At 39.3% G+C, this 235,082-nt stretch overlaps 2 protein-coding genes and 3 pseudogenes across 7 annotated transcripts; 3 read left to right on the top strand and 2 right to left on the bottom strand.

Annotated features, from left to right (window-relative positions):
- The first annotated feature begins 768 nt into the window (after positions 1-768).
- On the top strand, positions 769-46,754 carry RMDN1 (regulator of microtubule dynamics 1). Of its 5 annotated transcripts, none has more exons than XR_008530974.1 (11): positions 769-1,015; positions 6,181-6,298; positions 14,487-14,583; positions 16,168-16,327; positions 21,971-22,060; positions 25,081-25,136; positions 26,833-26,920; positions 28,223-28,253; positions 32,128-32,261; positions 32,711-32,827; positions 46,342-46,754. XR_008530974.1 is itself a non-coding variant. In XM_054595550.1 (11 exons), the coding sequence occupies exons 1-11, from the start codon at positions 887-889 to the stop codon at positions 32,759-32,761; spliced, it is 1,077 nt and encodes a 358-aa protein (XP_054451525.1). In that variant the 5' UTR covers positions 769-886; the 3' UTR covers positions 32,762-32,842. The 5 variants fall into 5 exon arrangements, 3 of the variants coding, with proteins under 3 accessions (XP_054451525.1, XP_054451527.1, XP_054451526.1); XM_054595550.1 differs by lacking the exon at positions 46,342-46,754 and adding an exon at positions 25,917-26,039 and having other exon boundaries at positions 32,711-32,842; XR_008530975.1 differs by lacking the exon at positions 21,971-22,060.
- LOC129088481 (sphingomyelin phosphodiesterase-like) lies at positions 17,231-18,636 on the bottom strand (annotated as a pseudogene).
- Positions 36,852-145,750, bottom strand: WWP1 (WW domain containing E3 ubiquitin protein ligase 1). 2 transcript variants are annotated; one of them, XM_054595549.1, is made up of 25 exons: positions 145,602-145,750; positions 124,688-124,766; positions 101,076-101,166; positions 97,133-97,271; positions 96,361-96,485; positions 87,011-87,148; positions 86,857-86,920; positions 84,007-84,191; positions 74,572-74,893; positions 66,864-66,959; positions 64,453-64,627; positions 62,091-62,145; positions 61,923-62,007; positions 61,666-61,794; positions 58,851-58,926; positions 58,676-58,747; positions 56,756-56,844; positions 53,344-53,503; positions 50,526-50,659; positions 50,297-50,437; positions 46,692-46,812; positions 43,102-43,206; positions 40,672-40,768; positions 40,333-40,405; positions 36,852-37,852 (listed from the first exon to the last, which is right to left on the bottom strand). In XM_054595549.1, the coding sequence occupies exons 3-25, from the start codon at positions 101,143-101,145 to the stop codon at positions 37,753-37,755; spliced, it is 2,751 nt and encodes a 916-aa protein (XP_054451524.1). In that variant the 5' UTR covers positions 101,146-101,166; positions 124,688-124,766; positions 145,602-145,750; the 3' UTR covers positions 36,852-37,752. The 2 variants fall into 2 exon arrangements, with proteins under 2 accessions (XP_054451524.1, XP_054451523.1); XM_054595548.1 differs by having other exon boundaries at positions 86,857-86,923.
- LOC129088162 (eukaryotic translation initiation factor 4B-like) lies at positions 106,014-106,751 on the top strand (annotated as a pseudogene).
- A 13,305-nt stretch (positions 145,751-159,055) lies between the features above and the next one.
- Positions 159,056-159,673, top strand: LOC129088163 (exosome complex component CSL4-like; annotated as a pseudogene).
- Positions 159,674-235,082: the final 75,409 nt, after the last annotated feature.

The raw sequence follows: 235,082 nt of genomic DNA on the forward strand, positions 1-235,082 counted from the left end.
CCTCTGGAAAACAGACCAGGGTTCAGCAAATGTTGGGAAGAAAATAGTAAAGTACTGATGAAATCCTGAAGAAATGTGGTTGATTTAGAGGGACATGGGGGAGACAGCAATTATAGGAGCGAAGCACTGGACTTGGGGAGAATCTAGTGAAATAAAAGTGTGTGTTCCCTTTATACCAGAGTCGTAGTAAAAACACTATGTAAATGCAACCTAATTTCTGACACCTATGTCTTTCCTCATAAACGGTTTTGCTCTGCCCCATGTAACAGGCACCGTACTAGAATCATTGGTTCCTAAGCTGTCGGGGCCTCCCGAGCATCTGCGGGGGTTAGGGTTTCACACAGAACCCGAGCTCCGGGTTAGCGGCCTGTGGGCCCATCTCTCTTCACTGTTCATCTTTCAAGGCGTCCCCTCCCTCTCCCCGCGGCATCTGTCCAGCCAGGACCCCCTGCACAGTCTCCCTCCCTTTGAGGGCAGCAGAACTGGAAATAACAAGCCCTTGTCTTCTTGCATTCTTTAAGTGTTCGGTCTATTTCCAAGCTTCCAATTCTTTTCTGATGACCTAGCTCTGTATCTAAACCGCAACAGACCCCACAGACGAGGGGAAAAAAAAAAAAACAACCAACAACAACAGGTAAGAGCCAGAAGGGATTTCTCGACGACCTAGTGCCCACAGCGCAGGAGCGGGAGGCGCGCGGAGTCTCACCCTTTGGGGCCACGCCCCTTCACCGGAACTGCGATGCGGCACCTTTGCGCCGGACCGGAACTTGTGCAGAGACCTGTGCCCTGGAAGAAGCGAGGGCAGGGAGTAGGCGGACGTGTACTTCGCCACGCCTTTGCTTGCTGGGCGTTGCAAACGGCGAAGAGTCAGCCCTGCAAGGAAGTCATGGTGCTGGCTTCTCGACTGTGGCGCTTTCTCCCTTCGGGGCGTGTTGCGGTCCCGGGACCTCGGCTTCGGACGGGGGCTGCAGGCGGGCGCGGAAAGTGCGTGCCTCAGCGATTCGGCGGCATAGAGGTAGCGCGACGTCAAGGCTCCGGGGAGGGTGGGTGCTGGCAACCATCGCACACAGGCAAGCGTTTCTCTTCCGCAAGCCTGCTTTCCTCCCTGTAAAGGGTACTTCGCTCCTTGTCCCCAGTTTCTGCTTCCGCTCCCTGTGAAAGCAGAGCGTGAGGGGCCTGAGACTTGGTACTACGCAGGTATTTACAAAGTTACTGCAGTGGCTCGTTTTAGTTGCACACTTGTGGACGCTGTGAGGTGACCGTTGGATTGTCGGGTTTTGGCGTTTCTGTTAAACTGGCCGGGCCTTGGTTTATTTCTGGAGGAGGATTGGGGGCCGATGCACGTGATGTGGAATTTGAATTGGGTGTTTTAGTCATTAAAACTCTAATAGCCCTTTTTTATTACGTGCTTGTTGTGTTCCTTAGTCGGGGTGGGGGCTGTGTGAAAGACGGAAAGGCTCGACTTATTTCCTGCAAAGCTTGCAGCCAGTTGGGCAGGTGTTAGGGGACCTGAGCAGAGGAAGGGAGGAGTGGCACTAAGCCTGAAACTGCTGAGCTTCAGGTTTTCGAGGCAGAGCATTGGTGAAGTTTAAATTCTAGAGGACTATGATATATAAAGTTTATTGAATGTTTGCTGTAACCATACATTGTATTAAGCATTGCCTCATTTAATCTTCATCCCCACCTTGTGTGATAAGAAATATGATTTTAACCATTTTTAAAAAGAGGAAACTGAAGTAGGGTTAAATAATGTGTCCAACTTTCTCACAGCTGGGAAGCAGGTTACCATCTTCCAAGCATGAGCTGCCTGTAGTTGCTGTGTTAAAAACATGGAAACTAGAGAAGCAGCATAGAAAGGGTAGAGAAAAAAAGATCAGAATACGAAAGTTCAGCACCTCCTTGTCGCAGGTAGGGCAGAGCTCTGAGACATTAGGGGCTTGGCTCCAGGTCAGTGTGGTTAAGTGAGTCATGATCTTTTTTGCTGTTGGAAGGTCTCTCCTTCAACTTGTTAAATTTGAAACACCGATGAAGCACAATGACGTGTGGTCTCCCTGTGTAACAAAACCAGTTTCTCACCGGTTCCTCCGTAGAAACAAGAGTTAACTTCCTGCTGCATCTCATCAACCTTATAATGAGGCAGAGTTATTCCAGAACCTTTTGTAATAAAATACTAATCCAAAAGCAGTAACAAAAATTCTTCTCTCCAGGTGAATTGAATTTTTAGGGAGTTGTAACTATGTATTGTTACCAATTTACCAGTTGCTTAAGTATTTTCAAGACTGTCATTTTGGGGTTTTTTTTTTTTCCAGGGTTTTTTTTTCCTAAGCATAAGGTCAACGAGTTGAGTTGCAGGTATTTATTTTCCAGGATTTTGTGGAGCGTGGAGGTTACTTCTGAGGGGCTGAGAAGACATTGCATTTTTATTTGCAATCTATATTATATAACACCCATCTTGGAATGTTTATTCTTCAACAAATTTGTACTGTTTTCTCTGAGCACCGCTCTGTTCTGTGCTGAGGATACAATGAACAGGAGAAACCTTTTCTCATTTACATTACAGACTGGAAGGAAAGGTGGCAATTTAGTAAATGTAATTAATGGTGGGTGTTAGGGAAAGGGCAGCAAAGTTACACTAAACCTGATCATGAAGGAAGGAAAAGAAAAGGTGTAAGCAGTTAGAGATGAGAGCTACAGAGTGTTTTGGACAACAGTGTTTCAGTAGAGAGAGTATGAGATACGCCTTGAGGTAAGAAAAAGGGGTCTTTTTAAGGAACTAAAAGTGACTGAAGTCTGGAATAGAAGAATAAACTGAAATAAATCAATGCTGCAAAGTCAGCATGTGCCAGTTTTTTAATTAGCTGTTACTACACAACAAATCATCACAGAATTTACTGGCTTAAATTAAAACAGCAAGTTGTTTCTGCTGGGTAGGAGTCCAGGTGGGTGCTTCTAGACTGAAGGTTTCTCATGAGTTTAAATCAGGCTGTTCAGCTGCTGAGGTCTCAGTTGTAGTCTCACCCTATGCTGTCTCTGCACTGCACCCTGATGATGGGGCAGTTGGTTAAGGATTGTTCCTCTTACAGTCCTCCGGACCTAGGAATGTAGGTCTTGTTGGCCACCAGAGCCAGATCAAGGGATGTTCCCTAGGCAGTAGCTGTAAAAACCATGGCAGTGGTATGTTGGGAAATGCCCTGCCTGGTTTCAGGAACTGTAGCCCCACCAACAGGCGCGAGGGCCCCAAGGCTGGAACTAATCAAGGAGGCCTTGGGAAAACAGGCCACTGAGGAGACAAAACCTGTCCCCCTGGCAGGGGCACAGCCCCTGCCTCCCTCACATCACCCTACTTGGCAGCAATGGCTGGCTAGTTAGTCAATGATGGGTAAGACCCCTCGATGGAAGGGGCAACCTAAGACAGGCACAGCCGCGTGGGCATCAGGGAAAAACTTGGGGGACACGGAGAAAGGGCAAAAAGACCCGTACCCCTCGACTCGGCTTTGATATGGCCGGGGTCCTCATTCTATCTGAAAGAAGTTTCCTTGTCTCTTGGTGGCTCCCTCCCCCCGCCCGCCTCAGGCACAAAACAATACTGGAGGTAGTCCTAAACTGGATCTGGTGCTTCCCAGAGGAAATCAGGCCTATGAGTAAATTCTTTAAAGCATCTTTGTTTCTCTCTCAAAAGCTACCATAGCGAGCTCTTGCTGGGAAGGAAATTTACATTATTCACAGACCCTGACCCTAAACCCTTTGGTGCTCTTATGTTTACGCGCTCATGTTTACTCATCTCCGGATTTACTGTGAATCCAGTGTGTTCCTGCTATTTGTTTTCTTCAAAACATCACCTGTTCTCTGTAAACATTAACATACATAATGAGATCACCTGGACATTCCTATTACCTAGCCCCATTGATGACCCTTTCAATAAAAGCCTTTGGGCAAAGGGGCTCAGAGGCTCCTTCCACTGGAGGGAAGTCACCATGCCCCCTCTCCTGGCAGGCAGAGAAGTGTTTGCGATGACTTGTGTTTATTCCCCCCATTCATGACAACCCCGGGACATGCTCTGCGGGAACCAGAGTCCACAGTCCCACCTTAGCTGGCCACCTGGAACACAGATCCTCGGATGGAGGAGCTCCACACTCCACCACCACAGTGACATGGAACCTAGCAGAGGGAGAGCTTGATGATAGTGTCCACACTTCGTGGTGCCTGGAGAGGGTCATTTTTGGTCCCCAGTTGTGTGCTAAATTAGATGCCTGTCCTTTAGGCTGAAGTTTTAAGCTAAGCAAGTAAACCTCTTTCACAGAGAATTTAGGCCCTTTTCAGTCAGCTTCCCCCGAGGTGGGCTGTGGGGTAGGTAAGTCTGGGGAAGTCTTTCAAACATGGTTCCTCACTTTGCAGTTGCCTCATTGGCTTTCTAAGCAAGATGTTTTGGGGGCTTGTCTCTCAGGTGTGAGTCTTAAAAGTTGGAGTGTCAGGTGTGGGGTGTAAAACCTTTGCCCTTCAGCGAGAAGAGTTCTCTGATTATGGGTTGCTGTGTCAGGAGTGGGGTTTATGGCAAGACTGTCTCTGCCTCTCCCACCTGTTTCAATGTGGGCTTTTTTCCTCGCTTGATGTGGAGTCACTCAGCTAGATTTTGGGTTTCTTTCAGAGGAAATTGTTGTTTGTAGCTATAGATTTGCTGTGTCTATGGGAGAAGTTGTGTTGGGATCCTCTTCTATCATCCTTTTGAAAGGGAACCTGTTGGGGCCACTGTGGAGGCGACCAACCACAGCCAGATTCTGAAACCCTTGTAAACCTGATTTTATTCTAAGGATTGTAGAAACCATGAAAGTTTTAAACAGATTTTTTAAAAACCAGATTTGCATTAAAAACTTTTGTGTAGTGTCAAGAATGGACAGACTAGTGGATGCTGGAGACCAGGTAAGAGATCACCGATATAGGAGAGGTGAGCACTGTGGTGATTTGAACTGTGAAGGGGGCGATGAGACTGGAAATTAGTGGATGCAATCGGAGGCTGTATAGAGATACACATAGCATACTCAAAGGATAGATTTGGTGTGAGGGTTAGAGAGAAAGGGTTAAGGAAGAGTCTCAGGTTCTGGCTTGAGCACAGGGTGTGGGTGGTGGTGCTCTTTGCTGGGATAGGACTACAGAAAGCAATCTGGGGGCTCAGGGAGGAGATGAGTTATGTTTCAGGCTGTTTAAGGCAAATGTGAGATGAGGTGGCCAAGGTGACATGTGGAATAGACAGTAGTTGGACCGGTCAGGCATTTACCTTCTGAGGTCTGGTCTGGAGATGCAGATTCAGGAGAGTTTAGCATGTAGTTGTAAGTAATATTGTGGTAATAGTAAGACCAGAAGGAGGCCTGGCACCAACCATGGAGGAATTCCAACATTTAAGAGGAGGAGCTGGTGGGAAGTTAGGAAACCAAGCGTGCATTTAAAAAAAAGAAAAAAAAAAAATCAAAATTGGTGAATTTTTGTGCAGCCATTTTAATACTGAAGATGGGAAAAAGTTACACAACATTTCGGTGTATTATGCTTTATTGTTTCAAGAAAGGTAAAAACACAACTGAAATGGAGAAAAAAAAAGATTTGTTCAAGTGAATGGAGAAGGTGCTATGACTAAGTGGTTTGCAAATTTTCTTGGTACTATTCACGTTTGGCCAAAAAATTCTTTGTTGTGGGGCTGTTTTATTCATTGGAAGATGTTTAGAAGCACCCTTGGCCTCCACCGACTAGAAGGCAACAGTGGGAAATTTTTACTCAAAATTTCCACATCAGTGAAGTTATTGGTGAAAATGAAAAATGTGTCTTTTGTTTTACAGAAAAACTCAGCGGACTTTTTGGCCAACCTGACATGTTGGCGTCTTATGTTTATTTCAATCAATTATAACATCTATGCCTCCTTAATCCAGCATTTACCAGCATGACAGGTTTTTGGATGAGCTACCACCCTTAGGTATTGTTACAGATCTTTCCTTAACAGGATATACTCTCCCTATAAAGTAATAATGTGAAGTAGTTTTATTGAAGAATTTGATGAGGTAAATTTTAAGCTTCCAGTATTCTTAGGATCGATTGTTTTGCGTAAGGGGGAGAAAAGTGATGTAATTTTTGTTTGGTGTAGCAGTTGTTTCAGATTTTCTCTTTGATGACCTCTGACCGTAATTGTTTCCACAGGTGACAGGAAACCCAGGCGCTTTCAGAAGAAGTCTTATATTCTCAGCCTTGTCTTATTTGGGTTTTGAAACTTACCAACTTCTTTCTTCGGCTGCTGTGGTTCATGCCACAGCCAAAGGTAAGTCAGTTAAACATCTGGGGCACATAGAGATTTATGTTTGTCATTTTGGTGTTAATAACATAGTTGTTTTTGAATAGATACTGAAATTGACATTGTTATAGGCTAGATTATTTTCTGCTTTCCTCCACGTCAGTCTGATATACTTTCTTTTAATAACTCCAGCTCCTTCAATGAGAAATACTGTATTAATATGTTATAATTTTATAGGACCCTTGCACTAAGACTGGTACATTTTTTTCCTTTATTTTTATTGTAGACATTACAGATGTCCCCATTTTCCTTTCCCTTTGCCCGCCTCCACTCAGCCCCTACCCCCTCTTCCCTGTGGCCTTCACCACACTGTTGTCTGTGTCTATGGGTTATGCATACATATATGTTCTTTGTGATATATTGTGGAAGGGTTTCAGGGGTTGTGGTAGGAACAAAGAATGTCCTACAGAGACCATATCTGGTCCACAAAACCCAAAGTTCTTACTCTCTGGATGTGTATACAAAAAGTTTGTCAATCCTGCTTTATAATGATAAAATGATTCTTTTGTTTCCTTATTGCTAAGAAGTGTTAGGGCTTCTTGATACAATTAAGAAGGGCCCAATTACTCTGAGATAGAAGTATTTAATTTTTAAAGAATGCAATTTGGTACTAAATATCAAATAACTGGTTGAAAAGTAGAAAAATCACTCAAATTTCTTAGCATACTATAGATAAATAAACATTTTAAGAGTTGTCATATTTTAAAAGTTAAATTTAGTTAAACAAGTTGCGTATACAGACAGCCAAAATTTCAGCATATTAAAGTCTTTTAATTGAGAGGTTAAGCCTTTTTTTCACAGGCCCCACTTTTTAATCGTCGAGAAGGGAGTTGGGGAAAGAAGCAGAAATTTGATTTTGAATAGCTGTTCATATTAAAGTTCTGGTAAATGAAGAACTTTAGAGTATTAGCTAAAAATTACTTGTTGCTGATTTTTTTTATCTGTGAGTGTTCTTTTAAAAAGCAGGTAATTGAGAATTGCTATCTGTTTTTATCTTTGTTTTTTGTAATGCATCATTTTCATGAAGGACAAAAGAGAGGACCTGGTTTTATCACTGACTCAGTGACATATTTTAGCAAATAGTACATTTCAGCTTTTTAAAGCTCCGTAGACTTTTCACCATAGCTCCAGTATTCACAACTTTGTAAAGCTGTTAGGATAAGCGCATTATCACATTGTAATATTAATTTTTAAAAAAGTTATCCTTGAGAGATGTGCTCAGTGGCTGTGCTTTTAAGATCTGTGTGTGTATGTTCCATTATAATACTAATTTTTGAAAAGATGCTAACCAAATTAAATTTCTTCCAAGTCAAAGTGTCAGCGGAGATCAGAACTCTATCTTTTTTTTGTGTGTCTCATGCTTAGTTTATGTGTGTTAGCACCAACTCATTGCTGAAGTGGGTGCAAAGCATTTGTGCTCCTCAACAGCAAAATATGGTACCTTGAAAAGCAAAGCCCAAATTACTTTCAGCCCTTAATGATGATGGTCCATTTTTTTCAACCATGATTTTTTAATCCTTGCCTGAGGATATGTTTATTGATTTTAGAGAAAGGAAGTAGGGGTCGGGGAGAGAAAAAGAAATAGTGATGTGAGAAACATTTATCAGTTGCCTCCCATATGTCCCTCGATGGAGGATTGAATCCATAACCCTTCGCTGCAAGGGATGATGCTCCTCCAATCAACTGAGCCAAGGCACACCATGATCTTTATGACATAAAATTGCTGCATGTTCAGTAACATGCAAATAACATTTTAAGGTGCTACACCCGAGTGAGGCCTACTTGAGCTAAGTGTGGCCCTGTGCAACCTATGTGAAGTTAGAGGCAGTCTTGCTGTCACCTGTTCCCTTACTCTGCAACCCTTGCATCCCCTATCTTTCCTCACCTCTTGAGTGAGTGCAGGGAATTGGGCCCCAGGACTTCTGTGGACCAACTGGAGGTGCCTGCTCACATTGGCCCCCTGTCCTTGCAGGTAGCACCTGTGCAAATGGCAACTTCAGGTGTAAGCTTATGAAGCATTTTGCTTCAGCGGAGACCATTCATTGCAGTAAGGTCTCCACTGCAGAAACAGGGTCATATGACCTGTTCTGTGCCATCAGCACTTTATGAAAAGCTTGAGTGATGAACTTGGCTTTGCAATGTTGATGAAAGCAGACTGCAGGGTGGCAATTTGGGTCTTCAACCAGGCAGCCCTTTCCTGTTCCCAGGAGAGGCGACCTTGTCACTGGAGACTCCATCTTGGTGACCATTGCAGCAAACTCAACCCGAGAGAAGGAAAAATGTACCTTGACATAGTCAGGCAAAATGCGTCCACCTTCAATGACTCCCATTGTCGCCCCTGCTGCAAACTGATAGTGTTTCCAGTCTTCATGTATGTAGCCTGGAGTGTGTGTTCCCAAAAACAGTCACTGGAAGTGGTCTAACAATGGACAGTGCATGTGTTCATTTCTTATTGGGCAGAGGCTTGGTGTCCATTGTGACAGCTGTTGTGAAGGGATCCCTGGAGGGCACAGAGGCACTAAACACCTATCTGCAGTGAAGCAGATGTTGCTGGTGTCCTCCTGAAGGATCTGAACTCAGTTACAGGATCAGAAAAAGACCCCAAGGAGGGGGAAAATTTCGGCAAAGAAGTGATCGCCTGTGACTAGGAGATGGTGAAAATGAAAGGGTTTCTTAAATGTGCTTTTGGCTTCTCTGTAGCTGATTGAAGGGAAGCATTTTGAAGAGTCTTATGATTTCTACCATTAGTAAGGGTCTCTGTGGAATAATTATATCCTGGGAGAGAATGGTATCACGAAGATGACAGTACCCCTGACAAGGAGGCTCGTTTGAAGAAGAGTGCAGAAAAACTTTGGGAAATTCAGAAAGAGCTCAAGCTTTAAAGTCATTTAAAGCTACCATTCTGAACTTATTGAAGAGATGGTAGTTATAGGATTATATACCAGATATTTGAATAAACTTAAATTCATAAAAGTAGGGGAAAAAATAGGGTAGAATGACTTAGTTCTCTAGCTTTTTTATTTAGCATCCAGGTGCTGGATGTTCCTTATTTTTTACAGTTCCTGACTGCAGCGAAGATGTTTCTGGTACTTCTCCTGTACCAATACTAGCCTTCTATATGTATGTAGTTGACATTTGGCCCAAAAGTATATATGATATATGTGTGTATTGTGTTATAGGAGTTCTGATTCTTTTTATCCTGTACATGCTAATGCATTCATTTTGGCTGGCTTATACCTATGTTCATTTATATACTATTCAAAAGAAGTCATAACTTTCTCTACAATGTAAAAATAAAAGTATATACAAGGGGGAGCCCAAAATAAACCAGAATTAATAAAAAATTGTGTATTTAGTATTACATGCTTAGACTTCAGTCACCTTCAAAGCACTCTCCATTTGATGCAGTACCCCTGTCGAGACTTTTTCCCACTGCTCAAAACAGTTTTTGAACTTGTCAATTGTGATGTCTTTTAGTGCTACCATTTTTTTGTTTCACTTCTCCCACATGGACAAAATATTTCCCTTCGAGGATTTTTTTCATTCGGGGAAGGAAACCAAAAAAAAAAAGGTGGCTCAGAGCAAAATCTGGTGAATAGGGAGCGTGGGGCACAAGGGTCATTCCATTTTTGTCCAGAAACTGCTGAACACTCAGCAGGGTGTGGGCAGGTGCTCTTGTAAACTACCCATCATGAAATGGGCAAGCATGCCAAAAGAGTCTTCAAAAAAATTCACTGAAGCCAAATGCAGCCTCCCACAACAAGGCCAGCTGGTACCCTGATACAGATGGGTTCCTAGAACACTCACCTAGTGGGGGAATCCTGTACTACAAGGGACCCGCCTTCCAGGAGGTAATTCCAGTTTTATTTTGGTACCCCCTTGTATGTGCAGAAATGACTCAATGTTCCAATCCTAGCAATAAGTAAAACCTTGAAAAAAATAACATTTTAATATTCCAAGGTATAATTTATTCTGAAAACTAAATTCATTGTGTTTGTTAGAGATTTTAATGAGACCTGCCCTATGTTTTAGAATCCTTTCTCTATCTTCAAGCATATTTTGAGCACTTGAAATGTTAATGCAGAGAAAAGAGTATGGATGTTTATTTAGCTTTCCTTGATTTTCTTTAACTTTGTTTTGTAAACAAAACATCACTTTATAACTAGTTGATTGATATGTTCATTTAATTTGTTTATGAGATGAGGCTGTAGCCCAGCTATTGGGGGGGGAAAAGGTCAATTGATAAAACAGAGAAGCCCCGTTTTTTTATAACTTGGAAAATGATCCAAGTTCATGTGAAAATATAACTTCATTGGTCCTTGCAAGTTTTCCTTTGTGATCTCTCTCTTTTTTCTTTCCTATGCTGTGATTCTTATTTTTCATATATTTTTGAAATTGGTCTTCAGTTAATTCCATTCATCAGAACTTCTGCTTAATTTTATTTAAATCAGCTTCATGCTCATTGAAACCAATTAATTTTCCTTCCTCCAGCTACTGGGATTAAACCATATTCTGAATTGAAATTTTTTTAGAACTTAATCTAAGGCATAATATGTGTTCAACATTCCAGTTGGATGGGATTGTGGGACTCATTTTTTAAGGCAATGTCTATACTTAAACCACAAGATTGTATCAACTACCTACTTGTCAGCCGCAATTGAAGCAGTCCATTAATAAGTTTTTTATTTCCTTAAAACAGACAAAATTTAAAGCCCCTCAAGATATGCCATCAAGAGAGGGAGGGGGGTATCTAGGTATCACTTGTAAAATGCTTAAAAGTGACTCAACCTGAATGACCTTCCTAAATCACTTCCATTGTCTCTTCACTTTTGATCTTGATTTCTCTTTATTGAAGATCTTTTAGCACTGAGGTCTGTGCTCCTTCACGTGTAACCTTGTGTTACTTCAGGGCCCTTTAGAGGCACTGTCTCCAGTCCTGCTAGGGATTATTGGTGTGAAAAATTTGCCTTAAATTTTAGGATGTAGCTGGTGCTTAGAGTCATCTAGTATCCAGAGAAATCTGAGAGTATCTAGAATACTTAGATACTCACTTTCTGCTTTCTAAGTCCTCTACTGAGAAACTTCAGAAATAGAGCTATTTTACCTGCTTGGAGAAGTATCCATATCTGTCCAGGTGCCTCTCACATGTCTCAGAGTGCATTCAGCAAGAATAACTAGAAAACCTAAGTTTACTAACTTATGCATATAGTCACATCATTGACTCCTTTTATGTTGACCTTTTTATGTTTATTTTTTGAAAAATTCAAAAATTCATTCATTCCACATACTCCTTTTAGGCTAAATTTAAAGTTTCACTGTACAGCTGTGGGTGAATTAATATCTGTTTATCTTGGGATATGTATTGATTATTTAGGTTGAAAAAATATTTTTTAAAAATTATATTTTACTGATTATGCTATTACAGGAAAAGTAATTTACTTTAAAAGTTTGGTGCATTTTATAGAATATGGTCTCTTTATGTCAGTAACATAGCTTATTTTTAAATGTTTTCAGGAAAAGTACAGTGCATTAAACAAGTAAAAAAAAACAAAAAACCAAAAAACAAAACCACAGCTGATTTGCAGAGATGTGAGTGGTCTACATGCTCCCACCTTAGTGCCCATGTGAGTCTGTAGTAAGTGCATCTTTTCTTATAAATTACACACTAGATGATTTTAGAAATTTCTTTTTAGAGTCAGGAAAAAAATGTTTCTAAAACCTCGATACTATAGTTTATGGAACTGTACTATATAATAAAGAAATTGGAGATAAGTGATATAAGAAGTTATAAAAGAATAATATACAGATAAGTTAAATTATTTTAAATTATTCACTAGATTTCTACATTCGAAAAAAAAAAAAATTACATGGGTGATGAATGTAGAGTTCCTGGATCATGTTCAGGACAGTATCTCTTTATTGGGCTCCTCAGGGTGTGGAAGAAAAATCAGTGAGTAGAATTGAATGTGACTCTGCTACTTTACACATGCCATGTACACATTACAGTATGCCTGGTCAGTATATTTAATATTGTAAACAAGTTTCCACACACTTAGTGACTTACTGTCTTCCAATTCGTAGTTTAAAAGCCTCAAATGGGTCCCTCTCTGTTCAAGGAGTCAGCATGGCTGTATTCTTTTGGAGGCTCAAGGGGAGAATGTGCCTGGTGTTTTCAGCTTTGAGAGGCTTTCTGCATTCCTTGGCTAAAACCTGTTTTCCTGCCTATTCATAACCATGAATATATCACTCTGATCTCAACTCTATTATCATGCTTTCTCTGACTTTTTTCTTCTGCCTCCCTTGCCCACTTTTAAGGACTTATGTGATTATCCTGGGCGCACCTGGCTAATCCAAGATCATTTTCTATTTTGATGTTAGCTGATTAGCAACCTTAATTCCATTTATAAATTTAACTCCCCTTTATTATGTCAGCTATACATTTTCATAGGTTCCAGGGATTAAGATGTGGACATGATCAGGGTCATAGTTCTGCTTAGCACAAAATATTGACTAAGAATGTTGAGACTATTACTTACTGTTTTTTAAAGAATCTTTGGGTTGTTATAACCTCAATTTGGAGAGTGAGCCACTGATAAAAAAAAATATAGAATAAATTGGAAGGAAACTTAAGAGAATTACCAACTGTGTGACTATTACTGGGTTGGCCAAAAAGTCCATTTAGTTTTTTCTATAAAACAAAAGACACATTTTTCATTGTCACCAATAACTTCATTGATTTGGAAATTTTGAGTATATCAGCTATCTCCCACTATTGGCGTCTAGTGGATAGAGGCCAAGGGTGCTGCTAAACATTTTCCACAACAGCCCCACAACAAAGAATTTTTTGGCCAAAATGTCAGTAGTACCAAGAAACTTTGCAAACCACTTTTGACACATTTACTCAGTCACAGCACCTTCTCCATTCACTGCATAAATCTTTTTTTTCATTTCAGTTGTGTTTTTACCTTCTTGAAATAATACAGCATAATATGCTGAAACTTGCATATTTTCTTCCATCTTCAGTATTAAAATGGCTGCACAAAAATTCACCAATTCTGATTTTTTTTCTTTAATGCATGCTGATATGACAGCTGTCACAGTACAAGCTAACAAAATTGTTTTGAATGAAGTTAAAGACAACTAAGTTCTACTAGGGCTGTGGTACAGAAAAAACTAAACAAACTTTTTGGCCAACCCAATATTAAACTCCAGTACCTAACAAGATTGAAATAAGATTGAAGGAAAAAAATCTTTCAGGGTTTCTTTGCTTATTGTCATTTAATTTTTCTTAAACTAGTATGGTTATATCATGGTGTTAATAAAAAATACTTCATGTGGTTGTGTCATTCATGAGTTTTTTTTTCTTTTTTGATGATTTGGGTTTTAATTCAAAAATTTAACCTCAATACACTATGATTAATTAAAGCATTCCAATATAAATAACAAACTGAACTCAGTACATTGGAATGTTAGGTCATTTGTAGGACTAATAAGCACCCTTATAGAAAACAAAATTCAGTGTCTCCCTTAATAATTGGAATATCCTGAAATTCACATTTAATTTTTTCCAGTAACTAGTCAACTTCAGAGCATTATACTCTCTATAAGGTTTATATGTTTGAGAGTAATGTCTAAACTAGTTAGTGAGTTGTTTGGAACACAGTGTGAATCAGGTAAGTTTCAGATTCTCTATATAGTTAATTTCATCTAAGTTTTTGATGACAGATGACTCTTTAAAATATCTGTATAAGTCAGGTCATAAAGTGAATCTGGTAAAACAGCGTGGTTCAATACATGCAAACTGTAAGTTTTCTTATCATCGTTTTCTACAATCGATGGTAATTAACAGCAACAACATCAAAGACTGGAGGAGGAGAGTACCGTAACTTGTCACAGGAAGTTCCTTTTCTCATTTTAAAAAATGTATCATATTGAGTACCAGAATAAGTTGTCTTAAGTTTTTATTTTCCATGGTATAAATAAATCACTTACTATGATAGCTTCATAATTATTTATTTCTTTTACACTTGTGTTTAGATACTTCAGGATGTTGGATCTATGTAATTTTCTTTGCTTATATATGAAAGTGTGTTTCTTAGAATTGTTGCCATCTGGCTTGGGAAGACCTGCTTTACTGTGTGATTTTCATTTATAGTATTCAGAGTTGAAGAAGTCCTGCAACAAGCAGATTACCTCTATGAAAGTGGAGAAACTGAAAAACTCTATCAGTTGCTGACCCAGTACAAGGAAAGGTAAGCAGAGTGTGATGGGCCTGGGTTTGCAGTTTTCTCAACATTCTCTTGTTATTTAACACTTAAAATGAGTCCTGGTGCTGCAAGTCTTCACAATTTTTTTAGATTTTTACTTCAAAATAATATTTCTTAGAGCTTCATTTATAGCATGCTATTTCTTAAGTTAAATGATTCAAAACTGCTGCATGTATGTCATTGACTTAGAAAAGGTTGTTCTACTTATAATAGTAGAATACTGAAATACTTTGTCCATTTTGTTAGTTTACTTTGGATCATACAAGTTGCCGAAGATGTTTACGTAACCGATAGCATGTTTGTCATTTCTTATAAATTAATTTCTTACTGGTATAAGATTTTAATGAATTCAGGTGGTTGTATGCCTCCACTGAATGGTGTCTGTGTATTACGTTAGAACCACAGCCTTTAGAGAAGCTAAAAATACCTTTTTAAAAAAATTAGTTTACATGTTTAGTCCAGAGTATCAGTGTAATAAACACATTTAGGGAGAAGATAGAGGTGGGGTAGATCCAGCCCTATAAAGTGAATCAAATAAGGCATTTCCAAGTCACTGATTAACCTTATCTCTTTTTACTTCCTTTTTTAGATTCTTAAGACCTATCGTTTTACTTCCTAAATGTCTGTAGGACCTAGGTCTCCTTCTACTGTTCTCTCAGTAACTTGGGAGAGCTGGCCATGCATTTTTACACTCACTTTAGTAATTAGTTGAAAAGTAAGCTGTTAGGTAGTTACTCCATATTCATCGAATTATAAATATACTATTCCTTCCTTTAGTTTAAAAATTTTATGTGAATACCATTTTTTGTTAAATATGAGGAGGGGCAAAAGTAGGTTTACAGTTGTGAGTACATAAAATAGTTTACCATATTACTTGTTAGTATAGAAAATACAATAAATAACTATAAACCTACTTTTGCCCCACCTTATATATAATATAGTAGGCTTAAAGGCAGACATTTAATAAAAAGGAATTTAAGGTTAGTTTTAAAACTATTTCTACCTCTTGTGATTACTACTTTATTTATTAAGCATTTCTTATTTTACATAATTGTGTTTAAGTGGAAGTTCTTCAAGGAGTACGGTGCCCTTACTTGAAATATGCCATGTCTTGTGGCATGGATTCATTTGGAAATTACATTGTACTCATTGTAGTCACTCAGTAATATGTACTTATATATCTGTTGTGTGCCAGGTACTGTATGTGGGGCTAGGGTACAGACCCTGTATGTCAATTTGATGTGTTTGATGTCCTGTCTGAAACCTAATGCAATGCAGTCAAGCCTCAAGTTATAGGTTGCCTTTTGTAGGGCAAGTGTTTGGAGAATTCAAAAGAAAGATATTTTCTAGGGAAGGTAGCATTTCAGAGTAAGTTAATATTTATGTGTAATACTAGGTATTTTGTAGGAAATTTCTTACCAAATAAAGCTATGTGAGAAAATTACAAATTTAACATTATGAATAATGATATTTGATATCATGTTGCATATTTATTTCTTAGTGATGTGACCTTTGACAGTTTTTAAAAATGCAACTTAAAAATGGTGGTTTTGTATTTACTTTAATTAGTGAAGATGCAGAATTACTATGGCGTTTGGCTCGGGCGTCACGTGACATGGCTCAGCTTAGCGGAACCTCAGAAGAGGAGAGAAAAGCCCTGGTATATGAAGCCCTAGAGTATGCAAAAAGAGCACTAGAGAAAAATGAAGCAAGTTTTGCAGCTCATAAGGTGAGGTGCATAAAGTAACAATGGTTACCACGTACTGAGGGGTACACTGGTCTACACTTATCAATTATCCCTAATTTACGTAGGAAAGAACATTCTTTATGTTAAAATAAGGAAGAAATGTATGTTTATAACACTTTTTCAAAGAAGTTTTTTCCTTTGTGTTATTGAATACTTAACTACCTTCATGAGTTTGATAAATTACTTCTCTTAATGCTTATTTTCATGAATTGCCTGTATCTTTACTCCTAGTAGTACAAATACTTAACATATGTTTTCTTACTTTCCTTACATTCTGTTTCTGTTCTGTGAGACTAAGTGTAACTTTTCACATGAAACCCCACTACTTTCTGGATTTCCTAACTGGATAGAATAGTGGTTTTTAATGGACACTGGGGAGAATATAAGACATTATTGGTAGTTTGGATTAGGACATTACTTTGTCATGTTGGACTGTCCTCAGTAGAGCCCCAGGTCATTGGGAGATTTTCATATGCTCCCTATAGGGGCTAGTTCTCTGGCCTGTTCCTCCATACCCTGACACATGCCTGCATGCACACACACACACAGGTTTTATATTAAGGATAAAACAGATACAAATCCTTTAAATTTGTTGCGACCTCTTTTGTGGCCCAGTATATGGCCCATCTTTATAAATATTCTTTATGTACATTCATTCAACTGCTGTTGAGAGTGTCTTAGAAATGTCATTGAGATCAAGTTGTTGATAGTTCCAGTCTATCAGTGATGTTCCAATCTTCTCTATGTTTACTGATTTCTGTCTATCTGTTCTACCAGCCATTGAGAGGTGGAGTGAAATCTCCAAGTATAATTGTAGATTTTGTCTGTTGATCTTTGCAATTTTATTAGTTTTTACAACATGCACATTTATTTATTTATTTATTTTTAATTTTGTTTTTTGAGTCCAAGTCTCTCTATTTCAAATGCCTGGCAGCCAGGCAGGCAGCAGCAGCAGTGTAGTGTTCCTGGCTGGCAAGCATAGGGCTGGGGTGGCAGCTCCATTTGGTTCACCAAGGGCACTGCCAGTAGAGACCTTTGCCCCAGGACAGTCTAGATGCTGTGAACAGGCAGAGTAACCAACCTTTCTTTTTTGTCTTGCTAATCCAGCTCCAAGAAAGAGGGTGCTGTTTCCCCTGTGTACTTGGGTCCCAGAATAGGCTCTTCACTGACATCCTTCTTCCCACAGTGGCCCTCTTCGTTTTTGCTCCCTTCCTAAGGCAGCTTTGGGTGCCAGCAGAGCCATGGGTGTGGCTGCAGGCTCTGGACATCAGAGGGGCTTGCGTCTGGCAGCAGGTGGTGATACAGAGCAGTGCTGTCGGAGCGGGCTGAGAGCTGAGTGCACGGAGTAGTGAGGCAGCAGGGCAAGCCACAGGGCTCGGAGGGCAGGTGTCCCTTATCATAGAGAAACCAGACTGTCTGGAGTAGCTCTGTGTGTCTCCCTGCAAGTGGCAGGCAATACATTGGGCAGCCTGTAGGTTTCTCAAGCCCTGTAGAGGAGATGCCAGTGCAGAGTGGCTCTTGCTCATTTGCCTATGTCAGGTTCATGAGGTAGGTTTTGTGATCTCCTTGCATAGTTGCCATCTATTTGGTAGAACCAGTAACCAGGATTAAGGCTGATGTAAGTGGTGGTGCTGGGTGCCAGGAAGACTACAGATAGCAGCCAGCTCATGGTTTCCTTGTCATAGAAGACTTCAAACTCATTCATGTGGGTATGGCGAAAGAATTGACCAGCCAAGGTGTTCTAGTACCTAGTTACAATTCAGTAATAATTTCAGCTCCTGCTCTTCAGGCAGTGCCCTTGGGGGTATGCGGCCAGTGACTCTATTTTGCCGTGTAAAACATGCACTTTTTTGCCCAAATTTTTTAGGGAAAAATAAGGATTCATATTATACATGGGTAGTATTAATTCCGTATCTATATAAATGTCTTTAATTCTTTTATTTATGCTAATGTGTTAAAAGACTAACTAGAAAGCAATAACAATATCCATATGTTCAAAAATAAAATGTTACAATCCCTTTATAATACAAAAGCAAGTATCTAGATATAAATAATTGAATTAAAAAATTAAAATGAAAGATTTTTTTTCCTGAAAGTTTGGACCAAAAACGTGGGTGTGCTTTATGCACAGAGAGTGCATTATACATGGCAAGATATGGTATATGCACCGTGTCTCCTTGATCCTTGTTAGCCTCAGTAGCCTGAAGTTCCCCCACCAGCCACTGGAGGTGTCCAGTACGATCTGTGGAGTTGATCAAGAGTCAGAAGTTTTCACGGTAACAAAAATTCATGTTGAGAGAGATGAGGTGGAGGCCACGGAATGGGGAAAGGGCATAGAACCTCTCAATTCTGAAGCGAAGTGAACTGAAGGTGTCAGCACTTGGTCGTAATCATGGTCGTGCTTGCCCAGTCCTGTGCTAGGGCAGAGGCATATAAAACATCATCTCTAGCTTTAAGGAACTCTCACCCTAGCTGAAGACCAAACAGTATGATGATAGGGCCCAAGTGCCTGAGGAGAATGGTTCAGAGGACTAAGGGCTCTAGGAGTTCAGGGTAGATTGAAAAGTGAACTAGAATGGGAAGCAAAGGCCACTCAGGAAAGATGACGTGGACCTAGGTAAGTTGGGGAAAGGTGGGATTATTAAACAGGAGTGGAAGGCATTCTAGAGAGAGCCAACAGGAGCACAGCTGAGACTAGTGTGGGAAGGGTATGCTGCCACAACATGTACTTTTAAAGTGTTGTTATTAGGAATGTAAACATGCAGTATTGTTTCAGTTTCTTGATTCACTGACCTCTTTGTCACTGTAAAATGATCGTTTTTATCTAGAATTATTCTTTGTTTTAATTGCCTACTTTGTCTGATATTAATGTAGCTATTTTCTTTTGTTAACATGTCTCCTTTTCTGTTAATTTATTTGTGTCTTTATATTTAACATATACTTCTTTTTAAAGATTGTATTTATTTATTTTTAGACAGAGGGGAAAGGAGGGAGAGAGGGAAACATCAATGTGTGGTTGCTTCTCATGCACCCCCTACTGGGGACCTGGCCTGCAACCCACGGATGTGCCCTGACTGGGAATGAAACCAGCGACCCTTTGGTTTGCAGGCTGGCATTCAGTCCACTGAGCCACAATAGCTGGGGCAACATATACTTTTGGAAAGCTGGTAATAATTTTCTTTTTTCTTTTTTTTGCTAACATTCTTTTTAAAAAAAATCAGTTTTTCAGTTGCACGTGACATTTAACATTATATTAGTTTCAGTTGTACAACATAGTGGTTAGATATTTTTATACCTTACAGAGTGATCCTCTGATAAGTTTAGTACCTACCTGGCACCCTACAAAGTTATCACAATATTGACTGCATTCCTTGTGCTGTATTTTACATCCCTGTGACCATTTTATAAGTACTAATCTGTACTTAACACCTTCACTTTTTTCACCCAGCCCCCAAAGCCCTTCCCATCTGGTCCTCACCAGTTCTCTGTATTGATGAATGTTTCTATTTCATTGATTTTTTTTTTTTTTTTTTTTTTTTTACATTATTAAGGTATTTTTTGGGGGAGCGCAGGGATAGAGAGAGGGAGAGAAACATTGATGTGAGAAAGAAACAGGGATTGATTCTCTCTCGTACTCAGTCCAAACCCACAACTTAGGCGTCTGCCCTGACTTGGAATCGAACTGACTACCTTTTGCTTCGTGGGATGATCCCAATAATCCCCAGTCAACTGAGCCACACCAGTCAGGGCTGTTTTGTTTAGTTTTTTAAATTCCATATATCAGCCATATATCATCACATGGCTGTTGTCTTTCTCTCCCTGACTTATTAGCATAGTATCATCTAGGTCAATCCAATCCATCCATGTTGCCATAAATGATAAGTTTTCATTCTTTTTATGGGTGAGCAGTATTGAGCCGTAAATTTTGCTCAGCTATAAATATTATGGCTGAACAACATTGTATTTATGTAGTACCTTTTTATCCATTCATCTGTTGATGGACACTTAGGTCACTTCTAAATCTTTTTGATGCTATTGTAGTTTTAATTTCATTTTCACATTATTTATTGCAAGTGTATAGGAATGCAACTGATTTTTGCATATTGATTTTACATCTTACAGCTTTGCTAAACTCGGTTACTGTATAGTCTTTAGAGTTTTCCATATAATATCATGTCATCTATCATGTCAAGTAGAGCTAGTTTTACTCTTTCATTTCTTTATCTTGCCCAACTTCCCTGGCTAGAACTCACAGCACTGTGTTGTAGTGGCAATTCTTGTCCCTGATTGTAGGGGAACCTATTAGGCTCACTGTGTTTCTCAGGTGTCACTGCTGCCTGATGACTGCTATCTCAAGAACCTTTATTATATTTTGTTTGGTTTTTTAATGTTTCAGGCAAGAAGGTAAGTATAGTATCTATTAACCTCTCTTGGCTGTATCTATGTAAAAGTTTTCTTTAAAAATAATGTAAACTCAATATAGACAATAGTCATTTTGGAAATTGAAAAAGAGTACAAATACAGAAATAAAAACCACTCATGATTACACCTCCTACTGTTAACTGTTGCTGATCATTAACTAACTATAAGTCACCAAATGCCACCTTAATCAGGGGAGATTGTGTTTGCTCTGCATGTAGGTGATACATGCATAAGAGAAGATGATTTTACCCAGAGTCCTGAGGTGTGGGAGAGGCTCGGAGCACCGTGTTTGAGACCCTGTGTGACCCCTCTAGTCATCTGAATTAGGTGTCTGTCATTGCATATTAAATGAATATGGACTATAGAGGTGTGTGTGTGAAAAATGATACTTTTTCCTTTTTCAGAAACATTGAAAGTACAAAGTATTTTGGTGGAGAATAGATCAAAACAGAAGTTTGGGTGTTAAAATCTTTCTGGCTAAAATAATTAAAATCCCACAGAAATAAGCTCAAACAAAAAAGGGAGGTGTTTATTCTAGAAACTACTGCATTTCACAAAACACAAAGGCAGGTGCATTTAGGCTTCAGGATACACTGACTTGATTGATCTGAGGCTATGTTCTCTTCTTTGCATCTTTTTCACTGAAGACTTTCTCATCCTGAGTTCTGTGACTTTCCACAGCACCTGGGTTTACAGAGCTTGGATATTTTGAATTCAGTTCTTAGAGAAGAAACTCAGATTGTCTCAGTGTGTGTCTGTTGTCCAAGTGTGGCTGTGGGGACATGGCTGCAATTGACATATGCAGTTGTTATTACTGTAACAATGCAGAAATGGAGAAGAGGTAGCTCCCAGAAAAATAGATGAGAAAATGAGTTATGGAATGGCAGATTTTTCTAAATTTAGTCTAAGACTATAAACATGAATCATTACCGTATTGTGTTGATGACTTCCTTAAGAGATTCACTCCTCTATGCTCTCTTCTTTGTACTCTGGTTCTCTATAAAGATGTGCCATCCTTGAGTTTTTAAGGACCATGACCTCTTTTCTTTGTATATTCCAGTGTATATAACACAATATTTATGCTCAATAATTTTTTGGTGAATGAGAATAACTACTGATGAATAAGTAGTTATTCAATTTTACTTTGTATTGAATGGACTATTAAGTATTGTTATTCTTATACCTTTTTTCTTCTATTTTTAGTGGTATGCAATCTGTATTAGTGATGTTGGAGATTACGAAGGCATCAAGTCTAAAATTGCAAATGCCTACGTTATCAAGGAGCATTTTGAGGTACTGCAGAATTGAAAAAGCCATTAGTTTTCTGAATAGATTTGTCTCACTTATTCCTCACTGTTTAGCAAACTGCCTCAGACTTGGTGGCCCCAAGCAATGACAGGTTTATTCCTCCCAGTTCTGTGTGTTGACAGCACTGAGTGCTTCTCTTCTACTTGGTGTAGCTCCAGCTGACTGAGAACTGCAGTCACCTGGCTCCTCAGCTGGGATGGGTGTACAGGATGGCCTCTCATTTTCACCAATTTCTATCCATTTAGCTGTTTAGCCAATGCTTCTTTACTGCATGATTGCTGGCTTCCAAGAGTGAGCATTCCAATGGAGAAGTCCCAGAGTGGAAACTCACATCACACTTGGTAGTATCCCTTCTACCCAAACAAGTCATGTGGCCAAAGCCAGTCTGTGGGAGGGAACTGTGCAGAGCCCCATACTGGGAGGTATGGTCTCTTCTAACAGTCTAACAACTGCTGCTCCACTCCCATAGTGACAGTGCTGTTTATGCTGTGATCTCTGTTTTTGTGTTTTAGTATCTCCCCTTAAAGTTAACTCATGTGTTCATGATAAGCTCTTCTTCAGCTGCCAGAAGCCCCAGAAGTCTGTGTGTTCCACGATGCACATACACACTATTCTACTGTCCTCCAAACAAAACCACCATTGAAAAGCCAGTGTGTTTATTTTGGTTGTGATATTCTATGAGGGGTGTCTAACCTTTGGTGTCTCAGGGCCACATTGGAAGAACAACAGTTGTCTTGGGCCACACATTAATATATTGCAACATGTAATTACCAAAAAAAAAAAAAAAAAAAAATCTCATGAAGTAAATTTACGATTTTGTGTTGGGCTGCATTCATAGCTGTCCTGGGCCGCATGTGGCCTGTGGCCGTGGGCCGGACACCCCTAGACCATCTCAAAAATACAAAGGAAAAGAAAGTGATGAAAACATGCATAGGGATAATGTTAGTCTGTGTAATAGCTTTTCTGGATTTCATGGCGATAGTCTCAATTCCTAGTTTTTTTAATGACTAATGAAAAAGAACATTGGATGGGGAGTCAGACCTAGCTTCTTACTCAAACAAGCATCGGTAGTACATGTACATGTCTGTTATGTGTGTGTATACGTTTTAATTTAATCCTAATGCATTTTTCATATTCTGAGACCTTTGAAATCAGACTGCATTATATAGCCAGTGGTAATTGCTTTTTCTTAGTGGTATATAATATAATGATATGTCATAGATATTATGATATCTTAGACTCAGTGAAATACAGTATTTTTCTCAGTGGCATTAGATATATCTCCCAAATTACTCTCTGCCTTGGTATGTAGAAATAAACGACAAATAACTTCCAGTATAATCAATGAAAAATTGAAGAAAATATATTAATATATACTTTAAAGAAACAGTGGAGGCTGTAAGTTATGTTTTTTAAAAAACAATGTTCTGTATATGCTTTCAAATGTATATGTATTCAGGATATTTAAAAATGACAACGTTTAGTATTTATTGTGTATACTGTTATTTTAGATTCCATTATTTTAGCTACAGTCAGAAGGAATTACTGTCTTTGGGTTGTTTTTGAAGACACTTAAACTAAAAGAATTTGCCTGAGAGTAGCCCATCTCACCCATCCCATAAGAAAGTTGAACTCTAGTGCCCAGGGCACCGTATATGTGATGAATTTACCTCCCTCTTTTGCATCTTGAATGCCATGATACCTGTACCTGTAGAATGCAGAAAATATTTATATAATTTTTTATAGGGCTTAGTTTTCTAGTGGAACTCAAATAGCAATAGGGAAAGCTACCTTAAAGTAACAGTTGTATGTACTTCAAAATATATTTTGCTATAAATCATATCAATATTTTGAAGAAGGTAAGTCTTTTGATCAGTGCTGATTCTTACCCATATTTTTGAAGCTAGAGTTCTGCCAAGTCATACTTGTTAGCTTCATTCTGTCACCTGTACCACTGCCACTAATTGATGTTAGTGAGAAATCAAGTGCCTGGTACTTAAGAAAAGTAAAAATAATGGTGACAGAAGATATTACAGTGTTAAGCACCTCCTGTTACTCGCTCATTTCATTTTCACCATAGTCCTTCTGGGAGGTTTATTATTTTCTTAATTTTCTCAAAGAGCAAACCCAGGCAGGAGTATAAGTTAGAAGTCATGAGCTGTGATTTGAACCCAGGTAGTTTGTCTTCACAGCTCACACTGGTAACCAATACAGATATTTCAAAGTGAAAGTGTGGATGTACAGAAAAGCGTAAGCTAGGAAGTCCATTTTTAAAAAGGGATCTTTTATTTTTAATTAAAATTATATCACATTAATTACAGTACATTACTCTGTGAGATAACATTAATCTGTGAGATTTCCCTAGCAGTTTTCAACAAAATACTGGATAAGGGGAGTAATTTCATTAAAGTGATTCTGTAGTTCATGTTTTACATTAATTCACACAGGACTGTCATGTAGTAAATGGAAACTAGGGATACTTTATAATATTTTCCCTTTTACATAATCCTATTAATGAATTCTGTGAATAAATAGTATTTATTTTTTCTCGGTTAGATGGGTAAGTTGAGCAAAATCTGCATACAGGAGACTTTCTAAAAGTATGTACTTTGTTCTTTTAGGAAAGAATGCTTTTTATTCACATAGGACGTGGCAGAAAAGAACTTCCTTATTTTTCTTTTAATCTAGAAAAAAGAAACATGAGAGCTGTGGATTACTGTTCAAATTAGCTTTACTTCCGTATTTCATGTTTTTCTCATCTTGAGAATCCCTATTATCAGTTTCTGAACTCTATAAAATATTGTAACCTTAGTACAATTTAATCATCTATTGAAACAAATTTAACCAATTAAAGAATCAAGGAGGGAAATTGGTGTGGATTTCACGAAGAATTAAAATGCAGGATTGCAAAAAATTTTTTTTAAATCATGGCTTCTTCAGTAAACATGGTGAAGTTTCTATTGCTGTTTCAAAAACAAATGATTGTTTTTCTCATTTCTTGTTAGAAAGCAATTGAATTGAACCCTAAAGATGCTACCTCAATTCACCTAATGGGTGTTTGGTAAGAAAATTTTGAATAAATATTTCAGTGGTATTTAGTATGACCTAATCTTGTAGTGTATAAAAAAACAAGGTGTAAAATGTTTTTAAAAATTACTTGGCAGTCTGGAGTGCTTTAATCCATTAAATTAATTAGCAGTTGTGCATGTATTACTAGAAAATACTAAATTTGATTGTGATCATGTTAAATATTGTTATTCAGATAATTTAGAAACATGTGCAGTTATCCCCTCTTATCCATGGGGCCTATGTCCAAAAGCTCCAGTGGCTGCCTGAAATTGCAGGTGGTGCCCAACCCTGTATATGCTGTTTCCCCCCCCCCCTACACATACCTTTTTCCCATAAAAGGAGTGCTTACAGCTTCTCTTTGGAGTATCTGAATTGCCGCTTCACTAATTGGTGCTTTGGGGTTGTTAGGAAGTAAAATTAGGGTGACCTGAGCACACCACTGATACCTCTGATAACAGATGGCTACTGAATGACTGACGGGCAAGAGCATCTACAGTGCATGTACAAAGGGATGTGACTCAAGTCCTGGGTGGGCCTGCGCAGGTCACACGAAATTTCATCACACTACTTGGAAGGGTATGCAATTTAAACTTACGAATTGTTTCTGAAATTTTCCATTTAATAGTTTGGGACCATAGTTGACCATGGTAACTGAAGCTGCAGAAAGGAAACCATGGATAAGGGAGGATGACTCCACCAAGACTGAAAAGGCATTAGAACTTTGTGATAGACTTTAAAATTCCCTTTGATGAGAATGACTATTCTTTACCAGGCAAAGTGAAATTGGTTCACTAACCACTGTGGAGGAGCACAGGGAGGGAGCCTCAGAGGACCCCCACGCCTTGAGTGCATCTGAGAACAAGTCACCTGACTCTGAGTGTCGTCTTGTTTCTGTGTAACTTTGTCCAGCATGTTTCAGCTTGTTCACTTGATTGAAGAAATGTCTGAACACAGGCCTGGCACTGTCTTCTTTGTGTGTAGTCTGCAGAGCTAAATATTTATTGTCTTCTAAGAGGTGACAGTGTAAACTGTTCTGAAACAAACTTTTCTCATAGAGGGAAATCTTCAGGACAAAGGACATACTAAACTAACCCAATGTCTGCAGTAACTGAGTCAGATGTTTGTGAGTAAACATGAGTTCAGACCTAGTCGAAGACCCAGCACTTTCTTCCTACTCACCTCAGAAAGGCGTCAAGATCTTTAGATGTCAGTCATTTGCCTTACCCTTTTAAACATAGACACTTAAAACTGTTGGTTGCAATTGTTTTTTATGCATACCCTGTTTGGTTTTGTCACTTTTCTTAATCCTTTTTTAACATTTCTGAGTTACTTTTTCTCATTAAAAAAAAATAGAGTAATGATCCTATTTCATAAGCAGATGAGAGGAATTCACTGAACCCAGCACCTGGGACAGTGTGAGCACTCTGGGCGAATGACACGCTGTTATTACTAGTACTGTTGTGAACTGTTTATATTTGATCACAAAGTACATCCTAATTGATGGGTCAGTATAAATGTCAGTCTCTGCACAATTCAGTATGGCTGTTTACTTACTAAGCATTAGGTCCACTAGGAATTTTTTAAATAGACAACGGGAGAAGATTGCTTGTCTATCTGTTAAGCTCTTTGATTCTCTTTAAGAGACAATAAGGAAGTGCAATTTGATGTACAAACATTTGCTTCTTTAGGTGTTACACATTTGCCGAAATGCCTTGGTATCAAAGAAGAATTGCCAACATGCTGTTTGCAGCCCCTCCCAGCTCCACCTATGAGGAGGTGTGTGACGTCCTTGGCACAGTTAGTACTGACCTCTGAGGTGTGGTGCCTTTGCAGGGCTCTCCCTCGGGACTGGTCAGTGTGGCTGGCACAGGCTTTGCTGTGTTCATGACTCTGTGAGTGCAACTTCTCTGGCTGGAGGCTCACAGTGCTGGTGTATTGTTAATTAGAGTAACCCACGGCTAACAGCTGCATTATCTGTTTGAAATTTATGCTATGAAATAAAGTCATCAAATAGAACAGGAAATATAGCAACTGTTCCTCAGCATGTTTTAGGGACATGTTCTGTACAGTAAGTCATTTACCTGCAAAATAAAGCACGACTGTATTGATAACTAAAAAAAAAGTTCTCTTGAAAGGCTCATATTCTGTAATTTTCTCAAGACCTTTTGCTTTTCCTGTTAAAAATAAAATTTGAAAAGGATTTCTGGACAAACATCTTGGGTTTACTCATCACGAGATTTTCAAAGCAAGGAAATAGGCAGTTGTGAAATAGCTTTCACAGTATTTATATCATAAGGAGATGTTTTTTCCCTGAGGTGTATAATTAGAGCACAGTTGGGATTTATTGCTATTTAAAAGAATGCATTCTAAGAAGAAAGATAGCTCTGCTGTAACAAATCAGTTACAGTTTTTAATAAATCAGTTGTCAGAACAGTATGAGCAGGTCAAAAAGAAAAAAGCACTTTCAGACACAAAACATTTTATATAGGAATTTCAATAATAAAGAACTTTTAAACATTCACTAGAGTACAACATATGTATCACTGAGTAAATTCAAGCTTTTGATTTTTACCAAGTTTTCACCAGTAGTCATTGTTAGGATTTAAAACAAGAAAGATTAAAATAGCCCAGTCACACATGACACTTCTTTCCTCTGCATGTGATACTGCTTTCGGACAAGTCATGGCTAGAAGGGTCCTATGTAAACTGTGCTCTGGGGACTTAAAAGAGTTATGTTTAGTCTTGTTATGTTAGTTAGATCTCACTGTTGATGAATTGACCCTTATTTTAAGATGTTTTCACTTTCTGCTTATACATATATTTTTAAGTTTTTTAAATGATTTTTAAAAAGATTTTATTTTTATAGGGGAAGGGACAGAGAGAGGGAAACAGCTGTGTGTAGTTGCCTCTCACATGCTCCCCGCCAGGGGCCAGGCATGCGCCCTGATTAGGAATCAAACTGGCGACTCTTTGCTTCTGGCTTATATTTAATATAGGCATAGATTTTTGAGAAAAAAATTTCATATTGAGTCTGTTTTAATCCTTTTCATTATGTTTGGGTTCTTTGTGTTTTTACAGGCCTTAGGCTACTTTCAAAGGGCAGAGCAAGGTAAAGTATTACAGATACTAATATTATGAATGCTTTATGTATAATGGACGTTTTAAAGCAAAAATACTTTATTCTGATACGCCTTTGTACTACATATTGTCAAACAATTTTTAATGTTTTTATTCAGTAAAGAGCACTTGACTAAGAAGTAGCCCCTACTGAGTTTAGAGCTGCCATTATGGATTGGCCTTTCACTTTTGACTTAATTCAGAGGCTTCACAGGTTGATTGTCTTACTCAAGATCACTCAGCTAATTAGAGGCATTTACATAGTAATTCTGGTGTTAAATCAGGGCAGTTATCCTGTTGCAGGAGTTTAATGTCACTCTTGCTCAGAAGAAATAGCAGCCTTCAGAGTGACACCAGCCCATCCTAAGTTTATCCTTTTTAATATTAACACAACTAAAGAAGGGACATAAGCATGTGTTACTAAATACACCAAAAAATTTGCAAATATACTTTTATAAAGCTTAATCAGAAAAATTTTTTTTAGTAACTTTCCCTGTTATTCCCTTCCACCCTGCCCTCGCCCTTTTAGTTTATGTCCATGGGCCATACATATAAGTTCTTTGACTTCTCCATTTCCTATATTATTCTTAACTTCACGCTGCCTATTTTGTACCTACTATTTATGCTGCTTATTCTCTGTTCCTTTTCCCCCATTCTCCCCCCTCCCCCCACTCTGTTTTACTGTTCGTAGTTTTTGATCTCCTTTTTCTTAGATAAGTTCCTTTAACATTTCATATAATTAGGGCTTGGTGATGATGAACTCCTTTAACTTTACTTTTTACGGGAAGTGCTTTATCTGCCCTTCCACGCTCATCCATAGCTTTGCTGGATAGAGTAATCTTGGATGTAGGTCCTTGCTTTTCATGACTTAGAAAACTTGCCTGCAAGGTTTCTTTTGAGAAATCAGCTGATAGTCTTATGGGAACTCCTTTGTAGATAACTGTCTCCTTTTCTCTTGCTGCTTTTAAGATTCTTTCCTTCTCTTTAACCTTGGATAACTTAATTCTGATGTGCCTTGGTGTGTATTTCCTGAGGTCCAACTTCTTTGGGATTCTCTGAGCTTCCTAGATCTCCTGGAAGTCTTTTTCCTTCACCAGACTGGGGAAGTTCTCCATTATTTTTTCAAGTAAGTTTTCAATTTCTTGCTCTTCCTCTTCTTCTGGCACCCTTCTCCTGATTTGGATGTTGGAAGGTTTAAAGTCCCAGAGGTTCCTAAGCCCCTCATTTTTTTAAATTCTTGTTTCTTCATTCTGTTCTGGTCGAATGTTTATCTCCTCTCTCTGCTCCAAATCCTTGATTTGAGTCCCAGTTTCCTTCCCTTTATTGTTGGTTCCCTGTATATTTTTCTTTATTACACTTTGCATAGCCTTCATTTTCTTCCTCCATTTCATGACCATACTCAATTCATTGAGCAGCCAGATTACCAGTGTTTTGAACTGTGCATATGATAGGCTGGCTATCTCTTCCTCTCTTAGTTCTATTTTTGGAGGTTTGATCTGTTCTTTTGTTTGGGCCGTATTTGTCTTAGCATGCCTGCTGTGTTGGAAGGGGTGGAGCCTTAGGTATTCACCAGGGCGGGGCAACCCAGGTTGCTGAGTTGTGACCCTGTATGTGGGGTAGTGGTCTGAGGGGGAACAAGGTCGCTTGCTCTGCTCTTGGCCGGCTTCCAATCACTTCTGCTACAAGCAGTTGGGCCCTTCTAGTGCTTATCCCCAGGTGGGTGGGTTTGTGTACTTTCTAGGACCCCATCGGTCTCCCCTATGAGGCTGGGAGTTTCTCCTGCTGCAGCAACCCCTACAGGTAATTACAGCCAGAGGTTTCAAGGCTCCCTTTTCCTGCACTAGAACCCTGGGTTGTTTCAAGGCTCCCTTTTCCTGCACTAGAACCCTGGGTTGTGCAGTCTGTCTTGCTCCCCAGCTGTTCCTCTGGTTTATCAGCACACAACCGTGGGACCTCCCGGACCGCCAGCTGCTGCCTTGCCACACGTCCTCTCTGTCCCAGCTGCCCATCTCCGCCCCTCCTACCGGTCTGGATGAATGTTTCTTTAACTCCTGGGTTGTTGGACTTCTATACAGTTTGATTTTCTGGCAGCTCTGGTTATTTTTTTGTTTCTAAGTTTGTTGTCTGTCTTTTGGTTGTGCAAGGAGGCAAAGTGTATCTAACCTACACCTCCATCTTAGCCAGAAGTCTCTCCTGGGTCTTAATCAGAAAAATGAAAGACTTTATGAAATTTGAGAGCGAACTCATATGGACTTGTCCAAATGCTTTTGTGATAGCAAAACAATTTTCAATTTATTGATTTCAGAGAGAGAGAATGAGTATCAATGTGTGTTGTTCTGCTTATTTATGCATTCATTGGTTGATTGTTATATGTTGCTCTGACCAGGGATTGAACGTCCTACTTTGGCATATTAGGAGAATGCTCTAACCAAGCTACCCTGCCAGGGCAGCAAAGCATTTTTAAAAAAGAAAAAAAAAACTTTTTCTGAAGAATTGTCTAAGTGTTAACTATCTCTATAATACATTGATTCTGATCCACTCTGTTACTGCCTTCCACTGGTATCATGATGATAGTTTTACGTATCGTGAATGTGAACCTGGGAATGAAGTTTCCTACAAGGGTGTTAGGGAATGAAGGATTATGACTACTGAGAAGAACATAGTCTTGCTCTCCTGGAGCTAAAATCCTCAGTAACTGATTGTTCTCATATTTTACCTTAAAGGTCACTTGCATGAGGCAGCTTTTCCTCGTAGCCTATGTCTTGTTTAGAAGTCCCTTCGCTGCCCAAGTAGTACTTTGAGCTCTCCCATTGAGGTTCTTGTTACTCCACAGTGTGAATACTTCTGCACATGTCTACGGCTAAATACAGCCAAGATGAGGACTTTTTTTGGTCACAGTTGCGTCCTTGCTGTTTAGCCTGGTATTGGGCAAATTTGCTGAACAAGAGAGAGATGAATGAATGAATGACTTGCACTTTACCCTGAGGAAACCTTAAGCACATCCACATGTCTCTTGCAAATATTTTCACATGAAAGAAGTGAAACAGTTTTGGATTGAGGAGCAAATGAAATTAAACTGTATTCAAGAAGAAGTATGATTTGAATATAGAGGTCCCCAGGCTGATAAGTGCAAACTGTGTAAAGATTTAATAAAACTTGTGAGACCGTATCATGCTTTCATTCATAGGCTTTGTGTTGACATTTTTCTCTTAGCCAACAATGTTCACTTTTCTGTTTAAAACCCTGCTCGCCTCCAGTGCATCCCAGGTATAACCTCTTACAGTTAGTTGCTTTTTTCTTTGGTTTCTCATTGCACTTTAAAACTTACACATCTATTGAAGCATTCTTTTCTTCTTATATTTAATTGTGCTCGTGTTTCTCCTTTTCATTATAAATTTTAGAAGAATAGGTTGTTTCATCTGTGCGTAAGGGCACCTCCCATCCAGTATGTGTTGGTACAGTGTGTATCATCATGATGTCTCATCTACCAAGCATGTGCTGAGTACATGGTATGTTCTAGGCACTTAGGGTGCAACAGGGAACAAAAGATGATAAAGGAAAGGCCCTGTCCTATGGTAGCCTGTCTCCCAGTGACTGGATGGAGCACCTGCTTTATAAAATGCCACGAAATGAAAGGTGTGTGTAATAGAGTCTTAGCACATAGTAGATGTTCAATAACCTTGTTTTATACATTTTTTTTTGAGATAAGAATACATAGTTGGGAAAAAAGAGTATTCCAGTTAGCCTAATCATTTGTTGACGACACAAATTTATTTCTGGGATTTAGACTAAAAAAACGAGGCCTTTAAAAATAAAAGCAATACTATTTCATCTGAGATAAATTTTTCTTTCTTTCTTATGAACAGTGGATCCAAACTTCTACAGCAAAAACCTGCTTCTTTTAGGAAAGACATATTTGAAGCTACACAATAAAAAGCTTGCTGCTTTCTGGCTGCTGAAAGCCAAGGACTACCCAGCACACACAGAGGAGGATAAAAAGGTAATGTCTCCAGTGAAGTAAGGCAGATAGGTTTCCATTGAGGCACTCTTATACATAAAAGTAAATTAAGAACTTCTTTATAAACGTAAGTTGTCTAAATGCATATTGTTGAAAACAGTAGTGTTCATTTCAAACATGAATTATTGACATTTATGCTAATTTCTGTACAGTGTATGTTTAGTTACTATCAACAGATATGAATTCCTTGTTGCAATAATACCAAGTTATTCCTGTTTGACATGTGTAGCCGATCAAATGAGATTTCTAAAATAAATGGCAAGGGATGGGTGAGTGATTCTGGTATGTGGAAGAGTCTCTGCTAAGAAATTTTATTCTTACTATGTGCTATCCTAATTTTTGGAAACTCTTCGAAATTGCGGTTTATCTTATGAACTTAAACTTCACACGCTCTACTCTATTTATAAATAACATGTATTTTCCCATTTTAGATACAGACAGAAGCTGCTCAATTGCTTACAGGTATCACTGGCAAGAATTGAGAATTTTTCAGAAAAGAAAGAAAACACATGAAATCTAGGAAACACTGCCTTTTCATCAAATTATAAGTATGTTTACCATTACTGTTCTGTGGCTGTTTTTGTGTGTCTGTGTTTTTTTTAATGTTGTGACCATTTAACAAATACACAAAATTCTAGGTTTCTTCACAAATAACAAAAGAAATAATTGCTATGGGAGGGGAGGGGTGTCTCCATGGCTCATGGGAAGGCTACCATGTGTCTGGGACACTGGCAGTTCGAGGTGGTGTGACATTTGAGGACTGATGATGGGATGGAGGGAAGCAGCAAGGAAAGCCCATGGGGAGGGGCACCTGGGAGTGCATTTTCAAGTCGGACTAGTTCCCAGTTGAAATCTTGCAGGGAAGGGGCATTGAAAGTTAGGAGGTTGGGAATTTAGGGTTCTAGGTGTAAAGCAGTTAAATGATGTTATCTGGGAGCCAGGCTCCATCAGGAGAGAACAAGAAATGAGTGATCTCTGTGTGTGACATGACTTTGTCTCACAAGTGGGTTGATCTGGGACTTGACAGAGCCCAAGTTCTGTTCTTTAGTGGGGTGAAAGGAACCCAGAAATTGTTGGAGAATTGGAATGTAAGATGTTTAAATAGATAGGCAGATGATGCCATCTTGCAAAGTCTGAAACTTGTGATAAAGGGGGATCTTGAATGTGAGAATGTGTGTGTACAAGACTCCCTATAGGGTTAGGGAGGTGTGGTATAGCAATGATGGCGTGGGTAGGAGGGATATGATGTGGTATTTCTTATGCGTGTTCTCAGACACAAAGAACAAAGCAGTAGCTCTGCCCTTCTCTGTGTATATGGTTACGCATAGATTCTGCTTCCTTGTGTTTAATAGTACGTATATTTTTGAACCATGAAATTCACTGCAGATGACATATTTCATCCCTAGATACTTCGTCACCTCAGAATACAGCCCTTCTTCACCAATCCATTATCACAACTAGAAACCCAATTCCTTATTTTCATCTGATACCCAGTCCTTTAAATTTCCTCAAATGTCCCAAAATGTCTTACGCTTTTAAAAACCAGGATGCAAGCATTGTACGTTGCATTTGATTGTCCACCTTCATTTTGTAAAATCTAAAGCACTCCCCCATCTCAGCAGAGGCCAGTTGTCTTAGATTGTCTCCTGTTCAGTGGGCCTTACAGAACCGAATTTGAGAACCACTGGTCCCCCTGACTTTCAAGGACCCCCAGTTAATTATGTTGGATCTTCTGTGCCCAACTTGACATTTATCACTTTCATTTAGTGACTTTGAATGCTATTTTTCTGGAGATGTGAATTTTTATGTGTTGGATTGGCAGGTAATCAAATGGGAGGTGAGACGTTTGGGTAGAATACTCTCTCCCTGAGTTATTGGTGTGTGCGTGAAGAAGGGAAAGAGAAACATCAGTTTGTTGTTCCACTTATTTATGTATTAATTGGTTGATCCCTGCTTGTGCCCTGACTGGGGATTGAACCTTCAAACTTGGCATATTGGGACAATGCTCTAACCAGCTGAGCTACCCACCCAGGGTTAAAAATGTGTTCGTTTGTTTTTTAAAAAACCAATACAGGGAGGTCCTGTGTGTCCTGCTTTGCTGCTCAGTAGTGATGTGTAACTATAGCACAGTCAGACCCTATTAGATTGATTACTGTGAAGTGCTTTTACTTGTGTATGCACGCAGTTTTGTCACCTGAGGAGACTTTTGTTTCTGTTGTAGAACTCTTCGTCATCACCAAGCTCTCCAGTGCTGTCCCTTTAGTCATACCCACCTCCCCATCCTGATCTGTCCTCTATAATTTTGTCATTTCAGGAGAGTTACATAAATGGAATCATACAGTATCTGACATTTTGAGATCCATCTAAGTTCAGTCAATAGTTCGTTTCTCCGTATTGTTAACTATTTCATTGTGTGGATGTTCCTGTTCATTTAACCTGAATCCATTGAAGGCAGTTAAGCCATGGGAGTTTTTGGTGCTCTGATCATTAGGTACATCTCATGTCTCTGGGATAGTTGCTCAAGAGTGCAGCTGTTGGGCCTGTTACAGAGTTGGTGTCATCTTCCTGTGACTGAGGAGCAGGACATGCACCTTCCAGGGTTCTGGTTCTGTGCACTTTCTCAGTTTCTGCCTTTTGACTCCCAGGAGTATGGTGCCCTCATGTCTTCCTTTGGATTAGACCTGCTACCTGCTTCTGGGACTTTGGGAACCCAGTCTGTCCTCCTCCCTATGCAGCCCCTACCTCTGGGCTCCTGCCCCTATGCTGACTGCTTTTTTGAGACACTTATTTCCCTTCATATGTGTGTGCATATGTTTGTATTCTGTTTTGCAAACATTACAGACTGGCTGGGTAGATACAAAGACCTTCTTGTAGACATGTTTCCTCTTTTGAGGCTGAGACAGAAGTCTGAACTTGCAAATTGGCTACTATCCTGTAATAACCCAGAAGCTCTCAATTAACTTCTTGTTGGCAGTTTTCCCAACTGAGTGTTTAATTATGGACTTTGTAAAACTGACTTTCCTCAGACTCTACAACAAAGAAAACGCAAAAAACCAGTTTGTGGAGTCATGAAGATTAAGGAGTGAAGCATGAGTATCAGTATGTACTTTAAACACCATGGTCATCTGATTGTGTTCTCCTTTGTGGAAATCAGGGAGAGAAAATTTGGAATTTAGTACTAGATGCTATTTTTGGACTTTTTCTGTTGGTGGAACATTATTTTGGTGGCATTTTTTGCTTTTGTATAATGCTCACTCTAGGCATTGTTTTGGCCTACGTGCCTAAGCATCACTGATTACTTTGGCAAGGCCCATGGGGTTCATATCACAAATGTCCTGCATTCAGCATTGAACTGCATCCTGTGACTAGAGAGTGTACAGGAACCTTCAGAGGAACCTCAAGAAGGTGAAAGGCCCTCTGATGAGGTCACCTAGGGATGTGATCTGTCCAGGGAAAAAGCGTAGAACACAAGTTTGGCTTTTTAACAGCAGATTCAGAAGTGTGTGTGTGTGTGTGTGTTGGGGGGTGAGTTAAAACATCAGTGTTGCTGACACATGCCATCCTGTCTGCTTCTGAGGGTAAGAAGAGCTGGATAGGTGGGCAAGCCAAGGCTGGCAACTAATCTGGTATATGAAGGTGTTGTGCCTGTGATCGGTTTGCTTGTGCCGGTGCTGCATGTCGCTGAGCCTCCCTTAGGAACTTTCTTTGCTGGGACCAATGAGGACAGGGGATCCTACCTGCAGGTCTGCATTTCTGTCATCATTATGGAAGGGGGAAGGCCCTGCTGAACTATCACAGAAAGCTGATCTGGGTTATGATGGCTCATTTCTTTCTTTCCCTGAAGTGAGGAGGGGACCAGCCCCATGAAAGCCTCCTGTCTTCAGTTATCGCAAACTTATCCATCTGGGGAACCTCTCTGTGTCTGACACTGAACTCTTTTCAGGTATAACTTAAGTAGCAATTTAAAGACCGGTTATCACCCTCTACCGCCTTGTAGCATACACTCTGTCATATATGTTGTTTATTTTTTTTAATTCTTTAGGCTTGAAAATAACCAGTGTCAGTAGTTAGGATTTGGGAAGGGAGTGTATTCAACCAACTGGATCACTGCCTTTATGGCATCTTTACTGTGAGTTTTGAAAAAAATGCAGAACAGAATCTAATATATAAAAAAAAATAAAATTTTGGCAAAACTCTTTAGGGAAATTAGATTGAATACTAATTTTTGTATTCAGCAGTGAAGTATGTTAACATTCTAAGGTGTCACGTCTGTGGTTATAGAAAAATTTTAAAGAAATCTCTAATGCATATTGAAATGATACAAATTTAAATTTCTGTATTAATCAGGAAGTCCTGTTTGCTAAAGCAGCATTAATATCATTCACATCAGTTTTTAATTTGCTATACATCTTTCTAGTACAGCAAATGCCTTTGATAACGAAAAACAATTAAGTGTTATTTACTTCGGACTGAAATAATCGATGTGGAAAGGGGGGAAAGACCAGAAGATTGTTTATATGCATATTTAATTCAGACACACAGAATTTTCATGAATAGAAAATTTTAGACTCATTTGTTTGAGTTCAAATGCTTAGGAACTCTTCAGTCCATCTGGTTTAATGAACTAATAAAACTTTGAACACAAACAAAAATGGAAAAGTTCACATTACCTTTTTTATGTCCCTAAGTATCAAATTGCATCAATTTATTATGAATTAAATTTAAAGACTATCACATTTAAAAACAAAAGTACAAGATGTGCCTGATTATCTTTTAATCCCACAAACACCCAGTATCCTGAAGGAACATGTAAACAAAACTCTATGCTTCTCAGTGGAATCCTTCTCATCTCTAGACGAGACTGTATGGTGCTGGGTCTGGTTAGTACATGACTTTCACATAAGGATGCTTTCTTTTCATTCATTGCTTTAGTGGTGCAGGAGAGAAGGGAAATTTTCAACTATTGTATTTATTTAAACTAAATCAACAGGTTTGAGCACCTGTCTTCAGCAGCATTAGTTAAGAAACTCAAACTCAAATTTGGCCTGGGCATCAGTCCCTTCCTGAACAGACGCACACACCACATGGGATATGTCACGTGAGGGGCAGAACGGAGGTGAAGCCAGCCAGACTGCTTCTGCAGGGGCACTGCTGTGGCGATGCAGTTGAGGAGCTCTATAAAACTAGAGCCACTTCCTGGCACGCTAAGGTAGATACTTATTTTTAATAAAGTCTCTTGCTTCAGAATTTAAGGGTGATCTTTTCCCTGGTCAGCCAGTTTAAGGGAATAATAAATAAAGTAGAAAAGGATGAGTTCTTTTGCATACTTCTGTGTAAGAACAGAAAACATTTATACTTTGAGACGTTCAGAAAATTCACTGTACAGAATGAACAGCTTATTTACACTTATCTGTGCAGTTTTTCTTGGCTGCTGTATGTGAACACCAAAGTTCCCCAAGATGAGAAGCCTCATTTATTCTTGTCCAAATCCCTCTGTTTCTTCTATTGCAAAAAGAAGTTTTTCCTTCAGTTGCTCGTAACTCTTGTATGGTGGCAGATCCAAGCGATTAAAACTGAACAAAATCAGATGTGTATTCAATAAAATGAAGGTTTCTAGTACGATATTTTTAAAGCACATTTCAATAAGTAGAGAGAGATGTTACTATACTACTTAACTGTTATTAATGTATACAAATTTCTTACAGTAGTCTGTTCAGACTTAAGACCTAGTCCTAAGAATATTTTAACATTTCTTGGAGAAAATGGTCCATCATTTCAATCCCTGTCTCTCCCTCTTTTGGATTTACTCATCAAAACTCAGACCCTGAATGAATTCAACCTTGTCCTTTCTCATTTCATTTACTTTGACAGGGGAAATCCCACAAGTAGGTAAGTTGGTGTCTTCTTCCAGCAGGCAGTCCCATCCTGTCTGTAGCAGTGAGCCTTGCCTTTCTGACAACTCTCAAGTCTTTCTGAAGTTTCTCCTTTCTTCAACCCCTGCCAGTGACCTCACCTTACACTTTGAGGGAAAAAAAAACAAAGCAGCAGTTGATTACTGTCTTCCTTTTACAAAATCTAAAATCTGTCTATAGTAACAACCAACTTTTCTCCCTGGCATTACAGGAAAGGCCAGTTCCTTTCAGTTGTCCTTGGAGATTCTCTGTTATGTACTCCCTGCCTGCGTGGCAACTCCTCCTCTACTGGCTTCACTAATTTAGCCTAGGCTGGTGTGCAAATGTCCGGTCACAGGAACCCTTTCACACTTGAAAGTACTGAGAACCCAAAACAGCTTTTGTTAATGTGAATTTTAACTACCCATGTTAGAAGTTAAAACTGAGAAATTTCAAAAATAACAACATTTTGAGACAAAAATAGTAATTCTCATATTTCCATAAATCTTTTCACTGTCTGGACTGACACCTATATATTTGCTCTGCAGCACTTTATGGTCTTGGTTAGTAAATGTACACCTCTAGCCACACATGTGCAGTAGGAACTAGAGATGGACTCTTAGTCACTTTTTCAGATAATTGTGGATACTACTCTTTGACACCATGCTAGATTTGACCAGGTTACATGTAATACAAGTTCTGAAATCCTATCAAAGAACTTTTTGTGCTGTTATGTAAAATCCATTGGATTGTGTTGCCCTCTGAACCGCCTTTTTTGACTTGTGCATGGTTTTGGGACATGCATTGGTCACTTGCAAATATTGGCTCACCAATTTACAATTTTCAATTGTGACACATTTAATAATGTAATAGGGAAAAAAAATCACATTTGTCAGTAACACTGACAATCTCACCAGAAGTCTTGAGAGGCTGTCAAGCTCGTGGTGTGTGTATGGACACACACCACACATACATAAACATTTTCCAAAATTCTAATCTTTGCTCAAAATCTCCACTGCCCACAAATGCTGAGTTGTTTTCCTTCAAGTGACAGGCTTCACTACTTTCAAGAAAATATTTGTCAAATACCCAAGCCTGAAAAAACCATTTGTTAGTCATTCTTTCAAGTAACGGGAGTGTTCCATAAAAAAAGCCCACTAGGTCAACCTTCAACTTAAGCAGCTGCCCAAAGGCCTCCCCTCACAACAAGCACCATCATCAGACACATGCCTGGGTATCAGACGAACAAAGTCAGTTCTCACAGCCTCATGAAGTGCAGTCCACAGTGAACCTAGGTTTGTTTTGTTTTTTCACTGTCAACAGCACATGAGGTATAGAAGGACCTGGTGAAGGGGTGGCAGGCAGTTTGCCACCAGAGTGCAGATGTGAATACCATAAAAAGGCAAAGTGTGGCTTAGCATGAACATGATTCTTGACCTGAGAGAAACACACATCAGGCCACCACCTGCTGGCAACACTGACAGTTCTGTACCCTGGTCGTTGTCCCTGATTTCTTCTTTCCTCTGGCCACTGGTTTTCCTTCCATCTCATCACCTGTTACTTAAAACACTTCAGAGGCTTCCACTTGCCCTTACAGTGAAATCCACATTCCTCACAGTAGCTTGAGGCCCTGCACAGTTAACCTGTAAAGACTGCTTACATTTCCAGAGCCCTTCTCTCTCTTCCCTGACACACTGTTCCACTCAAACCAGTCATTTCTTGCAATTTCTCACTTTCAGGGTCTTTGAAAACAACCATGTAAAAAGAATGTCTCTCTCATATCTCCATAGCAGGCTCTTCATCAAACTCCAACACGGCCCTTTCTGAGGGTTCCCTTACCACCGGGCCAGCTGTGTCTCCCACGGCCCAGCTTCATTTCCTTCTACAGACTTAGCACTGTCATTTGTGTGCCCTTTCTTGAGGGGTGCAGATTCACAGCTGATACTCTAAATATTGGTTCAGTCAGGGCTACACTTCCCACACATTCAGATTAACAAGCTGGAACCATTTGGTGCTCAGTTACAGGACACTGCATTAATCAATCTGTTCTCAAAACTGAAATGTGGCTACTCCAATGAATTAGCAGTTTTATTGGGTCTTAATATTTAGTAAAAGAAACAAAACACTGGCTTTCACCTTCCACTTAGGACTCTTCAACTTACCATGTGTGGCTCCTTGGTAACCAGGTGTCTTTCCCAACTTTTTCAATGCAAAATTTTTGAGGCCCATTACTTCCTAAACCAGGAAAATAAGACAAAATTTATCTGATCCTTCAAACTTTAGTTATATAACATGTCACATAGATAACACAGAGTGAACTACAGTGTCACTTGCTTCTGCTCAGAACAACTCCTTCTCGCTGCAGGGACCCAGCAGCAAACATCACATCAGTGCAAAGGCCAGTATCTACAGAAGCCTGCTCCCCCATTACCCCAAGAGGTAGAGGACCAGGAATGAACCTTAGGCCAGTAACTACAGTGACCCACAGAGGCGGCACTCACCCATGAGCTCAGCGAAGCCTCCAAGAGGCAGGCGGCAGGTCCCCGTGACAAACTGTAGTAGACGCATTCTCACCTCATTATCTGTCTCTTTCACAAACTGTAACAAGGTCAAAGTTAATGTAAAATAAATGCTAAATTATCTTCAGTAATGAAAATAGAAGACACAAAGTAGTCTTAAATTTCTTCCAGAAAATTAAGAATGAACTTGAAGACTTAAACACTGAAGCTGGTTCAAGAAACATGATAAAAAATGGTTGCAGCATTTACCATTTATTAGGGCCAGCTAGCTAGCTCTGTGCTAAGAACTCTACAAAGGAAGTGAAAGCTTAGAGACATCACCACTGGTCCAAGGAACCAGGACAGGTGTTAACAGCTGTCACTTCTGGAGGGTCCTGCCAGCACAGTACCATAAGCCTCTTGGGAGTGCAGCCCTTACAATACTGTGAGATGGGTCCTACATTAGCATCCCCATTACATGTAAGGAGACAAGGCTTAGAGAGGCTAAACTGTGTGTCCTCAAGTGGCTAATAGGTGGCAAAACTAACCTCTGAACGCAGATCGGGCTGAGCTCTGAACCACTGCCCTTTCCCTTCAGAGACCGCCCCCACCCCTCAAATGACCACTTCCTCCCACTCAACACCAGTTCTCAACTTTGCTCTTCACACTTGAAAACCCAAAGTATGCATTCTTACACAAGTAATCTAGTTCACTGACTGTTGCTTTTCAAACGGACACAAATGGGTTATATGCTGTAACGCTGATCTGAATTGGCCTGAGTATCTTCAGAGAACGCAGGGATACTCTGAGAGTAGACATGTACCTTACAGGTGCAACTAAACTTACAGAAGGACAAGTCATCTGCTAATCCAACTAGAACATTTTCCATGTACAATGCTGCTGCTGACATACTCCATCAGATACAGGAAACAGGTATGAGCAGGTCTGGCATACACCTCACCACTGTTCTAAAAGCAACCTAATCTGTGTGGATTTATACGGCCTAAGTGTCAGTTCCTCAGGTTTAGACACAGGTCCAAATGAACGGGCTGGGAAAGAATCTAAAGCGACGATGGCAGACCTCTGCACTGAGGACTGAAGTCACAGGTAGTAAGGGCAGCTTGTGTGTCTTTGCCTCCAGTTGCTCAGCTCTCCACTTCTCATAGCTAGCTCCTCTGCACTCAGATTCTTCTTTGAACCAGCAGACAATGTCATAGACACACCTTCCTTCTCCCTTAATGCTCCATTGAAACCATTCTCCAATGTCTTTGTTAATTTCTATTTAAGAAGAGTGGTTGCAGGGCATAGTATTGCAGTATGGATATATTATATTTACTCAGTCCCCTACTGATACCCATCAGGCTTTTCATGTCTCTGTCAGTATACCAAAATGCTGCACTAAATACTCTGGTATGTGCCGTTCTGCATGTCAGAATACATCTCTAAGATAAACACTTGGCACATACCCTTACATAAAGATACAACTTTTGGAAAATCTTTCTCTAGTAATAAAAATACCCAGACCGACTTTGCACCCGAGACAGAAGCCGTAAACCAGCTCAGTCACTATGTGCTCAGGTGAGCCTCAGTTACTAGGTTTATGTGAAGACTGTCTGTCCCCTGGCCTAGAGATTTAAAGTTTTCAAATGAACACACAAAACAGTCTATCACTGAGACCAGTACGAAGCACTTGGATGCCCAAAGGCCACCTGATATCAGCTTTAGTCAAAACAAAGGAAAGGGAAAGGAGAGTGTGGACATCACCCTATGGATTATTCTATTTCTCTAGCATATTGTCACCTTCAGGTGAATTGTCTGCTTAGACTTTCTCATAAAAGCATACTTCCTCCCTTCACTTCCAGAATTAAGTAGAATTTGTAGAGTACTTTGATATTGCTAGAAAAAAAATATTGTTACTACCATTAATCAAAGAATCTGTCGTTCATTCTTTCATCTGGAAACAGTCAAAACAAGCAATTTTTAAACATGTATTCACACTATTCATTTTTTTAAAAAATCCTCACCTGAGGATACGTTTAATGATTGTAGAAGAGAGGAAGGGCGAGAGGAAGGGAGGAAGAAAGGGGGAGAGAGAAACACTGATCATCTGCCTCCTGTAAGCGCTCCAGCCAGAGATTGAACCCACAACGCTGTATAAGTGCTCTGACTGGGTATTGAACACCCTCCCCCCCCCCCCCCCCCCCCCGCCTTCGCTCGTACAACATGTTGGTGTATGGGATGACGCTCCAACCAACTGAACAACGCAGCCACAGCCCCATACTTTTTGATTTGGAATTCAAAGACTAAACCACCATGTCCAAAAGTCTCACTTTGATCTCAATAATAAAAGTAAATAGAGAAAAACTATTTTAAATTACTGCTATATTAGAAAATATCTTAAGTACTTTGTCTAAAAAAAATAAAATCAAATACCTGCCAAAACCAAATGATCTGCTTGCTGTTTCTTGTGTAATGCCGATACACAGTATTTCTCTGCCAGTCGGCCAGGTCCACCTCCTGCATGCCACAGAGCATAACCTAGGGGAAACACAGTCTTTGTCACGGTCAGGACTTGGAGATTAGAACTATGACTCCATGTGCATGACAGACAGTGGTCACAGTAAGCAAATCCAGAACAGTTATGGCTATTTATCAGGTAGGATTCTTCAGTACCTTATCTATGTTTTCTAAACTCAGAAAACACAGAGTATTCTTCAAGAAGACTTTAGCTGTGGGCACCTGCACCGTTTCATACCACTGGGAGCATTTCATTATGTGACCATATAACACTTTATATACATTCACTTGGTGGTGGACATTTAGGTTACTTCAGATTTTGGGCTTTGAGGTATAAAGTTGTGATGAACATTATGGAAAAGTCTGTGTGTGGACATATATTTCCTTTCACTTGGGTAAATAACCTAATAATGGAACTGCCAAGACACTAGGGTGAGGTTATGCCTAACATTTCAGGAAACTAAATGGTCCCAAAATGGACGTCATTGGGCTTTCATTTGTACTTTTCAGGAACTAAGGAGCGCCTTCCAGGCTTTACCTGCTGTCATGGTATCCTTGTGCAAAACAAGCCTTTGTCAATATCTGATGCCATGTGCAGGCTGTCTTTTAAGTAAATGCTTTGAAGAGGTTTGTTTTGATGAAGTCCAATTTAGCCTTTCTCTGTGGTTTATTGTTTTTTTGTGTTCTAAGAAACTAATGCTTACACTAAGATTTTGCTCCTATTTTTCTTTTTAGCTTTCATATTTATGTTTGACTTATTTTAAATTAATCTTTGTTTATGGGCTGAGGCAAGAGTTGAGGGTAATTTTCTTCCACATGGATATCCTGGTGATCCAACATCATTTGTTTAGAAGACTTTCCTTTTCCCCACTGAAACATATTATCCTTTTTTTTGTTAAACATCAAATGACAATTACATGTGGGTCTATCTCTGGACTTTCCAGTGTTCCACTAATCTGTTTGTCTCTCCTTTGACAAAGACTGTATTATCTTAATCACCATGGCTAACAATTCTTGAAAGCAGGTATTGAAGAGCCTCCAAGTTTGTCCTTTTTCAAAATTGTTTTGGCTCATCTAGAGTTTTTATATTTCCTAGTGATTTTTGAATCAGCCTATCAGTTTTGCTGGGATGCTGACTGGGGTTGCGTTGAATATACAGATTAATTTGGAGAGAGCTGACTTTTTTACAATACTGAGTCCTTTGACATATAACCTGATATACCTCTTCACTTTTTCAAGTCACCCTTAATTTTCCTGAGCAATGTTTGAGTTTTTAGGATAGAGGCCTTACATGTCTTTGGTTAAAGTAGTTCATTTTTTTAATGCTCCAGTAAATGAGATTTCTAATTGTTCATTGCTAGTATATAGAAGATAAAAACTGACATAAAATTACTGACCTTGTACCCTACAGTCTTGTTAAATTCATGCCATTTCAAATAGTTTTTGGTAGGTTCCTTGAGATTTCCTAAGTTGACAACCAATGATGTGAAACTTTCTCTTTGTTGATGACTTTTATCAGGCTGAAAAAGCTCCCTTCTAGTTCTAGTATGGTCAGAGTTTTTATAAAGAATAACTGTTATATCTTAAAGTTTAGAAGATTTTTAACTTATAAAAAAGGGCATGATTATGACTAGATATTACTTTGAGTAATGATAAGAATACCCATTACTGAGTATTATACATGGGTAAGAGAGACAATGAAGAGGAAAAGAAAGAACAGACTAGGAGTAAAGATCAAAACAAAGCAAAACAAACCAAAACAGAATGGGTATTTTCTCATGGCTCTGCACTATGAGCAAAGGGCAAGCCAGTACCCAATAGGACATTAGTCTCATGTACTGCAAACAGCCCACTGGGTCCCAGGCTGTACATGAGAACATGCGAAGACCATCAAGGTCCATGGACCAGCACAGGCCCGTTGTGGCCTTCTGGACCTCTGCTGTAGCCACCACCCAACATCCATTCTCCAGGGAGAGCTTTCATTGGTGCCACAGAACATTTTAGGTTTATGCATTTTGAGGATCCAAAATAGTTTAATTTTCTTCAGATTCTTAGTGAAGTCTGTGATTTAGAAAATTAACACTACCCTGAAAAATATCTTCCATTCTTTCTTCTAAATGTTTCTGCTAATTTGTATAAGCAAGTTTTTAGGAAAGATGTAAACCAGGGCTAGAGATTCAACATGACATTTGGGCTCAGAGTCCTGACTTTCACATATTTCCCATATCAGTCAGAGTTTCCAGCAAGCTAAGTTCTACATAGAAATACTACTGTATAAAACATAAAATGCTAATTTTCATATGCAAGTTTGATTATATGGACAAACCAAGTTTCTTAGTAAAGGATCCAAACTGGCTAAAGTTCAAACACTGCACCTACAGGGCACTGAGAGGAAATGCCAAGGACAGTCCAGGTGCCCACATGGCAAGAAAAGACTTCATGAATTCACTGACTAATCTTTAGGAAAACACAAATCAAAACAGTGAGGGGTCATCTCATGCCATCTAGGATGGTTATAACGCAAAAAAAAAAGTGAAAATGTGTACAAATGTGAACCCCTGTACACTCTGGTGGGAATGGAAAACAGTGGGGCAGTTCCCCAAAAAAATGCAAGTTTACTTTATGATCCAGCAATCCTACTCCTTGAAACATACCCAAAGAGCTGAAAGCAGGGTATCAGCCATGTTCAGAGCAGCATCATTCACAATAACCAAGAGGTGGAGGCACCCAAATATCAATTGCATGATGAATGGATAAAGAACACATGGTCTATACATAATGGAATATGATTCAAGCTTAAAAAAGAAATTCTGACACCTGCTACAAGACAGATGAACCATGAGGACACTGCTCAGTGAAATAAGCTGGTCACAGTAAGACAGATACTGTGTGAGTCCACTTATGTGAAATAACAGGTGTCAGAGACAGGAAGTAGGTAGATGGTGACAGGCTAGGGGAGTAGGAAATACAGAGAATCTGTTTAATGGGTAGAATTTGAGTTTTTCAAGATCAGAAGTTCTGGAAATCTGTTGCCTAAGAATGTGAACATACTTAACATTACTGAACTGTACATTTAAAAATGGTTAAAATGGTGAATCTCAGTGTATGTTGTTCACACTCAAAAAATTCCAATAAACTTTTTTTTTTTTTAAACAGGTCTAAATACAGTTAAGATCACTAGGAAGTCATGACTTTAAAATCTGATCTTTGGGGCATCTCATTACTCAGCCAAGATATCAGAAAGTTCCTCTAAATGAGTAATAAGGTTACATTCACTGTCTAGGACCTGACAGTGGGCCTGACTGATGGTTCTGTACCCATGATGTCATCACAGTTCAAAGAACGTAAGCGCCTCACCCAGCAGTGGGATTTAACATCCCCTAAACATCGATGAGTGAGAAGATTTCTAGATTGCGCCACGATGTAAAACCATGTGGACATTCTTCTGTGAAAGCACCAAACAGCCCTGCCCCTACTCCTTATAATACCTAATTAAAGAGCCTCACCTCCAATTCTTTTTCATCAAAGTACTGCAGCCACTGAAGAGGAACAACTTCATTGAAACCATCCAGGAAAGCTTTGGTCTGCTCTTGCACTCCTCGAGAAAAACGCCATTCTGTCATTAAACTGAAAATATAGCATTTTAAAGTAGGTCATTTGTATGTGGTAAAAGGCTTAGGTAAAAATCCAACTTCTAATAGTCCATTTTTTCTAAATCTTCCATCTACATACTTCACATACATGTGTAGTTTTTGAGTTAACATGCATCTACACGAGGGAATCACTGCAGCACATGTGCAGCTCTCAAGATGCTTTTCAAACTGAAGAACACACAAGAGGGTCCCTGTCAGTGAGTCTGCACCATAAGCAGAAAGGGCAGCAAGAGCCATCAGACGGACTCCCCTTCTTCCTGACTCATAGCCTTCTACGGGGAAGTAACAGTATGTCACAGGGACATCAGGGATGCTAAGCTGTCTGTGGGCCTTGAGATGGGACAGGTTATGGTCACTGTTAATGTATTGTAGCTCAATGCTGATTTACTGGAGAAAAATGAGGGTTTCCTAACATTTAGAGGATAAGCCATTTAAGATGGAAACAAAATGTTCAGAGGAGTCATGAGGCAGCTGTAGAGGAGGGAGGCCCCTGTGCAGGAGCAGCCTCCCAGTGTCCCCAGCTTCTAACCCCTCCCCTGTGTGGAGGAGGAAGGTAGCTGACTTGGTTCACACACAACCTTTCATCCTTGCTGTCTCCAAAACTTCCCTTCTTCAGTGACCAAGCCCTCCATTCTGTCCAGCTGCCAACCCTGGGGCTCAGACTGCTCTTTTCCAAATGCCCCTTTCAGTCCAGTACCCCTTCCCTCCCCACCACCACTCATTAGAAGGCAACCCTAGCTCACAGTCCCCACCTTCTCACTTCCCATTCACTCAAGTTTTAAACCACAGTAGTTTGGCTTTCAACATCTCCTCCCACAGGAAGAAACAACTGCCTTCACAAATGTTACCCAGGAACTAGAAGGGCCCAGTCCTGTCCCCCTCTTCCCATGCTTATGTGACATGGTACCTGTGACAGTGACATGAGAATTCCCAGTTCTCAGAGCCCTTTCCACCCAGCAGCACCACAAGCCTACTGGTTCTGCCTACTCCTTCGTCTCTGTCCTATGAGTGAGTGTCACTGAGATCTTTGCCTTCTCATCTCTTCTAGCCATTCAACTATCTAAAGATGATTCCATTAATTACTGGTTTCAACTATCATAGAAAAGCCAATAATTCTTAAATCCCCAAATCATGCTTTTCTCCTGAAATGAAGACATTTGTAATTCATCTCTCCTTGGACATCCTGCCAGCACATCCACTGTCAATCAGTCTAGAAACTGCAATCATTACTACTTCATTTACTACTATTTCCCCACCATGTGTAAGTAATGACTTGCTCTGAACCATTCCATTCCTGCAATGTCCTCAAAAACCCTTCATTTCTATGTGTTGGTCCTCTTTCAGGTGTCTAAATCCCTCCCGCCTTCTAGATTCCTGGACCACTTCCTACCCAGGATTCCTCCCCTTTCACCCCCTTCCCTTCGATGACCCCCCAGTTCATCCTCCACAGAGACCACAACTAGCCTTCCAAAACCATTTCTGATTATCCCATCTTGTTAGGTTTTGGGAAAATACAGGTTTCCTAGAAATAATGCAGTTTCTTCAGACTAAGGCACAATGCAGCTACCACTCAAGGCCCTTCTCTGGCCACTATTTCTTGCTATTTGCCATATCCCTGGAATATCTCCATTCCTCTGCTCCTGCTGGTTTCTGCCTCCCAAAGAGCTGTCTATCCAGTCCTATTTGTGCACTAAAAACTAAGTATCACAGCTAAAAAATAAGTATTATCACATTAATTTTAAAGAACAAGGTTAAAAATCAAGATCAAACTCTGTTACTCTATCAGAGACTGAAACAAAATCCACCAAAAATTTTTATATTCAAGATTAGATATGAACTCTTTTATAGTAGGCACTAGACAGAAAAGATTTTTTCAAGTAGTGGTTACCTTAATGCAAAATATAGAATGCAAAGAAGCAAATTATGTAAGTACTGTACAAACATTTAACTGCTTCTGATATTTGAAAACATGGGTAGCATTTTTTAAATGTTTAGGTTGTGCTATTTAATAATCATTGGATTGGACTTTGGGGAAAACTTCAAGTTTAACAAATATAAAAGCCCAGTGCCTTACTCGCTACCTTTGTGTATAAACTTTCTTTAGAATGTTCCCCTAATAGGAGTGAAAAATGTCCCAAGTGCTCCAAAATGTGTAGAGGAACAGGCATGAGTGATTCCCCACTCAGCGAAAATGAGGGCTAAGTGAGTGCGGGACACTAATGACCATAACACCTGCAGGTTAAGAAGAAAGAAAGCAACACAGCCATGTCTATTCAACAGTCTTTAACTAAGAACTCCCCTTTTGGGAAATCTTCCCCCACGAGAGCAGAGGCAGCAGCATGACTGGATTTATGTTTATGGTTTTCTGCTGCCTGGTCTGTAGTGGCCCAAGATGGTTACAACCTGATGATGCCGAGTAATATGGAATGGACATACCATGACCAGCTATTAGGAAACGAGTTAATCTAGCTCTCATGACCTGCAAAAAGCTAAGAGTAATTTATATTATTACATGATCCCATTTTGGAAACAATTACAGAAAGCAAACATGGAGAATCTGAAAGGAGAAAAGGATAACACTGAGAATCCAAGTCTAGAAGGAGGGGTGAAGACGTGGTAGGAGAAATGAGAAATCTGATTGTGACACATTACCTGTAACATGGGTCATATAGTAGTCCAGGAGCCTGTGGGGCCAATCTAGTCTGTAATCTGCTTTTTGTACAGCACATGAGCTAAGAACAGTCTTTCCTGGAAAAGTTTGCATCTACCTGGCTCACAAATGGAAATGATTTCTAAAGTTCAGATATAACTTTAACAGAACACTGAGGTCATGGGAGCAGACTCCTCAGAGAAACAGGCTGAATGAAGGACCATGGACAGGGATCCACATTTAGGAAGAGGAGAGAGATATGGAGGGCTGCATCACTGAAAGATAAAGTGAAGAAACGGTAGGTTTTAGGATCATGGAACTCAAGAGGACAGTTTGAAAATGGCGTGGGAACACCTATTAAGACAGGAAGTGGGAGGGCAGGTGAGATGCCCCAGGAGATGAACCTTGCTGGTCGGTTGGAGCCAGGGTCCATGTCACATTGCCCCATCACTTGATCAACTCATCTGGAAGGAGGCAGCTGCAGGCTCTGCACCAGCCTCTGAGCATCAAGGGCAGTGATGTATGACTTGACACAGGTAGGGAACACACAAGCCAGTGGCTGTGGAGAGTGAAGATCAGTGTACACACTCTTATTTGAAGAACACAGAAGGACAGAGGAAAGTTACTGTAGTACATGTGAACTTTAGAGTATGGTAAAGCATGTGCATAGGTTGAATAGAGAGAAAATGATGGAAAGGTAAATGAGAGGGAATGAATGTGGAGTCATTCCAGAGGAGCAGAGAGGGAGGAAGCTGGGGTGCAGACAGGGGTTAGTGCCAACATGTTCTGGGAGTTCTGGAAACCGCACCCAATGTACTCGTCCTTGTTGTCCTCAGTCACCAGGATATTGGCACCTCCCAGCTTCAGGTCATGGGAGGTAACTTTTCCCAAAATCTCCATGTCAACAGAAAAGTACATTTCTAAGCCACATTCTTCAATGTTGTTGTCTCTGGGTGATAAAAATATATACACACTAGTTAACAAGACATGTAAGTTGGTTGCAAGAAAATGCCTTATTGAAAGATAAATCTTCAAACCTTATCCAGATAAGGGAATTATAAAATTCAGTATCAATGGATTCCAAATCCTTAATCGTCAGTTTTTTACTTAGCATACGCTTGTAGAATGGTAAAGAGAACCCAGTATCAATAAACTTTCCATGGAAAAGTGCCTGCCAAGAAAAACAAAAAAATGATTTAAAAATTTACAAAATAATCTTCTCATTGAGAGCACAATGGTAACAGAGAACTCATGACGCTTTACCTATTTAACTGAGGTCAAACATTCAGTTACATCACGTCCAATCGATAAGTAAGAGGGTGATAAAGGAACTTTATCAACCTTACTCTAATGTACTTTATAAAGTCAATTAACCTAACTGGATGCAGAAATAGAGAAAGGGCATCAGGCCTCCTTGACTCCTGGCTTTCACAACTGTGCCCAGGTGGTGTTCAGGGCTCCCTAGGCACACTATGCCTTCACTTCTCTGGCAACAGCCAGCACAAGGAGCCCAGTTCTGTTGGTCCCCAATCTCTATTGTGCTGTGTCCTCTAAAGTGCACAATCCATCACTAGCAAAAGCCCCCCAAACCTCAACTGTATCTCTTTAGAAAAACAGTGTCTCACCCAGGCCAGGTGGCTCAGTTGGAGTATTGTCCTGTACACCAAAAGGTTACAGGTTCAATCCCCAGTCAGGGTGCACACCTATGTTGTAGGTTTGACTCCTGGTAAGGGCGCAGTATACAAGAGGCAACCGATCAATGTTTCTCTCTCACACTGATATCTCTCTCCCTCTCTCTCTCTCTCTCTCTCTCTCTGTCTCTTCTCTCCATCCTCCATCAATAAACCTATCCTTGGGTGAGAATAAAAAAAATACAGGAAAAAAACCCCCACCATTGTCTTGCTTTAACAAAAGTCCAGAGTTTCTCTGTGAACCTTGCTTCTCCTCAAGTCCTTCAAGGGGTGTTATTTCTCTTTGTCTCCTTGTCACCAGGCCTAGAAGTGGGCGGGGATGCTCCTCCCTACGGATCCCTCCTTCCCAGCTGCCCATGACATGTGGTGGGCACCCCTGGCTGTCTGGGTTCCTCTCCATCTGTTCAGTGTCATAATCTCTACACACCCACCAGGTCCTAAAGGTTTTAATGCCCATGTGATAAGCCCTTTCTGAGCCTGGCTTTTAGTCCTTCCAGTGACTCTAGACTTCAACCTACTGAAACACATTCAGCACCTGCCAGGGGTGCTGTGATCAGCAGTACCCACAATTCCTCTGTCACCTCAGGTACATTATCTAACTCCATCCACTTCAGTGCCTGTGGTAGTAACAGCAGGGATTTCTGATCCATGGGACTTAATCCATGAACCTGCTGCCTTTTCACTCTCAGCCCTGCACTGTTACATCTCCGTGAGCTCCCTCTAGATTCCATATCTTCAAAATCCCAAGGATACAAAATCCAATTCTCAGCCTCCAGCCTGTGGCAGGATGCTGGAACATGCCAGAATGGGTGCACAACCACATGCCTGGTTCCTGCTATAGCCCTAAGTGCAGCACAGAGCAACATGGTACTGATGTCCCACTGTGCCCACACTTCTTTACTTGGCTGGTGGTAGGCTCTGCTCACCTAGGAAACAGCCATCGGTGGACTGCCATGGTCCCCACAGGTGCTCATGACCACCTTACTACTACTCTGAGCTCACACTGAGCTCTTCCTGGTTCTCATCCTCCAGGCCTCATCACACTGGCCTTGATCAGTTCCTTCCTGTCTCACTCCATCATCATCATCATCATCATCAGATGAATGTGTGAGTCCTTCCCATTCTCAATCCCACATCAATTCTAGGCACTGCCCAGTTTCTCTCTGGCTCTTTACAGCAAGCTTCTTTATATCCTTCTGGCTTTTACTCCTGACTCTGACCTGGTCACACCAAATGGTCACTGCTCAGACCTCCTCATGCTCAGACTTTCAGCACCGACTCAGGTGACAATTCTTCCTTCTTCCTTCCTTCATTTGCAGGGAATCATTCTTACAGGATTCTCTGCTCCTCGTCCTCAGCTCTTTTGCTAGTTCCTTCTCATCTCATCTCTTTGATATAAATGTTCTTGAGCTTCCTGTTTGCCCATACTTGTTCCATGACTGATCACACAGCCTCACCTAGCTACCCCCTTATTACCAGACTGGTCTGCTGGCTACTTATTCCCCACCTGGATGTCTACAGGCGTCTGAAACCTAACAAACCAAATCCAAATTCTTGCTACCCAAGACCTCAAATTTGCTCTTGCCACAACCCTACCACCTTACGAGATGGGACTGCAAACTGACACAAAGGCCTGCATTTGATTCTGTCTCACACCTTGCATCTATAAACAGTCTGAGGAGACTGTCAGCTCAAACACAGAATAGCAAACCACTTCCTACCACCTCCTTGCTGCACCACTCTGGCCCCTCACCTTCACTGCCACACATGTCCTATTTCTCCTGGGGCCTCGTCTACCCCCACTATAGTCTCTTTTCTACACAGCAAGAAAGTCAGCGCAGTAAAATCAAGATGAGACCATGTTCCTTGGATCCTGTTGCTTCTGTGCTCACCATCCTTCAGGGAATGCCTGAGAAGGATCCCTCAGTACCCATCAGCCTGGGCTCTTAAAACACCTGTACCTGCTCTACTGTAGCCAGGCCATTAGAGATCAAAATTGCAGCCCCAGCATCCCTGGTCTTGCTATTCCTTCTGGCCTAAACATTGTTCTACAAGACATTTGCATGGCAATGAACAGATGTGACCAGGGACAACACATGCCATTTCACTACTTTTGAAATAAGTGAAGTTTAAATGGAAAAATGAATAATGGCATCAAGCTTACCATGGCAATGAAGCGACCGATGAAGCAGAAATAGGAAAGGTGGTCTGGATTGATGGTGGATGCAGGATTGATCTGCAGACAGTAGTTGTTTTTGCCAGCGTACTCGAACAAGCAATACATGGGATTCAGGACTTCATGTGAGAGCAAGAAAAACCATTCTCTAGAGACAATAAGGTAAGATCATTTCTTAGCATTCACGTGCACATGGATTTAAAACCACATTAAATATACAAAGTTCCGACCAGTCCTGCACTGCTAAATATAAAGCTGGCACCACCACAGCTAATACTCTCACTTCTCTGCAGACTTGTGTGTATCCTCTCAGCTCCAACTCCACCTTGGCAGGGCCCACCTTTTCCTTCAAGTCCTGCTTAGAGCCAGCCCACTTTGTGCAGTTTTATGAAGTTATTTCCAGCATCCTATGTGTACCAGTAACTGATAAAACCTCAGAATGGTATTCATTTTTCTGCAGATGATGAGCCCCATCTATGAGACTATAAGCTCCTCAAAAGAGCGAGCCACATTTTTATATATTTTTATAACCTTAACTCTTACAGGTACTGTAGGACAATATACATTAAGTTCTAATAAATATTTGCTGGTGATATTGAGATACACAGCACTGCTGCTGTGGAACACTTTCAGTTTTACTGCCAATGCATTAAAAATGTAAAGTTAAAACGGCAAAATCTTTAAATGTGATAAATATTCTTTAATTATTACTATTTTCCCTCATTTATAAAAGTCTAATAAGTGAAATACAACCAGATAAAAGAATAATAATTTATATGACAAAATAAGCTAAATTTGCAAAAGGCTCCTAAACAACAATTTCTTCTAAAGCAGGGATCTAAACCTGGATGCTTGCAGTGATGGCTGAGTGGGAACAAGCGGCCTTAATTCACTACTTACCCACAATGCCCTGCTTTCTACTATATCCCTTATCAAAGTAATATAGGTTTTAAAGAAAAATGATTTCTGGGCATATAATCACAGTCCTCAGATGACAGGGCAGTGATGGGGACAGGAGTAAAAGACTGTCCACTAGCACCTGGGGGGCAGGGGACGTCAGCTCCTCTGATTCAGTCAACTGATACCATGTGAGAAGGTGCCCATGCGGGTCTAATGTTTTTTTAAAGAAGCCAGAAAACTTGATTCTTTAGCATAGCCTAGGAATTTTCTTTAATTTTGTCAAGTAATTTTTTAAAATTTAAATCAAAATGGGGGTCACCCCAATGCAAGCTAGATCCAGGCTGGCAGGCTGTTTACAAATGTTTTTCTAAAGATTTTAAAACATAACCTCAGAAATACCTGAATGGTAGAGAAAGAAGTCCTCAAACAAAAGCAACTGAGAAATGCTAGGTACCAATTCCTAAAACAAAATATAGTCTCAACATAGTAGCTGAACCAGGTGGACAGGTGAAGTAAGGCATGCCCCACGGAAGAAGACTTAACAGATCTGTTGAGAATGAGCTCAAATACAAAAACTAGGAACGAAGTTTCTGGTTGCTGCAGGTCACTGTCAGCAAAAGCAGCCCAGAGAAAACTGAATCCACACAGGAGGGTTGTTACATGGCATCTGACCTGTACTGACAGCAGGGAAGAGGGAAAAGTTCTAACTAGTGAGAGGTAGAGAGTCACATTTAGCACTCTCTTCACATCCTCAATAACTAAGGAGATACAGAAGTTGAAAAAAAAATCATGAGACAGCAGATGAGCTAGGAGAGCCTAGAGAAGAAAATGAAGGAAATCACGCAGAAGCAGGAGAAGGCAGGCAGTACTGTGAACACAGACATGAGGACAGGTGTGAGAAAAACCAAAACAAAATGGAAAAGCACAGAGACAGATATCAGAGAAAAAATGACAGGCATGTAAAGCTGATTCCATGTACCAATGACTGATGTTACTGAAGAAAATGGAACATGCAGAACAGAAAAAATGTTCTAAGACATAAGAGAAGAAAATTTCCCTTAAATTAAAAAAGTCCTTAATATGTTCCTAAAAAAAAATGATATAAAGCAATCAACAATGAAATCAATGAATTTCAAGGATAAGGACTGTGCGGGTCCCCGGAGAAAACTGTTTCCTACAAGGGCTGGGCTCCCACTGGCAGCACTCACATTCACACTAGAGGATGGGAGGTAATGTCCACAGAATCCTTGTGCGAGAAATCTACATCTGGTCAAGCTGCCATTTATATACAAAAGCAACAGAAAACACATTCTGAAAACTGCAGGAATGTATCACCCTTGTAAATTCTGAATTCCTGAATAAACCAAAACCAACACATGAATCAAAACAAAGAATTTGGGAATAAGAAAATTATGGTATGAAGGAACTGACTATATACAGTAAAACCATTAAAATATAAAACTAAGCTAAAATAGTTGGGGTAAATAAGGGTTCAGACCAGAATGAATGTTAAGTCAGACACTGTAAAAATAATACCATATTTCATTTCTAAGATGTACCTTTCTTTTTAATGTCTGAGCATTTCTGAAATTGAGATATATCATGATAGATGTACTATAAACATTTATTACGCTAGGTAGTGTTTCTTTTCTTAAAAAAACCTCCTTAATGATGTTTTGGATGAGAAAATATGCTAATACAACCAAAGCTAATAATCCTACTTGCACACTCCCGCCAGCAGTGCCCAGGTCCCACATCTCTTTTTGCCTGCTGCAATAAAGCTGTGACTTTATAATTCTGTATACTTATGAAATATGAGTTCAAAAAGAGAGTTGTTCCTATGCAAAGCAAGTTTAATTCTTTGGAAGGAGTTAATGGAAGTGTTTTACTAAAAAAACAAATTATTGTCAAAGTACATGTGGGCAAAGCAATTCAAGAAAAAAAAAAACAAAACAAAAGGATTTCCCAATCATTGCTTCATAAGTGTCTACTGTTAACAATATATTGAGTGAATGTGGAAAACTTTATTCTCAAAAGGACTCAGGCTTGATGAACACCACAAACATAAAACCAACACACACTGTTACAATAGCAAAAAATAAGAAACAACTTTATGCATGCTGATCCATATATTGTATCTCCATATAATGGAATGTTGTGCAGCCATTAAATAAAAAGAATATTAGCTCTATATATAATATGGAGAGATGTCCACATTTTATAAAGTAAAAAACCAAGTTGTTATATTGTACACATTGTATGATCAATTCTGTTTAAAAAACCAGCAAACGCATATATATCATAAACAGACATAAATTTATATATGTGCAGAGAAAACATATGATAACCAAGAGTAATAATAGTGGTTATCTACAGAACTGTGTAAATATTTTTTGTTTTTTAAAGTAATCCTGGATTGCTATTAAAAACATATCTTCTCAAGAATACATACATTGCAGAAAAGAAGATACACTATTTAAAAGCAGATGTTTTACTTTACCTTGCTAAACCACCATAATCAAGTCCTTCTTCTCCTCTAAATATTACATATAATCGCCTTCTCAAGTCATAGGGTTTTAATGCCATAATCTAATTAAAAACAAAAACATGGACATTTAAATACAAATATACTTCTTCCCAAAACAATTCAACTTAAATTTCATCTGTATTTTCAAAATTACACATTTCCTTATGTCATACAACAATCCCTTTAACTCTAAAGATCAATCAATTTGTTCCAAAAAGTGGTCAAGGTGTGTCTTATGCTAGCTACTTAGCTTTCTCTTACTCTCACGTCATCTCTTCTTGAACTAAATGGTGGCTCTACTTTGGGTCAGTGGCAGGAGAGAACAGTCTGACACAGAAAAGCTTTAAGGTTAGAAAATAATCCCTCCCCTTTCACTCCCCAAATTTTACCAAAATCTTGTAAAAGGTGACTTGTAACTTTTTATGGCTAGCAACACTAAATGAGAAGCAGAAGATCTTGTTCTTGGCCCTGCTTAAACATATATTCCATTTCTCAGCAGGAAAGGAACTTGGTTGTAGAAATGAATTATTTATAACATAATGCATTTATACATAAGTGTATCTTAAAACAATACCTTCAACCAACTTCATAATCCTTAATGGTTTATATTAAGGTAACTAGTAAAGAGACTATTTTTGGATAACAATGAATCCCCCATGCATGTCACAACACAAGCCGAGGTTGGCATGCGTGGTCAGAGCCCTGGCACAGGTTGGCAAAGGCTTGTTCTGCATAGCATATAGACCATGATTCTCCCAGGCAAAGCACAGAGCACAACAAAGCCCCCATGAATCTGGATGTACACTCACCAAAATAAAGCTCAGACAGAGCTTGGAACAGGTGGAACCATTTGACACTTACTTTGCTAAGAGTTTACTAACTCAAACAGAAAGAAAAGTCTGTGTAATAGCTATAGTAAGTGTCCTGTCCCCCTCTCAAAAGCTGGTCACGTAAGGCAGGATGAGAGCATCCTGACTTCAGAGTGCTCCATTCCTTTCAGGCCAGTGTGTGTGTTGTCCCTGTGCACCTGTATATACAGGGCCTTCTGAGTTCATGGGAGTGCTTTGCAGGGATTGAAATGACTTACATGAATTATTCTCCAACTCATCACCATAAAAAGAACTGTCAAGATTTTGATTTTTTTAATCTTTAAATGTTCTGCATAAGACTAAGGCAAATAAATGTACTACACTTGTTTATCTGCTTACCAGGTATTCGCTGACCACCTGCTATGTGCTGGGCTGTTCCAGGCACAACCACAGTCAACAAGACAGTCTGTGCTCCCATGGAGTGACAGCCCACTCCATCAAATGGTGCTAAGTGTCAGCAGAAAGAATCAAATACAAAAAAATAGCTTCGGGAAGGGGGCTGGAAGGGAGTTGAGCGGGGACTACCAGCTTAAATAGTGAGCTCACACAGGTCTCGCTCAGAGCATGACATTTACACAGAAATCAGCAGGAGGGTTATTAAACAAATATTCACATGGCTACAGTATCTATACCTGTTTAATTTTAATTTGGTAGTATTACCAAGATTTTTTGTTTAAGTTAAAAAGTCTTAGCAAAATAAGTGTCAAAATGTGTCACTTTGTCCCAGAAGTTGTTTAAGCTTTAGCTTAGCAATCTTGGTCATGGTAGAATGACTTTGTCTTGGCCTCAGCACCTCTGCCTGTAAAATGGAAGGATGTTGTAGGAATGAATTAAATGACAGTGCCAAGCAGATGGCAATCCCCCCAGGCCCAGTGGGGTTTATTACAACTGTTACTATAATGGGCATTTAGTAAGGTAAGTCACTGTGACAGCTGCATTCTGAGTGGTTAAAATTTCTAAAGCCCTCACTATCCCTCACAATGAGACAGGTCATGCTGGGTTATTTTGACAAAATTCTTCTCACCTGCTGAAAGGAATCTTCGAACAATGTCTGCCGGGACACGTTTATCTTTACGTGACTGGGTAGTGCATTGGACTAAAAACAAAAATAACATTGTCATATAAGTAAGCTTAGTAGACACACTGTGTAACAATACAACTAAATACTGTGACGTGAGACTCATTTAGCACTGCAGTACCTGGCATAGGTAACGGAAGTGAGCAAGCTTCCACCTAAAGCTGCGTTCGTAAGCAATCTGTGGACCACCTTTAGTTCTAAGAGAAACAGAACAAGCAGGTATTAATTCACGGTAAAGTCACATCTTTAACATTCAGTATAACATGAGTGTCCCAGAGGCCTATAATGACCATAGGACAGTTATTTGCTGGGAGACAGTGAGGGAGTATCTGCTGACCAGCAGGGGCTTGAGCAATGACGACACATGACACCTGCACATGTATGAAGGCTTTATTGTGGACTCTGCTTTGTAAAAAAAGTTAAGTGAAGTACCAACGTCCAGTGCAGACCATTTTCAAAGAGCCCCTCTGATAACTCTTAAATCTAAGGGACAGAGGACAGGTAGAAGGGACATGGAGGCAATTCTACATCTTAACCCTTAGCTGAAACTAAAACAAATTTAAGCACAGCAAGATGGGGCCCCAGAGACAGGTGGCTCAGTGGGTCAGTGAGGGAAGGAGCCAAGCTGGTGGCATGTAGGACAGGTTTTCCAAACTGGGCTCAATTCCCAGGGAAGGGCCTGGGTCTCTGCCTTGTGAGTAAGCCTGAGACATGAGCACAGAGAGCTTTCACTTCCCAAGGGGACACTTCGGAATGGAGGGAGAATGTTCTCATGAAGCCAGGTTCAAGTGCATTCATCAACAAATGTTATGAAATGTGTGCAATCAACTGGCCTTCTCCTGGACAGTGAAAATGTTCTTTGTTGAGATGAGATAGAAGGACTGTTTTTGTGAAGTTTAAGTAGAAGCAAAGGAGCCAGAAAAGAAACCACATGAATAAGTAAACTGTACATGGCATGTGTTTCTAAAAGGGGGACATGTCTCCCTGTTCCTCAAAAAGAGAGTAAGTTGTGTGGAAAGAACAGGAGGGGAGCAGGAGAGTCTCTCACTGCTGAGAAGGGTAAACAGAGTAGGGCTCACAAAGCAACACCAGCATGAAAACACAGAGGCACAGCCACAGAGACATGTGGGGGAAGGGCAGGTGAAGCAGATGGAGCAGCAGGTGTTGCAGGGACAGCTGGGTGGCCAGTGATGCTGAAGCAGAATGACGAGGAGACAAGAACCAGGAGTCAGGTACTGAGGGGCCTTGTAAGGACTTTGCTTTTTACTCTGACCAAGATGGAAACCACTGAATGCTTCTGTTTAAAGGAATGACTTTTTACTTAGATACTTTGTTAAACAGTCTAGCCGCTATAAGGAGAACCGCAGTGGCGTGCGGTTGGCATTGGAAGGAGCAGGATAGGCAGCACTGTCGGTGATACTTGAGTGACCCTGTTGGAGCAGCAGTTGGAGCACAGGGAGCTACAGTTCCTGATAGACTGAGGGTTAGTTAAGAAACAAAGAAGGCTCAGGATGGATTCCGAGACTTCAGACGAAGTATACCCAAGAGTGGGGTGGCCATCAGCTAAGATGGAAATATCTCTGGTGGTACAAGTGTTATGGAAATTGTTCAGAAGAGATGATAAGCAAAGATAACAAGGAAGCAGCTGAATAATAGAGGAAGCAAAATTTGCAGTGAAAGATTAAAGTGTGTCATCAGCATATCGATGCTTTTGAAAAGCATGACAGTGGATAAGAGTCACCTAGAGAATGAGTGCAGGAAGCTGAGGAGGGAGCTCTGGGACTTTCCTTCGATGTTGAGAGGCTGAAGAGTAAGGAGGACTCAGAAAACAGAGGAGCAGATAAGACCAGGAAGACACAGAGGAAACATGGACATTCCGACCCCATCTACTTCTGCCTAGAGAGAGGTGTACTGTGTCACATGCTCTGAGAAGTCCATGAGACAGGATGCAAGACAACCCCAGACTGACAGTGTGGACAGTACTGGTGCCCTTAACAAATTTAGGGGCAGGAGAGTGTTCCTGAGTTGGTCTAGACTGAAATCAGAAACAGCAACACAGATACAACTCCTTCAGGTTCTTTTCCTGGAAAGATCAATGATAAAAACAAATTTTTACTGAAAAGATTTATAAGGTGAAGAGTTATGGATTTTGTTTTTATTTTTAACCTAGAAGAAGTAAAAGCTGATGAGAGTAGTTTAGTGGAGAAAGAAAAACTGATGACGTAGCACAGGAAGATGATCATAATTGGAACAATTAAATGGGAAGGAAGGGACGAGACCCAGGTACTAGCAGAGGGCCTCAACTTTGACAGGAACAATGTCAGGTCACTGACAGGATCAGGAGGGAAGACAGATGCTGGCAGGTAGGCAGATTTGACAGGAGGAATTTGCAAAAAGGCCTTTCATGATGGCTTCTGTTCTCAGTGATGGAAATAACTCACCCCTAGGAGTGAGGATAAAAGAGACATTGATTGGTCAAATGCCTCAAAGATACCTTCATCTGGAAAACTCAGTCTTGTTGAGTATCTGAGTCCTGAGAATGCAGCACTGAGATGTGGTGGTCAAGGGCACAGACAGCAGACACACTGCCCAGGTCTGAAACCAACCCCATGACCTGCCGTGTGATTCTGCTCACGTCGGGTACACCCCTAAGCCTCAGCTTTTGCACTCAGAATAGGGAAAATAATAGTATCTTCCTCCAGGGGTTGCTGGAAAGTGAAATAAGCTAATGTCTGTCAAGTGCTCAGAATAACCCTTGGCACCATAGCCACTATATAAATTTTTGCTACTTTTATTGTTAAGGAATTACATGCCCCAAACCCATTCTGGGCTATTACTCAGTCAATGTTCTTGATCCAAAGTAAAATTTGAGGCTAACTTAGCAGCTAACCTACATTCTAATGAAGCAGCAGTAAGAACCTCAAGCTGTCACTTACACAGATGATTTCCCATTGCGAGGATCTTTGAACGTTGTTGTTCTGGTGTTATGATCGACAAAGTACCGCACACCTTCCCGAGTATACCTAATCTCCCAGCCTTCTGGCAGGGGCTCTTCATTCTGTAAGCTGAAAGACAGAAAGACAATCAAAGGTGACCACTCTCCAGGTACTAAAAACATCTGAATCGAGGTTTACCTTATCCTAGCTACATGTCAATACATATAGAATGATGTAAGGCTGTAATATATACATACCCTTGAGTTCTTGGATCTTCCCATTGCGTGGTTTTTGTGTTATGATTCACGAAGTAAACTCTGTCTGTTGAATCTACTCTTTTTTCTAAAAAACAGAGTGAACATAGCATTTAATAACCATTTCTATATATTCATTTCAGGTGTTTTTATCAAAAACATATTACTTACCCCAGCCTGGTGGCAAAGGCCCGTAGGGGTCATTTTCTGCAGCTAACATTGAAGCCTGATTGGAGAAAGGGTTGGAAGAGAAATAAAGTAACAGGATCTTAATATAATAGCAGAGACAAACCAAGCACTTGGCAGAATCACATTTTATAATAATGCTCTAAAAAATATAATAAAGGAATGTGAATGTAGTGATTTCAAGACATGAAGTCCTAAGTGCCGTGAGTTTAAGGGGAGTCAATCAATTACTCTCCTTCTACAATGACTTAGAAATAACACCCTGACCATCACTGTTTTCATCTCAGCCTTTCGACAATAATCTAGAGGCACCAGGTGAGAGGAGAGGAGGGCACATGAAAATGGTGGTGTTTAAATGAAGCAATAGTATTTGTTTAAAAACAGAACAATTATCACAGTTCTTTTTAAAACAAATGCCTATTCATACAGCCAGTATTAAATACGACTATCATCATTATACAAATAAACAATTATCTTTATATCCTTTTATATATTTATATATACATAAAACACTTACACTTACACATTATTACAACCCAGAAATGTATTCTGAAGCACGAGTAAACATTCTACTGTCAATTTGAAAAGAATGACAAATGTAAAATCATGACCTGAAAAGCCATTTCTCAATGATGATATGCATGCATCTTGATAATCATTTTAACACTTTGGAAGAGCTGCTGCTATCTGTACTCAGTGTCCCTCCTCTCTTCTCCCTCCTTCACAACAAGCCACTGTTTTTGGGGGGCAGTTATGTGCTGGCTAGGAAATATCCATCTCCTTTCTTGCATGCAGAGGGCTAGCTGATGGGATGATCATTCTGGGCAAGGAGGTTTGGGTAGAAGTTCCGGCTGAGGGCCTCCCTTTCCAAGTAAAAGGGCAAGGGCTTGCTAGAAAAAGCCATCTCCCTTCTATATCCCTCTCTGTCCTTCTGCCTAAACTGAGGAAGTGAGGCCCCAGGGCAGCAGCTGCACAGGATGAATGTAAGAAGCATGAAGCAGGAGGACTGAGGATGAAGGAGCCATGGCAGAAAGAGCCCAGGCCCCTGATGGCATTACTGAACCAGTGAGGATTGGCCCTGGACTCCTCCCCAGATTTGACGTTACACGTGTACAACTAGCCCTCAATCCATTCAAGGATGTTCTGTCATGTGTAGGAGAACACAGTTCTGATATACACCTGTTATCTGAGCCTGCCTTATTTCCCCAAGGTGTTCCTGTGTACACCTAAGTCCCACCAAATGCACACTCACACTACATAACCCCTGATTTACGATATTCAGCCAGATGATATGTATCACCACAAATTCTGTTTAATTTCCATGGGTAGCAGCTGGGTGACCCACACCTCCCTGGCTGCAGATAGCAGAAGAGGGGTCGCCTGCACAAGAGACCTTGTCCTCTCACCTCTGAACCAGGTGGTACTCTGACAGGCTGATTTTTCTCTTTGTATGTTTCCTACTTTCTAGTCATCTACCAGCCTCTATATGTGGGGTTTAAGTTGCCTCAAAACTATCTACAAATGCCCAGTACTTAAAATTTATATTTTATCTTTCCTATGATCAAACCCATTTAACAAAGGTTTTTTAGGTTTTTTTCCCCAACTCTTTTGTGAATGTTTACATAAATCACCAACTGGTCAAATTTTCAGGTATATTACATTTTTAGACAAAAGCATCCCAATCCCAGGAACATCTCTGGCATGCCAAAAGAGAGCAAAGTGCTGTTTAGGAACCTGGGAAAGGACCCAGAGTAGTTTGTGTATGGCGAGGCTGGCCTTAAGTAAAATCAGGAACTGCTTTTATTTAAAGCCAATAAAATGATCATCATTAAAGGTAAAAGACTGGGAATTTGTAAAGACATAGTATTTTATAAAGAAATTACAATTATGAAGCTATCATTTAATAAAGACAATGAGTAAGTTATCTTAGCACATTAGGAACATTTTTTTAAAAGCCTGAAGTAGTTATCTATATCACAAACCATGCTAGTTATTTATCAAAGGTTGTCAATGAAGGGCCCTGTAATGCAGTGCAATAGATTGTAACACATTAGACTGCAGTGCAGTAGAATGCAATGCAGAATGAAATGCAATAGGATGGAATGCATAAGAATGCAGTGCAGTAGAACAGAATACAGTAGAATGGATTGTGATAAAATGCACTGCAGTAGAATAGAATGCAAAACCAGTGCAACGAAATGCAACACATAGAATGCAATACAGTAGAATGCAAAGCATCGACATGCCGTGCAGTTGAATGGAATGCAACAGAATGCAGTTCAGTAGAATGTAACTCAGCAGAATGCAATGCAGTGACTGAGGCAGACCCAGGGCCACATGTACTCACTGAGTAGAGGTAGCGCTGGTTAAACTGCTGCAGGGCACCCTGGAGCTGGCTGCGCTGCGACTGCCACTGTTCAAAGTCCCGCACCGACTCCAGGGTTGGCCGCTGCCATGTGGTTGTCCTGGTATTGTGGTCGACATAGTACACCCTGCCACGGTCATCCACTCTTCTCTCCCAGCTACCACCAAGAAAGTGAGAATAAAAATAAAACATCTCTCAGTAGAAGACAATGGGAAGTAATTAATACTCCAAGCAAATAACTTAAAAACCAAGTCCAAGCCATGATAAAATAACTTAAAAAAATATAAATTATGATATCCTTCAGAAATGCTATGAACATGAAACTTGCTATTTATCTTATCTAAATACTTCCCATTCTACCACTACATAATTTCCAAGTATTACAGGTGGATGGTCAGTTCATGGAGTAGTCCCTGGCTGAGACAGTGGCAAGTGGAGGTTCTTACACTGAGTATGTGAAAAGCTCTTCCCCCTGCCCCTCCAGTACCGGATTGGTGGTGGGACAAGGGGAAGATAGGCACATGTGCCAGAGAAGTCAAAATGGCAGCATGAGAGGCGCTGGACCTAAAAGGCCTGTCAGTGTAGCCTGGGGAAAGATGGGAAATGAACCTACTCAAAGCATACAAAAGTCTGGGAAATTGGTCGTTTTGAGAAAGCACCTAGTTCATTCCACACCCAAGTTAATATAAACTCAGGGGAACAAAGAATGCCCTTCTTTCTTGCTCATGGCTCACTGGCTTGTGGCCTGCACTTGAACAGTGCCTCACCTGTTCCCTCCATGGACCACATGGCCTTACTGGCCACAATGCCCACGGCCTCCAGGAGGGAGACTCTCTCACCCACTTGGTGATGCACCTGCCAGTGCATTAGCACATTCTCCACCCTGGAACTACACAACCTTGTGGACCTAGCAGTCACATGACCCATGGCTGTACTGGCTCCATACGCATGCTCCAGGACGGAGCCTGAAATGGGCACCAGCCGGGAACAAACTAAGCTACCGGGATGGCCACTTAGCAGCTGCCTGCAGGCCCCAAAGGATGGTACTTTAAGGTGAAGCAGGAGCTCTGGGCACTGGTTCTTGTTTTGGTCTTACTGAGGATTGTTGGTCTCACAGAGGAGATGGGCTTTGAGATGGGGAGTCCTCCATTTTCCCAAATTGCACAGCATCAGAATAAAACCTCTTCCATTTTTCACCAGCAACTGCTTCATGAATTTTGCTTTTGTGGCATGAAGTAGAGGAACCCCCCCTTTTTCTGTTTGGTAACATAAGGATGTCTCAAAAACAGGTCATAGATTGAACCATCCCAGAATCGATCCAACTATACTTTCTCCCCCTTTTTCTGATAAGCATTTACTAAGTGCTTACTGTATTCCTGGCAATCAACACTATAGCCACTCCCGACGTCAGGATGTTAAGTCTGTCGACAGTTCTTTGCCTACCACCCTGCAGCTCATCTGAGGTGCAGCTCATCTGCAGGTGCAGTCATGGCATCCCACTTGCCAGAGCTCTCAGGGACAGCTCAGAAAACCTCCCAATTCCAGCCTCAGTGCTCCAGCCTTCCAATGTTCCTTCCAGAGAACCGTATGGAGCCACATGAACACCCTCTTGGTCCCTTTGAACAGAATGTCCTTCCCAGTCTCTGCACATCCAAACACATCCATCCTCCAGGGTCCAGTTCACCTAGAACCCATTGTGGTCATTAATTTACACAACAATCTCAGAATTCTCTCAGCAACCGATCTCACAAAGTAACATTCCTTGTCTTGAATTTTCTAGAACTGGAAGTGTGTTTTGTATTGGTGGACAGAGCCCCCGAGTATCAAAGATGACAAGGAAAAATGCCAGGTGCAGTTAGAGCATGGGAATACTATGAATAGTAACCAAGCTGGCTATCAGTGTGGTGTGCTCATGAGATGAAGACATGAAACCAAGGACGAAGGACATCAGTTTGTGAGTGGCCTTCAGTGAAAGCCTAACAGCATGAACTATATTTAATGGGTAACAGAAATATCTGCACTCATATAAACCCTCTATAGCATCAGCCAGAATGTAATGAAGTTTACTTGTGGCAACCTGTAGATCCCACTGCAAAGCACTCAAATATCTGCCAGTAAATCCCATGGAACAACCAGGTTTGGATCACTGTCTATGAGAACTACATGGATGAATTGCCTTTCATCCCTTAAAAAGTTAAACAGGCACTGACATTGGACCAAAATTCTGCAACAACCCTCAGTAACTCATTCCAGTGTTTGACAATCTCTTAGGAAGCCCTTCATGAATGTAAGGAAACAATATGCAGAATGAAAGAATAACGTTAAGTCATATGACATAAACTTGAAAACCACGTTTGATAAAACAACTGAAGGTGACAATGCTTTCACCTTACCCTGGAGGTAAAGGCTGTGGTCTCTCCCACGTGGTCGTTCTAGTATTATGATCCACATAATAGGTTCTCCCATGAGGGTCTTTTCTCTGCTCCCATCTTTAAAAAAAAAATGAAAATGTAAGTAAAAGACAACAAATAAGACAATATGAAAAATGACTGCTTATTATAATCAGGAAAGTTACAGATATGTCTCACTTTAAAAACCTACATATATATTGTAAAGTTGTTTTCTCAATTACTAGTGCTTTTAAGTTCTTACACATTTCCTTTTTTATTAACACAATTGGTTACTCAGTAGTATAGTTAGCAGAGAAAGCTAGAATATACATTAAGTTTTTAAAAGATACTAATTTACAAAATTCTAACTCATCAGAAAAAAGTAGTTCAATCCAGGTAGGAACTTCCAGCCTAATATATCAAGGCCAAGGCACAAAATGTCAGTGAAGTAATATACATTTTTGCCTGCAATTTCAAAACCACTATCTAAAAGATTTCAGCAGAAACCACCTTGAAGAGGCACATGATTCACAACTGTTAGTGTTTCTGTGCACCAACAATTCTCCCTCCATGTGCACCCAGCATCTCCTCTCTGAGCACATCTGTTCCTCTCTGAATTAGGGTAAGTCTACAAATCTACAGACACTGTACTGTATCTTTTGTTCTGATTTGAAGACTCACTCTCATTTTCTTCTCTGTGATCCCTGCTTCTTCCTCTCCAGTCCTCCCATAAAAGGATATGGAATATTTCAAATACACAAAATAAAAACCTGGTAATTCTGAGTTTAACATTCTTGTTTTCAATCTGAACACAGAATAGGGAATATTTTTCTTTCTCTTAAACACAAGAACCCAATTAAATCTGATTTCTTGTTTAATAGAGAGGACTTTCATGATTTTTTCCCTATGCAATGATCACACCTGCTAAAGGTATTCCCTGAACAAGGTGTACAGATAGAAGCTGTCAGTCTCCTGCACAAGAACACACACACAGGCACATGCACATATACACTCACCCTCCTCCTAACTGTCCCAAACACATACATGCTGGGCCCTTCCTTATGTGACTATGAAAACCCTCCTGACAGCTGAGTCAGGAACATAACATGAGTGCTATTCCCACCCCTGCCCTTTCATCGTCTGCCTTCTCCTTACCCATCATCATTCTAACTGCAGGTACTTGTCTGCCGCCCCAGGCGAGCACCAGAACCCCTTCCAGTCCTTGTCAGATCCCACTTCTCAGGTCCATGACTTTCACTTTCCCTGCCTGGTTGGAAAACACGAGTCCTAGGAGCTTCTTGAGGAGGACACCTGGGCGGGAAACTTGGATAAGCCTAGGTGTCTATGCGCACACTCAACAGTGCAGCTGGACACAGAACTCAAGGTCACAGACAATGTCCCTCCACAATGGAGGCACTAGCTGCAGTCTCCTAGGGCTCTTTGTGCTGATTCTGAGAAGTCTGATGCCATTTTAAAGAGTGCGAGACCTGCCTGCCTTTGTTTCTTAACCTCTGGAAATGTTTAGGATTTATTTTTTCTTCAGCCCCAATGTACTAAAACTTTCCCACCGGAGTGTCTTAATAGAGATTTATTTTCCCTTGACCTGAGTTTTGGTGATCCTTTTCAAAAAGAAAATCATGTCCTTTATATTGTAAAAGTTTTAGTTATTTTGTTAAGTATTTCCTCCCATTTTCTCTTTTTCTGAAATTTCTCTTATCAGACCTTCTATTTTATAAATTTCTCTTTTTGTCTTACTTTTTGGGAAACTTCTTTACCTTCATCAGCCAAGTCTTCCACTGAATTAGATTTCCAAGAGCTCTTGGTTCTTCGAGTATTCTGTTTTTATAACATCTCATTGCTTAATTTATGTCATACCTACTCTTATCCTTCTGAGAATATTGAAATAGTCTATTTCTTCAGGGAGCATTTTCTAGGTTGTTTTGATTTTTCTTTCCATAAGAGGTTTCCCTTGTATATCTAATGAGCAGAGGACCAAAAACTGCCTCGGGGCTTTGTGTGCCTGGGTGGGGCTTGTGGGTTGTGGGATAAATGGAAAGGCAATATGAGGCAAGTTCACTAGAGGACAAACAGCAGTGCTTTTTGTCTTTTTTTTTTTTTTTTTTTTTGGCAGGGGAGTCTTCAAAGGAAGACACTTCTAAAAGTTTCTAGTCTTCTGGGTGGAAAGGTAGAATCCTGGCTGTCAATACTCTGGGACCTGGGTAGGAAGAACAAAGTGCTTCATTCATATAAAGGGCTATAAAGCTCTTTTTCAGTTTTATCCTAAGTCAATTGCAAATATTTCCAATTTCACATTCAACAAATAAATATTCAGTAAGCACTTATGCTAGTCACTAGTTCTTAACTTTTCCAAAATGAAAGATTACTTCCAGAATTTAGTATTTTTGTTCTAAACAGATTTTCTTTCTCAAACTAAATTGCTTATTATACAGAACATTATATTCAGAACTACTTTTGGATTTCTTCTTTATATTTTTTCTACATTCTATTCTCTAGATCAAGGGAAGACAAACATTTTCTGTAAAATGCCAGAGGACAAATATTTTACGCTCTGGGATAAGAGGCAAAATTGAGGTCATTAGGGTAGATACAAACCTAATAAAAGAGAAAACTCTTGCCATGCCTCACCCTGTTTTCTGGGTTGTGGGCATGCTGGCAACATTCTGGGGACACAGAAGTCCAGGCCCAGATGAACGAGCCTGGTCAATGTTGTGTCTTTCCTGTGAAACTCTCTAACCTCCCCTGACAGCTGGCCAAGTGGAGGAACTAGCTGAGTTGTCATTTCCAGATGAGGTCCTACATCCAAGAGTGAGTCCTCAGCATGTAGGTAGTGACCAGAGCAGCCTTGGCAGCAATGCAGGAGGAAGGTGTTGGAAAGTTGGGGTGGGCAGAGATGTTACAGTGGCAAAGGAGACACTCTGGCTGTGCCTGTGAGTCCTATAAAAGTGGCAGGCTGGAATTGGCCAGAGACTACATTATCCAGTAATAGAAATTCATGAATTCACCTTAAATAGTTGCAGATTACTTAACTGATTAATGAGACTTCTCAACAGAACTCTTTATTTTCCTGGAGAGAAGTGCTAATTTGTAGCTGGCACTGTCACCTTCACCCACAATATTCTCCTTTTCAGTGTTTAGATACAGCCTCTCTGCCTCATTAAGCATATAAAAATTTTCAAAACCTACTACTTAACAGAGACCTTGTTAAAACAACAAGAAAAGTAAACTTGGAAGAATTTTGTGAAACATAATAAAAACAATAGAATTTAGTTATTGATTGCATAACTATGATTTCAAACCTGAATAACGAGAGGGTGAACTTGCCTTCTTACAAGCACAGTCCCACAGTCACCTCTCTCCTGCCATGCTCACTTGTCTTGTCTCACCGTCCCCTCAGCAGCTGATATCCCTTCACCTGTCTCAGCTCATAAAACAAGCAATTGCCCCCAGTTCTGTCTTTTCTTGCCCATTTCCACATGTGTTTACAGGGAAAGGGTAAGAGTTGCCGTCACACCCAACCCTCCTGGAGTCTACCATGCCGCAACTTGAATACAGCTCTCACCATTTCCCAAAACCACTTGTCAAAGGTCAGCAGCAACTAATCTCTTTGTTATCAAATTTTATGGCGCCTTTCATTTCTTAGCTTCCTTGAATTTTTCAGTATATTTCTGTATATGGTTTATCAACCATTTCCTTAGGTGTATTTACAAGGCAGGGCCTTTGCCCAACTGCTCACTCCCTCGAAATCACTCACTTTCACTCTAATTTACTTACTGAAAAAATTGGCAGGCACAGTTTTAGGCATGAGGGATATAGAAATGGAAAAATAAAGCCGTTTATCAATGTAGTGGAGAAAAAACTGATGATAACACAAAAATAAAGTACATCACTGCGCAATCTTACTGCTACAAGAAAAACAATACCAATTCCATCCATCATGCTGATGAAAAGAACCCAACTCTAAGAGTTCATAATGATTCCATTGATATTAAATTCTAGAACAGGGAAAACTAACCTATAATCTGTAGTGGAAAAAGTCAGAACAATGACTGCCTCTCTAAAAGTAGGGACAGGAATTGACTGAGAAAGTGGTTTGAGAGAATCTTCTGGAGTAATGGTACCTCTATAAGCGTTTGGGTTAACAATGTATACATTTGTCAAAAACTTATCAAAATGGTACACTTAAGACTTGTACATTTCTTCCTATGTAAACTTTACCTAAAAAGATTTTTAAATTCTGAATTCTAGTTAACTGGTCAAAGCTGAAGAGCTAAAGGGCAAAATGTATGGTACCTTAAAACTGCTAAACTGCATTTAAAAATTAGATGGAAAGAGAGATAAAGAGATATGAGATAAAGCAGACGGTAAAATGTCAACTGTAGAATCTGGTGATAGGTATATGGGTGTTCCCTATAAAGTTCTTCTAGTTTTCAGCATGTTTGTAAATTTTCATAAGAAAAAGTTGGGAAAAATAGAACAGTGTAAGAGTTGGGGCAGAAAGTCCTGATGAGAGCAGGGGGTGTGGGGAGGGCAGGAAAGCCCTGTGGAATGAGATAGCCTGACCTTGAGCTGTGCATATATAAGGAACAACATTCCACACAAGTGAGAGCCAATGCAGGGTCTTAGGCGAGATTGCACTCAGCATAGCACACAGATGTCATTTCCGAGACCAAGCCTCTTTCTGAGGATAGTGGAATGCTACTGACAGTTAGCTAAACAAGTGAGTAAGTAACCAGAGAGGAAACACAGGGGCACAGGAACTCAAAGATTTTTGAGGAAAGAGGGAAAGACACAGATTTGAACAATAACTGGGTTCACCAGCAGATTCCTACGGGAGCCAAAACCTGCTCCACCCTCCTGTTCCTCCTCTTCCTCACAACTAATCCCCAGGCCCATCTTAACATCACTGTGAAAGGCCAGCATCCACCTTAGTGTGGGTCATTTTATTTTCTCTCCAGGATCAGTGGCCCACAGCTCACAAAGAACTACATTTTACACTAACATCTCGTGTAAAGTTATGCTATTTATTTACAGTTGTATACAAACACACCAGGGAAACCCACATTCCGGAAACACTGCTCACTCTTACTACATATCATACACATCACTATTTCCTATTCTTATCTATACTGAGTCACTTCATTAGGTGTTCAAATTTTGTTCATAACCTGCGACATCCTCCTACTGTCCAGACCATTCACAGTGCCTGAAGCAGTGATGTGGCCCCCCGCAGAATTCAGTTTCTGTCCTTACTGCTTTGATCGAAATGCCTGCTTCCTTCATAGAACAGCTTGGCCGTTCTCTTGTCCTCTATTCAGTCTACAGGACTGCCAGCATAACCTTCATCACACTTGAGTATCACACACCCCCCTCCACTTAAAACTCATTAGTACTCACTCCTGGTTTCCAAGACAAGCTGTCAGCCCCTCTGCAGGGATCCACACTCTTCACATACTGTTTCCTCTTTGGCACTCACACCTTGTCTTCCCAATGCTGAGCTCCAGCAGGAACAGACAGTCTCCCCTGAGTGCGTCTGATCCTGCTTGGCATACTATGCTTTATTTCAAGAAAGGTAAAAACACAACTGAAACACTATGATGTCAGTGGCCCAAACACACACTTGGCTCCCCTGAGTGAGCCCACCAACACCTGCCTCAACTACTCCTCTTAAGAAAGCCACTTCAGGGTCATCTCTCCCAGAAAGACTTCTTTGATGTCAGTCGGCAGAGCAGGCCCACCACATCCTAGACTGAGCTCTGGCAGAGCTGTCACTGCACTGTGCAGTCCCTGGTTGCCTGTCTTTATCCCCTAGACCATGAGGTTCCTGCAGTAGGAACAGCTTCTCGTGTGTCACAGTTGCAGATACGTAACCAATTAGAATAAATAAGCTGTCAAAGAAAGGAGACAAAGGGACAATGAGAGATTTTTGAGAGGCAGGGAGGACAGTGTAGGGTCTGAAATGCTTGCAGGAAACAGAAGTGGGGACTTCCCATTCTGTAAATGGTTGAAAACATGTGCAAGAAAGGTCTGTCTGGACATAGAGCCTGAACAGCTAAAGTGAGGGACAGTGCAAGCCCCCATAAGGGCTCATGTGTGGGGGACCACAGCTGGAAACAGGGAGGCAGTGGGCACAGCCAGTGAGAGCCAGAGGACAGCCCTGAGCAAACCAGCTCCAGCTCTCAGTGTGAGTGGCAGGCACACTACTGACTGTATTGACAGCGTAAGGGCTGTGAGCCAGACCCTGGAGGTGTGGCTGCCAGGCACAGAGCAGACATGCCAGTATGAAAGCCATGTCCAGACCCCAACCCAGCATTTCCAACTGTATCCTGGATGCATGTTTACAAGTGTGAGCCACTAAATAAACCTTTCAAAGGCAGAGACAAGGAATCATTAATATTGGGTTGGCCAGAAAGTTCTTTTGGGTTTTTCCATAAATGGCTCTAGTAGCACTTAATTGTCTTTAACTTCATTCAAAACAATTTTGTTAGACTATATTGTGACAGCTGTCATATCAGCATGCATTTAAAAAACTTATCAAAATTTGTCAATTTTTCTGTAGCGATTCTAATATTGAAGATGGAAGAAAATAAGCACCATTTTTGGCATATTAAACTTTCTTTCAAGAACTGAAACACAAAAAAAGATTTGTGCAGTGTTTGGAGAAGGTGCTGTGACTGATCAAATGTGTCAAAAGTGGTTTGTAAAGTTTTGTGCTAGAGAGTTCTCACTGGACAATGCTCCACAGTTGGGTAGACCAGTTGAAGTTGATAGCAATCGAATCGAGATAGTAATTGAGAATAATCAACATTATACCATGTGGGAGAGAGCCAATATACTCAAAATATCCAAATAAAGCTATTGGTGAAGACAAAAAATGTGTCTTTTATTTTATGGAAAAAACTGAATGGACTTTTTGGCCAACCCAGTATTAGTATCTTCAGAGACAAGCAGAGAGTAAACAACCTGTGAGTGACCATGGGAGAGATGACTAAATGGAACACACTTCCAGAATATTTATCAAAGCAAACCCTGGGATGCTGAGTCAGAACTGTGGAAAATGTAGAAGTTAAGAATCACTGAGCAGCAATGAAAACCCAAGTTTGTAACTTCCCATCATCAAGGTTGGACAGCTCCCCAGCATTCAGGATTAACAGAGTAAAACGCTGGCCTGTTCTTGAGCCTGGGGTGTGGGGAGCAGACCACAAAGGACACTAGAGCTGAGCTTATGATGAGTGGTGCCATGGTCACTCTTAGTACAGTAAGAATAATCCAGAATCAAATCAAGAGTGTCCTGCAAATTAAAATCTTTTTTCTTTTCCTCTCATACTGCATGCATTTCAACGAGATGGTAATTGTTCTTAGTTTTAAAACAGGGGTGTCCAACCCACAACCCTTGGGCCACATGCGGCCTAGGATGGCTATGAATGCAGCCCAACGCAAAATCATAAATTTACTTAAAATATTATGAGATTTGTTTGTGATTATGTGTCACAATGTTTTTTACTATGTGGCCCAAGACAACTCTTCTTCCAACGTGGCCCACAGATGCCAAAAGGTTGGACACCCCTGAAAGGTACCTACTGTGTAGCACATAAATAGTATGAATCAGATTTAAAGTCCAATTACTGGAAAAGTTTTACACACACATTCATTCGACAGTAAAACATAATAACACATTTGCGAGGTAACGTACCCTGAGGGCAGGGTTTCTGTGCTGGCGTTCCTCCCAGGCTCCACACACCCACCCGGCTGCCTTAATTTGACTGCTTCAAAGGCAGAGCTATTTCCAGAAGCAGAGGCAGCAGGGTCTAGGTCACCACCAGCCCCAGACCCAAATGTCATGCCATCAGAGAGGACGCATCCATTGTGCTCCGAGGACACCGGCACTTCTGGAACAGGGGCCTCCTCATGAGTGGTTCCCGTACAACTTGATGACGAGGCTCCATCCTCAGGGACCGCAGTCCCTGTGTCAAGAGGGCCATCAGTTGGTGCAAGTGAGGTTGATTCTCCATTAACTGCAAAGGGCAAATGAACAAGACAATCTGACAAGGAATGACAAAGCAGTCATTACTGCACAATTAACTCAGGCAGAGCCTAATGCACACATTATAATGCCTCAGGTATTGATGAGAATCAAATAAGACAGATTCTATTTTTTTGTTGCTCACAGTTTAGAGATAAGCATGTGAATAATAAAAATTTAAGAAAAAAATATATATTCATATACAAAGAATCTTAAGTAAGGAGAAACTACCATTAGAATGCAAATGTTTTTCCTCCAAATTATCAATTCTGAAAAGTCCGCATGGGTTATAAAAAATTTTAAAATAACCCCTTTCAATCTCCTTTTTTGTATGCAAACAGTAGCTAGTAGTCTATGTCAATGGTAGGCATTAACTCAGCTAGCGCATCGCAGGGGCTGCGGAAACACTCCAGGACCTCACTCTACATGTTCTGGAGAAATAACCCAGCACTGGGATCCATTTTAAATGTGACAGATCCATTTCAACGATAGTCACTGTAATAGTGAATCAAATTAAAACTGGAAAGAGAGATTGAACAAAACTAGTTAGAATGTTACACCTCAAAGTTCACATTGAAATGGGGAGGGAGCCATAAATAAGAGTAAATGACACCAGAAGGTAAACTTGTACAGACAGAAAGAGACTTCTGTGGCAAAAGCAAAGACAAGAGCGTGCTACTGAAAAGCCAAACTTAAGATCAGATCGATCTGGTTCTGCAGCAAGGTGGGGAGAGAATGGCTTTGGGAAAAACAACAAGAATGAACTACGAGAAATAAAACTATCACAGTTACTCTGTTCCCAGCACTGTCAGAGAAAATGCAGACAAAGTGCACAGAGACGAAATCCTGGATCTCCCACCCAACGTGCACTCATAAGAACGGTCTCATCTAGCATGTACTCTCCAACAGTATGCATTTATTTTCCATAAAAGACAAGGCAGCAGTAGTCTTTTCAAAGCAAAATAATGCTAAATGGGAAAAGAGGAATGCTTGAGAAAAGATAATCCAGAACAAGAAATGGTCATAAACCTGTGTGCATACTGAAGCACAGACATAAAACATACTTACAAACAGGAAGAGGGTTAAATATTGATATTAAATAGCACAATCATGCATGTCACCTCAATGCTTAGCCCACCGTTTCATGCTTCTATTACAGCAACAGCCTCCAGATTGGTCTGCCTGCTCCCTCCCTTATCCAACTACCATCCAGTCTCCAAAGAGCAGCCACATAACAGATCTTTCACCGCCTTACTGAATATGCTGGTGCATTCCCACTACAACCAGAAAAAATTCCACACCCTTGACCACGGCCACAACAAGGACTCTACCTGGTCTGGTCCACAGCTATACCTGACCGCTCACAGTGGCTTTCCTGCTCATTCAACACCGGGCTGTTTATGAGCTGTCCCAAAGGTCTCAGAGGACCTCACACCAGCTGCTTCTCATCAGGTAGACTCCGCGCTCAATCACACTTTCAGGACAAGGTTCTTGAGTATCTTATTTAATGCTATATTTGCCCCTCCCTCACCCCAGGTTCCACATTATACTGTTGTGTTTCTCATGTTGTGAAATCATTTTATTTACTTTCATTAAGTTCAGACTACAGCAACAACTTAGATTTTTTTTCACTTTTGTATTCCTAACAGCTACAAAATGCATGGCATATGAAAACAATATTTGTTGAATCAATAAAGACAAGTCAAAGAAGAACTAAATGTACCTCTCTCAAAACTATGGAGATAACAGAGCATTAGTAGAAAAATAATTAAGTAAATGAAGGCTTTAATAACACAATCAATACCTCTGATCTAAATTACAGAGTTAGAGAGGTAGTTTTGAGTTTCTACTGTGTGTGTGTGTATGTATTCAGATTCCAACCAGACAACCTAAGAATTTTTAGAAAAATTGACATAAGTAAAGGACAAAACAAAATCCCCAGTTCTACAATCAGGAGGCCATGGTCTCATTATACTTTGATAAAACTAGAAAGAAACAAAACAAAATTTATTGAAGTTTTATCAGAAGTGTAGTATAATTAGTTACCCAGTGAAACACATTTTTAGGGGCATCTTATTTTACCATCCCATGGCCTGTGCCCATGCTAGTTTCCTGACTCTGACACTGCACTACAGTCATGCAAGATGTCAACATGGGAAGAGGCTGCGGAAGAGCACATGAGACCTTCCTGTACATTCTTTGCAACTTTCTATGAATTTATATTTTCAAAACAAAAGGTTGAGATCAAATGTCCAGTTAGTCATGCCTAAAACTTACCATACTGAACTGTGATCTGTTTTTTTAATAAACAATAATTATATATTAGAAAAAGTTATTTTACACTAAAGGTTAGGGAAAGAGGGAAGAAGTAGAAAATATATTTCTCTTAAATTCTTACCATTGTCCAAGGACTATGGTAGATGTTTTAGATTATTGTGTTTGAAACAACCCTATAATGTAGTTAGTTGAGTATTATCTTCTTTTTGTAAATGGAGGAGATAAACTTTGAGAAGTTAAATTTGTCCAACCAAGGTCACATATTGGTTAATGCATTAGGTGGCAGAGCTGGGGTTTAACCTCATCCTGTGAGAAGCAAAGTCTAATCTTTACCACATCGTGACTGCCTTCTATTTAGCTTAAAATAATGACCAATATTCAAAGCAACTAAACTTATCCAATGGATCCCCTTAGTCAAGACTTAAAAGAATGGGGCAGAGGGGAGAGAAGCCATCATATACAGTCCTGTCTCTGGTAAAATCCTTTGCCTCAAACTCCTTATTTAACATAGACCCACAGTCCCTTGGCAGTTTCACATCTCATAACTCTGTGGAACTCAAGAAGGTGAAATGACACACATTCTGTACATCACACTAACACCCAAGTAGGTGTAGGGCCCATAGTTATTAAAACACAGTAATGTTTCTGCCGCAAAAGGTAAGAAAACTCATTCTAAGCATGATAAATTCAAAACATCCTCAAATCAGTTCTAATCAGTCTGCCATTAAATGGGTTCCCACCACCTCCCAAAATTGTTTTTAAAGATTTTAGAATTTGGGTTGTTGCAGTTAAGCGATTAAAAAAACTGTCATATATTAGACAAAGAACATGCACATTCTCACCCTCACTCCAATAATGAAAACTAATTTTTAAAGTCCTTAATTTAAAAAAGGAATACCATTTTTACAGTAACAGCTTAAAAGAGATTACCATTCCTTTAAAATATATCTGAATTCATCCACTCACCCTCCCACTAAGGAACGACAGATAGTACAAAAGATACTGGTCAAGTGGTTGCTACCAACAGAGCAAGTCCCAAAGTCTTCGTAGACTGGCCAATGGAATGATGGCAATTTTCTGTCAGATGTCACCAACAATAATCAGAAGAGGTGAAAACAGTCACTAAGTTGGTTGGGGGAAAATTATTTGAGACTATCATGGCATGAAAGACAAACAGCGAAACTCAGACAATACAAAAATCCCACACATCCAGGTGCAGGGAAAGCAGAGGGCACAACAGAGGGCCAGAGCTGGGTTGCAATCCAGCGCCTACCCCTCCTAGCTGTGAGCTCCCGGGCCTCAGGTCCTCTCCAAGACTAGTATCTACTGCAGAGTTATTGTGATGGTTAAATGGAAAAACAGGTGCACAGTGTTTACAACAGGTACAGCACAAATGTTAGCCACCATTATTCTTCTGATTGTTTTAGGGTTCCTTGTAGTTATTGTGAATGTCATGGGAATTATTCATGATAATGCCTTCATTTCTAGTTCCTTACATGCATGTTTTATTTTCTCCTTGAGATTTCAGGCAAGGATAAATAAAGTGAATTTATTCCCAATGAAAAGGGTCTCTTTAAGTATCTGACAGGTTGTAGGGTGTAAATACGAGATTCTCTCTTTTGCATCAATACCTGAGTATACCCAAATGCTAAAACATGCAACAAACTGGTGGTAATGGGTTCCTATCAACTCAATCAGCCAAATATTTTAGCAAGAGGAGCTGGATTTCCAAAATTCAATATACTTTAGATGAGAGCTATGACAAGAATGAAAGAGGGTGTTGGTATAAGCCTTTCAAAAGTGAGCATTTGACATTCTTACACATTCCATCAATCAGGAGTATATTTAGGTAACAATTGGCCTTGCCACTGAGTTACTTTGAGAAAGAATGGAAGTCAATATACCATTCTAAATCCAACAATAATCAGAGAACAAATCACTCATTTTTTCGGTCATGTAGGTTTTTTTTCTTTTTTTTAAACCTCTTTGAAAAGTTTGCAAGGTAGTTACATTATTTAAAATACAATTTTTTATGGGTGCATAACTGTTTTTTTTTTCCATCATGTTTCTTTGTATGTATATTTGATAAACCAAACCCCTCTGGCCAGAAAGCACTAGATTCATGCTTTATTATAAAGAATTCTGATATTCAGATAAACCGTTTTTCTATATGTTAGTATTTTTAAAAAATAAGATTTTGGCCCTTCCTATAGGTACTTCCTCAGGCTATTTTTTAAAACTGTAATATTTAATCTAGGATAGATAATATAAGGCAGAGTTCTAGGAAACTCACTATTGTGTTTACTCATGGAATTATTGAGGACATCGTTCACATTACGGTGTCATTTCATACGCGTCCATAAAAGCTGGACTCTCAGGGTAGTACCTGTTTTAACTGATCTGTTCCTAATTTAGAGACAGTCCTGGAAAATCTATGATGACGTTTCCTTTCTTGCTTTGCTAGCAGAAATCTGTTGGCCAGAATCAGAAAATAAATGCATTTGCTCCCTACTTTTACCCTATTTAAATGATTTTTTCCTTCATTTTCCAGCTACCTTAAATTAATGACTAAAAAGTTCTATCTATTCTGGTACTTAGGATATTTAAATTTGTATTTTTTATAAAAGGTACCATTAATAAATTAATTGAATTCATTAAAAAATTCATGTCAGTTCCCATCTTTACAGAAACTTTCAGGAAAATACATGGTAAATACTCCCCAAGCTTGAGTGTAAATGCAAACTGTCTTATCTATAAATCCACTGGTTCTCTGCATGTTTCCACTTTTTACTACTTTACCATAAATGGAAAACACAGGAGAAAACACAGGGTCTGGAATCAAGAAACCAGGACTCCAGCCAAGCACACATGCTAGTTATCTTAAGCAAGTCCTAAAATATTTGGGTTTCAAGAGATTCATCTGAAAGAGTTAATATATATATAATGATCAAATAAAAAATAACATAACATTTATAGCTGATTCCACTGAAAACCATGATCAGAAGAAACCTTTCTTAGGCAGTCTTTCTATAATAGATAATACTTATTCTTGGAAAACATAAAACTCTCTGGAAGCTTTATCAGTTCACAGTACATTTTTCTACTCAGTTACATGCCAAGAAGTAAATATTTGTTTACTAACAGGAAGGTTAAGGAATCATTCATTACTGACAAATCAATGAATTCACTTAAATTCTTGTAGAAATATATTCCCTACTGTAAATTAAATAGTGATTTCTTGGCATGCATAAAGCCTAAAAATGTAGTTATCATATTATTACTGCTATGTGAAATGTGTTGTGATCACTAAACTAATACATTTTTGTCATATTTTCTGAAATAATCAAGGGAATTCAAAATTATTACCAAAAACTTCAGGCATTGGGAGGAGAATCAAGATGGCGGGGGAGTGGGTGGAAGTCACACTGACCTCCTCCCAGGACCAACCTGGAATTACAACTAAATTGTGGAGAAATTACCTGGAACAAACAACTGAACAATAGTGAGAGAGGAGCCTTGTAATCTCCGAGACAGAAGAATCGGCTTTAGCACAATCTAACTGGTATGGAATCTGGTAGCGACTTGAGGAGGTGGGCAGTGCGCCTACAGGTGGCAGCACCAGAAGGATACTGAAATGGCCAGTTGGATCCCCCCGAGAAGACTGGGGTCTAAACCATAAGCGGGGATCTCCAGCCAATAGCACCAGCACCCCAAAAGCACACAGAAAACAGCCAGCTGTGAAAAGCGGCAAGTTGCTCTCTGCCAGAGACAGGCAGCTGGAGATGCAAAGAGCCTTTTAAAATGCCAATGCATAAATTTTTACTTGAAGCCACTTACCCTGGGCTCTGGCAAAGGCGGGGGCAGAGTGGTCTAGAGATACCTGAGGAGAGACTGGGGAAGGAGCTTTGGGGAGAGAACTGAGAGAGTAGCCAGTGGGATCTCGGTGCTGACTCATACCCCAAGCGGCAGCAGCCATCTTGCTCAGGCAGAGACCACTCCCCCTGAGCAGAAGCAGCATCAGAGGATGCAACAGCCCTGCCCCCAGGTGGGACTCCAACCTGCCCTATGTTGTCTAAGCCGCCAGCTGAGTGCAAAGTGGCAGCCACAGAGAGTAGATCCCCAGCTAAAGGGGGCGCAGAGGGGTCTGGAGACACTTAAAGAGAGACTGCAGATGGAGGCTTTGGGGAGAGAACAGAGAGTAGTTGGAGGGATCCCAGTGCTCACTCCTCCCCCTCATGGCAGCAGCATGAGAGTACTCAATAACCCCATCCCCAGGAGGGACTCCACCCTGCCCTGGGCTGTCAAAGGCAGCCTGCTGAGTGCAGAGTGACTTGATTAACAGCTGAAGGAGACAGCTAAAAACAGTAGATTCCTGGAAGTCTCCAACAGACTGCTTAAGGTCAGACAGGGACAACATCTGACATCATCAGAGGCAGATCCAGAAAAGTAAAAACAGCGGTCTCCAACCATAGAGGTTCACCACAAAGTCAGGAAATCAAGACAGATCAACTTAAGCAGCAGAAACAAAAAAGAAGAATCTCACAAATAATGAGAAGACAAAATACCCCCTACTCGAAGGGAAAGGAGGAATCCCTAGAAAGGGAACTAAATGAAAGAGAGGCGAGTAAACTCTCAGATACTGAGAGTCCCAAACAATGGTTCTAAGGAAGCTCAGTGAGCTCGGAGAGAATTACAAAGTTTCCCTTAGTTACAGGAAAACTAAGAGGAACTTACTGCAAACTATATCACCATGAAAAAGGACATAGAAACTATCAGTAAGAGGCAAGAGGAAATGAAGAATCCAATTTCTGAATTGAAGAATATAGTAGAAGGAATCAAAAGCAGGCTTGATGAAGCCTAGGATCGAATCAGCAAGCTGGAGGACAAGATAGAAAAAAGCTCCCAGAAAGAACAAGAAAATGAAAAAAGACTCAAAAAGAATGAAGAGGCATTCAGGGGAATGCAGGACAACCTGAAACGTAATAATATCTGTATCACACACAGGGATACTAGAAGGAGAATAAGAAGAGGAAGGGATAGAGAACTTGTTTGAAAAAGTAATGATGGAAAACTTCCCTAATTTGAGGAGAGAAAAAGTCACACATGTCCAGGAAGCACAGAGGGTCCCATTCCAGAGGAACCCAATGAGGCCCACTCCAAGACACATCATCATTAAAATGGAAAATATCAGACAAGCAAAGAATCCTAAAGGCAGCAAGCGAGAAAGAGGTAGTAATATATATAAGGGAGCCCGAATACGGCTAGCAGCTGACTTCTCAACAGAAACACTGCAAGCCAGAAGGGAATGGCAAGAAATATTCCAAGTCATGAAAAGCAAAGGCCTGCAACCAAGACTGCTCTACCCAGCAAGGCTCTCCATTAAAATGGAAGGTGAAATAAGGAATTTCCCAAACAAAAGAAGGCTAAAAGAACACGCCTCCACCAAACCAGCACTGCAAAATATGCTAAAGGGACTGCTTTTAGATGAATAAAAAGAGTCTATGAATACCCAGTTCCTTTCATAATAGCCAATATTTGATATTACCAATGTTTTTTAATATGTATTAATCTGATTGTTTCAATGATGTGTTATTTTAAGTGTTGCCTCATTATCTGTTGGAACTAAACCTTTTTTTTATATTTCTTGCCTATTTCTTTCATTTTTAAAAAGCTTTAAATGACTTTTTGGTATTCTTTATCCATTTTTTGATAAAATATTTGTAGAAATTTATCCCTAAAAACAAAACATTAACTCTTTTTTAGATGTGTTGCAAATACTTTCCTATTCTATTCCTTGTCCTTTAACTTTTTTTATATGTATATTACTGTACAGTCTTAAATGTTTAATATAGTCATATTGTCAATATTTTACCTTATAGCTTTTGGTTTGAATATTTTACTTCAGGGTAAGAAAAATATTAGTTTGTATTTTCTCCTAAAACTCCTTAGATATTGATGTTTAACACACCTCAATATTTTTTGTATAATGTGTGAAACAGTGCTCTACATTTGGGTTATTTCAAGTAACAGTGGTCCATGCACTTTATTTGTTGAATAAGCCTTATTTTACCCACTGATTTGAAATATCAACTTAATCATATATTATACATTGCTAAACAGATACATAAGTTTGTCTCTAGAATGCTCATTATATTTCATTGATCTACTTATTTCTGTGCTGATGTCATGTTGGTTTAATTGCTGAGACTTTATAATGGTTTTACATTTTTTAATATTTTATAGTTAACTTTGACATTTAAAAACATAAAATCTGTATTTAATAAAGAAAGAAAGAGAGAGAGAGAGAGAGAGAGATGGACTTCTTACCTTTTGCAACAACATGGATGGAACAGGAGACTATTAAGCTAAGTGAAATAAGCCAGTTGATGAAAGACAAATACCATATGATCTCACCTATAAGAGGACTCTATTCAACAAAATAAACTAACGAACAAAATAAACCACAGACATGGAAATGCAGATCAGACTGAAAGTGACCAGAGGGGATGGGGAAAGAAGACAGTGGTGGAAAGAAGGGGGACTAGACAAAGTACATGTATGAATGACCCATGGACATGGACAACAGAGTGGGAACAGACTGTGGGAACAGGGGGCGGGGGTAGGAGGGGTGGAGGGGGTAAAGAGGGAAAAATTAAGACAACTGTAATAGAATAAACATGATTTAAAAAAAAATTTAGGCATTGTCATTTTAAAATTCCTGTTGTAGAACTGAGGGTTAAGCAAGACTGTGTACTAAGAAGAGTGCAGACACAGACACATAAGTGTCACTGAGTCTTCACATACATGTGTCCAAACAGCCATGCTTACCAGCATCACTGGCTGGTTCAGTTGTGAGTGGTTTGGGAGCTGGTGTGTTTTGCGGTCTGGCGGAACCCTGAAATGCAGATGAAGGTGCACTGTCTCCATTAATTACATGTGAACAGCATGAATTTTGCACCACAGCATTGGAAGGTGCATGGTTATCTATTCCATTTGAACCTTCAGGAGCCAACCTTCAAAAAAAAAAAAAAAAAAGATGTCTTACTTCAGTGAGACTAGTACAATTAAATAACTTCACATCAGAATTTTCAAAAGAAATAGTTACTGAATTCTTACCATTCAAGCAAATGGACAGATACAGAGAGTAATGAACAAAGTTATAGCATGCCTTTTTACATAAAAATCTAAATTATTTTCAGTTCTAAGTATATTCCATACTGACAAATAAATCTATACTGAAAAATACAACTATACTAAATCAAAATGAATTTAGTTCCTCAAAATAATGTTCAACTTATACATTTTAATTACTTAAGTCTAAGAATATTAATCTTTAAATGCTCTGAAAGTATCTTCAAAATGCTTGTGGAACATAAAAATCAATTTGAAATTACTGTAATTTCATTGAACACTGAAAAGTCCTCAAATGTTGATTGTAAATTATTTACTAAGCACTAAAATTATGAGCACATGATCAGAAAAAGCTAAACACTGTACTAGAGAGTTAGAATTTAAGGTATATAAATTCGCTGTAAATAAAAAAAAACTACAACTACAAAAATCAAACATTTTAAATCTTACTGGCAATTGATAGAGAGTGGGATGATACTGTGCAAGTGACCAGGAGAGTCTTTCCAAATACACAGGCCACTTTACCTGCTCTCCACAGAGCAGCTTCATTTTTTAAAAAAATATAAATCAGAACACGTCCCTTTCTTGCTTAAAATCCACTGTGCCTGGAATGAGATCTAGACTTTTGACCATAATCAACACAGCTTTTCAAAACCAACCCTCACCCTGTCTACACCTGTGGCCTATTCTCCAAGCTCCTTCCTGCTCACCTCACAGCAGGTACACTATTTTACTACATATAAAAGGCATGCTGAAATCTTCAAATGCTTATTAAAAATTATTATATGTGAGACAGTAAAGTCATAAAGACTGTAAGATTACTAAAAAATTTAATTGTTATATTCTGGAGTGAGAAAAATTTGTAGAGCATAAATTAACCAGAAATAAACTTGGGGTACTAGCATTGCCATTTCCTCTGCCTGAATGATCTTCTCTCAGAACTATGTATAAATGGTTCATTTTAGCATTTTAACTTCAGCTCCTCAGAGCTGAAGTTAAATGGCCCTTCCTCAGAGATGACTTCTGGATCTCTTTCTTTAAAATAGGATCCCTTCCATCCTGTCACCTTGTCCTATGTCAAAGACTTCATAGTTCTCATCATGGTCTCCCGATTAGCTAATTTATTTCCTCAGTTGTTCACTATCCATGACAATGAAAGTTCCGTGGGAACCAGCAATCTTGGCATTGGGACTAGTGTTTGGCGCCAAAAAGGCATTCGTAAGTACCTGATGAAGAAATGACATGCCCGTTTTCCTTGTCACCTGTGCATGTGGAGTGGGATTGTGTTGAGGAGGTGTGGACAGGTAAAGTTAAAGTCTGACAAAAGTTTGTGAGTGATTCTGATGTATACACCCCACCCTAGCTGCCTAGCAAGAAGCCTGGGTAAAGAGCTGACGGCAGTTCTCCTGGGCTGCAAAATGAATCTTTGATGCAAAATGTGTTACTATGCAACAAACAGGATTAGGTTTCAGACTAGCAGTGAGCCACGCTCTTTTAACCACCTAAAATTTCATTTCAAAATAGACATATAGACACAGATGAATATATTTTAATGAAACTAACTGTTCTACCCTTTCAGACCTCAATTTTGTCAATGTAAATTATAATATAGGCACTAAATATATTTATTTAAGCCAAGTATATATTCAAGTGCTCTATGAAAATCATTTAGTGGTAATTAAGGAGTAATGATATTAGTGACTGCAGATTAATAAAGGTGACTTTTGTCATATACTAGCATGCTTCTTCAAATGCAACAAGTCAATTTCACAGCAATATATTTCTATAATTTCAGGTGTTAATTCCATTATATATGATCTATTATAAGCTTTTATTCCAATTTATTTCAAACATGGAGTCTCTATAAATTTTCATCAAATATAAATGCAAGCAAGTTTTGAAATGGCAGGATGATTTCTGAGGAAAGACCACATCTTATGTTCTAGTGATCTTCAGGGAGCTGCAACTCTGACAGCAAGATCCCCATTTTCCCACACGATCTGATTCTATTCACTGGTAACTATGCCTAAACACAGATTTTAGAAACCCATTTGCAATAAGGAAGAATGAAGCACTGACACACACTACCACATGAGCAAATATCATGCTCAGTGAGACAAGCCAGACAAAAAGGGTCACATACAATAACAATGATACAAAATGTCCAAAACAGGAAAATCTTTTGAGATGGAAAGCAGACCAGCTGACTGCCAGGGGCTGGGAGGAGGCAGGAACTGGGAGAGAATGCTTGTGAGACAGAGTTTCATTTTGAGTGTGCTGAGAGTGTTCTCAAATCAGATAGTAAGGAAGGCTACACAACTCTGTGATTACAGTAAAAACCACTTAAGTGTACACTTTAACAGGGTAGATTTTATAGTATGTGCATTATATCTCGAAAGAACTGTTTTTTTTAAACTACTTTCTCAGGAATTCAATCAAAATGACATGTTTTAAATTTGATGGCAAACTCTAAGGTTAAAATTAAAAACTGCATATATAGGAAATGTTACATTACTTTGCCACCAACACTAAAATATGATAATCTACCTGGTCGTTGTCCTGGCTGACGGCTCTCCATTTTCATGTAAGGCATCACCATTTTGCTGTATTTCTACTGAATAACAAGAAAGAAAGAAACTGTGTTTTTACATATTTCCTGCTGATTTTTTCCCTAAATTTTAAAAACACACAGTTAGCTTACTGGTTGGAGGTGAGTTGCAGCTCGTTAGATTTTCCGGCTCAATCACCAATCCATCCAGCACAACCGTTAATTCTCCAGTTTGCACTATGCCATTCTTGTTTTCCAAGCAAAGTTTTAATTGTTCTTTCACTCTTTCCACTAGAAAAAAAAAATCCTAATTTAAAAGCTTCTGCCACATACAAAAATGTTTCAGAAATCAAAACTACGTATGAATAACGACTCTAACTTGGTACTTGTCTGCATGGGGAAGGAGATCCTTTCCATTTTTGTCAGTGGACCCCTCTGCTACAGCAGAGCTGCTTCCTCCCACACCTTCCTCAGCCCCCACCACATGCTTCCAGTAGCACTTTTAGTTGCCCCTTTGCAAAGCATAAACCTCAAGAGGCACAAATTTATCCAGATGACAAGTATAGCAATCACCTCAACAGGCTCTTCAGCCTAGGGTACCACAGGAGACCTGTGGTTGAGGCAAATTTCTGCATGAGTCAGACAGTTTGGTTACTAATTCTAGCTCTGCTACTTGTAGCTGCACTTTGAGTAAGTAGTCAAACTATTTTGAACTTCAATTTCCTCAGCATAAAATGGTGATAATAAGAGCATCAAACTCAAGGGACTGCCAGAGGTACAAATGCAACACCACACAAAATGCTCATACACATATCTGACACAGAAAGCACTCACCAAATGGTTAAGTCTGCGAAAACACTTTTCTCGTTTATATATAAGGCCAAATATCCCCTTCCTATTATTAAGATACCTAGTTCTTAAACTTAAGGTCATTTTGTTTCAACTTCTACAGAATGTAAACCATGTAATAATAAAAGAAAACCTTACAAAATACCTACCCCAAATATTTGTACCACCATAAACCTCATTTCCACTGCACATCACAAAAGCAACAATAAAAACAATTAGGGAAAGGAGGAGAAATACAAAAACAGGCATTTCAGCTTTATCTGGACTAATGATGTATAGGTGAAGAAAGCTATACTGACTCCACTTCTACTTCACTCTTGTTATCTCTCTCCAAAGTACCTGCACTTTGGAGAGTTAGCTTATTGTTCCTAATATATTTAGCTGCTTACATAGATTCTTAAAGAATAGACTTTCAAAATCCCTTTAGTGTAGCTCTCTCAGTGGTAAATAATCTCTAATTTTAATCTGTAATATTTGCATTCTCATCCTCCAGAGAGTTGATGGGCATGCGATTTCACACTGATAATGACCTTCTCTCAACACTTTGAAGATATTTCCCCACTATCTTCTCCTATAATGACTAATTCTGTATTTCTAGTTTATAAATCTTTGCAAATGCCTGTTTTTCCCTAGAGCTGCTTTTGCTGTCTTTGTGGTCAAGCACTGCACTAGGATGTGTCTACACACGACTTTTTCTTTATCATCTTTCTTGGGATAATACGAATCTGCAGATTCACATTTTTCATCAGTGTTCAAAAACTTACAGCCTTTATCTCTTAAATAACCTACTCTACTTCAACCTTCACTCCAGAAGTCAGGCAACAGTGGTCCCCAGGCGGAACTTTACAGAAAAGTTTGCCAGCCCCTGCTTATGGGGCTTGTTCTTGTAACTTACAATCATTGATGGAGAGTGCATTCTTGGACATTCATCTAAGAGTGAACTTTGCACTTGAGTACAGTCAGAGTCTATATCTAATTCTGCCAGTGGGTTGAGAGTACCTCCAAGTCCAGACTCAACTCCACTACCTGGCTGTCAGCCAAAAACTGAGAATCTTGAAAGCCATCAGCATCATCCGCAATTCTCACTCTAGTTTATAAGACTTTGTTTTGTTTTGGTTTCTTTTGGTGGGGCATAAGGAAGGCTTGAAGACCACCCCAGCCTCTGCAAAAATTATCAGTGCTATAAAAACTTGCTCTGTCCAGGACCTGACTACTGCTCTGCAGGCCAGGGAAGGGATGTTGACATCATCTGGTATCTAACAATTCTGACCGCGGAACACTGGAGTCTAACATTTTTGAATCATAAAATCGGGAGACTATCACATAAATAATTCCCATCTACACGTGTACATGTTGTGGGGGGGGGGGGTTCTATGCCATCTCAGACTTCATCCACTGGATAGGAAAAGTGCCTTGTGTGCAGGGGCTGTACTTGGGGAAGCAGCATGAACCAGCCTAACCAGCCCTAATGGGCTCCTACCACTCCTTACTCATTTCTTCCCATGGACTGAACACCAGAATTGGAGCAGGGAGAGGGGCGCAGGTCCCACCTCCCCCAACTGCAGTCTCCAATACAGCATAACAACTCTGTCCATCTCATTCAGTGATGCATCCTCAGTCTCTGACAGAACATAGGTGCTTAATGAACATGAAAACAAATTATAAAGATAGTGCTGTCCTTTGGGAACTCTAAGGCAGAAGCTACTTCTTTCCACCTCCTAGATATTCCTCTTCAGTTTTAACAGGACAGAACAATCAGAGTCTGAGGAGCCACGCATAAAACTAGACCATTTATCCTATAATCAAGAATTTGTCAAAAACATACATGCTTTCTCTCTTCACAGGAAACAAAAGGTCTTCAAAAACCTTTGTTTTAAAGGGATTTCACCCATTTAAAATAATTTAGCTCAGAGTCACATTCTGAACCTATTTTTTAAAAACTACCTGCATATTATATTACCTATTGCTGTGTAACAAATTATCCTAAAATTTATAGTCACTTAAAATAACAATAACCATATGTTATTGTTTATAATTTCTGTGTTCCAGGAACTTGGGAGAGGCTGATAATCTATACACAGAGCTGGCAAGTTGGTGCCAAAGCAGCTGAGAGACACCATAGTCTTCCCCATTTGGCTTCTCCATAGTGTCTTCACAATGATGCCTGTTTCCCGCTGAGTGAGGAACCCAGGAGACCCAGCCAGAAGCTGAACTATCTTCTGGGATCAAGCCTTGGAGCCCTGTGCCATCACTTCTGCCATATCCTACTGTCACAGAGGTCACACGAAAGAGTGACCAGAAGCAGGAGTGCTAGGGGCCATTTTGGAGGCTGGCCCACACACACATAAACATGATGATAACGGATTCAGAAACAAAACAAGTGAAGCAGTAGGCCCACAGATCCTGTAAGTCACAGATAGTTCCAAGAACAAATTAGGCTTTCTCACTCCAGATCTCCCCAGCATGTCACACTATGGGTCAGTGTGCTCCAACTCACAGATAAAATTAAGTTCCCATGTCTATCGGGTAACAAGACAAATTACAGAATTTATAAAAGAACTTAGAATAAAAACAAAGCAATAAATGTGCAAGAATAAAATAGGGAACTATTTAACATAGAATTGGAAAGGATTCTCTGAGCATGAAAACAATGGAAGATAAATTAACTTTTATGACAAAAATATTAAACTTCTAAAAATCAAAAATGAGGATAGAAAATCAAGAGGCAAATGATTAAGTGGGAGAAAAAGAGATTTGCTTTTATAGTGAGAAAAAAAGGAACAAACCAAAAGAGAAATGTGCAAAGAATAAGACAATCATGAATAGTGAAAGATAAATGAAAAATAAACATCTGACTTTATTAATACTGAAAAAATGCTTTGATTAAAAAAACATCATAATTTTTATCTGTTAGTGTTTCAAATATTAGTGTGGACACTCTCATATGCTATGTGTGAACAGATGAGGACAACTTTTCAGGAAGGACAGCCAGGCATAGCCAGAGGCTTACAACTGCCCATTCCCTTTGACCTAATAATTTCAGTCCTAAAAATCTTTCTAAAGGAGAGAAACACATTTATATCACTGAATATAAAAATATTGTTTGTTCTAAACCTTGGCTTTAAAATATCTTAGTTTGTGCTGACTGTAAGTAAATTTTTTAAAAGATAACTTTAGACTTAGTAAACTAAACAAATAACTAGTATCAGTTAAGTAAATAAGGCTAAACAAATATTTAAATAAAATTAAATTTGACTATGCTCTGTCCTCCTGTATAAAGGTCACATTTCTCTGCTGTTTCCCTACCATTCAATGTAACAGAGAAAGTTCAAGTTTAAGTGAGCTTAATGCATTTCAAAACGCTTTCCTTCACACAAACTAAGTTGGTTCTACTGCCACCATAAATCTCACTCACTGTAACCCAGTGTTTGAACTGCAGCCATCCCACTTGTCTCCAGAGTGTTTGAAGTGGCTCCCCATCAGTCTCAAAATTGAAATACAAAATGTAGCTCTGTATACACGCCAGCATAGAACTTGTCTACACTGCTCTTAAATCCTTCACCCATGAACAGAGTAACAAAGATTCTCTCCTTGACCTAGATCAAACCAGGCTCCTTTGAGCCCTCTTCTTAAACAGGCCTCCACTTGGTCCAGAAAGACTGCAAATTCCCAGCACAAATAATTAAGAGATGTGATCAAATACTAGTACAGTTTCCACCAGCTCCAGCTGTTAGCATCCCCATGGTGACCCTAGCCACACTAAAACCACCTGCTTGAGAAAGCCCAGGGCCGCCAAAGAACTGACTGCTTGTTCCTGGCCACACCCGTGATAGTTCCAAACACCCTTTCTTAGAGCTTTACTAGAAAGAGCTTGAGTACAAGGGTGAATGCCTCCTCTGTCCTGAGATGGACTTGTACCTCCTACAATTCAGATATCCTTCTCAAGGACCCAGAAGCCACTGCTCTGACATATTGTCATTAGGAAGGCCAGGGCCTCCATGTCCCCGTCACTGTGGGAGGACAAGAATTCTAACTAGGGGACAGAGCTGACTGAATTGCATTTACACGGATCAACCCTGTCTGAAGTTTCACTTCTCTGACTCAACCTAATTCGGCTTGCACCTCTCTACTCCCCCATTTTCCCTTTGAAATGTCCAGTAATTTCTGTACAAACTGAGGTTCAGTTCAAGCAGGACCCTCCTCTCTACTCCAATAGTAGAGTACTGATTAAAATCTGTCCTTACCAATTCAACTAGTGTGTCCAGCTTTGATTATCTTTGATAACAGGTGAATTTTTCCTTTGCATTAGGAAATAGTGCGGTTGAGAAGGAGAAATATATCATATTTCATAGACATCAGTGTCTAATGCTGGTGACATAAAGAAAACTAAAAATATCACACATACCTGCGGAGCCAATTAAAGAACTTCCATAATTCAGACTGGTGTTCACATGACCTGAACATACAACAAGGTTAACTGAGGCAGAGGTGAAGGCTTAAACCCACCAATGTTCTGAGACAATGTATTAGAGAGTTGTCTGAGCAAAGGCTCTGGATGAGGCCTATTCCTGAAGCAAGTGAAGGTGCAGGACAGAAGCTCACTGGGATTGAAACGAAAGGAGGGAGAATTTTATGTTGGGTCAGTTGTGGCCTATATTTAAGGGTATGGAAGACTATAGCAACTATATTACACCATGAAGGTTGAAGAGGTAAATATCTTCAAAAATGGAAGAAAACTTATTCAAATCAATTAATCCTCCACCCTTACCCCGGATATATCAGAAAAAGGGATATATGAAAATATGAATTTTTGAGGACAAAATGTCAGGGCCTTGATTACAGGAAGAAATTAGCCTCATACATTTGAAGAGGAACAATGACCTTGACAACTGCAAATACTTTTTTTATCCTCATCTGAGGACATGCTTATTGATATTAGAGAGGAAGGAAGGGAAGGGAAGAGAGGAAGAGAAACGTTGATGTGAGTGAGAAACATTGATTGGCTACCTCCTGCACATGCACCCCCAACTGGGGACCAAACCCCCAACCAACGTATGTGCCCTGACAGGAAATCATATCCACAACCTTTCAGTTTATGGGAAGACACTTCCAACCAACTGAGCCACACTGGCCAGGGCTGCAAATACATTTTGACATGGGAGACTGCTGGGTTCGTATCACAGTGGGGGTCGGGGGGTGATCAGGAACTGTACTCTTTTTTTCCCCTATGTTTCTTCCTAAGACTCAGTAAATGTTTATTTAATGAAGAAAAGTCCTTTATCTAAGAAAGTTAAAATACAATTAATTTTATAGGCTTCTAACTTTTCTCAAGTTATCAGAACATGTAACAGAGTATGCAACTTCTGGAAAGACAGAAAGCTTTGAACCAAGGATATCAAAAACATATCAAAACAACACATTTTTATTTTAACAAATCGTAAGTAATTAGAAATAAGAAGATAAGCTTTATAGGCTGTTAGCAAATGGAAAAATAAAGGTAAAGATCAACTCAGGTCTGATTAAAAGATTGCAGAAGTCAAAAGAATAAATCCTTAAATTGTATGAAAAAACTTTTAAGATATTAGGTAAAGGAAATAAGATTTATTGATTAATATATGCTATTTTTAAATAAAATCTTAAGAACTATTAAAAAAGAAATGTTTTGGGAAAAACTAGAAACATAATGGTAAACATCAAAACTTAAAAACAACTTTGGAGGCAACAAAGGAAGGAGTGACCGGCAAAATAGAGACCAAGCAAACAGATGATACAGATGTTATGCCCAGGAAAACAGACGACTGTGATTAAATAATATGAATATGGTACCTAAAGGAATAGCAACAACAAATGTCAAGAATCACAATGGGAAACTTAGAAATGTCTATGGTTAGAAATTTTCCTTAAAAAACCCACAGATTTCAAACTAGCAATCAAGAAAATGCACTAAGGACTTCCAGAATTGACCCTTACTAAAAAGCTAATCTGATACTGACTGTAAAAAATTAAAATTCTACAAAAGGAAGACGAAATAAGCAAGCAAAAGAAAGAAACACTTTAAAAAAGGAATAAATTTTGATTTTGAAACTCAAACATAATTTAAAAAGTCACAAGCTGCACAGGTCCAGTATGGTAGCCACTAGTACCCACATGTGGGTATTTACATTGAAATTAATTAAAAGAAATAAAATTTAAAATTAAGCTCCTTAGTTACATTAACCATATTTCAAATGCTCAGCTGTTCCATGTGGCTAGTGACTATCACACTGGACAGCACAGATATATAACACAGCCACCATCACAATGTTCTGTTGAACAGCTACTTCTACAGAACTATATTAATGAAGTTACCTTTTCATTCTGAAGACATCATAAAAATATATAAATTACATAAAAATCTAATACATCAGAAGAATGTGTAAATAAAATTCATGGCACAGGGATCACACTAAAATAAATTTAAGATTAGAAGTCAAGGTTCTGGTCAGGACAAGTGACAATGGAGGGCATGGTCTATTACTATACTGTCATTTTGGCACTTCCTTCTGGCCTCTTTATAAGATTCGTTGTATTTTATCTGTATTTAAGTGGTTCTAATAAAAATATCTGTCCCATAAAAGACAACTATCTAACAGAGAGCACCATTACTAATGAAAGAATGAGATAAGAGCTATTTTAGGTCAATACAACAACCATAAAAAATAGTTTAGGATGAGAGAAAGCTGGACCATTATCTACAGAAAAAGTTCCATCCCTATAACAGAAAAGATATTCAAAGTTTCTTCAGGTACAGAAAGTTATTACAATTTGTCTTATGTTTTTACTTGTGGAATTGTTTCTTATGTCCCCCACCTATTCCAAAAAGGATTTATCACGTTTACATAAATTTATGTTGAAAGATAAGGGTTTTAAAAAAGTTATATTCCAATAGCATTTAGGAGAAAAAATACTGAGTCCACCCCAGAGCCTGCATCACAGAATCACAGTCAAGACAAAGGCGGGGGTTGGGGGGACTGCTAGATAAGTCAAACAGCCAAATTCACCCATGATCAGAAAAATTAGTACCATGAAAAAACATGGGCAGCAAGAAAAGAAAATTAGCTTAGGTGTACTTTTTATATCTTCCCCATAATTCCATGTATATTAAAGAATTAAATATAAAACACACTAAATACATGCATAATTATTTAAATTACTAGAAGTTGACAGGGAAGCACACTCAGAAGGTAATGAGAAGATGAGCTGGACAAAGCAGGCCAAGTACCGAGCTATAAGCAAGAAATTAGACAGAGTTAACACTCTACAAGGTGTGGAAACCAGGAGCGGGACTTGATCTTCTAGCCAAGTGGTTTTCAAACCAATTTGAGAAACAGGGTTCCACAGAAATTAATTCAAGGACTGTTGGAGGTACAAGAGCAAGGGCATGTGAGTGTGTGCATACTTGTGCTTGTACAGGCAGATTCCATTGTAAGACTTTATCTGAACTTATTCAAACCTTAAGCTGTTGATAGTGGAAAGCACTGAAAAACAGAGCTGAATAAAATAGTCTCTACTTTCAAACTTCTTATGAATTTCATTGTCTATGATTCACAGTTTTATAAATGTAATCTTCAATTCCTGTAACAACAGTCCCTACTATGACCACACCATGTCCCTGAATCCAAAAATTACCCTAGAATATCATGGCCCCACAAATATTTCCACTGGTTCCAGTTACCTCTTCCATATTGTAATCTGCCTCTGAGGACTTTATCCTGTTTTATTCATTCATAGCACAAATGTTTTTAACTGTCATGCCAGAAACAACACTGGAACTCTGTAGGCACATTAGATCCAGGTGCTGTTCTCTATCTTACTCCCTCTCAGGACGTTCCTCTCTAATTTCATCCCTAAAAGCCTATACTCTCTATTCTCTGTATAGAGGCTCAGATATCTGTATAGTGGAACAGATAGAGTGCAGTACACCCCTGCACTGGAGCCCTCAGTACATGCAGACTCTATTCATGCAAGTAACAACTAATTATCAAACATTTTCTGAATATAACATCTCAAAAACATAATACCTTTTTATTAATTACTTGTCCCCCAGACCAGTGAGTGAATTTTCATTTGACAGTGGGGACAGATGAATATAAAAACACTAGCTGTTATATTTTTGTTGGTTTGCTTCTTTTTAAAAATAAATCCCACAATACCCTTCAAACTGAACTAGAGCTCACTCAACTGATGCCTAACTAAAACTCGAGTCAAGTGCTAAGAGGCTGAATGAAAGGAAGCCAAGAATGTGATCAATTAAGTGTATTTTTAAATTCTATGAGGCTGTCTAGTGTCATATTAGTTTTGATTAGAAGTAATATAAAACTAATATGACACTAATCAAAACTGAGCACCTAGGAATCAGAAACACTGTGGTTGTAGTCATAACTCTGTAAGTACTTATATTCTTGAGCAAGTCATGAATGACCGGCATCATTTTGTAAATCTGTAGGATGGAGGAGGGTATGGTAAATATTTCTTGTTTCACAAAATACTGCAATTACAGACAATAACTGATGTTCTCTTTGATAAATACAAAACTATACTTTTGCTTTTGGGCTTCAGGATACTTTCAAAGTGTGTAACATAAATTTTAAACAAACGTTAGAATAAAAACTTACACTTTCTGTTGTGTACTAACAGAACCTGTTTCAGATCTACTGTTGCTCTTCCTAATAAAGCATCTGCTTTCAAAGTGTGATGACTCCAAACTCGAAATTCCAATGTGGTCTGTGGGGTCACATTTCTGTAGGGGTGAAATTATAACAAAAATATAGAAGAAGGATATACCATTATTCTAAATGCTAATTCCTATTAGTTCCTTTACTTCAATTATTTTTTTAAAGCCATGAGTTGGTTTATTTGAGGAAAAATATTGTATGAAACAGTAAACTATTTGAATTATAAAAACAGTACATAAGGACTGTAATAGCTGGGTAAGAATTTTTGTAGTTAGCAAACCAAAACACCAGCAATACATCAATGGTACGAGATTTCACAATAACTATTTCTATTAGAAAAAATTTCTAAAGATTTAAGACAATTGATGGAATTGGTTATAATACACAAATTTATAACACTGTATTTCAGAAATACCCAAATTAAGAATAATTGATATTCTGCCCTATTTATTTTTATAAGACAGGAAGAGAAAATATGGCTACCCAGAAATAATTTACTTTATAAAGCAACAGCAGGGATTATTATGCCACCTCTGTCAAGGAAATGAAATTAACTGACTTTTTCATACTTTATATTGTCTATTCATATAAAGTCATGGAAAATGTCAGTCATTACTATGAAGCTTTCCTACAAAATAATAGTAATTTTTAAAAAGTTACAAGAAGCACACTTTCTTTTGAAGATTTTGAATCCTTTTTATGAAGTACTTACACAGTTAGTTGTTCATCCCATTTTGGATTAGAAGAACTGCTGGATTTTGCTGTTTTCTTAATTTCTCCATCTACAACTACTTCTGTATATATTGCTGTTCCAAACCAGTTCTTTTTTCTTTTTAGTTTGGCACTAGAAACTAACAGAAACATGATAATCACTAGTGAACATATGTAGCCAGAAAGCAGTATTTGTACTAACAAATCAATAAAAATGGAACTGTGCAGCCTGTGCAACTCAAGCTCTTTTCATGGACAAAATGAAAATAAAACACTACTACAAGAATATAATAACGCCTGAGAACCATTTGAATTAAAATTCAAAAACATTTTTGATGCCCTGGCTGATGTGGCTCAGTGGATTGAGTGCCAGCCTGCAAACTAAAGGGTCACCAGCTCGATTCCCAGTCAGGGCACATGCCTGGGTTGTGGGCCGGGTTCCCAGTAGGGAGCACACGCATGAGGGGCAACCACACATTGATGTTTCTCTCCCTTGCTTTCTCCCTCCCTTCCCCTTTCTCTAAAATTAAATAAAATCTTAAAAAAAAACACCAAAACATTTTTTGAATTTTAATTCAAAAAATTCAAAAACACTGTTATTGAAATATAATTCACATACCATATAGTTCACTCATTTTGACTATACAATTCAATGGTGCTTGTTCAACCACCACCACAGTCATTTTTAAAAATAGTCACCACCCCCAAAAGACACCCCATACCGACAATGGTCACCCCCCTCTTTCCTTTAAACACCTCCCAACTTCCCCTCTCTCAGCTCTAGGGAACTACAGTTGACCCTTAAACAATACAAGTTTAAATTGGGTAGGGCTACTTATATGTTATTTTGTTTTCAATAAACACATACAGCATTGTAAATATATTTTCTCTTCCTTATATTCTTAATTTTCTTTAGCTCATTATTGCAAGAATACAGTATATAATACAAATAATATATAAAATATGTTTTAATCAACTGTTATCAGTAAGGTACTGGTCTACAGTCAACTATTAGTAGTTAAGTTTTTGGGGAGTCAAAAGTTATACTTAGATTTTCAGCTATGCAGGGGATCAGTGCTCACAATCCTCACATTGTTCAAGGATCAACTGTAGTAACCTACTTTCTTTTAATAGTTGTTTAATCTTTAATTACAGTTGACATACAATATTATATTAGTTTAGGGTATAAGACATAGTGATTACATATTTACATAACTTACAAAGTAATCACCTGGTAGTCTAGTACTCATCTGAACCATACATACTTATTACAATATTATTGACTATATTCCCTATATACTATATTTTACATCCCCATGACTATTTTTGTAACTGTCAATTTGCATATCTTAATCTCTTCCCCTTTTTCACCCAGTCTCCAATGCTCCTGTCTTCTGGCAACCATCAAAATGTTCTTTTTATCTATGAGTTTGTTCCTATTTTGCTTGTTCATTTGTTTTTAAGATTCCACGTATCAGTGAAATCACATGGCTTTTGTCTTTCTCTGACCCATTTTACTTAGCATAATACCCTCTAGACCCATTCATGTTATTGCAGATGGCAAGATATCATTCCTTTTTATATGAGTCTTATTCCATTGTACATATGTACCACCAAGGGACACTTAGATTGCTTCCACATCTTGGCTACTGTAAAAGCTGCAATGAACCTAAGGGGGCATATATCTTTTTGAATTAGTGTTCTGGTAAATACCCTGAAGTGCACTTGCTGGGTCCTTCTTTGTCTCATGTTATAACCTTTGTTTTAAAGTCTATTTTGTCTGATGTGAGCATTACTACCCAGCTTTTTTTCCCCCCCATTTCCCTTTGCATTAAATACCTTTTCTCATCTCTTTACTTTGAGTCTACGTGTGCCTCTTGATCTGAAGTGGGTCTCTTGCAGGCAGCATATGTAAGGGTCTTGTTTTTTTATCCATTCTGCTTCCCTATGTCTTTTTACTGGAACATTCAATCTATTTACATTTAAAGTAATTATTGATTGGTATGTAGTTATTACCATTTTATTATTGATATTCCTATTCCTCCTCGCTCTCCCCCTCCTCTTGTAATACTGGTTTGGAGGTGGTGATCTCCTTCAGCTTTTTCTTATCTGGGAAGCTATTTATCTCTCCTTTGATTCTAAATGATAGCTTTCCTGAGTAGAGTAATCTTGGTTATGGGCCCTTGCTTTTCATCACTTTGACTATTCTGTGCCAATTCCCTCTGGCCTGCAAAATTTCTGTTGAGAAATCAGCTGACAGTCTATGGGTGCTCCCTTATAGGTAAATAACTGTTCTTCTTGCTGCCTTTAAGATTCTACATCTTTAACCTTTGCCATTTCAATTATGGTGTGTTTTGGTGTGGGCCTCTTTAAGTTCATGTCATTTGGGATTTGCTGTACTTCTGGACGTGTATGTTTATTTCCTTCACCAGGTTAGGGAAGTTTTCAGTCAGTATTTCTTCAAATAGGTTCTCAATCCCTTGCTCTCTTTCTGGTACCCCTATGATGCAAATATTGTTACACTTGATGTTGTCCCAGAGGTTCCTTGAACTATCCTCATTTTTTTCGATTCTTATTTTTGCTCTTCTGATTGGGTGTTTCTGCAGTCTTGATATTTGCACAAAGTAAGGATTTGTCTTTTGCTTTGTAAGACCAAAAGCACATTCTAGCTCTTCACTGAAAACTAGAAACAACTATCCTCACGGTAAAGAGTGCCATGGCATTACACAGCATCTCCTTCTTATACTACCTGACTCCTACCTCCTGAATCAAATATTATTTTTAATAGTCTAGATATAGAGCTTATTATACACACTATTCCACACCCTGCTCTTTCACTCAACAATACTATCTTAGAACTTGGCTCCTACTGGTATACACATTCATTTCATTGTCTACCTAGAATTCCACTGCCAGTCTTTCGCTATTAGGATCTCGTGTGTGTGCATTTATAAACAAATTTATATATAATATTAAAAACTGTCTCTACATACACATATAATATATATTACAAACTCTATACATATTACTCATAGGAAATTATCATGCAGATACTTACATTGTTTATATACAAATATAAACAGTAATTAACCATATAAATTATATATTGTTTATAATTATTAATATGATACAATACCTTATAAATTATAAACTACTATTCATATATAAACAATATCAATATCTGCAAAATAAATTTCTACAAGCAAAATTGCTGGCTTAATGACTACTCCTCCTTGAATCATGTATTCCAACTAGCAAGAATGAATGGTCAGAAGTCCCCAGTTATAACCAAGTATTTTTAATGTTCTTGTAAATGCTGTTCCCTTTCCCTCTAACACTCTCTGCTGCCAATCTAATTGGAGATGAATTCCTATTATTTCTGAAGGAATTCAAGTGTTACCATCTGTAAGTCTTTCTCTTACATATGCTGTACATCCATAAGCCACCTGCAATCCCAAGCAGACCTAAGAAACCTTCTTCTAGGTTCTCACTGCATCCAGTTAATGATCACTAGGCATGGTAACTCTCCACACAAAAACAAACCTGTCCCACCACTATATGTTCCTGGAGAACAAGCGCCTATATTTTCATATACGTAATTCCACTTACCAAATATTTGCACAATAACTGAATAGATAATATTTGCCCAATGACAGAATGGATGGCTAAATGGATGAAAGAAGGCCTTCAGCTTCCTTCCCCATCCTAAAAATCATTTAAGGACCAACTCAATGACACTAATCCCAGAACCCAAATTCTCCCATCAAAGAGAACAGATATATCTTTTCCACACCCTGCACAGGTTCTAAAAATGCTCTACTGAACAAATAAAATACCTTTAGAGGGTATTACCATTGGCCCTGCTACAACAAATATACTACAGTATGAATCTAAAAGAAAGTTTCATCTGGGAACCACTATTTTAAGTTATGAAAATAACTTACCAGTTACCTGTAACTGTAACCTTCCACTGTGGTTATTACTAGTATCAGTCCTTGGTGAAGCAGTGGCCATGTCCCAAAATTCAGCTTAAACCTATAAAAAATTCAATTTATTCATGTGTTAAACAAGAGATTATAATTCTCAATATGATTAAAACTTGTTGAATCAATTAAGAAACCACACCTGATTCAATATTTTCAACCCATCACATGCCAATGTATTCAGCGGTCCACCATTTTAAATTAAGACTTAGTACCACGAGCATTACAGACAAATATGGCCAATAAGCCACATATGAGTCAATCTGAGCAAAGAATATAGGGTGATGTGTTGATTTCTCTATTTATGGTATATTGTAATATTTATGTATGTATGAGGGAGGACCCCCCCCAAAAAAAACCAGAATTACCTTCCAGAGGGCAGGCCACTTATAGTATTGTCTTCCCCAACTAGGTGAGTGGTCTAGGAACCCATGTGCATCAGTGTACCAACTGGTGGTGTTGTGAGAGGCTACATTCAGCTTCAGTGCCTTTTTTTTTTTTGGAAGACTCTTTCAACACATTTGCCTCTTTCATGATGGGTGATTTATGAGCCCATCGGCCCACACCATGCAAATGTTCAGCAGTTTTGGAAAAACCAACATGACCTCCATGTCCCACCCTCCCTATTCACCCAATCTTGCCCTCAGAGACTTTTTATTTTTCCCTGATGAAAAGTCCTCAAAGGGAAACATTCTGCCAATGTGGAAGAGGTGAAAGAGAAAACGACAGAAGCGCTAAAAGGCATCAAAATCAATGCGTTCAAAAACTGTTTTGAGCAGTGGACAAAATGTCTCCACAGGTGTACTGCATCAATTGAGGGTACTTTGAAGATGACTGAAGTTTAAACATGTAAGAAGAAAATTCATGATTTTGTATAAATAAATTCTGGTTTTTGGGTCCCTCTTTATACGTATAATCTGAACCACCCAAGTAGCTTGCCCTTTCACCCTTTAATATTTAGTGTATTTCCTAAGAATAAAAATATTCTTTTAAATAACAACAGTATAATGATCAAATTAAGAAATTTAGTATATTACTATTACCTAAAATATGTTCTATTTTATCAACTCTCCTAGCAAAGCCTTTTATCATTAATTTTTAAACATAGGGTCTAGTTAGGGTTTAAATGCTGCATCAATTGTCATGTCCCCAGCAAATCTAGCATGTTTCTTTTTATAGATGATTTTTTTCAAGTTCTGCTTCATTCCTCTGCCCCAATTTTTATTTTTTAAATAAAATACAAAACAAAGCTACTTCATCTTTCTTCTGCATAACAAATACTTTAAGGCTAAACTTCTATCTACCCTAACCTACTGAAGATAAAGCAGAACATTCAGGGCAAGATTGAGAAATATTAATATCTTGTTTTTCCCTGTTTGTAGTCTTTTCTATGGTCCATTTAGAGCCTTTTCCAAATTCAGGGAGCCAATACTCTAAAATCATTATACTCTTTTCACTTATCCATGTTTGCACATATTATATATCTGTGTGCACGAGTATGTGCTTGTGTGTGTGAAAAGACAAATGAGAGAGCTGCTCACTATTTGAATAACTGATTTAATTAACATATAGTCTAGTCACAGGTTCTGGAACTTCATTCAGGCCCACTCATCCTACAGATCAGCAAATGGGATCCAGGGTGACATCTACCTGCAGGTACACCAGCTGCCTTATTCATATGAGCAAACCAAGGGAAATGGAAGCCTTGGAAAATCAATGAACATGAAAAAAAGCAATGGATATTGAGGGGTTTCAATTTGTAGTAATCTGGTATATACAGGGTCTGGCAGAAGTGAACGCCTGCTTGAATGGTTGGTAGGATAATAATATGGGTATAGTAATTTATAGTTTTAATTCAAATATTTCACCTGAAGTATCATACGGTATGCTTGAGTAGGATTTTGTTGTTATAGAATTACATGCTTATCATTTTATAATAAAAGATTTTGTAATAAAAAAAAGGGGCACTACTTGTGCCAGACCCTGTTGATATTTTGAAAGGTCTTCCTGCCTTAATACAAACAGATCCTGGATAAATTAAAACTACTGTATTTTTCAAACACTGTTATCTTCCCAAGAAATTATCAAGGCTACTCTCACTCATATAATGGTAGCCAAAAAAAAAAACCCACACAACAAAATTTTTAAAAAGTGAGTTGAAGTATCAGAGCTAATGGGTAACAATAAGCAAAAAAAAAAAAGTTTTTTAATTTGAGTGTTGTCCTGGATGTGCATGCTGCTAGTAGCACTGAGATCAGGAGACAGTGCTCCGTCCTGCTGTAGGGTGAGGGCTCAGGTCAGCAGGAACTCTACCATATAGCAGAAGTACAGGCACATACTCTCAGGAAAGCACTCTAATTTAAGCCACTGAGGTTATCCAAGATGAAGAGAAACCAATTATGAGCCTATAATATACAGCAAGGGTCCCCAAACCCCAGGCCAAAGACCTGTACTGGTCCATGGCATGTTAGGTATGGGGCCGCACAGCAGGAGGTGAGCAGCAGGTGAGCCTACAAAGCCTCGCTCATATGACCACCTGAGCTCCACCCCTGCTGCCACCACCACCCTCGCATCCCTCTCCCCTCCGCTGACTGTGGAAGAATTCTCTTCCGTGAACCTGGTCCCTGGTGACAAAAAGGTTGGGGACCACTGATATACAAGACAAAACTTAAAGGAAACAAGCCATCATGAGTGAGTCAGCAGAAATAAAAAATAGTTTCCAACACTACAAGGACTTTAAATATGATTACCCAATATAAACTTTTAAAAATTAGTTCAAGCAATAAAAGATAAAACATGGTCAAGCAAAAAGAGACTATGAAAATGGCATTGCATTTCGAAAAGAAAATAGAATTTACTCTTTATTTTAGAATAGTTTCAGATTTACAGAAAAATTGTGAAGATAGTAGACTTCTCATAAGCTCCACACTTAAGTTTCCTGGATTATTACACCCTAAAGTAGTATCCTGAATTTGTCTTAATTAATAAACCAATATCAACATATGAATAACTAAAGTCCATCATTTATTCAGTTTAAACAAAACTTGAGAATCAGTTAACTTGAATATAAATCTGAAAAAATTATTTAAAAGGAGTGCTGAAATAAATAGAAAATGCCAAAGAGAGGCTAAAAGACATGAAGAATAAAATGAGCTCTGACATATATTATTTACTCATAGCCCCAGAAAATGCAGAAAGAGTAAGTCAAACTAAGAGAAAATGGCTTAGCTTTCTAGAACCAGTGACAGACATTTATCCACAATTCTAAGAAGCACAACATGTATAAAAGAGGCTGGAGAAACAAAGAAATTCACACCCAGGACACACAGCACTGAAACCATAGGACACCAAAGCAGAGACAATGTTAAAAGCACCCAGAGAAAGGAAGTGAAATAAGAGCAGAGTCTCATCAGGGACAGTAAACACAGACTGTGGGACAAGCACCTACGAAGGACTAACACAAAATGGTTCTACCACCAAACTCTGGGGAACACAGAAGGCATTAAGACGTTGCCAGATAAACCAAAAGTGAAGACATTTACTTCATGACAATCTAAGAGATGTTTCATAAAAGAGTAAAATTTGTACAGGAGGAAGATCGGAGAGGCAAGGAGAGACTGGCAGCATACAAGTAAATCTAAATAAATATTGTCTGAATTAAGTAACTGTAACCAATCTTGTTATGATATTTAAACAAAAATAGTTTACATTATTAAAAACAAAGGAACAGTAGCATACAGTAAAGGAAGGACAGGGAGAGAGGACAGGAGTTAAGGTGTAAATCCTGCATTGTTCAGCAGATGGATTATGACCCATTCAATTTTAGACTATGCAGCATTGTCAGAAGGGCAATCATAAAAGAAGAGCAACAAGAGGGAATAATCTTCAAACTAGTAGGACAGAAAAGACAGTAAGAAATCACCTCAATTAAAAAAAAAAGGCTAGAAAAAAATAAATAACCAGGATATCAGAAAACACAAAGTAAGAGAGTCCAAATAGAGAAATAATCAGAACAAATATATATGGATAAATTCAAGGGGTAAGAGACATGTACAAAATAAGAATACAGATAGAATGAAGCAAAAATATGAAAAGGGACATACCAGGCAGATAAAAATTTTGTAAAAAGCTAGGTTTAGTTATAACAGTAAATAGAATTATTAAGAACAAAGGGAATGATACAAGGCTCAATTCAGTAACTAGACACAAAACTCTAAATCTTCATGCTTAAGAAAGACTGACTTTGTGATCTGTCCCTGCCCACATGCTCCAACATATAGCAGACTCAGCAAAAAAGACAACAAAGACGACTATGTTCATAAAAGACACCCAGCTGAGGACGGCCATAGTGGTAGAGGAAGCATCTATGTGCCAAACCAATCAGTTGGACGGATACAAGATTACCTGGAAGATGTTTTAACCAGCTAGCACATTAACAGCAACATGCGTAAGGCAGCTCCAACTGCCCATTGCATCCTGCCCACTGCTCCATGGGCTGCGTGGGAGCCCAGTGATTGACTGGAATTGTCTTCTCAAATTGCTACCCTACATGATGCTTCTAGGGAAACCAACTTGTGATGTGACATAAGTCTCCACCAAGGAATTATCTGGAGGATTAAGTATCAGTGCAGTGCGTTACCATGTGAACCAAATACTCCAGAGAACGTGAAAGGTTCCAATTATGCTGAGTTTGAGATCTGGATTCCCTGCTTAGTGTCCTGAGCTTCATGAAGAGTCTCTAGGTAACAGAATTCCCATGGATATGGCTGACCAAGCACAAGATAAAGACAGGAATAACTGTTCTTTCGACTGAGAAAGAAATCAGGATTCTGACAAAACAGACAGACTGGAGGAATTGTATGGCCACAGACAGCTCTGATAAGTATGTCCCCAGGAAAGATGACAACAGCTTTGAAGGTAGATATGGCAATGGTTATAGGGGCCAAGACTGCTGTGATGACTAAGGCTGCAGAGGCTATGGTAGGAGTGATGACTTCAGGACACACAGTGACAGATGTGCCCATGATACTGGTACTATGGGGGTGATTACAGAGGAACCAGATGGCTAGAAAGACTAATACCACAGATGGGACGTTCAGTCACAAATGATCACAGGTTGATGACAGAGGTCCTTCCCAAAGACCCAAATTTAATCAGAGCCTCAGAGTACTCCTAAGGAAGATGACTCCTCCTCTGATGCTCCGCAGTCTAGCTAAGCGGCTTGTCTCTGGAGGGGAAAAGCCTGTTGACCCCGCTGTGGGAGAACAAGACCCACAAGAGCAGCTACTGAAGGACAGGAGAAATCGACTCATCTATATGAACCGAAACTAGAACGACAGTCTCAGGAGTTACCCAAACTTCCAAGTGAAGACACCCAGGAACAGGAATGGTAAAGGACACAAGTGCATTGTCATCTCAGACTGGGACCTCAACTCCATATGTCAGAAGTCAGACCAGGATGCACAAAAGAGAGAGTGAGAGGTCCCTGGAAGATGAAATCCTCAGTAATGCAGAAGACTGGCACTCTGCAACTCAAAGCCTCCCAGACCTGATCAGCTGCTAGTGGTAATGCTGGCCCCTTTATCACAAGAGGATGTGTGGGTGAAGTGCTCATCCTTTGGTTTGATGTCAGAGTAGAGATCCACTAAGAGTGATGGGGAAGTGGCTGCAGGTCAACCATCTCAGGATCAGCCTGGAATGATGTAAATCAAGATGGGTGAGTGTCCCAAAAGTGGGGACTCCCATAGTCCAAAGGTGGAGGGAACAAAGACTATGGAAGGAGTCTAAAGAGAAACATGTCGAAGAGGCTGAGCCAAGGAAACCTGAAAAACCTAGCTTTTAAGTTCAGTGCTGTAAGTGTGCTACTCTCCAAGCTGATGGTGAAGATCAACACAAGGGGGAAGATTATACAGAATACACTTCTACAGCCTGTGGTTTCTCAAGTCTTTCTCCACCCTAGAACATTCTTGAGCAAATCAAATCTCTGTCCAGATATCTCCTGGGGAGAAAAAAACGTCTTAAAAAATTGTTAAAGCTACAGGAACAAGTTGTCAAATTGGCTATTGTCATGAGCAATTTCAACACATTCCAATTTCTCATAGATTAAGTGGACCAAGAAAATAACAGAGAAAAAGCAATATTTAATGAACATACACAGAATCTTATATCCAATCATTAAAAATAAACTTTCTTCTTGAGCATACGTATGACATACAGAAAATGGGAATACACAGAATGGGAAATAAAAATCACACTAAATTTCAAATATATACCATGTTGATCCCAGGCTCTGACTATAATACAATTAAGTTAAAATTCAATAATGAAAGATAAGTTTTTAGACCTGTACTTGGAAAACTATACAACACTGGAGAAAGAAAATAAGGAAGATACAAATACATCAAAGCATATACTGCGTTCATGGATTAAAAGAATTAATATCATTAAAATGTCTGTACTACCCCAAGCAATCTATAGATTCAACTCAATTCCTATTAGAACATCAATGGTATATTTCACAGATCTGGAACAAGTATTTCAGAAATGTCCATGGAACCAAAAAAGACCCAGAGAGCCTCAACAATCTTGAGAAATTACAAAGTAGGAGAGATCACAATACCTGATGTCAACCTACACTACAAGGCCAATGTAACCAAAACTGAACCCAGAAATACACCCATATCTGTATGGTCAATTAACATTTGATAGAGGGAACATGAGATCCAATGGAATAAAAATAGCTTCTTCAACAAATGGTGTTGGAAGAACTGGACAGCTACATGCAAAAAATGAAACTAGACCACCAACAAACACCATACTCCAGAATAAACTCAAAATGGATAAAAGACTTAAACATAAGACGTGACACCATAAAAGCCCTAGAGGTAAACACAGGAAGGAAAATTTCAGATATCTCACATAACAATATGTTTGCTGAAGTTTCGCCCAGGGAGAGAATAAACAAATGAGACTACATCAAATTAAAAAGCTTCTGCACAGCTAAAGAAACCATCATCAAAATGAAAAGGGAATAGACCGTATGGGAGAACATATTTGCCAATGATACATCAGACAAGGGTTTAATCTCCAAATTATATTAAGAACTCACATGACTCCACTCCAGGAAGACAAACACAAACTAAAAAAATGGATAAAGGGCCTGAATAGACACCTCTCCAAGGAGGACATAGAGATGGCCTATACACATATGAAAAGGAGCTCAACGTCTCTAGAAATCAGATATACACAAATTAAAACCACAATGAGTTATAACCTTACACCAGTCAAAATGGCCATCATAAACAAATCAACAAACAACAAGTGCTGGAGAGGTTGTAGAGAAAAGGGAACCTTAGTGCACTATTGGTGGGAATGCAGTCTGTTGCAGCCCCTATGGAAGACAGTGTGGAATTGCCTCAAAAAATTAAAAATGGAACTGCTTCACAAGATGTGGTGTGCAGAGTGACCCTCAGTCAACCAGCTGGAGGGGAAAATCCACCAAAGAAGGACCAAACAATAATCAAAACCCAATTACTTCCAAAAAGCCAAGAAAAATAGCAAAAAAAGGCATCTAAAGAGCATCATGTTCAGGAGATCAGGAGACTGCATCATTGAATCTCACAGGACTACCACCATAGAGTTTATACCACAAAGTGAGGAAGTCAAGACAGATCAATTTAAGAAGCAGAAGCAAAAAAGAAGAGTCTTACAAATAATGGGAAGACAAAGAAACAGCACCCAATCCAAAGGAAAGGAGGGATCTCCAGAATGAGAACTAAATGAAACAGAGGCAAGTAAACTATATCTATTGAGTTCAAAACAATGGTTATAAATAAGCTCAATGAGCTCAGTGAGCTCAGGGAGAATCACCAAAAACTACAGGAAAACAATGAGGAACTTACTGCAAACTATATCAGCATGAAAAAGGACATAGAAACAATCAATAAGAGGCAAGAGGAAATGAAGAATACAATTTCTGAACTGATGAACACAGGAGAGGGACTCAAAAGCAGGCTTGATGAAGCAGAGGAACAAATCAGCGAGCTGGAGGACAAGGAAGAAAAAGGCTCCCAGAAAGAGCAAGAAAAGGAAAAAAGACTCAAAGAGAATGAAGAGGGGTTGAGGGAAATACAGAACAACCTGAAACATAATAATATATGTATACTAGGGATACCAGAAGGAGAAGAGGAGGAGGAAGGGATAGAGAACCTGTTTGAAAAGCAGTAATGATGGAAAACTTCCTTAATTGGAGGAGAGAAAGAGTCACACAAGTCCAGGAAGCACAGAGAGTCCCATTCAAGAGGAACCCAATGAGGCCCACTCCAAGACATGTCATAATTAAAATGGCAAATATCAAAGACAAACCGAGAAGCCTAAAGGCAACAAGGGAGAGACATGTAGTAACATACAAGGGGGCCCCAATAAGGCTAGCAGCTGATTTCTCAACAGACACCACAGAAAAAGAATGGCAAGAAATATTCCAAGTAATGAAAAGCAAAAGCCTACAACCAAGACTATTCTACCCAGCACGGCTCTCAAATAAAATGGAAGGCAAAATAAGGAATTTTCCTTAAAAAATAAGGCTAAAAGGTTATACACCTCCAACAAACCAGCATTGCAAGATATGCTAAAAGGAGTGCTTTAAGAAGATGAAGAAAAAGAGTGAGAAAGAGGGGAACACAGGACCAGCGGGAAAAAAGAATGACTACCTAATAATAATAACTTTATATGTAAATGCTCAAGCCGGTGCGGCTCAGTGGATTTATATATACCATGTTGATCCCAGGCTCTGAGCCCAGGCTTAGTGCCAGCCTGTGAACCAAAAGGCTGCTGGTTTGATTCCCAGACAGGGCACATGCCTGAGTTGCAGGCCAGGTCCTCAGTAGGTGGTGCAAGAGGCAACCACACATTGATGTTTCTCTCCCTCTCTTTCTCCTTCCCTTCCCTGCTCTCTAAAAATAAATAAGTAAAATCTTTAAAAAAATAATAATCAAGGGAAGAATCCATCAAAAAGAAATAAACACTGTAAACATATATGCACCCAACAGAAGAGTGCCCAAATATATAAGGAAAATCTTGGAGGACTTCAAGAAAGATATAGACAGCAACATACTGATAGTAAGGGATTTTAACACTCCACTGTCAAGAATGGATAGATCTTCCAAACAAAACATCAACAAGGACACTGTGGAACTGAACCCTGCATTACATCAAATGGACTTAACTGACATAGACAGAAACTTTCATCTCAAAGAAGCAAAATACATATTCTTTTCAAATGCACAAGGAATATTTTCAAAGATATACCACATGCTAGAACACAAAACAAGCTCCAACAAATTCAAGACAACGGAAATAGTAACGCACATTGTCTCAGATCACAAGGCTTGAAACTAGAAACAAAACTCAAGGGGAAAATCTCAAAAACTTCCAAACTCATGAAGACCGACTAGCATGCTATTAAACAATGAATGGGTCAATAATGAGATCAAAGAAGAAATCCAAAGTTTCTGGATACAAATGAAAATGAACACACAACAGTCCAAAACCTATGCGACACAGAGAAGGCAGTCCTGAGAGGGAAGTGCAGAGCAATACAGGTCTACCTAGAAAAGATAGAATCATTTCAAATAAACAACCTAATCCTATATCTTTAAAAACTGGAGAAACAACAGCAAGCAAAATTCAGAGCAAGTACAACTAAAGAAATAATCAAGATCAGAGCATAACTGAATGACACAGAAACTAAAAGAACAATTTAAAGGATCACCATATCCAAGTAGCTGGTTCTCTGAAAATATAAACAAAATTGACAAGCCTTTAAGCAGACTCATCAAGAAAAAAAGGGAGAGGACCCAAATAAATAACATTAGAAATGAAAAAGGAGAAATTACAACTGATACCACAGAAATACAAAGGATTCTAAGAAATTACTATGAACAACATTATGCCAAGAAATTTGAAAATCTGGATGAAATGGACAAATTTCTAGAAACATATAATCTACCAACACCGAATGAAGAAGCAGCAGAAAGCCTGAACAGACCAATAACAGCTGGTGAAATAGAAGCAGTAGTAAAAAAAACTCCTGGCACATAAAAGCCCTGGACCAGATGGTTTTACAGAATTATACAAAACATTTAAGGAAGGGCCTGTCCTTAGACTCTTCCAAAAATTCCAGGAAAAGGGAAGACTCCCAAACACTTTTTATGAGGCCAGCATCATCCTAATCCCAAAATCAGATGAAGACACAACCAAGAAAGAAAACTACATGCCAGTGTTGCTGATGAACATAGACGTTATAATCCTCAACAAAATATTGGCAAACCACTGCTAGCAATATGTTAAAAAGATCACCCACCATGATTAAGTGGGATTCATCCTAGGTATGCAAAGACAGTTCAATATTCACAAATCAAAAAATGTAATACATCATATAAACAAAATGAAAGACAAACATAACATGGTCATATCAATAAATGTGGAAAAAGCATTTGATAAGGTACAGCATCCATTTATGATAAAACACTCAGCAAAGTGGGAATGAATGGGGCATAGTTCAACATAATAAAAGCCATATATGAAAAACATACAGCCAACATCATACTCAATGGGCAAAAACTAAAAGCTTTCCCACTAAGATCAGGAACAAGACAAGGACATCAGCTTCCACAATTTCTTTTCAACATAATATTGGAAGTCCTAACCACAGCGATCAGACAAGAGAAAGAGATAAAAGGCATCCAAATTGGAAAGGAGGAAATAAAACTGCCATCGTTTCAAGATGATATGATAGTGTACATAGAAAACCCCACAGACTCCACCAAAAAACTACATGACCTAATATGTGAATTTGGCAAAATAGGGGGAAACGAAGTCAATATTAAAAAATCAAAGGCATTTTTGTACATCAACAATGAAATATCATGATCAGAAATCAGGAATACAATCTCATTTGCTATAGCAACAAGAAAAATAAAGTACCTATGAATAAACTCAACCAAAGAGTTAAAAGACCTGTACTCAGAAAACTACACAACACTGAAGAAAGAAATTAAGGAAGACACAAATAAATGGATGCATACACTGTGTTCATGGATTGGAATAATTAACATCATCAAAATGTCCATGCTACCCAAAGCAATTTATAGATTCAACTCAATCCCTATTAAAATACCAATGACATATTTCACAGATATAGAACAAACATTTCAAAAATGTAAATGGAACCACAGACTACCCCAAAGAGCCACAGCAATTTTGAGAAAGAAGAACAAAGTAGGAGGGATCACATACCTGAGCTCAAACTACATTACAAGGCCACTGTAATCAAAACAGTCTGGTACTGGCGTAAGAGTGGACACATAGATCATTGGAACAGAATAGAGCCCAGAAATAAACCCATGTCTCGATGGTCAATTAATATTTGACACAGGGGGCAGAGGCAAAAAAAGGAGTAAAAACAGCTTCTTCAATAAATGGTGTTGGGAGAGCTGGACAGCTACATGCAAAAACTTGAAATTTGATCACCGACTTGCACCATACAGAAAAATAAACTCAAGGTGGATAAAAGACTTAAATAAAAGTTGCAACACCATAAAAGTCCTAGAGGAGAACATAGGCAGGAAACTCTCAGATATCCCACACAGCAATATTTCCACCAATATGTCCCGTAGAACAAGGGATATAAAGGAAAGAAGAAACAAATAGGACTTTCATCAAAATAAGAAGCTTCTGCATGGCTAAAGAAAATATCAGCAAAATGAAAAGTGAGTTAACCGTTTGGGAAAATACATCTGCCAATGATACCTCAGACAAGGGTTTAATCTCCAAAGTATATAAAGAACTTGCACAACTCTACTCCAGGGAGACAAACAATTCAATTTAACAATGGGCAAATGACCTGCACAGACATTTCTCCAAGGAGGACATACAGAGGGCCAAGAGACATAGGAAAGGATGCTCGGCATCACTAGCTGTCAGAGAAATGCAAATTAAAGCCACAATGAGATACCACTTCACACCGGTCAGAACAGCCACCATAAAGAAATGAACAAATAACAAGTGCTGGTGAGGTTGTGGAGAAAAGGGAACCCTAGTACACTGTTGGTGGGAATGCAGACTGGTGTAGCCACTGTGGAAAACAGTTTGGAATTTCCTCAAAAAACTAAAAATGGAACTGCCTTTTGACCTAGCGATTCCACTGCTGGGATTATACCCTAGGAATCCCAAAACACCAATTCGAAAGAACCTATGCATCTCAATGTTCACAGCAGCAGAATTTGGAATAGCCAAGTATTGGAAGCAACCTAACTGCCCAACTGTAAAAGAGTGGATCAAAAACCTATGGTACATTTACACAATGTAATACTACATAGCAGAAAGATGGAAGGCACTCCTAACCTTCGGAACTGCAGGGATGGAACTAGAGAGCATTATGATAAGCCAAATAAGCCAGGGGATGAAAGACAAGTATCATACGATCTCATCTGTAAGTGGAACCTAATGAACACAAATAAACTAACGAGCAAAACAGAACCAAAGGCATGGAGACACAGAATAGACTGACCACAACCAGAGAGGAGGGGGAGGGAGATAATGGTGGAAAGGGAAGGGATTAGGTCAATGAATGTATGTGAATGACCCATAGATACGGACAACAGTGTCCAGATTGACTGTAGGAGTGGGGCAGTGGGCTGGGCTGAGGAGGGCTCAGGGGGAAAAATTGGGGCAGCTGTAATAGAGTAACAATAAAAAAAAATTTACAAAAAGAAAAAGAATACATCAAATACAATTAATTCTAAAAATTTAAATCTAGATACTATAGAAAAATAAATCATTGACATAAATCAACGAAAGTTGGGTGGTATCATGTAATTACTCCGAAAGTTGATAGATAAATATTTCTTGTTTTCCTTTATGAATTAGATAAATATTTCTTGTTTTCCTTTATGAATTGTATCTCAGGATTACCTAACAGGGGAAATTCAAAAGAAACAAATGCCGGTAAAAGGACAAAATTAGAAAATCACAATTTTAGATAAATAAAATATGGGTCAAAGCTATAATTTAACAGGTATTAAAAATCATCCATTAAGCAAAAAATTATGAAATTTTTACTTCAGTTATTATTTTATTATTTATTAAAAATAATTTCCTGATTTTAATATGTACATATTTTAGATTTGGTTATCATTTCCACATATGGTCAGGCTTATAGAAGAATTTCAAATATCAAAGTGGGAAATTTTTAAGTCAAGTAATCATGCTGACAGTACCTGAATCTAAAGATCACACTGAGCATCACTGAAAGTCAGATAACTAGTTAACATGTGCCTCACAATTTGATGCAACTGGCAGTAGTCAGAACCACCTATGAATTTTTGTCTTAAAAAAAAAAAATACAAGTGTGAACCTGAACTAATAAAGATTATTTTTTTAAAGACAAATTTTAAAAATATAAACAGGAAAGAAAATAACACTTCTAAATATTACATGGGTCAGAAAAAACCTACTGGACATTTCTTTAAAAAAATACTAGGAATTGCCTAGTATGGCTCAGTTGGTTGGAATATTGTCCCATAAATCAGAAGGTCACGTTTTTGATTCTCAGTCACAGCACATACGAGAGGCAACCATTTCTCTTTCACACCAGTGTTTCTCTCCTACTCTTTCCTCCCTTCTCCTCTCTCTAAAGTCAATAACCATGTCCTCAGGTGATGATTAAAAAAAATATTGGGAACTGAGTAACAAAGATACTACGTACAAAAATTTGTGGGATGCATTAAAAATTATACTTATAGGTAAATCTATAGCCTTAAAAACTGATAGTAGGAAAAGTAGTTTAAAATTAATGTGTTAATAGCCCAATCTATTAGGGTGACAACACAGTAGGCAAACAGGTAAAAACCTGACCAGGAATTTTATAGACAAGGAAAGTTGTAAGGCCAATGAGTAAATGAAAAAATGTAGAATGTCATGATTCATCAGAGAAATACAAGTTAAGACCATATGAGATTATATCTTTAAACACACCAGAATGTTAAAAACAAGAAATTTTGAGAGTACCAAATAGTGGCCAAGAAAAAGTGGCACAGCAGTGGCTCTTATACATTGATACCAGGTGTTTAAATTGGTAAAATCCTGCTGGTAGGTGGACCATGTGGCACTGTCATATGCAGTTGAACATTTGCAAGTCCTTCCATGAGCAATTTTAGATATACACTATAAACATGTTTATATCTATGTACCAATTATAAGCATTCTTTGTAAAAGGTAACAGGAAAAATACTGAAATGTCCACCAATTGCAATATTAAACGAATCAGACTAACTCACACAATGGAACAGTATGCAGCAGTGGAGATGACTGACTAGAACTTCGGCATCAACACAAATGGATCTCAGGAACATAAACAGTAAAGGAAAAAGAAAAACAAATAGGGGTTCTAAGTATTAACACTGCCTTTGACTCAGTCCCACGTCCAAGACTTAGTAACACTCCACACTGAGGCTATCAAGAAATGCCTCCAATTTGTAAAGACAAGAAAGAAATGAATTCCTTTGGTGGTTGGCATGACCCCATGTTTTGCTCTGCATTTCCTTTGAAAAACACCATAATTCCACAATTGAAAACAAAAAAATCCAGAAACATGGGCCACTGTGGATCCTGAGTCTCAAAAGCTATATAATCAATAAACAATGAATGAAGGCCACTGAAGAACTGCTGAGGTCAAAGGGAATCAATCACATGAAAAGCTGTCGCCGTGAGCTAACCAAACATTTCTGCACAAACAAAATAAACTAGTATGGACATGCTTCTGCTACATTTTCACGCTGTGGATATGGAGGTTTATTTTGTGTGCGGTACAGCAATATCCACACAGTCCAAAAATAAGTCTCCATGACTATTTTCTTATTATAAATTTAAATGTGTTGGACAAAACCAAAGGGGAAGGATTGAGGGAGGGAGGAGGGAGGGGACAAGGGAAAGTGGTGGGGGTAAGGCAGAGACAAATGTATTTGGGGAAAAAAAGTTGCTAAAAAAAATGTGCATACTGAGATTTTTCTATGTATTCTTTTATGATACTTTAATGTTTTTTTGGAATTGTATAAACATTTGTAAATTAGATTGTCCTCTCTATTAAAATATCATTTGTGCAAGTTTTAAAAAATCTACAAACAAAAAATATTAAACTCAAAACAAAGAAATACATTTGTGGTAATACTATTTTAAAAAGAAGAGATTTTTAAAAACCACCTCAGACTAGCAGTTACTTCAAGGTTGAGGAAAGACAGGAACAGGAGATTATATAGGTACTCCATTAACTAACTGTTGGTATTGACCTAGTTCTTAAGTCGAGTGGTTAGTTTCCAAATGCTTATTTTTATTAACTTTCATGTTACATATAAACTGAAATGTTCAAATTATAGAACTTTTAAAAATTTAAAGAATGCACAGAAGGCAAAGAAGATTAGGAAAGTGCAGATTAGTAACTCATCAGGTATGATGGGAAGGAGTCTCTGTCTGTGGCCTGCGAGGAGCAGCAGGGAAAGGCACAGCTTTCATAGATGATGTGTACTTAGTCTGCCAAGGAAAAGACACTCTTTCCTCTACATAGTACATAAGGACTGAAGAATAGGTGAAGATAGTAATTCATGTGGAGGTAGATTAATAGAAAATCAAGGGACTTCATTAATGAATTACATAGAAAGGCAATATTTGAGAATAAAAAAGTCAAATAGGCATAGGATTAATTATTTGAGAACTGGAAGTTTAAAATGCTATGCTGACTGGGAAACAATGCCAATAAGATAAAATACTGTTCTCTACTGTCTCTGCTCCCAGATTCCCACACCTATTTCTTCCTCTGTTCTATGTCAACAAGTCCTCCAACTTAAGAGTGTATGTCTCTACCAGTAACTGCCATTTTAAACTGAAAATATGACAATGATTAAAAAAGGTACCATCTTGCCTTAAAATGGAAGATACACAGCAAATAAAATTATCAATTTCAACAAACAGTTCCAAACTTCATTTAATAACATAAAGTTGTGTGGCACTTAAAATATAATGTACTGTTTTATATATATAAAAACAAAGAATATATATATTCTTATTTTTTTAATTTTCATTTTTATTTTATTTTATTTTCTGAAAAAAGACACACCTACCCACCTACCCACAACCCCACCATAGAATTTTTCCAGTTCTCTATTACTCAGAGCCCCTTACATGCACACGCACATGCACACACACACTCCCCCCCCAGGGAACTTTTTCAACTCTCTCTTACTTAGAGCCTCTCTCTCTCTCTCTCTCTCTCTGTCTCTGTCTCTGTCTGTCTGTCACACACACACACACACACACACACACACACACACACACACACACACACCCACCCCACCCCCATCCCATCCTCGCCCCTTTCCGACTCATCAAACTAGAGATAAATGGCACTTCTTGGAGATAGGTCTGTATCCAGTGTACATGTCTGGCATCCAGCTAATTTCTTTTTTTAATTTATTTACTTTTTAAATACATTTGTCTCTGCCTTCCCCCCACCTCTTTCCCTTGCCCCTTCCCACTTTCCCTCCCTCAGCTATTCCCCTTTGGTTTTGTCCATGAGTCTTTGCTATATGTTCCTTGACTTTCCCCTTCCCTGCCCTTCCCCTGCCCCCCCTTCCCTTTTGTCTCTGTTGATTTCTTTTCCTTTCAGTGTTGCTGGTCATATTTTCCTTGCATCTTTGAATTGTTGGTTAGGTTCCGCTTATAGATGAGATCATATGATATTTGTCTTTCGCCCCCTGGCTTATTTAGCTTAGCATGATGCTCTGCAGTTCCATCCATGCTGTCGCAAAGTTTAGTACTTCTTTTTTTCTTTCTGCTGCGTAGTATTCCATTGTGTACATGTACCATAATTTTTTGATCCAATCATCTACTAATGGGCATTTAGGTTGCTTCCAACACTTGGCTATTGTAAATTGTGCTGCTGTGAACATTGAGGTGCATAGGTTCTTTTGTATTGGCGTTTTGGTGTTCTCAGGGTATAGTCCCAGCAGGGGAATCGCTGGATCAAAAGGCAGTTCCATTTTCAGCTTTCTGAGGAAATTCCACACTGCTTTCCATAGTGGCTGCACCAGTCTGCATTCCCACCAACAGTGGACTAGGGTTCCCTTTTCTCCACAGCCTCGCCGGCACCTGTTGTTTGTGGATCTGTTTATGATGGCCATGCTGACCGGTGTGAGGTGGTACCTCATGGTGGTTTTGATCTGCATTTCTCTGATGGCTAGTGATGCTGAGCATCCTTTCAAATGCCTCTGGGCCCTCTGTATCTCCTCCTTAGAAAAGCATCTGCCCAGGTCCTTTGCCCATTTTTTGATTGGATCGTTTGTCTTCTTGGAGTAGAGTCAAGTGAGTTCTTTATATATCTTGGAAATCAAACCTCTATCTGATGTATCATTAGCGAATATATTTTCCCATACGGTTGGCTCCCTTTTCATTTTGCTGATGTTTTCTTTCGCCGTGCAGAAGCTTCTTATTTTGAGGAGGTCCCACTTGTTTATTCTTTCCTTTATGTCCCTTGCTTTAGGAGACATATCAGTGAAAAAATTGCTGCGTGGGATATCTGAGAGTTTCCTGCCAATGTTCTCCTCGAGCACTTTGATGGTGTTGCGACTTATATTTAAGTCTTTTATCCATCTTGAGTTTATTTTGGTGTATGGTGTCAGCTGATGATCCAATTTCAATTTTTTGCATGTAGCCGTCCAGCTCTCCCAACACCGTTTGTTGAAGAGGCTGTTATTGCTCTTTTATGCTTCTGCCCCCTTTGTCGAATATTAGATGTCCATAGAGACCTGGACTTATTTCTGGGCTTTCTATTCTGTTCCACTGGTCTATGGGTCTGTTCTTGTGCCAGTACCAGGTTGTTCTCAGTATGGTGGCTTTGTAGTAGAGTTTGATGTCCAGTATTGTGATCCCTCCTACTTTGTGTTTCTTTCTCAAAATTCCTGCGGCTATTCGGGGTTGTTTATGGTACCATATACATTTTTGAAATGTCTGTTCTATTTCTGTGAAATACGTCATTGGTATCTTAATAGGGATTGCGTTGAATCTATAAATTGCTTTGGGAAGTATGGACATTTTGAGGATATTAACTCTTCCAATCCATGAGCACAGTATATGCTTCCATTTATTTGTGTCTTCCTTAATTTCTTTTTTCAATGTTGTATAGTTTTCTGCATACAGGTCTTTTGTGTCTTTGGTTAAATTTATCCCTAGCTACTTTATCTTTTTTCGTGCTATATCGAATGGTATATTTTTTCTGATTTCTTCTTCTTCTATTGCATTGCTGGTGTACAAAACTGCCTTTGATTTCTGAATGTTGACTTTGTATCCTGCTGTTTTGCCAAATTCACTTATTAGGTTGAGGAGTTTTTTGGTAGAGTCTACAGGGTTCTCTATGTACACTCTCATGTCATCTGCAAACAAGGATAGTTTTACTTCCTTCTTTTGTATTTGGATGCCTTTTATCTCTTTCTCTTGTCTGACCGCTGTGGATAGGACTTCCAATACAATGTTGAAAAGAAGCAGTGAGAGCGGATACCCTTGTCGTGTTCCCGATCTTAGTGGGAATGCTTTCAGTTTTTGCCCGTTGAGTATGATATTAGCTGTAGGTTTTTCATATATGGCCTTTATTACGTTGAGGAATGCCCCATTTATTCCCATTTTGCTGAGTGTTTTGATCATAAATGGGTGCTGTACCTTGTCAAATGCTTTTTCTGCATCTATTGAGATGATCATGTGGTTTTTGTCTTTTCTTTTATTTATGTGATGTATCACGTTTACTGATTTGCGTATATTGAACCATCCCTGCATCCCTGGGATGAATCCCACTTGATCGTGGTGGATAATCTTTTGAATGTATTGCTGGATGCGGTTTGCCAATATTTTGTTGAGGATTTTAGCATCTATGTTCATCAGTGAAATGGGCCTGTACTTTTCTCTCTTTGTAGGGTCTTTATCTGCTTTTGGGATCAGGGTGAAGCTGGCCTCATAGAGGGAGTCTGGGAGTCTTCCCTCCTCTTGGATTTGTTGGAATAGTCTGAGAAGGACAGGGGTTAGCTCTTTCTTAAATGTTTTGTAAAATTCTCCTGGGAAACCGTCTGGCCCTGGGCTTTTGTGTGCTGGGAGTTTCTTGATGACTGCTTCAATTTCCCCAGCTGTTATCGGTCTGTTCAAGCTTTCTGTTTCTTCCTCCTTCAGTGTTGGAAGATTATACTTTTCTAAAAATTTGTCCATTTCATCAAGATTTTCAAATTTCTTGGCATATAATTGTTCATAATAGTTTTTGATGATCATTTGTATTTCTGTGGTATCAGTTGTTATTTCTCCTCTTTCATTTCTTATATTATTAATTTGGGACCTCTCCCTTTTTTTCTTGATGAGTCTGCTTAATGGCTTGTCAATTTTATTTATCTTTTCAAAGAACCAGTTTCTGGATTGGTTGATCCTTGAATTGTTCTTTTTGTCTCTATGTCATTCGTTCTGCTCTAATCTTGACTATTTCCTTCCTTCTCCTTGCTCTGGGATTTATTTGTTGTTGTTTCTCCAGTTCTTGAAGTTGCAGTGTTAGGTCTTTTATTTGAAATGTTTCTATCTTTTTAAGGTAAGCCTGTATTGCTATGAACTTCCCTCTCAGGACCGCCTTTGCTATGTCCCATAGGTTTTGGACAGTGGTCTGTTCATTTTCATTTGTTTCCAGAAATTTTTTGATTTCTTCTCTTATCTCATTATTGACCCATTCATTGTTTAATAGTCTACTGTTCAGTCTCCATGAGTTTGCAAGTTTTTGAAGTTTCTCTTTGAGGCTGATTTAGAGTTTCAAGGCCTTGTGGTCTGAGAAAAAGTTTGGTATTATTTCAATTTTCCTGAATTTGCTGAGGCTTGCTTTGTGTCCTATCATGTGGTCTATCTTTGAAAAACTGCCATGAGCTTTTGAAAAGAATGTGTATTTTTCTTCTTTGGGATGGAAGGTTCTATATATGTCAGTTAAGTCTCTTTGATTCAGTGTTTCATTGAGCGCCACGATATGTTTATTAATGTTTTGTTTGGAAGACCTGTCCATTTTTCACAGTGGGGTGTTGAAATCCCCTACTATCAGTGTGTTCCTGTGTATATCTTTTTTGAAGTCATCCAACAATTTCCTTATAAACTTGGGGGCTCCTATATTGGGAGCATATAAGTTTACAATGTTGATGTCTTCTTGATAGATTCTTCCTTTAAGTATGATAAAGTGCCCCTCTGGGTCTCTCTTTATGGCCTTTCCTTTGAAATCTACTTTGTCTGATACAAGTATGGCAACGCCAGCCTTTTTCTCATGTCCATTTGCTTGGAATATTATTTTCCATCCCTTTACTTTCAATCTGTGTAGGTGTTTTGCTCTGAGGTGGGTCTCTTGTAGGCAGCATATGTGTGGGTCATGTTTTCTTATCCATTCAGCTACCCTGTGTCTTTTGATTGGGGCATTCAGTCCATTCACATTGAGAGATATTACTGATAGAAACTTACTCATCTTTTCTCTTTGTACTTGTGTTCCTCTCTGTCTCATTCTTTTCCTTCATCTGCTTAAAGCAGTCCCCTTAGCATATCTTGGAGTGCTGGTTTGGTAGAGATGTATTCTTTTAGCCTTCTTTTGTCTGGGAAACTCCGTATTTCTCCTTCTATTTTAATGGAGAGCCTAGCTGGGCAGAGCAGCCTTGGCTTAGGCCCTTGCTTTTCATGGCTTGGAATATTTGTTGCCATTCCCTTCTGGCTTGCAGTGTTTCTGTTGAGAAGTCAGCTCCTAGGCGTATCAGGGCCCCCTTGTATGTTACTTTCTCCTTCTCCCTTGCTGCCTTGAGGATTCTCTCTTTGTCTTTGACATTTGCCATTTTAATGATGATGTGTCTTGGAGTGGACCTCCTTGGGTCCCTCTTGAGTGGGGTCCTCTGTGCCTCCTGGATCCATGAGAACCTTTCTCTCCTCAAATTAGGGAAATTTTCCATCATTACTTTTTCAAGGAGGTTCTCTATTCCTTGCTCCTCTTCTTCTCCTTCTGGTATCCTTATTATACGGATATTATTGCGTTTCAGGTTGTCCTGCATTTCCCTAAATGCTTCTTCATTCTTTTTGAGCCGTTTTTCCATTTCTTCTTCTTTCTGCGAGCTTTTTTCTACCTTGTCCTCCATCTCACTGATTCGATCCTCAGCTTCCTCCAGCCTGCTTTGGATTCCTTCTACTGTGTTCTTCAATTCAGAAATGGTATTCTTCATAACCTCTTGTGTCTTCTTGATAGTTTCTATTTCCTTTTCCAGGCTGATATAGTTTGCTGTAAGATCCTGATAGTGTCTCTGCAGTTTCTCATAGTTATCTTTGAGCTGGCTGAGCTCATTGAGCTTCCTTAGAACCATTGTTTTGAATTCCATATCTGATAGTTCCCTTGCCTCTATTTCATTTAGCTCTCTCTGTGGGGAGTCCCCTTTTCCACTCATTGGAGGGGAACTTCTTTTTCTTCCCATTTTTGTGAGAGTCTGTTAAGTATTCTTGTCCTTTACTTTTCTTTCTGGGCTTGCCTCTGATGATGTCAGTTGTTCACCCTATAGGGGTTTGGGTTGTTTGTTTGAGCCTTTCAGGAGTCTAATGCCTGTGTCTGACTCCTGCTTGGAGCAGCTCTGTGACCCCTTCGGTCAGGGCTGAGCTATTTTGGGGGATCTCTCTGCGCTCTCACACGGGCTCCATGTGCGCATTCCCAGTGCGGCAGGGTCCCCCACCTGCCTGGGCTCGCATGTGCTTGCCCCAGACCAGGGGGCTTATTTGCGACCTCCCATACTCGTCGGGCCTCCCTGGCACGCGAACTTCGCGGCACTGGTCAGTTTATGGTCTTCTATTGCGTGTTTTCCCTGCTTTTGGCTCTTTGGGTGCGTTGCTTGCCCTCGCCAAACGGGGACTACGGAAATGGGAGGAAATCAGCTCTAGGACTCTCCGGTTAATCCTGTTTCTGGTCTCTCCTCCAGGGACTCTGGGCAGCTCTACTTATTTTGTGGGCCGCTCCGCAATCGCGGCGGGTAGGTCAATTTACGCCTGCCCTTGCCCCTCTGTGCACTCCCTCGCAGGCCGTATGGGTGCCAGTCTGTGTGAGGCCTTGCCGGCAGGTGCAAGCGTTCGCCAGCCCGCGTGGGTCACATACACTTTCGCCAACCCTCGCCGGTCACTGGGAGCAAGTGTGCGTGCCTGCTCTGGGTGTTTTGGGGGTGTCTATGTTTGCTTTTCAGCTTTTGGCTCTTTCAGGGTGTGGCCTCTTCCCACACAATGGAGACTACGGCAAGGAGAAGGAGTCGGGACTCCCCGGTTCCTCCTCCCTTTCTTTCCCCAATGCCTCCGTTTCTAGTCTCCCCTCAGGGGCCTCTGGGCAGTTCTGTGACCCCTTCGGCCAGGGATCCAACCCCTGTGCGGACTGCGTTTCAATTGCAGGCAGTCTGGTTCATGCGCACCCCGCTTCTGCCTCTTTGGGGTCGCGCCTTTCCAGCCCACAATGGAGACTACAGAACGGGGAGGGAGTCGGGACTCCCCAGTTCCTCCTCCCGTTCTTTCCCCAACACCTGTCTCCAGTCTCTCCTCAAGGCTCTCCCAGCCAGTCTGCACTCAGCCCCGTAGCTCACACGCATACAAGTTGTGTGCGGAGCACACAAAAGGCAGGTTAATTGATTCCCTTATGCCTGAGCGAGATGGTAGCTGCAGAGTGGGAAGTGCGTTATCACCTGGGCTCCACCGGCCGCCGTGTCAGTTCTCTTCACAAAGTTTTCCTCACCAGTCTTTTCCCAGGCACCAGCCCACCCTGCTGCCGCCTCTACCCAGCGATCAAGGAGGGTGGCTGCCGCTGCAACTTTTGCGTTTGCCCTTTAAATGTCTTTTTGCATCCCCAGCCACCTGTCTCTGGCAGAGAGCACCCCTAAGCTTTTTGGGGTTGTGTTTTGTCTGTATTTTCTCGGCTTTAGCTGCTGTAGTTTAGGGGTTCCTGTTTATGATTCAGACCCCGTTCTTCTCGGGGGGACGCTAACTGGCCGTTTCAATGCCCCACTGGTGCCAGTGCCCATGGGCACCCAGCCCACCCTCTCGAGCCTCCACCGCAATTCTCACCCGTTGGGATGTGTGAGAGTAGAATCCACTGTCCGCGGTACCAAGGCTCCTCTCCCACTATCGCTCCACTGCTTTCCAGGTGATTACTCCATTATTTAGTTGCAATTCCAGTTTGGTTTTGGGAGGAGGTCAGAGTGACTCCCTTTCACTCCTCCGCCATCTTTCCAATCCACATATATATATATATTCTTTAATTTGAGCATTACAGTAACGCCGTATAAGTAGGGAGGTACTATTTCATCTTACCCACAAAGAAGCTGAGCCCCAGAAGTATTAACAGACCCTATTTTTTATGACAACGTTATTACCACGTCTACACAGATATAATTAATTATTCACTATGTATGGATTTCAATGGTTAAACAGTCTTAGTTTAAAAAAAAATATTAATCACTTACTCTGTACCAGGAACTGTACTGGATGCTGGGGATATAAAGATGAGTAAGACACGATTCCTTCTTTCAAGGAGCTCATAGTCTAGTGAGGAGACAAACCGTAAACAAAGAGCTTTCAGTGCGACAGTTACTCAAATGTTAAACATAAAGTAGCACATTGGGGACACCCAAGAGGAAGTTATTGATCCAACCTTCAGGAATCAGAAGAAGGTTCATATCTTAAATTATGGAGAATATAGAGCATTCTGAGAACTTTGGGGTGGCTGGATAATGGGATGGAAGGACAGTATCAGGTATAAGACTGATAATAAACAGGATAGTCCAAATTGTATAAAATCCCATGGAACAGTTTATGTGGCACTCAAAGTATACAGAGAACAGTAATTTACAGTTTATCCTGAAGGTAACTGATGTACACTGAAGGATTTCAATAACCACAAGTGCATTCTAGAAGAATAACTTTGCCAGCAGTGGGTTTTTAAATGAATTAATCTGAACCAGAGCACTGGTAATGTGAACAAAAACCCGGAGGATTGTACAAGATCTCTGACCAGATGATTATGGGGTAGATGAAGGTTAGTAGAAAAATTCTGAAAGACTAAAATGTCCCACCTCACTATCTGGGTGGGTGATGGCACCATAACCGGGATAAGTAATGTTAAGAACAGGAACATATTGTGGTAGACAAACAGCACAAAGTTTTTAAGAGCAGATTCTGGAATCTATTTCAATTTCATCTCTAATTCTGCCACTTAACAGTTGTGTGGTCAAGTGTGGCAAAAGGAAAAACAAAGCCTGAGTTTTAACTAGCTATAAGCAAATTGGTTATTCATCCAAATGAATTTAGGTCATAACCTATGCCCAGAACATATGGCCATTTATATGTAAACTGATTATTTCCAGCTCAACCCTTTAAAAATGCCGCAAAGCAAACAAAGTTTCATTATTATTCGACTGCAAAAATAGAGTGTCCTTAATGTAGATAATAAACTAGACTTTCAGTCCTCCAAGGTTATAATCAAATCCTCACTTATAGGATATGTCTTAATTGTCTGCTTACTTTCAGATGTCACTCTTAAATCAGGAGCAACCATTTTAAAAGACAACAGATCTTACCCATTTTGCATACTATGCACAGTGTTAACATGAGGAAAAGCCAAAGAAACACTGTATCTATCTGTTAAGTAAGTTTGGCAAGAACACAAAAATGGTGGAAGACAGACTCCCAGCTTCATGCCAAGTCTAGAAGGTGATGCTAATCCACAGGAAACATCTCAGGAATGAGAGGGGGTGGTACATCTCAGGTGCTGAAGAAGTTTAGCCTAATGAATGTAGAATTTGGGAGGTTAAAAAAGCATGCAATTAGGCAAAACTACTGCATCAGCAGCACAAAATTTAAAACTCAATGAATGTGGCAGAGAGAGAGATGAACCAAGCAGCCTCTCTTGCCCTAGAATACCTGATTCTACAATTTGAAAACAAAAAATAAGTCTTTCATAAAAATGTAAACTCGAAGTAGGGAATCTGATTTTAAACAATATAGGAATGTTACTTCTATATAGGGAGAATATTTATAAAAAGACACTATTGGTCATTTCAAAGAGTTTATAAAATGAGACAGGAAACAAGAGAGTGACAGTGTGTCCTGATTTACCCAGACCAACCAGGATTGGGTCCTGCTCCTGGAAAACCCCGTAGCTGGTAAACAATGGGAGTGTCTCTAACTGTGTAGATAGCTTTTATGATGTATCTCAAAGAGATTTTTCTAGTGGAATCCTGTTATAATAAAGCATAATTCTGTTTAAGTGTATATTGTGAATAACCTAAATATTCAGAAGGGGGAGTCCATTTTATTGGATTTGCTCCTTAGGAAGCCTCAATGTCACGCTGGACTACATGCGGGGAGAAGAAGAAGCAGTAGGAAGTTTTCCCAACACATCCCACAGAATCACTTTTGCCAAACTCCCAATAATCACCATTGTGGTCTCTAAAGTCCACCAACAAATGTCCAACTCCCTGAATAGCTTCCTGATAACATTCCATCCTACCACTTTTCCCCACCCCATACCATGATCCCCACTCGACTCTCACGCCTCTGACAACAATCACTGGCCCTGGATCTGGCCAATGTCCATCCCACTGAATAGCACAGATGACAGCTGGACTCAAGGAGTCCTCTTTTGCTCACAGTCACTGAACAGTCATCTCACCACTGCGCTCTGTCTACTTAATTCAAGATCCTCAGTTCCTCCAGCAATCCTCAGTCCCAGCAGCACCTACTGGTAATAACACCACTACTGTACTTTGTTTGCACAGCTTCAGAGTTGCAAATTTCCATACAGGTGTCCTCAGAAAAAAAGGTAAAGTGCAGTCCTTTTCAATTTTAACAATGCAACGTTAACATTACTTTTTATTCCTATCCTACCTCCAAGAGGCCTTTTATTCCCAGGATCTCTCCTCAACCACTGTACATTCCCTCCACCTTGAGATAAGCTCTGTGCTGAGGTCTCAATGTACACGTTTAAATGTTTGGAGTAGAAGCTAGCTGATTTCTTAGAACTTTTTCTTGTCGATAGTGACCTCTCTGTTTAAATATTACTGATCAATCCTCTTAAATGTAAAACACAGGAATGCTACTCTCCTGATAATTTACAAGTGCCACTGGGTGAAAAGGAACACTTCCAAACGGTGTCATCCAGTGACTTGAAAAATACTTGTCATATCTCTCAGAGGACAAATAAAGGTGGGCATCTATGAGTACCCTTTAACCTCTTACTGGAGTTTGGAGGTTTATTTTAATCTAAAAATGCCCATCTAACCATAAGATGTAATAACCTCATCTTTCTCTCTCTCTCCATCTTTCTATACTTTCAGTCAATTTCCAAGTCTCTGGCACTTTACAAAGCAGTATTTTTTGATGAGAAAAATGTATTTATCTTCAAAATGCCAAATTTCCTAAGTCAGCATTAATGCCTATTCTTCTTTACCTCCACCCAATTTCATATTTTCAGCCAGAGGAGGTAAATACATTAATTTTTCCCAAACCTTCTGGTTCCGTTTTCACTCCTCCTCTACTTTTCACCTCTTCTTTTCAGCAACACAAACCCAGGTTTCTTTTCTAGACTTCTTTTTCAGACTTGTCTCACAGCTCTCCTTTCATAGATTCATTCTCTTCATATTTCTTTTACCTCTCTTTCTTGTATACAACAAGTTTATATTAAACTGTATTTTTTAAGTGTTATTCCTCTCAATTACATGAAAAAAATCTCTCTGCTTTATGATTATCTCAAAATTTTTTCTCTCAGTATATATAAAACTGCTGCTATATGGAGGTAACAAGCAAAAAAAGAAAATAATCTTAAACTGAAATGCACCATATACATCACAATTTTCAATTTTAACTATGCCACACTTGGGGGGGCCTACATAAGCAAACCCAAATCTACACCTGAATGCCTCAAGGTTGTGAAATCAAAATGCTAAGGCAACCAATCTCAAACAGCCAATTAGCTTCAAGCTACAGCCAAATAATTTCCTTCTTTGCTCTAGCACTTTCTGTCTTTCCCTGGCTCCTGTCCCAAAGCACTCCTAACAACTTCCGGCTTGGCACTGTCCTGTTCTAATAACTTCTTGCTCAAGTCAACCCTTAAAATTCTTAATATGCCCGTTTATCTTCTGACAGTTCTAAATCTTGGTCCATCTCTATATTCCTTTTCTACTGTTAATTCTCAAGCAATTCCAAACTATGTGCATTCCTTGCTCTCAGAATTACTCTATAACCTATCTATCAGTGACATAATGCAAATTTATTTCCTTTAATAAACATCTGTATTATCTTGTGCTCCTTACTGTAGTAATTAAAAGGCTTGCTGAATTTAACCTTATACCTCCTTAATTATCATGGCTTATAACACCCAAATAATTGTTGTCCACTAATTTCCTGTAGTTTACTTCCTCACTGCTCCTCATCCTAATTTCTAAGCATCCTTCAAGATTCAGCTTGTCATCTCTCCAGTTTTGGACTCATTAGTTACTGTATTTCACAGCACTGAAACCTTATTTACTTATCTCCTTACTACACTGTGAATTTATTATGACTCATTTTTTAATAATTTTTATTTTCAGTTAACAGTTGACATACAATATATTAGGTGCACAACATAGTGAGTACACATTTATATAACTTACGAAATTATCACCCAGTAAGTCTACCAGGGGTGTCCAACCTGCAGTCCATGGGCTGCATGCAGCCCAGGATGGCTGCGTGTGTGGCCCAACACAAAATCATAAATTTACTTAAAATATTTTTTTGTGATTACATGTGGCAGTGTATTTAATGTGTGGCCCAAGACAACTTTTCTTCTTTCACTGTGGTGCAGAGATGCCAAAAGCTTGGACACCCCTGGCCTAGACCCATCTGACACCATACATGGTTAATATATTACTGACTATATCCCTATATGTTACATCCCTGTGACTATTTTATAACCACCAATTTGTACTTCTTAATTCCTTTACCTTTTCCCCCGTCCCCAATGCACCTGTCTTCTAGCAACCAACAAAATGTTCTCTGTATCTATGTCTGCTTGTTCATTTATTTTGCTTTTTAGATTCCACATCAGTGGAATCGCATGGCTTTTGTCTCTGTCCGACCCATTTTACTTAGCATAATACCCTCTATACCCATTCATGTTATTGCAGATGGCAAGATTTCATTCTTTTTTATGGTTCAGTCATATTCTATGATATAGATGTACCACCTCTTCTTTATCCATTCGTGTATTGATGGACACTTAGGTTGCTTTCATATCATGGTTACTGTAAATGCTGCAATGAACATGGGGTACATATATCTTTGAACTAGGGTTTGGGTTTCTTTGAATACCCAGAAGTGGACTTGCTAGGTCCTTCTTTGTCTTTATTTTAAAGTCTCTTTTGCCAGATATTAAGTATTGCTATCCCAGCTTTTAAAAAATTTCCATTTGTATTAAATAACTTTTTCCATCTCTTTACTTTGTCTGTGTGTCTTTTGATCTCAAGTGGGTCTCCTGTAGGCAGCATATGTAAGGATCTTGTTTTCTTATCCACTCAGCCACCCTGTCTTTTGATTGGAACATTTAATCCATTTACATTTAAAATACTTCTTGGTATATAATTATTGTCCTAATATTATTCATGTTTTTTAACTTTTTTCTCCTTTTTAAAGACCTTGTCACATTTTTTTCTTCTCCTTAAATAAGAGCCTTTTACATTTCCTGTAATACTGGCTTGGTCTAGCTTTTCTCATCTGGGAAGTTATTTATCTCTCCACTGATTCTAAATGACAGTCTTCCTGGATAGAGTAACCTTGGTTGTAGGCCCTTGCTTTTCCTCACTTTAAAAATTTCGTGCCAATCCCTTTTGGCCTGAAGTGTTTCCATAGAGAATAGGCTTAGTCTTATGGGAGTTCTCTCTTAAGTAACTGTTTTTCTCTTGCTGCTTGTACAAGTTTCTCTTTGTCTTCAACCTTTGCCACTTCAATTCTGATGTGTCCTGGTGTGGGCCTCTTGAGGATCACCTTGTTTGAGACTCTCAGTGATTCCTGGACTTGTATATCCTTTTCCTTTGCCAAATTAGGAAAGTTTCAGTCATCGTTTCTTCAAGTAAATTCTTAATCCCTTGCTCGCCCTTTCTCTCTTCTCCTTCTGGTACCCCTATGATGGCTGATGTTGTCCCAAAGGCCCCTTAAACTACCCTAACTCTTGGATATTTTTTCTTTATGCTGTTCTGATTGGGTGTTTCCTGCTACCTTATCATCCAGATTACTGATTTGATCCTTTGACTCTCATCTGATCTGTTAATTCTGTCTAGTCTTCACTTCAGTTATCGTAGTTATTTTTGATGTAATTATCAACGTTTTTAAAATTATATTTTATTATTATTGTTGCCCTCATTTTTCCCCTTTGCCCGCCTCCATCCAGTACCACCACTCTCACAGGCAATCCCCACACCATCGTTCATGTCCACGGGTCATGCATATAAGTTCTTTGGCTACTCCCTTTCCTATACTGTAAATCAAGGCTATTTTGCAACTACCTATTTGTACTTCTTAATCCCCTCACCTCTTCACTCATTCTCACCCACCTCCATCCCATCTGGCAACCATCAAAACATTCTCCGTATCCATGATTCTGTCTCGGTTCTTCTTGCTGGCTTGTTTTTTAGATTGTTATTGATAAGTATGTATTTATTGCCATTTTGTTGCTCATAGTTTTGATCTTCTTTTTCTTAAGTCCCTTTAACACTTCATATAATAATCATTTGGTGGTTATGAACTACTTTAGCTTTTTCTTGTCTGGGAAGCTCTTTATCTGCCCTTCAATTCTAAGTGATAGCTTTGCTGGATAGAGCAATCTTGGCTCTAAGTCCCTGCTTTTCATCACTATGAATATTTCTTACCAATCTCTACTAGTTTGCAAAGCTTCTTATGAAAAATAAGGTGATGGTCTTATGGGAACTCCCAGTAAGTAACTAACTGCTTTTCTCTTGCTGCTTTTAAGATTCTCTCCTTACATTTAACCTTTGGTATTTTAATTATGATGTGTCTTGGAGTGGGTCTCTTTGCATCCATCTTGTTTGGGACTCTCTTTGCTTTCTGGACTTGCATTTCTATGTCCTTCACCAAATTAGAGAAGTTTTCTTTCACTATTTTTTAAAATACACTTCCGATTTCTTGCTATTTTTCTTCTTCTCCTGGCACCCCTATGATGCAAACACTGGACCTCTTGAAGTTGTCCCAGAGGCTGTTTATACTATCTTCATTTATTTGGATTCTTGTTTCTTCTTGATCTGATTGGTTGTTTTTGCTTCCTTATGTTCCAAATCATTGATATGAGTATCGGCTTCATCCACTCTACTGTTGTTTCCCTATAAGTTGTTCTTTATTTCAATTAGCATATCCTTCATTTCTGACTGTATCTTTTTTATTCTGTTGAGGTTCTAAGTTCCTTGAGCATCCTTATAACCAGTGTTTTGAAATCTGCATCTGACAGACTGCTTATCTGTGTTTCATTTAGGTCTTTTTCTGGTGTTTTGATGTTTCACTTGGGCCATATTTACCTCCTCATTTTAGCGACCTCCCTGTGTTTGTTTCTATGTATTAGGTAGAGGTGCTTTGACTTTGTTTCTTGATAGTGTGGCCTAATGCAGTGGGTATCCTTTAGGGTCCAGTGGCACAGTCTCCCCTGTCACCCAAGCTGTGTACTTAAAGTGCATCCTTTGTGAGGGCTGAATACACACTCCTCTTGTAGTTGAGCCTTGGCTGCTGCTGGCAGATCAATGGGAAGGATTCACCCAAGCCAATCAGCTGCAAGGACTGGCTGTGACCACTGACCACCAACCTCCACCCTCCATGGAGGATCAGCTCTGCAGGGGCAGGTGGTGGTGCTCCAATGTAGTCTGTAGCTGTCCACTGGGGTTTCTCTGGGTAATGCAGGCCAAGGTCAGCCCCCACCTTTGTTTTGCCTAAGGCACCCTTCCTGAGCTGTAAAGCAATCTGAGATGGCTCCACTTGTGCTGGGCTTGGAAATTCCCAGGCAAAGGCAAGCTGTAAATCTAAGCTGGCTACTGCACTAGCCAGGCCTGGGGCCAAATGAAGTCAGCTGTTGCTTGACAGGACTTAGGAAGTTGTGAAGCATGAAAAAGACCAGTCATTCATATGGAAAAGGAGACTAGGTAGATCATAAGTTGGGTGGGGCAGAGTCTCTGAGGGGGATCTCCAAGGCAAGTCAAACTGTGTTAACCAGGTTGACAGAGTCTCAGATATGGCACCAGCTTACTGGCTCTGTGTGGGGAGGGTTTAGAAAAGGTATAATAGCCTCTGCTTACTGTGATGCCAGACTTCAGTTTCTCCTTGTATACCACTGGTACCCTTGAAGCTGCCTCCCTGGTGCCAGAGCCCAGAGGGAGTCTGTGTGTGGGTTCTTTAAGAGGAATTGTTTGAGGCTCCAGCTGTGTCCTCAACCAACTTGATCCCCACTGGTTTTCATGGCTAGCAGTTGTGGGTACTTACCTTCCCAGCACTGGAACCCTGGGCTGAGGGGCCTGGTGTGGGGCTGGGACTCCTCACTCCTGAGACATCCCTCCTGAATTTTTATCCACGACATGTTCATGTGGGACTAGCCAATTCCAAGTCTAAGCCTCTCCTACCTGTCTAGATGGATGTGGTTTCTTTCATTCTGTAGTTGTCAGACTTCCATTAGACTCCATTTCTGACTATTCTGAGTGATGGTTGTTCAATATTTTAGTTGTAGTTCTGATGTGGTTGTGCAAAGAGGTGAGCCATGTCTGCCTACGTTGCCATCTTGACCAGAAGTTCGTTTGCAGTTTTCATTTCTGACTGCTTCTGTTTTATGTTTTCTATCTCTACTTGTATTTTTCCTACCTGTTGAAGTTCTCCTGAGATCACTGAATGTCCTCATAAAACCAGTGTTTTAGACTCTGCGCCTGATACATTGCTTGTCTCCATTTTGGTTTTTTTCCTAGAATTTTGTTCTGTTCCTTCATTTAGGACATGTTTGTCTCCTCATTTTGGCTCATTACCTGTGTTGCTTTCTATGTATTAGAAATATCCGCTACTATTCTTAGCAGAATGGTCTTATGTAGGTGTGCTGTGGGGGCTCAGTGGTACAGTCTCCCTGATCACCTGAGCCAGTGCTCCAAGTGTGTCCCTTGTGTGGGTTGTATCTGGCATCCTGTTGTAGTTGAGCCTTGACTATTGTTGGTACCTCGATGAAAGGGACTGACCCACAGGCTGACTGGTTATGAGGAACAGCAGTGACTCCAGTGGAGGAACTGCTGTGCAGAGATTGACACCAGTGAACAGGATTCACGTTGTCAGGGTTCTGGTGCCTGCTGAATCCAGCTTCGGCTGTACACCTCGTCTTTATATTTCCAGCCCTCAGCCCAGTTTTCAGTCTTTACTAACTACTCAATAAGTATGTATTAAATGGAGATTCACAATTAATAAAACAATTAATCCTGTGAAAACAGAGTGGTTAGGTTTTTAAAAACGTACCTATATAGCACAGAACTAAAACTTTAATAAATTAAAACATTATAAAGAAAATCCTGTACAAGTGGGAATATAAATCACCTATACCCTCTCCCATCTTTGCCCTGCTAATTCTGAGCTCCAAGTCCATATCCACCTAACCAATGTGATTTCATCTCCACAACCCAAAGTAAATGCCCATTAAAAAGTGTCCAATAGCTCTGGCCAGTGTGGCTTACTTGGTTGGAGCAATCACCCTATAAACCGAAAGGCTGCACATTCAATTCCCAGTCAGAGCACATGCCTGGGCTATGGGTTTGGTCCCCAGTCCAGACATGTACAAGAGGCAACCGGTTGATGTTTCCCTCCCTATCTCCCTCCCTCCCTTCCTCTCTAAAAAATCAATAAGCATGTCCTCAGGTGAGGATAAAAAAAGTGTGCAATAAAAAAGTGAATGTTATCTAAAATACTCCCTTGACTTACTAAATACTCAAAAGGTCAAAAGTATACAAACAAGAGAAAAGCTCATTAAACTTGGACATTTTCTAGCCTTAATTTTTCAAAATAATTTAGAGGCCATATATTAATCTCCAAATTATATATCAATCAGACTTTTCTAAAATTCTGGAGAATAATGGTTGCTTAGAACACAGTACCAATTTTCCCATAGAAACATTGTAAATGGTGGTGAGCTATCAAAACCAAGCCACAGAAGCCTACGAGACCCATAACAGCTGAATCACTTTTACAGTACAAAGAAACATATTGTTCCAGAGATGTTTCAGGGTTGCCTCAAATACTTCTTTCTGTGCATATGCATTGCTCCCACAAAGCCAAAGCAAAATTCTGAAAGAAATTTCTGACACTAAGAAAAAGTACTTTGCATGGTGCCTGGCAAATAGTAAATACTCAATAAATTATATCTCTTTTTATCCAGAACCCCCAATTTCAAACTGGTGTGTGCATGAAAATAGCTTTATTTCCTTACTATATACTAACTATAAATTCAAAAGTAAAAGGCAAATCCTCACCACTGTATTTACATGCCTCTCTCATAGCCTGCTGCCCATGAGTGCTTGATACCTATCAGCTAATGAAGAATCCTTAGTGCCAACTGAACCTCAAAACAACAAGCAGGCTTAAACCCAGAGAATCTTATTTAGTTTCAGGTGCTTTATTAAATAAACTACCTTGCTTCTCAAATTGATTTTTTTCTTAAATTGTCATCAAAATAGAAAAAGTTACAAAAATTCATATAGAAAATAGTCCTCCAAGAGCTGCCAGCTTAGATAACACTTTCCTAGACAAAAACAACCTCGTTAAATAGCTGGTGATGAGACGTGTCATCTAAATTCTCTGGGCCTGGGTAATCTTACTAAATGAGAAATGGGGCACAGACACATCATACTTTCTAGCTTAAAATTACTTGACTAAAATTACTGCGTATTTCATGAAAACATGAAATTGGAGCAATCACCCATAATCACAACAACCTAACTCACAACTGTTTTCATTTTGATACCACTAGTTTCCTGCAGTATACTTTTTTTTCCCAAAGTTGCAATCCTAGTGTACAAATAAACTTATTTTCTAGTCCCTACCCTCCATTTACAGTAAGAACTGCCCATTACAAAATAGGTTGATTCCTTGGCCAACATTAGAGCAGTTTATGCTTACAATTGTAAAAACATAGGTTTGGCAACAATATTCTAGAAGGCCACAAGATGGTGATGTTGCTCAAAAAAAAAAAAATACACCTTTTAAAAATATATAATTAAATACATTATACTAACTTACCAAAAAAAAAAAAAAAAAAAAAACCCACAATAAAACAAAACAGTTTTTCTTCCTTGTAAGGGTTGTCAAAAATGTTTGTACTTTACTAAGAAACAGTAGTGAGGAGGAAAATACTTTTCATCAAATTTAGTGGCAACTATTCTAACTTTAAAGCAAAGCAATTATGGTCCCTAAAAACAAAACAAAAACACAGGACTTGAAGAGTACTATTGTCTTTTATCATATTAACCTTTTTTTCTCTCCTTGCTCCATCCCCTTCTTCTTCAGGTCACAATAGAGAAATGAAATATATTTTTACTTGTCATGCATTAAACAACTTTATTTTTCCTAATTATTAACTTAGGAAGATGATTCCTATTTATTTTTCAAAAGGTAAATTTATTTACATCAACAAAGGAGAAGAATGTCAAAATGGTATCAGCAATGAGAATCAGTTAATTTCTTTCTAATAATTTCCTCAACTTCTTATAATATGCAATGTCATATTTGCAATGGCAAAATACCAAAACTTTTCAAACAAATCTTGTTGCATTTGGTAATTTCCCCCATGCCTTAGTGATTATCAATAGACATAGGTTTCCCATGTCTGTGCTGCATGTCAATTAAGAAATAAGATTCAAATAACACTGAGCATCTTAAAACCTGGGTTCCAAACTTATAGAATCAATTTAATATACAAAAAGTGCTTTATAAATACTCCCTAGGCAGAACAGACGACAGAGTGTACCAATGTGAGACCACCTGCACTTACATGGGTGTGTAAGTGATGCAGAAATACAGCCAGCCTTAAACCTGGAATCTGAATCAGGTCTCTGACTCCAAAACTAGTAAGAATAATGCTGACCACTTACTGGGCTCCTCTTATTTGTCAGTCACCTTACAAAAAAACTATTTCTAATTTTAACAACCGCTCTTCAAAGTTTTTATTGTTCCTACTCACAGATGAGGAAACTTAGGTTTCAGAAACTGAAAATTGCCCAGAGCCACAAAACTAGTGAGTCAGGATTTTGAACCCAGAATTCTTGGGCTCAAAGCCAATGCTCTTTTCACATCTGTATGGCAAGAACAGAATATAAAACAAGAAATGCTGAGCTAAACCCATGCCTTAAAATAAGCAGTTTGCCACATAAATCAGATGTTACTATTCACTTATTTTTTTCACTTAAACATTCACGGTAGGGTATTTCTCAGAGGCTCTTAAGCTAGTCATTGAAAATGCTTTTTCTTAAGGTTAAAAGAGAACAAGTCATCTTTAAAAAGACAATGTGTAAGAATGTAAACACATTAAGAGTGAAGAGGAGGTAAGCTGTAGGGACTGCTTAAGAAATCATTTCCATGTGTTCTGGGAAAAACATCCAGGGCAACACAACACTCTTACTTTGCAAAGATCAAACGCCATATAATTATTATTACAATCTATTTCAAAATGACACAAACATTTCCATAAATAATTGGTCATTTGTTTCAAAGTGTGGTATTTTAATGATGTAAGACTTGCTTACCAGACTTTTTTCCTTCAAATCCAAAAATTTTTAATGTTTTGATATTCAAATACACAGTACTTGCTCCATCTCACAAAGCAGCAGAAAGCAGTCATGAAAGCCTAGAGCTGATTACCATTTTGGGGTAATGTGATATGGACAATAGTGTCTCTTGCAGAGACAGAGAACCTAGGTCCAAGCTTCAACTTTTCTTTCTGTGTATATGCCACTCTGTTTCTTACTTGTAAAAGGAGGATCCTAATGTGAAGGGGGTAACTAGCATTGCTTCTAGCATCTGGACCACTGCTAATTTCCTCCAGGCTCTAGCACTACATCCACCCTAGCCACACGCTCCATGCCTATGGCAGAGCCACCCGGCAGAGCCACACACTGCACTACCACAACAATGCAGACAGCAGCAGTCACAGGCCCTGCTGCAAACCCTTCCTCTGCAGCAGGATCAGACTGCAATTATACTCAGGTAGCTGAGAGGAATATAGTACTGCTAAAGGTTTTGTTATAAATGCACAATTTCAAGATATTTTAAAGTTTACTCAAGTAACAGATACATAGTGTTAATTTACTATTTAAAAATACTCTAAGAATTTTAAAGCATGCTGCCAAGTATAAACTTTCATCAGATATCCTCACTCTTAAGAGGCAAATTTATAATTCAAAACACAGAAACTTTCCTAAATGAGATAACCAATTAAAGAGCTAAAATTTTGCTCCTTGAATAATGCGTTTCTTCTCAAGCTTAAAATAGAAATACAGGAACACAATCCTTTATCCACAAATCCAAAATCCCAAAAGTGGTAAAAACTTAAAGTTCTTTCATAACTCATTTGATGGCAAAATCTGACCAGATAGGTGGCTTTTTGTGTCCTTATATACCCATACTTAAACATTTGCCAAAGAAAGTACAGGACGCTGCACTAGACTTTATCAGGGCTTTGTATAACATAGTATATGGAATGTATTACCTTTCTAATATTAATAATAATTTTGAAACATGCCTCATATCAATGACAAGCTAATATGAACCCATCCTAGTGAATATTTACTGAATACAAAGTGCCAGGTTTAAGCCACGCAATAGATCTGTGAATTTATTATTACTACTACTTTACATATGAATACTGTTTACATATGCTAAAACTAGGGTTTAATCTAAAGTGAACACAACCACTCTCACTCAGCCAATAAATGAGTGCTGGAACTCAAATCTTTGTATTTACTTTGTATTTCACTTTACAAAGTGAAAAGCAGATTATCTGATAACTAATCACAATGTCTAACTTAGCTGTTTCCATTGGCATTTTTTTTTAAAAAAGGTCTTCATTCAAAAGACTTTCGTCTTTTGGAGGAGTATGGGGAAATTGTTTGGACAAGGAGCCTGAGGGATGCCTCCTGCAGAATCACTTCTCTTGCCAGCTGCTTACTGAAATCATCATTTATCAGACTGTGGTGTTTCCTCAGGAAAGTCCTGGGCAATCACCTTCTACCTCTTTAAACATGTGAAAGGTTCAGATGTTAAGCTCCCTTTGTATTTACATCACACAGTGTGATTCATGAGTTGTAGTTTAGAAAGTGGTCTCAGGGAACACCAAAACTCCAAAAAAGACAGATTCAGTTTCTACCAGCACTTCTCAAACTAACGTCTGAGTAATTTGTTAAACATAAAATTCTTAAGCCCTACAATCAGGGACCCTACTTCAAATGGGTACTCAACAATCCACATGGTTAACAAATATCCCAGATGACTGTGGTGATGGTGTTAACAATATCGCCTTCCCACACTGCACAGAAAAACCCTTACCAGCTCAGCCAATGTTGGATCTCTTTCTTAGATTCATTTTAGCAACTTACTTTTTATTAAGAGTTAAGAGTTGAGATTTGATATACAGCTCTGCTCATGCCAGAACTGTCCTTGAGAAACAGGCGGCTCCCAGAAAAGTGGGCTTATTTAATTGTTCAACTTAATAATAAGGAATTATGAACAATAAAAATGGTTTAAGGGCTACTTATGTACCAGGGACTAAACTTTCTACTTTACAAACATTATCTCAGTTAATCCTTACAAAAATCCAGTAAGAAAGATACTCTTTACATTTTACAGAAGATAAAACTGAAGCAACACTATTAGGCAGTATTGACAAACATCGCTCTGACTTTAAAGCTACAAACTTACTCAAATGATAGCCTCCCTTTAGTTCTTGAACTGTAAGTGTAGAGTCATTTAGTTTAAGTGTAAAGTTTGCCCTAATATAAGTTCATTTAACTAATCCTTCTGCCCCACATTAACTAAATACAAAGAGTAGGACCTCTTGGCATGAAGGGGATGCTTCACCACCAGGGTATCCATCTTAAGACTCAACAGTCTGCTTTCTCCCATTTTATTTAATCAAAATTATGGGTATACAAAACAGCTATTACAAGAACTTGTCTTTCTCAAATAAAAGGCCATCATACCTACAATTCTGTCAATGCTAGTATATTTTTAAACTACCCAAGTAATTTAAAGTAGAGAGAGCCATCGAGAAACACCGTAAGGTAATTCCATCTGTCCCCTTCTTTGTGCCCTAGCCCTTCCTATCTACATGATCATATTTCTCAGTACAGTCAAGCACCAAACTCCTCTCCACAACACCCAATGTACTATTTTTCAGAAATCTGCAGATTTGCACTAGGATGCAGAAGCCCATTTTTGAGGAGCTTCCAAAGTGCTCCAAAGCTACACCTAAATTCTTTAAATGAGATACATTGATTCCACTCAGTAACTATAATACAATAACAACAAAACACTCATTTCCTTCATTCCAGTTAGCCTAAATGTTACTTAGATGACCTGAACTTAAAAAGGCTACTAAAATAAAGTGATAGTGACATAAAGACAAGAGATGAACATAAAGTAAGAAAAACCTAGCCACCAATCTAGAAATCTACCTGTTCTTGGATGAGATGAGCATTACCTTATTCCTTGTTTCCCTAAGGAGGGCCCAGATTCAAAGTACTAAAACTGCTACATAGCTTAAGTCTCAGCTCCCAAGTTTTCCAGAAGCCCCATTTATGTAATACTCCTCTCTGGGATAATCCTGGGATTCATATTCTTGTCTAGTCCCTCTCCCTTGAATCTGGACTGACCTGTGACTTACTGGAACCAATAGAATATGGCAGAAATGATGTTATGTTGGTTCCAACACTATGGTTTAAGGAAGCCTGGTTGCTACTGCTTTTGAACTCCTGGGAGCCCTGAGCAACCATGTAAGGCCAGCAATCCTTCTGGAAAGGCCACCTAGAGAGCAAGGGGCTCTGAGACAACAGGACTATATGGTACAAGAGGAAGAGGAAAAGAAAGAGAAAGAGAAAGACAGAGAGACCAGCACCCAGCTAAAGTGTCAGCTGAATGTGGCCAGTTGAGTGACCACCAGCAAAACCAGCAGAAATGTTCAAATGAGGCCAGCCTGGCAACCTGGGATAGCAAAACTGTGATCAAAAAAAAAAGGTTGTCTTAGGTCACTTAGTTTTAGGGTTGATTGTTACACAGCAATAAGTAACCAAAATAATGCTCACCTGGTTCCTTGTGTTTTTACATAATTTGCTTAAAACCCAGAAAAAGGGAGTGTAGTTACAAGCATACCTCGCTTTACTGAACTTTACAGGTGCTGGGGGGTTGTTTGTTTGTTTTTTCCTTTACAATTGGAAGACAAGAACCTCCACCAGCAAAAAAGATGAGACCTTGCTTTAATGTGGTGTCTGGAACCAAACCCACAGTATCTCTGAGCTATGCCTGTAACTATAATTCCAAATACTCACACAATCCCAGAAGATAAAGACAATGCCCTTATGCCCTTCTTCATTTTTAAAAATTCTTTAAAGATTTTATTTATTTATATTAGAAGGGGGAAGGGAGAAAGGGAAAGAAACATCAATATGTGGTTGCCTCTCGTGGGCCCCCTGCTGAGGACCTGGCCCAAAATCCAGGCATGTGCCCTGACTGGGAATCGATTCAGTGGCCCTTTGGTTTGCAGACTGGCACTCAATCTACTGAGCCACACCAGCCAGGGCCTTTATGCCCTTCTTGACGGTGACTCTACTAAATTTCAAGTTCTAGGAGGACAGGTTTTCCTGTGTGTCATCTTAGCACTGGACCCCCAGCACCTCACACAATGTCTGACATGTAGTAGGTACACAAGTATGTGCTGTGAGCAAATAACAGATTTTAGGAATGTTAAGACAAATACTAGTCTTCTTTATAAATTAGGAACTATCTGACATATGTTTTTACATAATTTATTCCCCCAAAAGTTGTTTAAACATGAATGTGAAGTGCATACTAACAGCTTTTTTATGGTAAATCTTTCTTTTAATGATAAAGTTTTTTATGTAATGGTAAAAATCATGCAATATCATGATATAGACTTTTGGAAATCAGATTCTGATTTATTTGCTCCAAAAATACAAAATTTCATAGAGCAGGCTTTTATGAAAGAACAAACTTCATCGGTTCAGTTCCCGGTCAGGGTTGTGGGCTGGGATTCCGGTTAGGGGCATGTGAGAGCCAACAGGTTAATGTATCTCTTGGACATTGATGTTTCTCTTCCTCTCTTTCTCCCTCTCTTCCCCCTCTCTAAAAGTAAATAAATAAAATCTTAAATAAATACAAGAACAAACATCATCTGTAAAAGTAACTCAATTAAAATCCACAAGTTTCAAAAGGAACAAAAATACTTATAATACTTAATAAAGAAAATATTTCTTTAAATGAGAAATCAACGTTTGCTTTTTCCTTTACAGGAAGATAACTATTTTGTGCTAAATTCTTATAAATCTCAAAATTATCTACCAAAAGCCATGCAATGAGATTAGCATTTAAACAAGGAGGAAAGAGACAAGTTCAAATTTACACACTACAAATGTGTAACACAGATTCCAAACAGGTAACTTCAGACTCCTCACCCACAGCCTTCAACTACATTTACACTGTTGAAGAGTCATTGGGAAAAGAATACTGACCCAGGAACACAAATATGTGCTATAGTTCCAGTTCTATTTTAGTCACTGACTAGCTAGATACCCTGGAAGTTTAACTTTTTTCACTTATTTAAGCCTCAGGCTCTTCATCTAAAAAACAATGACTAGCACCTGACAGACCTATTGCTCGGCTGTAATGAGAACCACATGATAAAGTTTGTACTGCATTATGAAAAAAATGTAAAATGAAATATAAATATCATATTCTTCTAATGTCAGAAGAACAGGAAATCATCCATGTAGTGCTTCTGTTAGACAATTTTCCTCCTTTAAGTTTTAGGAACTAGTTACTGCAAAATATGTATCACTATCATTTCCAATTTATTAGTTTTCCCACTGCTTGTTATAATTACATATTTTTATAGAAAGAGTAAAGAAGACTCCAGTCTTTCTAATAATTACAGAAGAGCTATAAAAGATATTAAGTAATAACCTTCCCTTGTTCCCTACCAGGAAAATAATCTATAGGTGCAGAAAAGTCAACAGTTTACTCATCAAATTACACTGTAACCATACTAGGGATGGTTAGTTACTTAATCCAATAAGAAAATTCACTGACTAGGTCCCAGTACTTCATTTATTTTGTAAAGTTTCCATTTTTACTTGATAAAGGCTTCCTGAATAGAGAACAGGGGGATTCTTACGTAGGGCATACCTGAATAGAAAAAAATAAGTTTTTAAAGTTTCTTATTTCATTTACTTTCCTTCCTACCCCACCCTACCCCATCCTCCAATCCAGACTGAGATTACAAAGGAAATAAATAAGTAAATGACTGGCCTAATACCACTACCTGCTCTCCATACACCCGATTCATCCCTAAGCCTCACCAGCACTCCAGCATATGGAAAGAAGATGGGTCCACACAGACAGTCCATTGAAAACCTAAGAGCCAAGAATCACAAATTGTTAACTGGAAGGAACCTCCCAAGATCATCTAGTGTTCACTGACAAGGTCACTTAAAGCAGTAACTATATCCAATGATGATAAATCAGTTGCATACATCATAGGAAAAAGAAATTAACTCCTGAGTCCACTTTACACACTTGCTAATTGAAATACCTGGGACAAATGATTTAACCTCTTGGGCTAGTTTGCTCTGTAACATAATAGCAAATACCATGTCAGTCAAAATTCACTGTAAACAACAACACAGTGTAAGGAGATAGTCCGCCTAAGTATAAATACAGTGTGTCTGTACTGTAAGGGTTCTAAGCAGAAAATGGAAGAATCTGAAGGTTCTGATGTTTTAGAAGCCCCCAAGTAATTCTGACAGCTGCTTCGAGGCCAACCCACTGGCCCATGGGTTCCTTAGATAAGCTGCAGACTCTCCACAGACTCTCTAAAATTAAAAGCAGAAAGCACAGGTTTATATGGAAATTTTCCAGGCCAGGTTTCTTTAATTTCACCAAAAATCATTAATCCCCAAAAGATTGAGAACTCCTGCTACAAAGTAACACATGCCAAAGATAAAGCTTCTGTGGATGTGCTCAAAACAGTACCACTATCCTCCTAAATAACCTGAATCAAAAACCTAATTATTTTTATTCTCTTCATTTTCTCTCTCATCATCAATTCTGTCTAATCTACTTCTTCCTCCTTTCATTCCTAATAATTACGGCCACAGCTCAGCCCCTCGCTATCTATGACTACAGCAATCACGAGATCTCTCTGCCTCCAAGTTTTCTCTACTTCAATCCACACTGCACAGATGCCAGATTAACCATCTGACAACTGCTTTACATTACATTACCAACTCAAAGTCATCTGTAAAACCCCCAACACCTACCAAATCCAAGGTCATTAGCCTGCATTAAAAGCAAATAGAAATTGGTCCAATTTTTACTTCGAGCTTTATCACTCTCACTACTGGTACAGATACTTTATGTTCCATCCATACATAATTATTTCCGTCTCCCCAGATGTATGATCTCTGTGCTCTTAGTCCCTTCTCTCTGCTGGGATTGCCTTTCCCTGCCTGCCAAGATTCTTAATCATCCTGAAAGATTTCACAAGCCACGAAACCCCACCTTCCCAAATGAAATGTGGGCTTTACCCTCTTTAAATCTGAATTCTGCAGGTACCTGAACTACCTATTAAAAGACAAATAAGCGCTAGCCAGGTGGGTCAGCTGTTTGTAGCTTAGTGCTGTGCACCAAAAGGTTGAGAGTTCGATCCCCCATCAGGGTGCACACATATGGGTTCCATGCATGGTTAAGGTGCATACAGGAGATGACCAATCGTTTCTCTCCCCCACCCCTCTAAAATGAATAAAAACATATCCTCGGGGGAGGATTAAAAACAAAAAGGCAAATGAGGCATGTATGTATAGTCCTACCCACCTAACTAGTCCCTGAAGACAGAAACCATCATCATGCACACCTTTATATTCCCCAAATACCCACCACAGTCAAGCAGTAGGTGCTTAGTAACTAAAAAGAAATTTCAGATTTTGAGAGGTGAACACTAGACTACTCTCTCTTTGAAGGCAGAGACTTTATCTGTGACACCCTCTATCACACCAGGCTTCCAAAACATAGCCCTTACTTTCTACTTTTCAAAGTCCAGGAAGAACTATTTGAAAATGTCAATAAGCTACATCTGAAAGAACTTTTCAATTTACTTCACACTTCTCAGTCTGAGTAGCTCCCAACACTTGGCCACTAAGTTTTTAATTTGAAAAAATACTAACTTTATGAAAAGTGATCATTTCCATGACAGCTAATTTACTACTTTACGGCTAAAAACAAATCACATACATAAAAGAATACCTTTCTTTTTTAAAAGATACATTCTGCTTGTATAATACACAGACTCAGTGCGACAAATAAGGTTGATTTAAAGTAAGTGTGAACTCTTGTGAAAATGTGCATCCAAGTGTTTTAGGTAAAAACACCAAAGGGGGAGAAAGAACTTTGGACATTCTCTTCCACCTCTATTACCAACAGCATTTTAAAACACAAACTCAAATCCTTTTCAACATTAGGCTGTGTGCGCGCGCACACACACACACACACTACAAAACTTATCGAACAGGAAAAAAAAGCCATGCCAAGCCTTTGGAAGAGTAAAAATGTCAACCTGACAGTGGTCTTGTCTGGTTATCACGGGAGCGAAGGCAGATTCACTCCCAGACGACGGGGTAAAAAAGAGGACCTAGCACAGGACAATTCCTCAAAGGTCGCAAAACGATGAGCCAACTACAAAATTAACATCTTGTAAAGGTCGGCAGAAGGTCTGAGTCGGTAGCAAAAACTGCAAGGTCACCGGGACCTGGCGGGTCACCGGGGTGGAGGTGGGGTGCGCTGGGGCTGCAGTTAGTAGGATGGGGTGACACTGGCAGCGATGGGGGTCTGGGCGCAAGCAGGAAGTGGACCCAGTGTCTCAGAGTGGCAGGGGGACAAGGTGAGCAGCTGGGCGGCCGCCCTGCCGACTTACCGGGACACTTCGCTCGGCCTGTGTCAGGGCCACCCGGCAGTCCCGCGTCCCCCGCCCCGCAGAGGTCCACCCGGGCCAAACGTTCAGCCTCAGGGTCCAACCCGCCCCCTGCCCAGTCGGCGCCCCGGCGTCCTCACCGGCTCCCGAGCTCGTAGAGGCGCGTCCCCAGGCGGCGGCGCCTTAGCCCTCGGCGCCCAGGACCGCCATCTCGCCGCAGGCGCGGTCCCGCAGCCAGGCCGCCCGCAACCGCTCGAAAGCGCTGTCGCTACCCGGCCCTCCCCCCACCCGCCCCACCGCGACCGCCCCCGCCGACCCACACCTCCCTCCCCGCGAGCGCGCCACCCGGCCCACAGATCCCGACCGGACTCGCTTCCCCGAGCATGCGCAGCCAGGGCGCCGGCGACGCCGCTGGAAAAGTCCGCTCCACCGGCTCTTCCGGGCGTTCAGGGAATGTGCAAGACCAGCCAATAGGAGAGGAAGGCGGAGCCCCGAGCAGTGGTAGGCGTGGCCTGGAGCTCGAGGCGGGGCTAGAGCCGTGGAGGGGCGGAGACTGGGGAGAGGCTCCGCGGGCTCGAGGGGCCTGCCGCTGACGTGACCTTCCGGCTGGGGCGGAGCAGTGCGTCTTCTCCTGGGAGGACCTCGGGCACCAGCGGTCCTCTGAAACGCTTTATAGCAAGGGTGAACTCTAAATAAGCACCACTTGACCAAGCTGGGCTCTTGAGAACCCATTACAAGAGTAAAAAACTGCCATCAGCAGAGGGCTATCACCTGTTATTAGTCACCAAATCTTGCACCCTGCCCTGCATAAGTAGAATGACAAAACACTGAGCAACTACAGGGGTCAGTCAGTTCCATGAGGCAAGGCCTGTTATACCCATTTGTACAAAATACAGATGCTGTTCTTTCTGTGCTTTTAAAAGAAAGGCTGCCTAGCAAATGAAGTCCGTGGTGACCACATTATTCAGATGGTCTTGTCAACAAAAGGTTGCTGTCACCCAGCCAACCAACAGGAGTACCCAATATGGGGTGTGGTAAAAAGAGAGACTTTATTCAGGTGAACAGTTTAGTAACTGGGGAAAAACAGGACCCAGAGGAAACCAATGATGTGCTCCAACAGATCACTGGGAGGTCCCTTATATAGAGGAAGTGTCTGCCCTGGTCCCTGATCCTTCCATTTCTATGCAAATGAGGAATCCAAATTTGCACAGTTCGGTCCAAATTACACTGTCCAGATTGGTCAGAATCATGTGTTTTGATTAGTCATTATGGAACCACTCTGATTAGTTGGTAAAGATGCAAATGAGGGTGCAGCTCCAGTTGGAGAGGGAAGATCTCAGTCCATTGGTTGGAATACAGTACCAGGAGCCTCTTTGTAAGTGTGTGCTCAGATGGCAGGAGCCCAGTGCAGGAGGCTGGCAGCCAACTCTCCAGCTTTTCCCTTATATGCAGTGGATATGAATTTGAGCCTGATTAACCACGATGAGTCCTTCTTGAGATCCACACCCTGGTCTTCTACTTTAGAGGCATAATAAAGACCATTAAGCATGAATTTCTACATCTTTTGCCCAACTGTCTCACCCAAAACCGACAAATTACTTCCATCCATACCGTGGCTGACTAGTGCTCTTCTGTCTCCAGCCTGGGTGCCTCTGCTCTTCCTCAAAGTGACATTCTTCACTGTCTGCTTGCTCCTGTGGCTTATCTACTCTCTCCTTGGCAAGTCTTTAAGCCTACATTTTCCATTGTCAAAACTCCTCAGCACAATGGCTGTATAAGTCTTTTTTTCTTAAATTTTCCCTTGACTTTAAACTCTCTTTCTTCTTCTCTCTCTTCTCCCATCATAACTAAGCTTGTAAAAGAATCATGTACCAAGAATAGCATTACATTCTGTGAATATTTGTAGGATTCAGTAAACATCTCTCGATTGAATGGATGCCCATTCTTTTCTCTCCATTGCATCCTGTGACATCATCCCTGGATTTGAAGCACACTATATTTACAATGATTATTCTAAAATATGCATCTGAGCATGTCACTCCACTGCTTAAAATTTTTCATTGACCCCTCAGTGCTTTCAAGACAAAGGTTAACATGGTGTTCAAGGCCTCTATGCTTGAATGTCCAGTCACCCATTATGAAAATGTTTCAGAGCCCTCTGTGCTCACTGATCTCTGCTTTATGGAGCAGTTTCCTCTAATCTTTCCCTCACCTTTTCTTCACCTGTCCAGTCCCTTTAAAAATAAGTTCAAGAAGATGCTTGCAAGTGCCTCTCAGTCATTAATGCATGTGTCTAGCAGAGATCTACAGTCTGTCTCTGGATGCATACAGGCTTCCTTCTATTCCCTGCTCTGTTCACCCTCACTCATAGCAATCCCAAGTTCTGTTTCCCACTTTCTTCAATTCCGTTCATAAGCTCCTAGTACTCACCCAGGCCCCTATGTTGACAGCCAAAATTGAACCAGCCTTTTATTATTACATATTTGTTTGGTTTCAAATAAACACTATTATAAATAAATGTCTTTCATAAATCATTGTCCATGTCCTAACTGTCTAGTTTAAATCCTTAAAAAGTAATCAAAGGTATGAATAATTTTAGCTCTTATGAAACATATTGACAATTGCCTCTCAGAAAGAACCTAGGTTTGGTGTCACATTACTTGGGATCAAAATGCAGCTCTGCCATACAGGGCTACATTCAGACTTTTGTGGGCCCTAGATACTTTTAGTTTTGTGGGTCTCTTCTTCCATAAAATAATATTTAAAATTATATTTATAACTGCATTGATATAAAGATGAACATATTGGTATATTATACATTAAAATGTTTTCTTCAGCCTCAACATTACTGGTAACTTGTTTTCCTTCTCATTTTAAAAGAAATTAAAACATTTTTATGGGCCCCTAAAAGTATGGTATGATGATTTGAAACAACTTCTGATGAAAGTGAAAGAAGGAAGTGACAAAGCAGAATTGCATTTGAACATGAAGAAGAAAGGAATCATGACTATGGAAGAAGTACACTTTGATATAAACAATGAAGACATCAAAATTGTTAAGATTTTGCTGACCTTGGATCAATCACCAGTTCCAAATGGAGACTGCAGCCAAGAAATCAAGAGAAGACTAACACTTGAAAGGGCAGCAATGTAAGAATTAGGAAAGATCACCAGAGCATAGATGTGTTATTAGAGACCAAACTAAGATTAGCCACATCCCTGTATTCCTAATTACAATGTATGAACATGAAAAATGAACAGTGAAGAATGCTGAAAGGAAAAAATTGATTTATTTTCATACAACGTGGGAGAATTCCACTGATACCCTGGACCACCAGGGAGGTGAACAAGTGGGACCTAGAGAAAACAAAGCCTGAAACATCACTGAAAGAAAAAATGACAAAACTGAAGCTCTCTTACTTCAGACACCAAATGAGAGTCAGGGTTCTCTGAAAATAACAACAATGCTGGGGATAGAAGGCATCAGGGAAAGGAACCATCAAATTTGAGATGCATTGACATTATAAAAGAAACCATAGGTGGAAATCTGCAGGAGCTAAGCAGGGGTATCGAGGACAGGACATTGGGCGTCACTCATTAAAAAGAGACAACTCAACAGCACATAACACACAAAAGAATGATGAGCCCAAGGCTCTGTGTCTACTCTGACAGTTGGACAAGTCAATCCTGCTCCCTCCTACAAACTATGATAGTTGGCCAAATTCACCTGACTCTGCCTTGACCAGAAAACTACCATAGTGCTGCCATATGATATGGTAATAAAATGTCAATGACTTGCTACAAGTAAAATACTTAGAATTACATGACACATAATAAAGTAATGTTCTATTGTTATAATCAAATTCTCATAGAACTCTTTTAAATTATATGATTGTTCTTCTTCAGTGTGTTGAAGTTTTTAAACTCAAAAAGAATCTGGAGGCTTTGCCAGAAATAAATGATAGAGACCTATTCAAGGGTCTTAATGTTTGCAACCTGGAAACACAGCTAAGCAAAACCCCAGAAGTGTCCCAAAGCAGAAAACAAAGTGAAAAGTTCTTATGGCAAGAGGTATTTTCTTGAAAAACCCCTGGCTGTGTTCTTCAGGTAGTTGAAGCATCATCCCATTAACCAAAATATCTCAGGTTCAATCCACGGTCAAGGCATGTACCTAGGTTATAGATTCCATCCCTGGTTGGGGCCCACATGGGAGGTAACTGATAGATGTTTTTCACATCTCTCTCTCTCTCTCTCTCAGTCAATAAACATATCCTCAGGTCAGTATTTTTTAAAATGTGCTTTCTTGAGAATTATCAGTCCAGCATCCTTAGCCCTAGGACTGGTCCTGGTCGGTTATCAGTCGGATAAACAGCAGTAGGGGTGATGGATTCCAGGAGGTCTGGTCAGTCCCTGTGGTCTAGATAATGGATGTCAGGGCGGATGCATATGCAAGCTCTTCAGAGAGGTGATCAGATGGCCTGGAAATGTGAGCCCTTCAGGGAGTAATTAGAGGGTTATTGGAAGGTTCAGATGTATATCTAGGCATTGGCCCAGGGGTGGAAAGTTAAAAAAAGTTTAAGTTTGCAGTCTAGTTAGAACAAGAATGGTCTTTCTTCATGCCCCCAACTTCATCATGTTAATAATTTTAGTAGCTAGGAAAATGACTCCATTTTATATATTCCCTGTCTTCACTCATTCCTCGAAATCATCATGGTATATTATGGGAAAATATGGAACCTTATTGTTGGTTCATTGTTCAACTTCTTACTGGGGTATTCACAAAAGGCAATTTAATATAATGTAGATATCAACCCTAATGTGACATTTTTGTTTTCTTCAATTATTTTTTTCTTCATAAGTCCTTTCCTGAGACTATCTCATTTATCTGCTTAGTTTCTTCTGTTTGATAATTTTACTTTTTTATTAAATAATTTAGTCCTTTTGGGGCAACCTCCAATTTGTTGGTCCCCATACATGAAATAATTTTATTATTACTAACATTTACTAAAAGGATAGACAGTGATGTTAGGATATGACGTGATGTCTCATACAGGGAAGTCAGGGAGGGGGAATTATATTCCCTAGACCAAAGGGATACCCCCTCCCATTCCTTCCTTGTGAGGCTTTGCAGGTCATCTGGCTGCCTTAAGTTTTATCTAAGCCAACTTTCACGATATGGACAAATAACCTCAAAAAATTACCACAATGAAATAACATTAAATTAATAGTGAAAGCATAATTGGACAAAAAAGAAAATCTTAACCTGCGATACTTGTCTCTGTGAACAAGCTTTCGGCAGCCACATTATTAAACAAGGTCTAATCAGCTCTAACAAAAAAGTCCTGTCGCCACAGTTCCAAAGTTATGATGAAACTAATTGAAATGTGAATTTTTGTGTTACTGTTAATGAAGAACTTCACCTGCATGTATTGTGCCTTGAGAAGTAACTTGATTATGAAGGCATTAAAAACTACGCACCCAAAAACATAAAAATAATCTTCTACAGTTTTTCAGAAATTTTTGATGTCAAAAGTTACTAAATCTGGAATTTAATGAAATTTTGCTAAACATAATAACACATATTTACAAAGTCTACTTACTAATATAGTTCCCATTGAAGGAAAACTGTTTTTCCTTTCAGCATGATTAAGACTGAAATAATACCTGAAGCCATAAGTCACAAACTCATTTGTATTCCTTTGCCACCAGTGTGTGAAGATACATAGAAAACATTGCAGAAGACTAAGAAACAGGTATTAGAACATTAAGTAGTGTTAGAATTTATGTAGGTTTAGAATTGGGAGGTTATATCAGCATTTCTACGGTCTCAAATTATCTTTGTTAGATTGTGTTTCAAAAGATAAATTCTCAGCAGTAAGAAAATCCTTATCAAATTTCTTTTTAAAGATGTTTTATGAGAAATATATGTTATGATGGAGCTGCTTCTTTGCCTGGAATTAAAAATTAAAAAGATAGGGGATTCAAGATGGCGGGGGAGAGAGAGGAAGTCACACTGGCCTCCTCCCAGGACCAATCTGGAATTACAAATAAATTGTGGAAAAATCACCTGGAAAACAACTGAACAACAGAGAGAGATGAGTCTTAAAATCTCAGACAGACAGAGGAATTGGTTTTAGCACAACTTAACTAGTAAGGAGTGTGGTAGAGACTTGAGAAAGTGGGCTAGACGCCCAGAGGTGGCAGCACCAGAGGGATATTGAAAAGGACAGTTGGACCGCCCTGAGAAGAGCTGGATCTAAACCACAGGTGGGGAGCTCCAGCCTATAGCTCTGGAGCCCAATAAGCACATGAAGAGCCCAAGTATGAAAAGTGGCAGAGTGCTCTCCGTCAGAGTCCTGTGACTGGAGACTCAAGAAGCCATTTAAAGGGCCAGTGCAAAAATTTGTAGTGGAAGCCACTTACCCTGGGCACCAACAGAGGTGGGAGTAGAGGGGGCTGGAGCCGCCTGAGGAGAGACTGGGGAAGGAGGCCTTGGTGAGAGGACTGAGAAAGTGGCTGGCAGGGTCTGACTCACCCCCCATTCCAGAGCTGCCATCTTGCTTGGGCAGACCACTCCACTGAGTGGCAGCAGCCTGAAAGGATACAAGCATCGCCCCTAGGAGGCTCTGCCATGGCCAGGTGTGTCTCAGGCCTGGGTGCTGAGTACTGAGCAGCAGTCACAGATAGTAGATCCTTGGCTAAAGGTGGCTCGGAGAGGTCTAGAGGTGCTTGAGGAAAGTCTGGAGACGGAAGCACTGGGGAGAAAATTGAGGGAGTAGCCAAGAGTATCCAAGGGCTGACTCCTCCCCCATATAGGACCAGCCATCTTGTTCAGACAGACTACTCCCCTGAGTGGCAGATGAAAGGACCCAATAGCACAGCACACAGGAGGGACTCTACTCTGCCCTGACAACTGAGGGCAAAGTGATGAGATTAACAAATGGAGGAGACACACATAGAGAGCAGATTCCTGAAAGTCTCTTAAAGACTGCCTATGGTCAGATGGGGTCAACAGCTGACATCGTCAGAGGCAGATTCAGAAAGAAAGAAAGAAAAAAGCAACCTCCTCCCATAGAAATTCACACCACAAAGTCAAGAAGTCAAGACAGATCAATTTAAGGGGCAAAAGCAAAAAGAAGAGTTTTACAAATAATAGAAAGAAAAAGAAACAACCCCCAAGCAAAAGGAAAGGAGGAATCCCTAAAAAGAGAACTAAATGAAGAGAGGCAAGTAAACTATCAGATATTGAGTTCAAAACAACAGTTCCAAAGAAGATCAATGAGTTCAGTAAGCTCAAAGAGAATTACCAAAAACTACAGGGAAACTATGAGGAACTTACTGCAAACTGTATCAGCATGAAAAAAGACATAGAAACTCTCAATAAGAGGCAACAGGAAATGAAGAATACAGTTTCTCAATTGAAGAATGATGTAGAAGGAATTAAAAGCAGGCCCAATGAAGCACAAGGTCGAATCAGTGAGCTGGAGGACAAAGTAGAAAAAATCTCCCAGAAAGAGCAAGAATATAAAAAAAGACTCAAAGAGAATGACAAGGCATTGAGGGAAATGCAGGACAACCTGAAATGTAATGATATCCATACAACAGAGATTCTAGAAGAAGAGGTCTTATTGAGATAGAGAACCTGTTGGAAAAAGTAATGATGGAAAACTTCCCTAACTGGAGAAGAGAGAAAACCACTCAAGTCCAGGAAGCACAGAAGGTATCACTCAAGAGGAACCCAATGAGGCCCACTCCAAGACACATCATCATTAAAATGGCAAATATCAAAGACAAACAGAATCCTAAAGGCAGCAAGGGAAAAACAGGTAGTAACATACAAGGGAGCCCCGATGTCTTCTCAGCATAAACATTATAAGCCAGAAGGGAATGTCAAGAAATATTCCAAGTCATGAAAAGCAAGGGCCTGCAGCCAAAACTACACTACCCAGCAAGGCTCTCAATTAAAATAGAAGATGAAGTAAGGTGTTTGCCAAACCAAAGAAAACTAAAAGAATTCACTTCCACCAAACCAGCACTACAAGATATGCTAAGGGGACTGCTTTCAGAAGATGAAGAAATAGAATGAGAAAGAGAGAAATGCAGATACAAAATGAAAAAATGAATAAGTAGCTATCAATAATAACTTTAAATGTAAATGGATTAAATGCCCTCATCAAAAGATGTATGATAACTGAATAGATAAGAAAACATGACCCACACATATGCTGCCTACAAAAGACTCACCTCAGAACAAAGGACCTACCCAGACTGAAAGCGAAGGGATGGCAAAAAATATTCCAAGCATATGGACAGGGAAACAAAACAGAGGTAGCAATACTTATATCAGAAAAAATAGATTTCAAAACAAGGGCCATAAAAAGAGACTCAGAAGGACACTTTAAAGTACTCAAAGGGAGAATCTATAAAGAAGATGTAAATATTATATACATATATGCACCCAACATAGGAGCACCCAAATATATAAGGAAAATCTTGCAGGACTTCAAGAAAGATATAGAGAGTAACACACAGGTAGTAGGGGATTTTAACACCCCACTGTCAACAATGGATACATCTTCCAAACAAAACATCAGCAAAGATCTTGTGGAACTGAATGATGTATTCTATCAAATGGACTTAATGGACATATATAGAACATTTCATCCCAAAGAAGCAAAATACACATTCTTTCCAAACATACATGAAATATTTTCAAAGATAGACCACATGATAGGACACACAACAAGCCTCAGCAAATTCAGGAAAATTGAAATCATAACAAGCATTTTCTCAGACCACAAGGACTTGAAACCAGAAACCAATCTCAAGGAAAAAACTCAAAAACATTCAAATTCATGGAGACTGAATAGCACACTATTAAACAATGAATGGGTCAATAATGAGATACATTATTATTAACAATGATAATAAGATAAGGAATAACAATGATAATAACTTCACTGAAAAATATCTAAAAGTGTTGTTGGATTTGAAGACAAATTAAGCATTTCATTTACAAAAAGTTAAGTGCTTAAAATTTGTTGACCTTTTCGCTGATGACAAAAGGTTCTCTATAGAGTGCTACTTAGCAGATATTTTAAAATAAGCACACTTATCCTTTAGGTTATTAAAGTAAAAGGAAATTTCTACAGTGAATAAGAAAGTAAACAATTTGGGGGGACATTAGTATTTGGAAAACAGATGTTTGGAAGTATTTCTATTAATATGTGATAGTGCCACTGAAGAATGATACAAGTGTGTCAACTATACGAATGCTTATAGTTGCAAACTTTAAAACTTTTGAAATAGAATTTTCTACCCCATCTAAACATCTTCCAAATGAATAGTTTTGAATCGTTTTGTTAACCTTTTTGATCTTGTTGTTGTTAACCTAATGCCTACATCAAGGTGAACTGAATTTCAGAAAAAAGTTTGGCATAATTAGTGTCTGGGAATGAAAAGTGAGCATTATACTTTAATTACTAAGACAATGATATATTTTGTCAACTTGTAGTAACATATTTTTGACATGCCTTTTTTATCTGTGATAGCCATTAAATTTAAGTATTGAGTCAATTCAACTTAGAACTCAACACTCAAAGTATTATATCACTATTTTACCAAGATTAAAATAAGATGATCTCATAAAGAGCAAAAGAATTTATATTATTAATGAGCATAATAGAATATCACTTTAGTTTAAAATATTTACTTATTTTATCATTATCTAACCTTTACTTAATTTTTTTTAAAGATTTTATTTATTTATTTTAGAGAGAGAGGAAGAGAGGGAGAAAAAGAGGGAGAGAAACACCATACATCAATTGGTTGCCTCTTGCTCACCCCCAACGGGGAACCTGGCCAGCAATCCAGGCATGTGCCCTCACTGGCAAGCAAACTGGTGACCTCCTGGCTCGCGGACTGGCACACAATCTACTGAGCCACATCAGCCAGAGCTCCTTAATTTTTTCTTATGGCTATGAGTGTGCATAAAATGCCAGTACCATAATACAAGTATGTAATTTATAAATAAATGTGTATAAATTTACACATAAAGTTACCTCAGTGGAGGTGTGAGTTCAGATACTTTCTACTAATCAAGATATGGGACCAAAAATGTTTGAAAATCATTGGACTGGTAAATGGGATGAAGAGAGCTTTTTATAGTTAATCTAAGAGTAACATAATATAATTGGAGGAAAAAAAACAGAGGTAATATAAACGTTTTTTAATACTGTAATATAAAACAAAAAACTGAGAATAACTTAGTATAGAGACCAACAGTTCCACACATTTCAAAACCTAGCATGATATATTCATTTCTGTTCAACAGTTGTTGGCCACCTACTGTGCTCTGCTTGTACTTGGCAATGAAAAGATGAATAAGACATAGTCTCCTGTCCAGAGCTTTCTGCTGGGTAAAACAGAGCATGTGTGACCAAGGGAAGTAGAGGAATGATGTAAATAAACAGATAATTTCTGTAAATATTGTAAACAGTATTTAAGAGGGTTCTATAAATAATATAAGATGGTGTCTTGTGGTGGTGGTACCTGAATTAAGCTTTCTTGAGAACATATAGAGAACAGTATAATTGACTGATAATAAGTTCAAATAAATTCGAAAGTATTTATTACAGTTGTTTCATTTTGTTCAATTAGCCAGTAAAATCTATAAGATAATTTATAAAGATTTCTGTCCTTGTAGTAGTCATAAAAGACCTTAAAAGTTTAGATTGCTGAAGATCTAAATACCAATTATCTGGAGCAATCCTCAGACTACACGTGTACAAAATGAATGATAAACTTTCTTTTACTCACCTTTATTCAATCAACACTTTTGAACACAGCTCTGTTTCAGGCACTGAGCTAAATGCCAGAAATATACAATCAGATAAGACACTCCTTCTGCCCCCAAAGGACTTCAAGTCTCATTGTAGACACCATGTTGTAAAGCAATATATAGAAATTAGTGTAAGAACTGGTGAAATACAGGTTTGAACAATGTGCATGCCATCATGCTGAAAAAATAAAATTGATCTACATCAGAGGCTTTCTAGAAGAAGTTAATCTAGGTCATGAAGAACAGAGAGACTTTGCCAAGGAGGCAGTGGAGGAAAAGATATTCCAGGGGGGAGAAATAGCATATGCAAGTACAAGGAAGCCTGCCACCATTTTCTAGCCTCTTATAAAAGCCTTTTTCATCCACATTCTTGTTTATCATTACTCCTCAAGTTCTTGCTTACTTAGACTAATTTTGTTAGATCAAGATTTATAAAACATTTATTTGAAGCATGCGTACAGTCTGGTTTGCCTTTGGAGAGTGGACAAATTTAGAACCACGTTCTATACCAAAAATGGTCAAGTCAAGCACTCATACAAGTTGGAGATATCAGATTCTTCATGGCTGTTGGCCTAGGAAGTGTGACATCATTGGTGGTTGCAGTGGTGACTGAATTTTGTGGCTTCCCTGGACGTGGGTGCCAATCATCACCTCCCTCACATGGTCCTTCACCTAACGAAATCTCTCCCTTAACGATACCACAGTTTCACCACTGCTAACTGAAAAGAAGAACCCATAGACAGCCGAAAGCCAATTTGGGCCAATAAGATTCTCCTTCTGAGATTCCAAGGTTAAGATGTTTTGCTTTGAACCCTTCCTTGGTGGTAAAGGGCCCTGATTAAGATATGTAAACCCCAGGCCTACTAGTTGGCAGAGAGGAACTCTACCCATCAGTATCCAAAGTGTCAGTTGTTTCAGAGCCATACCTATGGGTACAGGTGGAGGAAACACAGTCACCATAGGATCACCCACCTGACATAATAGGCCAGGAATATTGTCTCTCCATTTGAGTTTGAGGTAACCCAAAATAGCTACATAGCTTCTCACTCCAAAGTCACTTGCCTGTGGGGCCAAAAAGTACTCTACAATAGACCAGGTGTAAAAGGGGTTTAAAGGCTACAGGGGAATCTCACATAATCCAACTGTAGATAGTACTACCAGGCCTCATAAATGCTGAAAACATATTCAGACAGGCTACTTTCCTTCTTTTTTCATTTCAGGAGGCAGCATTTCTCTTCTCTGTACCTATCTATCATACCTCCATTTTGTTCTTTTACAAGAGCCTCTATTGGCCTCTGGAGCCACTTTGGCTCAGACATGACCTGCGGTTACAGCTCAGTAACCACTCCTGCTCACCAAGTCAACCCTTCTGTCCCTTAGTTCAAGTTCTTGCGCTGGTGTACCCGTTAAACAGGTGACATTTTGGGTACTGATGGATAGAGTTCCTCTCTGCCAACTAGCAGGTCAGAAGTTTAGATATCTAATTTAGGATCTACCAAGGGTTCAAAGCATAAAATCTTACCTCAGTTGGAAAAATATTCTTGACAGTACAATTGCTGGAGCACTTTAAGAACTGGCAAGTGCTGGTCCAGGGACAGCAAGGACCTGGCTTGGCCAGGATGTCATCACTGAGGGGCATGTCAGCAGTGTGTTGCAGCCACATTACAAAGAGATGGAGGTAGGCAAAATGGAAGTGAGCAAGCTTGCCTTGATGCAGAAATGAGCAGCATAATTCAGGTAGAGCAGCATTCTCTACTGAGAATGGAGGTGCATGAGCTTCAAGATAAAATGGAATGTGGTATCAATATGTTAAGGCAATCAAGCAAACAGGCAAGCTGTAAAACAGGGCATGCATGGCTGAGCAGTTATTTTTGTCAAGGAGCATCTGCTGAAAGTGGTCTCTGATTTCAGAGCAGCTCAGAGCTATTGAACACCAGTCCTGCTTCTGGACCATGAAGAGCCTTTTGGAGCCAACATGGGTCTGGGGCTAGCAGGGAGCCTTCAGGGCTGCTGTTCAGTAGGGACAAAGTTGCCCTTCATCTTCTGAATACTTGGATTTGACTTGTCCTTGATCCCCATAAGGGCTCTGATGAGTCAGACCCCATTGGAGCCAGTCTGGCCCCTTGGAGGGGATTTAAAAAAAAATTACTTATTGCCTTTAAAGAGCAAGAGGAAGGGACAGAGAGAGAGAAAGGGAGAGAGAGAGAGAGAAAGAGAGAGAAAGAGAGAGAGAGATTGAGAGAGATCGATTTGTTGTTCCACTTGTAAATACATTCATTGGTTGATTTTGGTATGTGCCCTGACCGGGGATCAAACCCACAACTTGGTGTATCTGGATGACACTCTAAGCAACTCAGCACTGGCCAGGGCAGAGGGGATTTCATCCTGTCAAATATCAAAGTTGTGGTTTATCACCCAAGTTAATTTTTTTCTTCATACTTATCACCATCTCAAAATCTTATTTATTTGCTCATTTGCTTATTGCCTCTCTCCCCAGTAAAATATAAATTCCCTTAAAGCAGAGACTTTAATTTGATTTCCCCTCATTGCTGAGTTTTATAACACCTAGAGCAATGTTTGCTTCTTAGTATGTTTTCAGTAAATATTTACCAAATATATAAGCAAAGTCCATGAACTCAGGAACATGGTCATGGGTCATGGGCCTGGACAACAAGTCCAAGTCCTGGAGATCCTGACAGACCTTGATTAACATGTCTAAGTTTAGCTTGGGATAGTGGCAGACAGGGAACCACCCATGAGGTACCTCATCCCTAACGAATGTCCATGTAACTTGAAGGAGGACAGTCCAGGCAGAGGCACCTATACCTGGCATGGCTATATCTTTTCATTGCTTCCTGGTTATATGAGAAACAACAGCGAGAACAGCATACTTCCTGTTGCTTCTGTAATGAGAGAAACAGAGTACCAATTGCTGCTAAATGTGAGAGCTGTTGTAATCTGTAAGGTCTCTACTATCAGTTCACATCTTTCCGAAGTATGCATCCTGTGTGTGGGGTCACTCCACTTAAGAACTCTTTTTGAGGAATTATCCACAAGAAAGATGTCCAAGCTACTGAAAAAGACAGGTTTGAAAATTATGAGTTTTCACCCAGGTTACACTGCCTTGGTCAAAATTATCTCCCAACTACCTCTTGACCACTGCTGAAAATGAAGTAGAGGTGGTGGTTGCCCACAGTGAATCTGGTGTCCACATGGTTCCCATCAGCTGGTGTGAGGTGCAGTGCCCGAAGACCTACAAAAAGAATTCTGGAAAGTGGCCCGAGGACAGCCTGATATCTTGGAGACCGAAGAACCCATATTTTATCTCAAAGAAGGAGGTAAATGGTTTCCAAAAGTACATATATGGAATTAAGACTCCAACAACCAGCTCTAGAAAAGTCTGCCAGAAATTTATTCTGTAGGTGGAGCATTTTTCTTGTGAACCTTTCAGTGGATTTCATTCTCTTGAGTGATAAATTTCTCTTTTGGAGGCTCAGCAAACAACTATATAATGTTGGAAATAACCCATTCCTTCTCAAAGTCTTATAAATGCTTTGTTTGTTTGTTTGTCTGTTTTGCTGTGAAAAAGAAAACATTTCTCATTGTTTTTATTGTTATTTCTTTTTAAAATACATTTGATTGATTATGCTATTACAGTTGTCCCATATTTTCTCCCCTTAATTCCCCTCTACTCTGCACCCTTCTCCCACCAGCATTTCCTCCCTTAGTTCATGCCCAAGGGTTGTGCATAGAAGGGTTTGCCATCTCCATTTCTTATACTATTGTTAACCTCTCCCTGTCTATTTTGTACCTACTATTTATGCTTCTTATTCCCTATACCTTTTTCCCCATTCTCTGTTCTCCCCGCCTCTTTTCTCCATTTCTGTGGTTCTGTTATGTTCTAGTTGTTCGCTTAGTTTGTGTTTGTTTTTTTTTAGGTTCAGTTGTTGATATTTGTGAGTTTGTTATCATTTTACTGTTCACAGTTTTTAATCTTTTTCTTTTTCTTAGATAAGTCCCTCTAACATTTCATATAATAAGGGCTTGGTGATGATAAACTGGTTAAGTGGGCTGATAAGTGGGCTATCTCCTCGTAGCTTAGTTCTATCTTTGGAGTTTTGATCTGTTCTTTCATTTGGTCCATAGTTCTTTGTCATTGCACACTTGCTACATTGGAAGGGGTGGAGCTTTAGGTATTCATCAGGGCAGGGCAACCCAGGTTGCTGTGTTGTGTCACTGTAGGTGGGGAAGGGGCCCAAGAGGGAACGATACCACTTGTGTGGCACTCAGCTGGCTTTCAATCACTCCCCCTGCTACCCACAAGGAAATTGGGCCCCTCTAGTGCTTATTCCCAGGTGGGTGAGTTTGAGTATGTTCTAGGACTCTGTGGGTCTCTCCAATGAACTCTCCTAAGAGACTGGGAGTTTCTCCTACTGTTACATCCCCCACAGATTTTTACAGCCAAAGGTTTTGAACCTTTCTTTTCCTGTACTGGAACCCTGAATTGTGTGGTCTATCTTGTTCCCCAGTTTATCTGCATGCAAATGTGGGACTGCTTGGTCCTGCAGCTGCCACCTTGCCATGTGTCCTCTCTGCCCCAGTTGCTTGACTCTGCCCTTCCTACCAGTCTGGATGAATTTATCTTCTTTAACTCCTTGGTTGTGGGATTTCATGCAGTTCGATTTTCTGGCAGTTCTGGTTATTTTTTGTTTTTAAATTTGTTGTTGTCCTTCTTTTGGTTGTGTGAAGAGGCAAAGCATATCTACCTACACCTCCATCTTGACTGAAAATCAGAAAACATTTTTATTAAAAGAAAACGATAACATACAATGTTTAAGTTTAAACATACCTTGAAGACTTACCTGGGTGTCAACAACTGTCATAGACCCCCTACCCCATCCACACCCAAATTCTGTCCTCAACTCTGTTATTGCAGTTGTTTTAAGAAGATAAAATGTAACTGTGCCTTTCTGGAGAAAGGAATATGTATCTACTTGTTTCTGCTGAAGGAGCCCTCAGCCACAGATGTGTTCTCTTTTCTAGCCTGCTTCTGAGATAGCTCTCTAGTGCCTGTCTCATCTGACATCCCAGCCTCCTCTGACACCACTGTGCTCAAAGGTAATAAAACATTTATCTGATAAGGGTAAATGAGCATATTTTCAGGAAACAGATGAAATTTCTTCATGTACTTTGCTTTTTTGAAAAGCAGCCACGTGGCTCATTACGTGTAGAGCACAAGTTTACTAGTTAGCATACAACCTTCCTCTTTAGCCTCTGTGCCTACTTCCTCTTCCTTTCTTAGAAACCTGTTTGAATGAGTACAAACTTGGCTCAACACTTTTTGACATGTAGTATGAAGCCATTTCTTAGTGTGAGCACCACCATTCCTCCAAGACATCTTTCTTTAGATGGTATTATCAGGGGGAACTAGCATTCTCATAACAACAGTAAGTTTTGTAGATGCTAAGAGGATGTCTACTTTCTATGATGACTTTCCACATAATATCCTTTGAAAGCAAGAAGTCAGAGTGAATTTTGTTTAGATGCAAAATGAAATAATCAGCTTTATATTCTAGTAGTGATATTGGCATTAGGGTTAAGTCAATCAACAGGTATTTTTTGAAAAACTCTGCTATAAAACCATCTGAGTGAGGGAATCTATATGATACAGGGAAACATAAGTGTGTTCTAAGTCTGGAAGATCTATTTGGTAAGACCGGCTGCATGTTCATTTTTAAAAAAGCAAACTATTGAAAAATTCATAGAAAGAAAAGATGACTTTTATCAGTGCTCACTCAGGGATTTGGAGAGCAAACAGGATTTAGGACATACTTAGGAGATTAGGTAAAAGGAAGTTATAGCAGTGGTTTTTATGCAATTCTGAGAAACATGGAAAGGTACAATTTGAGTATTCTCTTTTTTTAAAAGATTTTATTTATTCATTTGTTTTCAGAGAGGAGAAGGGAGGGAGAGAGGGGAAAAATATCAATGTGTGGTTGCCTCTCATGTGCCTCCTACTGGGGATCTGACCCACAACCCAGGTATGTCCTCTATACTGGAAATCAAACTAGTGACCATTTTGTTCTCAGGCCAGCACTCAATCCACTGAGCCACAACAACCAGGGCTGATTTGAGTATTTTCAATGACTGAAACTTGGAAAGATTAGAGTTTGCCAGTAAGTTGTGAAAGTTATTTGGCAATGTAAGATCCTTTAAAAATTGTCACATCATACACTTTTCTCAAGAGTGGTCTAGAGACACTTGAAGAGAGACTGAAGATGGAGGCTTTGGGGAGAGAACTGAGAGAGTAGTCAATGGGATCCCGGTGTGGACTCCTCTTCCATATGGCAGCAGACATCTGGCTCAGGTGGATCACTTCCATGAATGGCAGCAATGTGAGAAGACACAATAACCCAGCCCCCAGGAGGGACTCTGCCCTGCCCAGAGCTGTCTAAGCCTGACTGTGGAGTGCAGAGTGACTAGATTAACAGCTGAAGGAGACAGCCACAGACAGTAGATTCCTCGAAGTCTCAAACAGACTGCTTAATGTCAGAGAGGGTCAAGAGCTGACATCATCAGAGGCAGATCCAGGAAGAAAAAACAGTGGTCTCCTACCATAGAAGTTCACACCACAAAGTCAGGAAATCAAGACAGATCAATTTAAGAAGCAGAAGCAAAAAAGAAGAGTCTCACACATAATGGGAAGAAAAAGAAATACCCCCCAACTGAAGGGAAAGGAAGAATCCCCATAAAGAGGACTATCAGATACTGAGTTCAAAACAAACGTTTTAAGACAGGTCAATGAGCTCAGTGAGCTCAGAGAGAATTACAAAAAATTATAGGGAAACTACAATTTCCCCAAGGAACTTACTGCAAACTATATCACCATGAAAAAGGACATAGAAACTATCAGTAAGAGGCAAGAGGAAATGAAGAATACTGTTTCTGAATTGAAGAACACAGCAGAAGGAATCAAAAGCAGGCTAGATGAAGCAGAGGATCAAATCAGTGAGCTGTAATACAAGGTAGCAAAAAGCTCCCAGAAAGAGCAAGAAAATGAAAAAGACTCAAAAAGAATGAAGAGGAAATTAGGGAAATGCAGGACAACCTGAAATGTAGTAATATCCATATAATAGCAATACCAGAAGGATAAGAGGAGGAGGAAGGGATAGAGAACCTGTTTGAAAAAATAATGATGGAAAACTGCCCTCAATTCAGGAGAGAAAAAGTCACTTAAGTCCAGGAAGCATGGAGGGTCCCATTCAAGAGGAACCCAATGAGGCCCACTCCAAGACACATCATCATTACAATGGCAAATATCAAAGACAAGCAGAGAACCCTAAAGGCAGCAAGGGAGAAACAGGTAGTAACAGACAAGGGAGCCCTGATATGGCTAGCAGCTGACGTCTCAACAGAAACACTGCAAGCCAGAAGAGAGTTAAAAGAAATATTCCAAGGAATGAAAAGCAATGGCCTACAACCAAGACTGCTCTATACAACAAGGCTCTCCATTAAAATGGAAGGTAAACTAAGGAGTTTCCCAGACAAAAGAAGGCTGAAAGGATACACCTCCACCAAACCAGCATTGAAAGATATTCTAAAGAGACTGCTTTAAGAAGATGAAGAAAAAGGATCTAAGAATACCCAGTTCCTTTCACAGTCACCAATTCTTGATATTACCAATATATTTAATACATATTAATCTGATCATGACAATGATGTGCTATTTTAATTATTACTTTATTTGTTGAAACTAAACTTGTTGTTGTATATTTCTTGCCTATTTCTATTATTTTTAAAAAGCTTTAAATGACTTTTTGGTATTCTTTATCCACTTTTTTGACTGTGTGTAGAATTTTTCCCTGAAAAAACCCCCAACAGCTATTAACCATTTTTTAATGTGTTGCAAATAGTTTCCTATTCTACTACTTGTCCTTTAACTTTTTTATATATATATTAGTGTATCATCTTAAATGTTTAATATAGTCATATTGTCAATATTTTACTTTATAACTTCAGGGTTCAAATATTTTACTCCAGGGTAATAAAAATATTATTTTGTATTTTCTCCTAAAACTCCTTAGATTTTACATGTTGATTTTTAACTCACCTGAATATTTTTGTATAATGTGTGAAATATGGCTCTATATTTGCTTTATTTCAAGTAACAGTGGTCCATGCACCTTAATTGTTGAATAAACCTTATTTTCTCCATTGATTTGAAATATCAGTTTAATCATATATTACATTGTTAGACAGATATATACATTTGTTTCTAGAATGCTCAGTTTATTTCATTGATCTCCTTGATTATTTCTGTGCTCTTGTGATGTTGTTTAAATTTCTGAGACATTATAATGGATTTAATTTTTTAATATTTTATAAAAGATCGTGGCATTTAAAAAATAAATAAATAAAATTAATCTTCATTGCAATAAAAAAAGAAAGAAAGAAGGAACTCCTACTTTTTGTGACAACATGGATGAAACTGGAGAATATTATGTTAAGTGCAATAAGCCAGTTGAAAGAAAAATAACATATGATCTCACCTATAAGTGGAATCTATTCAACAAAATAAACCACAGGCATGGAAACATGGAGCAGAATGAAAGTGATCAGATGGGATAGGGAAGGAGGACAATGGTGGAAAGAAGGATAAGGGACTAAACAAAGAACATGTATGAGTGACCCATGGACATGGACAACAGAGTGGGAATTGATTGTGGGAGAGGGGGATGAAGGGGATGAGTGGAGGAGGAGAAAAGGGGGAAAAATTGAGGCAACTCTAATTAAACATGATTTAAGTATATATAAAAAGAACTTTTCTCATCCTTTTTTCTGGAGATGTAATTCTTTCCTGTGATGTTTTAGTGCTATTTCACAAATTGCACCAACATTCAGTAGCTTAGGACCACCATTTTATTCCAAGGATGAATGCTGAAGGTCAGAAATAGGAACAGGATTCAGTGGATCAGTGGCAGGTCTCTTCTCCTTGACATCTGGAGCTTCAGACAAAAAGACTTCAAAGCTGAGGTGGAGCTGGAGGCTGGGAGTGAGATTAGCGGGAAGCATGGTCACACATGCATCTGGTGGTTGATGCTGGTCTGGCTGGGACTTTGGATGGAATTGTTGGTCCAGGCATTTGTCAGGGCTTCACACTGCAGCCTGGATTTCATCATGTCACAAAAAGCCTAGACTTGTTTCAAAGTGGCTCAGGGCTCCAAAGATACGTGTCCTGGCTGATAAGGCAGAGAAGGTATGCTCTACCTTTCCTGATCCAGAAGTTGAGCAAGGTCGTTTCTATCCTTTCTTTTGGTTATGGGAATCACAAGTTCTCCTACCAGGCTCTTCTCATAACACCACTGAAACTATCCTCATTTGGATGAACTTTGATCATTGTGATGAAATCTTTTAGCACTTAATATTTAAAAATTTCCATGAGCTCTGTTATATGTTCTTGGCAAGCCCTCCTTGCATCTTCCTTTTCCTCTTGGTTCTGTGATAACATTCTGTCTTGGTTTTCTTCACATTACTCACAATTTCCTCCTTTTCAACTACTTTATGATTGAACACCCCATCTTTCTCAGATCACACATTTAGTGTTGATGATCCTCAGGGCTTCATTTTTCACTTAATTTTTTCCCTATAAGCCTCTTAAAACTTGTACTCTCTTTTTCTTAGATCACCTTTCCTGATAAGTTGGTTTCACATGTTTACTTCCATTACCATCATTACATGTAGTCTTTTTTTTTTTTTTAATTAATTTATTTACTTTTTAAATACATTTGTCTCTGCCTTCCCCCCACCTCTTTCCCTTGCCCCCTCCCACCTTCCCTCCCTCAGCTCTTCCCCTTTGGTTTTGTCCATGAGTCCTTGCTATATGTTCCTTGACTTTCCCCTTCCCTACCCTTTCCCTGCCCCCCCTTCCCTCTTGTCTCTGTTGATTTCTTTTCCTTTCAGTGTTGCTGGTCGTATTTTCCTTGCTTCTTTGCATTGTTGGTTAGGTTCCGCTTATAGGTGAGATCATATGGTATTTGTCTTTCGCCCCCTGGCTTATTTCGCTTAGCATGATGCTCTCCAGTTCCATCCATGCTGTCGCAAAGTTTAGTACTTCTTTTTTTCTTTCTGCGGTGTAGTATTCCATTGTGTATATGTACCATAATTTTTTGATCCAGTCATCTACTGATGGGCATTTAGGTTGCTTCCAACACTTGGCTATTGTAAATTGTGCTGCTATGAACATTGGGGTGCATAGGTTCTTTTGTATTGGCGTTTTGGTGTTCTCAGGGTATAGTCCCAGCAGGGGAATCACTGGATCAAAAGGCAGTTCCATTTTCAGCTTTTTGAGGAAATGCCACACTGCTTTCCAGAGTGGCTGCACCAGTCTGCATTCCCACCAACAGTGGACTAGGGTTCCCTTTTCTCCACAGCCTCGCCAGCACCTGTTGTTTGTGGATCTGTTTATGATGGCCATTCTGACCGGTGTGAGGTGGTACCTCATGGTGGTTTTGATCTGCATTTCTCTGATGGCTAGTGATGCAGAGCATCCTTTCAAATGCCTCTGGGCCCTCTGTATCTCCTCCTTAGAAAAGCATCTGCCCAGGTCCTTTGCCCATTTTTTGATTGGATCGTTTGTCTTCTTGGAGTCAAGTCGAGTGAGTTCTTTGTATATCTTGGAGATCAAACCTCTATCTGATGTATCATTAGCAAATATATTTTCCCAAATGGTTGGCTCCCTTTTCAGTTGGCTGATGTTTTCTTTAGCCGTGCAGAAGCTTCTTATTTTGATGAGGTCCCACTTGTTTATTCTTTCCTTTATGTCCCTTGCTTTAGGAGACATATCAGTGAAAAAATTGCTGCGTGGGACATCTGAGAGTTTCCTGCCAATGTTCTCCTCTAGGACATGTAGTCTTAATTCAAAAATTATACTCTGAACCTAGATTCATATTTCCACCTGACATTTTGATATTGGCCTAAATCCTGCCTCTAACTGCAGAACCTGAACCCACCAGTTTCTTCCCCAAATCTGTGTATCATCTTTACTCCCTGTCTTAAGGATCCATCACGATACCCCTGTTAGAAATCCATAATTCATTATTTGTCATTCTTAGTCCTTGCCCACATATACCCATGGATCAATAAATCCTTTGTTTTTTCTTCTCCTAAATATTTCTAGAATCTGTCATTTAAAAAAAAATGCCTGCTGCCCAAGATCATACTCCCAGTATTTATCAATAACTTTCCAACTGCTCTCTTCATTTTATCTTCTCTAACTATCCTAACTGCCAGAATAAGCTTTCTGTATGCAAATCTGACCTTGTGCCCTTTGCAGTGTCAAATACTTAAATGCCTGCTCTTTGTGAAGTGAGATTAAATATTTGTTGTAGTGAAGTCAAGCAAAGTGTTATTCAATGTAATATAATGTAATGATTTATTAATGGATTCATTGGGGAAAAAGAGGGTGAGGGGTAAGCTCTGCAATAACACAATTATATCCTGATCTTGTTGTCATAGACAAGGACCTCAGTTTTTCTACCTTTCCCCCTATCTATACCTTTTTGAGGCAAGAGAGTCATTATCTCCACTTTTTGAGTCTGGGCTGGTCTTGTGACTTACTCTGGCCAATAAGAAATGATGATATGTAAATTCTGAGTCTGGGTCCCAAGAGGATATATAGGCATCTTTTCAGCTGAAATCATCCTGAACCCACCAGCCCCACATCTGTCTGCAAGATGACCACAAACAGCATGAGCAAGTCCAGACGCGATCAATGATGCCCAGTTTAGGTCAGCAGAACCATGGGACTTGGTTCTGAGAAATAAAAGATGATTGTTGATTTAAGCCACTAAGGCGTGGGCTGGTTTGTTTGCAGAATTATGTGGTAATAGCAACTTTTTGTTCCTAAAATGCTTGACATTACCATAAGCTTGACCTTTTCCAACATTTAATCTTAAACATGTGACTTTCCAACCTTCCACTTCCCTTGTGTTAATATTCCCCGTGTTGTAATATATCTTTGATCTAAGGCCTCTAAACCAGAGATTACACTATTTCATTATTACCAATCTGTCCCCTCCCATATTCTTTCAGGGATATACTTAGGTATTATGATCTATCATTAAAATGCCTTCTAAGCCAAATCTTCCCCAAAACCTCAGCCTAAGCCTAACCCAGCTATTCATATTCTCTTTGTCTATAACAAAATGACAGAATATGGCAAAAGAAAGTCACACAGCTGTCCTTACTTCACCTCAGTTCATGACGACACATGTCATGTGAGACTCAGCATTAGCACTGCTACACTGCTCTGGGTGTTATCAAATAATGGACTTTTGGGAGGGATTGCCCAGATACTATTACCAAAACAATGCCCCCCTCTCCCTTCCCCAGGGTCCCTCAGTTGAAGTGTTACTGAACAATGGATCCTTGGAGGGGGTGCCCAGATGCTATTACTGAAACAATGACCTTGTCACCTTTCCCTGGGGTCCCTCGGTTGTAGATCTTTTGCCTGCTGCCCTTGGAATAATGGGTCTGAATGGCAGAGTTTGATGAAGAGAAAAGGAACTATTTATTCAAAAGTTATACAGGTTTGATTAATGGCTAAATGTCCCTCTTAAATCTCAAATTCCCTTTAAAGCTCCCACCACTTAAAACACCCACCAACACACAGTCCTGCCTTCCCCCCTTTGCCCAGTCAGGCAAGTTAGGCCTTTAGAAGAAAAAAGATCAGAAATCCAGAGCTCAGCTAGGCAGGCATCTCACTGTCCCAGCACAATCTGCTGCATCGCTGCGATCTCCAGTTCTTAATCCAAAACCATGTTGCACCTTCTCATGGCCCATTGGCAAGAGTCCTTTCTCCCCTTTTCTTCCTGTGTGGTCTTCCCATTGTTCTCCAGAGTCTGTATCCCTTTATCTCTCCTGCAGGCCATGTATTCCCTTCCTAGTTACAGCCTGCTTCCTAAGCCACGTAGTCAAAAAGCTTCTAGTATGACTGCCTAGCCTGGGTTTTAAACCCCTGCGTAAATCCTCCCCCAGGACCCCATCTCCAACTCTTTCAGCAGGTGCTATAACTGGGAGAGCTGCTTCCCAGTTTTCTCCTGGGTTAAAGTTATGCAAACCTCCCTGGTTAGTCTTGTTGATATGCAAAATAATCATCTTTGCATATGAAGTATGAAGCTATCCTCTTATTGACATGCAAAGAAACTCTCAGTGGCCCTCTCTTGTATTGACATGCAAAATGACTCTCAATGGCCCTGCTCCTTGTTTCCCATCACCCATGGCAGACGACCTTGGCGGGAGTTCGGGGGGAGGTGAGAATATTCTATATTTTTCTTGGATACCCCAATTTCTAGATCCCATTACAAATCCCCTTAGCGGGGTGGAGGCCTGGCTCTGTCCTGTTATGGGAACTACTTATTCTCCTGTTCCTTTGGGTGACTGCTTCATGCCTACTGCTGATCCTCAATTATTGACTTTCTTCACACTTCACTGAGAAATTAGAAGGTACTGTCTCCTAAAGCAAGGGACAGAAAGGAAAGAATAAACAAGTGGGGCCTCATCAAAATAAGAAGCTTCTGCACAGCTAAAGAAAACATCAGCAAAATGATAAGGGAGCCAACTCTATGGGAAAATATATTTGCTAATGAAACATCAAATAAAGGTTTGATCTCCAAAATATATAAAGATCTCACTTGACTCCACTCCAAGAAGACAAACGATCCAATCAAAAAATGGGCAAAGGGCCTGGGCAGGCGCTTTTCCCAGGAAGAGATACAGAGGGCCCAGAGGCATTTGAAAGGATGCTCGGCGTCACTAGCCATCAGAGAAATGCAGATCAAAACCACCATGAGGTACCACCTCACACTGGTCAGAGTGGCCATCATAAACAAATCAACAAACAACGGGTGCCGGCGAGGCTGTGGAGAAAAGGGAACCCTAGTCCACTGTTGGTGGGAATGCAGACTGGTGCAGCCACTGTGGAAAGCAGTGTGGAATTTCCTCAGAAAGCTGAAAATGGAACTGCCTTTTGATCCAGTGATTCCCCTGCTGGGACTATACCCGAAGAATACCAAAACGCCAATACAAAAGAACCTATGCACCCCAATGTTGATAGCAGCACAATTTACAATAGCCAAGTGTTGGAAGCAACCTAAATGCCCATCAGTAGATGACTGGATCTAAAAATTATGGTATATTTACACAACGGAATACTACGCAGCAGAAAGAAAAAAAGAACTACTAAACTTCACGACAGCATGGATGGAACTCGAGAGCATTATGCTAAGCAAAATAAGCCAGGGAGCGAAAGACAAATACCATATGATCTCACCTATAAGCAGAAGGTAACCAACAAAACAAAGATGCCAGGAAAATAAGACCAGCAACACTGAAAGAAAAAAGAAACCAATAGAGACAAGAGGGAAGGAGGTAGGAGGGGGCCGGAGGTGGGGGGGTGGGGAGGAAGGGAAGGGTCAAGTCAAGGAATAAATAGCAAGGACTCATGGACAAAGCCAAAGTGAGGAAGGATTAAGGGAGGGAGGGGGACAGGGGGACAGGAGAAAGTGGTGGGGGGAAGGAGGAGAAAAATGTATTTGAAAAAATAAATAAATTAAAGAAAGACAAAAAAACTTTATTATTTGTTGAGTTTCAACAAATAATAATGTAATACTTAAAATTGAAAAAAAGAAATTAGAGGGTACTATATTAAAGCATCGTCATTGCTGCTCTATGAATTCTAAGTCTTATTTTCATTTTATTCTTTCCTCAAGTCACAAGGGAGAAAAGTCTCTCTCCTACCAAAGGTTACCAGGGAACAAAGTCTCATGAGTCCTTTCCTACTCACGGACTTTGCCCTTTGGTATGCTCTCTCTTTCATGCTTTATCAATTTCTTTTTCTACTCTTTTTTTCCCAGTAGGATAACAATGTCTCGGTCAAAGACAGGCCACATATACAGCTGAAGTCTCATAGATTATAATGATTAGGATGGAGATCCCATAGATTATAATGTCACTAGTGACATTATAGGTTTGTGTGAGTGCACCATGACCTTTGTCTATTTATCTTTAAATGCTAAAATTCTCTACATTCTAATCTGGAACTTATCTCTTAGCTACCTACACACTCTGCCCTCTATGATCTCAATTACTTACATCGACTGTGATTCATTTCTCCATAGTTTCTCTGTAACATCCAGATTTATATATCCCAGTTTTTTATCATCTTCGCTTGAATATGGTCATCCTAAACTTAACAAGTTCAGAACTAAACCACTTACATCCCTTCTAGGATCTTTCTTAGTGTTCCTTATTTCAACTAAGTGGTTCAGAATCTAGTGGAAAAAGTAGATGAAAATCAACAGTTATGCAACAGTATTAGTACTTTAATAGAGTTAGACACATGATATTTTATGCTTTTAAAGAAGTATTTAATGTAACTGAATACAAAGGGGCATAGAATTCAATAAAATGTGAGCAGCAGTGACTTATGTTAACATGAAACTGGAAAAGCCAGTGTTCGTGCTGCTTGTCACCTACCAGACGCAATAAGCAGACAGGGATTTAATCTTTATGTGCACTTTATTCAGATGATCAATGATGTAAGAAGGTGGCAGTTTTGTACCCTAACAGACTGTCTTAAATTCCATTTTAAACCAACCCTTTTTATAAGAAGAAAAGTGTGTATTTGCTAATATATCTGATAAGGGATTAATATTGAAAATTTATAAAGAATTTACAAAACTCAACACCAGAAAAACCAAATGACCCAATTAAAAAATGGGCAAAGGACATGAATATATACTTCTCCAAAGAGAACATACAGATGTCCAATAGACATATGAAAAGATGCTCAATGTCAGTAAGCATCAGTGAAATGCAAATTAAGACCACAATGAGATATCATCTCACACCTGTCAGAATGGTTATCATCAATCAATTAGCAAGCAACAAGTGCTGGTGAGGATATGGAGAAAGAGGAATGCTTTTGCACTGTTGGTGGGAATGCAGACTGTGGAAAACGGTATGGAGATACCTCAAAAATTAAATATGAATATGCCTTTTGTCCCAGCAATCCCACTTCTGGGAATATATCCAAAGGAACCCAAAACACTAATTTGAAAGAATATAAGTAGCCCTACATTCATTACAGTGTTACTTACAATCGCCAAGATATGAAAGCAGCCCATGTCCATTAGTAGATGAGTGTATAAAACAATTATGGGATATTTACACAATGGTATACTACTCAGCTATAAAAAAGAAAATTTTAGCCTTTGCAACAGTATGGATGGACCTGGAGAACATTATGCTAAACAAAATAAGCCAGTCAGAGTAAGAGAAATACCATATGATTTCACTCATATGTGGAATCTAATGAATAAACTAACAAGGAAAATGGGAGCAGATAGAGAGCAGGATGACAGCTAGTGGGTGGAGGGGGAGGTGAGATGATAGAGGGATTAACAAAAGGGAAAAAGGGCTCAAGAACATGAACAACACGTGATATTTGCTGGGAGGTGGGTATAAGGGACTAAATGATAATGGAATAAAATAAAATAAAGATTAAATCTAAATAAATAAAATATAAACAAATGAATTTGAGGGTTTCTTAAATGTTGATAAGTACCTGTTATGATAAGTACCTGTTACATTTCTTCTAAAAAATGTATGTGTTGAAGTCCTATTCCCCAGTGTTGTGGCATGTGACTATATTTGAACATATAACCTTTGAAAAAATAATTAAGTTAAAATGAGATTATGAGGGTAGTCCTCATCCAATATGACTGGTGTCCTTATAAGAAGGGGAAATTTGGACACAAATCAACGCACAAAGAGAAGGAGAACCAGAGAGGAGACCACCATCTACAAAGAATAGAGGCCTCAGAAAAGACCAATCCTGCAAACACCTTGATTTTGAACTTCATGCCTCTAGAACAGTCAGAAATAGATTTGTGTTGCTTAAGCCCCTGCCCTGGTCCATGGCACTTTGTTATGGCAGCCCAGCAAATGGATACAATACCATAACATTAAAATACAAGCTACTGGCATTATTTAAGTACAGAAAAAATTCCTATACAATCAAATTTAATTATCTTATTTTTTATTTTCCCTTCCTTTTGAGTCAGACTAAAAACTGTAATAGCCAGTATATGCTCTGAAAAAGAATTCTTTTTCTCCAAGAGAGATAGTCATAGTAAGTAGGTAAAAGTGGATAGTCTGGAAAGTCTCATGCTATTTATTAAATCTGTTCCAGAACTTGACGACAAGAACTCCTAAATTCAGTAGTGAAATACCTGTCTAATGCAAAGGCAGATGGTACCAGAAAACACACACACACACATACACATATGTGGAAAAAAGCCACATTGCATCATACAGTGAAATGAGCCAAGTAAAAGGGAGACTGAAAGTTAGACGTAGGGACAGAATGATGAAAGGAAGAGAAGGAAGAAGAGAAAGAAGAAAAAAGAAAAAAAACGGAGGAGAAAGAATAAACAAGTTAGGGAAAGTGTGAGAAAGAAAGGCTATTAAAGCATTTTTCTTCTTTGTTTAATGTAAAACCTCATGGAGTTCTTCCAGAGTGGAAGTGTTTGTGTGGGTTGATAACAATGTTTTGCTGAAAACGGCCAATGTGTTAAAAAAAATTGCTGTGGATATTTATAAAATAGCACATCCAGTTTGTTCAGTGTTTTGTGGTGGTCTCATGACAACAAAGGTGAGTGGGGGAAAGCAGTAAATGAAGAGGCAGACAGTTTTCAACACAATGGCCTTTTAAAAATTGCGATGCAAAAAAAAAAAAAAACCAAAGAGAGGCTTTTTTCTGCATAACTGGTGCCAGCCGTATGATGTCTTCCAAGCAATTTATATGTTGCTACCAGTAACTGTTTTCATTCTTATTACTGGCTGATAACAGTTTGTGGCTGTCCCTTTCTCCAGAGAATTATCCCCATACAAAGAGGAGCCAGTTCTCCTAGAAAGGTACTAATAAAGAAGACATTGAGTATAACACAATTACTTCTCTAAAGCTCCTTTGGATACCTAAGCTGGCCTCTAGTTGACACCACTGTTTTGTTTTGCTTTTCATCCCCTGCCCTATTCTGCTTCCTTCCAGCCCCTTATCTTGAGCATATTTATGCCATAAATCACTGCAATAAGATGCCCACTCTCAGGCTCTGTGTTCTAGGTTACAGCCCTAAGAAGTGGCCTTTAAACATGAGAGTCCAGATGTGGATGACTTGTGGCAACCAGGACACATGGGGAACACACAAAATGTCACAGTCATTGTATTGTTGTTGCTGTGCTGTTTAAGACTTTCACCTCCAGAAAACTGTAAAGATGTGTAAAGTCACACACAAAACTTGGTGCTGTGTTTTGGGCATTTGAGAAGTAGATAAATTGAAAGGGGTTACTGAGTGTCACTGATTCATTGTAGGGAAAAAGGTTTCAGATCTAGTAATCAACAATTTAAAGCAAAACATGGAACACAAGGACCTTCTTAACTGTCTTTAAAGAGAATCTCATTGGCCATAGTTGAAGCACTCAAAATTAGGAATAGGATTTGCTGTAAAGAGGCAGAGCCAGAGAAAAGGCTAAATCCTGGTTCTTACACCTCTCCTGTGGCAAGGTTAGTGTTCTGATGGAGAAGGAGCAAGACTGAGATCTGGGATGGGGACAGCTGGGTAGATGCACTATAGAAACTTGAACTCCCAGACTCCCATTAACCCTCTGGGCCTGTAGAATTGACCTACTTTCTCCTACAAGAAGATAAAGCCACATTCACTCTCTTGCTTGAAGCCCTTGTGGAAGTCCTAATAGATTTACAAGAGTTCTGCCTTCCTCAATATCTGCCCCATCTCCCTGGTTGCAGATACATCATTAGGGTCAAATCTGCATATAACCAGACTGTAGAGGGGCTGGGTCCCCACCGGGAGGACCATCGACAAGAACATGTTGGATCCAGATACTTCTGATTTTCATGAAAGTGAATTCAGAATTTAATATCAGCCATTTTTAACCCAAAATTCTCAGTGTTCCCCTTGATGTCACCTTGTCCCCTGTAATAGTATGAGGAAGATGACAAGGGAGAAGGAAAGCTTTCCAGAGCTTCCCAGTATGAGGGGCATGGGTACCTCCCAACACAATCCTCTGTCCCCCAAAGGCTTCCACAAAGTACCACTTTACTAGACTAGTCTTCAGGCTTTCAGATTATTGTCTCTATTATTAAGCCTATCACAATTTATACACAATTAACAGAAAGAGGTTTTTAAAACACTCCTCTATTTTCTGACTATATATGTCTGAGACGAAATTTTCTTCCTATACTTCAACTGAAACAGTATTCTGCAAAAGATCAAATTTAGATGTACATGTGAAAATTCACCTATCTACTATAAAGCCCAACATCAAAGATATTTGCAACAATGCCTTTGTACTCTTTGTATTATTTTTTTGGTTTTTGAAAAATATAGTTACTTTTCATAATAGTATGCATCTAGTTAACATGTGATGAGTTTATTTTTTGAAACATTTTGTTTATTTGTTTTTAGAGAAGGAAGGAAGAGAGGGAGGGAAACATTGATGTGAGAGAAACATTAATTGGTTGCATCTTAGGAGAAGTCAACAGTCAACAATCTGTTGGTCTTGAAGAGCTCATTTTAGCCACAGCAAGCAGTAGAAACAAAGTGCTGGAGACAACAAAAAACAGGATGAGTAGTGAGATGAACATTTACCTCAAGGTCGCTATGATTTAGGGCATCCATAATACCATTAAAATGGCTGGAATCACTGAAGGAAGTGTGTGATAAAGAGATAAAAAGAAAGATGACAGAGGTTAAGGAATACCTGCTCTTCAGAGATAAGTGACAGAAGAGAATTGGTCCAATAAACCAGGAAGTCATGTTTAGAGAGAACCAGACTAGTTCCACAAAGGTAGGGGTAGTCAGTGAATCACATGCCACAGAGAAATTACAGAGGTAGAAATGGGAGGAGGACATTATGGGTTGTTTTGAGATTACTAGTGATGTCTGAATGGAAGCCACATTGCATGGATGACATGGTGGTAAGAGGCAATTTTTTTTTGTGACCTTTGTGATGAAAGAAAGGCATGGTATGGTGGTAATTTGAGGGAGAGCAGAATGACGAGAACTTTGTAATAACAGCCCATCTTCCTGGCTGCAATCAGAGTCTGTGTCCTCTGTTCACTGCTCACTGGGTTGGGGTAAGATCAACATCACTCTCCCTAAAGACAGTCTTAGAAAACTTATTCACAGGCAAGTTATCCTTCGCCACCAGTGTAATTTCAATAGGAATGAATCTGACACAGAGCAGAGGTGGGAGAATTCCAGTATTCACTGTGGCTTCACTGGCACTTTTTAGCTTGAAATAAAATGTTTCCTGTACAAAAATAATTTTAAAGGCAGTTTAGATTGAAATTCCTAAGAAGAATTAATTCTTTTTTTACATTGTATTTTATTGATTATGTTATAAGGGTTGTCCCAATGTTTGCCCCTTTTCCCTCCACCCAGTACCACCTGCTCTCTTAGGCAATCCCCATACCATTGTTCATGCTTATGGATCATGTGTAGGTTCTTTGGCTACTCCATTTCTTATCTGTACTTTATATCCCCATGGCTATTCTGTAACTATCTATTTGTATATCTTAATCCCTTCACCTTTTTACCCATTCCCCCATCTCTTCATCAATTCCTCCACACTCTAATTCTATCAGACAACCATGAAAATGCTCTTTGTATCCATTATTCTGTCTCTGTTCTTGTTTGCTTAGCATATTTTTTAAATTCAATTGTTGATAGACATGCATTTATTGCCATTTTATTGTCCATCATTTTGATCTTCTTTTTCTTAAGTAAATCCCTTTAACATTTCATATACTATTTGGTGATGATGAACTCTTTTAATTTTTTCTGGTTGGGAAGCTCTCTATCTGCCTTTCAATTCTAAATGATAGCTTTCCTGAGTAGAGCAATCTTGGCTGTAGGTCCTTGCTTTTCATGACTTTGAATATTTCTTGCCAATCCCTTCTAGCCTGCAAAATTTCTTTTGAGAATCAGCTGACAGTCTTATGGGAACTCTTCTGTAGGTAACTAACTGCTTTATTTTTGATGCTTTTAAGGTTCTCTCTTAATCTTTAACATTTAGCATTTGAATTATGATGTGCCTTGGAGTGTGCTTCTTTGTATCCATCTTCTTTGGGCCTCTGTGTTTCCTGGACTTGCATGTCTATTTCCTTCAGCAAACTAGGGAAGTTTTCTTCTATTATTGTTTTCAAATAGATTTCCAAATTTTTGCTCTTTCTCTTCTCCTTCTGGAACCCCTATTATGGGAATGTTGGCACTCTTGAAGTTGTCCCAGAGGCTGCTCATACTATCCTCATTTTTTAGATACTTGCTTCTTCTTCTTGTTTTGATTGGTTGTTTTTTGTTTTCTTATGTTCCAAATCATTGATATTAGTATTGGCTTCATCAACTCTACTGTTGTATCCCTGTAAATTGTTATTTTTTAATTACTGTATCTCATTTCGTTTTTTTTAATTTTTAATTTTTAAAAAATTTTTTAAATTTTTTAATTTACAGTTGTCTCAATTTTTCCCCCTTTGCACTCCTCCACCCATCCCACCCTACCCCCTTCTCCCACAGTCAATTCCCACTCTGTTGTCCATGTCCATAAGTCATTCATATACATTCTTTTTTTAGTCTCTTCTCTTCCTTTCCACCATTGCCCTCCTTCCCCATCCCCTGTGGGCACTTTCAGTGTGCTCCCTATTTACATGCCTGTAGTTTATTTTATTCATTAATTTGTTGAATAGATTCCACTTATAAGTAAGATTATATGGTATGATTCTTTCAAGGACTGGCTTATTTCACTTAGCATAATATTCTCCAGTTTCAAAACATTGTTGCAAAATATAGGTGTTCCCCCTTTCTTTTTTTACTTTAATGAAGATTTTATTTATTTATTTATTTTAAATGTCAAAATCCATTATAAAATATTAAAAAATTAAATCCATTATAAAGTATCAATAATTAAAACAATATGGCACCAGCACAGAAATAATCAAGTAGATCAATGAAATAAACTGAGCACTCTAGAAAAAAATGTATATATTTAACAACGTAATATATGATGAAATTGATATTTCAAATTAAAGGGGAAAATATGGCTTATTGAACAAATAAGGTGCATGGACCACTATTACACGAAATAAAACAAATATAGAGCCCTATTTCATACATTATACAAAAATATTCAGGTGAGATAAAAAGGACAAGGAATAGAATAGCAAAGTACTTTCAATGCATCTAAAACATAGTTAATAGGGTTTTGTTCTTTTTTTTAAAGGGAAAAAATTCTACAAACCTCTAATCAATAAATGGATAAAGAATATCAAAAAGTCATTTAAACCTTTTTTTTAAAGAAAATAATGGAAATAAGAAAAAATATACAATAACAGGTTTAGTTTCAACAAATAGTAAAGAAACAATTAAAATAACATCATTGTCACAATCAGGTTAAAGGTATTAAAAATATTGGTAATATCAAGTATTGGTGACTATGAAAAGAACTGGGTATTCATAGACTCTTTTTCTTCATCTTCTTAAAGCAGTCTCTTTAGCATATCTTGCAATGCTGGTTTGGTGGAGGTGTAACCTTTCAGCCTTCTTTTGTCTGGGAAACTCCTTAGTTTACCTTCCGTTTTAATGGGGAACCTTGCTGGGTAGAGCAGTCTTGGTTGCAGGTCTTTGCTTTTCATGACTTGGAGTATTTCTTGCTATTCCCTTCTGGCTTGCAGTGTTTCTGTTGAGACGTCAGCTGCTAGCCATATCAGGGCTCCCTTGTCTGTTACTACCTGTTTCTCCCTTGCTGCCTTTAGGGTTCTCTGCTTGTCTTTGATATTTGCCATTGTAATGATGATGTGTCTTGGAGTGGGCCTCATTGGGTTCCTCTTGAATGGGACCCTCCATGCTTCCTGGACTTAAGTGACTTTTTCTCTCCTGAATTGAGGGCAGTTTTCCATCATTATTTTTTCAAACAGGTTCTCTATCCCTTCCTCCTCCTCTTATCCTTCTGGTATTGCTATTATATGGATATTACTACATTTCAGGTTGTCCTGCATTTCCCTAATTTCCTCTTCATTCTTTTTGAGTCTTTTTCATTTTCTTGCTCTTTCTGGGAGCTTTTTGCTACCTTGTATTACAGCTCACTGATTTGATCCTCTGCTTCATCTAGCCTGCTTTTGATTCCTTCTGCTGTGTTCTTCAATTCAGAAACAGTATTCTTCATTTCCTCTTGCCTCTTACTGATAGTTTCTATGTCCTTTTTCATGGTGATATAGTTTGCAGTAAGTTCCTTGGGGAAATTGTAGTTTCCCTATAATTTTTTGTAATTCTCTCTGAGCTCACTGAGCTCATTTAGCTTCCTTAGAACCATTCTTTTGAACTCAATCTCTGATATTGTATTTGCCTCTATTTCATTTAGTTCTCTTTGTGAGGAATCTTCCTTTCCCTTCAAGTGGGGGGTGTTTCTATTTTTTCCATTATGTGTGAGACTCTTCTTTTTTGCTTCTGCTTCTTAAATTGATCTGTCTTGATTTCCTGACTTTGTGGTGTAAACTTCCATGGTAGGAGACAGCTGTTTTTTCTTTCTGGATCTGCCTCTGGTGATGTCAAATGTTGACCCTGTCTGACCTTAGGCAGTGTGTTTAAGACCTCCAGGAATCTACTCTCTGTGGCTGTCTCCTTCAGCTGTTAATCTAGTCACTCTGTGCTCAGCAAGCTGGCATAGACAGCTCTGGGCGGGGTGGGGCCACCCGTGGAGGAAAGGTTCTTGGGTCCTTTAATGCTGCTGCGTCTCAGGGGAGTGGCCTTTGCCTGAGCAAGATGGCTGCTGCTGTATGGGGAAGGAGTCAGCACCAAGATCCCTCCAGCTGCTCTCTCAGTTCCCTCCCTAAAGCTTCCATCTGCAGTCTCTCGTCAAGTGTCTCTGTACAACTATGTGCCCCCTTTAGCCAAGGATCTCCTATTTGTGGCTGCCACTCTGTACTCAGCAGTCAGACTTTAGCACCACTGGGTTAGTGCTTAGTCCCTACTGGGGGCGGCACTATTGTTTCCTCTCACACTGCTGCTGCTCAGGGAATTGGTCTGCCTGAGCAAGATGGCTGCTGCCTCATGAGGGATAAGTCAGCACCAGGATCCTGCTGGCTACACTCCCAGTTCTCTCCCCAAAGTCTCCTTCCCCAGTCTCTCCTCGGGTGTCTCTAGCCCACTCTTCCCCTACCTTTGCCAGAGACGACAATAAGTTGCAGTTAAATTGTGCTAAAGCTGATTCTTCTGTGTGTCCATGATTATAAGGCTCCTGTCTTGCTATTGTTCAGTTGTTTGTTCTGGGTGATTTCTCCACAATTTAGTTATAATTCCAGATTGGTCCTGGGAGGACGTCACTATGACTTACACTCACTCTTCCACTATTTTGAATTTCCTCTCTGTTTTTTTAGTTCTTCTTCTGGAGTTCTGACATTTTCTTTCATTTGAGCCATATTTCTTTGTCTCCTCATTTTGGCAGACTCCCTGCATTTGTTTCTGTGTATTAGGTAGAGCAGCTATGACTCTTTGTCTTGGTAGTATGGCCTAATATAGTGGGTGTCCTTAGGGTCCAGTGGCACAGCCTCACCTATCACCCAAGCTGTGTACTTGAGGTGTTCTCATTTTGTAGGCTGTGTACACCCTACTCTTGTAGTTGAGGCTTGATTGCTTTTGACAGGTCAATGAGAGGGATTTACTGAGGCCAGTCAGCTGCAAGGATTGTCTGTGACCACTGACAATGAACCTCTGTCCTCTGTGGAGGACTAGCTGTGCAGGAGCAGGGTGATGGTGCTCTGAAGTTGTCTGTAGCTATCCACTGGGTGTGCGGGCTCTAGGGTTTCTGGGTGGTGCAGGCCATGGTCATCCCCAACCTGTGTTTTTTCCTGGGGCCATACTGCCTGAGCTATAAGGCTGCTAATTATAATGGGCTTGGAGATTTCCAGGTAAATCTAGGCTGACTGGTGTTAGTGCCAGGCATGGGGTGACTTAGCAAGAGGTATGGCAGCTGGGAGCTCACTGAGGCTAGCTTTTCTTGTTTGAGAGAATGTAAGAAGTTGTAAAGCATGAGCCAAGACCCACCATTCATATGGAGCAGGTTGGGTGGACCTCTAAGTTGGGTGGGAGAGAGTCTCTGGGGATCTCCAGGGCAGGGCAAACAGTGTTAGCCAGGTTGATAAAATCTCATATATAACACCCTCTTGCTGGCTACTTGGCTCTGTGGGGGAAGGGTCAGAAAAGGGACAAAAAGGCCTTTCTCTGCCTTTCAGTCTGGGAGAACACTGTCCCCCAGCTCTCACCTTGACACCAGACACTTCAGTTTCTCCCTGTTTGCCACTGGTGCTGAGATGCACTGTTTGCATGGACATCAATTTATATTATATGTAATCCCTATAACAACTTTAAGATAGGTAGTATCACTCCCATTTCATGTTAAGAAAACTGAGGCTTAGAGAGTTTGATTATATTGCCCAAGTTCACATTGCTAGTAAGATAGAGCCTAGAATTACCTGTTCTCAGTGTCTCCATTGACCATATTTTTATTATTTATTTATTTTTGTTGTTCTATTACAGTTGTCCCAGTTTCCCACTGCTGCTCACCCATGCCCTGCTCACACCCCGCTCCCAGTCAATCCCCACACTGTTGTCCACTTCCATGGGTCACTTATACTTGTTCTTTAACTAGGCCCTTCCCTTTTTTCTTCCCTTATTCTCCTCCTCTGGTTTCTGTGAATTTGTTCCTTGTTTCCATGCTTCTGGTTCTATTTTGCTCATTTGATTTTTTGTTGGTTAGGTTCCTATAATAGATAGGATCATATGGTATTTATCTTTTGCCACCTGGCTTATTTCACTTAGCATAATATTCTCCAGTTCCATCCATGCTGTTAGAAAAGGTAGGAGTTATTTCTTTCTGCTGCATAGTATACCGTTGTGTAAATGTACCACAGTTTTTTGATCCACTCTTTACTGATGGGCACTTAGGTTATTTCCAGTACTTGGCTATTGTAAATTGTGCTGCTATGAATGTAGGCATACATAGGTTCTTTTGACTTGGTGCTTCAGGATTCTTAGTGTATAATCCCTGCAGTGGAATCATTGGGTCAAAAGGCAGTTCTCTGTTTATTTTTTTTGAAGGAATTCCATACTGTTTTCCACAGTGGCTGCACCAGTCTGCATTCCCACAGAGTGCGCCAGGCTTTTCTCCACAACCTCACTAGCACTTACTGTTTGTTGATTTGTTAATGATGGCCATTTTGACTGGTGTGATGTGGTGTCTCATTGTGGTTTTAATTTGCATCTCTCTGATAGCTAGTAATGTTGAGCACTTTTTCTTATGTCTATGGGTCCTCTGTATGTTGTCCTTGGAGAAGTATCTGTGCAGGTCCTTTGCTCATTTTTAAATTGGATTGTCTTCCTGGCATTGAGTCATAAATTCTTTATATATTTTGGAGATCAAATCCTTGTCTGAAGTATCATTGGCAAGTATCTTTTCCCATATGGTTGGTTCCTTTTCATTTTAATGATGGTTTCTTTAGCCATGCAGAAGCTCTTTAATTTGATGTAGTCCCATTTGTTTATTCTTTCCTTTATTTCCCTTGCCCTAGAGGGTGTATCAGTGAAAATATTGCTGCATGGGATATCTGAAATTTTACTGTCTATGTTTTCCTCTAGGACTTTTATGATGTCATGGCTTATGTTTAAGACTTTTATCCATTTTGAGTTTATTCTGGTATATAGTATAAGTCAGTGGTCTAGTTTCATTTTTTTTGTAGGTACGATTCCAGATCTTCCAACATTGTTTGTTGAAGAGGCTATTTTTACTACATTTTATGCTTCTGCTCCATTTCTATTGACCATATTTTTAAAAACAAGAATTGGGAACCATAGGTGATAAGAGGATGTAGCATTTGAAAATGGGTTTCAGTTTTCATAAATTTACAATATTATGAAAAATCTGTCATATGTGTGTAATGTTACTATTTCCTATACATTGCAAAATATCTTTTTTTGTAAATAATAAATAAGTGACACTTTTTATAATTTTATTCTTTTATTATTTACCAAAACTAAGAAATTCCAAAATGTATAATTAATGACAGGTTCTGCAGTTACTGTTGTTTCTTTCATGGTTTCATTTTTAAACCCTTTGGGAAGTCCTTTCTTTAGTTTGATACCAAATAACTAAGAAAAAAAATGAATTTACTCTCATTCATTGAGTCCCTAAGTGCCATAGAATTGTTGAGGAATGTGGTTTGTTGCAGAGGAGAATTGTATTTATACAATTTGGTACATATAGATGTGAATTTACCTAGTAGAAAGGAAGAGCCAAAGCTGTTTGAGTGTAAGACAGTCTTTTATTCTTAAATATCATTATATATATATTTATATTTACATACATAAATATATACATATTTAAAATTTTATTTATTTTTAGAGAGAAGGGAAGGGAGGGAGAAAGAGAGAGAGAGAAACATCAATGTGAGAGAAAAACATTAATTTATCACCTCTTGAATGCCCCTAATTAGGGATCTGGTTTACAACCCAATCATGTGCCCTAACTGGGAATCGAATGAGCAGCCTTTAGGTTTGCAGGACAAAGCCCAATCCACTGAGTCACATCAGTCAGGGCATGATTATATACATTTTTATGATAAGGAAATTCATTTTAAATGCTGTTACTGAAATTTCAGAGCAAAGATTTGAATGAAGTTTCTGGTTTCTTTTTCATTCTCTGTTGTTACCAAGCATTCCCTGAGCATCACATAAACAGTGCTACCTCCTATCAAACTGTGGGAGGATTTGGGTTTCACAGTTCTTAATTGGAAATAAAGAGTGTTTACTCTTATTATTTAACTATTCTTGTTGCTATTTTTTATATTCTGGTAACCATTTTTAAGTGTATAGTTCAGTGGCATTAAGCACATTCACACTGTTGTGCAACCATCACCCCTATCAATCTCCAGAAGTTTTTTATCTTTCAAAACTGAAACTCTGCCCTCATTAAGACTAACTGCCTGTCCTAGCCAGTCTGGCTCAGTTGGTAGGGTGTTGTTCTGCAGAGTGAAGGGTCACCGGTTTGGTTCCTGGTCAGGACACATGTCTGGGTTGCAGACTGGTCCCTGGTAGGCAGTTGATCGATGTTTCTCTCTCACATTTATGTTTTTCTCCCTCCATTCCCTTCTCTCTAAAAATAAATAAATACAATATTAAAAAAAAGACTAAGTACACATTATCCCCTTACCCCAGACCCTGGCAACCACCATTCTACATGTGTCTTTGTCAGTTTGATTGCTTGAGGCCCCTCATACAAGAAGAGTCATAGAATATTTGTCTCTTTGTGACTGGTTTATTTCACTTAGCATAGTGGCTTCTAGGTTCATCCATGCAGTAGGGGGTTTCATAATTTTCTTCCTCTTTAAAGCCAAAAAAAATCTTCCATTGTCTATAAATGCCTCATTTTGTTTATCCATGCATTTTTGTCAGCGGACACTGGGGTCACCCCCACCTTTTGGCTAGCATGAATAGTGATGATGTGAATGTGGGTGACAAATATGACTTCGATTCCTTGTTTTCACTTCTTTTGAGTATATGCCCAGAAGTTAAATTGCTAAATCATATGACAATTTTGTGTTTAATTTTTTGAGGACTTTTCATATAATTTTCCACAGTTTTACATTTTACCACATTTTACATTCAGCTAGTAATGTACTCAGGTTCCAATTTCTCCATGTCTTCAACAACATTTGTTGTTATCTGAAGAACTCTTGGGCATAGACAGCAGTGTGATGATTGTGGGGGAAGGGGTTAGAGGGAAGTAGAAGAGGGTATACTGATGATAAATGGTAATGGAAAAAATACAATAAAAATAGAGAAAAAAAATCATCCTTATGAGTGTGAAATGTTATTTGCTTTCAAAAGAGCATGTACTGATGATTAAGAGAAACATGTCAAACCCCAACAATTCACAATATTCTTATGGGTATTTATTGTAAAGTCAGTTTGGAAGTAAGAACATTGGATAGAATAGTATTTTTAGAATCTCTGCTGAAGTATAGAAAATGGGAAAAGACTAAGCATATGTATTACAAAATTTCAACGATGAGAGCATGTATTAAACAAAAGTAACATGTCCAAGGAATATGAGGAAAATTTGGAAGAGAGAGAAAGAGAGCGCTAGGGAAGTCAGAAGTTGGTAATTTACTAAATAAAACACTAAACCATAATTACTTTTCTACTATGAACACTGAAAACAAATTCCTTTTGAGTACAAGCCTATTACATTTTAAGTGAATGTTTGGGGTTTAAGAAAGTTTATATTAGACTTTAATAATGGTTTTTGGTGTTATATTTCTTCTTAAATTATGCAAAGAGTAAAAGATAGTAGGTTTCAATGATATAGCCATCCTAGGGACACGTGAATTAGGCAAAAACAAAATTGTTTTTTATGCTAACAACCTTTCAAAGCATTTATGTGTAAATAATGGTTGAATAACTTTTCAGAAGTATGAGTGCATTGTGAATATGATAAGTTTTATATAGTGTAAGGACTTACTTAGATGTGGAAACACTATAAATGTTACTGAATAAAATATGATCTGCTTGACTTTTATTTAAAATGTCTACTCTTAGCCTAATTTTGGTCACAATATAATTTTTAAAAGTTTAAGGTATAACTTTTGATTCTACTTTTAAATGTTGGTTAATTCATAATCTTCACTAAGTGCCTGCTCTATGTAGACACTTTTCTAGGCACTGGAAATCTCTAAGTGAAAGAAAAAGATAAAAATCTTTTTTTCATAGAACTTACATTTTAGCAGAGGGAGAGAGATAATAAATAGTAGATGTAGCAAATAAATAAATTACTTAGGGTATTAGATGTTAAATATTATGAAAAAGAGTAGGATAGGGAGATGGGGGAAAGAACAAGGCATGGGTGGTCACAAGAGGGTTTGTTGGGAAGGTGACATTTCGGAAGAGCCTCCAAGGAGGTAAGAGAGGGAATAGTCAGTGCAAAGTCCCTGAGGCAGAAATGTGTCTGGCATTTCTGAGAAAAGCCAGGAGGCAAGTGTGGCTCGGTCAGAGAGAGTGAGGAGTGAGCAGGCAATAGGAAAAACATCGCAGGTACACAAAGATTTATGCGCACTGACATTCATTAATGGGTACACTGGATAAATTAGGATATCAACACAGAATCTTATATAGCCCACATTTAGAAGAATATTTAATGACCTAATAAAATGCTCGTAACTTACAGGTAACTGAGACATGTGCTATAAAATATAAGATATAAACAGAGATAGAGATTTATTTATGAATATATAATTGCACCAGACAAAGAATAATAATCCGGTGTTCATGTTATTCTGGGCAGACTTTACTTACACTGCATTTTCTATATTATTCCTACATTATTTTCTTATTTTGGAAAAGATGTTTCCAATCAATAAATTTTTCCTTAAATTAAAAAAAAGAAAGAATGAATGTTTTCAAACACCAACGACATCAAAGAACTATGAGGTGGCATCTATAATTTCGAGTAAAATAGTTTGCGATAAGTTGTACAACTGTTGAGTGGGTATTCGCTCTCCTCTCCTCACACTATGGATGGAGTCTATGCCACCAACTTCAGGGTGTTGGGCTTTGGCCAGTGAGATATTTGTCATGATGTGAACAGAAGCTTTAAATGTGCTTGGTTCTTAATTTGGTTTGGTCCTGGCATTCCAGTTACATGCCATGAAGAGAGCATGCCTCAGATAGAACTCACCTGAACCTAACCCATTATCTGGACCCATGCCAGAAGCACAGCCTTCCCACTGAGCCCAGCTTATATCAGGTGTCCCGTAGTTACCTTACAAATGAGACTTTGAACATGAGAATAAATGCTTGCTTTTGTCAGTCATTTGTTATGTAGTGTTATTGGAGCAATTACTCATCCATGGGCAGTATTTTCTTGATCAATATTGTCCAAAGCTATAATAAATAGAAGACTGAAAAGATACAAGGTCATTATTCTTGTGGATTTTTCTACCTGACCTAGGCTCTGAATTCTGACCTGTTTGTTCAGACATTGCCTCATTAAAGGAATTGAATATTGATCTAATTTGCAAGTAAATTCTCATTGTAAGAATGGAGTATGTCATGTTAAGATAAAATTCAGTAGAATCATCATGGTTGCCAAGAGTGACTTGTGTACTGATGCTCTCAGCATTGCAGTTCAACTTCTCCCTCTCTCCAGGCTGTTTTCTTCATTCTCCCATAGGTGTCATTCCTGAGATCACTCCCTTATAAATTTCCTGCTGTGAACAAACCTCCACCTCAAAGTATGCTTTCCAGGAACAGTATGTGTAGCATTATCTTATATATGCAAAAATTGGTGAAGAGATATTCTCAATATGTAAGTGTGCACACTCAAATGCCTAGAAAAATGGTACAGTAAGAAGTCATAGTATTTACTTTTCTCAATACCTTTTTTCTTTGACATTTCCTAAGAGTTTACATTAATTTTCAAATAAAGAACTTTAAAAAAATCTTTAAAGGACAAAACCAAGTATCATAAAAAGCTGTTGCAGACTCTACTAGGGCAGAGAGCTGAACCAAAAGATATCTTGAGTATAAACCAACCAATTTTGTCAAGGGGGTGGTATTTGGTTGTATAACATCTTTTGATATTTCAATAATAAATATACCTAACCCCAAACACCCAAGGATATATAATCTAAGGTGTGCAAGAAACATTTTTTGTTCTAATATCATTATTATTTTTATTTTAATAGCAGAATCAATCTAAAGAAGTTAAGTGATGCAAAAAAATGGTTTAAAAAGTTTCAAAAACTACTACTAATCCCATTATATAGAAATAACTTTAGTCCAAATATCTTTCTATACACATATGCAAGATGGAAGTATGAACATATGAATTGGTAGAAATAATTTATAATGAGATAGTGGTCTAAATAAAAAATGTTAAGTTTAAATTTGAATTTATGATCAATAAAATTGATAGGCTTAAGGAAAGAAATATTAAAATGCATTAAAAGAAATAAGGATGTTAGTAACAGCCAACACACATTGAATCCAGAACTGGGCCCAAAACTCTGGTCCCTTCCGTCTGCTTCTTGCTTCAGACTGGCACTTGAATCCTCATGGGGAATTGACCACTCTTGTGTGCTGTCAAATTGTATATTCTGTTCACTGTTTCACAGGCTGCTGTTTTTTTGACCACACTGGTTTAGTATGTATTCCATGTCTAGGTGGATTTCATCTTATCCTATGTTCTTGTACATAGATTTTCCATTTCAGGTGTGTGTGTGTGTGTGTGTGTGTGTGTGTGTGTTTTCTCCCAGAAAGAACCCATGAGTCCTGTATTCCTGGAGTTCTTTCAAATTTTGAAGATTTATTTAATGTTCTGACATCTTGGTTGAATATAAGCTCCTTGGGCTCTATGTTTTTTTTCCCCTTTACAAATTTTCTTCATATATTTCTCCACTAGATTTTGGCTTGGATCATGCTATCCCTTAATTGTTTTTTTCCTGTCTGACACCTACAGAATTTCTTCTTTTCCTGACCTTGCCTTTCTTTGTCCCTCTTGTTTTCACCTCCCTCCCTCCCTCCCTCCCTTCCTTCTTTTTCTTTCCTTCCTTCCTTCCTTCTTTATTTCTTCCTTCTGTGGCTTCCTGTTGTTAGCTCTCTTTTTATTTATTAATATAGTGGATTGTCTTCTCATTCCTTTACCCCTTATTATTGTTTGGGTAGTGTTGTTCAGAATTTATCTTTGCTCCAATATATTTAATTCTTGATTCTCTTTCCATTATGCCTATGAGGAATTGACTTTCTTTTCTGTGATACAACTTAGAGACATTTTCTGTAACACAAGGCATGACAGAAGGAGGGGATCACTCAGGGGACATGGTGTTTAGTATTTGTAACAATTCCTATGCTCTGCTCTCATATCTGAAGTCTTCTTAATGTTCTGTACTGGCTTATCTATTAGGATAAGCCATCTGCTGTGACAAGAAATTCTCAAACCTTGCATATTTAACACAATACAAGTTTACTATAGTTCACTTATGTTCTAGTCCAGTGAGGATATTTGGAGGAAAAAAGATCATAGTCACTCAGGGACCAAATTCTTTTTTTCTTGTTGGGTTGTCATCTTCAACATATGGTTTCCAAAAATCATTATGGAAAAGAAAGAGAAAATGGAGGAGCTCGTATAGGTCTAGAAGTGGTATTTTCAGGTTTTGCCTACATTCCATTGGCTAAAACTCAGTGTCATGGCATCAAGGGGGATGCAGAGGAAATTTGTGCTCAGGAGAACTTTGGATAGGTTTGGTGAACACAGAACATTGTTTCTGCCACTCGTTCCCTTCCCTACTTTAGTATTGAGAAAGTAATTGTGAAGAGAAGTCACCAGCAGGCTGCAGACTGGCTCTCTAGTTCCATGTGATTTTCTGTGAGTCAGTCTCATCATTAGCCTTCCCTCTAGAACCAGCCCCTTCCGCCCCTCATTTCTCTGACAAAAATAAAAACAACTCACTTAGTTCTACTCCTAAAGCTGAGTTGAGATATTAGCTACAATTCTCAGGAATTTGATGCTCAACAATAAAGAGGAGTAAGGCATAACATTTCAAGCACTGCCATGATGTTGTTGAGCCCCAGAGGCCTCATGTGAGTTCTCCTGCTCTTGCCAGATATGCTCCCACCTGTAGGAAAGGCTCCACCTGGCTGGTACCCTCTTAGCTCGACCACCTGCACCACACCTCGTGCTTACCCTCATGACTGTTCCTTTTGGGTCTACCTGCAAAATTGTCCTAAAAAGCCCATCACATCCTCTAGGGCAAAGCTAGAGGCACCACCTACTGGGTACTGCAAAACCTGCTGCCCAAAGTTGCTGCAGTCCCTGTTTCTGGGGGAAGTCCTTGCATGGCTCTGTGTGGCCTACAATGGCCTCCTCCCCTGTGCTGTGTAATGTCACTAATAAACTGCTGTCTCTCTCACCTGTCCAAATTTGGCTGCCGTGTGTTCAGTCTTCTCATATTGTTCAAGGTGAAGGATCCCTCCTTCGCTACCAAGGTGAATCAGAAGTTGTCAGAAGAGGAGACTTTGGAGGCTTACCACACTGCATTGCCAATTTTGCTTCAGCATCTTTTGTTCTTTCTCTTCTCGTTATTTTTGTTAGGAATACCATTTCAGATGCCACCTGATTCATTGTTTGGCTTAGCTATCTTTTTTGGGGGAGCGTCAATTACTTGTAGAAAGACAGTTTCGAAATAACTTCCTTTTGTTTCAAAATTCTTTATAGACAATGATCTTGTAGACAAGTGTGGAGGGGAGGGAATCCAGGAGCAGCCAGCATCAGTGTCACTACAGGACACAGTCAGCAAGAGAGATGGGAGGAAACTCTAAGCAAGGATGCGGAGACTGTTGGCATGCTGGTATCAGAAAGGGGACAGAAATAACTAATAAACTCTTAAAATATGAACTCACAGAAGCTATTAAAGTCTTTGAACCACATGATATTTTAATTTCATCATGCTGAAAATTCTTATTCTATGAGAGGCCAGTGGCATGTTGGTGCTAATGAGGTCCTTGGAGCACTGTCCCAGCAGAAAACCCCATGGATCCTGTGTCTTTGTGCCTGCTTCTGCTTCTAAGAGCAGTGATGCAGCTCATCAGGTGCACGAATATCCCCATGAAGGTTCATTCATGAGTTAGCACTTGACATTTCTTCTTAATCAGACAGCAAGTTGAGTGGCTCCTTCAGTGGTGCTCTGAGAACTCCTTCGATGAAATGTCAACCCACTGCCTTACAATTCCCATGTCAGCCTTCTTATTCTGGGTTTGGAATATGATTTAGTTTTCTTTTATTTAAAAAATTTCTTTTTATTGTTGTTCAAGTAGAGTTGTCTCTATTTTCCTGCCACCACTTTCACCAGCCCTACCCACTCCTACCTCCCACCTCGCACCCTCAATACTTGCCCCCTTTGGCTTTGTCCCTGGGTTATTTATACATATTCCTTGATAACCCTTCCCCTTCTTTTCCCCTGTTATCTCCCTCCCCATCTGGTTATTATCAGTTTGTTCTTTATTTCAATGTTGATGGTTATATTTTGCTTGTTTGTTGTTTTGTTGATTAGGTTCCACTTATAGATGTGTAAATGCACCATAATTTTTTGATCCACTCATTTACTGTTAGGCACTTAGGTTGCTTCCAACACTTGGCTATTGTAAATCGTGCTGCTATGAACATTGGGGTGCATAGGTTCTTTTGAATTGGTGTTTCCAGCTTCTAAGGGTATAATCCCAGCAGTTGAATTACTGGTTCCAAAGAGCAGTTCCATTTATAGTTTTTTGAGGAAATTCCAAACTTGGAATATGATTTGGTTTTCAGTGCCTGAAAGGACAAGGAGGATTTTCAACAGAAAGGATAAGTGGGTAACAACATTCATGTTGCAGAGAATTACTGATCAAAAAATTCTTGACTTAAACTATTTCAGAAAAGAAGCTCTAAGTATAAGTTTGTATCAAGTACCAATATAATAATAACAATGATAACGATAATGACAGCTAGTATATGTGAAGTAATTACAAAATATTAGGCTTATTGCTAAGAATTTAACATGAACTATTATATCTAATACATCAGCAGAAATTTAGGTATTTTTATTATCTATGTTTTGCAGATAAAGAAACTGAGACTGGGAGAGGTTGAGTAAGGAGCCACTGGTACATAGCTAACAAGTGGTGGGTCTAAGAACCTAGCCTTGGCCTTTTGGGTTTACTGTCAGAGCTCTCAACCGATCAATGAGCTGGGTGTGTTCTGGGCTACAAGAAAGAACACTCAGAATGAAGGCTACTGGGGCTGTCTTCTTCAAAATGATTTCTGTCAAACTGTAACTCAATTGCTCACTTATTCATCAGTCACGAGCTATGGTCTTGGGACTGTGAATATAAAATCGAACAAACAGAGAAAAAATGTATTTGAAAAAATAAAGAAAATAAATTAAATGAAAAAACGAACAAACAACAACAACAGAATTGGAGCTTCCATGATTTGACTTCAAAACTTACTTTATAAAGCTACTTAATAAAGAGAGTGTGATATTGGTTTAAGGATAGACAAACATATCAATAAATAAAATAGAGTCCAGAAATAAACAGAAAAAAATCGAACAAAAGATAGTCCCTGCCCTCAAGCAGCTCACAGCCCAATGGGATAGTTAGAAAACAAAGAATTGTAAATGCAGCATAATAAGGACCATGGTAGGACAAACAGTGTTAGTCATCCCACAGCTGGCTCTGGGGAGGTTTTTGTGCTTAGTGATGGGGTGCTATCCTGCTATTTACTCTCTTTTAGAAGTTCTAAAAGGTACAGTACTTTCATTCTCTTTCTTCTGTTCTGGTCTTTGTCCCCTTCTTTCATCAAATAATGAGCATTATGAAATATAAAAATAACTGTGAAAGCTGCACAATGGCTAAGAGCTCAAGTTAACCTTTCATGCTAGTTACCTTGGTGGCCTTGGTCTAGTTACTTAATATCTCAGAACTTCCTGTTTTCTCATTTGCACTTCTTAGATTGGCTGTGGATATAAACAAAATAAACCATAACTTTCTGACTGTCTTTCCCTGCTTTATTTTTCAGCATAGCCCTCATCTCTGTGGGATAGGTTTCGTTTACTTTTTGTATTCTTTAAGTTACATTTCATTTTGTTTTGATGACAATCACAGATTTATCATTGCTATCACATGTTTATTTACCTGATAGAGGTGATAAATAGAGCAGGAAGCTACAAGAAATCACAACTTTGTGAGAATGCTCTAAATTCCAAATAAAGATTGTGCCTGCTAAATCAATGATGGTGGAATACTCTAGTCCATTTATTTCTGAAGTGAGATACGATGTGAATGTGCCTAGATTCATACCCCATTTCTTGTCACTTCATATTGTTTTAGACAACATGTACCTCTTTAAAATAGACCTGCGTGATTGTTTCATTAAGTAACAAAGTTGCTCATATTTGATTCTTTCAGTACTTTATTGAATTTGTAAGTTATGCTTAATTAAAAGGAAATAATGGCTATAGAGTAAAATATTTTTTTTAGTTTTTTGGAATGTTTCTACTGAAAAAGATGAGGGTATTGCTATTTACTCACTCAACATATTTACGTTAGTATTTTATGCCTGGGGGAAGGCTGATATATTGGGATATTTATTTCTCTTTTTCCCTGCCTGCTTTTAGAAAATATTTCAAATACCTTAGAGAAACAAAGTGTGTGTATTCAATTCAAAATAAGACATATCAATTTCCTGCGCAAATACCATAATTATATGGCAAATTTTGATCCTTATTGTTTAAGGTTTGTTGTGATAAATCCCAGTTTTTCAGATTCAGTCTTGCAGTTTGAAATTCACAATAACTGGCAACTAAATAAATTATAAATGAGAATTGTTATGAGTAGGATTATCATCTCTTTAATTCCAGGTATCAAACTTAATTGCCTTGGAATTAAGTTATGTGTATTTGCCAGCCACCGAGTTATGTGTAACATTGATTTACAAGTAAAACATATTAGTCTTTTACATAAAATTGTGACTGTTAAGCCATACTACCTGTTGCTGGCACATGATGAAAACAGTGCAGCTTATTGGTTGGTCTCTCACATGCGGCTTATTGCAGTCACCTCCATGCACAGATATTTATGGAGATGGTTCCATTAGTGTCTTGACATCACTTTAAAGGTGACTGGCAATAGACGTCCTGGCTGTGGAGTAGAGAGCACTCGGGTCTTTAAGGGCTGACTTGTAAACATGTAATCAGAAGATCTGATGCTGCCTGAGAATTTAGAGCAGGTTTTAAATAGCTCACAGAGGGCTAAGCTGGTCTTTCCAAGTCCAGGTTACCAAAAATAGTTTCCTGTTTTGTGTGTCTGACCTTTCCTGGCCATAGACCCTGAGCCACAGACCCTGAGGCAGAGCAAACTCATGACTTTTTAAAATAAAAACTATGATTATAAATTTTAAGAATCTCTATCTTGGTGCTAGCACACAGCCCTGTGAGGCCCATGGTGTCCCTGAATTCAGTGGAATCACTCTTTCTCCCAAAGGCCTGTAATATAGGGAACCAGAGCCTGAGTGACCAGGTCTTGCCTCTGTCATAACATTCAGCTGGAGGCAGAGAGGAGTCTTTCAGAGACAACGTGAGAATCCCTGATATGCTGGTTAACTTGCTTTATTTGAATTATCTAATAACTTACTGATGGCTTTGCTCACTTCCTTTTGTAAGGCCTGCAAGTAGGTTCCAACATTCCTAAACCTATTTTTTGAAGCTCTCATTGAGCTTCATAACTTACATGTGAAGCCAATGGGAAGAAGAAAGATGGTTGCTATGCAGAGATAAATAGTTACTGGAATGCTACTCATTTGGAAATATTGTGAAACATGAAATATACACTAAATCAATCTGGATGATAAGCATTCAAAGGGCAGCTACATTTTGGCACTGTTTTCCACTTAAGGAACCTGCTGCTTTAGTTTGGGGGGAAAAAAGTAAGTTTCAGTGTTTTTTTTTCTGTAAAGAGATTTCTAAGTTCTCAGCTGGTAGAACTTGTTATATTCATATAAATAGTGAGTACTGATCTCCTAATGCTATTCTTTTTTTAATAAGTATTTTATTGATTATGCTATTCCAGTTGTCCTATTTTTTCCTCCCCTTTATTCCCCCCATCCCTACACCCTCCCTCACACCAGCATTACCATGCCCCCTCTTAGTTCATGTCTATGGGTTGTACATACCAGTTCTTGAGGTTTCTTCATTTCCTACACTATTCCTAACATCCCCCTGTCTATTTTGTACCTACTATTTATGCTACTTATTCCCTGTACTTTTCCCCCAATTCTCTCCCCTCTCCACACCTCCAATATCCATTTCTGTGATTCTGTTCCTGTTCTAGTTGTTTGCTTTTTTGTTTGTTTGTTTTTTGTTTCAGTTGTTGACAGTTGTGAGTTTGTTGTCATTTTACTGTTTATAGTTTTTGATTTACTTTTTCTTAGATAAGTACCTTTAACATTTCATATAATAAGGCTTTGGTGATGATGAACTCCTTTAACTTTACCTTATCTGGGAAGCACTTTATTTGCCTTTTCATTCTCAATGATAGATTTGCTGGGTAAAGTAATCTTGGATGTAGGTCTTTGCCTCTCATGATTTCAAATAGTTCTTTCCAGCCCCTCTTGCCTATAAGGTTTCTTTTGAGAAACCAGCTGATAGTCTTATGGGGACTCCTTTGTAAGTAACTGTCTCCTTTTCTCTTGCTGTTTTTAAGATTGTCTCCTTATCTTTAATCTTGGGTAACTTAATTATGATGTGCCTTGGTGTGTGCTTCCTTGGGTCCAACTTCTTTGGGACTCTTTGAGCTTCCTGGATCTCCTGGAAATCTATTTCCTTCACCAGACTAGGGAAGTTCTCCTTCATTACTTTTTCAAATAAGTTTTCAGTTTCTTGCTCTTCCTCTTCTCCTTCTGGCACCCCTGTGGTTTGGATGTTGGAAAGTTTAAAGTTGTCCCAGTGGTTCCTAAACCTCTTCTTGTTTTTTTGAATTCTTATTTCTTCATTTGTTTTGCTTGATTGTTCATTTCTTCCTGATGTTCCAAATCATTGATTTGAGTCCTGGTTTCTTTCCCTTTACTGTTGGTACCCTGTATATTTTTCTTTATTTCACTTTGTATAGCCTTCACTTTTTCCTCCATTTTGCAACTATACGCTACCATTTCTGTGAGCATCCTGATTACCAGTGCATCTGGTAGATTAGCTATCTCTTCATTGCTTAGTTCAATTTTTGGAACTTTGATCTGTTCTTTCATTTGGGCCATAGTTTTTTGCCTCAGCATGTCTATTACATCGGAAGGGGCAGGGCCTTAGGTATTTTCCAGGGCAGTGCCACCCAGGTCTCTGTGTTGTGATGCTGTATTTGGGCAAGGGGTCAGAGAGGGAATAATGCCCCTTGTTCAGTTCTCGCTGGCTTTCAGTCACTTCCCCAACTACCCACAAGCAAATTGGGCCCTTCTAGTGGGTGGGTTTGTGTACATTCTAAGACCCTGTGGGTATCTCCAACAAACTCTCCTGTGAGGCTGGGAGTTTCTCGTGTTGCTGCATCCTTGACAAGTTTTTACAGCCAGAGGTTTTGAAGCTTCCTTTTCCCTGGTGCTGGAATCCTGGGTTGTGTGGTCTCTCTCACTCTCCAGTTCTTCTTCCAAGTTTATCTGCATGCAAATGTGGGACAGCCCAGTCTGCCAGCTGCTGCCTTGCCTGCCTGGTATTCCAGCCATTGCCTTGCCACATGTCCTCTCTGCCCTTCCTACCAGTCTGAATAAATGTATCTTCTTTAACTCCTTGGTTGTCAGGCTTCATACAGTTCAATTTTCTGGCAGTTCTGGTTACTTTTGTTTTTAAATTTGTAGTTGTCCTTCTTTTGGTTGTGCAAGGAGGCAAAATATATCTATCTATGGCTCCATCTTGGCTGAAAGTCTCTCCTAATGTCATTCTTCATCAACAAAGGACTCAATTTAATTTTCTAGGAAAGTTGGTTGTAATTTAACAATGTGTATTTGCTTGTTCATAACTGTAGGTCAAGCTTTTTTCAAAGACTGTAATAGCATTTTATTCTTATTTATAAACTAAATAGATATTTCTTAAAACTTTGCACTGCATTTTTTCTACTACTTTCATGTGGGCAACATACGCAGCCTATTGTTTTCTCATTTACTTATTCCTGAAGCCTGTAGAAAACACACACACACACACACACACACACACACACACATGCACACACGCATACACACATGCACAAGCAATGCATCCTGGACCTTCACTATTTACTCTGTAAACTCATGCTCTGTCATAACATTTTTGCAAGAATATTGCTTATCATGGGTCTATTCAACTTTGTGAAACCCTTTCACATTCATAACCATACCTGTTTCTGCTTCTGTTTTTCACTTCTAATTTCTGGAGAGAAGAATCTGACTGGCCCAGCTTGTCTTTTCAATCAGGTCACAGAGAGCATGTGTAGATCACTCACCTCATATGTGCTGGGTGCCCCGGGCCAACTGCTTGCCTGTGTACATAGATATTTAAGGCAAATGAATTCTCATAGAAGGAGGTGTGCAATGCCAGGCATTGTTGGCATTTAGATATAATACAAATAGACCCAAAGGTTATCCTAGAACATTTAGCACTTTTGAAATAAATTCCTTACAATTGTTCATGGAGCTTGAACTTGATTTATTTCATAATAAGGATCTTAGTTAGGAAAAGGAATTAAAGCAGGTTGGTTGGCCCAACTGTTCTTCTACCCCTCTAGCTGGAGATTCTTCATGAATTTTATGGATTTTTTTGGTAGAAGAAATATGTGAGGAGGCATTGTCCCTCCTGTCATCCTTGAGCCCCTGATGCTGGTGTTCTGTCTGAGCTGTGGTGGCTGTCTTGTGACCATTAAGGGAGGGAAGCCACTGAACTGAGGGCAACCTGTCTTCCTCTGGCACAAGAAAAAAAGATGACTATAGAGGTCCTATAACTTGATCTGCATGTGATCCTAATTGACACAGTAAAATAGGGCTGTACTTAATATCCTTGTGTCAAAGGCATAGAAGACTCATGATCCTGAAGCCACACTGAACATTGTTCCATTTTTCAATGCAGAGAAAAATTTCAAGGCCAACTTCAAAATTGAAAAGTGCATTTGTTAGTATGCCATTTCCCCTTCTGTTTACCATCTTTCCTTCCATCAGTCTAATTGTGAGTCCCACCTCATACGCACTGGGCAAAGTGCTGTTTTATAAACAGTGGTTTTTATAAACTGACCATTATTGTAACTCAAAACATTATTACAAATCAAAAGAAAAACCTCTCCCTGGAAGAACTTCCAAATTTTAATAGTTCAATTTAATTAATAGTGAAGGATCTATTAGATCTCCTTCCTTTTCATCTTCATCTTGCTCCCTCTGACTCCTTGCTTCATCTCCATGTCTGTCTTTATTGTGTTCTTACTCTCCACTTTCTTTCTTATAGTTTGTTCTTTCATCAGTGTAATGTGATAAGTTTTCCATAAAGAATCCAGATTTTTTTTTTTTTTTTAGAATTTAGGTAGCTTTGTGGGAAACAGCTTTTCCTTATGAATTTTGTGGAGATTTCACCAGCATGTTATACAGCAGAACCAGTAATGGAAAAATTTTCAGATCTTCAGTTTTAAGTAATTTCCCCCATTCTTTTTTCTGTGCACACATACTTTTTGTTGAAATACATGCTGTGATGTCACTAGTGTGGATGTTTGATCCAAGCCAAAATATGAGAACACAAACAATAATTACATTTGATTATTTACCTCTATTTTTCCATTCATGTGTATAAAACTGCTATGTATTTTAATTTTATACCTACTAGCTAAATCATATAACTCCATCAGTGTCTGAGAAATACAGTAGGATTAAGTAAGATAATTTGGTATGCTATAAATGCTTAAAAGTGAACAGGATCAGAAAAAATGTTTAAAGTTGGAGCAAAACATATTGAGTGCCAACTTATACCATTTCCTTGTACAAGGAGGTCTACTTAGTATGTAAATGAGAGAAACAAAACAGAGCATAATTTCCAGCTTTTACTCAATTCAATAAAATTAAAATAATGTATTGGTTTCCCTGCCCACAGCAGTGTGAAAATCTGAACAGATGTTATTTAACCAGAATCCAAAGTTCAGGGGAAAGCTCGCTGAAAGATCTGTAACTTTAAAAATCACTGTTTGTAGAAGTAAACCTTTGTTCCTAGTCTGTAAATTATTAGAATAAGGAAGTAAATGAGTTCCCAGGTCTTCTTGTACACACAATGGGTTGTTTCCTGACTGGAGGGGGTGACATAAATTGCTATGACTGGATCCCGAGGCACAGGACAACGTTCCTGCCATATTCTCTGAAGTTCAAGCTGAGAACCTCAATGGAGAGTGTAATTCTTGTTTTAGAAACTTTTCAAATGTCAATACCATTATTTTCTGAGAAATTCACTTTGATTTTTTTGACTCGAAATTTTTAATGTTCCTGAGGCAGAAAATGTAGTCTAGTCATTTCTAAGTAAAAATAAATTCAGTTATTTTTTCAATCACTTGATTTTGAAATTTAATTGTATTCCAGGTATCCTCACTTGGACCCCCATGTATCCTGTTTTCTTGCTATCCTTTTTCATGGGTTGAATTTTTACATATTAGGGGCTCATGCAACTGCCACAAGGGATAATTGAGCAGGGTCTGATCTCATCTGGGTCTTGATTTGTTCTGTCCTACCTGGATCCTTACTTTCTATATAATTTATCTATCAGATCTGTGCCAAAGGCAAAGTATGATGTGTTCTCAAATGGCGAGCTGGATGGAATGTGTCATCTCTGGTGATTCCCTGAGCCCATCCTTATCATTTCTGTTTTGAATATGGCCCATCTAGGACCTGCTGGGTAAGAATCTCTCAATTCTAGCTGTAGGACCATCTGCAAAGATAAACATGCTTTCTTCCATTTAGTTTCTATGCCCCATGTGAGGCCAAAGAACTTTAAAATCCACAGGTGTCTCTGGAAGATGGTACATCTCTCTCACTCTAGGCCTGCCACACCACCGTCTCTATCTCCCCACTCTTTTCCTATTTCCTGAGGGTACAGCTGGCTCCTGACTTGCAGAAATCCCCAGGGGGAAATCAGGACAAAGTTTATTCTATTCTTGGTTTCCCATCAATACCTCTGCCTCAATATCCAATAACTCAGAAAAGATGAGCTAAGGACAGGGGGCCAACTTTCTCAATTTGCTTGAAAATGAAGGGTTCCCACATGCAGCACCTTCAGGTGCAGAACATAGAAAAGCTGGAGTTGGTCACTCTTGAAGGGGCATGTCCTCCACAGAGTACTTAACACTCTTTCTCCTCAGATGTCTCTACTTATCTAGTGAGGATCTCTCAGATCACTTTTGGTCTTTTGAAATATTCGCTCTCTGCAAATGGCCTTTTCAGCTTAGATGCGAAGAATCTAGCATCTATTTATTCCCCCTTCACCTGGGAAATCACAGGAGGAAATGCATACTATCTTCATCCATTTAATTATGTTTGGGGCATCAATAGGAAATCAGAAGAAATCAGAGAAAATACCAATTAATACTTCATATAGCACATTATTACACCTAAAAAAAACTTTGTTGAGGTATATTTGACACATAAAATTCACACATTTCAAGTGTACAATGCAATCATTCTCAGTGCTAACCTCAACCCCAGGCAACCACGAATTTATTCTCTATCTCTGTAAATTTGCCATTTCTAGATATGTCATATAAATGAAATAATACAATACAGAATTGAGCAAAAGTAGGTTTACAGTTATGAATACACAAAACAGAGTTTATTCTTTTATCATTATTTATTCATTATTGTATTATTTTCTATACAAACAACTGCTTTTGCCCCACCTTATGTGTGATCTCTTTTGTTTAGCTGCTTTCACTTAACATAATCTTTTTGAGGCTAATCCATGGTGTCCATGTCTCAGTACGTTGCCCTATATTTGCTGAATAGTATGTCATTGTATGGATCTATCATGTTTTTTCCCCTTTCTGTTCATCAGTTGATGGACACTTAGATTGTTTCCAGTTTTGGGTTATTATAAGTAATGTTGTTAGGAACATTTTTGTGCAAGTCTTTGCGTGTGTATATATATATGAAATAATGTTTCAGCACTCGGTGCTTGCTTGGGACTCATCACACTTGCTAGAATTGGTATGAGTCATGACACTGACCCTCAAGAGAAAATGCTTCATTGTATGGTACTGGTCAGTATCAGCACTCAACATGAGTTGCAGAATAAATTAACAATGGGTATTGAGGTACCACTGTGTGTGTATGTGTGTGTATATATATATATATTTCTTCAGTGCTTAGGTGTGGGATTTCTGGGGGATAGAGTGAATTAATTTTAGTATTTTGAGAAATGACCAAACTTTTCCAAAATGGCCACACTGTGTTACATTTGTGCCAGTAATGTAGGAGGGCTCCTGTTCATCCATAATCTTCCAACACCTGTCACTGCCCGTCTGACCTTTAATAACCATTCTGGTGGGTGGGAAATGGTATCTCATTGCGATTTCAATTTGCATTTCCTTAGTGACTTATATTGTTGAGCATCTTTCCAGCGGTCTTTGTTTTGTTAGTCATTTATATATTTTCTTTTGTAAATGCCTGTCCATGTTACCCATTTTTGATGAATTATCTTCTGAGTATTGAGTTGCAAGCATTTTTTCTAAATTCCAAGTATAAGTCCTTTATTGTACAACATGTTTTGAAAATAAAGGGTCTGGCACAAATAATACCCTTTTTTATTACAAACTCTTTATTACAAAATCATAAGCATGTAATTCTGTAACATAACAATATCACACTCAAGTACACATATGACATTTTAGATGAAATGTTCAAATTCAAAGAGTAGAGTCTTGATCTAAAGATGGCGGAGGAGTGAATGGCAGTCACGCCGACCTCCTCCCAAAACCAAACTGGAATTGCAGCTAAATAATGGAGTAATCACCTGGAAAGCAGTGGAGCTATAGTGGGAGAGGAGCCTTGGTGCCGCGGACACTGGATTCAACTCTCACACATCCCAACGGGTGAGAATTGTGGTGGAGGCTCAAGAGGGTGGGCTGGGGGCCCACGGGCACTGGCACCAGAGGGACATTGAAACGGCCAGTTAGCTCCCCCCGAGAAGAACGGGGTCTGAATCATAAACAGGAACCCCTAAACTACAGCAGCTAAAGCCAAGAAAATACAGACAAAACGCAACCCCAAAAAGCTTAGGGGTGCTCTCTGCCAGAGACAGGTGGCTGGGGATGCAAAAAGACATTTAAAGGGCAAACGCAAAAGTTGCAGCAGCAGCCACCCTCCTTGATCACTGGGTAGAGGCGGCAGCAGGGTGGGCTGGTGCCTGGGAAAAGAATGGTGAGGAAAACTTTGAGAAAACTGACTCAGCGGCCAGTGGAGCCCGGGTGATAACGCACTTCCCACTCTGCAGCTACCAGCTACCATCTCGCTCAGGCATAAGGTAATCAATTAACCTGCCTTTTGTGCGCTCCACACACAGCTTGTACACCTGTGAGCTGCGGGGCTGAGTGCAGACTGGCTGGGAGAGCCTTGAGGAGAGACTGGAGATGGAGGCGTTGGGGAAAGAACAGGAGGAGGAACCGGGGAGTCCCGACTCTCTCCCCTTTCGGTAGTCTCTATTGTGGGCTGGAAAGGCGCGACCCCAAAGAGGCAGAAGCGGGGCGCGCATGAACCAGACTGCCTGCGATTGAAACGCAGTCCGCACAGGGGGTGGATCCTTGGCCGAAGGGGTCACAGAACTGCCCAGAGGCCCTTGAGGGGAGACTAGAAAAGGAGGCGTTGGGGAAGGAACGGGAGGAGGAACTGGGGAGTCCCGACTCCTTCTCCTTGCCATAGTCGCAATTGCGCGGGAAGAGGCCACACCCCCAAAGAGTCAAAAGCTGAGAAGCACACATAGACAACCCCAAAACACCCAGAGCAGGCTCGCACACTTGCGCCAAGTGACCGGCGAGGGTTGGCGAGCGTGTGTGTGACCCACGCGGGCTGGCTAATGCTTGCAACTGCCAGCAAGGCCTCACACAGACTGGCACCCATATGGCCTGCGAGGGAGTGCACAGAGGGGCAAGGGCAGGCATAAATTGACCTACCCGCCGTGATTGCGGAGCGGCCCACAAAATAAGTAGAGCTGCCCAGAGTCCCTGGAGGAGAGACCAGAAACAGGATTAACCGGAGAGTCCTAGTGCTGATTTCCTCCCATTTCCATAGTCCCCATTTGGCGAGGGCAAGCAAGCACCCAAAGAGCCAAAAGCGGGGAAAATACACAATAGAAGACCCTAAACTGACCAGTGCTGCGAAGCTCGCGTGCCAGGGGGGCCAGATGAATATGCGAGGTCACGAATAAGCCCCCTGGTCTGGGGCAAGCACATGCGAGCCCAGGCAGGTGGGGGACCCTGCTGCGCTGGGAACGCTCTCAAGGAGCCCGCGTGAGAGTGCAGACAGATCCCCAAAAATAGCTCAGCCCTGACCGAAGGGGTCACAGAGCTGCTCCAAGCAGGAGTCAGACACAGGCATTAGACTCCTGAAAGGCTCAAACAAACAACACAAGCCCCTATAGGGTCAACAACTGACATCATCAGAGGCAAGCCCAGAAAGAAAAGTAAAGGGTAAAAAATACTTAACAGACTCTCACAAAAATGGGTAGAAAAAGAAGTTCCCCTCAAATAAGTGGAAAAGGGGACTCCTCACAGAGAGAGCTAAATGAAATAGAGGCAAGGGAACTATCAGATATGGAATTCAAAACAATGGTTCTAAGGAAGCTCAATGAGCTCAGCCAGCTCAAGATAACTATGAGAAACTGCAGAGAAACTATCAGGATCTTACAGCAAACCATATCAGCCTGGAAAAGGACATAGAAACTATCAAGAAGACACAAGAGGATATGACGAATACCATTTCTGAATTGAAGAACACAGTAGAAGGAATCCAAAGCAGGCTGGATGAAGCCGAGGATCGAATCAGTGAGATGGAGGACAAGGTAGAAAGAAGCTCTCAGAAAGAACAAGAAATGGAAAAATGGCTCAAAAAGAATGAAGAGGCATTTAGGGAAATGCAGGACAACCTGAAACACAATAATATCCGTATAATAGGAATACCAGAAGGAGAAGAGGAGCAAGGAATAGAGAAACTCCTCGAAAAAGTAATGATGGAAAATTTCCCTATTTTGAGGAGAGAAAGGCTCTCATGGACCCAGGAGGCACAGAGGAACCCACTCAAGAGGGACCCAAGGAGGTCCACTCCAAGACACATCATCATTAAAATGGCAAATGTCAAAGACAAAGAGAGAATCCTCAAGGCAGCAAGGGAGAAGGAGAAAGTAACATACAAGAGGGCCCTGATATGCCTAGGACCTGACTTCTCAACAGAAACACTACAAGCCAGAAGCAAATGGCAACAAATATTCCAAGCCATGAAAAGCAAGGGCCTAAGCCAAGGCTGCTCTACCCAGCTAGGCTCTCCATTAAAATAGAAGGAGAAATACGGAGTTTCCCAGACAAAAGAAGGCTAAAACAATACATCTCTACCAAACCAGCACTCCAAGATATGCTAAGGGGACTGGTTTAAGAAGATGAAGGAAAAGAATGAGACAGAGAGGAACACAAGTACAAAGAGAAAAGATGAGTAAGTTTCTATCAGTAATATCTCTCAATGTGAATGGACTGAATGCCCCAATCAAAAGACACAGGGTAGCTGAATGGAAAAGAAAACATGACGCACACAGATGCTGCCTACAAGAGACCCACCTCAGAGCAAGACACCTACACAGATTGAAAGTAAAGGGATGGAAAATAATATTCCAAGCAAATGGACATGAGAAAAAGGCCGGCGTTGCCATACTTGTATCAGACAAAGTAGATTTCAAAGGAAAGGCCATAAAGAGAGACCCAGAGGGGCACTTTATCATACTTAAAGGAAGAATCTATCAAGAAGACATCAACATTGTAAACTTATATACTCCCAATAGAGGAACCCCCAAGTTTATAAGGAAATTGTTGTAACACTTCAAAAAAGATATAGACAGCAACACACTGATAGTAGGGGATTTCAACACCCCACTGTCAAAAATGGACAGATCTTCCAAACAAAACATTAATAAACATATCGTGGTGCTGAATGACACACTGAATCAAAGAGACTTAACTGACATATATAGAACCTTACATTCCAAAGAAGAAAAATACACATTCTTTTCAAATGCTCATGGCAGTTTTTCAAAGATAGACCACATGATAGGACACAAAGCAAGCCTCAGCAAATTCAGGAAAATTGAAATAATACCAAACTTTTTCTCAGACCACAAGGCCTTGAAACTAAAAATCAGCCTCAAAGAGAAACTTCAAAAACTTGCAAACTCATGGAGACTGAACAGTAGACTATTAAACAATGAATGGGTCAATAATGAGATAAGAGAAGAAATCAAAAAATTTCTGGAAACAAATGAAAATGAACAGACAACTGTCCAAAACCTATGGGACACAGCAAAGGTGGTCCGAAGGGGGAAGTTCATAACAATACAGGCTTACCTAAAAAAGATAGAAACGTTTCAAATAAAAGACCTAACACTACAACTTCAAGAACTGGAGAAGCAACAACAAATAAATCCCAGAGCAAGTAGAAGGAAGGAAATAGTCAAGATTAGAGCAGAATTGAATGACATAGAGATTAAAAGAAAAATTCAGAGGATCAACCAATCCAGAAGCTGGTTCTTTGAAAAGATAAATAAAATCAACAAGCCTTTAAGCAGACTCATCAGGAAAAAAAGGGAGAGGACCCAAATTAATAATATCAGAAATGAAAGGGGAGAAATAACAACGGATAGCATAGAAATACAAATCATCATCAGAAACTATTATGAACAATTATATGCCAAAAAATTTGAAAACCTTGATGAAATGGACAAATTTTTAGAAAAGTATAATCTTCCAAAACTGAAGGAGGAAGAAACAGAAAGCTTGAACAGACCGATAACAGCTGGAGAAATGAAGCAATAATCAAGAAACTCCTAGCACACAAAAGCCCAGGGCCAGACGGTTTCCCAGGAGAATTTTACAAAACATTTAAGGAAGAGCTAACCCCTGTCCTTCTCAGACTATTCCAACAAATCCAAGAGGAGGGAAGACTCCCAGACTCCTTCTATGAGGCCAGCATCACCCTAATCCCAAAACCAGATAAACACACTACAAAGAAAGAAAACTAAAGGCCAATTTTGCTGATGAACATAAATGCTAAAATCCTCAACAAAATATTGGTAAACCGCATCCAACAATACATTAAAAAGATTATCCACCACGATCAAGTGGGATTCATCGGAGGGATGCAGGGGTGGTTCAATATACAGAAATCAGTAAATATGGTACGTCACATAAATAAAAGAAAAGACAAAAACCAGATGATCATCACGATAGATGCAGAAAAAGCATTTGATAAGGTAAAGCACCCATTTATGATCAAAACACTCAGCAAAATGAGAATAAATGGGGCATTCCTCAATGTAATAAAGGCTATATATGAAAAATCTATAGCCAATATCATACTCAACGGGCAAAAACTGAAAGCTTTCCGACTAAGATCGGGAACACGACAAGGATGTTAGCTGTCACCGCTTCTTTTCAACATTGTATTGGAAGTCCTAGCCTCAGCGGACAGACAAGAGAAAGAGATAAAAGGCATCTAAATAGGAAAGGAGGAAGTAAAACTATCCTTCTTTGCAGATGACATGATAGTGTACATAGAGAACCCTGTAGACTCTACCAAAAAACTCCTCAGCCTATTAAGTGAATTTGGCAAAACAGCAGGATACAAAGTCAACATTCAGAAATCAAAGGCGTTTTTGTACACCAGCAATGCAATAGAAGAAGAAGAAGAAATCAGAAAAAAAAATACCATTCAATATAGCAAGAAAAAAGATAAAGTATCTAGGCATACATTTAACCAAAGACACAAAAGACCTGTAGGCAGAAAACTATACAACATTGAAAAAAGAAATTAAGGAAGGCACAAATAAATGGAAGCATATACTGTGCTCATGGATTGGAAGAATTAATATCATCACAATGTCCATACTACCCAAAGCAATTTATAGGTTGGACGCAATCCCTATTAAGATACCAATGACATATTTAACAGAAATAGAACAGACATTTCAAAAATTATATGGAACCATAAACGACCCTGAATAGCCGCAGCAATTTTGAGAAAGAAACACAAAGTAGGAGGGATCACAATACCGGACATCAAACTGTACTACAAAGCCACTACACTCAAAACAATCTGGTACTGGCACAAGAACAGACCCATAGACCAGTGGAACAGAATAGAAAGCCCAGAAATAAGCCCAGGTCTCTATGGACATCTAATATTTGACAAAGAGGGCAGAAGCATAAAATGGAGCAATAACAGCCTCTTCAACAAACGGTGTTGGGAGAGCTGGACGGCTACATGCAAAAAATTGAAATTGGATCATCAGCTGACACCATACACAGAAATAAACTCAAGATGGATAAAAGACTTAAATATAAGTCACAACACCATCAAAGTCCTAGAGGAGAACATTGGCAGGAAACTCTCAGATATCCCACGCAGCAATTTTTTCACTGATATGTCTCCTAAAGCAAGGGACATAAAGGAAAGAATAAACAAGTGGGACCTCATCCAAATAAGAAGCTTCTGCATGGCGAAAGAAAACATCAGCAAAATGAAAAGGGAGCCAATCATATGGGAAACTGTATTCGGTAATCATACATCAGATAAAGGTTTGATCTCCAAGATATATAAAGAACTCACTCGAATCCACTCCAAGAAAACAAACGATCCAATCAAAAAACGGGCAAAGGACCTGGGCAGATGCTTTTCCAAGGAGGAGATACAGAGGGCCCAGAGGCATTTGAAAGGATGCTCAGCATCACTAGCCATTAGAGAAATGCAGATCAAAACCACCATGAGGTACCACCTCACACCGGTCAGCATGGCCATCATAAACAGATCAACAAACAACAGGTGCTGGCGAGTCTGTGGAGAAAAGGGAACCCTAGTACACTGTTGGTGGGAATGCAGACTGATGTAGCCACTATGGAAAGCAGTGTGGAATTTCCTCAGAAAGCTGAAAATGGAACTGCCTTTTGATCCAGGGATTCCCCTGCTGGGACTATACCCTGAGAACACCAAAACTCCAATACAAAAGAACCTCTGCACCCCAATGGTCATAGCAGCACAATTTACAATAAGCAAGTGTTGGAAGCAACCTAAATGCCCATCAGTAGATGACTGGATCAGAAAGTCATGGTACATATACACAATGGAATACTATGCAGCAGAAAGAAAAAAAGAACAACTAAACTTCGCGACAGCATGGATGGAACTGGAGAGCATCATGCTAAGCGAAATAAGCCAGGGGGCGAAAGACAAATACCATATGATCTCACCTATAAGTGGAACCTAACCATCAATACAAAGATGCAAGGAAAATAAGACCAACAACACTGAAAGGAAAAGAAATCAACAGAGACAAGAGGGAAGGGTGGGGGCAGGGAAAGGGAAGGGAATGGGAAATTCAAGGAACATATAGCAAGGACTCATGGACAAAACCAAAGGGGAAGAGCTGAGGGAGGGAAGGAGGGAGGGGGCAAGGGAAAGAGGTGGAGGGGAGGCAGAGACAAATGTATTTAAAAAGTAAATAAAAAAAAATTCAAAGAGTAAATTATTACACCCATATTATTACCCTACAACCACACTCAAGCAGGTGTTACTTCTGCTGGACTCTGTATTTGCTTACCATTTATTGTTTGTCTTTTAATTTCCTTTCTTTCTTTTTCTTTTAATTTTAAATTTATTTACATTTTTTTTCAAATATATTTGTCTGTGACTAACCCACACTGCTTTGCCTTGCCCTCTCCATCCCTCCCTCCCTCAACTCTTCCCCTTTGGTTTTGTCCATGAGTCCTTGCTATACATTCCTTGATTTTCCGCTTTCCTTCCATTTCCCCCGTCCCCCTGCCCACTTACCCTCTTATCTCTGTTGATTTCTTTCTTTTTTTTTTTTAATTAATTTATTTACTTTTTAAATACATTTGTCTCTGCCTTCCCCCCCCCTCTTTCCCTTGCCCCCTCCCACCTTCCCTCCCTCAGCTCTTCCCCTTTGGTTTTGTCCATGAGTCCTTGCTATATGTTCCTTGACTTTCCCCTTCCCTTCCCTTTCCCTGCCCCCCCCTTCCCTCTTGTCTCTGTTGATTTCTTTTCCTTTTTGTGTTGCTGGTCTTATTTTCCTTGCATCTTTGTATTTTTGGTTAGGTTCCACATATAGGTGAGATCATATGGTATTTGTCTTTCACCCTCTGGCTTATTTCACTTAGCATAATGCTCTCCAGTTCCATCCATGCTATCGTGAAGTTTAGAAGTTCTTTTTTTCTTTATGTTGCATAGTATTCCATTGTGTAAGTGTACCATTATTTTTAGATCCAGTCATCTACTGATGGGCATTAAGTTGCTTCCAATACTTGGTTATTGTAAATTGTGCTGCTATGAACATTGGGGTGCATAGGTTCTTTTGTATTGGCGTTTTGGTGTTCTCAGGGTATAGTCCCAGCAGGGGATCACTGGATCAAAAGGCAGTTCCATTTTCAGCTTTGCGAGGAAATGCCACACTGCTTTCCCCAATGGCTGCAACAGTCTGCATTCTCACCAACAGTGGACTAGAGTTCCCTTTTCTCCACAGACTCGCCAGCACCTGTTTTTTGTTGATCTGTTTATAATGGCCATGCTGACCGGTGTGAGGTGGTACCTCATGGTGGTTTTGATCTGCATTTCTCTGATGGCTAGTGATGCAGAGCATCCTTTCAAATGCCTCTGGGCCCTCTGTATCTCCTCCTTGGAAAAGCGTCTGCCCAGGTCCTTTGCCCATTTTCTGATTGGATCGTTTGTCTTCTTGGAGTAGAGTCGAGTGAGTTCTTTATGTATCTTGGAGATCAAACCTCTATCTGATGTATCATTAGCGAATATATTTTCCCATACGGTTGGCTCCCTTTTCATTTTGCTGATGTTTTCTTTCGCCGTGCAGAAGCTTCTTATTTGGATGAGGTCCCACTTGTTTATTCTTTCCTTTATGTCCCTTGCTTTAGGAGATATATCGGTGAAAAATTGCTGCGTGGGATATCTGCGAGTTTTCTGCCAATGTTCTCCTCTAGCACTTTGATGGTGTTGTAACTTATATTTAAGTCTTATCTGTCTTGAGTTTATTTTTGTATTTGGTGTCAGCTGATGATCCAATTTCAATTTTTTGCATGTAGCCATCCAGCTCTCCCAACACCATTTGTTGAAGAGGCTGTTATTGCTCCATTTTATGCTTCTGACCCCTTTGTCAAATATTAGATGTCCATAGAGACCTGGGACTATTTCTGGGCTTTCTATTCTGTTCCACTGGTCTATGGGTCTGTTCTTGTGCCAGTACCAGATTGTTTTGAGTGTAGTGGCTTTGTAGTACAGTTTGATGTCCGGTATTGTGATCCCTCCTACTTTGTGTTTCTTTCTCAAAATTGCTGCGGCTATTCGGGGTCGTTTATGGTTCCATATAATTTTTGAAATGTCTGTTCTATTTCTGTTAAATATGTCATTGGTATCTTAATAGGGATTGCGTCCAACCTACAAATTGCTTTGGGTAGTATGGACATTGTGATGATATTAATTCTTCCAATCCATGAGCACAGTATATGCTTCCATTTATTTGTGTCTTCCTTAATTTCTTTTTTCACCATTGTATAGTTTTCTGCATACAGGTCTTTTACATATTTTGTTAAATTTATGCCTAGGTACTTTATTTTTCTTCTTGCTATATCAAGTGGTATTTTTTTTCTGATTTCTTCTTCTATTTCATTGCTGGTGTACAAAAATGCCTTTGATTTCTGAATATTGACTTTGTATCCTGCTGTTTTGCCAAATTCACTTATTAGGTTGAGGAGTCTACAGGGTTTCTATGTACACTATCATGTCATCTGCAAACAATGATAGCTTTACTTCCTCCTTTCCTATTTAGATGCCTTTTATCTCTTTCTCTTGCCTGACTGCTGTGGCTAGGACTTCCAACACGATGTTGAAAAGAAGCGGTGAATACGAACATCCTTGTCGTGTTCCCGTTCTCAGTGGGAAAGCTTTTAGTTTTTGCCCGTTGATTATGATGTTGGCTCTAGGTTTTTCATATATGGCCTTTATTACGTTGAGGAATGCCCCATTTATTCCCATTTTGCTGAGTGTTTGATCATAAATGGGTGCTGTACCTTACCAAATGCTTTCTCTGCTTCTATTGAGATGATCATGTGGTTTGTGTCTTGTGTTTTATTTATGTGATGTATTATGTTTATTGACTTGCATATATTGAACCACCCCTGCATCCCTCCGATGAATCCCACTTGATCGTGGTCGATAATCTTTTGAATGTGTTGCTGTATGTGATTTGCCAATATTTTGTTGTGGATTTTAGCATCTATGTCCATCAGTGAAATTTTCATCCAGTTTTCTTTCTTACATGGTCTTTATCTGGTTTTGGGATTAGGGTGATGCTGGCCTCATAGAAGGAGTCTGGCAGTCTTCCCTCCTCTTGGATTTTTTGGAATAGTCTGAGAACGACAAGGCTAAGCTCTTTCTTAAATGTTTTGTAAAATTCTCCTGTGAAACCGTCCGGCCCTGGGCTTTTTGTGCTGGGAGTTTCTTGATTACTACTTCAATTTCCCCAGCTGTTAATGGTGTCTTCAAGCTTTCTATTTCTTTCTCCTTCAGTGTTGAAAGATTATTCTTTTCTAGGAATTTTTCCATTTCATCAAAGTTTCAAATTTCTTGGCATATTATTGTTCATAGTACTTTCTGACAATCCTTTGTATTTCTGTGGTATCCGTTGTTATGTCTCCTCTTTCGTGTCTGATATTACTAATTTGGGTCCTCTCCCTTTTTATCTTGATGAGTCTGCTTAAAGCTTGTCAATTTTATTTATCTTTCAAAGAGCCAGCTTCTGGATTGGTTGATCCTTTGAATTGTTCTTTTCATCTCTATGTCATTCAGTTCTGCTCTAATCTTGACTATTTCCTTCCTTCTACTGCTCTGGGCTTTACTTGTTTTGTTCTCCAATTCTTGAAGTTGTAGTGTTAGGTCTTTTATTTGAAATGTTTCTATCTTTTTTAGGTAAGCCTGTATTGCTATGAACTTCCCTCTCAGGACTGCCTTTGCTGTGTCCCACAGGTTTTGGACTGTTATCTGTTCATTTTCATTTGTTTCCAGAAATTTTTTTATTTCTTCTTTTATCTCATTATCGACCCATTCACTGTTCAATAGTCTACTGTTCAGTTTCCATGAGTTTGCAAGCTTTTGAAGTTTCTCTTTGAGGTTGATTTACAGTTTCAAGCCCTTGTGGTCCCAGAAAAAGTTTGGTATTGTTTCAATTTCTCTGATTTGCTGAGGCTTGCTTTGTGTCCTATCATATGGTCTATCTTTGAAAAACTGCCATGAGCTTTTGAAAAGAATGTGTATTTTGCTTCTTTGGGATGTAAGGTTCTATTTATATCAGTCAAGTTTATTTGATTCAGTGTGTCATTCAGCTCCAAAATAACCTTATTGATGTTTTGTTTGGAAGATCTGTCCATTTTTGACAGTGGGCTGTTGAAATCCCCTACTATCAGTGTGTTGCTGTCTATATCTTTTTTGAAGTCATCCAAGATTTTCCTTATAAACTTGGCAGCCCCTATGTTGGGTCCATATAAGTTTATAATGTTTATGTCTTCCTGATAAATTCTTCTTTCAAGGAGTATATAGTGTCCCTCTGGGTTTCTTTGTATCACCTTTGTTTCGAAATCTATTTTTTCTGATATAAGTACTGCAACACCTGCTTTCTTCTCTTGCCCATTTGCTTGGAATATTATTTTCCATCCCTTTACTTTCAATCTGTGTAGGTCTTTGGCTCTGAGGTGGGTCTCTTGTAGGCAGCATATGTGTCAGTCATGTTTTCTTATCCTTTCAGCTATCCTGTGTCTTTTGATCCATTTGGTCCATTTACATTGAGAGTTATTACTGATAGAAACTTATTTTTTTTTCTCTTTGTACCTGTGTTTTTCTCTTTCTCACTCTTTTCATTCATCCTCTTAAACCCGTCCTTTTAGCATATTTTGTAGTGCTGGTTTGGTAGAGTTGTATTCTTTTAGCCTTCTTTTGTCTGGGAAACTTCTTATTTCCCCTTCTGTTTTAATTGAGAGCCTTCCTGCATACAGCAGCCTTGGTTGTAGGCCCTTGCTTTTCATTACTTGGAATATTTGTTGCCATTCCCTTCTGGATTGTAGTGGTTCTGTTGAGAAGTCATCTCCTAGCTCTATCAGACCCCCCTTGTATGTTACTTTCTCCTTCTTCCTTGCTGCCTTGAGGATTCTCCCTTCGTCTTTGATAGTTGCCATTTTAATGATGATGTGCCTTGGAGTGGACCTCCTTGGGTCCCTCTTGAGTGGGGCCCTCTATGCCTCCTGGATTCATAAGACCCTTTCTCTCCTCAAATTAGGGGAATTTTCCATCATTACTTTTTCAAAGAGGTCTCTATGTATGGCTCCTCTTCTTCTCCTTCTGGTATCCCTATTGTGCGGATATTATTGCGTTTCAGGTTGTCCTGTATTTCTCTAAATGCCTCTTCATTCTTTTTGAGCTGTTTTTCCATTTCTTGTTCTTTCTGGGAGCTTCTTTCTACCTTATCCTCCATCTCACTGATTTGATCCTCGGCTTCATCCAGCCTGTTTTCGATTCCTCTGTGTTCTTCAATTCAGAAATGGTATTCTTCATATCCTCTTGTGTCTTCTTGATAGTTTCTATGTCCTTTTCAGGTTGATATAGTTTGCCGTTAGATCCTGATAGTTTCTCTGCAGTTTCTCATAGTTCTCTTTGAGCTGGCTGAGCTCTTTGAGCTTCCCTAGAACCATTGTTTTGAATTCCATATCTGATAGTTCCCTTGCCTCTATTTCATTTAGCTCTCTCTGTGAGGAGTCCCCTTTTCCACTCATTTGGGGGGAACTTCTTTTTCTTCTCATTTTTGTGAGTCTATTAATTAATTAATTAATTAATTAATTTTTGCTTCTGATTCAATTCATCCATCTAGATTTCCTGATTTTGTGAATTAAACTTCTATGGTAATACATGGTCTTTTTTTTCATTCATTCATTCATTCATTCATTCATTCATTTATATAGTTTATCTTTACTTTTCTTTCTGGGCTTGCCTTTGATTATGTCAGTTGTTGACGCTATACGTCCTTGAGTCATTTATTTGAGCCTTCCAGGAGTCTACTGTCTGTGTCTGACTCCTGCTTTGGGCAGCTGTGTTACCCCTTTTGCCAGGGATCCCCTATTTCTGTGGATCACCTTGCACTCTAAAACCGGCTCCTTGAGCGTGCTCCTCCCACGGCAGGATCCCCACCCAGCTGGACTGGTGCATGCTTGCCCCAGCCCAGAGGTGCTTATTTGTGACCTCCCGCACTCATCAGTTTAGGGTGTTCTATTGTGTGCTTTCCCTGCTTTTGGCTCTTTGGGGGTGTCTCCTGCCCCGCGCAAAATGGAGACTATGGAAATGGGAGGATGTCAGCTCCAGGACTCTCTGGTAAATCCTGTCTCCAGTTTCTCCTCCAGGGTCTCTGGGGAATCTTGTGACCTCTTCCGCCAGTGATCCACTATTTCTTTGGACCGCTCTGCACTAGCGGGCCCGTGCCGGCCAGTTTATGCCTGCCCTTGTCGATCTGTGCACTCTCTCGCAGTCCCTGTGGTTGCCAACCCATGGTAGCCCTTGCCAGCCCACGTGGGTCTGCACACACGCTCGCCAACCCTCACTGGCCTCTCGGTGGATGTGTGTGTGCAGGCGCGCCTGCACTGGGTGGTTTTGGGCTGTCTATTGTGTGCTTTTCAGCTTTTGGCTCTTTGGGGGTATGACCTGTCCGCACAATGGAGACTATGGAAAGGAGAAGGAGTCGGGACTCCCTGGTTTCTCCTCCTGTTCTTTCCCCAACGCCTCTGTCTCCAGTCTCTCCACAAGGGTCTCTGGGCAGTTATGTGACCCCTTCAGCCAGGGATCCACTATTTCTGTCGACCGTGTTGTATTTGCAGGCCATCTGGCTCCCATTCGCCTGTTTCTGCCTCTTTGGGGGCATGTTCTGCCTATGCAAAATGGAGACTACGGAATGGGGAGGGAGTTGGGACTCCCCGGTTCCTCCTCCCGTTCTTTTCCCAATGCCTCTGTCTCCAGTCTCTCCTCAAGGCTCTCTATGCAGCTGTGTGACCCCTTTGGCCAGGGATCCTCTATTTCTTCCAGTTTGTCTGTACTTAGCCCCCCAGCTCACAAGTGCACAAGCTGTGTGCGGAGCGCACAAAAGGCAGGTTAATTGATTCCCTTATGTATCATTAGCGAATATATTTTCCCATATGGTTGGCTCCCTTTTCATTTTGCTGATGTTTTCTTCATCTTCTTAAAGCAGTCCCTTTAGCATATCTTGCAATGCTGGTTTGATGGAGGTATATCCTTTCAGCCTCCTTTTGTCTGGGAACTCCTTATTTTGCTTTCCATTTTAATGGAGAGTCTTGCTGCGTAGAGCAGTCTTGGTTGTAGGCCTTTGCTTTTCATGACTTGGAGTATTTCTTGCCATTCCCTTCTGGCTTGTAGTATTTCTGCTGAGAAGTCAGTTGCTAGCTGTATGGTGGCTCCTTTGTATGTTACTGCCTCTTTTTCCCTTGCTGCCTTTAGGATTCTCTGTTTGTCTTTGATATTTGGCCTTTTAATGGTAATGTGTCTTGGAGTGGGCCTCACTGAGTTCCTCTTGAATGGGACCCTCCATGCTTCCTGGACTTGTGTGCCTTCTTCTCTCCTCCAGTAGGGAAGTTTTCCATCATTACTTTTTCAAACAGCTTCTCTAGCCCTTCCTCCTCTTCTCTTTCTTCTAGTATCCTTATTATACAGGGATACAAGAAACGTATTATACCATTATGTTTCAGGTTGTCCTGCATTTCCGTCAATGCCTCTTTATTCTTTTGAAGTCTGTTTTCCTTTTCTTGCTCTTTCTGGGAGCTTATTTCTACCTTGTCCTCCAGCTCGCTGATTTGATCCTCTGCATCATTGAGTCTGCTTTTGATTCCTTCTGTGTTCTTCAATTGAGAAATTGTATTCTTCATTTCCTCTTGCCTCTTACTGATAGCTTCTATGTCCTTTTTCAGGCTGATGTAGTTTGCAGTAAGGTCCTTGTGGTTTCCCTGTAGTTTTTTGTAATTCTCTCTGAGCTCACTGTGTTCATTGAGCTTCCTTAGAACCATTGAATTCAATATCTGATCATTTTCTTGCCGCTATTTCATTTAGTTCTCTTTCTGGGGATTCCTCCTTTCCCTTAGATTGGGTGGAGGTGTTTCTTTGTCTCCCCATTATTTGTCAGACTCTTCTTTATTGCTTCTGCTTCTTAAGTTGATCTGTCTTGACTTCCTGGCTGTGTGGTGTGAACTTCTATGGCAGGAGACTGCTGTTTTTTCATTCTGGATCTGCCTCTGGTGATGTCAGATGTTGAACCTGTCTGACCTTAGGCAGTCTGTTGGAGACTTCCAGGAATCTACTGTCTGTGGCTGTCTTCTTCAGCTGTTAATCAAAGTTGCACTGCATGGCAGCTAGACGGGGCACGCTGCCTCAGGGGAGTGCTGCTTTGGTCTCTGGCTCATCCAGGCTGGGACAGCAACTGTCACGCCATGGGGAAGGAGTACAGCGTAGGGAGCATGGTGCTCCCTGAGACTGAGGGAAACCTTCGGGGCCATCTGAGATGGGAGCCGGGCCCTGAATCCTGTAGAGCCCGTTCCAGGGTTATCACAGATGAGGGGATTAAACAGAAATCATCACAAACTCTTCTCTGTTTGCCAGGAGAGCAGACATGGGCACTTCCCTCTTATTGCCATTGCCCTTTGTTCCAAGGCTTTTATTGAAAATCTTATCAGTGGGGCTAAGTAACAGGAATGCATAGGTTATCTCATTACATTAGTATGTTAAGTTTCACAGAGAATATATGATGCTTTTAAGAAGACAAGTGACAGGAACGCACTGATTTACACGGGTCCAAGAGGAGACCAGTATAAACAAGTGAAAGTTTAAAGATAAGGAGAAAATAGACATAAGGGCACCTAAAGATATAGGGTAAGGTGTGTAAATAATGTAAATGTCCTTCTCAGCATGAGCTGCCAGAGCTTTGAGGGAAGAACAAAGCACACTTTAAAGAATTTACTTTTAGGCCTGATTTCCCCAGGAACCACCAGATCTGATTTAGGGCTAATTCCTGCACTGTTTCAAGCCTGAGCCAGGTGTTGGGAGGGAAACACCGAATAAGGAGACTGCTTTTTGGCTATAATGAAGACTCTAGCCATGTCCAAGCCAAGCTGAGAGGTAAGGGGGTCTTTTTGCCCCTTCTCTGCATCCCCCAATTTCTTGTCTGCTCCCTATACTGACTGGAATCTGTCTTAGGTCGCCCCTTTCCTGAGGGGTCTTATCTGTCACTGATGCCTGGTCCTCCACGGCAAAGCAGAGAGGCAGGAGCTACTCCCTTGCCAGGGGGGACAGGCTATGTCTCCTCAGAAGCCTGTTTTTCCAAGGCATCCTGATTATTTACAGCCTTGGGGCCCTTCAGCCTGTTGGCAGGGTTACAGTTCCTGAAACCAGGCAGGGCATTTCCCCAAAAATCTAGTCACGCTGCACTCAGCAGTCTTGGATGTAAGTGTTTGCCTTTCATGACTTTGATTACTTCTTTCCAGTCCATTCTTGCCTGCAAAGTTTCTTTTGAGAAATCAGCTATAGTCTTATGGGAACCACTTTGCAGGTAACTGTCTCCTTTCTTTTGCTGCTTTAAAGATTTCTTATCTTTAATCATGGGTAATGTAATTATTATGTGCCTTGGTGTGTGCTTCGTTGGGTCCAACTTCTTTGTGACTCTGTAAGCTTCCTGGATGTCTTGGAAGTTTATTTCCTTTACCAGATTGGGGAAGTTCTCCTTCATTATTTTTTTCAAATAAGTTTTCAATTTCTTGTGCTTCCTCTTCTCCTTCTGGCACCCCTGTGGTTTGGATGTTGGAATATTTCAAGTTTTCCCAGAGGTTCCTAAGCTTCTCCTCATTTTTTTTTTTTGAATTCTTGTTTCTTTATTCTGTACTGGGAGAATGTTCATTTGTTTCTTCTTCTCCAAATCATTGATGTGAGTCCTGTTTCCTTCACTACAGTGTTGGTTCCCTGTATATTTTTCTTTATTTCACTTTGCATAACCTTCACTTTTTCCTCCATTTTGTTATCATAATTCATCATTTCTTTGAGCATACTGATTACCAGTGTTTTGAACTGTGCATCTGATAAGTTAGCTGTCTCTTCATTGCTTAGTTTTATTTTTGGAGTTTTAATTTATTCTTTCATTGGGGCTTTTTTTTTTTTTTTTTTTTTTTTTTTGGTCTCAGCATGCCTATTACATTGTAAGGGGCAGAGCCTTAGGTATTTGCCAAGGTGGTGATATCCAGGCCTCAGCATTTTTCTCCTGTATGTGGGGGAGGGGTCCAAGAGGGAACAATGCCACTTGCTCAGCTCTCAGATGGCTTTCCATTACTTCCCCTACTACCCATGAGCAAATTGGGCCTTTCTAGTGTTGATTCCCAGGTGAGTAGGTTTGTGTACATTCTGGGACCCTGTGGGTTTCTCCAACAAACTCTCCTCTGAGTTTCTCCACCACCACTATCCCCACAGGTTTTTACAGCCAGAGGTTTTGAGCCTTACTTTCCCCACACTGGGACCCTGTGTTGTAAGGTTTGTCTCACCCCCTAGTTGTTTCTCCTGGTTTATCTGCAAACAAATGTAGGACAGACTCGTCTGTCAACTGCTACCTTTCACACCCCATCCTCCAGCCACCGCCTTGCTGTGCTTCCTCTCCATCCCAGCTGCCAGTCTCCTCCCAGTCTGCATGAATGTTTCTTTTTTAACTCTTGGTTGTTGGACTTCCATACAGTTCAATTTTCTGGCAGTTCTGGTTATTTTTTGTTTTTAAATTTGTTGTTGTCCCTCTTTTGGTTGTGCGAGGAGGCAAAGTGTATCTTCCCTACACCTCCAACTTGGCTGGAAGTCTCTATAGAGTTTCTATGTACACTATCATGTCATCTGAAAACAATGACAGTTTTACTTCCTCCTTTCTGACTTGGATGTCTTTTATTTCTTTTTCTTATCTAAGTGCTGTGGTTAGAACTTCCAATACTATGATGAATAGAAATAATGAAAGTGGACACCTTTGTTTTGTCCCTGATATTAGTGGGAAAGCTTTTAGATATTGTCCATTGACTATGATGTTGGCTGTATGTTTTTCATATATGGTCTTTATTATGTTGAGGTATACCCCCTTTACTCCCACTTTCCTCAATTTTTTTTATCATAAATGGGTACTGTACCTTATTAAATGCTTTTTCTGCCTCTATAGATATGATCATGTGATTTTTGTCTTTCCTTTTATTTATGTGATGTGTTACATTATTGATTTGTGAATATTGTACCATCCTTACATTCCTGGAATGAATCCCACTTGATCATGGTGTATGATCTTTTTAATGTATTGTTGGATGAGGTTTGCCAATATTTTGTTGAGGATTTTAACATCTATGTTCATCAGTGATATTGGTTTTCTTTCTTGTTTTGTCTTTATCATGTTTTGGGGTTAGTATGATGCTGGCCTCATAAAAAGAGTTTGGGAGTCTTCCCTTTTCTTGGACTTTTTGAAATAGTTTGAGAAAGATAGGGGTTAGCTCTTCCTTAAATGTTTGACAAAATTCTCCTGTGAAACTATCTGGCCCAAGGCTTTTGTTTGCCAGGAGTTTTTTGATTACTGCTTCAATTTTAGTAGCTGATATTGGTCTGTTCAGGCTTTCTGCTTCTTCTTCATTCAGCATTGGAAGGTTATATTTTTCTAGAAATTTGTCTATTTCATCAAGGTTTTCAAATTTCTTGACATATAGTTGTTTGTAGTAATTTCTTACAATCCTTTGTATTTCTGTGCTGTCGGTTGTAATTCCTTCAGTTTCATTTCTGATTTTACTTATTTGGGTCCTCTCCCTTTTTTTCTTGATTAGTTGGTTAAAAGCTTGTAAATTTTGTTTATCTTTTCACAGAGCTGGTTCCTGGATTTATTGGCCCTTTAAGAATTTTTCTTTAATCTGTATATCGTTTCATTCTGCTCTGATCTTGATTATTTCCTTCCTTCTACTCACTCTGAACTTTTTTTGTGTGTTGTTCCTTCCAGTTCTTTTAGATGTAGGATTAGGTTGTTTATTTGTAATTCTTCTATCTCTTTTAAGTAGGCCTCTATTGCCATGAACTTCCTTCTCAGGACTGCCTTCACTGTGTCCCAAAAGTTTTGGACTGTTTCTTCATCATTTTCTTTTGTTTCCAGAAAATTTTTGATTTCTTCTTTGATGTCATTGTTAACCTATTAATTGTTCAATAACCTGTTTTTCAGTCTCCATGATTTGACTGTTTTTGTGTTTTTTCTTTGAGGTTGGTTTCTAGTTTCAAGCCCTTGTGGTCTGAGAAAATGCTTGTTATGATTTTGGTTTTCTTGAACTTGTTGAGGCTTGTTTTGTGTCTTATCATGTGGTCTGTCTTTGAAAATGCTCCATGTGCATTTGAAAAGAATGTGTATTTTCCTTCTTTGGGGTGACCTTTCTTTAAATTCTTAGGTGTCTTTGAAGAAGGGGATTTCCTGTGTCTTCACTTGATTAAAATGTGACTTATCTATCATGATGTAGTTGTGTGGGTAATGCCTGTGCAGTACAGGGCCTAGCAGATAGCATCCCAGCAGTAGCATTTACCCAGTATCATTCAATCTGAAATAATGCGTCTATTCAGCTTAGAGATGTAAAGTATCTGGGTTTGGAGATGTCCTTTCAGAAAGCAGAGAAGCAATCTGGGAAGATGATCCATGACCTTTGTAGGCAGACTCCACTCTTCATCTCTCTTCGTTCTTCAGAGATAGTATCCACACATGTCACAGGACTTGTCAAGTATGCCATAACTTGATGTGTTGACTGATGTTATGTGTCAAAATGGCTGTGCCACAGTGCCCAGAGATTTGGGGAAAGATTAGTCTGGATGTTTCCAAGAAGGTGTTTTTTTTTTTTTTTTTTTATAAGATTAACATTAAATCAGTGGACTTTATGGAAAGCTGGTTGGCCTCCTTAATGTGGGTGGGCCTCATCCAATCATTGAAGGGATTGTTAAAAAGACCTCTGCTGAGTTAGAAGGAGTTCTGTCAGCAGATGGCCTTTGGACTTGAACTAGAATAGCAACTCTCCAGCCAGCCAGCCAACACTATGGATTTTGGATTTGCTAGCTCCATAATTGTGTGAGCCAATTCCTTAAAATCTCTCTCCCTCTGTCTCTCTCTTTCCCTCCCTCCCTCCCTGTTCCTCTGTCTGTATATACACATCCTATTGGTTCTATTTCTCTGTAGACCCCTGATTTTCTCTGCCAATTTAAAGATCCTATTCTTGTTCATTAGGACAACCCTGCCATTTCTTCACACTTCATCCCTTTTTAGCATATTGTTAAAAATTACTCAAACAAACAATAACATGTTTAAGTTAGTAGGGTAGATACATCTATTTATATCATATTATTTACTTCCTGAGACTTGCCCACATGGACTTTATGGTTCAACATTCCCCTCACATGTACATTTAGATAGCTGCCTCACTTTCTCATTCCTGAAGTTTCCAACACGGAATGTGGCAAAATAATTCCTGGGTTTTGGTTTCATAGAAGTCATTTGTATTTTGCAGATTCAGGACCAGATCTTCAGATTCTGGGGATATGGGAGATATTAAGTTATAAATGAGGAGAACCACATATTTTATTTTATTATTTTAAAATATTTTATTTATTTATTTTTAGAGAGAGGGGAAGAGAGCAAGAAAGAGAGGGAGAGAAACATCAATGTGGGTTGCCTCTTGAGCACCCCCTACCAGGGACTTGGGCCACAATCCAGGCATGCTCTGTGGCTGGGAATCAATTCAGAGACCCTTTGGTTTGTAGGCTGCCACTCAATCCACTGAGCTGACCAGGCAGTGTTCTATTTTATTCATATAGGAATTAGAAGAAAGGTTAAATGTCTACATCATCCCCAGAAAGGAAATCACCTGCCAATGCTTGTGTTGTTTGTGGTGTAAGGGTCACTAGTGGTTTAAGGTGCTGATCTTGTCTTTGGACAGTTTTGCCTTTCCATACTGAGTATAAAAAAGACACACAGTACTTTTGTGGAGCAAAGTTTCAGGATTGTATTTTAAATAAGGGACTTCTGTTACTTTAAGATGAGGGTAAAATTTGTGTGTGTGTTTACCATAATTTATTTACATAGCCCCTAATTATTGGTACTTACTTTAAATAGTACAATAATGAACATTTTTTAGGAGACAAACTACCAGGTCAAAGGAATATTCAAGTTTGATTGTAAATATTACAAATCCTTAAAATTTGTATTGTACCATTTTGTGTGCCCACCAACAGTGTATGAACATGCCCATGTCAGTACCTTTGTTGACATCAAGTAATCTTACTTAAAACAATCTTTGCTGTTTTAATGGGTAAAAAATGATATGTGCATATGCCCATGTAATGTTGATTTTCTGCCTCAACAAATGCAGGATGTTATTATTTTCTTTTTTTTAAAAGCAGGAAATCTTTGTCTCTTTATACTCTTTCTTTTTATTTGTCTGAAAACATGGGAGAAGTAATTTTTGAGGTTATAACAGTTAGGAGATACAGGACAATCACCAGCACCTCAAGTCTAACAAAAATTTGAGTTACAATTCTTTGGATTTGCTATACCAGCATTTCTAAACTCACACTTAATTTCCTATTATGCTTTATTATTTAACTCTGTGAAGTTAGCTACTTTCTTTTTGCTAGCCATCAGAAGGAATAAAAAAATACTCAGCAAGGAACCAAGCATGTCAAGATGAGAGGAAAAATTAAACTTTTCTTTATTAAGTTATAAAATTAGAGTGGGTAATTTCTTGGGTCCCTCCCAGGTATAAATGACAAGCCTATGCTTTCTTTCTTTCTTTCTTTCTTTCTTTCTTTCTTTCTTTCTTTCTTTCTTTCTTTCTTTCTTTCTTTCTTTCTTTCAAGATTTTATTTATTTATTCTTAGAGACAGGGAAGAGAGGGAGGAAAAGAGGGAGAAAGAGAGGGAGAGAAACATTGATGCATAAGAGAAACATCAACTGGTTGCCTTTTGTATGCCCCCAACTGGGGACCTGGTCTGCAACCCAGGCATATGCTCTGACCAGGAACTGAACCAGCAACTTTTTGGTTATTGGGTCGACCTTCATCCATTGAGCCACATCAGCCAGGGCAAACATGCTTTCTTGGTCCTGCACTGCTAAGTGCAAAAACAGAGGAACTCAGTTCAGTTTCTTTAGATGATAGGAGGGCCTATTCTGCTCATTCTTACTAATACTAATACAGGATATTAAATTAATATTTACTTAATGAGTAACTAGTAATCAGTAATCATTAACTAGTAAATGAGCAGTTCTTTCCATTTCTGTAAAATAAATAAGAATCTTTATAATTTCCCCAATTATTCTCACTTTTACTTTCATAGCATTGATTGTAACAACCCTCATTTCTTACACATCTTGCTGAAATAGTCTTCTAACCCAATGACTCCAGAATATGACCTATTATGAGAATTGTGAAGAAAGATTGGAAGAACATAGATTTGAGTCCCTTGGCAAATTTAATTTAGTAGGGTAAACCCACCAAACTTATTGTTTTTTTGAAATATAAATTAATTAGAAAAGTAATATATTCTTATTGTAAAAGATCTATCTACACATAAATATCTATAACAAAACAAGTAAGGATTTAGGCAGTTCTGCTGGGAGGTAATTTGATGAGTGTGGTGTATAAACTTACAGTTCTGTTTCTGTAAAGTTAAGCATACAAGTACACTTATGCACACATATTCTAGTTTTTAAATAAATGGAATCATCATTTGCAATACTTTGAAACTATTTTCTAATCTAACTATATTATAACATGGACATTATTTGCTCACTGTTTTCCTCATTTAACACTCTATTTCAGAGATCTTTTCATGTCACCATACCCCATTATGCTTCATTCTTTTTAGTGGCTATTTAGTATTCTAAAGTATAGTTATTTTTTATTTATTCTTATGAAAAGTAATGATAAAATCCACAGCCTTGTGCATATAACCCTGTACATAGATATTAGTGATTATATTAGAAAAGTAAATTTTTCAAAGTGATGTTGCTCAAAGTAATAATTTTAAGATACTGCTTAATCACTTTCCAATAAGACTGAACTACCCACTTACCTCTCATTACTAATGTATAGATACCTTTTTTCTTCTATAACTTTGACAATTTTACTGTTTTACTGGTGTTGGACCTCCTCGGCTAGTCTTCTGATTCACGTATATTTTCTATCCTATTTTTAATATTTATGTACTTGTTTGTTTACTGTTACTATTCTTCTCTGGAGATTTCCTCACGCTTGACCCCTTCCCATTTTAATTATCATGTTTTTAATTTCCAAGGTCTTGCTTATATTACTTTTCAATAGTATATTGTTTTGCTCATGGGTGCAATATCTTCTCTTTTTCCATGTTTTCCATGTTGAATTAGAGGCTTTCACAGCTGTTTCATCAGCTTTGATGGTCTTGCTCATGAGCAATACTAAGGGACCAAAGAGCTGATGGCAAACTCTGAATGTATGCATTAATGAAGCTTAGCATCATTCAAAGTGAGTGTATGGTGATTTAAGTGGGCCAATTGTTAGAGGACCCCAAAGTCAGAATCTGTAGGTCTATCATCTTGGCTGGTGAGGTTCTCCAGAGAAGCTTTTTCACTTTCTTCCTGAAAGGTGGAGCTCTGACTGCTGAGGACTGGGTCTCACCTTCTTTGTCTCAACAATGTAAATTGTTTTAGAACAAAAATATAATGTCCTCATTGTTTCATGGTTTAATTCAATATTTCTTCCCTTTCAACAGACAGCCCCACTCACAGATTAAATTTTGTGTCAACCCATTTACATGTGGTACCCAAGGCACAAAAGCTACTGAGATGTCCTGCAGTTTTATCACTCTTCAGTCCCACATTTTTAGTTTAATTGCTTGTTCAAAATTTCTGCCAGGTTAAAGTCTTATGGAAAATGATGTGTTCTGTGGTAAGCTAGAAAGTTCTTTATTCCATGGAATCTATGATTACTTTAGTACAGGATGGAGAGCCTATTGGTTGTCCCTTTCTCCTTTGCTAAGTGAAAACTAATTTTATTCAGGTAAAAAGCACAATCACTCCCAGCTTCAAGGGTTGGATCAGGGTTGATCTTAGGCAATCACTGTAATGCATGCTTCTTTCCTGTGCCTAGCTTATGGGTAGGCAGGTATGTGACCCAGTTTTTGCCAATGGAATGTCAGGAAGAGTCAGAGGTACAGTTTATAATCAAGATTTTTTTTCCCAATTAAAGCACAGAAACCAGAGCAAGTTCTCCATTCCTCCATTTTTTAGATTCTGTCATGTAAAGACATGATGGTTGAAGCTCTACTAGCCATCATGTGGCCCTGAAGTGGAAGTCAAGAGAACCAGACAGAAACCTCATTTGGTTAACCTGAAAATGTAGTCAGCCTTGGGACCCCTTGTCTCTGGACATTTTATTATGTAACTTAATTGAATGTGCCTTTATTTAGAAACTTTTACCCAGTTATTCTACTTTAGCCCAGAACATTTTAATTGGCAAAAGTTATCTAGTGTGGGATGTGTAGTGGTCACTTAGTGGTGAGAGATGATTGTCACTTGCTTTGAACCTGTTTTATCACCTGCACACTGGAGTTAACACCAGCCACCACTTAAGGTTTTTAAAATGAGAATTAAACTAGATATTTTATTAAAATGAGATAGAATGTTTTTCTCAGCATCTCACATAAGGTAAACTCTAAATAAATAGTAGTTAACATTATTTTAAATTAATTAAGACCTCTATCTTCTTTTATTTTAACAAATGTCTTAATAATATTCATGTTTTGGCCTAATGAAACTATTAAAATTGGAGGCAGGCACAGCCATACATTGGCACATATAAATACTCCATAAAATATATGAAACAAGTGAACATAGGTATGCAATCTATTCTTATTAAATGAATTAATAAAGGAACAAATGAGTTGAGTTTTGGTAGTTTCTAGTGACTAATGGTTACTCTAAAATGTTAGAAGAAATTATACCTGAATAAATTCTGTGAGAAATTTAATAGTTATAGTTCCCCTAGAGAAGGTAAAACAGTATGATAATTGGCGAAATATGGAATGTTCCCCATTGAACGTTGCATCATTTCATTGACTACTGACAACAGTCCATTGTATCATGGAGAATTATCCTGGAGTGTCTTGTGGGAAATTTCTCTGAAATGTGTTAAGAACAGATTTTGTCTCTTAGCATATTTGGCATTTTATTTGAAAATCTTACAGGGTAATGTAGTGTCAAATTTTAACTTCTATAATACATTTAACATTGCTCCATAAGCAGAACTCATTAAAACAAATGGGACTCACAAGTGATGGTTCTACAGAACAAAGGGTCCGTAAGAAAAGCTGTGGCCTCAGAAATTCTCTTCCCTTCTGAACTGATGGGCCTGTTCTGGGCACCAAGCAGAGTTTCAACCTGAACTCCATCAGCTATTGGTCCTAATCTTATTACAACAGTTTGTATTTTATAAAGAAATACTGAACAGAAAGTTGAAAGATAATGTTGTTTCCTTTTGCTCACAGGAAACATGCATTGTGTTTCTCACTGAAAAATATCCTGGCTCACATAATTCTTGATGTCATACCTGAGCTCAAAGAATTGCCATTCTTGTTTGGGAATTTTTTGAAAGTCTGATTGTAAATTTTGCAGAAATCACAATTTAAACAGCAAGAGCTCAGGACTTCATGATGTTTTTGATGCTGGTTCAACAGAATCCAAGTTACCACAGGTCAGTATAAAGAAAATGACTTAAATGACTAAATCTGTGTAGTCCTCTGGAAAGAAGTTGGTGATTTATGTCTGAATATTTTATGAGCTTAAAGGCTAACTCAGAGAGATACAGTTTTAAAAAGCCATGGCCCTTGAAGAATTAATGCTGTAGTTTCTTCAATTGCTCCTTTGGAAATCCATTGAAAGATTATGGGCACATGTCTGTGGTTGAGGGAAGGGCCACTAATGGGACAGTGCTATATGCTTTCTTCATCTTACATATGGGCTGAAAGTGGTCTTGTTGAATCTCAAGGAATTAGTTGGTGGATGTAGATAGAACCTGACTGCACTGAGGACATTTTCAGCCATGGTAAAAGAGGTAAAATGATGGCTCAGACTCCAGGGTGAGAGAATATTCAGCAAAAGAGAATGAGAATGACAGTGATCACTGTCCTATTGAGGCAGAGCTCCTGCTTGCAGGGACACACTGATGATGGACGTGTGTATGACAATACCCATCCTCTTAGGAATGCTGTGAGGCTCACAGGAAATTATGCACATAAATTGCTCAGCATATAATAAGGACTCAGCAATTGTAGTGATCCATGCAGTAAAAATAACTATTTTACAGGGGAAATTTTTAGATTTTTTTCACTTTTTATGTTTATTTGCTTAGTTTTTAACATCTAATCTTTACTGTATTTCTCTTCCATTACCATTTGGTCATCTTATACTTTCCTCCCTCAGCAATCACCACATGGTTGTTCATGTCCATCAGTCCTTTTTCCTTTTTGCTCAGTCCCTCTGCATCCTAACCTCTTCTCACACTAGTTGTCATCTGCTCTCCATCAATGATTCAGTCCCCAATTTTCTTTTTCTTTTTTTTTTAATTAATTTATTTACTTTTTAAATACATTTGTCTCTGCCTTCCCCCAACCTCTTTCCCTTGCCCCCTCCCACCTTCCCTCCCTCAGCTCTTCCCCTTTGGTTTTGTCCATGAGTCCTTGCTATATGTTCCTTGACTTTCCCCTTCCCTTCCCTTTCCCTGCCCCCCCCCTTCCCTCTTGTCTCTGTTGATTTCTTTTCCTTTCAGTGTTGCTGGTCATATTTTCCTTGCTTCTTTGCATTGTTGGTTAGGTTCCGCTTATAGGTGAGATCATATGGTATTTGTCTTTCGTCCCCTGGCTTATTTCGCTTAGCATGATGCTCTCCAGTTCCATCCATGCTGTCGCAAAGTTTAGTACTTCTTTTTTTCTTTCTGCTGCGTAGTATTCCATTGTGTATATGTACCATAATTTTTTGATCCAATCATCTACTGATGGGCATTTAGGTTGCTTTCAACACTTGGCTATTGTAAATTGTGCTGCTATGAACATTGGGGTGCATAGGTTCTTTTGTATTGGCGTTTTGGTGTTCTCAGGGTATAGTCCCAGCAGGGGAATCGCTGGATCAAAAGGCAGTTCCATTTTCAGCTTTCTGAGGAAATTCCACACTGCTTTCCATAGTGGCTGCACCAGTCTGCATTCCCACCAACAGTGGACTAGAGTTCCCTTTTCTCCACAGCCTCGCCAGCACCTGTTGTTTGTGGATCTGTTTATGATGGCCATTCTGACCGGTGTGAGGTGGTACCTCATGGTGGTTTTGATCTGCATTTCTCTAATGGCTAGTGATGCAGAGCATCCTTTCAAATGCCTCTGGGCCCTCTGTATCTCCTCCTTAGAAAAGCATCTGCCCAGGTCCTTTGCCCATTTTTTGACTGGATCATTAGTCTTCTTGGAGTAAAGTCGAGTGAGTTCTTTGTATATCTTGGAGATCAAACCTCTATCTGATGTATCATTAGCAAATATATTTTCCCAAATGGTTGGCTCCCTTTTCATTTTGCTGATGTTTTCTTTCGCCGTGCAGAAGCTTCTTATTTTGATGAGGTCCCACTTGTTTATTCTTTCCTTTCTGTCCCTTGCTTTAGGAGACATATCAGTGAAAAAATTGCTGCGTGGGATATCTGAGAGTTTCCTGCCAATGTTCTCCTCTAGGACTTTGATGGTGTTGCGACTTATATTTAAGTCTTTTATCCATCTTGAGTTTATTTTTGTGTATGGTGTCAGCTGATGGTCCAATTTCAATTTTTTGCATGTAGCCATCCAGCTCTCCCAACACCATTTGTTGAAGAGGCTGTTATTGCCCCATTTTATGCTTCTGCCCCCTTTGTCAAATATTAGATGTCCATAGAGACCTGGGCTTATTTCTGGGCTTTCTATTATGTTCCACTGGTCTATGGGTCTGTTCTTGTGCCAGTACCAGATTGTTTTGAGTATAGTGGCTTTGTAGTAGAGTTTGATGTCCGGTATTGTGATCCCTCCTACTTTGTTTTTCTTTCTCAAAATTGCTGCGGCTATTCGAGGTCGTTTATGGTTCCATATAAATTTTTGAAATGTCTGTTCTATTTCTGTGAAATACGTCATTGGTATCTTAATAGGGATTGCTTTGAATCTATAAATTGCTTTTGGTATAGTATGGACATTTTAAGGATATTAATTCTTCCAATCCATGTGCATGGTATATGCTTCCATTTATTTGTGTCTTCCTTAATTTCTTTTTTCAATGTTGTATAGTTTTCTGCATACAGGTCTTTTGTGTCTTTGGTTAAATTTATCCCTAGGTTCAGTCCCCAATTTTCTTGTTAGTTCAGATATTCATTAGATTCCACATATGAGTGAAATCATATGGTATTCCTCTGTTTCTGACTGGCTTACTTCACTTAATATAATGATCTCTGGGTCCATCCATACCATTGCAAAAGATAAAATTTTCTTCTTTTCTTATAACTGAGTGGTATTCCACTGTGCAAATATCCCATAGTTGTGTTATCCACTAATATATCAATGGACACATGGTTTACTCCTATATTCTAGTGATTGTAAAAAATACTGAAATGAATATAGGGGTTCTTATGTTCTTTAGAATTAGTGTTTTGGGTTCCTTCGGATATATTCCCAGAAGGATTACTGGGTCTGAAGGAAGGTCCATTTTTAATTTTTTGAGGTATCTCCATACTGCTTTCTACAGTGGCTGCATCAGTCTCCATCCCCACCAACAGTGCAAAAAGGTTCCCCTTTCTCCAAATCCTCGTCAGCACTTCTTGTTTGTTGCTATATTGATGATAGTCATTCTGATAGGTGTGAGATGATATCTTGTTGTGTATTTAATTTTAATTTCTCTGATGATTACTGACACTGAGTGTCTTTTCATATGTTTATGGGCCATCTGTATGTCTTCTGCGGAGAAGTGTTTATTCAGGTGCTTTGCCTATTTTGTAATTGAGTTGTTCGGTTTTTTGGTGTTCAGTTTTGTAAGCATTTTATAAATGTTGGATATTAACTCTTAATCAGATGTATTGGTAAATATGTTCTCCCATTTTGTGGGTTGTTTTTTATTTTATTGATGATCTCCTTTGCTATGCAAAAGCTTTTTAGTTTGATGTAGTCCCATTTATTTATTTTTTTCATTTCCCTTGCCTCGGGAGATATATCTGATAAAAAAAAAATGCTATGAGCAATGTCTGAGATTTTGCTGCTTATGTTTTCTTGTAGGATTTTATGGTTTCAGATCTAACATTTAAGTCTTTGATCCATTTTGAATTTATTCCTGTATGTAGTGTAAGAAGGTGGTTTAGTTTCATTTTTCTTCATGTTATCCAATTTTCCCAACACCACTTATTGAATAAACTATCTTTAGCTTATTGTATGTGCTTACTTCATCTGTCAAATATAAATTGACTATAAAAATATGGGTTTACTTTTCAGCTCTCTATTCTGTTCCATTGATATATGTGTCTGTTTTTATGCCAATACCATGCTATTTTGATTACTATGGCATTACAGTGTAGTTTGATATTAGGGAGTGTGATTCCTCCAACTTTGTTTTTCTTTCTAAGGATCACTGTTGCTGTGCAGGACCTTTTGTGGTTCCATATAAATTTTTGAAATATTTGTTCTAGTTCTGTGAAGTATATCATTGGAATCATGATAAGAATTGTGTTAAATCTATAGATTTCTTTGGGTAGTGTTGACATTTTAATGGTGTTAATTCTTCTTATCTATGAACATGGTACGTGCTTCCATTTATTTGTATCTTCTTCAGTTTCTTTCTTCAGTGTCTTATAATTTTCTGAGTACAGGTTTTTTATATCCTTTGTTAGGTTTATTCCTAGGTATTTTATTCCATTTTTAGAAATAGTGAATGGGATTATTTTCTTAATTTCTCTTTCTGTTAGTTTGTTATTGGCCTATAAAAATGCAATTGATTTTTGGATATTAATTTCGTATGCTGCTACTTTGGTGAATTCATTTATCACTTCTAGTAATTTCTTGATGGAATTTTTTTTGGTTCTCTATATACAGTATTATGTCATCTGCAAGTAAAGGCAGTTTTACTTCTTCCTTTCCAATATGGATGTCTTTTATTTTCTTGTCTGATTGCTGTGGCTAGGACTTCCAATGTTATGTTGAATAAGAGAAGAGAAAGCAGACATCCCTGCTTGTTTCTGATCTTAAGGAGAATGCTTGTAGTTTTTGCCCATTGAGTTTGAAGCTGGCAGCAGGTTTGTCATCTATGGCCTTTATTATGTTTAAATGTGTTCCCTCTATTTCCACTGTGCTGAGAGTTTTTATCATACATGGGTGCTGTATTTTATTAAATGCTTTTTCTGCACCTATTCATATGATCGTGTGGTTTTTATCCTTCATTTTGTTTATGCAGTGAATCATGTTTATTGATCTGCGAATATTGTACCAACCTTGCATTCCCAGAGTAAATCCCACTTGATCACGGTGTGTGATTATTTTGATGCATTGCTGTATTCGCTTTGGTAACATTTTGTTGAGGACTTTTGAATCTATGTTCATCAGAGACATTAGCCTATAATTTTCTTTTTTGCAGTGTCTTTATCTGGTTTTGGCAATAGGATAATGCTGGCCTTGTAGCATGAGTTTAGAAGGCTTTCCTCCTCTTGAATTTTATGAAATAGTTTGAGAAGGAGAGGTGTTAGTTCTTCTAAGAATTTTTGGTAAAATTCACCTCTGAAGCCTGCCGGTCCCTGGTTTTGGTTTCTTTGGAATTTGTTGATAAGTACTTCAAATTCACTGGGCATATTCTGGGTCTATTCAGATTCTATGATTCTTCCTAATTTAGTTTTGGAAGATAGTATATTTCTAGAAATTTATCCACTTTGTCCAGTTGTTCAGTTTGTTGGCACATAGTTGTTCATAATACTTTCTTACAACCCTTTGTATTTGTTTGGTGTCAGTTGTTATTTCTCCTCCTCTTTCATTTCTGATTTTATTTATTTAGGTCCTTTATTGTTTTTCTTGATGAGCCTGGTTGAAGGTTTGACAATGTTATTTATAATTTTGAAAAACCAGCTTTTATATTCATTGATCTTTTGTATTATGTTTTTAGACTCTTTTGTTTATTTCTGCTCTTATCTTTATTATTCCATTTCTTCTACTCACTTTGGGCTTTGTTTGTTATTCTTTTTCAAGTTCCTTTAAGTGTGAAGTTAGATTGTTTATTTGAACTTTCTCTTGGTTTTTTCTTCTTTTCTTTCTTTTTTTTTTTTAAATAGGCTGTAATGCTATAAAGTTCCCTCTTAGGATTGCTTTCCCAGTGTTCCACAGATTTTGGATTGTTGTGTTCTTATTTGCTGGGAACCGTCCCTTCTGGTTTCAGGGACTGCAGCCCTGCCAACAAGTGAGAGGGCCCCAAGGCTGGAAATAATCGAGGAGGCCTTGGAAAAACAGGCCACTGAGGAGACAAAACCTGTTCCCCTGCCAGGGGCACAGCCCCTGCCTCACATCACCCTGCTTGGCCCCGTGATGGTTGGTAGTCAATGATGGGTAAGATTCCTTGTGAGGAGGGATGAACTAAGACAGACATGGCTGGTATGGGCAGCAGACAAGGACTTGGGGAACACAGAGAAAGGGCAAAAAGTCCCACACCCTTTGGCTCAGCTTGGACTTGGCTGGAGTCCTCATTCTACTGAAGAAAGTCTCCTTATCTCTTGATGGCTCTGCCACACCCACCTGGCTCAGCTTGAAACAATAATAAAGGCAGGTACAGCCCCAAACTGGATAGGGTGGTTCCCAGGGGGAAATGAGGCCTAGAAGTAAATTCTCTGAAGCATGCTTTGTTCTTCCCTCAAAAGCTATGATAACTGGCTCATACTGGGAAGGAGATTTACATAATTCATAGACCCTGCCTGAGGCAGATCTCTTGTGTTTCTCCAATTTTTACCTATGATCTCTATTTGTCTTCTGTTAACATACCCTTTTGACATTGATTGATGAGCTTTGCATCCATCCCCCTGTGCATATGGTTCTTAATAAAAGCCTTTGGAAACGGGGGCTTGGGGCCTTCTCCACTAGAGGGAAGAGCCACGTCTCCTCTTCTGGGAAATAGAGAAGTGTTTGTGACGACTCATGTTTATTCTCCCCATCCATGACAACACTGAGACAGGCTCTGTGGGATTCAGAGCCCTGCTCCCTCCTCAGCTGGCTCCAGACAGTAACCCCCAGATCCAGGAATGCCCTGCATGGTGCTCTCCACAGCACTTATTTTCATTTGTTTCAAGGTATCTTTTGATTTCTTCCTTGATCTTTTTGTTGACCCATTCATTGTTTAATAACATGTTAGTTAGTTTCCATGTCTTTGGGTGTTTTTCAGTGTTCTTTAGCTTTTTCTTTCCTGGAAATCTCCTAATTTCCCCTATATTAAATGAAAGTCTTTCTGGGTAAATTAGCCGTGGTTGTAAGTCTTTTCTTTTCATAACCTTGATTATTTCACAGTACTCCCTTCTGACCTGAAGTGTTTCTGTTGAGTAATCAGATGACGGTCTAATTGGTGCACACATATATGTATATAATTGCTTTTCTCTTGTGGCTTTTAGGATTTTCTCCTTGTCTTTAAACATTGTCATTTTAATTATGATGTGTCTCTGTTGGGTCCAACTTGTTTGGGACTCTGAGTTCCCAGAAATTCTGTGCCTTTATTTCTTCTAATAGGCCATTATTTCTTCTAATATGTTCCTGATCCCTTGCTCATTCTCTTCTCCTTCTGGTATTCCCATGATGTGGATGTTGTTATACTTCATGTTGTCTAAAATGTTCCTTAAGTTCTTCTCATCTTTAAAAATTCTTTTTCCTTTTGTTGCTCTGCCTAGGTGTTTTTTCCACCTTGTCTTCCATATCACTGATTTGATCTTCTGTTATCTAACCTACTGTTTATTCCTTCCAGGATATTACTTATTTCAGATATTGCATTTTTTTTTATGGTTTCTATGTCTTTTTTTCATGCTGTTAAGTATCCTTATAATCATTACTCTAAACTCTACCTGATAAATTGCTTGTCCCAATTTTATCTAGCTCTTCTTCTGGAAAATTCTATTGTTGTTTCATTTGGGATGTTTCTTTGTCTTCCCATTTTGGCTGTTTCTTTGTATTTTATGCCTTAGTCATTAAACTAATCAGTTGTTAAACTAATCAAGCTGTAATCAGCGGCCTGGCTTAAGCTCCACAGGGTGGGGCAGAGTAGTGAGGGTGGGACTATTGCCTCCTCTCAGGGAGATGCCTCTTTTAACAGAGTGCTCTGCCTGAGAAAGATAGCCTCTACAATATGGGGAATGACTCGCCACAGGGATCATGATGGCTGTTCCTTCAATTCTCTTCCTGAAGCCACCAAACTCTGACTCTCCTCAAGCATCTCTAGTCCACTCTTCCCTTCTTCTGACAAAGCCCAGAGCAGGTGGCTGCACACTAAATTTTGTGTGTTGGCCCTTTAAAAGGCTCTCTGCATCTCCAGAGATCTCTCCTTGGCAGATAGGACCCTTGCTGCTTTCCACAGCTGGATGTTATCTGAGTTCCTTTCTGGCTCTGGTGCTTAGGCTGAGGAGCTCAACTTGGGGTTTAGACCCCACCTTTCTCAGGGGTAGCCTCCTGACCACTAAAAT

This window comes from Pteronotus mesoamericanus, unplaced genomic scaffold, assembly GCF_021234165.1.
Source record: "Pteronotus mesoamericanus isolate MK-2021 breed Mesoamerican mustached bat unplaced genomic scaffold, CSHL_Meso_final scaffold_54, whole genome shotgun sequence".
Classification (NCBI taxonomy): Eukaryota; Metazoa; Chordata; class Mammalia; order Chiroptera; family Mormoopidae; genus Pteronotus; species Pteronotus mesoamericanus.

Excerpts from the sequence above, each read along its gene's own strand:
- RMDN1 (XM_054595550.1), top strand. The coding sequence starts at position 887 with ATGGTGCTGGCTTCTCGACTGTGGCGCTTTCTCCCTTCGGGGCGTGTT. Across the intron at positions 22,061-25,080 it reads TTATCAAGGAGCATTTTGAG|AAAGCAATTGAATTGAACCC; the intron begins GTACTGCAGAAT and ends ATTTCTTGTTAG. Across the intron at positions 26,040-26,832 it reads GAGTGTCGTCTTGTTTCTGT|GTGTTACACATTTGCCGAAA; the intron begins GTAACTTTGTCC and ends TTGCTTCTTTAG.
- WWP1 (XM_054595548.1), bottom strand. The coding sequence starts at position 101,145 with ATGGCCACTGCTTCACCAAGGACTGATACTAGTAATAACCACAGTGGA. Across the intron at positions 97,272-101,075 it reads GTTACAGTTACAGGTAACTG|TTTCTAGTGCCAAACTAAAA; the intron begins GTAAGTTATTTT and ends TGTTTCTGTTAG. Across the intron at positions 37,853-40,332 it reads TTACCAAGGAGCCACACATG|TTTTAATCGCTTGGATCTGC; the intron begins GTAAGTTGAAGA and ends GATTTTGTTCAG.